The 279,422-nt window shown below is 50.7% G+C and overlaps 11 protein-coding genes, 1 long non-coding RNA gene and 1 other non-coding gene across 26 annotated transcripts; 5 read left to right on the top strand and 8 right to left on the bottom strand.

The window, feature by feature from the left end:
* Positions 1 to 59,103: 59,103 nt before the first annotated feature.
* Positions 59,104 to 85,513, bottom strand: HNRNPR (heterogeneous nuclear ribonucleoprotein R). 4 transcript variants are annotated; one of them, XM_075437828.1, is made up of 11 exons: positions 85,390 to 85,513; positions 78,881 to 79,049; positions 76,468 to 76,586; positions 75,934 to 76,041; positions 75,125 to 75,238; positions 67,783 to 67,959; positions 65,046 to 65,181; positions 63,735 to 63,940; positions 62,891 to 63,040; positions 60,562 to 60,683; positions 59,104 to 60,370 (listed from the first exon to the last, which is right to left on the bottom strand). In XM_075437828.1, the coding sequence occupies exons 1-11, from the start codon at positions 85,462 to 85,464 to the stop codon at positions 59,758 to 59,760; spliced, it is 1,989 nt and encodes a 662-aa protein (XP_075293943.1). In that variant the 5' UTR covers positions 85,465 to 85,513; the 3' UTR covers positions 59,104 to 59,757. The 4 variants fall into 4 exon arrangements, with proteins under 4 accessions (XP_075293943.1, XP_075293944.1, XP_075293946.1 ...); XM_075437829.1 differs by having other exon boundaries at positions 78,881 to 79,046; XM_075437831.1 differs by lacking the exon at positions 78,881 to 79,049 and having other exon boundaries at positions 85,390 to 85,511.
* Positions 85,514 to 89,064: 3,551 nt separating this feature from the next.
* On the bottom strand, positions 89,065 to 89,747 carry ATP5IF1 (ATP synthase inhibitory factor subunit 1). The gene is made up of 3 exons (XM_075437965.1): positions 89,623 to 89,747; positions 89,439 to 89,551; positions 89,065 to 89,322 (listed from the first exon to the last, which is right to left on the bottom strand). Exons 1-3 carry the CDS (start codon positions 89,710 to 89,712, stop codon positions 89,181 to 89,183), a joined length of 345 nt encoding a protein of 114 aa, XP_075294080.1. The 5' UTR covers positions 89,713 to 89,747; the 3' UTR covers positions 89,065 to 89,180.
* Positions 89,748 to 90,034: 287 nt separating this feature from the next.
* Positions 90,035 to 103,117, top strand: DNAJC8 (DnaJ heat shock protein family (Hsp40) member C8). The gene is made up of 9 exons (XM_075437964.1): positions 90,035 to 90,140; positions 91,250 to 91,351; positions 92,777 to 92,833; positions 94,557 to 94,623; positions 95,271 to 95,365; positions 96,285 to 96,356; positions 97,518 to 97,609; positions 98,595 to 98,670; positions 102,334 to 103,117. Exons 1-9 carry the CDS (start codon positions 90,072 to 90,074, stop codon positions 102,454 to 102,456), a joined length of 753 nt encoding a protein of 250 aa, XP_075294079.1. The 5' UTR covers positions 90,035 to 90,071; the 3' UTR covers positions 102,457 to 103,117.
* Positions 103,118 to 110,321: 7,204 nt separating this feature from the next.
* On the top strand, positions 110,322 to 121,878 carry PTAFR (platelet activating factor receptor). 2 transcript variants are annotated; one of them, XM_075438118.1, is made up of 3 exons: positions 110,322 to 110,339; positions 115,882 to 116,073; positions 119,799 to 121,878. In XM_075438118.1, exon 3 carries the CDS (start codon positions 119,857 to 119,859, stop codon positions 120,916 to 120,918), a length of 1,062 nt encoding a protein of 353 aa, XP_075294233.1. In that variant the 5' UTR covers positions 110,322 to 110,339; positions 115,882 to 116,073; positions 119,799 to 119,856; the 3' UTR covers positions 120,919 to 121,878. The 2 variants fall into 2 exon arrangements, with proteins under 2 accessions (XP_075294233.1, XP_075294232.1); XM_075438117.1 differs by lacking the exon at positions 110,322 to 110,339 and adding an exon at positions 110,623 to 110,947.
* A 1,136-nt stretch (positions 121,879 to 123,014) lies between these two features.
* Positions 123,015 to 185,990, top strand: EYA3 (EYA transcriptional coactivator and phosphatase 3). Of its 9 annotated transcripts, none has more exons than XM_075437700.1 (18): positions 123,015 to 123,253; positions 147,009 to 147,103; positions 153,144 to 153,187; positions 154,572 to 154,651; positions 157,327 to 157,393; positions 158,199 to 158,341; positions 164,042 to 164,179; positions 168,686 to 168,768; positions 170,234 to 170,417; positions 173,186 to 173,325; positions 175,756 to 175,839; positions 176,437 to 176,526; positions 178,322 to 178,380; positions 179,273 to 179,433; positions 181,002 to 181,116; positions 181,996 to 182,117; positions 182,386 to 182,486; positions 183,311 to 185,990. In XM_075437700.1, the coding sequence occupies exons 2-18, from the start codon at positions 147,071 to 147,073 to the stop codon at positions 183,389 to 183,391; spliced, it is 1,725 nt and encodes a 574-aa protein (XP_075293815.1). In that variant the 5' UTR covers positions 123,015 to 123,253; positions 147,009 to 147,070; the 3' UTR covers positions 183,392 to 185,990. The 9 variants fall into 9 exon arrangements, with proteins under 9 accessions (XP_075293815.1, XP_075293817.1, XP_075293813.1 ...); XM_075437698.1 differs by lacking the exon at positions 123,015 to 123,253 and adding an exon at positions 123,928 to 124,011; XM_075437699.1 differs by lacking the exon at positions 123,015 to 123,253 and adding an exon at positions 124,186 to 124,253.
* Positions 185,991 to 187,425: 1,435 nt separating this feature from the next.
* Positions 187,426 to 189,345, bottom strand: XKR8 (XK related 8). The gene is made up of 2 exons (XM_075438014.1): positions 189,145 to 189,345; positions 187,426 to 188,367 (listed from the first exon to the last, which is right to left on the bottom strand). The coding sequence occupies exons 1-2, from the start codon at positions 189,266 to 189,268 to the stop codon at positions 187,628 to 187,630; spliced, it is 864 nt and encodes a 287-aa protein (XP_075294129.1). The 5' UTR covers positions 189,269 to 189,345; the 3' UTR covers positions 187,426 to 187,627.
* A 4,009-nt stretch (positions 189,346 to 193,354) lies between these two features.
* SMPDL3B (sphingomyelin phosphodiesterase acid like 3B) lies at positions 193,355 to 200,740 on the bottom strand. Its single transcript, XM_075438138.1, has 8 exons — positions 200,636 to 200,740; positions 200,323 to 200,536; positions 198,417 to 198,514; positions 197,746 to 197,889; positions 197,018 to 197,184; positions 196,690 to 196,870; positions 196,139 to 196,272; positions 193,355 to 195,141 (listed from the first exon to the last, which is right to left on the bottom strand). The coding sequence occupies exons 1-8, from the start codon at positions 200,685 to 200,687 to the stop codon at positions 194,746 to 194,748; spliced, it is 1,386 nt and encodes a 461-aa protein (XP_075294253.1). The 5' UTR covers positions 200,688 to 200,740; the 3' UTR covers positions 193,355 to 194,745.
* Positions 200,741 to 200,849: 109 nt separating this feature from the next.
* On the top strand, positions 200,850 to 206,458 carry RPA2 (replication protein A2). Its single transcript, XM_075438101.1, has 9 exons — positions 200,850 to 201,036; positions 201,233 to 201,345; positions 201,440 to 201,541; positions 201,622 to 201,735; positions 203,012 to 203,086; positions 203,725 to 203,838; positions 204,134 to 204,244; positions 204,427 to 204,521; positions 205,602 to 206,458. Exons 1-9 carry the CDS (start codon positions 200,850 to 200,852, stop codon positions 205,684 to 205,686), a joined length of 996 nt encoding a protein of 331 aa, XP_075294216.1. The 3' UTR covers positions 205,687 to 206,458.
* Positions 206,459 to 207,579: 1,121 nt separating this feature from the next.
* On the bottom strand, positions 207,580 to 214,935 carry THEMIS2 (thymocyte selection associated family member 2). The gene is made up of 5 exons (XM_075438020.1): positions 214,777 to 214,935; positions 211,473 to 211,613; positions 211,188 to 211,388; positions 209,542 to 210,657; positions 207,580 to 208,868 (listed from the first exon to the last, which is right to left on the bottom strand). Exons 1-5 carry the CDS (start codon positions 214,868 to 214,870, stop codon positions 208,774 to 208,776), a joined length of 1,647 nt encoding a protein of 548 aa, XP_075294135.1. The 5' UTR covers positions 214,871 to 214,935; the 3' UTR covers positions 207,580 to 208,773.
* A 14,205-nt stretch (positions 214,936 to 229,140) lies between these two features.
* Positions 229,141 to 252,966, bottom strand: PPP1R8 (protein phosphatase 1 regulatory subunit 8). Its single transcript, XM_075437793.1, has 7 exons — positions 252,870 to 252,966; positions 240,101 to 240,161; positions 233,459 to 233,612; positions 232,621 to 232,841; positions 231,819 to 231,963; positions 230,582 to 230,646; positions 229,141 to 229,588 (listed from the first exon to the last, which is right to left on the bottom strand). The coding sequence occupies exons 1-7, from the start codon at positions 252,929 to 252,931 to the stop codon at positions 229,235 to 229,237; spliced, it is 1,062 nt and encodes a 353-aa protein (XP_075293908.1). The 5' UTR covers positions 252,932 to 252,966; the 3' UTR covers positions 229,141 to 229,234.
* Positions 237,124 to 237,289, bottom strand: LOC142363477 (small Cajal body-specific RNA 1). The gene has a single exon (XR_012765763.1).
* Positions 252,967 to 254,135: 1,169 nt separating the features above from the next.
* Positions 254,136 to 269,252, bottom strand: STX12 (syntaxin 12). The gene is made up of 9 exons (XM_075437794.1): positions 269,082 to 269,252; positions 264,958 to 265,027; positions 262,789 to 262,888; positions 260,803 to 260,940; positions 259,874 to 259,917; positions 257,860 to 257,965; positions 257,311 to 257,383; positions 257,058 to 257,140; positions 254,136 to 255,565 (listed from the first exon to the last, which is right to left on the bottom strand). The coding sequence occupies exons 1-9, from the start codon at positions 269,191 to 269,193 to the stop codon at positions 255,476 to 255,478; spliced, it is 816 nt and encodes a 271-aa protein (XP_075293909.1). The 5' UTR covers positions 269,194 to 269,252; the 3' UTR covers positions 254,136 to 255,475.
* A 157-nt stretch (positions 269,253 to 269,409) lies between these two features.
* On the top strand, positions 269,410 to 273,039 carry LOC142363443 (uncharacterized). 2 transcript variants are annotated; one of them, XR_012765746.1, is made up of 5 exons: positions 269,410 to 269,569; positions 270,027 to 270,115; positions 271,078 to 271,398; positions 272,630 to 272,786; positions 272,900 to 273,039. It is a non-coding gene; the product is annotated as an uncharacterized LOC142363443 (long non-coding RNA). The 2 variants fall into 2 exon arrangements; XR_012765745.1 differs by having other exon boundaries at positions 272,630 to 273,039.
* The last annotated feature ends 6,383 nt before the right edge of the window (positions 273,040 to 279,422 follow it).

The raw sequence follows: 279,422 nt of genomic DNA, 5'->3' as shown, positions 1-279,422 counted from the left end.
CCAAGAAATAGCTGCTATTTCCCAGCCCTGCTGTGCAATCCCACCAACACCGTGCTCCCACCCAGGACACTGGCTGTCCTGGCTCTGATTTTCCTGTTGCCAGGTGACACAGTTTTCTCATATTGTGGACTGATGTGACAAAACTCATCCTGAGACCTTTTTGAGGAGGAGGATATTTATTTTGTTTAGCTTTTGTAAGTTGACTCTGCGTAGTCTCACTCTCACACCCGCACTGATGGGCACCAAGACGTGTCTCAAGGTGGTCTGGGCAGGATCACTTGTCCTGAGGTGGAGGACAAGTGACAGTTACATCCTCATCCTTTCTCCTTGGTGGGCAACAGTGAACTAAGTTTGGGCAGTCCTTTCACACCCTTTAAGAGCAAACAGTTGTTGTGCTGACTCCACTCTTCATAGATCTCTGTTGAAGTTGCTGCCCTTGCTTTGTGCTTCCTCATTTTGGGTATCTTGTAGCAGCTGTCTCTCTTCCACTTAGGACAATAGGAAGAGGAAAGGTACATGTGACGTGTGGTATCTTGTTGCCATCCTGCTGTTGCTGGAGTGCATGTGATCTGCTGAACTCATCTGCATCTCGTTTTGATACAAATGACACTTTTGCCAGTGCTAACCATTTTAATCGCTTGGTGATCAGTACTCTTAGTCCTTGCCCTGGTTTTCTTCTGGTGCTTTCACAGACAGACATTCCCGTTAATTCAGCTCACAATATTTCTGTTACAAGTCCCTAAACCAGGATGTATATCACAGCTCCTCAGACCAAACTTTTTCATTGTCTTGCTGGTCCGTTTGCCCTTCCCTTCTCACCGAAGGGCCTCTTAGCCAGGTTGGAAAGGGCCGTGATCCACTGCTGGTGTTGCCAGTAGGTCTTCAGAGGAGTTTTTCTATTTGATTCAAAGCAGCTTTTACTCTTTGTGTCAGCGTTTATCACATGTCTCTAATAGATGATGACAGGTGACTTTCAAGCAATTCTTTGTCCTGGAGCAACTATTTCTACAATCCAGCAAGTTTTCCTTCCTGTAAGTGAAAAGCAAGACTGTCATCTGTCTGTTGTGTTCCCTTGTCACTTCTGTTTAAAGCCGCCTGTTTAAAAGCTTCAGCATGTAGCCTGTGTTTTATAGCTCAAAAAATTAAAAGTGAGTCAAGGTAATCCCACTCTGATTCTCCTTCCCTCCATTCACCATGTGGGAAACAGACGGAGAGCACTTTCAGATCTGAGTTAAAACCACTGTGAAGGTACGAGCAGTACCTGCTGTGCCTGGCTTTGCACTTTCCCTCAGCAGGAACATGGGGACTTTTCTTGATATTAAGAGTTGTTCTGGGGACAATGGGAGTCAGTGTCAGCGATTTCCTCAGCAAAGAAAATAACAGAACCATCACTGGTGCCTCAAGAGCATTAAGGGAAGGCTTTCCAAGGCATCTTCCTGCAGTTTTGTTATTTTAAATGGTTGCAATATGTATTACCTTGGCTGCAACTCAGCAGTTAGTGTTCAGTGGAGGAAAGCTGTGGAAAGGCAGACAGAGCAGGTAGCCTTGACTCAGCCTATGGTAGGTGTTTAGGGTACCTGAACACTGAGTAGAAATGGAGGTGCTGGTAGGACATACGTCATCTCCTCTTGCAGTAGTATCTGCAGCTGTTGTTGAGCTGTTGGCATTTATGTTATAGGTGCTTAGGGCATCTACAGTTTGAAGCCCATTTGCACGGGCTGAAGACACAACACAATGAATATGCTACTCTGTCTGCCTTCAGGGGAGCCCATAGGGTTGCAGACTAATGGGCAAAGCCCAGCTGGTTTCAGCAGTCCTGCAGAGCTGCCAGTTAGTAAAACTGCCAGGGCAACTCTGTAAGACTGCAAACATGTTTTCTTGGCATAATGAGGTAAAACAGCTGAAGAAGACAGAAGCAGAAGAGGATCACATGAAATGAAGAACTGGATGGAGGGAATAACTGCAGTTCTGGAGACTGTGTAATCCTTGAGTGCTTCTACCCAGAACAGCTCAGGGAGCTGTTATCAGCTAACTCTGGTGGGTTTCATTTGGACCTGGCTGGAGACTGACCTGTCACCCGAACCTGGGTGAAACTCTGTTGTGGTTATTCTGGGGATGACAGCCAAGCTGCTGCCAAAGGCAGGAATTGGTGCTACCTTCCTTTGCAAAGCACTGCTCATCTGATACACAGGGCTCTGTGAAAACCAAGGTTATTTGCAAAAGCGATGTCCTGTTTAGCCACTCACTGCCCCCATCAGCAAACAGTTGTATTGCTTCTTGGTAGCACAGACACCCTCCTCTTTGCATGCAAATCTTCCTATTCACATCCTCACGAAGTCAATATACTGCACCTGAGTCTCAGAAAATAGGTGACACTAGAAAGCCTGATGGTGTTCTTGGTGGACCTGTTCTTGTCTTTCTTGGAACTGTACAGCCATATTCAGAGGAGTTCTCAAACGGCTTCAATAAGTGACATCATGGATTTTCAGGGGAAACATTTCTTATCTGGAGCATTTTTATAATCACAGTTATGGTTAAAGATACACTTTTAAATTTAGGCTAGAATGTTGTAGAGTCAAAAAATCACCGATTTTGGCTTGGATATGTGAAAGGCTTCCTCTGTCATTTGAGTCAGTGGCCACACAGATGAACTGATCTCTCAAGAGGTCCCAGCTGGAAAAAGTCCCAAGTGAACTGTTACAACTAGTCCCTTCCAGGTCCTTCCATCCTATATTATCCCGTGATTCCATGATCTATTAACCAATCCTTTACAGTTTGTGGAATAAGCTGACAGATGTTTTTGCTAGCACTTCAAAAGCAATGCCGAATTTTTTGCAGCCAAGTACTCATTAAAGGCAGCTCAATGAGTGCTTTTGGTGGGTATTTACATCAGGAAAACAGGAACATTGAACCCTCGCAAGGAAAAAATGGAAAAGGACACAGAATGCAAAACATGAGCGCTCAACTGAGAACGTACTGTTTTCATGTAAAGTAGCACTCAGAACTGGTCTTACACAGCATTTTCCACCCAAATGAACCAGTGGCACCCAGTCAGCATTTCGGGAGCTCTTATTGCTCATCCCTGAAGGGATGAGGCAGGCCTGTCCCTTGGACTAAGGTTGTGATGTGGTGGTTCAGACAGGCCAGCTAAATCTTGTGCCACCACCGATGACGCTGCCTCTCTCTTTACACCAACATGGGTCTTGGTCTGCTCCTGCCATAAGACAAGGCAGGAGACCAGCCTGCAGAAAATGGTTCAGTCTTTGGACAGGCTTACATCTCCAGCTGCTGGTTCCCCAGGGATGGAAGAGCAGCAGTGCTGCGTGGAGAAGCAGCTGGATGGAGGGGGAAAAGCACAGCTCTGCTCAGTGGCACCCTCTCTGCAGCCATCAGGAGGGCCTGGAGTGATGCAGCTGCTGGAACACCTGGAACATTTCCTGACATTATCTGTTTAAGAGCATGTCCAACTTCCCATGTCAGGGTAGGCTGCAGGCAGAGGAGGTCCCTACATCTCACTGGGAGCTCGAGAGGTAAATAACATCCCAAATCCTGAACCCCAGTCCTTCTAAGTCTCAGATGATCCTTCAGCCAAATGTTCTGACAAAGACTGCATTGCTAATTGATTACTCCTGAAATGCTACACTCCTAGTAATAGGCATTGTCAGGAAACGGAGAAATCTATTGAACCATATATTGGCAGATGATGAGGAGAGAGTGAGCTCTGCTGCTCCAGATGTACTGCTGGTGTGAGAGAGAAGAGTGTGCCACTGTGGGGACCACTGTCTGACCAGGACCTGGGTCACATTAGGAGACTGTCATGATTAGCACGAGAACTGTTGTCACTTGTCAGACGAAGAGGACAGAGTGTGGAAATGCTGGTCTTACCATTAATTAATACGACTCCTAGTATTATTGTCCCTGATGAACTGTCAATAATTAGTGCATGTGCTAATGCCATCATCTCTGATGAGAGGAAGGGTTAAAATACATTTTTTTGCTGTGGCTTTCCTTGTTTCATCAAGCAATGCAATTTGACCTGAGGACATGTGTGACAGTCTTCCATGGCTTGCTGCTCAGTCCTGCTGCATTTCAGCTGGCAGAGCATGCTGGACTCAAATGCATGTCAGCATTACAACACAGAGCAGTACATACCTGCAGTACAGCATACCCAGTGTAGTATAGTTCTGGGTGACAAAATAAGCTTCCTTTCATCTCTGATCTGGCTTCCTCAACACTGGCGTGAGTGTTCAATGGTCAGGACACGTGCCACTATGGTTGCATGGTGGCTGACCATTCTATGTTCAACACATGAAGTCTGCCAAAGTAGAGGAAAGACACTTGGCACAAGCTGCACTACTTAATTGACAAGATGGAAAGGCATAAATCTTTCACTTGGGTCCCTTGATAAATCACTCACTCAGGTCATGGGCAGGAGCGCAAGGCTTCCAAGTCCTGTTCAGTCTTCACTCCGTTGACTTGCTCAGCCAGCTTTGTGGCCCTTAGTCCTGGTTTGCCTCTTACATCATTCTTATTACATTATTTCTGGCTTGAAAGGGTAGATTTAATAATTTTCCCAAGCATGTAAAAAAAATTCAGAAGTTACTCAGCTACTGCTTGGGCCTCTTCCCTAACAGCCTCTTGTCATAGGTCCCATCAAATTTACATTGGGAGAAAGGAAGGACTCACAAACAAGGTGAGAAAATTTGCTAGTGATGCAGAGTAACTGATGGTAATCCCAGGGAGGCATGCTGAGAAACACTGCCAGAGCACATCACAACACAGAGTGACAGGCGATGAAAACAGAAGTTGAATTTAGTTGGCCTTGGATGCAGAAGTGACAATTCTGAAGATCTGCAATGGTGAGAAATTTTCTACTCACACGTAGTTTGTGGGGGCAATTTTCTGCAAAAAGGAGCTTTGTGCTCAGCTATAGCTCAAAATCAGATTACGGAATTGCTAGTAGAAGAATAGAGAACAAAACGCAAGTGATGCCACGTGTGTCACCACCTCTTGTGTGCACACACCTTCAATGCTGGATGGAGTTCTGGTAATCCTATTTCAAATGGGTACAAGGTCTTGGAAAGGAAGGACAAAAGATCAGATAGGGATTAGTCTGGTAGTGAGAGAAGGCTAAACAGGCTAGAAGCGATCAGGTTGGAAGAATGAGTAGAAGACCACAAATGCAGAGACAACAACAGGGAAACAATTGCTTACCTTCTCACAATTCGAAGACTAGAGGCCTTCCAGTGAAGTTACTTGGTAAAGGGCTTAAAACGAGAAACAGGGAACACTTTGTCAATTTGGTTATAAAACTTACTGCCCCAGAAAAAAAGAGTTACATTTCAAGCAAAAAAGATTCACTAGTTGTAAATTAATTCTGCAGCTGAACTTGGTCCCTGATTCGGGGTGTTCTCAAAACACTGACTGCCAGAAGCTTGGAAAGGATATATGGGATGAGATTGCCCTCTCTGTGCCATGTTTCTTATACCGTTCTCCCAAATAGATGATGCTTCCTTTTGCCAAAGAGCTTGTTAGCTAGTGGTCCTTAATGCCATTTTCATCTACTTGCATGCAGCCTCTTGCTGATTTAGGCCTGTCCGGGCACTGAAAGAGCCCCTGACTCCTTCCCAGATGGGAAGAAACGTTGTGTGGAAGCCAAACAGCTGGCACCAGTTTGGGTGGTCCTGTGCTCCCCAGCCAGCAGGGAAGCAGCACCTCTCGTACGTCAAAGCAGTTGGCATCCTTAACTGTCCAAGGCTGCTCTCCTCCCTCAGGATAAGATGGAGCTACTAACTCTCCCTCTTGCAAGGAAATACTCCTGACGTGTTCAAGTAAGCAACACAAGTATCCAAAAAAAGGAGTGAATGAGAAAGCTCCTTTGCTGGTGAAGGAGTCAGACGCAGATCCTGGTGAAGAGCTGTGTGCTTACACGCAGGGGGCTGCACAGACCTGCGAGCTGACAAACCCAGACAAATAACACCCCGCAGACAGCCAAAGGACACTCCCAGTAGGAAAAGCTGAAAATAAGCCGAATCTGGTTAGTACTTACCCTGTGGGCGTCATGTCCATCTGCCCACCCTGGGTCACAAATCATGGTCCAGCTCTGGCAAGAAAGAGAAATTAATTCACAGCTAAATGTGATTCCAATTCACAGGGCCGAGAAAACCCCTGTACAAAGAGGCTGAATGGACAGCAGGGTTAGAAAGCTCCTCTCCAGAGACTCTCTTGCACTGAAAGCTAGTGAACAACTCCGCTAACTACAGGTCCTCAACCATGCTTGGTTTTTCCTTTGACTATGTCTGTTCAAGAGAGAGCTGATCAAGCTGAGACGACGAGACATTTGTTGACCTTGCTGACAAGTGAAAATAAATTATCACCATTTTATTCTAGTCTTGGAGTCTGTGAATTGCAGAGACCTTGATTAGAGTTAGCTCTTAGGGCTCAGTCTCTCAAGGTGGGTTTTTTGAGAAATGCATGATTGATTTTCCATATCCTGCTGTGCTGTATAAGGGGAAGAACAAGGTGTTGGCTGAAGGCTGGGAAATGCTAGAAAGATGATCATAACAGGGCAGTCTTGGCAAGTCACTTTAAGCTGTTCTAAAGACAAACTGTCTATCAGCTAGTCATAATGCATTATCTTCTTCCCGTCTGGCAGCAGAACAAGCGCTTATACTGTACAAACTGAACGGGCAGCATCACAGAGTGTGCATTAGGAGCAGATACTGGAGGTTTTTAATTCACCTGACAGCATCGCCAACACAGGCCAAGGCTTTTGGCCGAGACACTGGGCAATTCTCTCTCCTTAAAATCCGTCTTGCTGGCAATCTGTAAGCAAACAGGATTCAATAAACATATCTGATTCTTCTGCATGCAGGAATGGACTAGTCTCTTCCTCCCACAGGAAATGAAAGAGAACATTCTGAGACAGGAAGATGAAGGCGAGACCATGAGCAAGATCGAAGACAAGATGAAACCATGAATGTCCTGTGCAGCAGTGCCAGAGGGAAGAGCAACAATGTGCAGCAATTCAGAAACAGCAGCCACTGCTTAGTTCCTCCTGTGCTTCAAAAGAGCCATCACAGCCCTGGGAATAACGGTGCCCCAAAAAGTAGGAGAGCAGGAGCTGGATCATGATTCTTCTTTTGGGTACCTCAGATGGGTAAGCAGAGAAAAGCTGAGCTACCTTACCTAAAGGACAAACACGACTCAAAAGTCATGGGTTTGAGCTCATGGGTTTAAGCTCGAAACTTACGTGTTTGTAGCTCGTAAGTAGATTTACATTAGAAATCAAATGTGCCCTGCCACAAGATCAGCAAATGCCCAGAACCACCTTACCACAGGGTAGACAGGGGCAAACAACACAGTTGGATCAAGGGCTTGATGAAGAGGAGGATGGGACACTGTCATGTGTGAGCTCTGGGGATGAATGATTGATCCTGGAGAGCACTTTCAATGCCACTTCATTTAATGAGAAGTGTGACAGACCAGATTTGAAAACTGCCCTCAAAAGATCCATCCCAACACCACCACCAGCAGTCACTGCTTTGGAAATTTCGGTCCTATTTCCTCTGTACCATCCCAGATACCACCCCCAGTGCAGAGAACAGCACTTGACAAAAGTGTCTGGATGGATGGGCAGGATCCGTATGTTTTAATGACTAGAAGTGGGGAACAGTTTCATATGTTCAAATTGTCTTTAAAATATTTGAGAAAACTGATAGGCAATTTTTCCAGTAGCCCTACTAAAGCCTTGATTTCTTTTACTATAGTTATAGTATGTTTAAGCATTACCCTTTTTCCCACATCTCTATGTTGCTGCAAATTATTTTAACTGCACGAAAAAATCTGATTTGCTCTGCATAAGCACCTTGCATCCAGTGTTAACCCATACCCAGTGCTGGGCAGCTTTAGCTACCTGTAGGACCCGCAGATCAAAAAATGATCCAAAATTTCTCTTCAACTTCTTCCTGGCGAGCCAGAATCAAAAGAATTGTTCTTGCAAGGACTGGAACAAAGCATGTACAGCAGGTTTTTTGGGTTACAAAGGCTTTTTTTTTGAGGTAGAGCAAGGGAAACAAGAACCCAATGATAATCTCCAGAGTGCTGATGACTACAGGAGGCGTCAGCAACTGTCTAGAGGGAAGAAAGATCATTTGTTCACATTCAGAATGCTAGGGATTTCTACTATATCTGCAGAAAACTTGCTTAGGTGTCTAAATCCAGATATTCCTTCAATGTAGTCTATTTAGAAATGATTTCCTACACATTTGAAAAAAGGCAACCTGAAAAAAAGCAGAAATGGTGATTTGCAGACGTTTATCTTCTTAACACAGACACCTGCCATTTGAGCTAACAGAGTTTGGCAACAGTGGGATTTTTCTGTTTCTGTTCTCAATATCCAAGATAGGCAGTTCTCCAGATTTCATAGTTCGTGGCTGCCTGCTTGACTACAGGTTTTGGAGAAGATGCTGCTTTCTGAGGGCCAGTGTGCCAGCAGCTGAGGGTGACCCCAGCACAGGCCAACCCCTCGCTGGCAGGGTGAAGTCTCACAGGGTCTGAACACAGTGGGCAGAGTGGGGTACTGGTAATGGGGTGACAATCATGCGTGACAGACATGGCAAGAGGTGAAAGATGGCCAAGGTCCACCCCTGGAGCCAAGTCAGGAACAAACGAAGATGGAGCCAGACGCAAGGCTGGAAACAAGAGTACATCATGGATCCACTGTCCATCCAGGAGTTGGATGCTTCAAGTGGGGCTCGCTTAGAAGAAAGAGCAGGTCACTAAGGACCCAGCCAAGTTTTGAAAACCTCCATTGATGGAGACCCTGCAACCTCTGTAGGCTTCTGCACTTGTGTTTGACCACTCTGAGTAGTCTGTTTTCAGTTCTGTCCATTCAGGCTTTCCCTTTCTGCAACTTATGCCCATTGCCTCTTGGCTGTGATTCAGCTGGAGTAGCCAGTGTGTGAAAACACTACCTGGAGAGGCAAGGAGCTGTGGGAGGCTCAAGTAGATCAGAGAGGATGAAACCTCCCTGGAGCCACCACTCAACATGATACAAAACTTTTCCTGACTGAACTTCCTGGCTCTTCACCAAGGTGTGGGATGCCAGAGCTCTTCCAGGAAAAGACTGGGAGAACTTACTGCCAATTACTGCTATTAGAACTTTTTACTTGCTTTTGACTACTGAATCTGCCAAGCAGAAGAAGCAGAGCACATACTGATGGGGTCACCATGGTGCGACCAAAGCAACCATTCTGAGAACATGCCTTCCTACTTGAGAAGCTGTCATCAAACTCTGCTAAGGTAGGCCAGGAAGGAAAGCGCTGTGTGCTTTAGCGTGTGGCTGAGGCTTTTGCGTGCCTAACATAGAGTATTTTGTATTTTACAGACTGCCTAGCAACCTGTATCTCCTGCAACACACTGATGTCATCCACAGGCACAGAACTTCAGTGTTCCCAGACAAACATCTGATCTACAAGAGCGCTTACAGCAAATCTCAGCTTGAATATGCCAGTATCAAAAAGACAGTCTACCTCTCTCCTGTGAGAAAGCAACGTGTTTTCTTATCTCCTTCCCCAAAAGGTACTTACTGAAATGCACTCGCAGAAGCATGCCCTGCAAGAACACCCTGATTGTAAAAGTAGCTGACCAACAAGCTCTGGGAGCTCAGGAAAATTTCTGTTAGCAGAAGACAAATGGAAAACTACTGTTTCAAACAGGACTGATAAACACTATGGAAATCACTTCTGCTAGGAGATGAGGGGGGCCCCTGTATTTTCCGAGATGTAAAAAATAGGTGTGGTTTTATGAAGAAATGGATACCACAGCCTCTCCTGAAGACCTGAGCTATTAAGCATTTGTAGGAACTCAGCCTATCATTGCTTTTTAATTAGTTACAAATACTTCAAAAGCAAAGACTTGATTTCAGGTCAGATGGAATATTTTTTTGGACTGCCCAAGGAGTCCATTTCACCCTTCCGCATATTAATCATCATTTTAGATTAACATCTTTGGTGACTTTCTGCCACCCCAAAGCTTCCAGATTTGCCAAAGGAAATATAAACAGGCTAAAGCATAAATCTGCTAAGCTCTAATTTCAATACAGGGATCTGAATTCATATTATTAACTCATTTGAAACACCACGCAATGTTCCCAACATTGACTGTGTTCCTGCATTGTTTCTCCTGGCAGTGGAGACACCTCACGGAACATTGTCCTCTTTTAGACTTTTAGGGCCTGTTTTTTGCTTGCTTTGGGAGTTCCAGTGAACCCAATTAGCTTTTAGAGCTGCACTGATGAAAAACATTTCAAGAAAGACAGGAAAAGAAAACTGGAGCCCTCAAATGGAGCCAAACAGTCTTACTGACTGTAAGGCTCATTCATTAAATACTAAAAACAGTGCCATGAGTAGAAGGAGTCCAAAATGCTTCACACAGGTGGGCGAGCCTCATGATGTGCTGTGAAGAGAGCTAATCTCTTGTTCTCCCTGCTGAGAAAACAGAGAGGCATTTGGAGCCAAATCCAGAGCGTACTGCGGCACTGGTGTCAGGAGACATCTTAGATGAGTCAAGGCTCCCTTCTGACTCTCTGAGCATTACCGTGGACCCATCAGCAACATGGTCTGGGTGGCTCTGGAGATGCCACACATGGTGGCTTGTTCTTTTTGCCCCATCCCTGTGGTTAAGATAACCAGGAAAGCACCCTCCCTTGGAGAACTCTCTGACTATGAAAGTCCTCTAAATATGTCAGAAGACTGGACATCTCACCCACATCTTGGTGCAGAGCCTCAAGCACCCTCCATCACATCTTAAGGAGCTGCTTCTCCTAAATAACCTCCTAGCCTTTGCCACCACATTAATGACAGGAGTAAACACCTGCACAGAATCATCCCGGACATGAGCCAGCCTAACACCCAGCCCAAGGGGACACAAAGACCCTTCCAGAGGATCACTGATGATGAAAGAGGACAATGATCTTGGAGGCACTGATGGAGGCCAGGGGTCTGGGTTGAGGTGGGGCTCTCAGTGTCTGCTGAGTGGTGGTACAGTGTACTGAGGGGCTAGGCATGGGGAGGGGCTAAGGACCCCATACTGGGTGGGGGTGGTTTAGGCCTCAGTGCATGCATGCAGGGTGCCCTTGGAGTCTTCCCACAACAGCCTGAGAGGCGGCATGGGGGGTCACCCATGGCAGGTGGGGGGAGAGTCCATGGCAGGTTGGGTTCCCTGTAGGGAGGCCAAATTCCTGAGCATGGTTGCAGAAGGAAGAAGGGAAGTGGTGTTAGGAAAGAGTGGAGAGAGCTCAGGGATGTCTGACCACAAGGTTTTCTAGGTATGTGAAAAGGGTGAAGACAACTCCCCAGGAACCCCTTCTCTACTGCCTCTTGGCCAGGAACCTCCACCCAAAGTGGACTAGCAAGGAGAATGGGTGGTGGCCCATGGCTGTAATGCATGTACAGCCACTGTGGTGAGCTGTGGTTTTCTTCTGTGGTCCCTACCCTTCATTGCATCCTCCTGCCACCTTAGGAGACAATGATGGGTCCTGCGGTCCAGGCAGTGAGGTTCCTTCCTGGGTCTATCTGTATTGAGTGTGCTTGGTGTTCAGCTGTCTCTGGAGATTGACTTGAACAAGAGGAGCTGTTAGGGGAGACTGATGCTAAACAGGAATTTCCCTCCCCTCCTTTTCTGCCTGTCCACGGCAGGGCAGCCTTGTGTGTGTTCAAGGCAGGACTAGCACTTTGCAAAGAAAGAGCAACTTGTGGAGGACAAAAGGGGTGAAATATCACAGAGATTCACGGATGTGTGGTTGTAACTGTGTGATGGAAATTAAAAAGGGGAGAGCTGCTCCTCTGGCTCTGCCGTCAGTGACAGAAGGTCCCATCTGCTGCCCATCTGCTGACATCTGCATTTGGCAGAAAGAGCATTTCAGGGAAATTAACCTTTGGCTGAAGCTGACACATACACTATTCGATTTTATGGTAAATAGCCTCTGTCTGGACATCACTAAAATTCTTGTTAAAGTAGAAAATTAATAATGGAGGTGGGAAAGATGGGGGTTTGTAGAGGAAATGCAGAGTGGGCAAGGAGCTCACCCACAGAGACTCAGTGAAGGTAGAAGTGGAGGTGACAGGCTGGAGGTACATGCCCAGTGTAGCTGTTCAGTGGTCAATGTGTCAATGACCTGCTCAGCCCGGTGGCAGAGCTGAAAGAGGAAGTGGAGAGGTTAAGAAGCATCCAGGAGTGTGAGAGGGAGATTGACTGGTGGAGCCGCACCCTGCCATCTTTGAGGCCAAGGCAGCAGTAGGCGGCTCCACAAGAAGCAGAGGAGCCTCTACCCTCTTGCCACCAAGCAGAAAGAGGGGACCTGAGAGACAGGGGGGAATGGAAATGGGTCCCTGCTCAGGGCGGCAAGCGACTCCGCTCTCGGCCTCCCTCACCTGCCCAGTTGCCCTTAAGCAACAGATACGGGGCTCTGGAATGTGAGGGCCAGGCAAATGAGGATGCGGGTGAAGGTCCATCCAAGGGGTTGCCTAGGACGAGTTGGTCAGCCCCACGCATTATGACTGCCTCGGCTAAGAAAAAAAGGAGGGTAATTGTCATAGGTGATTCCCTTCTGAGGGGAACAGAGGGCCCCATCTGCCGACCGGACCCATCCCACAGGGCAGTCTGCTGCCTCCCTGGGGCCCGGGTCAGGGATGTTGCTAGGAAGCTCCCTGGTCTGGTACGGTGCTCTGATTGTTACCCCCTCTTGGTAATGCAGGTCGGAGGGGACGAGATCACAGAGAGAAGTCCCAGGGCCATCAAAAGGGACTTCGGGGTACTGGGGAGACTGGTTGAAGGATCAAGGGCACAGGTGGTGTTCTCTTCAATCCCATCAGTGGCAGGGAAGAGCACTGAAAGGGGCAAGAAAACTCACCTGATTACCAGGTGGCTCAGACACTGGTGCCATTGGTGGAATTTTGGTTTCTTTGATCATGGGGAGGTGTACACGGGACCAGGCCTGCTCATTCTAGAGGTCATCATCAAGCAAGTGGAGGAAAAGAAGATTATCAGGAGTAGTCAGCATGGATTCACCAAGGGGAAATCATGCCTGACCAATCTGATAGCTTTCTACGATGGCATGACTGGCTGGGTAGATGAAGGGAGAGCAGTGGATGTCGTCCACCTCGACTTCAGCAAGGCTCTCGACACCGTCTCCCATAATATCCTCCTAGGGAAGCTGAGGAAGTGTGGGCTGGATGAGTGGTCGGGGAGGTGGATTGAGAACTGGCTGAATGGCAGAGCTCAGAGGGCTGTCATCAGCGGCGCTAAGTCTGGTTGGAGGCCTGTAACTAGTGGTGTCCCTCAGGGGTCAGTACTTGGCCCAGTCTTGTTTAACTTCTTCATCAATGACCTGGATGAAGAGTTAGAATGTACCCTCAGCAAGTTTGCTGATGACACCAAACTGGGAGGAGTGGTGGACACACCGGCAGGCTGTGCTGCCATTCAGCGAGACCTGGACAGGCTGGAGAGTTGGGCAGAGAGGAACCTGATGAAGTTCGGCAAGGGAAAGGGCAGGTTCCTGCACCTGGGGAGGAACAACCCCAGGCACCAGTACAGGCTGGGGCTGACCTGCTGGAGAGCAGCTCTGTGGAGAGGGACTGGGAGTGCTGGTGGGTGACAAGCTGACCATGAGCCAGCAGCGTTCCCTGGTTGCCAAGAAGGCCAATGGGATCCTGGGGGGCATTAAGAGGAGTGTGGCCAGCAGGGCGAGGGAGGTTCTCCTCCCCCTCTGCTCTGCCCTGCTGAGGCCCCATCTGCAGTGCTGTGCCCAGTGCTGGGCTCCCCAGTTCAAGAAAGATGAGGAGCTACTGGAGAGAGTCCAGTGGAGGGTTACGAGGATGAGGAGGGGACTGGAGCATCTCTCCTACGAGGAAAGGCTGAGGGAGCTGGGCTTGTCCAGCCTGGAGAAAAGAAGGCTGAGAGGGGACCTTATAAATGCTTATAAATATCTGCAGGGTGCGGGTCAGGAGGACGGGGCCAGACTCTTTGCATTGGTGCCCAGCGACAGGACAAGGGGCAATGGGCACAAACTGAAGCACAGGAAGTTCCAGCTGAACTCGAGGAAGAACTTCTTCACTCTGAGGGTGATGGAGCACTGGAACTAGTTGCCCAGGGAGGTTGTGGAGTCTCCTTCTCTGGAGATATTCAAGACCCACGTGGACAAGGTCCTGTGCAGCCTGCTCTGGGTGATCCTGCTTCGGCAGAGGAGTTGGACCAGATGACCCACAGAGGTCCCTTCCAACCCCTACCATTCTGTGATTCTGTGATTCTGTGAATGTGGGGAACCGTCTCCTTTGATACGCTCCTCTGAAGCATCTCCCTTCGGTGCCTGCCAGTGGACAAACTGTGGAGGGGCTTTTCTGGGTGGGACCTGCCCAAGGTGGGAATGGGATGGCTTGGAAAAGGAGGAATCCATGATCACTATGGAGGGTCCAGCTAGCGGCACTGCTTGAGAGCCAAGGGGGTTCTCAGGAAATTCTGAACTTTGATGGCCTGTGCCTTAGCTAGCTACATTTAGCCATTGGCTTTTCAGCAGACTAGGTGCATTTGAGAAATGTCTTGCTTTTAAATAGAACTATTTGAAATACGAGCAAAATTCTACCTTGAAAAGGCATCAGAATAGATCTTGAGTTACACAGGTCTGTACAGGGCATGTAATGGAACATGATGCATGTCGTACTTCAGGAGAAGAATGGAGTTAAGGTATGCAGCACAGTCAGATGCGCTGGATTGCTCACTCTTCTGTTCCCACTAGCACATACATTCTGCCCATCTGTTAACACCTTAATGTGCTGTCTCTTTCTATTGCATCCTTTTCCAGCCCATACTCCTTCTGCAGTATAAAGGATGTGTTGCTTTCAGAGACTATTAAATATCCCTCCTAACGCTCATTTCTTTTAAAGTCCAAGGGAATGCACTACTCAAAGCCAGAACTGATGAAGAGTCCTCCTTTTGTCCGACAGCCTTTGCAAACTGTCTCGTCCACCCCAATGTGGGCCATAGATGCCACCTGGGTAGGTGTCTTGACTAGCCTTTTTCAGACTGGCACTGAGTACATCTCCATAAGGCCCATTTGTATGCAGAACTCTCAAGGAGGTTCATAGGGCTGGGTGAACGGTAGCTGCAGCCTCGTCTTTGAGTGGTGCAGTTATGAATCTCACAAAGCTTGAACTCTCTTTCCCAGAGTGTGCATGAAAAATCATGTTACTCCAATTCAGGACTTCTGATCCCTGCCAAACTGAATTATGCTATGCTCCTTCCTATGTCTTTTTTTTACTCTTGCAGTTATCGCCTACCATCATGTCAGAACGGAATGACTGATGTCACAGAATCACAGAATCACAGAATGGTGGGGGTTGGAAGGGACCTCTGTGGATCATCTTGTCCAACCCCCCTGCCAAAGCAGGGTCACATAGAGTAGGTTGTAAAGGACCTCATCCAGGTCCTGTATATATGTCACCTATATCAAAATTATTTTGGATTTAATAAAGAATCAGTCTGTGCTGATTGTGGCTGGTTGTGGCTTAATTTTCTTCATAGTAGCTAGTATGGGGCTATGTTTTGGAATTGTGCTGAAAACAGTGTGGATGCAGTGGGATGTTTTGGTTGCTGCCGAGCAGTGCTCACACAGAGTCAAGGCCTTTTGTGCTTCTCACACCGCCCTACCAGCTAGTCGGCTGGGTGTGCACAAGAAGATGGGAGGGGACACAGCTGGGACAGCTGACCCCAACTGCCCAAAGGGATGTTCCATACCATATGACATCATGCTCAGCAGTATAAAGCTGGGGGAAGAAGAAGGAAGAGGGGGATGATCGGAGTTATGGTGTGACCATTCCAGATGATGGAGCTCTGCTTTCCTGGAGATGGCTGAACACCTGCCTGCCGATACAAAGTAGTGAATGAATTCATTGTTTTGCTTTGCTTGTGTGCATGGCTTTTGTTTTACCTATTAAACTGTCTTTACCTCAACCCAGGAGTTTTCTCACGTTTACTCTTCCAATTAGCTCCCCATCCAGGCGAGCAGCTGCCTGGTACTTAGTTGCCTGCCAGCTGGGGTTAAACCACGACACACACAGCTGGATTTCCCATGCTTACAGAATTTGGATCTCATAACAGAACCACAGAAAGACTTAGGCTGGCAGGCATCTCTGGAGGTCACCTCATGCAACCTTCTGCTCCAAGCAGGGCTAGCTTCAAAGCTAGAGCAGATGTAGATGGGTTTTCCCCAGTCAAGTTCTGGAAATCTCCAAGGACAGAGACTCTACCAAGTCTGGGCACCTACTCCAGTGGCTGATGTCCTCTTGCTTAACAATTATTTTTCTGATGTGCAATCACAGTTTCCCTGTGCGAGCTGCCTCTTGTCTTTCTGCTGTGCACCAGTGAGGTGAGTCTGGCTCCATCTTCATTATGACCCTCCTTTCCGGTAGTGGAAGACAGAAGTTTGATTGTCCTTAATACCTCTTCGCTGGGTTGAAGAAGCCCAGTTCCTTCAGCTTCTTCTCGTACGTCATGTCCCCCCATCGCCGATCATCTTACTGGCCCTCCGTTAGATTCTCCAGTTTGTCAGATCTCCCTTGTCCTGGGAAGCCCCAAGGTGGGCACAATGCTGAGGTGTGTCTCAGAGGTGATGGGTCAAGGGGATTAATTACTTCCATAGAACTCTGGCTGTTCTCTTGCTAGTACAGTTCAGTATGTGGCTGGCCATCTTCATCACATGGATGCACTTCTGACTCCTCTTGAACTTGTTGTCCACCAGGTCTTTTTAGGGAGCTGCTCCCCAAGTAGTTGTCCCTCAGCTGTCCTGGTTGCATGGGGTTATTCCATCCCAGAGGCAGGAGCAGGCATTTGCCTGTGTTGAACGTCATAGGATCCCTGTCAACTCATTCCTACAGCTTACTGATATATCTCTAAATGGCAGCTGTCTTTCCCATCACTGACTGCGTCACCTTTGGAACACTCCTGAACTACTGGCATGGATTCCCAGATTTAAGTCCATGTTAACACAGGAGTTGATACTAGAAAGCAGTGAGGTTTGTTTAACAAATCCAGCTCATGCCCAAGTGATGATATAGATGGTCATCATCTCCAAAAACAGTGGAGTCAGTCATCTGGTGTGATGAATAAGGTCATGTCCCTGGGGTGACTACAAGAATCAACGCAACTGCACAAACTCAGCAGGGCTCACTGCAGCAAGAATTTCTTTCTTGGCTGTGTTTTAACAGCATGTGACAGTAAAGGATGGGATATTGGCAATATCTTTCTGACCAGGCCCTCCCAGAGTGACAGCACACGCAGCAGAGACAGTCTGCCCTTGAGGCATGTCTTGGATAATCCCTTGTTTGCTGCTGGAGAAGTATTGAACAGTGTCCAAGAGGACAGAGTCTTTGCCAAAAACTCAGAAAGGACAAGAGGCCCACAGACGCAGGACTGCGTCTGCTGTAGGTAGGAAGGCACTTGCTGAATCAGAGCAAAGGCCCATCTCCCCAGGGTACCTGCCGGTGGGGACACCACAGTCAGGAAGGTGGGCGTCCCAGAATGAGGTCTGCCTCTTGTGTTTCAGCTGTGCTGGACCTGGGAAATCAGAGCAGTTGCACTGCGTCCATTGCGGCAGTGGGGACAGGGTTCTGCAGAAAGTGCTGGAGTACAGACGTGGCACTGGAGGGTGCCCGGCTGTACGGGGGTGCTAGGTCTGCACAAGTGATCCCCAGGCACCAGGGCCAGGTGGAAGCTGTGAACCAGAATGACATTGCAGATGGAGATGCCACCTCCATATGCTGCGATGAGGCATCCACACTGCGTCAGAGCGTGCTGTGTGGAGCTGGCCACAGCTGCAGCAGGGACCAGCACTACCTCTTCTCCCTGGTCAAAGCCAGCCAGGGAGCCTCTGGGATGTGGAGAGGTACAGAGAGGGTGTGCTTTGGCGAGAAATTCAGGGCATGTGGAGTGGTGACGTGCCTGCTATGGGGACAGGAGGGTGCCCAACCCAATGTGGAGTACGAAGACTGTGCAGGGAGACCCCAATGAGCAAAAGAGCAAAAAAACCACACTGCAGCCCTGAGCTTCAAGGGAGATCTCCCTTCCCCAGCACTCGTCTCTGCTATCCCCACTCCCCTGTGTATAAATACTCTCTCTCCCAACCCGTGAAAAATGAGTGTCTCAGAGCATGGTCTCAGCAGTAGGCATGCACTGTCCTCCATGAGCATCCAGTCCTTGGTCAGAAGGGAGGAAGCACTAGGGAGGACAACACCCGCTTTGCTCATGTCCTGGTTCAGGCAAGCCCTTCAGCTCCCACCTAGGTTTTTCTGGTTTTCAGAGACTTGGCAGTTGCGTGGTAAGGTAAAACAGGATTAAACTGGGGAAGCTGGATGTGGAGGAGTTGTCAAAATCTCTGTCCTACCCTGCTGGGAAGTCAGTTCATTTCAGAGAGGATTTATAGGCCAAAATTAAAACCACTAGCAGCTCAGCGTGAGACCTGTGCAACCTGATTGTGTAGTGCCACGTCATCGTTAAAAGTGTGGGGCTTTAATGGCATCTGGCTGGTCTGGGGGAAACTCAGTGTTCTGTTACTGTGTTATAAAGAGTGATAAACCTGTGTCTTGCCATACAAATATCTCTTCTAATATCTTTATATACTTCACAATCATTAATGAAATGCAGAGGAGACAAACTAAATCTGTACTCTACTCTGTTTCTAAAGAAGGCCTGAAAGGATTAGAAAAATCAATAGTTTTTCTGCTTGTTCCTCCATTAGAAATCCTGGCCCTGTGTACGCAGCTTTTCTTGGAAGATGCTAAGGTCAGTTGGAGAGCTGGTTAGACTCTAATAACAGAGGTTTTATGCAAACAAATCATGAAAACACTCTCTTCAGATATTTTTTGTCTAAGTTTTAAGTATAATGAATGAGATCTTGTCTTCAAATAAGGAAAATTTTCTCAAGTATTGTGCTATTACCGTTTCTGCATTGCTGCTTCCATCCATTGGTGTTGAAAAATCTATGTCTAATTTTGTACATCCTGCAATTTCCCTGAGCAATCAGAGAGAAAGGGAAACAACAGCTACTTTGCAATGATGGCCAAAAGGGCACATTTTCAGCTCTCCTTTCTTAAAGTGCTGCGGTTGCTGCCCAGAGACCTTGCTTTGTCCATCTGAGTGTGATTTAAGAGAAACTGCAGCAGCTAAATCTAGGAAAACCACCAAGAAATTTTCATTACACTGATTACATCTGCGAGTGCAGACGCTTACCATGGTGTGAGGCCCCGTCCCAGTCCAAAGATTCCCACCCTGGGGAAAAAACCAAAGGTCTTAAAAATGCATTTTGTCAGACTAGCTGTATTCTGTCCTGGGTTTTTTTGTCCAGGTGGATGACATAAAGTGTCTCTGCTTCAGCACGTCACACTCAGTGTTTCCATAGGCCTTGAGGTGCCCTGTGGTGGCAGGGACGATGCAACAGCCGGCTGCTGCTGCCTGCCTCCCCAGCTTGCACACGCTGAGCTGTCCAGGGACATCCCAAGCCACGGCATGGGCATCGCTGGGGGATGATAAGCTTCTTTGGGGCATTTGTCCCCTCCAGCACCAATGGCAAGAGCAGAGAGACGTGCCCTTCTTGCTTGGATCATGGCCGTAAAGCTGGGACAGCCTGTTGGTGTTGGAGACCTGGGGGGATCACACTTCGTCTCAGGCAGCAAGAGGTGAGGTGCCAGGGTGGATGCAGCCCCAGAGTGGAGCAAGGGCAGCACGAGGCAGCCTGTAGCAAGGGGAAAACCCTCCTGCAGCGCTTTGACCCTCACTGTCCCCTCACCTTGTCACTGTCCCTGCCGGAGGCTCTGTGAAGCCCTGGCCAGGCTCCATATCCCACAGGGTCACTGTGGGCACCTATCTCCAGCTCCTCTTGCACAGCTCCAGTGCTTGTGCTCAGCTCCCTTGACCTGCAAGGAGTCGTGCCCTGTCATGCACCCACCTACTGCCCCCAGCCCGGATCCTACACCTTTTAATCTTTGTCCTCAGACTTTTTTTTCATCCAGTTTCCCTGATCCAGACTACCATCACGTGGCCTCCCTACTCTTGTGTCCCCATCTTTTCCCTGACAAGATCCTTTGGGGTTTTTTCTATTGAAGGTGCCAACCTAGTCACCACACCTCAGAAACACTCTGAATTTCCTTCAGCTGGCTGTCTAGGGGCTGTGTGAGCTGTGAGTCACAGGCTGGCCTGTCCTGTAGCTCCAGTGACCCATCCACCATGACTGTGCAGCTGATTCTGCACAAAGACTGTCCTTTCAGTCGCCAGACAGCCCTTCAGAAGTACCTGCCAGAATTGAACTGTGTGTGCCACAAGAGCATCCCTTGACATTTGCCTCTGTGCAGGCACCTACCACAACCTCCCTGCAGGTATTGCAGGCCTCCTCCCTTCCCCTGGTGCTTTCTCTGCAGTCCTGCGGGGCTGAATATAGTTAGCACAGCCACAACATCTGGCATGGCCATAACATCTGGCATGACCATACCTGCAACAACAGGGCTCTGCACTGTTGTTGTGTCTTCTGCTAATGGCAGGGACAGCTCTTGTCTCCAGAGCTCAGCCAGGAACCTGCCCATGGCAGCTACAGCCACCTCCTGCAAGGCTGGAGTCCAGGGATGAACCTTGCAGAGAGAGGGGGCTGGTGCAGCAGATTCCTGCTGCCTCCGGGGTGCTAGGGACATGAATAATATGCCAAAGTATCTTCTGTAACACGCAGTAAGGTCACTGCATGGCAGGAGCCAAGCAAACCCCTGCTTGCAGGGCCCTTACTTAGACTTCGCAAATTAACCATATCCTTCCTTCTCCTCCTCACTACCAGACAACAACGTATGTTCACGTCTCAGTACACGGTCCTAGTCTCTGCCTAAAAGCAGTCCTATCCCATATATAGGGATGATGGTTTAGGTATATTTCACAGTTTGCAATTAAGTATATTTTTTGAGACAAGAGTTTCTTATGGTTTTTTTTCCCCAAGGTCATAACCACTGCTATCGAGGACGTCTGGAAGGGTGAAAGGGCAGCAGGGGTGCATCACCCAAAGGTCTTTGAGACAACTGCATCTAAAAGCTGCGTGACAACCTCCAGCCAAAGCCAGCTCAAGGCTTCTCAGCAGACCAGGCAAAATTCATTTTGCGGTGTGGGAGAGTTGTACGGAAAGACAAGGGTAAGCAGGGGTCACGCCCGGGCTGTTGACTCAAGTGAACGGTGGCAGGGTCTTCCTTGCGAGAGAGCAGGGGGAGATCTGCATGGGCTCAAGGAGGGGCTTCCTCCTCCATTCAGCAAGCACAAGCACTCCCCCCACCCAGTTCAGCCTTCTTGCTCACCCCTCAGTGCCACCCCAGCTTCTGGGGACGATGAACAACAGGACCGCAAGGATCACAGAACTTGTCCTACAACTCTGATCTCGGAACATTAGTAACCCGATCAATCTAAGCTGAGAGAAATGATACCGGTCTACTGCTCATAATTAAAGATTAACGGACTGTGCAGAGAGTTTCTGCTTAGCAAAGAGTAGAGCAATTATCATCTATCAGACTTTTTTGCACTATGCCTGTCATGTTCTGAAGGCCTAATGCTGTGCTTTCAATGAATAAATTGCTCACCCTGCAACATGGTTTCTAGTGCAATTGCTTTGCTATTGAACTTTTCTATGCCTCTGTGTTAAATCATTTTGCACTTCACCAGCCAGCCAGTGTGAAAGTGTGGGGGAGCAATGCCTGCTCCCCAGCAGCTGAAGGGCTCTGTTAGGTTGGCACAAGTTAAGACATGTGTACGTCAGGATTAGGACAGTATGGGGATGATACAGGTCTAATGAGGTTAGATGAAGCCCTGATGTAAGCAGGCAGCGGTGTCGTTTGCTGCAGTGGTGCATGCCACGGTCAGCCGTTCTCCTGAGCTGGTGCACAGCCACGTTCCCGCTGCGGCCGGGGATGGCACGGCCAGGCAGAGGAGCGGCAGGGCACAAAGACAGTTCAGCCTGGCAGCCAGGAGCTCTACATGCAACACGGGGCACTGTCAAACCCTGACTCACCACGGTCCTGACCCTTCCCTGTCTGCAGAGCAATTTTACATGGACCACAGAGCTCTCCCCACTACTGCAAAGTAGCCCCCACCAGCTACAATGTTGGAGAGAAAGTTGATTGTCCCTTTAACCAGCGAGCAGTCTTCCAAATGGCCAAGCACCAGAGATATGGCCCTAACCCCAAATTCCTTGTCATCTCTCTCTCCATCTTAGAACTTTCCTCCATGTCTAGCTCACAGGCACTAGTCCTTTCACATTTGTATGATCAAAGGAGACTAATTTTGCTATACTAAAGCCCAAGGATAAACTGGAGGACATTCCCAGAGCTGTTTCCAGGAGAAATCCCAGAAGCAGAGACCTATACTTAAGCAGCAGGACCAACAAAAGCTGGAATTTCACCCCACACTGTGAGTCACGAGAGCAACAGAAGAGAAACAAGGAATTTTGAGTTAATCCTTGCTTAGGAACAGTTTCAGTGAGATTAACACCATTAATTACTATCCTTAGTGTTATCAATAGAACAAGGATAAATTCGTAACATCATGACGTGAAGGCTTCAGGGAGACCTTAGAGCAGCCTGCCAGTACCTGAAGGGTCTGCAAGCGAGCTGGAGAGGGAGTTTTTACATGGGCTGAAAGAGGGGAGATTTAGATTAGATATAAGCAAGAAATTCTTCCCTGTGAGGGCGGTGAGGCCCTGGCACGGGGTGCTCAGAGGAGCTGTGGCTGCGCCCTCCCTGGGAGTGTTCAAGGCCAGGTTGGACGGGGCTGGGAGCAGCCTGGGCTGGGGGAAGCGGTCCCTGCCCATGGCAGAGGTTTGGCGAGATGATCTGTAAGGTCCCTTCCCACCCAAACCACCCTGTGATCCTTTGAGCACCGCTGCCTCGCAGGGCTCCACACGCGCTGGCGCGTGTCCCCACACGGCCAGGTGGACAGGAGGACATGGCCACTGCGGGGCCTGGCCTGGTGGGTGCTGCTGCTGGGTGCTGGGCGCTACCTCCCACCGGGTCTGGCAGTGATGGGCAGGGGGTCAGTGTGGACCAGCCCTCTGAGTTTCATTTTTAGCTGGTTTGGGGGAAAAAAAATATATTTGTGATTTCAATACACCTTAAGCTGCCTGTGAGGTCACCCAAACCCGCCAGCACTGCACCTAAGCTGAGCTGAGCTACCACAGCAGGGAGGACAGCATCCGCCTGAGGCACTTCTACCGGGCACACAGAATCACAGAATCCCAGCATGGCAGGGGTTGGCAGGGCCCTCTGTGGGTCACCCAGCCCAACCCCCTGCCCAAGCAGGGTCACCCAGAGCAGGGGGCACAGCACCGCGGCCAGGCGGGGCTGGAATATCTCCAGAGAAGGAGACTCCACAACCTATCCATGCACCAGCTTCATCCCGTTCCCTGCTGTCTGCCCACAGGATTGGGCCCTCCAGATGTGCCTCAGACACCAGCTGTCTCAATATTCATGTTGCGCCGCTCTCTTCTGCGTTGCCTCACTTTGCCTGGATTTGCCGGCCATCGGAGGAAGGGCCCCATGGTTTGCCCCGCTGGATTCACAAGTGATCCTGGCCGCAGCCTGCTCTTAGGAGCTCAGACCAGCCATCCCCATCCCTGCTGCCCACACCTGCATCTCCCTGCTCCTCACAGCCACCACATGCCCCATCCAAAGACCGGACTGTGAGATGTAGTCCCCTTTTCTCCCTTGTTACCAGAGTTTTGGTTTGTATATCCACTGTTTTTACTACTCAGACTGTGTTCTTAGTTGCCCACCACACAGCCCTCCACAGCCAGCCCTTAGCCCAGGCCCCAGGGACCCCCAACCAGGAGAAGCAGGCACTCCCGGGCAGGGATCACTCCGGCCCCTTTGGGATGCTGAGTCGGGAGGAGGTGGGCAGGCTCCTGGAAGCACCTCTTTCTCTCCCATGGCCGCACCCCTGTATCTCACCCCAGGGATTTTTTTCACCTCATCATCTCCAAGACGCACTCTCCTGTTTTCTGCCCTCATGGTGGTTTCAGCCACCTTGGTCACAGTTTTTCTCTGGGAAAGGAGGGTGAAGCACAATAATTTCTACCCGAAACAAGACATTTCTACCCTAAACTGGAGTCATTGGACCCCAGTGCTCAAAGACCATCTAAGTAGCAGTGGTTCAGTACTTGGTGCCTGGTATTCTCCCCACCAGTGTCCCCTCCCTCATCCACAAACCTTTGAGCCACAAGAAACTCCACAAACCTTCTCCGCTGCCAATCCACAGACTATAACCTGGAGCGATCGGTCCATGCTTTCGAGGCTTACATTTAACTTGGGGACACCAAAGCCAGCATTGCTTGTGAGGCAGACCCTAGGTCAAGCCCACCAACAGGTCTGCCGTCTGTGGGACTTGAAGATCCCAGCACAGCCTGAGGAGTGAAGGGGATGAGGATGTGAGCGCTGAAAGTGGAGCATTGCCCTTTACACTTCAGTCAGCCTTACTTTGGACAAGCTAAGAGTTAACCCCTTCAGGGCTTTACTGAGATCTCTTCGTCACCGCTCCTCCACGTCTCCTTCATCGCCTTTCCATGATGACCATTTATCAATCCAGATGCTACACTTGGGCCCCAAAGTGGAAGCGTTTGTTTCACAGGGCTGGGGTGAGGAGAATGGAGGGCCCAGCTAACCCAGGCTAGCACAGCTCCTCAGTCAGCTGAGAGATCACTTGGTCTAAGAGATCTCCAGCTGTTTTCAGGCGGTTTTCTGATAGCTGTGCGCCAGCCTGGGTAGGACCATCCCTGGATGCATCCTGAAGTACCAGAGTCACTTCTGCAAGTGGTACGCAAGGCTTGTTATTGCCAGGCTGCAGAGACGATGCCTTGTGTGGGAACCTACTTCCTACCCAGAGGACAGCCCGACTCTCATGTCCCAGTCTCTCAAACAGCAGTTTTAACTGGATGTTTTCCAAAATGTTTCTCCGTCCCAGACATCTCTAGAGCCAGAGGAAGTTGGTTCACAGCTGACAACTTGGATAACTCAAAGTGTATTGTAACCACACCATGTTAAATAATGCACCATATGGACAGCGTAGAAGTTAATTTTTAAAAGATTTGAGTTATGCACTACTTCCTGATTGCTTTCTCGTCTGTGACATATCCTCCAACCCTCTTCCTCTCTGTGTTACTCAGATGCTATTGTTTCATGGAGATTTCTTAGAGATACTGGCACTTTCATGTGTTTTTTTTCCCTGTAAATAATCACTGTTCATTTCTTTCTGCATTAAAAATAAGATTATTCCATAATTTTTCAACCAAGCCCACATACTGTCCTGCTATCTTACGAGGGAACTGTCATTGAGTTAAATTACTGATGAAGGCGACATTACTCCTGTTGGAAAGCACCATGACAGTTCTAGTAAATATGCCTGGGTTGCTTAGAGTTTTGATGGGGTTTCGTGATGCACCCACAGTTTTCACTGTTGACCTGGAGCCCAGGAGCTGTCACGTGCAGGGTAATGCAGTGCAGAGCATCGCTCCATGGAGGGCTTGTGCAAAGTGGGACAGTGCTCAGCGGAGCAGCAGCTCTGCTTGCCATCACATGTCCACCCTGGCAGGTTTGTGTTACCACCCCAGGGTCTTGCAAGCTTCTGAAGGAGGTGCTGGGATGAAAGGGAGGGTGGTCTGAGAGCTGCACCTTGGGAGTGAGCAACCAGGAGGAGGGGAGCTAACTAGCAGCATGTGGTTTGATCAGCTCAGCCATCCCGTGTCCCTGCACCAGCAGGGTCAGTTGCTGCATCTGGTTCCAGCACTTGACCGGGCTCCTGGTGGGTGGACACTCCCTGTCAAAGCAGAAGGGTGCATGGAAAGAGGAGGCCCGAACGGATTCGTCCTTCACCCACTCCCGTTAATAACCAATGCCATTGTGGAAGATGGAATACGGAACAGGCAGAAATTTGAAAAAGACATAAAGTTAGCAGAAACTGTAAAGGCAAGATTAAAATTCAAGCTTACCTGGACAAACTGGAGATCTATCTGAAAGCAATAAGATGCTCTTTAGGAGAGATACTGCCTGTTATCTTCCTGGCACGGGAATAATCAATGCACAAAGACAGAACAGGAAACACTGGTCTGGGGAGCAGTCTGATGGGAAGCAGAAATTCATTGTGGACCTCATGGTGAAGGTAAAACAGATGGATCACGCTGATGTGGAAATGACAGGCACAAAAACTTGCTCTGCAACCAGAAGAATCCAGAAGCATCCGGTGGAAGACCCATGTGTGCACAAGGACATGGCCTGGGGAGAGCCTCAGCATGCCTGGAGACTGCATGGCTCTGGTGTGAGGGCCATAGACGCGGGCCTGGGGGACGTCTCCTTGATCATGCTGGTGAGGGGAAAAGGCTGGGGATGGTTGGCTGGATCAAGCAAGTCCTCACCAAGTTAACTAATCCTGGTCACAGCTCCTGGGCTAGCGACTCAGGCAATCTTTCCGTTAGAAGTCCTCTTTGATGCACATCTCAATGCCTCTTAAAAGCAGGCCGGAGTTTGCTGTGGGCAAAGCACCATTTCAAGTGCATTGACATCAGTTCTGTGAGGTTTGCAAGCCATAAAACACTTCAATTTGTTTCATTCAAATATTAATATCTGATTTACTTTAACATCCATTTACTGAGTGTGAGGAATAAGGACTTTTGAGGAGAGACAAAGGTGCCGTGGGTGAGTAACTTGCGTGGCTGGAGGCAGGCAGTTCAGGAGAGATGGTCGCATCTTGTCCCCTGCCTCCAGGGCTGCAACAGGACGGGGCTCGTGCCTGCCCCAGGACATGCCCTCCAGCCAGCTGTGCTACTACAAGGGCAACACTGGGTGGCTTTTTGCAGGGTCCTCACAGCAGCCACTACCCATGGGTGCAGGATGCCCAGCCCTGCAGACAGTAGCCTTTTTTCCATATGCATCTCCTAGGGAGATGCCATTCCTCTCCTTAGGAGCAGTCACTGAAGATCTTATAATGAGCCAAGACAGGTGGATTTCTTTTGCCTCGTGGTCTTAGGTGAATGATGTTGGTCACAGCTGGGCAACGTACAAAATGTGCTACCTGCAACAGTCCTGAATGGGTTTTACAGGGATAACGAGCACGGGATGAAGGCTGTGAGTCCAACCTGCTTTCTTCACCCCCTCCTCACAGGAGCATTTGGTGGCCTGGGGAAGCAGCACCAACCCCGCTGCTGCCGGCTGAGCCATGCCCGAGCCAGTCCCCAGGGACCAGCACCCCCGGACATGTCACCGTTTCACACCAATCTCCCAAAGCAGGAGCGTGGCTTCATCCAAGCCTGCAACCAAAACGCTGAGGACAGCATGGGGGATGAGCTCCTCTACCCCAGAGAGCTGGAGAGTGGAGGCAGAGCTCCTCCGCTCCCATGCCAGGGAGATGCCAAAGCCACACTTCAGTAAAACAGCATCTCTGAAGGGACACACAGATCCTGTATTAACCTCTTCTCCTACCCAGAGATTTCCAGATGTGCCCAGACAGTCAGATCCAATTTGAAAAATCTCCCCCCTTGGTCCTCTTCAGCAGTTCTCAGCCCTGCCGGGAGGGCACAGTCCTGTGTGCCACCAGCCATGCAGTGGAGCTGTGTCCGTACAGGTCACAGCATCTTCACTGCACACATCTCCTGGGACACGGCATCTTCACTGTGCACGGCCTCCTGCAGCCAACTCTCTACTGCCAGGAGCTCGGGGGGCACCGGCCGTCCGAGAGCAACTTCTGCAGCCCAGTCCCAGCCCCAAGCCCTCCTGGAGCCACGTTTGTGCGACTGGATGCACACCCACAATGAAGAGGGGAACAAAGCACCCCAAAAGCCTGCAACTGGAAACAGCTGGCCCGTGCCTGGCCTTTGAGGAAGGCTGGTCCTTGGGAAAGAGATCTGGCAGGGTTTTCACAGGCTGCATTTGGACCAGCATCCATAGCGAGACCACCTCTGTCTTAGGTGATGACAGATTGTATTCACCCTGAGCGAACACACCATGTCCAGTGCTTCCACAAACATAAGGACATCCAGAGCATCCATCCGGCCCACCAAGTCACAAAAAACTACACCACAGTTCAAAGGGGAGCGTGTTCGGAGGGGGGGTCCCTTGCCTGTAGAGCCTGGCTTGGCCAGTTCTCCAGGCAGAGCCACCAGCTGGGCTTTGCCTGGAACGGGAGACGTTCTGGGTTCAGCATGTGCGGATCCCACATAAATATGGATATAAGATACCATATACCTCTACTGAGGCAGATCACACAGCAGCCACAGCGACTTGTGATTCTCCACTCTGCCTGCTGTGGCCTGGGTCCACACCTCCCACCCCACAGGAAACCACTTCTTTTCCTAATAAGTGATAAAGAAAGAGGAAAACCAGATGGCTGGCCCCAGCATGGGTTTACTCGCGGGCTGTTGTGGATCTCTGTAGCATTTCTGCCAAGGGAGCCCAGCTGCCAGCCCTGGGTGAGGGGCCAGGGAGCAGCTCCCCTGCACTACAACCCCATGCGGCACCGGGCACAGGCACACAGGACGCATGAAAATCATTCCCAAGTTGCACCAGGAAGATGAGGGCGATTTCACACTTCAATCATGAACGCCCAAGTATTTTAATGCACTCGAGGTGCCTCAGGATTTCTGATCTGCTTGGAGACACCTTCTGCCCCGCAGGAAGCAGCTCCTATCTTCACGGGGGTGCAAGGAGCAAGGGAACTGGAGAGGGGACGCAAAAGGCAGGCAGAGACACAAGGTCCCAGCCAAGGCAGCCAGGATGCAGAAATTACAGGTTTTCACAGAATTTTGGTGTGAAGACCTTCTCTCTTGAAGGCACTGCAAGCTCTGGTGTAGGAGGGAGCTGGGCAGAACAACTGAAACGTGGGAGGCAATGACGGCAGCTGTGCCAGACAGATAATAAGACAGATCATCACAGCAGACAATACTCAGGTAGAGGAGCTGTCACGCAGATGTGGACGGTTTCACAAAGGGGATAATTGGAGTTCACTGAAGTTCAAGACCAGGAGGCGTGCTTTGGTTTCTAACCAGGACTGGCAGACCATCACACGCACAAGCACACAGCCACTTCTCTGCGCATGCATTTATTCTGCTGCCAGAATTTGGATGTCACCAATGATCACCTTCCAGTGAATCATGGAGGTCACTGCCACAACAAACTTTCTACACTGGCTGCAATAAGGAACAACGGACCTGTCTGGTGTGCAGCTAACTTAAAGCTATTTAGGAATTACAGGAAGGAAGATACAGGATTGGACCCAGGCAGGTCCACAGAAGGAAAGGTACTTCACACTGCGAGTGGACTACGTGCACCTCCACGACACTACGGGCTAATTCAACTCAATACAGAGAGAAAAGAAATGGCTCACATCCAGTTCAGCTTCTTTTTGATGGATAAAAAATGCAAAGGTTATTCCTCAATAACAGAATCACAGAATGTTCGGGGTTGGAAGGGACCTCCGGGTCATCCAGTCCAACCCCCCTGCCGAAGCAGGGTCACCTACAGCAGGCTGCACAGGACCGTGTCCAGGCTCTTCCCTTCCCTTGGGACCCGCTGCCCAGCACCACCTACACCTAAGATGCTGACGGAACCACCACACCCCAGGCCCGATGCTGATCCCTCTCTCCACTGTTCCCTTCACCTCTCAGGGGACGTCGGGTACAGCCAGCCACATGTGGATGCAACCTCTAGAAGCACAAAGCTTAAGACAACCCATAGACATGAGGTGGTGACTGCCTGTGACCTGCCTAGACTTTCAAAGCGCGCAGCAGCTGAGGGTGGGCAGGCTCCTGGAGGATCTCCTGCCCCTGCTCTTGGCTTTCGCAGCGGCTGTGCAGGGGCAAGAAGCATCGCCTTGGAGGAGCGCTCTGGAGACCACTCGCACGGGCGTTTGGCTCGCAGCCCCCGTCCCTGCGCGCCAACTCAAAGGCAGGACGGAGCCAGCCCGCGCCTCGCAGCTCGGTCCAGCAGCCCGGCAGCGCTCAGCTGCTGCCCGGAGACAGAGCGCAGCACTCCCCGGCTGCCATGCCGCTCCGGTGGGAACCCTTCTAACTGATTACATTCCCAGTTTCATTAATTAACACACATAACAAGACTTTTTCAATCTCTTTTTCATAGTTTGAAGCTCCCTCCCCACAATCCTTCGTTTCCACATTTGTCCCTAATTCAGCCACATCCAACATTTTCCTACCCACAACTGAGTTGCCCAGCTAGGAAAACAACAACAAAACCAGAAATCACCTGAGAGAGAAAAAGCAAAAACTTCTATGAAAAACGTAATTTGCTGGCTTGCTACATTTTGCACGTACCAGCCCTGACTGCTAAGCCTGAAAATGAGGAAGGGTCACAGACTGCGAGGGACGGCAAATCACAGCAGAAAGAGCAAGCGAGGACTGCGTTTCGTACAGACTGAAAACACGAACGAACCCTTTCTCTTTCTCTTCCTTCGCACACTGCTGGCCCCGCTGCCCTTCTCTGGACGCAGATGTTGGTGGAGAGGGGAAAAGAAAGTGTTTTGAGTTACATCTTCAAAATGCTAAAGAGGGGCAAAGCACCACGAGCAAGGGGCAGAAAGAGGCAGCACTGCGCAGCGCGGTGCTCAGTCCCGCCATCAGCTCCATTTCAGCTCCCCGTTCCTTTACAGTAGCTCCTAACACCCAACTTGTCTTTCAGCTGCTCCCGAACACCGAGCTGCTGTCTGCCCTGCATCCCCTGAACTAGCTCTAGGGTCCCACGGTGGATCAACAACGGCCAGCACCAACACCACGGTCTTGTGCACCAAGTGAGAGCTGGGTTTCCCATGTCTGACACAACTTCATCCCTGGTTTCATTGCCCAGACCTCCAAGCCCTTCAGCCTGGTTCTCACCCTCACACCCACAGCATACTCAGAAAACTTGGTTGCCTATCACTCATCCTTCTGCCAAGAGTATCTGCAGCCTCAGTCTTGTCCTTTAGACGCAGATACAGAACTTCCCTCACATTTTTTCTCCATTCTTCAATTTAAAGATCTCACCAATGACCTTGTTAAGCACCAGAACTCCATCCCTCCTCTACAGGCTGCCTTTATTACCAAAGTATTGCCCCTTCCTCTGGTCCAGCTCTCCTGTCCAAACCCCTCTCCCCTCCTACAGACACTGGATGCCCCTGAGGAAGCTGCAGGACAGCTCTTCCATTGCCATTGACCATAACGGCTTTTTAACCTTACATAAGCATTGTCACTCCGTCTCCTCACTTGCAAAACCCCAAGCAGGGCTTTGTACAACACCAGGGTAGGGCAGCACCTTCTGCTCCTGAATTTCCATTTTCTGTCATTTTTGGCCAGACAGACAGCTTCAAATTCAGATGTGGACTCCAGTTCACAAGCTCTGAAACTTCCTACAAGGGCACTCTGAGAGGCCATTTCTCCAGTTTCTCCTTTCTTGTCCATCTGCAGAGCTCCTGTCCTGCAGCAGGACAAGCCGAAAAGACAGGGCCTCCTGTCCACCGCTGCTGCACCACCGAGCCCAGCACGTCCCCGTGCTTCCCTGTGTTACTGTGGAGCACTGACACCACCAGCTCACGTCCACAGTCTCCTCCAGCCACTGTGCATCTTAACAGACTTCTGTTACCTGAAGTGTCAACTCTTAGAGACCCCATACTGAGCAGGACAGACTTACCCGTCTGTTTAATTGCATTATTTACATTTTAAGGAGCAAAGTAGTTTATCGGTGACCAAACCCCTCCTTGACCTTCCCAGCAGAGACGCAGGGAACTGGGTTACAGGAGCTGACCAGGGGTCCACGTCGGTCCCACTGACCCGGGCCAAGAGCAGCTGCAGCGGCCAAAAGGAAGAGAAGATCGTGACTTCTCCTTCCCCAGGCAGAAGGGACGGCTGATGCAGGAGCTGAGGGACACTGCCTGGACACTGCTGCCTGGTATTTCTCAGTTTTCTTTTATCCCTTCTATTGGTGCAGAGAAAACAAAACCACTGTGGGCAGGGACATCGCAACATCCCTTATTTACAACCAAAGAGGTTAAGTTTTGGATTTTAGGGTTTGGAGCTTTTTGTTTTTAAAGCCTTCCACTATTCCATTTGCTGCTTATTTGCCACTTTGGGAAAGTGGTATCACACCTGCATCATTTCTCACATTTACTTTCCCATGATCCACAAGACCACAGAGGAAGGTTGGCTCAAGAGCATCACTCATGCGGCCCAAAGTAAAGCTTGTTATTTAAAAAGGGGGGGTTGGGGGCAGGTGGGGAAGAGTTAGTTTTTCTCCCGATGGCAGCGGGTTTTCATTCCACTCTTCCACTCCACAGCAGAGCCCTTTCTTGGTGGTGGGAAAGCACCTTTGCAGATCTCTCACCCAACCTCAAGCCTCAGGTAGGGCAACCCCCCACCCCAAGCTCAAGACTGTAGAGATGGAGACCTCCCCAGCCCGTCCCACTGCTCTCCTCACAAAGACATTGCTCATGTCCAGCCTGAAACTCCCCAGACACATTTGCAGGTGTTGAATCTCATCACCTCCCCTGCTCAGCACCATCCTCTTGGTAACTACCCTCCAAGGAGCCGCAGGGTTGCCACTGGATCACGTCCTAGCCCCTTCGGCCCGGCTCTGATGTGTCGGGTTAGCAGGTCTCTCTAACTCCCGTCCTTGTAGAAGACTACGAGATCAAGGAAAGCTTTAGTGTTACAGGGGTGCTGTGTGCTTCAGTATTCGTAGCACATTTTTCTGCAGGCCAGGTGGAAATTAAGGATCTCCACCATTTTGTAAAGGGCTTAATGCCCCTTGCTCACGTCAGGCCAGGGCGCTTGCCTCTCTGCTGCAGTGTTGAAGATGTCCTTCCTCTGCCGTGCTGCTGGAGATGCTGCGAGCCAGGAGCTGGGACAGGCTGACACTGGTAGCAGCTCTGAAACACACCGGCTGGGGTGCCTCAAAAACAACGTATCTTGGGAACGACACCAAGCCCTGCTGTCTCCAACACAGAAAGTAATGTTCTGTTCAATTTTGATCGATCACACCAGATGCAAAAATTAAAAGGCTTCATCTGAGCCCAGCATTGCCCAAGTGCACCCACGACAGCCCCAGCAACGCTTCTTCCTCAGCGCAGAGCCGTCCTGGGCAGACAAATGCAGCTCCGCACCGCACCCCCGAGCACGTGCCAGAGACACCGCGCTCTTCACGGCCTCCAAGAGCGAGGACGTGGGTGCAGTGCGACCCAGGCATTTCCCAGGAGCTCGTTCTCAGGTGAGGGGAAGCCCTGTGGCAGTCGGTACGGGCTTCACGCAGAGTGGGTCAGGTCACAGCCTGCAAAGCAGACGAGGACGCCGTTCCCATCCTGCATCAGTGGACGAACGCCTTCCTTGCTGGGAAAGGCAGCCCCGGGCTCCTGCGCTGCACCCGCCCTCCCCACGCCAGGGCCTGGGGCCCGACCTTGCCGCTCCCTGGGCACCCACCAGCCCTCTCACGGCCACAACTCAGCACCTTCGGGCACACACTATCCCTCAGAGCCAGGCAGAGGGGACTGGGGCAGCTGCAGCTCAAACCTGAACCGTTGTGTAGCTCTGGGGAAGGTCACGATCAAAGGGCGTTTATTACCTCCCCCCCCCCCCCCCGCCCAAGATTCTGTAGGAAATTCATTTATTTGGCCCAGGAAAGAATTTCATCACAAGACACAAAGAAGCTGCATAGGGAGAAAGCACAGGAAAAAGCACCAGAAATCAAGAAGTGGAAACAGCGAAGTCTAAAGCAGAAACCAAGCATGAATTCTTGGAGCACGGGGAGCAACCACAGGACGTGCATTTACACCAGGCCGTCAGGTCACCCCTGACAGTTCACGAGGCTGCCAACAGGAGAACAGTCCTTACCCCCTGCTTTCCTTTGGTTTAAACCTTCTCACATCAGCTCCAGGCGGTTCAGGTTCCCCAAGCCGCCCATGCCATTTCACTCTGCGCGAGCTCCCCGTAACACCACGAGGCCACAGGGTGCAAAGCTCCTTTCCAGCGATCCCGGTAAGAGATCGATTGCTCTCCAAGCCCAGCTTCCACAGCCATCCAAACAATGAATGGCAGCAACATTCACAACGCCCAGCGAGCCGGGCTGCTGGCAGCGCCGGTTCACGCAGTCTGATCAGGGGAGTTAAAAGCAGCACAGACCAGGAGAAAGCACTGATTTTCTAATTTACACTGGAGAATGGTCCTGTTCCACTGCAAATCCCCTCCCAGCTGAAGGGCAGGCCCAGGAACACGAAATCTCAGAAACTGTCATGCAGCCTGATGCTGGTGTGGCTGGGAAGAGTTGTTTCTGGAGTGACGCTGGGCAGGAGCCCGGCCGGAGCCCCCTGACCTGTCCCCCTCGCTGCAGCCCGTTACAAACCCCGGCACAGGGGCTGCGGGCGCCCCGCCAGCTTACCACAGCCAGATTTCCATGCCATTTGTCACAGTTTAGCGTATTGGTAGATTTTATGGCTTTCCTTCTGAAGAGAAAATTCACGTGTGTTCTCTCAGTTAATGTTTCCAAAGGGAAGGACTGGACCTTTGCACTGCCAGTGACTCTTTCTGGAAAAGGACCCATCAGCCTGCGCGGCACTAAGCTCACCTCTGACGCATCTGCTCTCAGCGACGTGTTTCAGGCAGGCATACGTGCAAGTCAAAATATGAAAAAAATCCAAATTTTAATTTGAAATACAGCAGGTGGAAATAAAAGAACCTGGAAAGAGCTGCAAGAAGTCGGAGACTCAAATGTGTCAATTTTTAAAATACGAGAGCTGCACAGCATGAAGAATTTAGCAACGACCAATGAAGCTGAATTGTCAGGGGGAAGAAAAAAGTAAAATACTGAGACCATGTACCTTCAAGCCTGTCCAGAACCAAATAAAGGGGTGGGGAGTTTGCACCATACGTACCTCCCCTGTATGACAGCTAACAAATTCTTACCCCAGTACAACTGGTCGTTAACACTCTCAAAGCAGTTTGTACACTGGGAGCGAGAAGTTCCCAAAAAAGATTAATTCCTACCTTACAGAATCCCAGCATGGCAGGGGCTGGCAGGGCCCTCTGTGGGTCACCCAGCCCAACCCCCTGCCCAAGCAGGGTCACCCAGAGCAGGGGGCACAGCACCGCGGCCAGGCGGGGCTGGAATATCTCCAGAGAAGGAGACTCCCCAGCCTCCCTGGGCAGCCTGGGCCAGGGCTCCGGCACCCTCAGAGGGAAGAAGTTCTTCCTCGGGTTCAGCTGGAGCTTCCTCTGCTTCAGTTTGTGCCCGTTGCCCCTTGTCCTGTCGCTGGGCACCTTAAGGCCCTTTAAATATACAATGTCATTTTCCTGATAAAAAAGCAGGTTCAGTGTTTGGCTTCTACGATGTCTGAGGGACACAGATCAAACCAGCGCGTCCCAGAGCACCTCAAGGGGGTCACAGCCTGGAGACGCTCACACGGGCTGAGCAAGATTTACCAGCAACGCACTGAGCTGAGGAACAGCAAGGCCAAACTGCCTGACGTGTTTCAATACGCATCTTCAGCTTTAACGGCGCAGTGCTAATTAACTGGTACAGCCCACGTCTACAGCGCGTGAGGAACAGCAGCGCTGAAGAGGACGGCGTTCTCCTCGTAGCATCCCACCAATCCTCACTCCTTACATGTAATGTCTGGTTTCACTACTCGCTTCACCATGTCCTTCCTCAACGTGTAGCAGCAATGGAAGTAACGCCACGATGACAAGAACTGTTCCCAGCTACAGTTTATCGCTTGCTGCATTCGAGCACCACCACCACTGCTCTTCAGCCAGGAGACCAACCAGGGGATGCGCACACTGCACAGACCCTCTCAGCTCGCGCTCTTCCCAGAATACAGCTTGCACATGAGATTTATTTCCAACTCGCAGGTCCCTTCACAAAAAGCAGGAATGCACACAATCACACACAAACATAAAATACATTTATTCACGTTCTGGTGGATTCAAAGGGCAGTGGACGGCTGCTCATCCGAGAGCAGGTCAACGATTCCTCCAGGCCAGCCCTGGTCGAAAAGTATCTCTCCTCTCGCCCCGTGAAAGTAATATACTCAGTTATTCACAGAATAGTAAACCTACAAGATTTAACCTGAAATTCTTCTGTAGTAGGAGACGTTCAGTGAATTTTGACTGAACGCAACATCTCAGCATCCCCTCTCCGCGGCAGCAAGCTGCCGGCCAGCACGCCGCGTCCGCGCCGGGCCCACAGCTGTGCCGCGGGGACTGCCCACACAGCACCACCGCCACGACGCGCCGGACCGAGGTATTTGGAAGGTTTTGTGCGTTTGAGGAGGGTCAGAGCCTAGTCAAACTTCTGAATTTTTGTGGGTTTTTTGTTGGGTTTTTTGTTTGTTTTGTTTTTTAATTTGTCAGACATCTTTGTTACCGCATTGACTCTAATCCTGCTTTCTTGGCCAAGCTCCAAACTAATCTCGTGCCAGCTCCTGAACTTACACTTCTGCAGTAGCTGTTTTCAGGAACCGCTCACTCCTGCTGCTCGGTAAGACTAGCACAAGGCTGCATGTCAAAAGGATTAAGCATGGCAAAAAAGAGGGTCTTTCTGAATAATTCTGGTAATGTCTGCACAGCTGCAATGAAAAACAAAGCCAAACTGAACTACATGACATGCCAGGATACTTTTAGAGAAGCCAGGGATTTTTAAGTAAATACACGTGCACACACACAAATTCTCACCTCTTGAAAACGCATCTATGCAGGCACACAGGCCACCTTCCCACTGCTCCCTGGAAACAACCGAGGGGAGGAATATTGCAAACACAGTGAGGTATGGCACATTAAAGAGCAGTGGGCGCACTCTGCTCTCTTCTCATCCCTTCTTTGACACAAAAACTAACAAGCCAGGATGAAGCCATACCCTCGGCGTTCACCTAAGCGCGAGGTCAGTCTTCACTCCAAATGGCTGAAACTTCCCGCAGGACTTGGCATTTCACAGGAATAAAATCACAAGCTCACAACTTCCAATTTGTTTCATCATCATTATCCAAACAAACTTTTAGAATTTATTTTGCTTCACAAGAAATTTCATCAGGTTTGCTTGAAATGGTTTTCTGTCTGATCCGAAGCATCAGGACACTCCAAGAAAATACTCAAAACAGAGAAACTATTAGAAAAGGTCTTGCATTTTGACCTTGCAGCTTAAAATAAAGTTTCCACTCAAAGGAAGCAATAGGAGTTTCTCTTCTCTTCCCTGCACAATCCAAAGAGAATATGTCACTGAGGACAGGCAACAGACGAGAACACTCAGACCCTCGGAAAACAGCCACAAAGCAATGACTTCAAAAGAAGTTTATTGGAAAAACTGGACATTACAAGAGGACCGGGTAGGAAACATTATACAAGGCACGTGTAGTTTCTAGTACACCGCATAGAACAAGAGAGAAGACTGCAAAGACACGCAACGCACCTACCTGCAACGGCTACCACGGGTTGAGCCCCTGTGCGGATCACTCGCCATGACAGGGCAGAGGCTGGGTTCTTCCAGCAGCCAGCCAGCCCACGGCACGGTTTACATTCACTGCAGAGGTACAGATCGTACACACGCTTTTAAGGACAGTTAAAACAAGACTCATATTCAAGAATTCCTACATCATTCTTCCAAGTTGCAGCATTAAGATACTGTATCTCCTACAATTGTTTATTTATTTATTTTAATTCAAGGTAATCTAGATTTCAAGTTCTTATGCCACATTTTTCCCCACAAATAATAAAACCTTGTTGTCTACACGTGGTTCTACCTAGCAAAGCATATGTGAGACTATTTGCTCGGTTACCTAAGGAAGAAATCCAGAGACTTAATTATCTGTCAAAACAAGATTCACAGGCAGAGCATCGAGATATGTATTAGCTAATGCTTTCATTAGGCTTCAGAACAAACGCGATCTAAACCTGACTGAAAATGGGAATTCTTGCCTTTAAAGCGCAGCTAAGAGCAAGCAGCAGTCCCCCGTCGGAGAGCAGCAAGCAATGCTCAGCTGAACGCGCAGCAGAGAAATAAATGAGCAGGAGCAACTCTGTAGTTCCCAGCAACAAGCACTCCACAGACGCCAATCCTCAGTCAGGAAAAGGAACAGAAGGATACCTCACTGAACAGACTGGTGACTCTGCAGCTGGGTCTGTGTCTCCAAGGACAAAACAATACTTCAGAAAGGGTTAAAAATCTAATTCTCAAATTGGTCTCTTTTCCTCCCCTTTGCTAAAACCATGCCCTGTTTCTTGACATTTTGTCATGGTTTCAGCAGCCGGCTGATCAATCCAACACCTGTCCATAAATCTTTAAGGATTATATCAGAAATAAACAGAACAGATTAATTATTGAGGAGCTGGTTGTCAGCCCACTCCCCCCACCTCTAAACTTACCGTCTCTGTTGCAGTGCAGCTCTTGGATATGCTACAAATGAAGACAAACATTTCTATCAACACTGAAATTAATACATCGGCCAAGAGACACAGGACACCCAGGCCTTCCCCAGACACGTCAGACCACCGGGACTAGACCCAAGTACCTGCCACCGGAGCTCACAGTGCAAGTCCGTGCTTTAGTGCCCATCACAGTGTCTATCCTTCATCATCTAAAAACAGAGGAGAGTAGAAATAATTACATTTCAGACAGGAGAAAGTTATTATAACAGAGCACAGGTCCTCTAATGCTACACCAAGGAAAACAGGGCACTGGCATTCAGCAGAAACGAAAGCAGCAAATGGCATCTCTCTGTTATAAAGCACGTGAATAAAACAGACTTCACAATCTCAGGAAAGGCTCTGCTGCCCTCTTCATTAACGTGGTGAAGAATTTAATTGAGATTGCTAGTTAGTAATATTACTGAGTAAATAGCTACTGGACTGTCGCATACACACACGGCTTGAAGAGGCTGCCCCTAGACCGAGGAGGTGTGACGCTCCCCTCCTGCCGCTCTGGGAGGGTAAAGCCAAAGGTAAGCGAAATGAAGCAAGTCCTCTGATTCACGTGCCATCAAACATCCTGAATCGCCAAGGCACACCTGGAAAGATCCTGAGCAGGTTTTCAAAATCAGCGAGAACTCTTCGCATCTGTACAACTGTCTATGGACTAAAACCTACGACCGGATCTGGAAGGAGAAGGCAGGTGACAGTCATCCGAGCTGCTTCCGCTCACTAAAGAAACGTGACGTACTGCCAGAGCTGATTTAAGCTATTTTTATGCTTTCATCTTTGAATAGCAGTTTGTCTGAGGCTTGGTCCGGGATAAGTAATAAAAATCCATGTTCCTCGACTTTAGTGGTAAGGATTTCTTCTCTTTAACTCTGTTTCTCCTGCCACATGTTGAAGCTTCTTTAAGCACGCACAATAAAAAGAAATCCCAACTACTCTGGAACAGATCATTGTTTTTTCCAAACTGCCCATTAAGGAGAGAGAAACTGTTCAGTCCAAGATGGATCGACCTGAATATCCTGCAGATGAAATAAAATGCAACAGTCACTTCACCGATGTGAATCCACAAAGTTGTGCAGCAGTGACATTAACTGGCATTTACTTACTCTTTTTTAAGACAAATCCACTAGGAACAGGCCAGGATTTGAAATCCTAAATGAATTTGATGTACTCACACCAATGACAGCCAACCAGGCTGCAAGATTTCTGGTTGCCCATGCGAGTCCAAGTGCTGATACCTGCCAAGGCACCATCAGCAAGGTGCTATCACAGGAGACAGCACACAACCATGCTCCCCTGAGAGCATCTTCCAAGCCCAATGGTCAAAATCAGCAAATATGGAACAACTACCCATTTTAGAGAAACTACATATTTTAAGATTCAAGAGCTACCTGACAGCTGTCAGCACAACATGTTATTTCCCTTAAAAAAGGGGAATGAAACCAAAGAAATCTTCATTTCTTGAACCCTAAAGAGATCAGAGAGACATCAATAAGGCCAGGCTGATGATCCAGCACAGGCCAGAGACCAGCGATGAAGGGATCGAGAAGAAAAACGTTCATCTCCAACAGATCTGACCAGCAAGTTAAACTGTTCCAAGACATAACAATGGTTGATGGGTTTCGGCCATCAGCGTGTAGGTATAAAGCTCCAAAGCTCACTCAAACCAGGCTGAACTTGGACCCAACTATACTCTTGGGTCACAAGAAGCGTAATTTGCATCAAGAAGCAGATTATCATACCAAGGACAATAGAGGAAAACCCCAGAACCAATAAAGACTTTGATTTCATCCTTTCCGCTACCTCTTGTACTGTTTCGGAAGATGGAAATTCTTCCGAGCTGGCACTCAGCAACGCCAGGATAACAGCACCGGGCAAGTGGGCAGCCTCCCACAGAACGGGAAGGTCTTTAGCCTCAAACCTTACCGACTGCTGCCACACCTCAGGCATTAACCAAGGCTCTGAGTGATCTCAGGAGGTTCTGCCAGCAGCCATGGACAAAAACCCACCAAAGGTGATCAGAGGACTGAAAAGATTTTAGCTACTGTAAACATAAGATGGGCAGGAGGGTGGAAGACCAAGTTCTGAGAAGTCATCATGGAAAGGGGAAAGGGTCCTAGCCCAAAGGGGAAAGGGCCACACACAAAGAGGAAGCACAGAGAGACAAGCACAGACCTCCACAGCAAAACATACCAAGAGCTGAAAACCTACAAGAAAAACTCCACAGTTTTTTGTTTGGGTTTTGGCAAGATCAGGAACTTCCCTCTTAGTGGGGTCTTGAGAGAAACTGGAAATGATGCACGTGTTCAAGGCCTGAGACATTTGTGAGAAAATCAGGAGAAGCTGCAGGCAGAGGTCAAGCTACCCCAGGTCCAGGCTTCTGCAATCAAGCACAAGATGAATATGACCATGGTATTTTCAACGCAACATCCACTCCACAAACAGCTTGGGATGCTTTTGCGACACTCCTGACCCAACACTGCTCCACTGGACCTGACACAGACAAACCAGCACAGCCACCGCAGTTCAGGAGGACCTCAACGGCTCCATGCAGGCCCCCTCAGGGATCCCGCCCCAGCTCCCTGGGACATCCACAGCAACAGCTTCATTGAAGCAACACCATCTTCTCATGAACTTCTAGGTATTTGGCAGGGGGAGCTGGCTGTTCTGGTTTTTCAGAACATACCTCCCATCTGTAATACTGGCAACACATCAGAAGGAAAAACAAGCTAGAAAAGCAAAACTTTTAACGTTGCAAGGGGCACTATGGCCAGCAAAGAAAAGCTGCACCAGTGTCTTACCAGTCTTCAGCTCCCAAAGGTCTGCCCTTCTCTGTCCAGGAGATGCAGTGCTGTGCAGTTCTTCATGAGATGGTCAGTGAACAAAACACCAGAACTATTCTTCTCAATCCTTCTTCTCCCAACCCAAACCACATGCTAAAAAAGCAGGCACTAAGCTCCATTCCTGAGAATACAACTGCTTTTCACCCTGCTCTGCCCTTCCTGTCGCTTGGGATTACCAAGTCTCACAGATACTCCGTGTGAGCCTTGCAGAGCAGCAGGTATCTGCAGGCACTGAGATGACTCGGGTGACACCAGAAAGGTGTTTTCAGGCAAATACATTGGGCAGTTACCCAACGACTTCTCTCTCTCTCACCTCTACTAAAAGCTAACCGAGACCCGGCTTCCAAAACACTTCCACGCAAAAGTACAGAAACCCAGGAAAAACATGACCTATCATTCAGTTTTGGTTTGGTTTTTTAAAATTTTTCCAAGGACAATCAGTTCTAAACTGATTCTCTCCGAGGTAAATATGAGTCAAGCTGTCAGGTAAATACGAGCCAAGCCTTCTGGCCGAGTGCCGCCTGGAGCGCACGATGAACCACGAGAGGTTGAGAGGGACAGAGCCTAAGTCCAGGAAACCTAGAAAAGGAAAAATATTGAAAAAAATACAACAATAAATATTGAAAAGAAACTAGAGAGTCCTATAACCCCTCTGTCAGTTTGTTTCGGGTTTTTTGTTCCCCATGTGGGAAAAAGGGCCTCTCCCGCAGCAGGGCCACTGAAGAGCCAGCTACTGGAATGCTGAAATTTCTTAAATCAGGATACAACTGAAATTTGTGTGCAAAACTGTAAGCAGCAGTTAGAAATATTTCAAAACAAAGGTTTCCCTGAGCCATACCATATCAATTCAAAAAGCACTGGGCTGAAACTAAGCTTGATTTAAGAAGTGAAGTATAGCTTGGTGACCCCAGGCAGTGTTCTAACAAGATTCAGAACATGGCACCCAGCACAAGGCACGAGGGTGCGATCAATATTTGCGCTCTGGTAACCCCTCTCCCCCGTTTACTGTTCTGCAAAACCTGACTCAGCAGCGGCCTGAGGGCAGCTCCTCCCGGCAGCCCAGGGCTGCACCGCCGGGAACTGGCGATTTCGCAAGGTTTTTAAAAATGTAAAAAGCACATCCAGGATCCAATTCCTTTCATCCTGTGACACAATTTTAGTATCCCGGTATGTCTGCAGAGGCTCCAACACCAGACTGGGCATAAGTGAAGTGCAAGGGATGAAATATTTTCAGAAAAGCCTGCAATCAAACACCTGCAGAGGTGTAACGACAGGTAACTTACCAGCCAGCTCAATTCATACCACATCATGAATATTCTTCGGGGATTATGGGACAAAATGAGATGGAAACTAGAACATTAGTAGTAGATAAAAGGGACCGGGCACTTGCATACTGACAATACCAAACAAAAACATGAGTTTTCACTTTTTTGGAGTCTAATTTCCAGAGGCTGTTCAATCAACTATCATTTCTAAAATATCTTATTTTATTTAGACAACTAAATAACAACAAAAAAAATCATTTTACACAGCCGTAGGCTTTTCCTTTCATTCTGCCACCAGACACCGTCTTCCAGACAGCAGTAACACACCTGCACAGGCTGAATTGTTATGATAACAGGACTGAACCACAAATATAACAAACAAATGTGTGTTTAATCACACACTGCATCTCAATTTCCATCAAGGAATCTCTGTAAGTAACCGCAATCATTCCCAGTCTTTTGGTATTAAAGTCTGATTGTGTTTTTCTTTCTTGCCAAAGATTCTGTGGTCTCAGTTTGGAACAGAGAAGAATTTACTGCTAACACAAGCAAAGGCTCTGTGCATCAAAAAGTCGTCTGTCTCTGCTCGAGATCAGTGTGGCTTTGCCAGTCCCATGTTTCTCCTGGAGGTCCTCTTACATATCTATACACCGCAGTCCCTCAGTGCACAAGGGATTCGTAAATTCAGGCATCATCATCTAATTTTCACCTACCAACACAGTAACTGCCCGTAGGGAATCAATGCGAATTACGTAGTCCCCGAATTCCTGTTACATCAAGAGCGAGTTCACAGGCTCTACTGCCAGATCCAGCTCAGTATCTGAAAGATACGCATTTTTATATCAAAAAAGAGCTACACAAAACATCCTTGTATTCTGTCCTGCATTAATTTACTCATTATTGGAATCTTTGTAAGAAATACACGATGGTTAAAGAGCTGTGAAATGCACGACTTCTTTGTATTTCAAGCTTCATAGAATCATAGAATGGTTTGGGTGGGAGGGACCTTTGGAGGTCATCCAGTCCAACCCCCCTGCAATGAGCAGAGACATCTTCAACTCGCTCGGGGTGCTCAGAGCCCCAGCCAACCTGGCCTGGAATGTTTCCAGGGATGGGGCATCGACCACCTCTCTGGGCAACCTGGGCCAGGGTTTCACCACCCTCACTGCAAAAAATGTCTTCCTTGTATCTAGTCTAAATCTGCCCTCTTAGTTTAAAGCCATTATCCCTTGTCCTATTGCAACTGGCTCTATTAAAGTGTCTGTCCCCATCTTTCCTACAGCCCCTCCAGGCCCTGGCAGCTGCTCTAAGGTCTCCCTGCAGCCCTCTCCTCCCCAGGCTGACCAGCCCCAGCTCTCCCAGTCTTTCCTCCCAGCAGAGGGGTTCCAGCCCTCACATCATTGCTGGGGCCTCCTCTGGCCCCGCTCCCACAGCTCCAGCTCTGTCCTGTGCTGAGGGCTCCAGAGCTGGACGCAGGACTCCCAGGGGGTCTCAGCAGAGCGGGGCAGAATCCCCTCCCTCGCCCCGTGCCCCCGCTGCTGGGGATGCAGCCCAGGGCACGGTTGGCCTGCTGGGCTGCCAGCACACGCTGCCAGGTCATGTCCAGCTTTTCATCCCCCAGCACCCCCAAGTCCTTCTTGGCAGGGCTGCTCTCAATGCCTATGACCTCAACCTCAAACATATACAGCTATAGAAGACAGCATGGATATAATTCAGTGTTATTACTTGCTACTCCTCTGCTGGTTACCAAGCCTACAAGAAACTTGTTACTTTTGAAAGCTGTTCCATCACTGTCATGATTTTTACCATACACCTGTGAAGCAGTTTACCCTGTATCCTTACTCAGAAAGGGCACCCTGCTCCTAAAGGGACTAATCAAACTGCAGAGGAAGAGATTAAAATGGAAAGAGTTCACTACAAGCATTCCCTTAAAAAAAAAAAAAAAAAAAAGCACAGATGTTACTTTCTTAAAGACCAACACGCAACTTGGTCAGGCGTTCTTCTCCCTACCCAAATACTGCTGCTACTTTGTCCCCAGTTACCTTACTTAGAAAAATCTGAGACCTAAGAACACGGAAGACTGAGACTACATCATCTGACTACATCAGACTTCTTTCAATGCAATTTTGATGCTACTGCATGTGGTTTTGGGAGCTTTTACTGAGATTCAGGATTTTCACAGACCCCACGTGCATTTTGCTTCAAAAATGTGAGATGACTTTACTTGCCTGACTGACATTTCTCAAAAGTGGAAGCACTCTAATAAGGTCTACTGCTTCTGCGATGGGCACACTGTTGGGAAAGGAAGATGACTCCTTCCAGGAGCACACAGTCCAAACGAGTTCTTCAGATACGTTACAGGGAGATTCAAGTCAAACAGCAAGCTCCTCCAGTGTGCTGACTACCAGCTGATTTCATGGAACGCAGTCCTTCAGAAAGATCCTGCAATGCACAAGAGATGCCACATCTTGACATCCTTCCAGCGCCTGGGTGGAATTCACCTGCTCACCCACACAGATCTGTACCACTTGCTCCACTCCCCATCTTCAGCTGGCAGAAAGAGCAGCCACTGTCTGCTGGATACACATCCCACTCTGTCACTCACTTTTTCTAGCCTTGTGCATGGGCATTATCACCAGATTGCTTTATTTTTTTAACTCAAAGAAAAACCTACAAAGAACGAACTTCCTAGCTGCTGCCCTCAGCTGGGGAACTGTCCATCATTACCTTTCTGCACCTTCTGCTAGACACCTGAAATAATTTCACCTGTTCCACTGTCACGGTCTTCCTGCTCGATTCCTGGCAACTTCTTCATGGCACCCTTAACTGCTCATGCTGGTAAAGAATGCCTGCCTGAGTAACACGAAATCATGGCTACACGCAGCATCAAGGAGATGTAACTAACACGCTCCCAGTTGGCAGAATGAGACTAACAGAAGTATTTTCCGTTCAGAAAGTCACAAGGTAATTGATGGGATCCACTACACTTAACCCTTATAGTTATGACAAGAAATAGGTCATACGAGTCGTTCTCCTTCAGCGTCTACATGGGACCACAGTTCTAGGGATGTACGCCAAAAGCAGTATTCCAGCCCTTCCACAGCTACCATTCGCGATCCCACACCACACCTGCACTAAAGCCAAACCAGAAAATAGAAGTGTTATCTTTGATGAGCTCCCCAGTGCAGACTACGGCACCAGCAGAAGAAATACCTGCATTAGAAAGGGCTGCTTCTGGCACTGACAGTGCCCCGAAACGTCTGCAAAACTGCATCGTCAGACACTGATCTGCATGAGATGATAGCAATCACTGTTTGGAAGAACTTCTTTCTCACTCCAATTGCTGGTCAAATGAAGAGTTCTGGATAAGAAAGACAAAAGTGAAAAGACAACACCGTCTCCTAAACTCAGTAAAAACTCCAGTACTCGGCTGGTGAAGTTTCCTCAGACAAACAGGTCTCTGACTACGTCACGTCTGGATGAACCTCCCCGATCTGACCAGCAGGAAGGACGGACTTGTACGACTACACAGAATGATCCAGAATTGATATACTGTACTAAGCAAAGGATATTGGGAGAACATGGTTCTTTTACTACCTTTAGTAAGCCTGTTCTTGTACTTTACACCTTTCGAGGCTATCTTCAATTTCTTCTCCTGGTACACTGGATGCAGCAACTGTGCAGATCTCCGAGCTGTATCGCTTAATACTGGCTAATCAACACACACGTATGGTGTTAGGAAGGACAGGACATCAATCAACTGTGGAGGTTTTATTCCAGCAGTTAATGCATACATCCACGAAGTGCACCTTGAAAACTAGAATGCAAAGGCACAGAAGCAGGGAGAACACCTTCAGGTAAGAGAATGGCTGGGACTACGAGATCAGTCAACAACGCTGCTCCCCACAATCTTATTGAAAGGAAACGGGTGGTTAGAGAGACAAACAATGTGGCGTTCCAGAAATACTCATGTGAAGCACGGCTGAAACTACCATTGAGTCGGTATTTTAATAGACGTGGATTCTTTTAGACTCTACCCGTGGCATGGTTCAACGCACACTGCTTTCAGAGTGGGCCCTTCCAGGGACAACATCAAAATGCAACACAGACCTGGCGCCTGCTTGAATTAACCATACTCTTACCTCGGCTGAGTAGGGAAGGGTTTATTCAGGAACCAAAAGTTTCTTGAGAGTTACTCAAAGTCTACTTCACGCCAGACAGAAGTGCATGAGGAAGAAGTGTCACCACAACGGTGGTAGGACCACCAAGGCAACCCGCACTGTCCTCCCCCCCGGGAGGTCTCTTGGAGGTCACCCCTGGGGCTCTCTGCAGCCCCCCGTACGCACCTTGCAGCTCCCCACAGCACGCAGCCGTGGTCTATGGACAGTCAGCCAGAAGGGCTGGACACCACTCATTTTCTATATTTAAGGATTACTGCCACTTCCTAAAGTAATGGGAAGAGGCCGTGACTGCTGGTGAGAAATGAGTGAGCTCAGTTTTGCTCATGAGAAGGACCTGTGTGCACTTGAACACAAAATATCTGTGCCAGCCAGCTCGAACAAGTTACATTCCTCTGAGACAAACTACATCCTTCACTGCTACAGATCTTCAAAAGGGAGAGTAAGCTCCACTAATGAAGATGATGACTGGTTACACTGGTCTAAAGGACGACTTTCCTTTTTCCCCCTGTGTTTTGAAAGGTTCGTCTGTCTGTAGAAGTACTGAGTAGAAAACGTCCCTAGGTAATTCACCTCAACTCTTCTCTCTGATACCAACAGCACGGAAAGAAGCCCAGCTCAGTAGAAAGCCTTTCTGCTCAAAAGCTCACATTTGCAGACACGTGCTGCCAACCTCGCCCGCCAGTTCACAGACGAGCCTGCCGAAAAAAACAGCAATCTACCTCAGTCTGTCAAATCTTTCCTTGCAGGAAAAGTCTTCATGGAAAGCTAGGTTATCATACCTCAACCCCAAAGCGCTCACATTTATGGCTTTTATACAATCAGAGAACAGAAAACACTAAATTAATGTAAAAAGTTCAAGTAAGTGGAAATTAGTAAAGTCAGAGGAACAAATGCTGCCTCTGAGAAGCAAGATGGCAATTCCCACCACGGAACTGGACTCTAAACCTCCACGCTAGACTCTGCCCTGTGCTAGAACAGAACACTGATTTTTAATTTATTTCTTACATTCAAATTTAATTTAAAAATCCATCAGTAGTGTTTCTTGCTCAAGGGACTGGTGGAGCTAATCACAGCAACTAAGAGCTGGACAACCGCACTGTTTTTCTTCCGTGTGCCCAAACCCACGCTGCACGGACCTTCCGACGCACTGGAGACATCACTTGGAGCCACTCAAGCACTTGCACGTTTGTGCAGCTTCTGCTGATGCAGCCAGACATCTGACGCTCTTTAGCTGCTTCTATTTTAAATCTCAGCTCAGCTGCTAAAAGGATTTTTGAAGCCATTTCCAAGGAAAGAGAAAAGACGCCCCACATTCGTGGAAATGCCTCTGCACCGCCTCTTGCAGTGCGCAAGGTGCAGCCTCCCCTGCACGCCTCCCACCCCGGCCCAGTGGAAGAGATCGGATTTGTAACGGAACACAATTTAGATTTCACACGCGGCGCTGCACACCTTTGTGAACACGCGGCTGCAGACAGCTACTCGACACGAGAGAAAATGCTAAAAACTGTACAACCAAGAGTCAGCCAAGGAATAAATAAAAGGGGAGAAATTACACAGGAGGAAACGTATTTAATGTTTACAAGGAACACTAATGTATGTTTTAATGCTTTGCAGACTTGAGGAACAACGAATGCTTATTTGCATAAAATGGGCAAATTAAATGCAAAATTAGCTAATGAGCGCATGTGTACGTTCCTGTTCAACATGTACCATCTAGAAATTCTGACAAAATTTGTAACTCGGGATCTCACACTTCATGTAGATAAGGTAACAATATCAAAGAAATCCAAAGAAAAGAATCCTGCAGTATTTTGACCTTTAGTACCACGTCAAAAACTCATTTGAAAAATAGCAAGGTCCATTCAAACCAACCTCAAACCTTGCCACCGAACGTCGCATCTGTAGCTCGCTGGCTCCACAGACCCAAGATGCTGCAGGTAACACTTTCTTCCCCTCTCTCTCTGCAAAACCAGAGAAGCAGAGGTGTACGTCCAGTCCAAGCAGGGACCGTAAAGAAAGCGTAGAAGGGAGAAGGTACAAATACAACAATTCAGGCTGGGAGTGTCCTCATTTCTCCAGAACTTTCAATTCAATGTCTCTACTGCTGTCAATCGGTTTGTACAGTATCAGAGTAGCAGGAACCGCAGCCAGTGAGCAGACTTCATTTTAACACGGGATAACAGCACTGATCATCAAATAGCGCTTTGAATCTGAACAAACAGGAGCTGAAAAATTTTGCTAGCGAGCAAGCTCGCTGTGAAACACTGCCAAGGACTCCCTCTTCAACCTGAGGTTTATTTTTTCCTCTGACCTATGTGTTCAGCTCTGCAACACTCTCCAAAAAGCCTACGCACTTCTTTCTTAGACGTAAAGATTTCTTTCACGATGTAAAGGTACAGCAATACAAAAAATCAAAGCTACAGAAATCTGACACAAAATGTATGGCATAGAGACTGACTAGCTATTAATTAGTAGGATTTCTGTAGTAAACCCTTAAATAATATCTGAAAGAATATGGGTGGGGCAGAAAAAACAAGTATTTGACAGAAATGCTTATGATTAAGAGTTTTCTTTAAAGATGTCTCCACCAAAAATTTTACATTTAATCCAGAATTGCTGGAAAAACAGAACGTGAATAAAGGTGGCTGCTCAACTTAGGGAATAGGCATGACGGAGTAGGCATGACAGGGCTTACTGCTCAGCTATCAGGAATAAGTATGACAATGCAAGCACTATCTAAGGAACCTTCTGTGACGTATCCTACTCCAGTTTCTGACCCTCTTGAACGTGACTTGTAATCCCAAGGTACGCCAGCGTCCCGGTTTCGGCTGGGATGGAGTTAATCCCCTCCTAGTAGCTGCACAGTGCTGCGGTTTGGATTCAGTGTGAGAATAACGGTGCTAACACACTGACATTTTAGTTGTTGCTGGGTAATGCTTACACCAAGACAAGGACTTTTCGTTCACCGTGCTTTGCTGCGCGTGGAGGTGCACAGGAAGCTGGGAGGGAGCGCAGTCAGGACAGCTGACCCGACCTGGCCAAAGGGACCTTCCACACCACATGACACTGTGCCCAGTGTATGAACTCGGGGGGTGGCCGGGGGGAAGGGACCGCTGCTCATGGACAGGCTGGGCATCCATCAGTGGGTGGTGAGCAACTGCACTGTGCATCACTCATTTTGTGCATTCTTTTATTCTTCTCTCCTCCTTTACTGTCCTATTAAACTGTCTTTTATCTCAACACACGAGTTTTACCTCCTTGCCCCCACCCCGATTCTCCTCCCCATCCCACCAGAGCAGTGGGAGAAGCCAGCAAGCGGCTGCATGGTGCTTAGTTGCCAGCTGGGGCTGAACCACGACAACCAGCTAGCTCTCGTCTTCCCGGCTTCATTTTTAGCACTGCATGAGATCTTTGAATTCCCACAAAGACCTTACTAAAGACTTTCCAACTTTGATCTTCCTGAACCAGCCTGAAGTACACTTCAGATGTGCTAACAGAATCCCCACTGCACCACAAACAGATTTATCAACTACCTGAAAAACGGCCATGCTTGCCAACACAGAAAGCAAAAAGAATTCATCGTTCTTTGACTCCTCCTGGAGAGGCATAAAGCCAGCCTGGCATACAGGAGGCCACAAACGCGGCGTCCAACTAGAGCCATCCTTGCCAATAACTAACTTTTATTGCAAAGCGACCAGCTCTATGTGCTGCATCAGCGCAGCGTTCCATAAATCTCACCAGCTAATACCTACCCGCAGGACCAGCCTGCAAACCGCTCTGCCCTTCGCAGACACGGAAGGTAAGGACGCCCAGTACGACGTGTCCTGGGGGCATGGCCATGCTGGCTTCCCTGGTTTGGTCTTTTGGCTTTTTGTGGGGGTTTTTTGGTTGTTTGGTTCGGGGTTTTTTTAAGAAGATCTGCAAGCACTACACGTTAATTTAACTAACTGGGAAAATAACCCACTGACTGTTCCAGGCCTGAAGCCACCAAGCTTCATTTAAGAACTCTGCCCCAACTTCACAAGCTGTTTCAGCTGAGACAAAGTAGTTCCAACTTTCGGTAAACTGCTACGTTCTGAAAGTGGAAAAGCCCTGAAGCAGGGTTAGACTAGAATCAGCCTTAAACGTATTACCCAGCACTGGTAAGGGAGGGACTGATTCTGCCCAACAGTCTACTCTCTCCTCCAGTAAGTCCTCAGAGATCCCTTTTTATAAGTTGCAAGAATTTGAAAAAGTCTGCAAAGTGCCTCTTTGTGCAGGCACCAACATTCCCAGTAGCCAGTGTTGGGTTCTGATCATATGACTGGAAAAACAGATTTCTGCACAGCAAGTGCAGAAACCAACTACACGAGGTTATATCCCTGTAGTTTGTAATGCAAGTACTTAAAGTATTTTATTTTATTCTCCTCCTTATTTGGAGGATAAAAAGCCTTTTGCCCTGCCCATATAAATTTCTTTATGAAAAAATATTTTTAAAGACACCGTTATAGCTCTGCCAACAAACTTCAGCAACTGGTTACCCAGTGCTTTAAGAAACAACTTCTATAAGCAAGAGTAGAAGTTATTTAAGCAGTTCTAAATGCACAGCTAAATAATTTGCCTCTTGCCTATCTGGAGATTACCCCAGTTAGTTTAAGTTAACTTTTCTAGGTAGCACCTTGCTATCAAAAATGCCTGCACACCCCAGCATGCCAAGCCACCGCTCTCGTTTGCTCCAACACTTTCCAAAGTACTCCTGATGGAAGCGCAGAAGCTTGTCAGAAGCTGACAGACAAGAACTGACCCCATCTTCTCCATCGGGCCGGCAGAACGCAGCCAGCAGCCAGGGAACAGGCTAACTCGTCTGCGTGCAAGGTGCTGAGCGCACAGCTTTGATCTCCCCACCACAGCGTTCACAACAAAGCGGAAAGATTAGCCGCAAGTAAGTATAGCAGGATAAAAAACTAGTTTCAAGACTAAAAATTAGGACTACTTTAGTTCAATGGAATTCACCAGAAGTGCCATCAGTCAGAACACGTACACCCCTTTACAGAAGTCTGGGCTGAAGTGTCTATGTGCTAACACCCACCTGCAGCCAGAAGCCCTCTATTCTGTCAAAAAACCCACAAGAGACTCCTCACATTTCCAAAGGAAGAGCTAATCTTGTTGAGGCATCGCAGGCAGAAGTTAATCCATATGTTTATCTATGGATTAGCACACTGCAAAGATGTCAAAGCCTCCCCTGTACAAGTGATCTACTAACATGGAGCACTTTGGAAGCAAATGGGTGCCATTGCCTCGCAGGCTCAGCAGCTGGTTCACAGGCATCTCACAAGCTTGTTCTTACTTCATGCACAATACCTAGAACCTGCCTAGACATCCACAGGATGCGTTTGTTCTGCATTTAACAATGTCATTTCATTTATTTAATGTAACAGAGTATTTTATTTTTTTGCACTGAAAAAAACAACAAAGCCTGCCTGAAGTGCACCCCAGCCTTCAGTGGGGCAGTTCCCAGTACGCTTCCCACTCAGAGCTCACAGAAAAGCTCCGCACCAACGGTCTGGGGAGAAGCACCGGATGAGCACAAGCTCTTCAATGAGAGGACGGAAGGCAGACAAGAGGAAATTTTTCTTCTAACTAAAAGCAGGACCCCTCACAGCTGCTGGTAATGGGGTGCAGCCTCAGCTTCCTCAGCTATATGGTTCTTCTACCTCTCTATTTCCAGCACCTTTAGGAGAAAAAATAAGCAGAACATACTTGCTCCTACTCCTCCAACCGGAAATCACCTAAATACCTGCGTGCACAGTGACAGCCAGCAACCCAGCAGAAACAGAGAGAACAGGAAACACAGGCAAGACTGGAATGCACACTTCACACCCTGAGCACAGCTACTACTGCTGGTTGTTCGGGGGGAAATAAAGTGATTAATAAAATATAAACTAACAGGTTTGACTGCTGCCATACCGGAAGAATCACTTCTGTTCAGTTTCAGGTTTTACTGGGTAAGTGGAGGTGTCAATGACTGATAACTGAATTAAACTGAATTAACAGCAACACCAATACATTTTGTGAAGCTGCGCATCAACAGCTTACGAGGTTGTCTTCAGCTGCTTGTAACCTCTTCCCGCCGCTCCAGGTGGAACGCTCCAGGCTGAGCATCTAACCCCAGCCAGAATCTCTGGGAAAACTGTATTACCCAAGATGGTTTTGATGTTGAGATCAGCAGCATTTCAACATAACTGCACGTTAAATTCTTGCAGATAAGTTGCATACTGGCCCCAGTATTTGCACGTTAGAGAGCAGAAGTCACTCAGTAAAGATCTACATGAAAATACAGCTCATAGCAAAGGTTCTTCCAAGCTGCTACAATCTCACAGATCCACAACATGCAGTAGGAAGAATTCCTCTCCTGTGATCTCAATGTTGCTACTGCCAGCACTGAGCAGAACAAAAAGGAGGAAAGAGCTTGCCCAGAACAATGAGGAGAAAAATCCGTAATTGCAATAGCTTTTGACTGAAAATGCACAAGGATGAGTTCAAGATCTCTGGCCTTGATAAAACAGACATGACACTTAAAACAAGGTGTTCTTACCCTGTTTGGTGCTTGTGCTATAGCTACTACCAGCAAAAAGGTACACTAATTCTCTACCTCACTGGTTCAATATACTGAATTTTAAAACCTGATTACGTAAAGTAGGGTTCAACATGGCACTTCAGAACACGCTTCACTGAATTCTTTCCGAAATCAGTCTGCATCGAGGAACTGTGAAAAAGCGAGCGTAAGAAACTTCAAATTGCTGCCTGGACAACATGAATTCAGTTCTCCTGAGTACATGCATTACGATACCATCTTCAATTATGCACTTGAACTATTTTTAATCACAGGACTTTTAGCCTGTGCAGCATTTCACTTCCCCTTCTGCAGAAGTTAAAGCAGCACAGCAGGGAATTCAGAAAGAGAAAAGACCATCCATTGCTAAGACAGCTGAACGCTCTCCAGAGTCAGATTTCCTTTGCTATCACAAAATGAATGCTTGCACCACATCCTCTCTTAAACTCCAGCTGAGTATGCATTTTCTGCATGCCAAATGTGAAATGTCGGCAGGTACGTCAGAATAATGTCATGCGAACAGGTACTGATGCGACAGATACTCGTTCCCTGAATTAAAATGGAAATACAACCACCTCCCACAGGCTGCTCTGAAGATTTAAAAAAAGGAGAGAGAAGTAATTGTGCATCCTGCACTTACACAAGCTCTGCAAAAGTTCAACAGGAAAATTAATTAGCAAGAGTGTGTGCTCAGCAGTGCTGAGGAAGGAAAGAAGTGAAGCTGTACCCGAAGCAAGGGGGGCAGAACTAGTTTGGTCTGCTCTTCATTCGTTCTTCCTTTTTTTGCATTTAATGCAATTTGGCAGATTAGAATCTCAGAAACACATTCTGAAGTTGTGTTTTAAATTCATAAACCTCGCTGCTAAGAGACTGGCATTCCTGTTTCATTTTTTTCCTGCAACAACCTTGCCATCTGTTTCACTTCCAAGAAAGAGGCCACCTTAGCATATGCAACAAGCCCTACTACACTTCAGTAACTCCAGGTGACCATGCATATGGGGAATCCAGAATTAAAGGAGAGCCTCTTGTTTCTTTTTCTTTTTAAGATCTTTCAAGTGAAACAGCAGTGATGCCTTTGCACGATTAAAACTCTTTTCAAATCGAGGTATGCCAAAGTTTATCTGGCATTAAAACAAAGACTTCATATCTGAAAAATCCTTACAAAGTACCTCTACTCACCAGATACTCTTCTTCTGTCGTCGGTGTCAGAACTGGCATGCTATTCAGTTCCACGACAAAGAGGCACCGAACCCGGAATGCTCCTACAGCCTAGAAAGCTCCTTCCGACTTCTCTGCTCCTTTCACAGTACTGCATAAACGCACTGTCAGGAAGAGAGAGGTCTGGGCACTTCTGGCTGAGGAAATGTGCAAGACGAGCAGCTGCCATGAAGGATTCAACATGTCCAAGCATTTCAAGTTTGATTCGCAAATCTGTTCTTCAGCTTTTGCTATTTCTCTCTCTAGAATCAACCTACCACACCCTCCACAAAAAAGACGACTACTAAAATCCAGAGGTTTTATAACGGAATCAACTACAGGTGCCCCTTGGTTTAATGGCAATTCTCTCTCAATTAATACCTTCTAAGCATTATCATGCTCATTAGATAAATGACCCAAACTCATGGTGTGCCACTTGTTCTTTTCAAGACAAAATTTTATTATTTTACAGAGATCTACTTGGACACATTTCTTAACAGCATTCTCAGACTTTGAAGAAGTGTGCTGTAAGTTCTTTGCTTTTTCATGGGGGGGGGGGGGGGGGGGGGGGAACCCCATACCTGGATTTAATTACAGAGGAAGAATTTAAGTGTTCAAAATCAAAAGTTTATGCTTTCAGCATAAAATAGCGTCCAGTTTTCTTTTGAAGTGCAAGTCATGTTTATTTTCAAATTGATTTCAGTTGTACAAACCTATGCCATGCTCCTCTTGGACATGGACAAACTTGAATTTAACCTTTACCTTCACAGTGCTTGGAACCTCTCCACGGTAATGACAGATTTTGAACAATATTCCAGCGATCAGGTCTGTGGAGCTCATCTCCTCCCTCCTCCCACCCCAGCCCTTCAATCTTACTGAAGGAAATTAGAAAGAAAGTTGTCTTACCGATAACTCCAAGGTTAATGTCCCTTGCGAACCCCACCTAGCAAGTCGACATCATGACATGTCAGGTCAGCCTCAACCACGCTTCCCTGATAGTCAGGTAAAAGGAAGGAGTTAAAATACAAAATTGACACTTGCAGATTTCTGGACATCAGAAAATGTGATGCAATATATTCTGAACTGTCTTTCAGAGCTTCTGGTAACCTCCAAGTTGTTAAAACATTTCTTCAGAAGGATTCTCCTGTTCTAAAATTTCAGAAGTTCCTGATCAATAACCAAATATTGCAGATCCACCTTGACCATTTTGTTTGAACAAGGACAAAAGCTTAAAATTTCCCTTTAACACAAATGATTCCCACCCCTATGCATTTTATCAACTAATATACGCTCAACTCAGCCACTCTGGGTTTCAACAAGACATTTTAAGCCAATAGACTACAATAGCTTCACTGAAATTCTAAGTTAACAGAAGCTCTAACTTTTTTTTTCTTTTTCTGTTTAGAAAAAACAGGAACACAACTTGGTACACTCTTTCTATAAGGCTCTGATCTGCTTAAGTAGTTCCCATGAATGACAGAACTTAACCTGGCAAACCTCCTTTGCAGAAGCAATCCTTAATCACCCAAGTACTCCAACTCAAGTCATGCACGACCAAAGACTGCTCGTGACAGATCTGTAAGACGGGGTCCCTGCTGTTCTACATACGGGCCACATCGCTTTGGGGTAACAATTTAGTCTTGCTGCAAATACACGCATCTGCCTTCTGGTCTACAGGTCTAGGTGCCAAATGTGTTCTGCTAACAGGTTTGACTTTTTGCTCAATGCTTCACATTTCTTTTCCTGCTAGCCTTATAATAAGAGTGCCTTCTGTATTTTCTTCTGTGTAGTTCAAAATACAGAAATGGGCTTCATGTCCAAATGCAGAGGGGACAAAAAGTGGTCAGCTTTTCACACAGAGTCGCCAAAATCATGGGGTGATCTTCTACTTACAGTTTATTTTGAAAAAGTCTAAGCAATGCAATTGTCATTCTTTCTAATAATTAGACTACAGAACCTAGACCTGAAAATAAACAGTTGCTACAAAAGCTGAAATCTTTAACGCTTTGAAAAACACAGCCTATGTTTAATGAATTAGTAAAATTAAAAGCCAAGTTTAGTAAACTGATTTTGTTAATAGTAAGAAAGTAAGTCTAATAACACTGTAGCTGTAAAACTCTTTTGCTCAAGTTTTGGAATTGCTAGGAATCTGGCAACCTACTTCTTTTTAAGTCAAACACCTTATCAATGCAGACATTTAAGCAACTGCTATAAATGAGTGATCAAATGATTATTAAAATCCCATTTCATGGCTCCTCTTCCAACGCCAGCAGGACAGTCCTAAGAGTTTAATATTGGTTTGCAAGCTGAAACCGATTTTCAACATACTCTATTTTTGCTAAGTTATACTGAAGAAACAATCAAAACAGATTCATGAGAGTAAACTTTAATTTATTTTTTGACTATATATCAAAATTGTGCTGAGAAGATAATGCAAAATTATTCCCTTGAATATCTGTCATCAGGCATGGTAGATTTTTCCACTGTGCTACAGTATCTTTGGTCAATAATTTTTTTTCCAGTAATTTTCTTAAGTTCTTCATGTTCAGTATACACCACTACTCAAGTAAGCTGTAGTACACATTATCTTTAAGGACTCAAAACTTCCACTGCAAATTTAAATGGTGAATTTGAGTACCCACAAATGATGTAAATCGAAGAACTTGGTATAGCTTGTAAATATAAAATTTTACTGATTTTAATTTTCAGTTACAAAAATGTATAGCTCACTTCTTATAGTCAATAAAAATATTAGGATAAATGGTGATTTGGGCAGCAACTTCACAATTCTTGAGGAAGACAATTTTAACATTTTTGTTCCCTCGTTTTGTGAGCATTTTAACTGCAGTGTTTCACTTTGTCCCCATGCCCCCACAGGCCTGCACTGGCACTTCCCCTCGCCTGGGCTAATGCTCGAACATGCAGTACGTGAACGCTACTTGTCTTCCAGGATGGAGAGGGCTTTAAATTGGATTCTAATTAAGCTCCCTTGTACCAGATCCCCTTTACAATGATTACTGAAAAGCAAATGCTTATTGGGACGCAGGGTTGCGCCCAACGCCACAAAAGCTATGTAATTACTATGAAATCAAACTGATAATACAAGGGTTTGCTGTCCTAAAACAAAATTATAAGCCAGATCCTCACCACAAGGAAAAGCCTAACACGTATACTCAGGCAACAACCCTTGCTCAAGTAAGGAACTGAGAAAACAGGATTTGGTCCCATTAACTTTATGAAATTAAAAAAAAAAAAAAAAAAGGAACAAAAAGGACTTTAACATACTAAATACTAGTTCTGAAAAGCACTTTCGAATTAGCAGAACTGGTCGTAAATAGTTTAAAGGAAGAGCCTGACACAGGGGCACACGCATTTTTGAGTATCAGATATACATCCTCACTTCAATTCAGGTCACAACTCAAACCATGCAATTCTACACCAGCCCCACGGCAGTAACGCAGGGGAAGGCTCATCTTTCTGTTTACGTTCTGACATAACACACTTGAGAGACACCAGACAGGAATAGAAGACAAAGGGAGGAGTATGACCACTGAAGTTTAACTTCCTCAATAGTCTGAGTTTAGAATGCTGTAAATCAAGTATGAGCAACGTATTTGATTTGGATATTTAGAGGTCCGGCAATAGTTTTCTTTAGAGAAAGTTTAAATCCGTTTCTCTCTCTTTCTTGAGAAGCAAATGTTCTTCATTGGGGTACAGAATGGCTCAGATGCAACAGAAGAGTAATGTCATGACTTGCCAGTTAAAATTGACATCTGGGAATGTCCGAGACAAGGGTCAAAGCAACACGTAATACCCCAATAATGTAGCTAGTAATGCCCCCAAACAATATTACTTTTTTTTTTTTTTTTTTCAAACAGCCTTTATTACAAGGCATGAGAATTCTAAGGCAAATTGTTCATCATGGCAGAACATCAAATTAAAATGTCAAGACAGAAATAAGCAGAATATGGAGTGTATGTTTGTGTTATCTGTAGCAAGAAGTTAGTTTACTGTGCCACAGCACCTAAATAATTATCATCTCTAGTCAAATATTATCTTAAATTAGACTAAGATGCTTGAAATCAAAACCATTTCCCTATGTGTCTGTACGCTGAATAATACAATATGGCTGGATGCTAACAGAACAGCCTCTAGAGGGACTCCGCAGTACATAATAAAAAGGAACAAAATTAACACCATTGTAGGCTCTGTTTCCTTCTTCACATTATATTAGAAGATTGTATTTAAATTAGATCTTTGTGAATGTTTGGATACATTTCAACACTTTTTAAAAGAAAAAAAGTTTCAAAATTAGATGCTGGTAAGTTATCGAACAGCAATTAAACAAAGAGCGCCCTTCGGGCTATCCATAATTTCTCCTAGTTCTCAGTGTGATGTCCACAGTGCTACATGTTGGAAAGCACAAGAAATTTTGCACGAATTTGATCACTCACATAGGCAGTTATACTTTGAAAACAATGTTTTTCGCAAGAATTACCAATGAAATAATGTTTTAGGACACAATTGAATTTGAAATAGGTAATGTTTTGAATAGATTTTTGAGTTTTATTGAAATCTTACATGAACAAGAAATTGGAAATACAATCACATCAAGGAACAAATTGCCACGGCTTTGACGTTTTAAGCCAAACAAATTTTGTAGGGCAGATTTTCAAAAAGGTGTGAAGTTATAACAATTTAAAAACACAGTTAACCTACTTCTAGGAATGCAAAACATACAATCGTTATTTTCAATACAAGAAAACTTAATTTGTTGTAATTTCTTAAAACTACTAAGACAAAGCACTAGCTTTTACTTTTATGTACAGCATACTCCTATGTAGTCTATCCCAAATCCAAAAAAAAGGAACTGTCCAAAACCAGAGGTTCTGCAAAATCATGATTGAACAGTGTGCCATTCCTGCTTTTAAACTGCTAAAATGAAGCCTAAAATGATAAAAGCATTGAAACCCCATATGGAGTTCAGGAATTCTGCAAGCCCAGTAATGTCCAAGTGCGTTTATGAAAAAGAAAACTAAGAGACTCGAGTATATACACAATAGAGTGATTCTTCAGCCCAATACAAATGGCAGCCAATCGCTACGGAAGGATGAAACAGTAAGCCAATTTTGTTTTGAAGGATGTACAGCTATAGCCAATTCTATGTTACCAATATTCTCAATCCCTCCTCACTTGTCTACTTCCACTGTTGCCCATAAGTATCCTGATAAAATTCCTGGTTGTCATTATTGTAACCATAGTTACCGGCATAGTCACCACCTTGCTGGAGCGGCTGCTGAGCGATGGGTTGGGAGCCCCAGTTCTGCTGGTTGTTGGTCTGACGGCGCTTGGAATCGGGTTGGTTGTACCCATCTGCCTTTCGCTTGCCTCCTACGTTGCCCCCACGGTTGCCCCTGGCTCCGCGAGCACCGCGTCCTCTCTGCTGCTGTGCAGGACCCCCTCTCCCACCCCGGGCTCCTCTCGGCGGTCCCATGGGTGCCCCCCTCTGCGAATAGCCAGCTCTACCTCTCGGCGGTGGTGCTCCCCGCCCCCTAGGCGGGGGGGGGGCACCTCTCCCACCCCTTCCTCCTCCTCCTCTTCCTCTTATAGCATAGCCATCATCATAGCCGTAATAGGGATCTTCATAGCCACCACGGTAGTCATGATAGTCATAACCGTAATAATCATCGTAATAATCTTCATAGCCATAGTAATCTGGGGGATAGCCATATCCACCTCTCCCTCCACGGCCTCTGCCTCTAATAGGAGGTGGCATGCGAGGTGGAGGGTAGTAATAATAGTCTTCATACCTATTAAGAAAAAAAACGTGCAATTATTTACCGTCAAAAGTCTCCCAAAATAAATTACACATTTCCCCTTGATGATTAACAATACACAACACTGAGAAAAGAAAAGTCGTTCAGGTTTGTCTAAACTCGCTTGTATTTTACAGTGGAACTTCACTCAGCAGGATTACCATAGTGCAAGAATGAACACTCACGCAGTACTTCTGGAGGCCTGTCTGGCAGCCTGACGTTCTTTCCTTTTCTTATCCGGTGGCTTTGCTAACACTATTTCAATTTCTTCCCCTTCTATCTCTTTCCCATTCATTTCATTCATAGCCTGTACAAAAAATTAGAAGAGAAACATCTAAAAATTTGTTTCCGTTCAAAAGAATCTAAACTTACTGAAAGAAAGCAGATGGTTGGGCTGCTCCAGCCTGAACTATGCCATGTGCTTCGCTTCTGTGCTACTTCAACAGAACGTTACATTTATTCTTTCAAGTCCCACTTCATTCACCAGTTACAGTGAACCAGCATTAAAAAAAAAATTCTATTTATGTTAAAAGGTAAAAGAATGGGATTAAAACTTATTGAGCATTATTTTTAAAAAAAAAAAATCAGACATAACACCATCACTCTTTATGTTCCTATACCCCCTAGACATGTTTCAGCAATACGCTGACAGAAGCTCTCACTGCTCACACTGACACGAATACTCGCTGTACTTGTACAAGAGGTAGAGTGCACGCACACAAGTGAAAAAGTATTTTTATATTTGGGCTTCTAAACTAGTCAAATGTGCCACATGAGTGCCTCTGAGGAAATCAAGTGTTTCTGAGGACACATACGGGGAAATAAAAAATTACTGAAACTTGGTGATATCATCAAGTGAGGCAAGAATCCTCCAGAAAAGTAATGTGTCATTTGTAATTATTAAATGCAGGCATAAAGAGAGCTCAGGACACGTACACAAAGTACGATTAGAACTACATCCCCCAGTTCTTTACCTGGAGTTGTCTGCTTTGCCTTTAACAATTCTGGGTATTAATACTTGCATTAACAAAGACTTTATATGTCTGTACAGCTACATGGCACTTCAGGACATGGTTTAGCAGGCATGGTGGTGATGGGCTGACGGTTGGACATGATGATCTTGGAGGTCTTTTCCAACCTTAATGATTCTATGCCTCAAAAACGTTAGAGATCATGGTGATTTATTTCACAGAAGGTATGAAAATAAGTAGACACTGAAATCAACCAGTCAGCTCCATGCATTCTACACATTAATACCATAATGCTTTCATTAAAAACAAACAACACGCCTATACACAAAAATATCCCACAAAGTTCATAAACCAATTTAGTGGCCATACATCAGTCACATGGGGCAGACATGGTAGTTTTCCAGCTTGTTTCAGAGAAGAGCAGCATCAGAGACGCTCTGCTGTACTGCATCTGATCTATATTTTATCTTCTGCTACAAGTTTTCTGTTGCTGAGGTCTACAGAGCCTTTAGAAGCAAGGTCGACTGGGAAGGGACTGAAGAGCGTTTAAAGACATACTACAACAAAACATGTCAGGAGGTGTTGCTGACTCACCCTTTCTGTCAACAATCCCATACCCTCTCTTGGACATGGTCTAAACCTGTCCAAACTGACATCAGCTTAATACGAGTGACATTCGTCCTAAAAGCCAAGCCTAAGAGTATTCTAAACCCTATTTTGGTGGGCAAGACAATTGCAAGTGATCAAATGGTTATAAAATTATTAATAAGGTTGAGTAAAGAGCCTTTGAACTGTCTATGTAGCCACATACACCACATACAATATACTTGCTCAAGACTCCCAGGTGCAACACACTTCCTTCCCTCCCTCTTCCCTCCATAAACTATGGATTTAAAAACAGATGGAGTAACTTCTATAGAATTCAGTCCACTGAAGTACAAACAGCAGAGATTAATGACATTCTCAACTGCCCTTCGATACAAAGGAAAACACCTTTGAAGCTTACAATAATGACCTCCAATGTTTAAGAAGTCGTTTAGAAGAAGCATTCTAGGGACCATGTAGCGTTAAAAACAGGTATTGCATTAAGGGAGCTGCTAGTGCCATTCTCCCCTTCACAAGGCAATTTCTGAATGATCTTGCCATTTCTATTCAATACTTTTGTCACTTCAAAACCACACACAGCCTTTAAACAGGGGTCTTTGAGAGACAACTGATACCTTCTTGTCAGTGTTTCCTCAGAAAAATTGTCTAGGTTGATCTTTTTTTTTTCCTCTTCTCTAGACTCTCCTGCATTGGTCTACACCTCTTTTCCAGTCTACTTGTTAATTTGCTACAGTTTTGTCCTTTGCAAGTTTCACATCCTCCTAGCTACTGAAATTATAGGAACAAAATTATTAGTGTTAAAATTCTTACAATGAGAACCTTACTAAATGGGCTCTACAAATTGTCTTATCTATTTACTGTAAAGAGATTTCTTAAACTATTTGTACAAAATAAACTGCTCACATCAGTTTAGCTAGAGGAAAAATAATCAACCAACCTTCACTGCTGCACCTCTGTCCTCAAAATGAACAAAAGCATAATCCTTCAACTTCTTTACTCTTTCCAGCTTTCCAAACTCAGAAAAGGATTTCTCAAGAATTTCTTCTGTCACAGTAGTGGCCAAGTTCCTTACAAATAAAACTTTCACCTGGTGAAAAAATGAGAATGAAAGCTGTAATCTTTACAAGTCAAACCTCAAAGGAAACTAACATGAACTAGTAAGCTGTTATTCCCTTCTTCTCTGTATTAACAAATTTTAAGTAACCTCATAACCTCTGTCCATTTTTAAAAAAGCAACTTGTAGTTACCTGTATCAAGTTTCTACAACTTCTCTCCTTCCACAGTTCCCTTCCATGACCAGGAGAATATTCAACTTCTATTTTCTGTTTCTAGGATGCTACAAATCCCAGTAAAATTTTAGTACTAGACCTAAAGAGCAGCACAGATTTATCCCAAAACACAGGGATAAAGAGCATGTCATTCCGTATACTGAACCTCATCTTCATCCCTGGAAAACAGTTTTACAAAATACCCACCTAGTACTCATTACCAGCAGAAACAGATCATGAACAGACTGATGTGCCAATCCAGTAAGACATCCCTGTATACCACTAGTTTAAATGTGAACAGTAAGTTACAACAGTGTGTTCCTACCATCTCACAATGGCAACTAATTTGCAGTGCTCAGACTGCAGCAGTTTGCACGGCTTACTGTGAAAATGCCCTCTAACTGCTTTTTGTGCCTCAAAAGTAGCACTGCTCAGCTGGAACAAATCTTGGTGACTATGGCATAAAGAAATTCCTCCCAAAGCATGAGAGCATCCAGTCAAGTTTGTGCTTGCCTTTGCCATGACTTCTGGATCAGGTTCCTCTACTGGATCGGCCCATTCCACTGTCACAACATTTCCCCAGACTTTTACTTTCCCACTCATCAGGCGGCGGCGAGCTTGTGCTGCTGACTTGTGATCCTCATACTCCAAGAAGCAGAATCCTCGATTCTTCTTTTTATCATCAGGTTGATGATACAAGATTACATCCACCAAACCCTCTGAAAAACAGGTCTTTAGTATTAAGCTTCAAAAGGAAAGAAAAAAAAAAAATCTAGAGTCTACTCTAAAATGCCTTCACTTGTTTTTTGTAATACACAGCCTTTGAATTTAACACCTGAAAGGGGAAGGAAGCACAACAAAAGCAAAACAAACAACAGATATCCAATCAATTCACCCAGAAACATGTCACCTAGCAGATTAAATTCTCCAGAACACACTTACCTCACAATTAGGCCCTGCAATAAATCAACCTGAACAGTTTACACAATGTAAGTTTTCTATATTTTGATTTACCATTTTCACATTTTTGAAAAGTAGTCAGCATTAATACGCAGCATCTCCCCTGCCTCCAGGGGAAGCTAGAAAGAATTTCTTCCGCATCTCTCCAAAAAGAGAAAACTAAATTAATATTCACCTTCTGTTTTCACCACTTCCCTGATGTACTTATAAATAGCAATTCTAAAAAAAAAGCAGTAGGTTAAAACTTTCCTACAGGAAAAAGAGCAGGTGATCAAGACCTCAATCTGTTATTTAAAGCAAAAGCGTCCTTCCAGTGATGAGCTGACGACTTTTCTTCCTACTTCTGGCATATACCAGGGAACAACACTGAAGAACTGGGACAGAAATTAATCTGTCATTAACTATTTCTACAATAACATTCCCTCTAAACTGATTTAGTACCCCCCCCCCCATCATTCCTCAACAATACATTTGTTTGAGGCTCTCCCAAAACTTCTCAGCTGCCAAAGCAGAATCTGCTGCAGATCCAGTTACAAATACAGAGCCTTCAACAGGAAGGGACAACAGGTCACAGAATATTCAGACCTTCACATTTTTCTGAGTTCATTTCTGCTGTTTCCATCTCAAATTGTAAACCTACGACATCATTCATTTAACAATCAGAAAAACAGACACTAGTCCCTTTACACTCCACCATAAAACATATTTGATACATAAAATTTCTACCAGAAACAAACCTGGAATCCAGCTCGGAAACAGTTTAAATGATAGCTGAACACATCTGTCAAATAACTAGACCTACAAAACAGAGAGACTGAATGGTATTTTGGGATCAGCATGAAAAACTCGTTAAGAAGGTCTTACCTGTGACTTTACTGAACTCTTCTAGTATGTTTTCCTTAGTCTTGTTCTTTGGAATTGACCCAACAAACAACCTGTTGTTTGCCACGGAGATGCATACTCCAAGGTGCTTCCCAGGACGGATTTCATAGTTGTCACACTGAGAAAATAAAAAGCCATTCATTTGCTTTATCCACAAGTATATGAATAAAAGCATGCCCAAAAATCATGAAATCAGCTATATTCTTCATGATCTACTTCATTTATATGCAGCATATTGAATTCCCATTGCAAGAGAAATACTGTAATGCAGCGTTTGAGTCAGCAATCACTCAGAAGAACATTGCCGAGCTTAGGTTTTCCACAGAAACTTCAGAAGTTCTGCTGAATGGAAAGCTACAAAAACTGATGTACAAGGAACAACACACAGAGACAAACTGCACAGGGTAACTTCGTTCACCTACTGTTTACCTCAGACTTGAAAGACCTTTCTAGACAACTGGTGACTGCTTCCTGTGCTGGGACTCAATGTCAGCCACTGCTGCTGTTATCAGTAAGCGTTACAGATACTACCAGTTCTTCCACTTCACTTCGACAGCTTTTAAACACTGAGCATATTTGCTGTGAGAAACTCAGAAGTCTAAATCAGTACGTAACCTTCTTCTCCCCACCTCCCAGCAGGGATTTTTTGGACTTTCTAAATGCTAGGATTCTATAAATTTTACTGTTAAGTTTTAGAACTTCCCATTAAAAAAAGTTTAGTCCGCTTCTTCATGCTTGTACCCACATATGGATTACTCTGAACACTAAGACTACCGATAGGTCTTTAAAGGTACAAGAGTTCAACCTTAAAAAAAAGTTCAGGACAGTCATCATCCTTCTTTTAGGTAGGATTTTCAAACACGACCCAAGAGGATAGATGTTTGATCATCAGCCAGCTTCTGAAAATCTCACACAGTTCTTTAAAAGCAAGTTTTCTGCCATTTTTATCCTAGCTGTGATGTAGCCATACAGATGGCAGAGCAATACCTTCCGAAACCTTCTTCATATTCAAGAACTAAAACAATGTCAAGGTACCACAGGCTAACAAGATCGCTTTAAGGAAGACAAAAACATTTTAGAATTTTGCTTCACAGACAACACTGATTCATAACACAGTAAAATCTGTGTTCCAGTGCCATGAGCTTAATCTGAATCTGCTTGTTCAATTCTGTCTTAGAAAGCCATTTTACTTACAATCAATCCCATTCCCACTGGTACCTGCAAACACAAGCAGAAGGCCCATCTACTGCAGAGAAACCAAGAATTCAAAATTTCAAGTTTATTTTCTAAAAGAACCTCACTTTGCTATCAAGATTAATTAGCTCCAAAATTCAGCATATGATGCCCCATTTTCCTTTCCCCCAGTAGTCTGTGGAAAATATTTTGCCTAAACACAAGCCTGACCCCACTACTGGACAATCAATGGGAGGCTGGGTAGAGCAGGCAGGGGGAAGGAATCCAGATACAGGACTAAAGGAATGTATTTGCACAAATTCACTTCTTTGGTGCAACACGCAGTGTATGGAGGCCAGTCTTCCATCAATGGCACATCACTTGCTACATCTCCTGTCACTTCAACATCTTCCCTGTCATCTGGCTCAATCAGTAAAAATTTAAAGTAACAACTCTGAGCACCTTCACTTTCGTCAAAACTACTTTCCTTCATAAGGGACAGTAACTCATATCCACCAACTTCAAACACCGAAAACCAGAAGCAATTCATTGCTAAAATCTGTTTTGTGCCTCTCCTTCAGGGAACATCCAAGTAGGTGCTAGAAAGGAAACACAGCCTAAGCAGGGACATGCAGTCCCTAGCCCAGGAAGCACCTGACGTAACAACTGCAACCCTTTCTAAATACATGAAAATATTTGAGGGAACAAATACTGGGATATCTAGAAGCAATAACTCCTTCTCAAGGCCTTACAATGCAACAGAGTCACTTCTTAAGTTTCTCTAGGTTTTGGGGTTCCCCCCTCAGCCTTAACTAGACATTCAGGTTCCGTGTGTCATGTCCCCCCCCCGTCCCCCCCCTTTTTTTGTACAGGATCAGCTGAACTCTGCTAAGGCAAAAGAGATAAAGCTTTTCACCTGTTTTGGTTCAAAGTACAAGCAGTATTTCACAGCCATATCCAAAACCTTGGGAGATGCACACTGATCTGCCCAGTTCTACTTCCTCCTCTCCGGCAGAAGCAAGGCCAAACGCACCGGGGCCCCAGTCAGACTGCCATCTCCTATTTTAACTCCCTAGGGACTGCTCTGTGCCCTTCACCAAACCGCCCAGCTGCAGGCCAAGTCCGCTTTCCACGCCGTCAGCTGGTTGCATGACTGCCACTGCAAAGAGCTAAAGGCCTCTGCGAACCACAAAGGGCACCAAGTCAGAGATCTCCACAGCAGCAAACAAAAGCATCTCTAACTAGTTCTTTATAGTAGGAAGGGTGATAAAACTGACACACAGTGAAGCTTAAAGGATGTATTTTCCAGTTGTAATGAAGTAAGCTCTTACTATCATCACCCAAGTACTCTAGCAGACTGCAGTCCTAAAAGTAGAACATTATTTTCATCTACTAAATCAAATCAGGAGGCGATTTTTAAGAAAACAAAATTTTAAAGTGTCAATGGATGCTGTCACGAAACACTTCAAAGACTTCATTATCTAAGACATTACCAAGATGCCTGCTGTTTACATTATCTTGTCCAGTCTGAAAATAAGTTACTCACCAGTTTGACTGCTTCCTGTGCTGCATCTTTACTACAAAACGTAATGAAAGCGTAACCTCTGTTTTGACCAGAAAGAGGATCCATCATGAGGCGCAGATCCCAAATTGGACCAGCTTTCTCAAAGAGTGGTACCAATTCATCTTCGTACAAGTCTCGCGGAATCTTACCAACAAAAACCTAGAAAGGAAAAGGATACTTTAAACAAAGCTTTTTCAGAAATCCAAATTTGCTTTTAATACTTGAAAGTTCCTGGGAAAGGAAGTACAATGCATCATAAAGCACCACAGCAGAAACCTTGTAGCCATCACTGCAGCCAACATTATGGTAAATCCTGCTAACTCTTATAAAAACCTCCTGCTGTTAGTACTAGGTTTTACATTTGGAAAATCTGGTTCTGTTATTTCTGTTGAAAAGGCTGTGAATTTCCACCGCTGAAGAGGTAAATGGTTCTTACCGTGTTATAATTTTGACAATTAAAAACAAAGACCTTACAGACTATCTAGTTCTGTATACTACACTAAAGCAGGTGAAGCACTTCCTTGCTCTTGCAGTATTTTCAAATCATTCTGTAACTCAATCTTCAAAAAGCTAGAGACAGAAACAAAATCTACAAAAAAAAAAATCCTTAAAATTGCCCAAAGCACATTTTCACTTTTAGTACCTACTGTAATCTTCTTTCTAGTCGGTATTTCTTTAGGCTTCCACCAGCTGAACATTTTAGTATGTCTGAGAAAATGTGGAGTCCTCGTGGTTTTATTCCTTATGTAGAGCAATGACAATAAACTTCGTTAAAGTCTTGTCAAGGAATTTAATCTCTTCAGCTAAGGTCTCCCTAGAAAGTTGACCCCCCCTAATTGTTTAATCACTGCAACTCACCTCTGAATTCTCAAAATATCTGAATTGCTAATACAAGCAAAACATTCCAAACGCCCATTAAGACCAAATTCTATTTATTTTAACTTCAAATATTTTTTGTAGTAAAAAAACTAGGAGGAGTCCACCTCTTCCACCTAGGTGAAGCCTCGCCACAGTCATATCTGGTACTGAAGGCTTACCAGACAATCCCAAAACCAAAGACACTAAATGCTAGGATTTTGTGTCTAAATGTGTCTAAAACCAAAGACACTAAATGCTAGGAGTGCGATGACTCAGATTTAAAAAACGTGGAACATAAATTGTTTTCCTCCAAAGGAAAGCTAAAACCTTTAGATATTTCTTTATGTTATACTGATATTCCTGAAATTCAGTTTCCAGAACATTTCTGTCACTTAGCTTAGCCTCTCAGTTTAGTGTGAATGCCAATGGATCACATGATTTATTCGCTATTGGGGAAAAAAAGGAACAGATTTAATCACACCGAGTGATAAATCTAATGGCAGAGCCAACAGGCTTTCCCTCATCCCCTCAAAAAGCTTGGAAATCCCTACAGATAGGTATTTCCATTGTCATTACACACAGAACATTTAATGACAAAACCCATGCGCAGACAAAAAACTGATATCATAACAGAAATGCACAAGACAGGAACTCCAACTTGCTATTAAGACAGTGAAACTGTCAAGTGAGCTCTACACAAAGCGTAATTTTTAAGTCAGTCAAACGTAAGAAATCCACTTTAAATTCTTTGTTTCAGATGCCACCATTTCCAGCAGAAACTGAAGGTGACACCAGAACACCTGAGAAAAAGAAAAATCCCTAATCCAAATACAAACAAAGTCTACTTTTCCAGCTATTTACCAAAGATTTACCATCCTGAAAGCTTCCGTTTCCTCCTTTCTTTCCAGTCTCTTCGGCTCTCTCTACAAGCTTTATACCACCGACAATTCCACAAGACTGCTACTACAGCTCAGTTCAGCTAATACACTCCAGGAGCTAGTATGAGAAACAGAATTCAGGATTTAATTTGAATACGCTTGCATCTGCCCTATATTGTTGAGTAACTTCCCTTTATAATTCACACCTAAGGGAATTTGCTTTGAGCCCATAAACTTAACATGTTAATGAACTACAAGATCATACTAGATGTGACGCACACCAGGTGAACATCTTGCAAGGGTCAGAAGAAATGCCTGCAGTAACTTTTTTTTTTAAGGTATGGTGAAAAGCTTGAATAAAATTGCTGAAGTATCACAGAATGTAAATATCAGATGTCTTGTTTCATTTTTCAGTTCCACAAGAGTACTGTGGAAAAACTTTGGAAACTGGCATTATCAGTGAAACACTGTAAGAGGTCTAAGTCGGATGCAACTGCATCAGTTCTGGGCCTCTGCTGGAATCACTGACCATGAGACTTACTTTTTCCAGTTCTGCCTCCTAAAGGGCCCGTATAAAGTGCTCCATTTCACTTCTTCCTTATTACTGTTTTAGAAGATTAATTATGAAAAATCTTAACTAGGAAAAAATTCTATTTCAGATTCCTGAACAACTTCACAGAGCATTTACCGAGGGGTGCAATTCACTTCTGCACTCTAGGTGATGCGTTCTTCAGTTATTTCAACAACTGAGCCTCTTCTGCTGTCACCACAAGCTAACAGGAAGGTACTGCACCACTGCAAGAGCTTCTTCAAAACCTCTCTCCTTTTAACAGTGCTCTTCATGCGCTTTGCAGGCAATTTTTCCTACATGTCAGATTTAAGTGCTAATTAATGCAGGCTGCATGACTGCTTCACCTCATCCAAATCTACAATCTTCATTAAAACAAAATAAGGTAGTGGAAGAAAATTCTGGCACAGTGCAAAAATCTTTGAATCCCCCCAGTTCTTCCAGTACAAAAGTGACATTCCATTTGTGTACTAAATCCAGTGCACGCTTTATCTAGTTCAACTCCTGCTGAGTTTATTATATCGTTGCTTCTTAAGTTAGTTATTACAGTATCTGATTCTTCCCATGCAATTTATTATGGACAAAAGCAGTTTACACTGCCCCAACATCTCCAGTAACAGAACATTTTCCAGGTTGCAAGTTCGCCTCACAACCCTTCTCTGACTAATTGTTTGAAATTCTGACCACGCCCCCATAGAGGAGCAGATGCAATGCTAACTTACTGTTCACAGGGCCAAAATTAATTCCACCTTTTTGGTAACGACATTCACAGGTGATGTTTATTATATACTTACCCAATCAATTTCAGCTCTGAAAAGGGCATGTAGCAATTCCTCTATTTTATACAGTCTAAACTGTTATATAGCTATCTAACCTTTCACATGATTTTAGCACATTGTGGGCAAACAATCTATTTACAGAATATTCAAGTTTTTATTTTACATCACTAAAAACACCAAAATGTAAGTCTCTCAATTTTAGGAGAAGGACTTACTTTACCTGGAGACTCCTCAATAAAACTGAAACCAACCCAGCAATTAGTACAGACTTAAGGCAATTACTCTGCTCATGCTAGCTGCGCGGTGCGAATCTTGAGAAGTGCTTTCCCCCTATCCCTGTTGCAGTGGTGTAAAGGGCTGGTATTCTACAGTTACAAATGAAGTCTACTGCTGTCCAAATCATGTCTTCAATGCTATTATATTCATTTACACCAAAAGGTGAAGGATAGAAACCAAGTACCGCATCAGTTACCTCCTTAATTTTTGGTGTAACTTTAGTCTGGACAGGCCATATGCATGCCAGATTTTTTTACCCTTCTCTAAAGAAGAAAAAAAAAAAAAAAGAGCGAGATATATTATAATGATCCTTCAGTTTTCTTGAATTTAAGAACCAAAAGCTCCTCAGTCAGCAGACTGAAGATCAGGAGTGAAAAATAGGTATTTTAACCTGTCTAGCAAACACAGCTCAACCTCATTAGGTATCACCCACAAATGGAGACACTACAGATAGACTGATGGATTTGCCATCCAGCATTACCCAACTGAAACACCGGATGCTTGTCTTGCTTGCATGAAAAGTGACCAGCAGTGGACTTATGATGAAAACTCCTTTTGTTCCTTACACACTTAAACAAACCCGCCCTTGCTATGACTGCATTTTGATTTTAATGAAATATTTATAACATTTCCTTTCCTTGCCTTGTCTGCACTTAATTTCAGAAGTCACTGAAATTGCTGTCTAGAAGCTGCAACTGTCTATGCACCCTCCAATGTTGCTGAACTGACTTATTTTAAGTTACAGTAAGACAACTTAGTTTTGTGTTTAAGAAAAAAAAGGAATTTAAGAATACAAAAAAATGTATTTTTTCAGCATTGCTTGCCTATATGCTTCAGTAAAATTATAAACTACAATTTGCACACAGCAAGCATACCTAAGTAGAGCTTAATATGCTACGCAAATCACCAGTTACTGTCTTTCAGTTCATTGCAGTTATTTCCCCCCACCAAGGAATTTACTGTTCTCCATGGAATATGAATATTCCCTTTAGAAGTCATTCTTACTGTGACACTTCTAAGCATCTTCCTGATGGCATACATAAAAGCTTCAGCATCTCAAAGGATGCAAAAATAATCTATAAAACGAAAGACGTTCAAGAAGTTGACCGTCGTCTTAAATCTGATCTGGTGGTTTATAGAAGAATCTCCAAAAGAACTCCCACATCAAATACTAATCAATCACAACAGCGTGACAGAGTATTCAAAGTGTTTAGAACAAACTACAAAACAACCCGCTAGGGACCAAATCCTAGCAGAATAGGTAAGCAAGGAAATACACAGCTCAAGCATTTTTGTAACCAAATCAAAGTTTGCTCATAGCTTGCTAGCAAGATGCACAGGTTTAATCATGACCTTGAATTTCCTGATGGGCTTACTGACTAGACTTTGTCCTTGGAGGAAAGTGGGGGGGCACAAAAAAAAATATCATTAAAACCCCCCCGATCTTCTTTAACAAGAACAGCTAGTGTAACAAGAGATAAGAAAAAGCAGAGAAAAAAGATTTTACAAGTTTTAAACAAAACAGAGGAGCACTGTACAAGCCCCTTGAGGATAAGCAGTTATCAATGTCTGCAGAGGCAAATGACAAAGCCAGCGTAAGGAGAGAAAGAAACACCCAAACAACTGCTTCCATTCTCATCCAATAAACGCTCCCATAAAGGTCTCCAAGTCAACATCATGTGACCTCACCATAAGCAAAATTCTTTACACTGGAGCAGCAAGTCTTTAAATAAAACAAATACTCAAGTTTAATATCAAATCCTATTGCAATTATTTTCTCCTCCAAGCTTCCGCACAGCTGTAACTACTTTGTCTTTGTTACAGAATCCCACTCTAAAAAGGTCCAGCTGCTCTTACAAGCCCATCCACTTGAAAAAAAATACATTGGACAGCTTCACCACATACTCTTTTCAGCAAAATGTTCACTGTGACAATTTGTGAGTGTTCAACATGCTGAACATCCATAAGATTATTTCTCAATACTTTAGTTCTACTGTACAGTAACTCTCAATATGTACTTGAGCAAAGCTACAGTTAACGTGTAATGAATTCCACTTTGTTTTAAAAAGACAAAAAAAAGACAAAAATTAGTTGGTGTACAAATATTTACAGTAGAAAGATCTGACACATCTTGGGGGTGAAAAACAGTCTACTAATGTATCTTCTTGAAAACAGTAACAGTACTGGGTGTCCTTAAAACCCAGAGGTTTGCCACTGCTGACATCAGTGACAGCTCTGGCATCAACACTTTGGAGAAGGCACAAGCTACAAGAGCTTCAGTATTATTTAAATAAGTTTCAAACAAAAGATTCATTGCCACCATCCAGAGGGACACATCTCCTGTTTTTTCATAACTTCACCTACAATATTAGAAAAGAGGCATTTACACTCCTACATAACCAGAACTATAGATGTCAAAAGAGAAGCAGTTCTCAAAAGCTGGAGGAGGGGGGAGGAAGGGGACAGGGAACAACACCCACCACCAAACCAAAACGACACCCACCTCAATCTGGGAGAAAAAAAGTGTCACAATAATCTCCAGTCACTTGTGTTCAAACATGCTCTGCCTAGTCTACCAAATCGTAAGATCATGTTTCAGTTGTTGATTGCTATGCCCCAGAGCTCAACAGCAAGAGCTAAAGACCAGATCTGAGAAAGCATACACCAGTTTCAGCAAAGTGTTCAGCATCTCAGCCAGTCAAACCAAGCAGCATACCGTAAGACTGAATACTGCTTTAAATCCTACAAAATGCCAGCAATAAATTGATTTGGTAGAGGTATGGTTTCTGTAACTACTTGGCTAGGTTTTGCTACAGCCTCTAATGCTGATTCATGGGAGAAGCATTTTTGTCTTAAGGAGCTTCCACAAGTTACCCACTCCAGCAAATTTCAGGAAACTGAAAACTACAAAAACATACTCTTAATAGTATTAAAGTACAGCTTTCCTGTGCCTTCCTCAAAAGGCTAACCATCACCGATAGCATAAAATACTTGAGAACAGTCAAATATTTTCGGTTGTTAACAGAATAGAATAGTTCAGTTGGAAGGGACCTACAACAATCATCTAGTCCAACTGCCTGAGCACTACAGGGCTGACCAAAAGTTAAGCTGTGTAATTAAAGGCACGGTCCAAATGCCTCTTAAACACTGAGAGGCCTGGGGCATTGATCACCTCTCTGGGAAGCCTGTTCTGGTGTTAGACCACCCTCTCGGTAAAGAAATGTCTCCTCATGCCAGTGAGGCATGCTGCAATTAAAGAACACTTTATACCATCACCTAATCACCCTGGCAACACCACTGAGTTTGTAACTTCTAAGCCACCTTTCTGAATGCAGAAATATGAAAATTTACAAAAGATAACAAGCGACATGGACTCTTTCAGTGCAGTAGTTTCACTATCAGTCCCCGCAAGCATCAAGGATGTTTTCATATAAATTGACAGAAAAACAAATAAACCAATTCCTTCGCAATTACTAATCTCAGCTGTCCTCTTCAAAACCTGGAATGCGAGTGTCTTTATACAGTACCCAGGTCTTTGCCGCTTTCAGTACAGTGCATGAAATAAACCTTGCTTAAGTTCCATTTATGCTGTTTACAAACACCTCCGAGTCATGCCTTTACGTACCTATACACCTAATAGCTGCATCGGTCACTTTTTAAGCGACGGGCTATAAGCTTTACGGTGGACCACGGTCTGACAATTTAACTATCTATTTTACATTTCAAGAAATTTTACACAGCCTTTCCTAGTATATTCCACCTACTTTTCCCCCCTCAACCTATTATCCTGTCTTTTGCAGAATACCAAGGAGTAAGAAAGACTGATTAAGACACATAAACATAGAAGAATGCTTTCCTTTAAAACACTTTAAACTTCCGCTTGTATTCTAGTTTATTTTCAACTATTTCTCATTTTGTGTGTTTGTGCAAACTGATAAATAACAGATCAGTCTGTATATACTAACCTCTGTCCCAATACCAGGCTGAACACCGGAATATACAGTATCTGGAGGAGGGCCCCCATATTTCCTCTGTCCTGTAGTTACATCCAAAGTGTAACCAGTCCTCTCTAGCAAAGCCTGAAAAAAAATTGTCACGTTAGTTATGGGGGGAGGATATTGGGTTAAAATACAAAGAATAAAAGTGTGTGCTAAGATAAGCTTATCTGCTCCTTGCCACATTTGATAATAAGGTATATATGGACAGCAGAACCTACAAAAAAACCTGTAATTCTGGGGGTTTAAAAAACCACCACCACAAACAGCAATATTTGTTATGCTACAAGGTCACTGCAAAGAACCCGTTTTTCTTCTCCCTTATTTTCCATTTTATATGCAGTACCCCAAGAGCTCCAGAACACCAGGCGACTCTTTCCACCCACTCTCTACACAGGTTTCTGCACAACAGAGGAGTTTCTTAGTATGCTAATACTTTGCTGAAATGTCCGGTCAGTCTCAAAGTAATTTTAACAGTGCATAAAAGCTTTAATATAAAAGGACAACTACGACAATACTTAAATAGATTTCAGTGTCTTCATAGACCTTACATAACATTAAGTTCATGCATTTTGGCAATTGTGTAATCAGGAAGATCTGCATTTCAGACAGGCACTCTCACTTTTGAATCTCTATCATGCATACATTTCTTTAAAGTCAAGTGTGAATACATTTATCCAGGTAGTATTGGTGCTTTTTCAGTACATCAAAATCACTTCAGTCTGCATACAGGTAATACATCAGGTAGTACACAATAATCAGTATTTTCTAAACGTTACCTTAATCTTTGCTTCATCTGGTCCCTTCGTTGATTCCTGTACTTTGCTGCCTTGTTTCTCTCTTTGCCTGTAGGTCTTCATAACTCCACATAAAAATGCACTTTTGTTCTGTAGATACAATTTACAAAACAATTCAATTGTGCATACGAAAAGCCCTGGGAACCCACTGAATCTTACGCTCCATACCGTGAGGTCACTATAGCAAGCCAATGCAATAAACAAAATCTCAAAAGAATCCTTCAGAAAAATATAAATATCAACTGAACAAACTTGCCAGATTGAAAAAATTGTCAGATTCCAGGTAGTATTTTTACCTTATTTTCTCAACAGCACGCTCATTTTTATTATCTGGGAGCTTTTGCTTTGCACTCAAATACCTATACATTTAAGGCAATTTTTAACAGGCTTGTGATTTGGTTTTGAAATGTCAGAATACAGCAACATCAATGAATTTCTAAGTTACAACTCTCCTGCCAATAGTGCCAGAACACTACATATACTTATGCGCTCACACTCCTGGAGCTCTCACCTTACCTGTACATGCGACAGGTCACTTTCTTTAAACTGCTGTAATACAGAGAGGGCTCCTTCTTCATTAAATTCCCTAAGAGCATCAATTGCTCTTGCATCAAGATCGACATAAGCTACCAACCCTAAAAGTTAAAGATAAAGAAGTTACAGATTTCTATTGAATTTCATACAAACTAAGAACTATGCAGTTTGCTTTTAAAGTCAAAAAGTTACGTTCCATAGTAACAGAATTATACATTTAATATAATTACATATTCCTACACAAGTATATGAAAGAACATGAGTACAACAATGAAAAAAGTTAAAATTAAAATGTATATACCTAAGCACTAACTGACGTGCAAGATTATACCCCATGTGTAACAGTTTTCTAACATTCAGCAATTCAATCTGCTGCATAAAAGCAGTATTACACACCAGGGTTTGAAACAGTGAACTGGCTCACTTCTAATAATTTGGATATGGTTTGTTTGTCTTTCATTTTAAGTTTCACACTTCCTGCCCTCCAATGGAGCTGTTCTAGAGTAAGCTGACATGTGAATATTACAAGTATACTATTGTACGTGAAAAAGGAGCTACCTATCAAATACTTATGAAGCTCTACCCCACAAAATATTAGGAAGCAGAATGGTTTGTTTGCTCTTTCCTCCATCTTGATAAAAGCTAAGATCAGTGGACTTCCTATATGTCTAAAATACCTTTTTTCTTTTTTACTCATTTTGTTGCTTTATGCAGTTCAGGAGCCAGAATTCAAAACGTATTATTTCGAGCCCCGCTATGTACCCGAAAAGGCTAATGTTAATTTTACAGGTACAGACTCCCCCAAGAAACACTGGACCAGTTCTGAAGCACTTTTTCTGTTTAAGGATCTTTACAGGGTATTTCCTTTTGTAATGCACTTGCATAGCTGTGGAGCGTGAGAAATACAGACTAAGATTTGCACTTTTTAAACTACACAGCGAGTTTAGGACAGATACCAAGAACTCCACACACTTTGCAACAGCTTGATCTCCAAAATACACAGATTATATAACTGCTACTTGATTTCAAAAATGCACAGTAGTGCCAAGCCCAAGGACTACATTTCAGAAGTGATCCTGCATATTGGAAGGCACCTGTATCTTTCATGTAAGACCTCAGCAGATTAAAAATCCCAAAGTTCAACCCCAAATTTAGCTTGGGTGTCAAAAGTAGTTTGCTGTACTGATAAACCCCTGCACAATGCAAACATCTTCAGTGGCATTAAGGACATGTGAATAAATGTTTTCAGGTTACTGGTTCAGTGGAATTATACTAGGTAGTCAGGTTCTGGGCTGAAAAGCTTTTAAATCCCTTGAGAACTCCTCACAACACAACCTAACTGCAACACGTGTTAGAGCCCCACAAGTTCCTCTGCCCAGGCACTTACACCTTCTCTCAAACCATCAAGTGCACATCATCGTGACCCACAGCTAGAAAGTGTACGTCTAAAGCCAATAAAAGCTGGTAAAGGCTTGACGAAAGCTCACTGTGAACGACTTCCAAAAGACATCATCCACGTGAGCCAGAATATCATACTGAAGATTGGCATGGTATTGATTTTGAACTGCCTTCACTTGATCAGTGGAATTTTGACTCTTTGCAACAAAAACTGTCGTCTTGCCACCAAGGCATTCAAGATCTGCACATAGAGCATTCCTCCTGCTTCTTGTAAATCTGTTCACAGAACACACCCTAAATAGGAAAAGGAAGCCTCTGTCTATAGGACAAAATAATAAGGGGGTTACAAAAACAAAATAGAAAAACCTCTGTATATAAAGAAACCTCTCTAGAAGTTCCAGAGACCACTTGCTACCAGCAAGGTGTTACTCAGTTTGCCAGATAGCTTAGTCCTCAACTTTGGTGAAAAGCAGTTAGTGTCAAACTGAACATTTCAGTGTAATAACCAACATGGATTAAACTGTCCACTCAGAACTAGAGAGAACAAAAAATCCACAGGCAGACTCAATTCAAATGTAGTCCCAGGCAAGACAAGCTAGTTGCTTCCCTCACTAAGTCACCTATCCGGCCTTTGAGTGTTTAAGAACCACTGTGAGGAGTTGACAGTAGAAAAGTAAAAGCAAAATGATGATTCGGATTGAAGAAAAAAAAAAAATGTACAGTTAAGTATGCTCAAACATACATCTTTATTTGACAACGTCTAAGAAACTAGTGCTCTGTGCCCTAAAGCAACTAAGATATCACATACAACACTAAGGATGCGTCACGTAATTAGTCAATGTCAAACCCAATTTGCCTTTAGGGAAGTCAAAGTAGCAAAACATTCAGAGCTACACAGATCAAAAACAATGAATTTTTATACCTTAATCTATGAAAATTTGAAAATGGTATGCCCTCACTTTCATAACCAGTCAGAAACAAGAAATGCATATTATACCTGTCTGAAATATTTCATCAAGTCTCTCTGCCACCTTCTGTGGGAGGCCTGCCTCTATCAGTGTCTTGTAGTGTTCTGTGTGAGTTACACTGGAAGTATCCATTGGTTCTTCCTCTTCTTTTAACTGTACCGCATTACCATTCACCTGATTAGCCATTTTATTATGCTGCTGGAAAAAATTCAGGAGCTATATTACAATAAGCCAGAAATAACTAGTTTGTAGGACAATGCATGATTTATCTAAACTAATTTGTATACATGCTGCAAATGACCTGTATCAAAAGTCTTATTTAATACTTGTTGGATGCAGCTGATCTAAGTTTCAAAAAAAAGTACAACCCTTAATACTGTGGAAAATGTACATGGAAGAATTTACATAATTTTTTTTAAGAAAGGTACTTCATGTACATAACGATGTCTAAACTTTATCTGCTGATTGTCAGTAAGTTAACTGGTTACCATAGCAGCTACAATGTACGGGGATACGATAATAACATCCTTCAACGAAGAATCAGAAGAGCTAGTGCTATTTTCATTTCCCATTCCCCTACTTTTAAAACAATCGTTTAAAATTTAGTGAACACGTAACCCTGCAGGGTAGCTTAGTGGATAAAAACGTCAACACTTGTTTGCTAATTTTCACTTTCTTGGCTTGTTGCCATGTCTTCCTTCAAACCCAACATGCTGCACAAGACTAGCCAAACACTTTCTCACAACACTGTCAGAACTCAGGAAGGACAGAAAGAGAAAAATTGCACTCTAACACACGTTATAATTGGAAGCTGCAACTGAACTGTTTCCATGCTTTCAGTTTTACTCAAATCGGAGCTCTACGAATCACAGCTACTTTTTTTGTAATATATAACTTATTGGTTTAAAAGGAAGCCATGACTGCAGCATCTTCAGTTCTTGTATTAATAAAAAGACTTGCTTTGAGAATTAACAAACTGATTCCAAACATGTGCACTGAAAAATGCACATCTATCTTCTCAGACAATTCCAGTGGGCTTTGCCCAACTCATTACAAATAGTTTCAATTTCTCAATTAGCCAGCCAGCTGACATTTTGTACTCTCAAATGAAAAGGCTGACAAGAGACAATTCAACTACCCAGCAGAGAACATTAGGATGATCAGCTGTTAAGTTCAGAAATGAAATGAGCCTCAGGCTTTAAAAGATAGGGAAGAAGTCGATGATCAGCAGTGAAATGATAACCAGATAGACATATGCAGCATGGTCAGAGCAATGCAATTAAATACTGGAATACAGATATGAAGATGATTCAAGAACAGTATTTTTTTTTTTTTAATGCTGAAGCCTCAAGCTATTTGCTATGCTGCAAAACGAGTCTCCAAACATAACCACACCTCTGCATCACTCATATACCCGTCCATTCTAGACTACAGCTCACGAACTTTTTGGAAGATATCCTATGAAGATTTGCAAGCTTGAGTAAGAATAAAAAAAAAAATCATTTTTCTTCAGACAGAAAAGTAATAATTTTACTAATGCTGTCTTGACTTGAAGGGAAATTTTAGAGAGATGTAATACAGCCTCACATTGTTTCTCTGACAGATGTCACTTCTTTATGCAATTAGCATGGAAAAGAGGAAGTTTTTCATAGCTACGTAGCACACATATATACACACATACACATTCTGCTACTTGACAAGAGAAATTGCTTTCTAACCGATCTAGTTTACTTAAAAGCAACTGTGACTATAGCCTAATAACAGAAGAAAAAAAAAATGCTCCCTGAAGATTACAATAATGCTTACCTATCACTACAAGTATTAACTCAATTCTCAAAACACTTACTGAACATGAGGTTTCTACAGGTTACAAAAATCATGGGCAACAAAAATCAGCTAGACGTCTGCTTGCTAGATAGCCTCTGCAAGATCCCAAATTGGAAACAGTGCAGGGCAGAGAGGCTTTAGTTAAACCAGAAGTGCTCTGGGTACAGTATCATTCTAAATACCCCTACTCAAAAATGCATAGGATGATATACACAAGAAAGGGGTGGGGGGTTTTTTCCCACCTTTTTACTGCCTTATAAAATCAGTTGCTTACACATATGTTGTTTTCTCTGCATGCAAAAACAAAAAAAAACAGCAAGAATTGTGAGGCTAAGCCAATACATAAATACAGAAAACCTATTTGAAACAACTACAAGTACCTTTTAAACCTCAGTGGCTTATGGGGATGCTCCCAGACATTATTTTGTTGTGAACCCGGATCAGCTTTCAAGTGTCACACACCCAAAAGTTTAGCACTGTTCTCAGTGTGGTCTATAACTGAACAAAAGGCTGACAGCTATTCAGTGTCCGGGTAGAAACACCTCATCTGCAGTTCAACAACTCAGACTTCTGACGGGCAAGAGCTGCAGCCTAACAGCACAAAAAGACACCCACCTTCATCACAAACATACACCAGTGTGTGGAGCAATGCCTAACTCCTAAGTATCAGATTACTACACAGCACCACAGCTGATGGTTTATTTTTGCTTAAGAATTAGTATCCTCATAAAGAACTTAAGTCAAATGCAGTGCATGTTCACCAGACAGAAAAGTTCAGTTTGGGTGTTCAAATTCTATTTCCTGTCACATAGACTTAATTTAAAAGACTTTCTTAAAGAAATTTTACTCTGGAAAAATCTGAAGTGACACAGCAGTCAAAATATTCAAGTCCCGGCAGCATCCAGAAGAGATGTACTTCTTTTCACAGTTATAGTAATAGATTTCCTGCTGGCTTTGCAAACTTGGCCTGAAATCTGAAATTAGACTGACTTCTCTTCCTCAGTGATCACCAACAAGCAAAATTACGCCTCTTACAATACTGAATCTGCACGCTGAGTTCAGCAGAGAGACGTGGGTGAAAGTCATAGCTGAAAAAAATCTTTTAGCTCTCCCTCTAGATAACATCAGCTAGATCTGGCTATCAAGAAAAATATTTTTAGCTGAATTTTATCAGTCAGGAAAACACACAATGATTTTATTAACATTTTAGTCCTCCTCAAAAAAAATATATTAAAAGTATACTGAAGAGGAGTGCTATCCATGCTTGCATGTGCAGTGTGCCCGCGTGAATCAGCCTCCGACAGGCCAGGCCACACAGAAGAGCACCCACATGGACTCCAGAGTTTTCATCTGCATTAAGTAACTCTAACAGCTACAAAAGACTGGCTGAATTGAGAAGATTTTCAGTGTGGATTATAAGGAAAGGATTATGTATATTAGTATGTGTGGGATATGTATTTGTTTTTAAAACATGCAGAAATGGATGAATTTAAAATAGCGTACACAAAAGTGTGCTTACCAAAGGAGCAGCAGTAACACACATAGGGGGCAACTCTAAAAGGCAAGGCAAATTTATACCGGTGCCTGAGAGGTCACCCAGCTTCACCGCCCCAGAGCTGCAGAACTGTGCATGTGGGGCAGGGGAGGATTGCTGCATTTCAAACTTCACACTCTTGTTGCCAACAATGTTTTTCTGAAGATTGTGAATACTTCATGATATCAAACAGGGTTTTAGCCATCCACTATCTTTCACCTAGAACTCCTGTGTCTCAAAAGCGTAATTTGTCAAGTGACTAGTCCCTGTTTTAAGTTCTAATCATATGACAAGTAGGAGGTTAAAACTACAGGTGCTTCTAAATTACCTAGAAACAAGCTTCTTTTTCATGTTTAATAACTCAAATGGCTCAAATAGTAATTTTCCTAGAAAATGAAAAAAAAATTAACACGCACCTGAGCCTGATAGTGTACAGCATCTTGAAAGCACAAATTTGATCTCAATCTCAATCCTACCATCGCTGATTAAACAGCCATGATGTTACTAGTCTCTGTATTTTATACCATGCGTCTAACAGAGGTTGCCACCCACAGACTATCTAAGTATAACTCCATCCAATTAATTATAAATTCGCAGTCCAGTTAACTCAAAACATGCTCAGCAACAACTTAAATGAGCAGGAATGGCAATTTCTGGCAAAGGGACAATCTCTCAAGCTACCATACCCAGCTTCACAGCGATCATCCATCAATACTGTTTTCAGCCTTCCGCTACGTAACTTCGGATTTCATGGAGGAACTGAACCATACGTGTTTAGCTCAGGTGCACAGGAAGCATAACTAACTCACACACAAACACTCTGCACCAAAGCCATTCACCTTGCTGATGTTACTGCTCCTTCTAGCCACTATAATATCCGTGCCAAACATTTAAGTTATACCACATTAAAAATAGCACCAAGGGGAATTTGGGGGGGGGGGGATTTGTTTTGGCTTTTTTCAGTTGGTTGGTTGGTTTGTTTGGGGTTTTTTTTAATGAACCACAAGAACGTAAGTGCAGTCCCTATAAAGTTACGGCTTACACTTCAAGCAGGTTCTTGTCAAAACAGGAAGATAAGAAACACACGAGTGAGGGGAAGATAAGAACTCGCATTACAAGACTGAACCAGGGGTTTATTAAAGCCTCACTTGCTCACAAACATTACTGGCACATCCCTTTATTTTTCACATGAAGGCATTACAGCCACTTCTTTTCTACCACAGCTTATTCAACCACAGAAAGTACATTTTTAATAGCTTAATTATGATATGCTGAATGTTTATTAGCATGAATTATAAGACGACTTGAAGTTCTCGCACCCTGAAGACCTTTACACACTAGCCAGGTTTCCACACCAGCATTTCAGTGGCAGACTAGCTTTACAACAAAGTGCTGTTAGCACCCTCACCCCTCCAGCAAAGAGTTCTCAGCCTTCCCCACTCCATAACCCCATGGAATGAAAAAATCTGAGAACCTCCATCATGATGCTAAGGAACAGACTAGCACAGCCCGTACAGAAACTATGCTTCAGTACCTACACGAGTATCACTGGGAGATACCTCTACCATGACAGGTTAGCAAGGTGCACATCAGTGCTATTAAAATACAGCACTGACTGCATCAGCAGCTACTACATCTCGCTAACTGGAATGATAAACTCTCTACGTGCTCGTTTCTAACTGGAATTGGCCATTCATAGCTCATCTGGTTGTCTGGGCTGTACAGCATAACATTTGTGGCACTTCAAAGCAACACTTCAACAAAAAACGAGCTTTGTTCTGATGAATTTATCCTCAAAGAATTTTTCGGATCCTTGCCTAAACGAGCAGGGAGTATTGCTTTTTTTGACAAAACTAGGAAGTTGAGTGTTAGCGGGAGGCTCAAATATTATTACAACAGTGTTCCCATCTAGACAGAAAAACTGAGAGTTAAGGAGATTAAGTACTCACGGGAAATGCAGATTATAGGATATAAAATTATCAAACAGACTCTCCTAGTTTGAAAACACCAGTTTGCATAGACTAAGAATAAATTACACTGCAAAATGCAGAGTTCTGCTTAGATTACCTTTACTTTAAGAAAACACATTAAAAAAAAAAATCAGTGTTATACCAAGTGTAACCTCAAAGGAAAGAAAAAAAGAAAAAACCAGCTTCATAAGCATTAACATCTCTCGCAGCACAAACACACCGTTGCTGGTGGGATCCTCTGCTGCAGTATACGGGGCAAGGGGAATCCAAACAACTCTTTAGAAAAAGAGTAGTCCAGCACAGTTTCAGTACACCACTAGCCATGTTCAAAAACCGGCAGGTAACAAGGCCGCTGAGACCCCATAACCTGAGCATTATTTTAAAAATAATAGTAATAACGATGTATTTAAGCAAAACTTCTGAAAATCTAACAAAGAGAAAAGATCGTTTAAGAAAAATAACGTCTTGGCAACAAAACCTTGGAGAATTTCTCCTTTGCAGCACCTGACAAGCGCCACTCTCCACCAAAGGACTAAGCGCGAAGCTGAGCTGCGAGGGGGTGCAGCGCGGTGTCCCCTCCCTATTGCCGGCCCTATCGCGACACACGCCACGCAAGAGTTCCGCGCGCTGCAGCAGCGACGCGGTTTGGGCTGGAAGCGTTCGCCGGTCCCCACGGGCGAACCGGAGCGGGGGGGGGCAGCGACCGCGGCCTGCCAGGGCGCCTGGCCGCTGCGGCGGGGCGGCTCCGCGGGGCCGGGAGGGGACCGAGGAGGGACCCGGCCCCCCACCACATGCAAACCTAACCCGCATGGCCGGGCGGAGCGGGGCAGCCCCGGCCCGCGGCCGCGCCGCCTCCCCATGCAGAGCCCGCGCCGGGCCGGGCCGGGCCCGGCCGCCCCCCCTCTCCCCCCACCAGGCCGCAAGGCCCGCCCCCGGGCCGCTCCCCGCCGCCCGCTCCCGCGCGCCGCCAGCCCGCCCGCCGCGGCCTGCGGGGCGGACACGGCGCGGCCCGCATCCAGCGCCGCCCCCGCCACGCTCTGCTGCGCGGCGCGAGCGCCCCGGGCCCGCCTCCGCCGGGCCTACCCGGAGCGCGCGGCCGCCCGCCCCACCGCGGGGCCTACACGGAAGCCCTCAGCGCCGGCCACCCGCGCGGCCCCCTCCCCGCGCGGCGGCCCCCCGGCGCGCCCGGCGCCCCCCGGGGACTCACCGGAGCGGGGCCTGCGCGGCGCAGCTCGGGCCCAAGCAGCAACGGCAAATGGCGCGCGCTCCTCCTTCTCCTCATGGACGGCGGCGCGACCCCGGCAACACGCGGGGTTTCCCGGAACTGTTTCCAGGGACCGCCGCTTCACCCACTCAGGAACTCACGCTCTAGACGAGCGGCCGTCGGCCCCTATCAGGAGCGGGAGGCGGGACGCGCCCTCTCTCGCGGAGGCCAATGAGAGGGAGGCGCTGTAACCAATCGCGCAGCGCCTTCAACCCGGCGCGCCGGTAGGGCCGGCACTGGGGGGATTTAAAGGGGCAGCGCCGCCTGTGGCCTCCGAACAAAGGGAGCGCGCGGGGCCGCCCCCGCCCCGCCCGTCCCGTGCGGCGCGAGGGCGGGCGCCACCCCTGCGGCCGGGCGGGGCTGGTGGCGGGGCCGCGGCCTGAGGGGCCCCGCCCGGCCTCTCCTGGGCGGCTGCGGGCAGGGCCTAGGCCCGGCGGGCTCTGCCGGGATCCGGTCCCGGGGGGGCCCCGGGCCGGGAGCGGGGGGCTCTGGCGCCTGGGCCTGCTGTTCTGTAATTAACCGGTGATTAAACGTGGGTCTGACGAGCGCGGGCGCGATGCGGTGGAGGCGTCAGCCCGGGGGAGGGCAGCTCGCTGGCCCCGCGGAGCTGCCTCCGCCGCTGTGTAACCTGAGAGCAAACCGGGGCCCGCCGGGGGATCCCGAGGAGCTGCGGGGGTGTCCCTCGGAGCCCGGCGGAGCGGCCGCAGCAGCGCTGCCGGAGAAGGTTCTCCCGCGGCTGAACGGCCAGGCCGCTCTGCTGACGCCTCGCGCGCTTCCACGGCTGCCGGCGTGGGTGAAGCTGGGTGCTACCTGGTGTAAACAGAGGACGCTGCCCGGTCCGGAGGTCGGGGGCAAGCCCGTGCGGGCGCGGGAGGGGCTCGGGGGGTCTCGCCGAGCCTGTGCGGTGGCAGACGCGCCGCTTCTCCTGTGACATCTGCACTGCCGCCGCCAGTCCGCTCCCCAGACTGGGCAGCAGCGGCAGCTCCTCTCCGCTGAGCGAACGCTCTGCCGCGCGGGGAGGTGGAAGGAGACGCGGTTGTTCCCTGCCTTGCCCGCTCCGGTTCACTGCAGCGGTTTGTTTTACTGGGAGTGAGGAATGACGGGCTCGAGGAGTTCTCGTAGCACAAAGGTTGAGAGGAATTGAGCGAGCTAAGCATCTGTCCCTTTAGTGGTGCCTAATAAATGTCCTGCAGAGATCTTAAAATATTTTATGATATAGTATCCAGGAGTGAAATTCAGAGTGTAATCATAGAATCGTTAAGGTTGGAAAAGCCCTTTAAGATCATCAAGTCCAACCATCACCCCAACGCCCCCATGTCTGCTAAACCATGTCCCAAAGTGCCACATCCACATGTTCTTTGAACCCCTCCAGGGATGGGGACTCCCCCACTGCCCTGGGCAGCCTGTTCCAATGCCTGACCACTCTTCCAGTGAAGAAATTTTTCCTAATATCCAATCTAAACCTCCCCTGACAGGGAGAAGTGGTGGCAGCCGGAGGGAGAGCATCCGCTTTACACAGCAGCACCATTAAACCGTTCAGCTTCTCCAGCAGCCATAGTCTGCGGGCATGGCTTTATAATCATCGTCTGCCAGTCAAACCGCTGCTGACAGGGACTTCTCTGCCCAGCCTGCTCACTTGGTCAACACCTACAGCTGCCCGTCCTCGTCGTGCGTACTGCCATCGCCACAACCGGACAGAAGTTCAGGGCGACTGCGAAGCAGTCAGTTAGCTACAGGTTCCTCTCCAGAAGACGGGACGGGTTTACGAACACGTGGTAAGGGACCCAGCACACCTACCCGTGTCGGAGGCCCCCTGAAACCTGAGGGGAGACGTGTTTCAGAGAGCGCTGGTGAGCAAGAAAGCTCTGTTCTGCGCAGCAGGATTCTGTACCGCACACCTGAGCTCTGGGGGACTGCAGGGGGTTCGTACCACCTCCCCGGTGGGATGGAAGCGGTCCAAATCTCAACACTCTCACAGAGCCTCACAGCAAATCCCCTCTCCCTTACAGGCTCTCGGGCAGATGCTCCGTGGCTGAGCTCGCATGGCATAGTTAACGTTTCAGCGGTGCACAAAAATGCAGAGTAAATCACAAAGCCATGAATTTCAGCCCTTATCTGTTCCCTTCAGAATATATTTATTTCAGCTATTCCATAGTCCACTGTAGCTGTGATACCAAGAAATGGGTCTTCAGTTGGGACATCTCACTAGTGACTCCACAGCTTTTGGGGGAAGGCAACCAGCTGACAGATACGATAGAAAAAAGATTTTGAAATGGGTAAAAATTTGGATTTTTAGATGGGTAAAAACTAAACAGGCCGATAGTATATTGCTTTCATGACGCAGTTCTTCCCACTGGGTTTCATATTTCCGGGGAGGGGGAGATATTAATATTTTTGGCTCAGGTTAATCAGCCCCAACTGAAAAGAACAAACCCCATGGAGACAGCTCTACACCCAACCTCCGCACAACTCCCTGCGCCAGCTCCCACAGAGTGAGCAAACCCGGGCGATGACACACTGCACAGCGCAGCCTCTCTCTTCCACAGATAGAGTTTTCATTAAACAGGAGTTTTTAAGGGCACAGACTCTTCATCAGAGTGACAGTGCTGTCATTTGCTCTGCAGACAAGACGTACCACGAGCTGCAGCGTTCGTTGGGCGGAAGAGAGTGGCCCGTTGGGGATGTTAACATGGGAGAAGCCGGGTGCCTTTAGCCTGTCCCTCACCAAAGCCCCTCCGACAGCAAAGGCTCTGATTTGCCTCCCGCTGCTTCGGGCAGGGTGGTTCCAGTCCAGCCTCACCGCAGCACCTCGCAGTGCAACGTAACACCACAGAGCAGCTTTTGCCGGCAGTGGAAAACACGTCTGGCCAGGCAGCCTGACGGAGGTGACGGTGCAGGTGTGGAAGGAGCAGCCATTTTCCTACCTGTCCATTCTTATTACGTAAAATCCCCTTCTTCTCAGGAATGAGTGCAGTAAGGCCACACTATTTCAGCAGGTCACTTGCTGTGTGTTTTATGATTGATTTCTTATATTAACATTGGAAAAGTGACTGAGCCTGCATAAAATTAACGTTAAGCCATCCTTCTTTGGAAAGGGACTTAGATAAGGAACATTGAGAGCTAGAGCCAGAAAAAACACACCACTGGGCAATTAAAGTCTTTACAGAAAAGCACATTCACGCAGAAGTCAGGATCTTGGCTGTTTTGCTCCAGCAACTCACACCAGGGCAAGTGAAATCGCCGTAACTTAGTATTTTCTTCAGTTCACAGCACTAAACATGAAGTGCAACAAGAGAAACTTCCCTGTTACAGACACCCTGCTAGCTCAGTGGAGAGCCCTCTCCCCCCTGCACCACAGTGACAGCTTTCTTGAGAAAAAATCATGTCTGTGTCAACGGCTCTCTACACCGGTACCATCTTTATCCCAGCTTTCGCAGCTTTCAGCGCGGAGCTACCACACTAAGTACGAACAGTCGTTTCCTTCAGATACACCTAAAGCCATCAGTGGAGCCCCGCACAGGACCGCCTGCTCACGACTACGTCCTTCTTTCGGACGAGCTATGAAGTTTAGAACCAGAGACTGGATTTTTTTTCAGTAAACGGTCAGCGAACAGAAGCGAGAGACCGAGCAGTTTATTTGGCATTGCTGCAGAGCACAGTACAGTTGGATGGATTTGGGTTACGGGAGCCAAAGTGCCCGGCCCGCAGCGCTGCTCCGCACCAGGCTCTGCGCCTCAGTCGTCGTCTTTCAGCTTCTTGATCTTGTACTTGTGGCGCTCGATCTCCTTCTGCAGCCGCTCAATCTCTCTCTTGTGGTGGTCGATCTCCTCCTCGTGGTGCTTGCGCAGGGCGGCCAGCTGCTCCCTTTCCTTCTCCCTGCAAGAGGGCGCGGTGCGGGGTGCGGCGCCCGCTGGGCCCGGGGGCAGAGCAGAGGCCCCGCGCCCGCCGCCCTGCGGGGCCGGCCGGGGCATCCCGGGGCGGGGGGGGCTCACCTGAAGTACCGCTCCTCCTCGGCCGCCTGCTTCTTCCCGAAGGCCCCCCCGGCCTCGCGGATGGCGCCGCCGCCCCCGCCGCCCTTCCCGGCGCCTTTGCCCAGCTCGCCCAGCTGCGGGGAGAGGCGGCGGTGAGCGGGGGGACCGACCGACCGACCGACCGACCGACCCTCCCCCGACCCACCTGGTCGGCGCCCGAGCCCGAGCTCCAGCGCTGCTGCTGCGCCAGCAGGGCCCCGCGCAGCCCGCCCCGCGCCGCCATCGCCGCCGCCATCGCCGCCTGCCCTTGGAGCGCCGCGCGGACACCGCCCGCCCCGCCGCGTCACGGCCCGCGCATGCGCACCCGCCGCCCCCCCCGCGGCCTGCGCCGCGCCGGGAACCGGGGGTCTGCACGGCCCCGCCGCCCGCCCCCTTCCGTGTCCCGGCTGCGCTTCCCCGCCCCGCACCGCGGCGGGAGCCCCGCCCGGCCCCGCTCCCGGTCCCGGTCCCTCCGGAGCCGCCGGGCGGCCGACCGGGGGGGCGGGGCCTGTTGCTATGGCGCGCGCGGCGGTCACGTGGTGGGGGGCGCCGCCCGTCGCGTCGGCCTCAGCGCCGTGCTCACGTGGGCGCGCGCGGCGTCACGTGGTGCGGGCGATGGCGGCGGCGGGGGAGCCCGGGGCGGGGGGCGCCGCCGAGGAGGCGTTCCTCACCTTCTACAGCGAGGTACCGGCCCCGCCGCGGCCCCGGGGCGGGGGGCGGCCCCGCGCCGCCTCCGTGCCCCGCCCGCCCGCGCCCGGCGCCCCGCGGCATTCCCTGCCCCCGCCGGGGCCTGGCGGGCCGCGCGGCGCCTGTCCCGGCCCGGCCGTCCTGAGGGGAACCCGCCGGGCCCCGGGGCTGCCGCGGGCGGGAGGGCGGCCGGCGGCGGCGGGCAGCGGGCGAGCGAGCGGCCGGGGCGGGCGAGCGGCCGGCGGCCGGGGCGGGCGAGCGAGCGGCGGGTGCCGGCGGGTTCCCGCTCCGGCCGGGGGGAGCTGGCGTTCCCCGGGCTCGCTGCCGCCCCCCCCGCGGCGTCTCCCGCCCTCCCCAAAGCCCCTGGCGCGGCTGGGGCCGGGGGCCGAGCGCTCAGCCCCCAGCTCGCTGCCCCGGGCGGACCCTGAGCGCGTCCCCGCGCCGCGCCCCGCCGCCCGGCCCCGCTGTGGGCCCTGTGGGCCGGCGCCCGGGGCCCCTCGCCCGCGGCCCCTGCGGGTCGCTGTTACCGGGCTGTGCTTGCCGGCCTGCCCAAGGGTGGTGCCAGCTTGGTGGGTGCTTATTTCTGTAAACAAAGGTGAACGCTGAATGTAAACGCGCGGTTTGGTTTGGCTTAATACTGTAAAGAACAAAAAGTGAACTGAGCTGAGCTAAATAACCTGCGGTCAGAATGGAATGGGCTTGTCTGCTTGCACTGGTGTCCCTCGGTGTGTTTAACGGGCTGCGCTGCCGACAGCGGGCGGAAAACAACAGCGCGGGAGGTTTCCAGGGAATCGTGATGATGGTGGTGGTGTAGGAGCCAAGTGCGGGGCAGAGCCGCAGCTGGGGAGCAAGCTGTAGGGGAGGCAGGCAGAAGGGCTGTCTAGGGTTTTTTGTAGTTAAAATGTGGTGTTAAAAATACTGTCGTACTGTAGAAGAGGCTAAAAAATGTGCTCTGCTGATGCTTGAGTGAAGTAACTACAGGCTTGGGATGAGCACGAGCTGTGGTGAGTTGTAGTGCAGGACGATGATGACTGGTGTGGTAATCACAGGGGAAAACAGGTAAGCGTGTTGTGATGGTCAGTTAATATGGGTCTCTTGTTCTTCAGGTAAAGCAAATTGAAAAGCGAGACTCTGTTTTAACATCAAAAAACCAAATTGACAGGCTGACTCGACCTGGATCTTCCTATTTCAACTTGAACCCTTTTGAGGTTAGTTTGAATGTTTTATCCTCCCTCCTGACGTGGTATACCAGCCTCCGTAGTTACTGAGTATTTATGTCAGTAGAAAAACCGAACATAAAGAAAGAAAAAAATTTGCTGGATGTAGATTATTGTGCAGAAGGTTTACAGAAGGCAGAAGGATGGTGTAGATGTGCTTGCTCTCTTCTTCACTGTTTTATGGCAGGCACAAACTATGTTGTATTGACATGTTGTCCTCGTGCAACAGCACTGGAAGATTTGTCAGATTAATGCTCGGGACTTAACGAGAATGCAGCAGCTACAAGTGGCAAGCTTGTCAGGTTCTGCTCTGAGCGCTCTCGATTCAGCTTTTCTGGTTGTGTCTTCTGCTTCGGGCGTTCATCCCACTGAACAGGCGTAGTGCACAGAAGGAGAGAAGGACTCTCGCTGCTCACAGTGAGCAGTTTTTGAGGAGGCACTGGAAAACGGGTGATTCCCTTACACACTGAATAGTTTGATTCCAGTTGCAGTCAATTATAAAGTCTTAATGAGTATGAAAGCCCGAGGAAGACAGTAAATAAAGCAATCTTGATATTCCTCTGGAGCTGGCTTTCCCTGTGTATATTCCTCCCTGATATCATCTTTATCTGCCTTTTTGAAGCCTCAGGTGCTTTTTATAGTCCCAGTGTAGGGCTGCTCAGCCAGATCAGCTGGCAGATTCACCGTGACAACGTTCAGTTCTGTTAGATCGTAGTACTTGACCTGGGGAGTAAATTAAGAAAGCCATTTAGAAATAAATTGTAGCTTTCCTGTGAGAGAGTGTTTTTTATTTACAATTCTTAGTGTCAGACCAACGTGCATCCGCATTGAGTAGGCTCACTTGTTGCTTAGGACTTGTCTTGAGCAAATTAATTCACAAAAGAACTCCTAAACTCTGTCACGATCAGTACGTAGACAAGTGGGCTCGTTCATGGAAACCGAATAGTAAAACTCTCCTGTCTTCTTTCAAAATGGTAAAATGAATAAATTCTTACAAGGTAGTATGTTTCCTGCCCAGAGTTCTCGGTTATGAATGATCCAGCAGCGTCCCACAGCCACGGTGTGCTGCCATTTCTGCCAAACTGAGCATTGCTGCAGGACTGGCTGTGGGGTTAGACCAGTTGTGGCTATTCAGGGATGGCAGCTGTGTCTGTGTGAGAGTCGAGTGTGGAAAGGACGCCGGCGTAGTCGGAGAAATCTAGCACTGCTAAAAGTAGAATGTCCCAAACATGGCGTCTCTGAATTTTTTTCTGTTTTACTAGGTGAAAATTCATGTCCTGAAGCAGCTCCCTGATGGGGGGAACTTTCTGGCGTTGTGTCTGTATGCCAGTGAACCAAGTGTTTAGAGCTTGCTGCCAGGAACCTGAAACGTGGGGAGTGTCATCGAACTTGCTCTGCTCTCATGGTCTCTTTTAGGTACTGCAAATGGATCCTGAAGCCACAGATGAAGAGATAAAGAAAAGATTCCGGCAGGTATCTGGCTTTTGCACTAGAAGCCTCTGGAAAGAAACTAGAAGCTCAGTAAAGATTGTGCAACTGTGCTTGGGAACAAGAAAAATGGTGGTAAAGCTGTATCTGGGTAGAGGAGTAGCTATTTTGGGAAGAAATGCATAGAACAATCTTTGTATCGAGGAGAGCTGCAGAGGTGTCCCTGGTCCGTGCATGGTATGCTGCTTTGCCTGTGGCGTGTGTGGTGGGGCTATTGCAAACTGGTGTGCCCCTGTACAATCAGCTTAGTGAACTTCAGTTCAAAGAGAAGGTCAAAATTTGTCCGAAGTTAAGCACTAAGAAAAGGTATTTTTCTCAAGGAGATGTATTTTCTGTGAGATTTCAGCAGTCATTTTTGGTGGCTGGGTTGCCTGGGACAGTCCTGCTCGCTGACCTGTCTGCATTGCCCCATGCAACGCAGGAAATACTGCCCCAGGCTTGCTGTGCTGGAAGGGCTGCAGGAGAAGGTGGAGTTTTAATCAGTGCGTGCAGCAAAGAAACACAATATTTGGAGGGCTGTAGCCTCCCCCCTGAATCCGAGGTGTAAACATCAAGGCTGTCTTTAGCCAGGGAGCTGTGCTAGCTGGCAGGGGAGCGTGCCGGCCAGGGTGGTGGTGGGATACGGGCCACTTCCGTGTGTGGGAAGTGGGAGGATAACCTAGCCTGTGGCTGACTTCTCGGATCTGCAAATCAATAACTTGGGCTGTCTTAGCTTTAGGCTGGTTGAATACCACAGGGAAATGTTTTGAAGTCAGTGTGATGAAACGAAAAAAGTGCATGGAATTGTGTAGTGAAGAAATCAAATACCTAATTACAGAATGTGGAACAGCCAACAGAAGGAAAATAGTCGTTGGCTGTAGCAAATCCCGGAGTAAATCAGCAGCACGCTGCGGTTCAGGACCAGAGGCAAACCTTTTCTCTGTGAACTAGAAAGTGCTGTCTGTAGAGTTCACGAAGTAATTATTTTGCATTCTTTGGCACTGACTCAGTTTCAGTTGCTGCTCTGTGACTGGTTTTGAGCGTTATACTAGGAACGATGCAGATAAACTCGAGAGTCCATACAGCAACAGCAAAAATAAGAGATCTGGAAAACAAAATGCCATATGGGGAAAATTTGAAAGAACTTTCCCTGGAAGGGGCAGGTGGAGGACAGGTGCTTTCCAGCCTGTTCAAGATTGCCCTAAAGATGGTAACGATCGGTGTCCTCTCTCTGCTGGATGGAGAGTACAGGAAGGAGTTTTCTTAACTTCAGTAAATGACCCTAAGGAAAAACTTACCCACTCTTTTAAATGGTTTGGTATTTGGACAGCCTTGGGGGTACTGGAGAACTTCTTGAGAGACCTTGTGGAGTAAAAGGTGAACTTTGGTTGAGGATGATCTTTGCAGCTTTGTCAAGGATACGAAACGTGGGTGACCAAGGGGTTTATATCAGCCCCAGGCACTGCAGCTGAAGGGTGTTTATACTGTTGTGCACATCCCAAGCTGCAGCTTTTCTCAGCCAGCCTGTTTATTACAGGGATTGTATTTGATTTATAAGCTTTTACTGGTGCATGCTTCCACATGTTGTCAGCTGATTTGTCACTGTACAAAGGAATGTGATGCTCTGTGATTCCTTCTGTCTGAGACTATTTCCCTCCTCTCACAAAAATCTCTGAAATATTCTTCATCTTTTACCATGATCTTGATAGCAGGATCCCTTCTCTTGCAGTTGTCAATATTGGTGCACCCAGACAAAAATCAAGATGATGCAGACAGAGCCCAGAAGGCCTTTGAAGGTACTGCTCTCTCCCTTTCCCTGGGCTGGTGTGTGGTAGCGGTTGGACTGCTATTTTTCTGCAGCTGGTGTGACTGTTCATTGGGGGTGGAGGTCGCACTGGCGGCCAGAAGAACCGCTGTGGAGGGCTTTAGGTGAGGAGGAGCGGCTGCGTGGGTGGCACTTCAGCAGAGTGGCGCTAGGTGGCAGCAACTGCGCTGGCAGTTTGCGGCGGGGACTAACGAGTCCCTGGGGTCTCGAGGTTGCTCAGGAAAAGCTGTTTAGTCTGGGCGGTAGATTTTGTTCGAAGTCCATGCGGCAGAAGTAATGTGATTGGGTTTAGGTATGCTTTGCATTACGCTCAGGCGTTGCGCACTCAAACCTACTTCATGCCCTTTAATGAAATCACTTTGTAGGACTGATGCTTTCACCCTGCTAATTCCAAAAGGTGTGTTACCGTCTGCCATCACTGTACCCCAAATCTCATTTGACTAATCATGATATCACTTAGATGTATTAAAAAACCCCAACAAGCAAACAAACAAAAACCCAAACCAACCAACCCCCTCAAATTCTAGGAGGCAAAATGTATCTGGTCAACAAGTAGCAATCTTGTGATGCCTTGTGGGTATGACTGCTGGTGCTAGTAATGTTGGTGCTTTTCCTTAGCTGTAGATAAAGCGTACAAGTTGCTGCTAGATCAGGAGCAAAAGAAGAGGGCCTTGGATGTGATACAGGCAGGAAAAGAGTATGTGGAACACACTGTAAGTATTCCATAGGAACATCCAGGGGTGGGAGTGAGTGGTAATCAGTCATTTGTAATTTGCTTTTTGGTACACGTGCTGCATGTTTTTGTCATTAAAAGGTGAGCTGAGCAAGCCTCAGAATGAAGCTGTGCAGTTTTACTGCGAGCTCTTCACAGCATGAACAAATGTGCTTTGTCCAAGACTGCTGTTGAGCTCAGTGCAAGATAATTCAGTGAAATTCAGTACTTGAAATAATTAGGTCAGACCACACAATCTGACCTAAATATCTTTTTTCAAGTCTGTGAATGAACGAGGCAGTTCGTATGTGTGCCGATGAACAATGCGCTGCAAATGTGTTCAACAGAAGTTGCTGTGCAGTTCAAAAAAGGTGGTGACAGCAGGAGACTGGGAATTTTGGGGGGACATGACCTGTAAGAAAAGGAGCTTGGCTTGCACTGGCCAAGAAGTTAGTTGAGTGATGTGAGTGGACTAAAACACAACAAGCTGGAGAAAGCAGACGATATGGGAGAACTCAGATACTCTAAAACAAGGAACACTTTATATTCTGCTTGTTATTGTTAGTCTTTTGAATATTACAAAGCAAAGTAAACTTCCTGCTGGTTTGGATGGTCTATATTGCATATGAATATATCTTAAAAACAACAAACAAAAACCAGCAAAGGGCTTGTGTGGAATGAATGGTATCTAACACAGTGGTTTTAATTACTGCAGTTCATGTGATTGTGATCTTGTATGTGTTTGTCTGGACCTAGGACCAGGAGGTTTTGGTCTTAAAATAAAAAATTGATACAAATCAAGAACTTGCTGTCATCCAGAGTTCTTTTCCCACGTGAAGTAGGAATGCAGAACTTCACAGATACAATTATGTAAGCCCTATAAAACTTTCTAGGCTCTTATTTTTGTTCTTAATCTTTAGGTGAAAGAAAAAAAGAAGCAGCTGAAGAAGGATGGAAAACCTCCCATAGTAGAAGAGGATGATCCTGAAGTTGTAAGTCGCATACTGTTCAGAGAAACTGAGGAGTACAAAATGTGTTTTGAGGCATTAAGAGTCAAAACCAGTACGGAAGTATTTATTAGGCTTGTTAGAGTACTGTAAATCCTGGCACTGACAGAAGAACAAATTCTGATAAGCCACTGTAGAGTACCATGCACTGGGTAATACCCATGTATTTGAGAAGATGGTGTAACCATAGTGTAGAGAGTAAATACACAATGAGCTTCTACAGATCAAAGTACTCAATTATTTTCTTGGAGCAAGTCTTTATTGCTTGCGCATCATGTGGTCTTTTTTGAATTTAATTTTTTGTTTCCAGGTGCTCGAACTGTGGCGTTCTTGCTGTCAGCCTTACAGAACCCACTGCAGCGTGTCTAAAATGTGCTCTTAGGGACGTTTTGTAGTAAGAGCTGTTTCGACTGTTTCTTCCCTATAGCGCTTGGAGATGTGCTGTTCTGCAACAAATCACTTTTTTTTTTAATGAAAGTGTGACATAACTTAGTTCTTGCCTGGTTTTTAGTCTGAATAGGTCAAGTGGTTAACAGAATGATAGATGATTATCAAACACCGACATCATTATTCTTACTGTCGTCACCTTTTTCTTCCTACAAAGTGATTTTTTCCTCTTGCTATCACCGCAGTAACCCCGTAACGGTCTTATTTTCCATTGATCTTCAGAAGTCTTTTGCGGTTCTTCAATAATGACGTTTGTTTTAAGTATACTGGTATTTCCTACCGGAAAGCCAATGCTAGACTTTTACAACACATCAAGATCTGCTGGGAAATTACTATCTAAACAGTGACCATTTTGCTGGGTTTTTTTTCAAATGCAACATTTTCAAGTCTTAACAGAAGAATAAGAGAGCTTGAAATGAACAGTTCTGTTTAGGCACAGCTTCCTGAATGCAAATGAAAACAAGGCTAATATGAGGCTGACAAGCAATTGTTTCCTGGTGTCGGGGCCAGAATATAATCAGCAGTGTTTCATACCCTGTCCTATGCTGCTGCTGCTAACTACTGTCAAGGCAGGGTATGGGGTTACGGCAATATACATACGCTTCACATTCTTTTTGTGCTTCTTACATTCTTACGTAAACCAGACTTCTCTGAGTGTGTTAATGGGCATTATTTTAAGACCGGATTTGTGTTTTACAGTTCAAACAAGCTGTGTACAAACAGACGATGAAGCTCTTTGCTGAACTGGAAATTAAGAGGAAAGAAAGAGAGGCGAAAGAAATGCATGAAAGGTATGAGCAGCATACTGCTTGTGCAGGCTCATTTTACTCCTCATGCTTCCTCGCAGGAGATAAGGAATCATAGAATTTTAGAAAAGTCTCAGTTGGAACAGATCTCTGGAGATCGTCTGGTCCAGCCTCCTGCTGAAAGCAGGGCCTTGGATGGATTAACAAGGGTCCCGTCAAGCTGACTTCCAGTGATGTAGATTCCACCACTTCTCTGGGCAACCTGTGGGTTGTAGAGCTCTGTGCTTGAGAAATGCAGACAGGAAACTTGCCCTCGTGTGTGTAAGACACTGATGTATTTGGTGTGCTTATGTACTTTTGTGTGTATACGTGTGTGTGTACTTTATGTGTGTACATGGAGGCCAGCCAGAACAGTGAGATGGTGACAGATTTCTGCGTGTTGTCAGCATGCAAGGAATTGATTTTTTTATTTTAATTAAGTACCAGAAGTACCCTGTGGCAGGTGTGATCCTGAACTGTTTTAGGTGTTTTGACCACATGTTGCCTTAGTGCTCACTGTGGATGCACTTCAGGGAGCGAGGTTTCTGTACTGGTCGGCTTGTCTGGGAGGTGGTCGCAGGGCACTACTTCTGGTTACAGATGAAAATTAGGGGGAAAAGAAAAAACTTAATTCTTGCATGCTGAAGTGTTCATTAGCTTCTCATGATGTGTACTCTCAACAGTTTTAGAGACTTATCATTAGAATTATGGAGTTCAGCTTGTTTTGCTGAGCAAGAGAAGCTGACTCACTAATTAAGTATGTGCATGCTGTCAGTGGTGCCCAACCATCTTCTCTGCTCGCTGCTCAGCCAAATTAGAAATAAAATTCTGTTTGCTCTGCTATCTTAGGTGTGCGCATTTCTTTCTTCTGATAAGCACTTTAATCTGCCGAGAAATCAGAAGAGCTTTCCGAGATGTTTTAAAAGTATTACTGTGTTTCTTTAAAGTAGATGCTTGTGGGTTCATAACTTCTTTGTGGCTTCCCTTCCAGGAAGCGGCAGAGGGAAGAGGAAATCGAAGCACAAGAGAAAGCTAAACGAGAGCGAGAATGGCAGAAGAACTTTGAGGTAATCAGGAACTTAACTTACTGGATGGGCCTCAGCAATTCTCGGCCATGCTGCAGGGAGTGCCCCTAGGGAGAAGAGAGACTTTTTGCTGCAGGTGCTGTAAGATAATTTAAGTAGACACTTAACAAAAAATCTGGCAGAAGCCTGGGTTTTGTCCTTGTGTGGGAAAAAGAGCCCACTGATGGGGGTTTGGTATCCATTTCCAGAAACAAACAGGTCTGGTAAATTAAGGTGTAGTAGTTTTCAGTTCTGTCAGCAGTTCATTCTTGTCCCTAGTCAGAAATTCGAATTGCTACTTAGCCCAGGTCACTGGTGACCAGTAAAACTTAATCTGGCAGCTGCTGGACCACCAGTGTGGACTGTTGTTGATACTTCTCAGTCTGGTTGCTAACGCTTACAGAATCTGTATCTCCCATGAATATCAGAGGCCTGACTGACAGTCACTTCCCTTCGACCCTTCCACCCTGTATTCAGGGTTTCGGCCTATCAGAAGTAGCCTTGGGATTGTTGTGCTGCTATTCTAGGGTCAGACCTCCAGCCCACCAACATGTTTGATCTAGCCTGTAACTCTTCCCTCATCACCCAGCAGAGGTGAAGTCTTGCGACGTGCGGGTGGTGGTGGGCAGGAAAGAAGTGAGTAACCGGTGTGTAGGACCTCGTGAAAAGATGAGCTAGATAGTTCATTTCATCCAAAGCCAAATCCCAGTCTATGATCAAGAGGACTTTAAAAAAGAGGGTGTCTGGGAGAGAAGTGTATGAGCTGGGCTGGCATTCTGTGGAAAGTGGTCAACTAGGATGTTTCTGGAGACTCAGCTGGGAAGAGTTTGTATTCCTGTGCTATATAAAGTGGATAAAAGAAGCTGAATATTCTGGAAAACTTGTGTAATGCTGCTGTGTTGAGTGCGCTGTGGGTTTTGTCATATAATGCCAGAGAGATGAAGGAGTATTTCACTGGCCTTGCTGTGGCAGAAGTTCTGCGTTCTCACGCCAGAATGGCTGCAGAGTTTGGGTGTCATTGCAGTAGGGATGCAGTAAAGCATAGCAGCTGAGGAAATGTGAGCAAGTTTTATGAGCAAATAAAGATGGACTAAAGAGGGGAGCTGCAGAACTCTTGATATTGCAGCTCTGACTACCTGCATGTCCTCAGCCATGCCTAGACAGCTGAACCTCAGGACCTGCAGGTGTCTTCTCCAGCCTTACGGGTGACCATTTAATCCATGTGACATGACAGCATCGAAGCTAGGTGTCAATGTCCAAAATGGATCACTGGAAGACACAGAAATAAGAAGCTTATTTCTGCTGGTGACCATCACTGAGAGAGGGTGATTGGAGACAAAATAACACATGAATTCCTGGCCGCTCCTGTATGTCTGCTAATTCAGTGGCTGCCTTTAAAATATATCCAGAAGAAGTATGTGTGTTGCTGCTTCGAATGATATTGAAACCATAAGGAAAAAAAAAAACTGAAGTTGATATTCTGCAACTGTGGTTCTGTCTCAGTTTCAAAAAAAGCCCAAACAAACCCAACACAAAAGTCCCAGGCTTTAAAGGTGCTTATGTTGTACCTCTGCATTGCTGCTCTGGGCTGTCCTGCTCCTGGTGATTCCAGTCCTTGTCTGCATACTGCACCTTAGTTTGATCCTGTCTCTTTACCCTAAAACCTGTAGATTTTGTCTCTTGTGTATGTTCTGCAGTATTTCTGAAGACTTGCTGGAATATCTGTGTCATCCAAGGGGTTGCCTGCTGTTTCTAGAAGCTCTTCATAGGCTGCTTTCAGAGCTGAATTATATCTTGATGTATTTTAGAAGGAGCAGGTTGGACCATCTACTTTCGCCCAGTCCACCCTCAAAATTCACCTTCTTAGTAATTTCAAGAATAGCTTCCACCAACAAACTGTAAGAAACAAGAAGGTTAGAACGGAAGTTGCCATACAGCCTTATCCCTAGTGAAAGTGCGATCACAGAGTGGTTGAGGTTGGGAGGGACCTCTGGGGTCTGGCTGGTTCAAGCTCAAGCAGGGCCACATAGAGCCAGTTGCCCATGACCATCTCCAGATGGCTTTTGAATATCCTTGGTGATGGAGACTCCACCACCTCTCTGGGCAGCCTGTTCCAGTGCTTGGTTCCCCCCAGCAGAAACGTATTTCCAGATGTTCAGATAGAGCCTCCTGGGTCTCAGTTTGTGCTCGTGGCCTCTGGCCCTGGCACTGGGCATCACCAAGAAGGCCTGGCTCCGTCTTCTTTCTGCCACCCTGCAGATACGTGTACATATTGACGAGATCCCCTCTGAGCCTTGTCTTCTCCAGGCTGAACATTCCCAGCACTCTCAGCCTTTTCTCGTATGAGAGGTGGTCCAGTCCTTTAATCATCTTTGTGGCCGTTTGTTGGACTCTCTCCAGTATGTCTGTGTCTCTCTTGTAGTGGGGAGCCCAGCACTGGGCACAGCACTCCAGAGCTGGCCTCACCACGCAGAGCAGAGGGGAAGGATCTCCTCCCTCGACCCGCTGGCAGTGCTTTGCCTAGTGCAGCCCAGGACACCACTGGCCCCCTTTGCAGCCAGGGCACGTTGCTGGCTCACGTTCAGCCTGGTGCCCACCACCACCCCCAGGTTGTTTTCTACCACGCTGCTTTCCAGCCGCGTCACCCCAGCACGTGCTGGTGCCGGGGGTTGTTCCTTCCCAGGGGCAGGACTCTGCCCTTCTGCTTGTTGACCCGCATGAGGTTCCTGTCAGCCCGTTCCTCCAGCCTGTCCGGGTCCCTCTGGACAGCAGCACGACCCTCCGGCGTACCAGCCTGTCCTCTCAGCTTTCTCTCATCTGCAGGATTGCTGAGGGTGTGCTCTGCCCCGGCATCCAGGTCACCGGTGGTTCCTGGCCTTCCCCCGTCGGGCCGTGGGAAGGAGGGCAGCAGAGCGGCCGTAGCCAGAGCCTGTGTGCAGCACCAGTACTGCAGGCACAGCTGTGGCCAGATGGGCCTTGAGGGGGTGGATCCCCACTGTGAAGTGGATCATCCTGGGACTTACTCTGTCCTGCTGTGTGACACCTTCACCCTGTAGGCATCATAGGTTGCCTTTGTGGGGAGTGTTTTGTGGTCTGGTTTCTTTTCCGCCCCTCTTCGGGAGGGTTTCTGCTGCTCTGCAGGTAGGCCAGGGAGAGGAGAAAAGAGTGCACCAGAGCTTTTCTCACGGTGTCTTTGTGACAAAGGGGCAAGAAGCGTGAGAGAAGATGGCTCTGTGTTTCCCTTCTCTCTTCTCCGTGCCTCCAAGCTGCAGCACAAGGAGAGCCGTCTCAAGGATGTGAGACGGAGTGAGGAAATGGCGCGCTCTGGGCCGACAGATCAGCAACATCCATTGGAGATGAGGTTTCTTTTCCTTTGCACGTCAGAGGACTCAGCAGACTCTAGTCAGGACTGCACATCCCAAGCTGGTTATTCCTGAAACAAGAAACCAGGATAGTTCTTGTACTGGTGTTTGTAGGCTCACTTGGGGTTCCACCGTGCTGTGTCTGGTGCTCTGGCTCTGCACGGTGTCCGTATGTCCTGGCTGCCCAGGTGCTACGTGCTGGAGAAGGGGGGAAGTTGCTATTGATCTCCTGCAGCCGGTGTGTACTGCCTGTTCTCTGGCTCTTGCACTTTCTAACTCTCCATTGCCTCTCTGCTGTTCCCAGGAAAGTCGGGATGGTCGTGTGGACAGCTGGAGAAATTTCCAGGCAAATACGAAGGGGAAGAAAGAAAAGAAAAACAGGACCTTCCTGAGACCTCCCAAAGTAAAAATGGAGCAGCGTGAATGATCCTGGCAGCACTGCCCACGTGCAGCTCCTCAGTCCCCTCCCTGCTTTTAAGGACTCATTGGCACCTAGAGTAAGAATTGCTTTTTAGTAGACTGTTTGTTTCCAGTACAATTAATTATTGGTCAAAGTATTTTTTGTACTCTGTCCATTTGAACTAGGGCCATAGTATGAACTCGGCCAGGAACCCCCTGCGTATAGAACACTTGGCTTAGGAGGGTCCCTGCCATTATTGCTGTCCTGTTTGTCTGCTGCCCTGTAACTCGATGTTTTGTACTTCACAGAGATTGTGCTGTTTCACCACTTCCATTTCTAGTTTGAGAGCTGAACAAAATACTGGAAATACGTCCGTACCTTTCCAGGCAGCATCTTTCTCAGCAAGTTCAGCTTCGGAAAGGTCCGAACTGACTCTGGGAGTCTGCTGCCAGCACTGTGTGGTGCAGCTCACCTGCAGTTCAAGTCCTGCAGCTCCTCACCGAGCTGAGTGGTGCTTGGAAGGACCCCTCCCCCAAGAGCTGATTTCCAGACTAAAATCCCAGCTCTCAGGCTTAGACTTCTGTTAATCTCAGACCAGCTGGTCGCTTCCTGTAAAGGAAAAATAACTTCTCTTGATTAATAGTTAAGTTGCAGTGGTCTATATGTAAAATAAATTTTTACCCAAGTTTCTGTTTTTTTTTTTTCTTGGAATTATTCAAAAATACACTTGTAAGGGTGTGAATTGAGTCCTGGCCACTGAAATGTCCCTGCTTTTCAGTGTGGACATGCCCTGGTAGATGTCTGCTGTCCTCCCAGAGTCTGTTCTGACCTGAATTTTGAAGTGACACCCGGGAGGACGGGGAGAGGGCCTCTTCCCTGGACGCTGCCTGGGTGGCTGCGGGTGTGCCAGAGTCCACAGGCAAACCCGAGCTTGTGGCTGTGCCGTTGGGGAGCGTGGATGGCTTGGGAGGGCTCCTGTCAGGAGTGTGACTCCTCAGAGCTGTGGGATGAGCTCAAACTCAGGAGTTTCGAGTTTTAAACTCCTACTTTATGTGTGTATTGTAAGTTTTTTAAGAGATCCTCAACTGTTTAAAGGCATTCGGAATGGAGCTTTCTGCAGGCCGACGTGTGCCTGGCAGACTCCTCTGGAGACCTGATGGCCATCCCCATACCTGCGTCCTGTGGGTGGCTGCCTCCATGAAGATGCTGCTTTGCTTCCTCCTCACTGCCAGCTCCTTTCACTTGCTGTCTTACGTGCCCTCATCTTCAGACAGCGCAGTCCTTCGTGCTGCTCTGCAACTCAGGCACTGGTGAGGTCTCTCTTCGGTCAGATTGGCTCTGCTGCCCCTGAAGAGACGCCTCCATCTTCTGGTGTCTCAATTCTTCAAGTTTTAGTTAATTGCCTTCATTTCTGCCTGCTAGGGAGGAGCAACATGGTCAACTTGTTGTGTTACCATGCAGATTGCCGCAGGACAAGCGGCTCCCGAGGAAGATGGTGCGGGCTGACAGGGACTTGGATGAATCTGCTGAAGGGTGGCTGGTGCTCTCCACTCGCCTTCATTTCCTTTTTCCTCTCGTGCACTGGTCTGTGTGACCAGATGTAAAGTGAAACATCCTTCCCTAATCAAACTAAGGTATTTTGGTGTTTGTACACTAACTGCTCTTAGAACAGCAGACTACAGTTCCTGTGTTCTGTGTAGACACACGGATACAGTTTCTATACTGTATTTGTCCTGCTAGGTAGAACCTTCTGGAGAGATGGCTGGAGCTGAACCTCAAGGGGCGAAACAGCTTAAAAGTAACACGTTGGTGATGGCAGGGTGGCACAGGAGAGCCAAACGGGAACTAGCAGCAGGCTGAGGTGGGCTGGCAGGTCTGGGAGATGCCCAGCTGTGCAGCATTGTTCTGTTCAGGCGCTGGAATTCCGTTTTGTTGGCAGAGCCTGAGCCTCCATTAACCGGGAACGCGTTGGTAGGATGCAACTTCCTTGTCAAGGCAACAATTAGCCACATCTCTTCTGAGGAAAATGTCAGTTAACTTCTGCGGTGCTGTCTCTCAGGCGCAATCTCTTCTGCTTCCTGGGCGTCAGGAACGAGCAGTGCTGGGCAGCACTCGGGTGGCTGGAGTCTTGCTGAGCACAGCCTCTCACCCCGGGGACGTGCTGTCCCTCCGACTTGTCTGCCTCTTCTTCCCCTGTCAAAGTGTTTCCAGCTTAGAGATCTGTCCCAGTCACTCTTGTCCCAGAGTCCTTCCTTTTGATAGTGCAATGCTGGCCTTTCTCGAAGCACATCCTTTCAGAGGGTGCAATGTCTCTGCTAACCCGTGGTACTGACCATTCAGATCTTTACGTTTTTTTCAGATAGCTCGGGATGAGTCCTGTGAGAACTCGAAATGTTGGAGGCCCATGTTATGCTTCTGGTTCTGCCTCTCAGAGATGTGTATGTTTATGAGATTGTGACCAGTGGAGTGGCTTACGGCTGGGTCTCGAGGAGTGCTGCCTGTGGTCAGCGTCACCAAAGCGCTCGTCCTGCGGGCTCCTGCAGTTTGAGTCATTTTTTCCATGGGGTATGACTTGGTTGGGACAGCAAAATGCATAGCTTATAACGACGTTGTTTCATGCTGAACTTAGCTGTTCCCGTTTCCTTTTCTTCCTGTCCTGCCTAGGACACGCTTCTGCGGCTGGGCGCGCGGCATTTCTCCTGTCTCACCTGCGCAGCCAGGTCCGGCGAAGCTTCCCAGCTGCCGGGCGGGCTTTGGCAGCAGCGAAACGCCTGGCCCTTCACTAGATACTTCTCTGCTAATTTCGATGCTTGTATTCAGATCCTTGTGTTCAGGCTTTGTGAAAGCAAACTGTTTGGAATTGCCTGGGTGGGAATGAGTGAATGCAGCATGGGGCCCTGCAGCAGCGCAGGCTGGGCTGTTGCCTGGCCCCTGCGACACGTGCCAAGGCAGTGGGATGGACTGAATGAAAGGTTTAACGTCAAGAGGTGTTGGAGAGGGAGAGCTCTCTAGACCTCCTCCATCCCTGGACCTCTGTTTGGCTCGGTGGTCCTCGTAGACTAAAATATTTGCCCTCGATATGCAGGACAACAAAATGCTTTGGTGGGAATAAGGAGTAATTTCTTCTGCTTTTGGAAGGAAAAAAGGTACCCAATAGCTGCAGAAGCACCTTTCAGGAGGGTCTTGGTTTTGGTTTTGGTTTTCTGTGGAAATAACTTGTCCTCTGTGTCCAATTCCCACAGAACGTACACGAGGGTCTACCAAAGCCTGGCTCATCTCCTTGCTGCTTTCTGGGAGTCCAGAGATTGCTCTGGAAGCTCCTGGTTCCCTTCTGAGGCAGGGAGGTTGCCTTCCCCCTCGTATGCGCTTTGCAGGGGTGTATCTCCTGTTCCGCAGCAGCGGGATGGGAAAGGACCTTTGCAAGTCACTTGATTTCTTGTGTCTAAAGATAAAAAAGGGAAACTGCAACAGAAATGTACTCGTGGATTAGAGGACAGGGTGCAGGACCTTCCTGTCTGGTGCTGCAGCGTAGCCTGGGGATGAGGATGGAGGATCCTGAGCGTGCAGACAGGCCTAGGGCTAGATTTCAGCGGGTAGAAAAAGTATTGCGTAAAGGCTAGACCAGGCTGTGGCAGCTGCAGAAAGCCTTGGTGATCGGCTAGAGATGAAATCTGTTCTTGGTGAGACATAAACCAGTGTGTTACCTAACATTTATCTGGCAAACACGGTGATGTGCTCCAAACCAGCCGTCCGGCCCTGCTCCCTGGGCAGCAGCAACTCTTGCGCTGTTCGTGATCTGTAGTTCAGGAGCGTAACGAGTTCTGGGGGAATTAACCACAGCCAGCAGAGAGCTGGGTAGAGAGACCCAGGTGGGAGAGATCAGGGGCTTGTGCTCCCCTTCCAGATGAGCGTTTCTTTTGCTGGTCTTTCTCTGCCCTCTTAACTGAAACTGGAGAGACACCGAGAGGGTGGCCTCAGCGTAGGAAGTTCCCCTCAGGAGGAGCTGGGCGATTGCGGCGCGTTATCTACAGCCGATGGCGCTGTCTTGGCTTCCTTTTCCTCTTGCAAGCTGCAGTGTGAGCGAGACCTCCCCTGCCCGGGCGGCTGAGCCCTACAGCTGACAGCTGGGACAGGGGCTTCGTCCCTTGTCCGCTGCGCCAGCACAGCGTGCCCGGGCCCGACGGTGTGCGGGGCTGCGCCGGCTGCGTCCCAAACCACCTCGGTCTTCCTTTCCAGAACCTCCTGCTGCTGGGGACTCCCTTCAGCTCCGGGGTGACTCCTTTTGCTCCCCGGCAGGTGAAGCTCTCGCAGCCCTGGCTTCACATTGCGCACGAAACAGGCCGGTGTCAGCCAGTGCTGCTCCTCCGGGCTGGGGTCTCGTGTCCCCTGCTGCGATCTCCGCGCTGCCGGGCGCACCACGCACGCCGCCAGTCAATGCCGGGGGTCGCTGAGCTGCCTGACGCGCTGCGGGGCTCGGCAGCCTTCCCGCTGGGAAGCCTCCTGCCACCCCAGCCGGGGCACTCCGGGCGCGCGGGGCGAGAACGGACGCGTCCTTCGGGGCAGCAGGTCTGTCCTTCACGGCGAGAGGTCGCTGCCTCCGCTGCTTCGGAGCCATTCCAGCGGAATGCGGCACCGGGCACACGGGGGATTTCTGCTCCAAACGTGCGCGCCAGGCACCCTGTTGCTGCAGGTTAAATACAGTCACATATGTAAATATTTATTATATTTCTAAGAACTAATTAGCATATGTAAATATCTTTCACGCATGTCTGTTAGCATCTTTGGGTGGTCTTCGGGGGTCCCAAGATGAAGGCCCATCCTCTTCATCACGCTGTTCACTGATTGATGTTTGTTTCTGCACAAACTCAGTTCTAGGATCACGTCCATCGTGTCCTTCAGGTTTTTTGGCTCCGGTCTTGTTGCTCTCTGGGTGCCTCCTGATCCCTGTAGCTTGGCGCATTTGCCCTCCCAAGGCCGAGCTGTCTGGAGTAGAGTTATTTAGGAGTCTCTTTTATCCCACAATTATCCCAATTATTTGCTGAGAACCAAGACCACTTTTGGTTCACTTCATTATTTTGTCTAACGACTGTGGTAGCTTGTGCCCATGTCCTTCCACTGCATTCCTTAACAAGAAAACAGGGATTAGTGTCACAGTTACATCGTTAGATCACTGTGCATGCAGGAATACAAGTTACAGTACTAAAGACTACTAAAAACTAGAAAACTATTAAGGCTTTTTTGTTATAGTTTCACGTTTCTTACAGTCCCCTCTATCAGACGCTCCCGCGTTCCCGGGCTCCCTGGCCGCCTGCTGCCTTCGCCTCCCCGTTCGGGGACACTCGGTTGTCCTGTGGCAGCGGGGAAGTCCGGACGCAGCATTGATGTTAACACGAAGGTGCGAAGTCCCCCGCTTCGCAGCCACTACCGGATTCTCCTCAAACACGGGTGTAACCCGAAAGTCATCGATGGGGTTTGTGTCGCCCATCTTCGCGGTCTGGGCGAACTGCTTCCCTTTCAGACGCCAGCAGGCCCTGTCCCGGCGCTTCTGCAGCGGCTCTGCTGGGTGGAACGGGGTTTGCAGGGGTGCCTTTGGGTGCCACGGGGAGCACCTGCAAAGGGAAACAACACCGGCACGCGTGCCAGGGCGCTTGCTGCAGCTCAGATGGCAGAACTGAAATGTGTGGGGGAAGGACCTCTGTAGGGCTTTAACTCGACCTCGACTTTGAAGCGGGGCTGTCACTAATGCGAGGGGAGCTCACCTGGGGCTTGAGCTAGCGGAGCGGTCAGGACGGGACCCCCCGCCTGGGTTCCTGTCCCCCCGATGCACAGCCCTGCTAGCGAAAACATTTCACCAACGTCCGCCCTGGCTGGCCTGCACCCTGCTGCGTGGCTGTCGCCCCTGTCACGCCATTTGCCACCGCTGAGGAGGGTTTGCTGCCGTCCTCTCTGCAGCTTCCCTGCCAACAGCCGCAGGTGGTGATCAGCTCCTCTGCCGGCCCGGCCACCCCGGCCCGGCTCCCTCCGTCAGACGTGCCCCAGGGCTGCGAGGGTGGTGGAGTTCTCCACTGTTGCCTCGCCAGTTCTCCGCGTCCCTTTTGAGGAGCACGCGCTGGGCTGGGCACAGCATCCTCAGAACCAAGCAGAGGGCACGCTGCCTGTCCTCGTCCTTCTGGCCACGCTCCGAGCCCAGCCCAGCTGGGGTGCATGAGGAGGAGTGTGGGCAGCAGGGCGAGGGAGGTTCTCCTCCCCCTCTGCTCTGCCCTGCTGAGGCCCCATCTGCAGTGCTGTGTCCAGTGCTGGGCTCCCCAGTTCAAGAAAGATGAGGAGCTACTGGAGAGAGTCCAGCGGAGGGCTACGAGGATGAGGAGGGGACTGGAGCATCTCTGCTACGAGGAGAGGCTGAGGGAGCTGGGCTTGCTCAGCCTTGAGAAGAGAAGGCTGCGAGGGGACCTTAGAAATGCCTCTAAATATCTGCAGGGTGGGGGTCAGGAGGATGGGACCAGACTCTTTCCAGTGGTGCCCAGCGACAGGACAAGGGGCAACGGGCACAAACTGAAGCAGAGGAAGCTCCAGCTGAAGATGAGGAAGAACTTCTTCCCTCTGAGGGTGCCGGAGCCCTGGCCCAGGCTGCCCAGGGAGGCTGGGGAGTCTCCTTCTCTGGAGATATTCCAGCCCCGCCTGGACGTGGTGCTGTGCAGCCTGCTGTGGGTGACCCTGCTTGGGCAGGGGGTTGGGCTGGGTGACCCACAGAGGGCCCTGCCAACCCCCAACATTCTGTGATTCTGTCCTTGCGCACCGGAGCACGCTGGCACCCTGCTCTGTTGGGAAAGGCCGGAGTTAAACTGGTGCAGCTTTGCTGTTTGGCTGGGAAATCGGGGTGTTTGCTGCCGCTCTGCACACTGCATCTGGGTGTCTGGTGGGCGTAGGCGGGGGGGCTGCGGGACGTGCAGACCGCCAGCTCCTTCCGACAGCGGCGCCGGCTGCGTTCCTGCTCTGGTGTGCTTCCACCTGCTGCTGCGCACCCACCCGTCGTGACTGGCCCTTCCGGGCTTCTCCGAAACCCCATGCCTCCTTCCATGCAGAAACAGAATCACAGAATGGTTTGGGTTGGAAGGGACCTTAAAGCTCATCTGGTTCCAACCCCCCTGCCATGGGCAGGGACATCTCCCACCAGCCCAGGGTGCTCAGAGCTCCATCCAACCTGGCCTTGAACCCTGCCAGGGAGGGGGCAGCCACAGCTTCTCTGGGCAGCCTGGGCCAGGGCCTCACCACCCTCATGGGGAAGAATTTCTTCCTAATATCTCATCTAAATCCGCCCTCTGTTAGTTTAGAGCCGTTCCCCCCTGTCCTGTCACTGCACCCCCTTGTGCAAAGCCCCTCTCCACTCTTCCTGTAGCCCCTCCAGGCACTGGCAGCTGCTCTGAGGTCACCCCGGAGCCTTCTCTTCTCCTGAGCAGCCCCAGCTCCCTCAGCCTGTCCTCGGAGGAGAGGTGCTCCAGCCCTCGGATCATCTCCGTGGCCTCCTCTGGCCCCGCTCCAACACGTCCATGTCCTTCCTATGCTGGGGGCTCCAGAGCTGGGCACAGGACTCCAGGCGGGGTCTCACCAGAGCCAGTTCTTAGCAGCAGAGCAGACCCAACGCCATTTCCTTGGTAAACAACCCCCAGCGAATACGGGGAGCAGACCGAAACCCGTGTGGTTTCTTGTTATAGCGCGAGTGACTCAGGCCGGCGTTATGCCCATGACTGAAGCGGTGCCCGGGGCGCGGGGCGCATCTGGGGAAATCCCGAGCGAAACCTGAGCAGAGCGATGCCGGAGCCGCTGCCCTAGCCCTGCGTCAGCGAGAGGGAGCGGGTCCCCGCGCCTCTGCCCACCCTTTCTTCCCAGGCTGAAGGAGCACAAGATCCAAGGTGGGTTTGTCGTGCTGCAGAGAGGTCAAGGAAGCGAGCTGCCACAGCCTGGGGTACTTTTCTGGCGAGTATTTCCCCACACGGGGCCTCGCACAGCAAAGCGGTCTCCTCCCGACGCTTTGCCCCGCTGCAGCAAGTCTCCACCTCCCGTGGGAGCCCTTGGACGAGCGCTCGCCGCTGTGCTGGCTCCCGCTCCCGGCATCTGGAAGGAAACCAGAGGACGGAGGACGGAGCTGCCGCGGGCGCTGGACCCCTGCCCAGGCCAGCCCACCCCCGCGGCCCTGGAGCCGCTGCCGGGGCCGGCCGGGCTCTGGGTGCCACGGGAGGGTGACAGGCCCCCGGCCAGCACGACGCCGCTGCCCTCGCCCCGCCGCCCGCTCGAGGAAGGGCCGCAGGGGCCGGCGTCGAGCCCCAGCGTGCAGCCGGGGCACGTCCGAGCCGCGCTGCGAGAGCCAAGAGGGAAGTGAGTCACCCACCTGCGCCCGCGCAGCCTCCTCCCTCCCGGCGAGGCTCTGCCCGGGCAGGAGCGCGACGACGGCTCGGCCGCCCGCTGGTGACAGGGACCTGCCGGGCTGGGCTCTGCTGGGCCGGAGGCTCTGCACCCCCAGGTAAGAGGCTCCTCTCCCTTCTGCCTTCTCGCCCGGGTGCCGCCGCCCTGCCGAGCTCCGCAGGCTCCCTCGGCGTCCGGGTGGCTCAGGGCACCGGCCGGCTGCGCGTCCCCCCGATCGCTGAGCCCTTCTCTGAGCCGTGGCATCTCAGAGAGCTCCAGGGGCTTCCGAGACGTCCAGGAGCGCTGGGAAGACGCGTGCTGGCTCCCCGCGCCCAGCGAGCAGGGATGAGGTGTGTCGTGACGGGATGACGTGTGTCGTGACGGGATGACGTGTGTCGTGACGGGATGACGTGTGTCGTGATGGGATGAGGTGTGTCGTGATGGGACAAGGTGTGTCGTGACAGCACGAGCTGGGCTGGTGCTGCCTCTGGGGCCGTGGGGATGGGGACTGCCCATGTCTGGGTCCTGTCCCACCCCTGGGTGGGCAAGAACAGCTTTGCTTGGACGCCGCAAAGCAAGGTGAAGAGCCCTGCCCTGGACCTTCCTCCTGCGAGGAAGAGGAGGGATTGCTCAGAGCCTCTCGAGGAGCCCAGGTCCCTCACCCTGCTGGGGCACGGCTGCTGCCTGTGCCTCTGCTGGGCTGGGGCCGGGGGCCAGGGCAGAGCCTGCCCGGGTTGGGGACAGAGAGCGGCTCTCGGGGACAGCTCACTGCAGCCCGGCGCAGCGGGAGCAGCGTGACCCGGCCACGGGCAGCTCGGCGAAGGCGCGGTTTGCCCCTCTGGCGAGCGACGACAGCCTGGGGCCGCAGCGTACAAATCCTGACGCAGGGGCCGGTGGAGCTCAGCCCTCTGCCCGGTGTGGGCTCCACCTGTCCAGCCCACCCGGAGCCCGCCCGCTCCCGCTTCCCCCGCTGCCGGCGAGGCAGCCCGGTCCCAGCGGCGACGTTTCCCGCCCGGCTGGGTTGCCCCATGGCCCCGGCGCGATCGGTGTTGGCCGTGCGGTGCCGTTGCAGCCGTCCGATGGCCGCCGGGCAGCGTCGCCGCGCGCTGCCGCGGGACGCGCTCCCGGCCGCCGCGGTGGGTGACCTCCCTGCCCAGCACCCCGAGCTGCGGGGTGGCGATCAGGTGGGGACGTGCTGGGCTCGGAAACGCTTGCGGGGGAAAGCTACAGAGCTCGTTCGGCATTTCTTCCGTGTAACGAGCGGAAGGAAATTGTGCAGAGGGTGTGAGAGGAGCAGTGGGAGCCCCCAGGGCGTAGTGCTTGGCGTCGGATCAGCAGCCGTTCCGGCTCAGGAACGTCGTGTTCTTTCGAAGACCTGTCCGGCACTCGGGGACACAGCCTGCTGACCGGCACCGGCGGGGATCACGCTCACCCGTGCACGGGTGAGCTCCCCAGCTGCTGCCAGCGGCTGGTGCTTTCGCGAGCTCCGTGTCACCGTCTCGCCTTGTCCCCGCTCGCCGCTCTTCTCACCGAGCGGGCAGCGCGCGGAGCCCGTCGGCTAAAACGCTGCCGCTCTGCGCTCCGCGGCGAGCTCTGCTCCACTCACACAGCGTGCTATTGCTCATGGGAAGAGATCTCTGGAGATTTGCCTATAATGCTGTGGCTTCAAAACCAAGAGAGCCTCGCATACCTGCAAGATTCCTGTGTGGTCATTAAAAGCGGGCTCCCCTCGGAAGGAAACGACCCGAGGGGAGCACACTGGAGGCGGCCGCGGCGTCCCGGCAGGCAGCGCGCTTGCGGTGGGAGCGCTGGCACGGCGCGGAGCCACGGCGACCGCCCCTGCCCACCAGCCAGCCCAGAAAACGCCGCTGGAGGAGCTGCTCCAGGAGCCAGCGTCCTGATGTGACGACCCGAAGTACCACCCGTGCCGCTCAGCAGCGTCGTGTGGGAACCAGCTACAGCCAGAGAAGTTTATTTATTTTCTATTAGATTGCAAGTTTGCTTGATAAAAAGAAAGGGCTATTCAAGATGGTTTTTTTGGACTTGGCCTTGCATGGCATTCCGCGTTGTCGGACCTGGTGTGCATCCCCCGGCCTGGCAGAGCGGTCAGCTGGGAACAGGGCGGTCAGAAACCGCCAGGACGCCTGGACGAGCCAGGCTGCCGCAAAGAAAACGCGTCCTCACTCCGAACCCCGAGCTGCGCACTCGGAAACCGGCAGCGGTCCCGGGAGAGCAGGGGAACAAAGCCCCCGGCCGGCAGGACGCGAGGGAGGGGTGCCGGCTGCGGGCGCTGCGCAGGGGCGGTGGGACCCGCCAGCACACGACGGGCATGAGGCGGTGCGGGGCGAGACAGTTCTCACCCGTTCTCCATCGCCTTGGTACGGGGAGCGCTGAATCTGGGTCCTCGTCTGCTTTTCCTGCTTGGAATGCGACAGCTGAAAAGGGAGGTGATGCGGGAGGGAAGAACCCGGCTCACGAAGAGGTGGCAAGAGGCCGCCCTGCCCGGCCGAGCGGCTCTTCTGGCATCTCGCGAAGCTCGGTAGCTGGAGGCCCAACCCGAGCTGACAACCGAGGGAACCCGGAGAGCAGCGGGCGGCCCCGGGCAGCACGGCCGCGGCCAGGTCCCAGCCCGGGACGGGCGCAGGAGTCCCCGCTCCCGCGGGAGTGCTCAGCTCAGAAAGCAAAGCGCTGCTGGGGCGCCCGCCCACCGGACTCTTGGAGTCTTCCACCACTGAGCTTCGCGGGGTTTTGTTGTTTGGTTCTCTGGGTTTTACGGAAGACCTTTCTCGCCGAACCCCGGCCACATGCGTGTGCCCCACCAGCGGCAAAGCCGACACAGGGCTGAGCAGAGGAAGGATGAAGATTTCTGACAAGAGCCCCAGGCCAAAACCTCCCAGGCTTTCATTTCCCCTAAGAACTTGGCTGCAGCAGGACAACAAGCTTTGTTTGGCCGTTGCTACAGCCTCCACAAGTACTGCTCTTCCCAGGGCAGGGGCTGGCTGCCAGCTGACCTCATTAGCACGCTTTCATTTTGTTTTTAATACAAATTCCCAGAAGGATTTTTACGGGCAGAAGCGGGGCTCTGCCCGCTTCATGGCGGGTCAGGTTCCTTGGTCCATCTTCACCACAGCCGGTGGGGAAGGAGAGAGGACAGCGGGTGGCGGGGGGACAGAGACCCAGCCCAGATCTGCGGTGTCACTGCAGGAGCCTCCCCTCGCCCTCCAGGTCACCCTGAGGTGGCCCGACAGCGGCAGAACCTGGCTGTCCCCTGGTCCCCCACCCTGTGCTGTCGCTGGGGGAGTTCGGGTCCCGTGGCTCCGGTGGCTCCCGAGCCGCTCGGACACCCTGTGCTGCCAGCTGTGGTGGCCACACAGCTCTGGGTGTTCTGTGCCCGGAGCTGTAGGACATCCCGGCTTGCGCAGCAGCCTGCTGAGCCCTTGCCCGATGCCTGGTGGGCCTTGGAGCTCGGCTGGGGATGCGGGGGCTGCCCAGCAGCCAGGTCCTACGATGAAGTGCCTGGTGGGTGCTTCCCTCCGTGACGGCCCTGGGAGAGGCGGTCGGCACCCTCTGGAGAAGAGCCAGGGAAGAGCTGACCCAGGCAAAGAAGCCCAGATCGGCGCTGGGGCTTTGCCTGTCCCTGGCTGGGGACATCCAGCCACCGGCATGGACAGAGGGGGGTTCTGGCACCGCATCGGCTGCCCTGGTGCTGCGCAGCCCATCGCCTTGAGATGCCCAAGGCCAGGCAAGCCCCAGGTCAGCGTCCTGGCAGGGTGGCGTTGCTGCCATCCACCTTGTCCCCTCGGTCAGTGTGCCCTTTCCCCAGCTGACGAGGAGGTTGCGGTGTCCCAGCTCAGAGCCAAGGCTCACCACCCCAACAGCAAAAGCATGGCTTGAAGGTGTCCCAGGGTCCGTGCCAGCTCCTGGCTCTCGGAGAGGTTTGGCTGGTGCCCTTGGCTGGCGTGGCCAGAGGACACAACCCTCAGCCTGTGCCTGACGGCTCTCCCAAGACATGACACCACACCATGGGGGTCTCTGGTGCTCCTCACCGCACGGACACGGCCAGGGCCTACCACAGACTCTTTGCTGTGGATGACCTTTCATGAGAAGAGCCAGGAGAACCAGGTGTCCCAGGGGAACACCAGTGAGGACTGGCCTCTTCTGCTTCTGCTTGGGCCCGTGTTGCTCCTCAGCAGCCTTGTCGCAGGCTCAGGAACCTCTTTGTGCTGGTGATGGGACTTTGTGGCTCTGCTCCTATGTGTTTCACACTGAACCCGGGCACCAGCCTCGGTGCTTCAGTTCCTGAAGGCGTCTGTAGGTGTGAGGTTTGTGCAGGACATGGTGCAGATGTTCCAGGCTCACAGCTGCCCTGTGTGCAGGTGTAACAGCAGTGTCTGCAGGGAAGGCAGGTTAACCATCAGCATGGGAGCTACAACTCGGGATTTACGGCTTAGCTGGGACCACGCGTGCATCTTCGCTTGTCACTGGCGTCTCCCTGAGCACCTCACCAGTTTGCATCATGGTGCTGAGTGGTCTTCAGGCTGCCACAAATAATGGTGGTCATGGTGTGAAGGTGGATGGGCCAGGTGAAGACCTGCCGTGCTCTGGTGTCTCAGTGTCTGCTGAAGATCCCTGAGATGAAAGGAGACTTGGGACGGCTGGATTCCTGGGTCTGTTTAGCCCCAACACAAGTGTGAAGGAGACTCTGCTAGGGAGTGCGTCTGCCCATGGGACAGATGAGTTTCCTGGCACTTCCTTTCCTTGAAGTTATTAAGTGAAAGCTCTTCTGGTTTCTGCCACTCATCCGTTTGGAAGAAGGATGCTCAAATGCTGTCTCATCCCAGATCTAACCAGGGACATGGAGTGGATCCCTATTCTGCATTTAGAGGAAAATCCCAACTTTGCCCTCTTTCAGGATCATCAGAAGCAGAAATACTTTGAGGAAACAGCTCTAAGGACTTTCCAGATCTTCGCTGTGGTTAATTGCCTTTCCTCTGCAGTTTATTGTATTTCTCATTTCCTTTGAGCTGATGTCACACGTTTCCTCTTCTCTAGTGACTCTGCAGTCATGTTGCAGTTGCTCCCATTCTGGTGTCCTGCTCTGGAGAGCTGCCTGCGTGGAGACCTTCCAGTCCCAGGTCAGAGAGAATAACCCTTGGAAGACGACCGAGTATCCTCGGTAAAACACCCACCACTGCTCTGCTGAAGCTGAAGATGGACGTGTCGTGCTGAATCCTTTCAACTGAGGTAAGCACAACATACACTTTATTAGTACTGTTCCTCTCAGAACATACCTTCACCGATGGCGTAGCTCGTGTTCGTGTGGTCTTTGCACCTTGCAGCCACGAGCCAGCAAATCCTTGCTGGGAGAGCGTGGCCCATGGGAGAGAGCGCGGACTGGGAGCAGAGCCTGCAGTTTCCCGGGCCATGCTCTGCTGTGCGGCCGTGACCTCCACCTCCAGTTCTGCATGCAGTGGAGCTGGTGGTGCAAACCGCTTGGGCTGACCGGCCAGCGCCGCACGGCAGCGGCCTGGGCTGGAGTCGCCAGGGGTGCAGCTGCTGCGGCAGGGAACAGCACCCACGCCGCCAGCCCGCGCCCTGACCACTGCCTCTGCTCCCTTCTGCTGGCACGGAGAATGTCTGTGTGCCTTCTACAAAGGGGAACCACCTCAGCTGGCGAGGCCGACTGAGATCCCCCCCCGGCACTCCAGAGTCTCGGGCTTAGGACATCTCGCAAGCACACGGGCGATGCGAGCTCGAGTTCCTCAGGCTGAAGAGGGAAGTGGGTATTGAGTAAATTTAGTGGGGAATGGTGCCATGCTGTCTTCTGGCTGTGTTCTGTAGAATATCGGGCTTGGCAAGTGAGAAGGGACAACCAGCTCTCTTGGGATTCCCTGAAGGACCTCGGCATCGGCACTGCACAGCCTGCCAGTGCAAACACAGATGAGCTCCTCCGAGTGCTGCTGGGCCAGGGGCCGGCGCTGCCGTCGCCCACAGCCCTCCTTTGCCAGAGATTCCTGGCAGGCTTAACCACGTAGAGCACGTCCTCGCGTTCCTCTCCCCAGGTCAGGGCACAGCTCCGCAGCTCAAACCTATCTTCTGGGCAGGGCTCTGCGTGGAGGGGAGAGGTCCACCCCATCTGCTAAACCTGGCAGCGGATGCGCAGGCCTGGAGACCCCGCCAGCGAAGTCCACCAGAGCTCCCGGGCAACGCGTGGAGGCTGCCGTGCCCACGCACAGCCCCAGAAACAGAGGGGCAGACGGAGAGTGCCCCAGGCAGAGCCCAAAGGGACGTGGTGAGGAACGGTTGTGCCTCTGTGTTGGATGTGGCACTTCTCTCCTCCTCGTGAATTCTGCTAGTTGGATTCATCGACTTTTTTTTCCCCCTACTTTGGGTATATCCAGGTCTGGTGCTACGGTGATAGAACACCTTTCGCTGCAAAGATCACAGCCCTGCGCACCAGAACTGTTCGCTGCAGGTGGCAGAGAGTCAGAGCAGTGGGTTTAGGATGCAGGTTTGGAGAAAACTTCGAGTTCTCTAACGATCTTCTATTTAGGACTTCTTTCTGTTTCCTTCTTCTACCATCAGAACAGTGTACCAAACGCAAAGCTCCTCCCTAGTCTCTCCTGCCCCTGCACAGCTTCACCCCTTCCCTGGACGTCTGCGCCTGCCAGGTGCCCTCCCGAGCCGAGAGATGCCAGCCCTTCCAAGCGGCCGGTGTCCTTCCCAGAGATGCTCCCTCCATGGGTGGGAGCGCCGGGCTTAGACACGGACGTTTATTTACGGCTGTGTTGTGACAGCCACCGCCTTTCATACAGAGATGAGGGTGTGGAGGCAGATCCATGAGATGACCAGTAGGACTTGCCCTGGGTCCTGCACGAATCAAAGGTAGAACAGGGAACGGAGTGTGGGCCCCTGCCTGCTCCGGGACCTCGCCGCGGGGCAGCAGGGAGTGACACGTTCCTCCCCAGGGATGTGGCCAGCCCTGCGGGGTCACAGCCCAGAGCACCCTCACCTCCCAGCTACCACCCCCTGAGCCAGCTACTGCCTCTTAGAGACCGGGGGGTTCACAGCAGGGTGGCAGAGATCAAGGTGGAAGAGGACACACGCGCGTGTCGCCTGGCCAGTGACTAGTTCTGCCACAGCTGCTTGTGAATTCACGTGGAACGTCGTTGAAAGACTGAGTTGAAAGACACTCGGCCCCCAGAGCTGCCCAGCACGCAGCAGCCTGTGGAGGTCCAGGGACAAGTTGTGGATAGCTGCGGTTGCCACGTCCTTAGAGGACCTGGGAGGGGTGAGGAGGAACGGGCTCTGCGAGATGACTGCTGCCTGCTTCTCCTAACAACTGGAAAGAGGTACCAAGGGGTTGGCAGAGTTTGCTGAAGTACGGGAGAGCTTTCTTGAGCTAGAGCTGACTTCCCCATCTGCAGAGGAAAATTGCAAATGTGTAAATGAGGAACCAACAGCACATGGAGACAAAGAGTGGCTCCACTCAGAGAGGCTGAGCTGGGGGCCCAGGCCACTGTCTGCTGCTGGGAAAGAGCCAGAAAGCTCCGAGGCAGCAGGGTGCCTTCTCGGGAGGCAGCAGGCTTTTGGGAAGGTGCCTGCTGTCCGTGGGGCTGGCAGAGCTGAGGCAGGCACATGGAAATGTGCAGCGCCCAGCACCCCCAGCGTGACCCACCCAAGCAGTTTAGGCTTCGCAGCTGGTGGCACACTGCACTCACTCCGACGGGAACCACCGTGCTCTGCAAAATAGGTTACAAACCCTGCGAGTTTACCCTCAGCGAGCAACCCCGCGTCCTTGCTGGTGGCTCTCAAAGGGCTTTACCTGCATGGCCAGCTATCTGCCATGAAGGAAGAGGGAGAGAAACCAGGCAGAGCGGCAGGACTGTGTCACGGAGAGGAGAGTCCTGCCCGGCGTCAGACCCGGAGCTGGCGTGAGAGCCGAGAACGGGTGCGCACGGGCGAAAGCAGCAGGGTAAAGCACGCGTGGCACTGGACTCAATCCCATGTAAATGTGAGACAAGAACACGCACAGGAATCTGAGATGTCCAAACTGTAGGCAAGATTTGCAGAAATATGAACTGAGGTGGGGACTGGTAACATTAAAAACCTGAAGGCATCTCGTCAGGGACAGTGTCAGCAGCCTCACCAGCCACCCAGCAAAGCACAGAACCGCTGCTGCCGACACTCGCGTTCCGTGCAGAAATGGGGGGGGGAGGGAAGAGTCAGATTGGTTTGATGACAACTTGAGTTCAAAATGATGGCATGATAGCCAACAGCCAAGATCTGAAGAGACATAACCCGTAGTTACAATCAAGCATGTACCACAAAACACCACCCTTTAGGATCAGTGACTCAGCTTTTACATCGAGTGAGTAAAAAAATTGAGAGCTCTGGGAGCCTACGAAGTGAGCGTGAGATCCTGCGGTGCCCGCAAGTGAGCAAACAAACACGATCTCGACAAGCGTAGGCAGCAAAACGTCAGAAAACAGCAAGCAGAGGATGGCTCTGGAAATGGCACTAGTGAGACACCTTTCCAGATACCGTCTCACTTCTGGAGTTCCTAGGTTAAAATAAATGTAGGCAAGTTAGAAAGCAGCAGGAACCACAGGGGAAAAACAGAGTCCCAGAGAACCTGTTTGCTTACAGTAAAAGATTAAGAAGCTTGAGACAGAGCAGAGTAACAGATGATTTTGTCTGAGATCCCTCATGCAGAAAAGTCTTCTGAGATGGGAGATGGGTGATCTGAGATCCGCACTGCAGCGAGCAGTGCTGGAGGGAGACATGGAGGCTCGTAGGGTGCGGAAACAGGATCAGAGAGAGGACCAGGGGTCAGGGCAGGTGTCTGGGGCTGGAGCCAAGGCTTGGAGCAGAACTCCTGCTGCCACAGACAGCGGAAAATGAAAGGTGGGCTTTGGTTTAGCCCTGGCACCACAGCAAACAGCTCATTTTATGCTTTGTATCTTTAGGTAAAAAGAAAAGCTACAGCAGGAAATTTTTCTTCAGACGTGCCTGCTCAGCACCACGATGTCTGGAAAGGGCAGAGGTGGTGCTGAAGGTAGTGCTGATCCCTACATCGCATGCCACATAGACTCCGAGTTTCGCTACAACCTCTTCACTGTTTTCTACAGCATCATTTTCATTCTGGGCTTTGTTGCCAACTGCTACGTGCTCTGGATTTTTGGCCGTATTTACCCCACCAAGAAACTCAACGAAATCAAGATATTCATGGTGAACCTGACAGTAGCTGACCTGCTCTTCTTGGTTACGATGCCAATGTGGATCATTTACTATCACCACCGCGGAGACTGGATCATGCCCGAGTTCCTCTGTAATGTGGCTGGCTGTTTATTTTTCGTGAACACCTACTCTTCTGTCGCCTTTCTGATGGTCATCACATACAACCGTTACCAAGCCGTGACGAATCCCATTAAAGCTGCTCAGTTTACCACGCAGAGAAGGGGTATCTACTTATCAGCAGCTATCTGGATCATCATAGTGGGCAGCTCTGTGTATTACCTTTTTGACAATAATACCAATCAGGAGGAGATCAATTCACAGAATTTCACACGGTGCTTTGAGGGCTATGACCCTTCTAGCAGTGTTTCCGCTGTTCTTGCCATTCACGTCATCATCTGCGTTCTCTTCTATATCATTTTCCTTTTCATACTCGGCTGGAATGTCGTCATTATCAGGACCTTGTTCTCCAAATCAGCGCAGCCACGGAAGAGCGCTCACGTCAAGCAAAGGGCGCTCTGGATGGTTTGCACAGTGCTGGCTGTGTTCATCATAAGCTTTGTGCCTCACCACATCGTGCACCTGCCCTGGACCCTGACTGTTCTGGAGCAGTGGAAGACGGAAGACTGTCAGTTGCGCCAACAACTCAATGATGCTCACCAGGTGACTTTGTGCCTCCTGAGCATGAACTGTGTGTTGGACCCAATTATCTACTGCTTCCTCACCAAGAAGTTCCAGAAGCATCTTTCAGAAAACCTGAGAAGTATGAAAGGGAGTCGCAAGTGCTCCAGGCACACCACAGACACGGTGATCGAGGGCACCATTCACCAGGAGGACGCCATCAGGATCTAGGCCAGCCCTGCGCTGGTTGCAGGCTGAGGTGCGTGCGTTAGGCGCTCGCCTCTCCCCAAGCAGAGGCACTGCGGGACACGACAGAGGGCCAGGATGTTACATTTCCATTTCCATTTTCCCAGACAGAAGAATGAACGCGCATTTCTTCTATCACATGCAACTGGCAGAACTGGAACCTGTAGTGATCTGGCAGAAAAACACCTTCTGCCTGGGCTGATGTTCTCCTGGGCACTGGGAACAGCTCAGACGACCTGCTCTTACATGAAAGAAATGTGTCACGGAGACTCTGCACTGAGCTCCTGGAAGCGCGCTGAAATCATCCATGTGTCAGCCCAGACAGCACCAGCCCTGGTCCTTCACCCGCCCAGCTCACACCAAGAATCCAGTATCAGGGCTGTGGGAGGCTTCTAACAGACCTGGAAGAACAGACTGAGCATCATCACGTGGCTTTTCTAAGCAGCTTGTGTGGTTCTGTGAAGAAGTTCTTGAGCGGCCAGAAGGGACGCAGTCCAAGGAGTTCCTCAAACGCCATTGCAGGAGAGATCTGCACCTCTGGTCCCTGTTTGGCCACTCGCAGTCTGCTGGGGTCTGTGCTTGGCAGATGCCTGGGAGCAGCTCTTACGGACCTTTGCCTTTGCTCCCAGCTCTGGAAGCAGTCCCGCAGCCATGACCAGCAGGCCACAACAGGAAGAGAAATTGGCAGCGCCTCAGCCCCCATCCCCACCCCAGCACGATGTCCAAAGGGGACTACTGCCTGCCCTGGCTCCTTGCACCACAGCAGAACTGGCAAACCAGTGGCCTCCTGCACTCGGTTTTGCAATTTTTGGCTGACTGCATGTGTCTGTGGAGATCCAATCTCACGTTGGAGGCTCCAGATAACAGAAGATCTTTGTCAGCATGGGCATTATGATAATAAGAAAAAAACCCCTTAAAACGCTTCAGTATCTTTGTTCTTATTTATTTAAACTAGGGTTGTAGCAAGCAGCTGTACGTTATTGCTTCCCCCAGCCTATTTCTGCTACGAAGAAACGAAGATGACCAGACCTTGATGTCCTACCACAAGTGAAGCATTAGGTCACAGCAGCGCTCAGTAAATCAGTGCTGCAGGGACAGAGTGTGCTCGACAGACACGGAACGCACGCGCTCCGAGGAGGCTGGGGACCCCTCGCCCCGGGCTGCCCGCTGTCAGGCGGGGCCCAGGGCAAAGTGGTTTCCAGGGCTGCTGAGTTCTCTTACCAATCATGAGACACTTCAGGTTCCTTTTCTGACCCCAATTGCTCAATCCAGCACAGGAAACTGGGCAGGGAAGGGAACTTGCTTGTTTTCACAACAGTTCTTGGTTCCCTAAACTACCTAGGAAAGTCCGGTTGCTGACAGGAAAGCGCCTCTGACCCGTGACACGGATTATTCACAGGCACGGGCAGCAGCCTCCCCCCATCCCGCACACGCAGGCAAGCTCAGCTCTTCCCAAAGAGAGGAGCAGCCTTCGTATCAGACTGCACCGACGCTCCGTGGCGACACGGTCTGTCCGGCCCATCTCCTGAGGAGCCTCAGGCAGCTTTTACACTTACTCGTGCGAGTGAGCAGGGTAACTAAGACAACTGAAAGAGCTGAGGTTTAGATTAGACAGAAGGAAGAAATTCTTCCCCATGAGGGTGGTGAGGCCCTGGCCCAGGCTGCCCAGAGGAGCTGTGGCTGCCCCCTTCCTGGCAGGGCTCAAGGCCAGGCTGGACGGGGCTGGGAGCACCCTGGGCTGGGGGAAGGGGTCCCTGCCCATGGTGGGGGGGGTGCAGCGAGATGATCTGTAAGGTCCCTTCCATCCCGTGATTCTGTGATTTCTTTTTCCAATGCCATCTGCCAGCGCCAGCCACGCACTCCAGGCCCAGCGCCAGGCAGAGGGAAGCGTCTGATCACCACGTGAATGCATTTCCCTCCTGGGCCTGGACTCTGCTCCAGCCATGGCCACCCGTGAGGAACACCCGCAGGCACCTCCTAGCAGAGCGAGCTCCCTCTGTCCCTCCCTCAGCCACACTCAAAGCTTTGCCCTGAGCCTGCAGCTGTCGGAGCCACAGCACATGGCAAGGGGGGAGATCTCTGGAATTTAGAAGCCTAAATCTGGCTTGCTGGAGGAACTTCTCCCCAACTTTCTGCCCTCCGCAGACAGCACGCTCTGGCTGAGGAGCTCTCGCAGCTGGCGGACACGGTGGAGCTTTGCTCTTTTCCCCTTGCCCCCCAGCGCGATGGCAGAGCTCGGCTCCACGGCCCCCGGAGCACCCCACAGATGGAGCCTGGCAGCTGCTGGAGGAAACGGAAAGGGATTTTACGCGGAGATCTGGTAAATGCGTGACCTCCCTCTCCCGATTCCGGGAAAGCCTGCGGCAGAGTTTACAGCTCAGGCTAATGACTGGGGGTAAAGATCGTGCTTCACTGCACAGCAACCGGCTGTGAGGCCAGCGGGGGCCCAGAGAGCAACCGTGAACTCGGCTTCAGGGGAAAAGGGTCAGCGGAGCGACAGGCCCCGGGGACCCTGCGCGGGACACGTTCCGGCCCCCGCGCGCTCCTCTGTTCCTGAAGGGCTCTCTGGGTTCGGCCGCCGCGCCGCTCTGCTCTGCAATAAAACCGGCCCTCAAAGGGCCCTTCAAACGCAGCCCGTTCCCCGGGCGTTCCGCCACCCGCGCCCGCGGGCAGAGCCCCGGCCCCGGCCTGCAGCCCCCGAGCGGGCCCGCGGGAGGGGCGGAACGAGCGGCTCGGGGAGCTCGGGCCGGCTGGGGGGGCGGGGAGCGCCAGAACCGCAGCGGGCGGACCGGGCCCGAGCAGCGTCCCCCGGCCCGGCGCTCCCCGGTGCCGAACGGCGCCCGGCCCTGAGGCCCCGCGGGCTCCAGGCGCCAGGGCCCGGCCGGGGCCGCTGAGGCCTGCCCGGCACCGCTCTCCCGGCCTCAGGCACCCCCGCGGCCTCCCGCGGCCGCCGACGTCACTTCCGGCCGCGGCGCGCTGCGCTTCCCGGTGGCGCGCGGGGGCGAGGAGGCGCGGGGCCGGCGCTGCCATGTCCGCTGCGGGCCGCGCGCCCGCGCCCGGCTCCGGAGCCGCCTCTCGGTAAGAGCCCGCCGGGGGGACCCGGCCCGAGGGCGGCGAGCGGCGCCGGGCCCGGCGGGCCCCAGCAGGGGGGCGGCGGCGGGGCGGGCGCGCGTGCGAGTCGCTGAGCCTAGGCCCGAGGCGGCGGCGGGGCGGGAGCGGGGCGGGCCCGGGCGTTCGGGTGCCGCGGAGGGGCCGGGCCGGGCCGGGGCCCGGAGGTGCGGGCGGGCACCCGCCGCCTCCCTGAGCCCGGCGTGGGCCCGGTGAGCGGGGCCGGGGTGGCGAGGGGCCGCGGGGGGCCGGGCCGGCAGCCGGGGGAGGTCTCGGCTCCGGGCAGCCCCGCTGCGGTTCGCTCGCCCGCGCCGGAGCCGGGGCCGCGGGCCCGGGAGCCTGGCAGGGCCGGGCTCGGGTGGGCCTCGGTGGCTGCGCCGGGCCCGGGTCGGCTCGGCGGGACGGCCCCGGCTCTGACCGCTCGGTGCGGAGCCGGCCCGGGCGCGGTGGGTTCGGTCCCGGCGCGGAGCCGGCCCTCGGTGCGGCGGGGCTGCAGGCGTTCGGACGGAGCGGAGCGTCCGGCGGGAGCGTCTCGGCGCTGTCGGTGCGGAGCCAGCGCTGCGCTGCGGCTGTGATGCGCTTAGTCTGGAGTGTCGTAACTTCCAGCTGGTAATTAAAAGTCAACCATACTGATGAGGATACGATTTTTACGATTGTCATTATCCACTTCTGTTGTCTGGTTTCCTTCAGTTTCACCTGCTGCAGATTGCCTTAAATTCGTGACAGCGGAGAAGTTCGGTGCTGTTGGGACTCGTGGCAGTTCACGTGCCTGCAGACGCCGTGTTCATAATAAGCGGCTCTGAAAAGTGCGTGAGCGTGGTGGCTTCCTCGGCCGCAGACCTGCCGACCTGCCGCCTGTGACTGTCGCGCTGTGGGTTTTTTCTGGTCACCCCACCATGCCGTACTTCTCACTCGCGCGGTTCTGCGGTCCAGTTTGTGCCGTGCAGACGTGGTCTCAGTGCTCTGTGTCTAAAGGGCAGCCGAGGTGAAGGTCCCGCAGCCCCCCGGCCGCTCGCTTTGCTGCACAGAGCTTGCTCCTTCCTCTCGGCTCTTCGTGCAGCCTCAGCAGCAGTCATGGCAGCTTGGTAACTGTGTGGGGTTGGGTTGCGTGACAAATTGGATTGAAAAACTGCCACTTCCCCGTCATAAATGTATACAATAGCTGTAATAATGCCAGTGTAACCGGTGACTTTGGAATGATCTATAGCTTCTCAAAGCTTTGCCCTGTTGAAAAAGTTTTGAATTGAATATGTCAGAGTATGCTTCATCAAATGGGTTTCCGTGTTGTGTGTTAATGGACTGGGTGAAGGGACCCTCAGCCAGTTTGCTGGTGACACAAAGCTGGGAGGAGTGGTGAATACACCAGCAGGCTGTGCTGCCATTCAGCAAGACCTGGACAGGCTGGAGAGTTGGGCAGGGAGGAACCTGATGAGGTTCAACAAGGGAAAGGGCAGGGTCCTGCCCCTGGGGAGGAACAACCCCAGGCACCAGTACAGGCTGGGGCTGACCTGCTGGAGAGCAGCTCTGCGGAGAGGGACTGGGAGTGCTGGGGGACGACAGGGTGACCATGAGCCAGCAGTGTGCCCTGGGTGCCAAGAAGGCCAATGGGATCCTGGGGTGCATCAAGAGCAGTGTGGGCAGCAGGGCGAGGGAGGTTCTCCTCCCCCTCTGCTCTGCCCTGGTGAGGCTCCATCTGCAGTGCTGTGTCCAGTGCTGGGCTCCCCAGTTCAAGAAAGACGAGGAGCTACTGGAGAGAGTCCAGTGGAGGGCTACGAGGATGAGGAGGGGACTGGAGCATCTCTTCTACGAGGAAAGGCTGAGGGAGCTGGGCTTGTTCAGCCTGGAGAAGAGAAGGCTGCGAGGGGACCTTCGAAATGCCTCTAAATATCTGCAGGGTGGGGGTCAGGAGGACGGGGCCAGACTCTTTCCAGTGGTGCCCAGCGACAGGACAAGGGGCAACAGGCACAAAGTGAAGCAGAGGAAGCTCCAGCTGAACCCGAGGAAGAACTTCTTCCCTCTGAGGGTGCCGGAGCCCTGGCCCAGGCTGCCCAGGGAGGCTGTGGAGTCTCCTTCTCTGGAGATATTCCAGCCCTGCCTGGCCGCGGTGCTGTGCAGCCTGCTGTGGGTGACCCTGCTTGGGCAGGGGGTTGAGGGGGTTGGACTAGATGATCCCTAGTGGTCTCTTCCAACCCTGACCATGCTGGGATTCTCTGAGTTCCTCTGCAGCAGATTAATGTACAATTTCCTCGCTTTTGTGTACATAAAAATAGATAAAATATACTGAAATTTTGTAATTGCATGAAAAGCCGTGCAGGTAGTGTGTTCCTGCGTGCAAATTGTGTTGTGCTTAAAGATTCAAGGCATGAAGCAGAGAATGTGTCACTGTGGACATGAGTACCTCAGTGCCTGTGTCCGTAGTTACCAGAAGTAAGATTATTTTTTTTTCGTCCCCACAAGTCTGTGCTCTTTTTTTTTTTTCTCCCTAAAAGGTGCTCCTAGAAAATGGATGTTTGTTCAGACTTGTACTGGGTCTGCAAAACCCTGCGATCAGAAAAGGAGCGGTCAGGGTGGAGGTGTGAGGAAACTTTTGAGGCCTTAAAGGGAATTGTGTCAGGATTTAACAACTGGTATCTGCTGTTCGATCTCGCACCCAGCGCTGTCTGCAGACAGCCCACCTCCAGCCAGCGTCGTCTCCTGCAGCGGCTCCCGAGTGGTTTTGTCACCTAAGCCGTGACCGGTGGCACACGCTGATTGGTTGTAAGTTGAGGGCAGTCTTTTTGAGCTTTTCGTGCTTTGTCTTATCCTTAATTTATTCACTTTCTTTCATCCTAATTTGTCTGGAAGCTTTTTCTTTAATTGCTGAAAAGGCAGCAAAACAAGCGTCTCTTGGGCAGAGGCCCCTCTCCCGTGGTGATTCAGGGATGGTTCCTGCGGATGCTGTGACTGGAGGCACTCCAGGACCCCAGGGCAGAGCTTCAGATCCTGTCTTCCTTGCAGCCGGCTCTGGAGCTTCGGTGAAGGTGGTGCTGCAAGGGGTCGGATCTCCTCCCGATGCCGGGCAGGGAGCACAGCGGGTCGTCGCAGGCTCTTCGGCGCGTGGTGTCATTTTGATCCACGCCACGCCAGTCGCTGCTGCCTTGCCTTTTCCAGGTTGTCACTGACGAGTCCGCCACCTGGGCAGTACAACTTGAAAACAAGCTTTGTGTTTAGAGTAATAATTTAGTGTTGCAATGAAGCTGATGGGGAACTTTTTCCATCTCTTAGACAAACTCTTGGGGTTTAAAGGATGGCTAGTCCAGTTTCAGAGGTGATTGAGCAGCTCTTCAGTTCTGCAGAAGAGGAGTCTGTCTCTCCTGCCTTGAGACCCATCTTCAGACCTGCTCTCGCATCCCAGGAGCTTCCTCCCGAGCCTTGAAGTTTGCGTAGTTTGTGTTTGAATACTGACCGTCCTGTTTATCTGCGAGTCGCTGGCTGGAACAGAACGCAAAATGTGTGGCAGCTTTACACCTTGGGTGGTGGCTCACATTGCTGTAAATGTCATACTGCCACATGGAATTGCATGTTGAAAATTTTACAAATCAGTCTCGTACTAATGTCTTTTCTGTGGCAATTTTTTGCCGCCTTCTATTTGAGAGACCTGAAGAAGTTCTTCCCTAAATATGATTGATTTAAGATCATCAGGGGAGAAAAATGCCTATTCAGGACCAGGATCATTGGAAAAAGCAGGTGATTAATTCTTCTTCAGAGCAGAAAAGAAAGTGGCAGCTGTTTTCAAGCCACATGGAAGTGTTCTGAAGTAGCTTTGATCCCTGATTTCCTGCCAAAATTTCCCCACGTTGCTTTTTTTGGTAAAGGCGTAGCTGTTCTCATGTACCTGTTGGGGAAAATACTGTCACAGAGATCAACCCTGTTCAAGGTTTATCACACAAGTCTGGTCCCATTTGCAATATGTCTGATGTTTTGTCCAATACCTTTGTAACAGCTCTTCAAATTTGAGAAGCCATTGCCTTGATTTTTCTGTGTAATTTAAATCCCCATTTCTTGTCCATCCAGAACTTTTGGGGTACCGGGAGAGGAGTTGATCTTTCTAGAAGATAAAGGGACTCAAATAACAGGGACTACCTTTGTTTCTTCATTACCTTGGCTGGTATTCTGGAGAACTACAAAGACACACAAGGTTTAGTTCTTTTTCTTCTACAGTCTCATATTTCTTTGTTCTGTTTGGTGGTTAGCTGTCATGCCAAGCCTGCTGCTATGTTGACCTTTCTGGATATGAGGAAAAATTCATTCTTCTGGCTTGAAAAAAAAAAATAAGATGTTACAAAATACTTCCTCTTGCCTGACCTGAAGAAATCCAGAAAGTCCCTGTGAGTCAGTGATACCACTGCTCTCAGCATTTTGGGATAAGATGGCGCAAGCAGTTTGACAGTTCTCTGAAATACTAATCTGTGTAGCAGCTTTCCAGGACCTAAAGGATTTACCTTCATGCTGAAGAAAAAACAGCACCAAGTTATTGAGTAAGTTGTTCTAATCTGAATGCAATGACCTTTTTTGTGATGCTGTTATAAAAAACATCTATAATTGGTCTTGACTGAAAGTGCCAATTCTGGCTGAGCTACTGCCGCGGTCTGGTGTGTGTCATGCAGCTGCTTTTTCCAGTGAGGGAAGTAAAAAGTGGACAAGTTCAAGGAAGTTTTTGGCAGACTCCGTTAGCTGGAATAGGCCTCCGTCAAAGGAGACAGCCCTGTGGGGAATGTCTTGGTGCTGGCAGATTTTGGAGCTAAGAGGCAGCAGAAGATCCTTCGGACTGTTGTTTCTCAGAGGTTACTTGTCACAGACGGTGAGCGAGAAGATCCCGGTTCGCTGGGCTCTGGTTTCGTCTGGAGGCTGCGTCACGCTGCCGCTGCTGCCGACACCGCGGGCGCCAGTCGCTCGCCCAGGCCCTGCCTGCCGCAGTCGCGGGCACGGAGCTGTCAGGGCTCCGGGAGCTGCGAGGGCGGGTTGTGCCGGCGTTCCGAGAGCTGCGAAGATGGATTGTGCCGGCCTTGCTTGCCCGTCACAGGTGTCAGATAAAACTGACTGTAACTTAATGGGGTGTAGAGCTAAACAGTCTTTGATTACATGTGCGGTAATTTGCATGATGTGATTTGCTTTGCAGCTGGTGTCAGCTGAAATCAAAATGTGCGGTGTTATCACCTGCCACAACTCGGCTGAGTGCAAATCCCTTGGTAAGACAGAGACCTGGGCGTTCATCTGTCCGCGTCCACTTTGCGTTCTAGATTTTCTGCAGCCATTGGAAGCTGCAGAACACACAGCGCTAGTTTTGCTGGGATTTATTTGTTGTCTGGTTAGGGATGAATTCTCAATGACAGGTCTAAAGAAAACGTATTTCTATCAGTGAAGATATTTTTGTGATCTTGTTTGCTTCCTCCTCGAATCAAGCAACACTTGCACGTATCAGGAGGTCAGAGGACCCGTGATGCCTGAAGCAGTGAAATGAATTATCTTTTTTGTGGGTTTTTTTGTTTGTTTGTTTGGGGTTTTGTTTTGGGTTTTTTTGTTTTGTTTGGTTTTTTAAGTAGTGACTGGAGAAGAACACACACACACTGTGGAAAGGTGCAGACAGACAGTTTGAGTCTCTTCTTGGCATCACAGTTGTGTGAACCCTGCAGTCTCATGCTGTCTTTATCTCGCCTCCTATTTTTTTTTTTTTGTTTCTCCTTCAGAGCTGTAATGCAGGAAATGCAGTAAGCTTCAAAAAAACCCCCAACCCCCCAAAAGGCGGGATGGCCGTGATGGCTCTCCATCAGCCCCTGGGGACGGTTCCATTGCTCTTCATACTGATGTCGTTTTGCTCTGGTCTGGTTGCCCTCTTGGTGCCTCTGTATCTCTGTACCTTGGTGCATCTGCCCTCCCAGGGCCAAGCTGGCTGGAGCAGAATTATTTAGGAATCTCTCTGTGTTAGAGCTTTCCTGTCCCCCCCCAAAACAGCAAGTGAAGCTTGTCTAAGTAGCGTTATTTAGGAGCCTTTTATCTTAGAGCTTCCCTGTCTTCTCAAAACAGCAAGGATCTACTTTAGTTTAATTGTAGTCGCTCTGGAAAGTGGAAATTTTACGTTTACAGGTGTCAATACAGTGCATCGTTGCCATTTGGCTGAATTGGGTAAAATAGTCCAGCTGAGACCTCTGTGGATCAGGAACAATCTGAAACAAGACTTCTGGTGTTATGAGAGGGTCAGACCCTTCCTGCCGTGTTCCCTTTGGCCGTGGCTTTGGTGTGTGTCGTCCTGGTCCGTCAGCGCCTGCAGACGGGTTTGGCTGTGTGTGCAGCGGGAGGTGAGCACGCGGGTGGCGACCCCGGGGTGCTGCTGCGTGTGAGTGAGCCCGGGGGCTCGGACTGCAGCGGTGGGCAGTGACCCACCCGGGGCTGCCGAACGCGCTGCTTCGCGGTGTTCGGAAAGAGACTGGAAAGAGTGCCGGGAGCAAAAACTGGCTTTCTCTGTGTTAAAAGTTTCAAGCAGGACAGGTCCAAAGGCTGAAAGCTTATGTCGCCACAGTTCTGTTGTCTAGAAGTGGATGTTTGTTTTCTGGAGCAGAGGGTTGTTGATCGGAATGAGTCATTGTTTGGAGAAGTTAATACATTTCAGTACTCTGGAACTGAAAATATTTTGTATCAGCTAAATTTAAAAAGTTATGTGATGACTCACCTGGCAGTTGGATAATTCAGATAAATAATGACAGGAAATTAAAAAGGAGATGGGAATAGATGCAAGGACAACAGGGAAGAGAAAGGAAATAGGAATCTTCTTTACTGTGAAAGTTTTGTTGCCCTGGCTGCAGTATTGTTTGAGGCTTTGTGTAGAAGCTTTGTACTATTTTTGTGCGTTTGAATGTAGCTTTTTTACTGATTGTCATGGTCTGGAGGCTAGGTAAGCCAGTAACACAGTAAAGAACAGAACAGCCCCTTCTCTTTGTATAAAGAAAAAAATGTGTGCCATACTCGGGATCAGCTGGGACGTTCTGAGGTTGCGTGTGAGCTGGTCGCTCGCAGCACACAGCACTTCGACTCCTGCTGAAGGGGACCTGAACTAACATGGAGGAAAAAGAGCTTTGGGAGATGTGGGACCTTGAGGGCGGATTTGGAAAAAAAGTCGTCAGACATTTCTTTGCCAAAATTGTACCTAGCAGAGGGGATGATGCTTCCGTTTGTCAGGTGCTAATTCTTGTTGGAAACTTGGCTGACCTGCCGGGAGCAGAGAGGGCGAAGGATTTCCCAGGGAGCTGCAGCAAGAAGCAGCGAATCTTTGGCCACCGAAGCCTGCGTTTGCTCGGTACCTGTTGCTAGCTGCGTAATGCCGGTTGCAAGTTTGGGGTTGTTGCATTCAAATGGAACGTGTTTGTTCTTGTTCTGGTGATTGGTGACACAATGATATTAACTAGATGTAGATATTTTAATCATATCAGTTACTGTAAATGTGATGAGGGAATTTCTTTTGATGGTGATTATGGGGAGCTACCTAACCCCATGGTTATGCTGGCTTTGCAGTGCCCGGCGTCCCTGCGATGCGGTGGAAGGAGCCTTGCCCGGGGATGCGGCAGTGCCAGGGTACCAGCTGGGCAGAGGCGGTGGGGGGGGTGGGGGGGGGAGGTGGGCACCGCACACGAAGGACTTGATAAAGGGTAACAGCGTTGGAAACACAGGGAAAGAGAAGCGCTGCTGGGTCTGTACAGGTGGAAATCCCAGGCCGTAGATATACTCCAGGGATTCTGCTGGCAGCCCCTGGGTCAGGGCACTGGTAGTGGTCAGGAGCGGGTGCGTGAGATCAGCGGAGCTGCAGGCGGGGGGAGTTATAGTGGGAGATTTCGGCTGCCTGGGCAGAGACCGGTTCTGTGCCTCGTCGGGAGGCGAAGCAGGGAGAACGCTCCTCGAGCTCAACACAGGGCTGCTGCCTGCAGCAACCGAGTTTGAACTGACAAGAGAAGCGGCGTGTCGGAGTGCTGCGGTGCACAGGACCTCCTTCGAGCTAGCAGTGGGACAGCTTATAGCAACCACAGTGTGGTTAGATAGAACTGGGTAGAAGGGGACAGCAGACAAATCCAGCACACAGATCTTCAATTTCGTGAAATTAAAATACATAAAAATTAATCAAGTAGTTTAAAAATCCTGCAATCTATGAAACGATCTGCCCCAAAAGTGAGGAACCTACAGGGAGCTTGGGGGCTGCTGGAAAAATACTGTGTGTCCTGGTTTCGGCTGGGACAGAGTTCATTTTCCTCCCAGTAGCTGCTGTGTTTTGGATTTAGTAGGAGAAGAATGTTGATAACACTGATGTTTTCAGTTGTTGCTATAAATCAAGGACTTTTTCTAGTTCCTCATACTCAGCTAACGAGCAGGTGTGCAGGAGCTGGGAGGGGGCACAGCCAGCCAGCCAAGCTGCCGATGGAAATATTCCATGCCATGGGCGTCGCGCTCAGCTTATGAACCGGGCTGGGGGGGGGCAGCAAGCTGCCGGCCGCTCGGTCCCCAGGGGCTTGGAATCCTCTTGGCCGGGAAGTTCGAACTTTTCTTTTGGGCTGCGAATCGGTCGTCGGGTGCTGAGAAAAACTGTATTGTAAAAGGACTGGCATGGTTTAACCCGGCAGCCGGGAACTCAGCAGCAGACAGCCGCTCGCTCCCCGCTCCGCTTCCCCCCCGCGGGACGGGGAGGAGAGATGGAGACAAGGGGAAACTTGTGCGTTGAGAGCAAGACGGTTTAATAAGGCAACAAAGGAAATACTAATACTACTACTAATAATGGTAGTAACAATCATAATAATGAATATGCAAAACAAACTATATGCAGTACAATTTTTCTCAGCACCCGACGACCGATTTGCAGCCCAAAAGAAAAGTTTGAACTCCCGGCCAAGAGGATTCCAAGCCCCTGGGGACCGAGCGGCCGGCAGCTTGCTGCCCCCCCCCAGCCCGGTTCATAAGCTGAGCGTGATGCCCATGGCATGGAATATTTCCATCGGCAGCTTGGCTGGCTGGCTGTGCCCCCTCCCAGCTCCTGCACACCTGCTCGTTAGCTGAATATGAGGAACTAGAAAAAGTCCTTGATTTATAGCAACAACTGAAAACATCAGTGTTATCAACATTCTTCTCCTACTAAATCCAAAACACAGCAGCTACTGGGAGGAAAATGAACTCTGTCCCAGCTGAAACCAGGACACTGCATCAGAAGCCAAGATACACCACTTGGAAGCGAACAAATTGGTCCCCCCCAAAAATCCCTGCATGGCTCCATGGGAAAGCAAACAAGCCATCATGGGGGAAAGACGAGCATCTAATGGAAAGCATGCCGGGTGAGAACAGGAGAGTCTGTAGCATGGCAGGTGAGATCTAGAAGGAGAATTAAAAAGGGTGGAGAGGAAGTTGAAGAACACTTTGCACAGGAGGCTCAAACCAGTAGTAATAAGTTCTCTAAATCCACCACAAACAGGAATCTGGGTAGTGCGTCTGTGGGACGCTTGGTGACCAGGGGCGGTGGAACGGGCGCCTGGGGATGGTGCAGCGCGACAGAGCTCAGTGAACTCCGTGTGTCACTGTGACTGCTGAGGATGCTGTGGCCTGGAGGGTGTCCGGGGAGTAGCGCGCGGGTGGCTGGCTTCCAGCAGCAGTAAGGTGACTGAGAGATATAAAGGACAAAGTCGCTGCTCACTGGAAAATACGGTCTGGAGAAGAGTCAGCTTGGCTTCTGTAGAGGGAAGTTCCACCGTGTTCATGTACTGGAGTTCTGCAAGTACATGGATAGAGGGAAGCAAAAGGTAGGACCACTTTTTCAGAAAACCTGTGACAAAGTTGTGTTAAAGAAGTGAAGTTTCCCCAAGCTTGGAGGAGCGGTTCTCGATCAATGGGACGCTGGTGAAAGCGTAGATTTACAGGAAGATTTGGCCTGCAGGGACCTCGTGAGGTAGCCTGCTTCCGTCTCCTCGCAGGACGTAGGGTCTTCAGCGCCTCGTCCACAGGGGTTTTAAAAATGTGCCAGGGTGGACACTCCACCACCCCTGTGGGTCACTCCTTCAGTGCAGACCACTCGCACAGTGAAGACACTTTTCCTTATATTGAACTGGAATTTTCCCTGTTGCGATTTGTGACCATTACGTCTTTCTTTAGGCCTTGGGGATGAGTGTGGCTGTGTCTTTTCTGTGGTATCTTTTTGGCCTTGCTTGAGAGAAGCCTTGCTTGCTGCTCAGGCTCATGGCTGACTCATGTTCAACTTAGTGTTCACCAGGATCTCCAGTTTCTTTCCTGCAGAACGGTGACCTCTCGGTTTGTCCCTTGCCCGTCCTGTCGCACGGGGTTGCTCCATCCCTGCGGCAGCACAGAGCACTTGCCCTTGTTGAGCTTCAGGACGTTCCTGCCAGCCCACTTGCCAGCCTGTCTCAGTCTGTCCGAGTTGCAGTTCTGCTTTTCAGACGTTTGGACGGCACCCCCCGGCTTACCCTCACCCACAGGCGTTCTGAAGAGCTGTTCAGTCCCGTTGCACTGGTCGTGGTGAGGACGCTTGTACTGTGTGCACTGTCAGCTCTTGTAGGTAGCTTTTAGTTACCAGCCGCTGGTTAGGTTGTAGACCTGTGATCCCAGTCCTTTCAACCTGGCAGTCCAGGCCGTTTTTCATCCGCCATGTAGCCTGTCTGTAGTGATGCCGTGAAAACCCAGAGCTGAAGACTCATTAGTCGGCAGACTGTTAAACAGGGATTCTTTATTGCGGCGCCGGGCACACGGGGGATCTCTCCTCCCAATGTGCGCGCCAAACACCCTGTCATTTCAGGTTAAATACAATCACAATATACATCTTCATTATATTTCTGAGAAATGCTTAGCATATTCATGACTTTTCCAAGAACTAATTAGCATATATTAATATCTTTCACACATGTCTGTTAGCGTCCTCGGGTGGTCTTTGGGGGTCTCAAGATGAAGGCTCATACTCCTCATCACAGTGTCCGCTGGTTGACCTTTGTTTCTGCGCAGACTCGGTTCTAAGATCACGTATACCGTGTCCTTCCAGGTTGTTTTGCTCTGGTCCTGTTGCCCTCTTGGTGCCTCTTTATCTCTGTAGCTTGGTGCATCTGCCCTCCCAAGGTTGAGTTGTCCAAAGAACATTATTTAGGAGTCTCGCTATCTTAGAGCTTTCCTGTCCCCCCCCAAAACAGCGAGTCAAGCTTGTCTAAGTAGCGTTATTGAGGAGCCTCTTTATCTGAAAGCTTTCCTGTCTTCTCAAAACAGCAAGGATCTACTTTAGTTTAATTACAAGCACTCTGATAAGTGGAAATTTTACATTTACAGGTATCAGTAGTTTGTACCTGCCCGGTGTGGCTGCAAGGATGCTGAAGGGTTCTGCATTACCAAAACTGAGACGCAGACTATTTACAGCTCTCTGCTTCCACAGAGCCAGTCATTTCGTCGGAGAAGGCAGTCGGGTTGGCCAGGCACCATTTGCCTTTGATGGATCCATGCTGCTTGTTCCCAGTCGCTCTCTTGTCCTTCATGTCTGTGGGAATGGTCTCCACATGGATTTGCTCGGCAGTCCTCTGAGGCAAGTCTGGCTGGACTGTGTCTCCGTTATTGCCTGTCTTGAAGGTGACATTTTGCCCTTTTGCAGTCATCAGTCACCTCGCCGCATTGATGGGACCTTTCAGGAGTGATAGAAAGCAGCTCCTTCACCATCTAACTTGGCTTTACAGACTTGCGTATGCCCAGTTTTCTGAAGACGGTCTCTAACTTCATCTTTCTGTGCCACTGGTAGTGTCTGGGAGCGGCAGGGACGTGCTGGTCCCGGTGGGAAGGGACGCTAAGCGTGGTAGCAAGGCTGGCAGCAGCAGTGGCCTCACCAGCAGGGGCACAGGCAGTGCCTTGCGACCCGCGGGGTGAGCCGGCCCATGGCAGGCAGCTGGGTTAAGGCAGGAGCGCGGGATGGCAGACAAATCCCCGGTGAAGCAGCTCTGAGGTGACGCTGGGAAGCCAGGTCTGTAGCTCAGGCGGGTGCCGAAGGTGAGAGCCACAGCTTGAAAGCAGCCCCTGAGGCGGAGAGCAGTGACCTTCGCTGAAGCCTCCAGTAGAGCTTTCTGGAAAAGCCGTCCCCAGGGTCACCAGCTGTGCTCTCTTGGCCCTGAGCCCAGGTAACCTGACCCCCAGGAGCAGGGGTATTTGCTGGGGGCCTTCATAGGTGCCATGTTGTTCCTCCAAGCTCTACCACGAGGCACAAGGACTTGGGAGGCCTGAGCGCAGACCTTGATGGTAAAGCCCAAAGTAAGGAGGCCATTGAATGCTGCAGCCTTTTCTGTGTCCTCAGTCAGTCACTCGCCTGCCCTGCTCAGCACCCGACCTATGGTTTTCTTGGTCTTTTGCTGCCAGTGTGCCCTCAGGAGCCCTGGAAGCCCGTCTCGTTGCCCTTCGCATCCCCTGCCGCCTTGGAGCCAGCCAAGCTTCTGATCTCTGCCGGCTTCAGCAGTTCTGGTGAATTCCTCACATGTATCTGGTCCTTGCTTGACCTCCCATACGCTTCCTTTCTGAGCTTAGTCAGAAGTTTGCTGCCCAGCCAATGTCTCCTCCTTCTGCATCTGCTCGTTCTCCTGCGTGTGGGGATGGACTGCTCTCTGGGGCTTGGGGCAGCTGTCCTTGAGGATCAGCCATCTCTCCTGGGCTGCCTCGCTCCTTCGGGTCCTTCCATGGTGCCGTACCTGTCAGATCAGTCTCCTGAACAGACCGTGCTCTGGCTGTTCATTGTGCTGCTTGTCATCGTCACTTCTGCTGGGATCTTGAACTCGTACTCTGTGTCACATCACCACGTAAAAAAAATTGATGCGCTGAGAAACCTGACTCTGGTTTGCCCCACCACGTTGCCCTCGCAGCAGGTACGGGGGTGGCTGAAGTCCCTCTGCCGAGCTGCGGTCTGCGATCACTAGGTTTCTTCTGCTGTTTGAAGACGGCTTTGGTCACTGCTGAGCAGAGGGTCTGTAGTGGACACCCACCTCAGCATCCCCCTTTCTCGGCTACCCTTTACTCTGGCTGTGCGAGATCGGTGGAGGTCTGCCCGTCATCCCACAGCAGAGCTGGTTTGTCTGAGCGTTTCTGTCACCCTGTGGTGGGTGTGCTGTCCGCTGCCTTGTGGCCTTCCCTGGCAAACCTCGCCAGAAGCCGTCTAACTCAACGAGCCAGCCCGGGGAGCAGAGCAGAGGGCTTGGTGCTCACTGCGGGGCGGGGGGAGAGGCAGCGCTGTGGTACCCTCAGGCTGGGTTCCTGCAGCATTTTCGCCAGGGATCTGGAGAAATGAGTGACGGTGAAATCTCCGAGTTCGCTGATGTCACTGAGCTTCTGTGTGTTAAAAAGCCACACCGAAGGCAGGAGGGTATTCTCAAACCGAGTGACTGAAAAAGTGGCAGAGGAGCTTCGATGTAGATGAGTTTACGAGAACTTAAGGTAATTAACATAACTATGGTTTAGATTTCTTTCCCGGAATTAGGGGTGGCTCATCTAGGGAGAAGCAGCCGGAGCCGCGTCTCCCCGGGGCTGCGCTTGGCGCAGGCGGCTCCACGAGGAGGGCCTGAGGACGGCGAGGGGTCGCCGGAATGGTCGCTCAGTGGAAGCGGCAGCCGACCAAAAAGCCAACAGCGCTGGCTCCACGGGGAAGGGCGCTGAGGATGACGGACGGAGGCTTCGGTTTGCTGCTCTGTAGTAAAGCTGTGGTTGCAGCTACGCGTTGTATAGTGTGTGCAGCTCCGGCCTGAGGAGGAGCAGAGCAGGGCAGAGGGTGATCGTGGGGGACGGAGCAGGCACCTCGCGGAGAGGAACTGGATCCTGGGGCTGGTTTGGAGAGGGGATGTGGTCAGGGTGTAGAAAACCCTGAAGGCAGGGGACGCGCCGAAAGCCAGGCTGCTCGCCCAGTCCTGCCCTGCGAGGGCTGAAGGCGCTGGGAAGCTCGCCGGTGTGCGGCAGCCGAGAGGTTCCTGCTGCGCGGCGGCGGTGGGAGCTGCCGCCCCGCAGAGGCACCGGCCAGGGCCGCAGGTCTGCGGGTGGGTGCTGGAGGGCGAGGCGGGGATGTCCCCGCTGCGGTCCCACGCGTGTGGCCGTGCCGGGGGTGGAGGGTGGCCGGGCTCCCACCCTCCGTGGGCATCGGCCGTGGCGCCGGTGGCCGCGGCGCTGGGCTGGGCCGGCGGGACCGTGTGGCTGACCCAGCGCGGGGCTGCTGGGCTCCCGCCTGGCCCAGCGGCACGACGGGGGCTGCCTGAGCAAACGGTGTGATAAATCCGCTGCGTTAAAAGGTGGCTCCTGCCGAGCAGCTGGGCGTCGAACGCTGTCCTTTGAACTGTTTTTTTCAGTAAAAAATCTCAAATATCCAGTGCTTTATTCTTTCTTTAATTTTTTTGAGCAGGTTACTCTGGCAACTGTTGTTGCTAAGACACAGACAGCTACAGATATTCTCAGAACTGATAACTAATTGCACAGTGATAAATACCATGGCTGCCTCTAATTTGAAAGAACAGAAGAAATAAATAAAATTACCATAGTCACAACCTTCTAAATAAAATCGTGGTGAGAGTTGAGTACTGAAACAGTTTCTCCAATAGAACTGTAGGTTGATTTGCTGGGAGCCTCTGGGGGTAGCTGTATTTCTTTTTGGTATGTAGTAGTGAAATTTTTATTGAAAATAAAGTCTAGAGCTGCATAACGTAAATAATTCCTTTTTTGTGGTTAATGTGGTGCAGATTTGCTGTCTGACTGATAGAGGATTAAAAATTTCAGTCTTTTTGTTAAGGAAATTTCCTGATTTGTATGTGTCTGACGTGGCTTCTGGAAATCAAAGGTAGCATGCTCTGCTGTTTGAAAGTCTGTTTTAAAAAGCTTTTAAGACAAATAGCATTTTTTTCCCTCTGGAGCGGCAGCCACCCATTTACCACTTCTCTAAAACACAAAAAGGTGTGCAGGCCACAAGAGAACACCTGTCTTATCATTTGTGGTCTTCAGAAAAAATCTGTGAAGTCTCAGCACAAGTTGAATCCTGGTGAACGGAGGAGATAATCGGCTTTTCTGCTTTGCTCGCGTTCCCGTGAGTGACCGTGCTGTGCGCTGGAACCAGGGGGGTCATGGCAGGTCCGGGTCCTTGTGCCGCGAGGGCTGTGCCTGTCAGACCTGTCTAGAAGAAATTGCGACTTGTGTCTGGGTTCAGTGGGAGTTGTTTTTCTCGAGGATGAAGTTGTTATTTCCAGATTTTTCTTTTGTGAAAACGGTGCTTTTCCCCATTATAAATTTCCCTGCTCTGTTTCAAAATCAAATTTAACAGAATTGTGTAGGAGCTGGAACCCAAGCTGCCTGTGTGTCGTTGTTCAAGCGGAGCAAGCTGCGGCCAGCCTGAATGCTGAGAGCCCTGCAAGGATGTAAAAATAATGTGAGAATTCCGATTAATGACATGGGCATTGCTCAGGGTAAAACTACATTTGTATCACCACGTGTCATTTCAGTGGTTTTATCACTTTATAAAAACGGGGTGGGTTTTTTTCCATTTTAAGATTATGAAATTTTAATCAAACCATGATTTTTCAGTCCTGGAGGACTGTGTTCACAGGCTTGTTGTGGCCACTCGTACCTTCAAAACCAGGGCATGCAGCCTGCCTGCCCCGCGCCGTTCGCAGGGGTTTGGTCTGGGGCTTTCCTGGGTAGCAAGGAAGGGAGGAGAGAGCTCGGAGAGCGAGCAGGAGGCCGGCCAGCGGACCTCACGGCAGAGGTCTGTGCCTTGGTATTCTTCGCAGCGTTTTGCACGGATCTGTGCGTGCTGTGTGCGTCTGCAGAGCGAGGAGGAGGGCAGAGCAGCAGGGTGTAAGCAGGGTGTAACTGCTGTGAGCTCTGCCGGGTTTGTCACGGCTGCGGCGTCAGCAGGCTGCCGTGCAGCACAGCTTCATTCATTAACTCCGCTCCGTTCTGGGTTTTTAAACGGCCGCTCTCTGCCGCTGAAAAAGAAAAATAGTAGAGCCCTGGACTTACAAAAGGGATGGGATGGATTGAACAGAAGAAAGCTGGAGGTATGGTGCCTTGAAGATGGATTTTAGAGGGAATTTTTAAGAACTGCTTTGGAGAGCAAGGCTGTCGTCTGAGGAGTCGACTGCTGATCGTGCTAGAAAGTAGGGCTTGGGGTATCACGGTTCGAAGTCAGAAACCCGCGTTTGTTTTCCCTTTTTCCCTCACTGGTGTTTCCAGCCACTGGAGCGACGCGCCCCTTCCCGTCTGCGTGGCAGCCGTGGGCTGGCTGGCAGGTGCTGACAGCGCAGCCGCCGTGGGACGCTCACGAACGAACCTGAGCGCGCCGCGGCCCGGAGCTCGTTCCTCGCGGGACTCGCAGGTCTGCGTCGGCACGCAGGGCTGGGTGTGAAGTACATCGCTCCGCGGCGGAGGAGGGAGGCTGGAGGGGCCCCCCCTTCTGCTCGCCCTGCCGGGCTTTGCGTGCTGCCGGAGCCCTGGTAGCGTATTAAACACTGCGGCTCGCTTTTCTTAAAAGAAACTTTGAAGTGTTTGGAGTTTGTATTCAGGCTCGCCAGCTAGAACATTTTGCATACCCAGGCATCTGTTTGCTCATTCATTTTGCATCATTGTGATGGTACAACTTCGTGAAGAATTTTCATTATCTTGTTTTTGCCTGAAGGAAGGAAGAATGAAGCTTAGTACAGAAATGGTTCAGTTCCTCGCAGCAGCTCCGTCAGGGGCTGGGTCATTGATGGCGTCGTTTCCTGCGGTCTTTAATCAAGCTGTTCAGAAACAAAACTGGAGATTCTTCAGCACTTTAGAGGATGCCTGTTCTTGCCAGATCCTCGGGAGAGATCGTGTAGGAGCAGGCAGCGGGCTGGCTTTGCTGCGGGGCGTAGGCAGAACGCTAGTTTGGCTGCATTGGATACCAAGTCGGAAATATTTCAGCAGCTTGGCTCATGAATATTATCACAGTTGGCTGTGGGAATGTTGAGATATGGGGAGGAATAAAATTGTGAAGAACCTTTCCTGTGGAGCGGGGAGGTTGTATCCGTACGCCGGCTCACCCGCTGCTGTGGAAGGGCGTGGGCCACGGCCCGTGCAGGAGATGGCTGTAGTGTGTTGTGCCTGCGGGTCAAAATTAACTCATAAACCTTCAGAATAAAAAGCTCTTGGTAGCTGTGCAGGGCATAGCAATGTCAGTATGTGTCTCTTCTCTCTCTACCTTTTGTATTTATTTCTTTGGATGTTTTTAATTAAATTTAAAAAAAAAGGGGGAAGGGGGGAGAGTCCACCACATCCCACTGTGCCGAGTTCCGCTCTTCTCCACCAGAAGCGTGTGCGGTGCGGTGATGGCGCGGAGTAAAAGCCTGTTGCAAGGAGAAACCCTGCTGCGGCCGAGCGATGGCTCGGGTCGCTGCGGCTGCCCTCGCCGCTCCCGTGGGCGCGTGGTGTGGCAGCGCGGGACAGGGGGTCGTGCAGTGCTCCCCGGGAAGGCACGAGGGGCGCGGACGCTGCTGCTGAGCGCAGCTGTCATGGCCACTCGTGGGGAGGTGCTGGCCCTGCAGTAAATCGGGAGTGGCAGTAACTGCACAGATTACATTATTATGCATACAAACCATTTTATTTCAACTTTCTGTTTAATAGATAGAATTCTGTTACCCCAACTAAAGCTTTGTTCTTTGGGAAATAGGGGCTATTTTAAAGTAATATAAAACCATGTTCAAACAGCTTTTTTTCTAATCAACAAAATTACTGCTTATTGTTTTTATCACAGTATGCTTGGCTTTAGTTATTTGCTGCTTGAGAGAAGGAACTGTTCCTGAGCTGAAATTTTATATTCAAAGCCAAGGCAGATGGGCTTGAAAAGAACAGAATGAAGGTAAATAGCAGCCTGGCCTGATGCTAATAGGGGATAGCTTTCAGAAATTATATCCATAGTATCTGGTTTGAGAGAGTCTGGCCAAGCTAGACTTTGTGTTTTAGGATTTTTAGAACAGGATTTAGTGCAAGAAACTGTACGTAGCTTGCCAGGGCTTTTAATGGGGACATTGGCGTAGCGATCGTGTGCGGAGCAGAAGGCGGGCAGCTGCTGTGGGCGATGCTGCGGTCCGTTCCTCTGCGCTGGTGCCTGCTGGTTTGAGCTGCAGATGGTGTGTCTCCACAAACCGAGCAAGCAGAACGATGTGCAAACGCCTGTCCTTGGTATTGCACGTGGTTAGTGTTCTGCACAAGTTGGAATTAAACCAGGGTGGCTGTTCAAAACAAGTCTAGATTAAATAAAAATTGTTGTTTAATTCAGATATTACAAAATAATTTCCATCAGATAAATAATGAAAACCACCCCACGAAGGGAAAAAAATGTGGTATTTTTCTGGTTTCCAGCAGCGTAGCACACCTCATTTTTCCAAGTGTTTCTGGCGTTGCTGCAGCTCAGGCAATGGCTGGTGCACGCTCGCTGCGTGTTGCGCAGGCCTGGTCGTTCCCCAGCCCGGTGGCCCACAGACCGCCAGAATCTCCTTTTCAGAGCTCCCTCCCACACACAAACTTGTAAACAGATACATAGATGGGAGCAGGGATGGAACGCCGCTGCCCCCGAGGCCGTCCATGGCCGAGCTCTCCTCTGAGGCTGGCAGGCGCCGGTCAGCTGTGGGGTGCCAAGGCCTCGCGCGGGACGGGGAGCAGGACCAGCGGCCGTCGCCGCTCTCCTGCCCGGCCGTGGCGGCTGCCGCAGGCTGGGCTCTCTGTGGGTCTGAAGGCATCGGAGATCGGCTGTGGTAGCTCTGCTGTTGCTGTCACGGTTTTAAAATGTTCCATATTAGAAACTATCTGATAAGCTTATCTGAGGCACAGTCGCCTTGCGTTTTATGTAAGTTAAAAATCTGATTCTGAGATTTGAGGTGCCACAAAAAACACCCCCAAACACCAGTGTTGTTTATCTTCAGTTTTTAAAAATCAACTTGATTGGTGGCGAGCTGCTTGCTAGGTAAGGTGATACTCCGAGGTAGCTCGAGCCGAGCAGGTGCGAGGCGCCAGGCTTGTTTTTTGGAAACCCAAGCCCCGGGTGGTGTTGGCATGGCCTTCTGCTTGGGGCGAGGGGGTGGCCGGCGGGCAGGGCCTGCTGCCTGCCCCTGCCCCGGGGCCTGCTAACTGCCCTGGCCCCTGCCTGCCCGGGGTCCCTGCCTGCCCCAGGGCCTGCTGCCTGCCCCGGGCCTGCTGCCTGCTGCCCAGGGTTCCTGCTGCCCCTGCCCCGGGGCCCTGCCTGCTGCCCCAGGGCCTGCTGCCTGCCCCTGCCCTGGAGCCTGCTGCCCCAGGGCCTGCTGCCTGCCCCGGGCCTGCTGCCTGCTGCCCAGGGCTCCTGCCTGCCCCTGCCCTGGAGCCTGCTGCCCCAGGGCCTGCTGCCTGCCTCGGGCCTGCTGCCTGCTGCCCAGGGTTCCTGCTGCCTGCCTCGGGCCTGCTGCCCAGGGCTCCTGCCTGCCCCTGCCCCGGGGCCCTGCCTGCTGCCCCAGGGCCTGCTGCCTGCCCCTGCCCCGGGGCCTGCTAACTGCCCTGGGCCCCTGCCTGCCCGGGGCCCTGCCTGCTGCCCCAGGGCCTGCTGCCTGCCCCGGGGTCCCTGCCTGCCCCGGAATCCCTGCCTGCCCCGGGGTCCCTGCCTGCTGGAGGCCTCTGGGTGGGCATGGTGCAGGGTGCTGTCAGGGAGGGAGCGTGGCCAGAGCAGCTGCTCCCCACATCCTCCTGCCCAGGGCTTTGGAGCTGTTGGCAGCTCTGCTCAGCTGCTCCGCGCAGGAGCAGAGGGCAGGCGGGTCCCCTGCCCGGCTGCGGGGAGAGGCTGGGCCCGCTCGTGGCCCAGGTGCTCTGGGTGCCCGGCCACCAGCCATGGGGCAGCTCTGCGGGAGGACAGGGGGGATGGGGGGTGATGCAGGGGGACAGGCTGCGCAGCCGGCCGCATGTCACTGGTTTGCCAAAGTGAAACCTGAAGAAGACGCTAAAATGACAGTTTTGTTGGCTGTGGCTGAGCAGGGGCATCCTGCTGCCCTGCTGGAGGGCTCTGCCTGGTCCCCGTCCTGCTGGCTGCCCCCAGACCAGAGCTCTTCCCACTCAAAGCACCTTAGAAAGGTTGTGTTTGGGTGGCTCTTTTTTGGGGGCTTTTTTTTTTTTTTTATTCTTCCTTTTTCCTGAGAAGAAGGTCAGATCCAGGCTGCAGTTCAGCCACACTTTGGTGGCCGAAGAGGACGGGATGCCCGGCGAGCACGAGGGGGTTGCTGGAGGCGGGGAGGGACAGGAGCTCTTCCTCAGCAGCAGCTTGAGCTGCTTGTGGTGTCGGAAGCCTTTGCTGGAGAGAGACCCCGTTGCTCCTGGCCAGTCAGAGGGGCCGCTTGGGTGCATCCCGGCCACCCAGAGGTGCGTGCCGCAGCTTCACGTTGTTCCACCCGCTGCTGTGTAACAGCGGCTGTGAGCACTGGGTCTCTGCGAGATGTCTTCTGCCCAAGCTGCTCTTCCTGGAGGAATGGAGTCTTCTCTAGAAGAAAATGGGAAGCCACCAGAGGTCAAGTTTTCACTTGACATCCAGGCCAGCGGTCACTGCTCATCTGCTTTGGTTCTTCGTTTGCTTCCAGGTGCCACAAGATGCCCTGCTCGCTTGGGAAGAGAGCTTTGTCCACAGGTGTAACTGACGTATTCTGACCTGGCACTGGGAAGCTTTTTGTTTTTCTAATTAGTTAGATCCTTCTCAAAAATAAGATTAAAGAACTGCTCACAGCTTTTAAACAGAGTGTGGAAGGGGAAGTTTCTGCTGTGTGGATCAAATTGTGATTTGAAGTCTTTTTCCATACTAAGAGTTTAATTTAGGGTTTTTCAAAGAAATTACACAGTGAAACAGTGCCAAACAACAAAAATGAAGGACAAGGGACAGGATGGGACCTGCAGGTATCAATTTCAAATATTCTTGTTGGCCGTTGTATTCTACACTCCCATTCATAATCTGTGAATGCCTCAGTTTCTTGTAAGTCTTGATATTGCTGTTATTCCTTCAAGAAGTAAAAAAGAAATAAGCTTTTATATTTAAAATAAAACCGATTAAAACTGATGGAGGAAAAACTGGAATGGTGATAGTAGTACTTTGGGTTGTATAGTTTCTTGTGTGTGGTGTGAATAGGGCCATTTCAGAAGAACCTGAGCTACTGAAGTGACCTGCTGTAAATTCGTGGATTTAGAGTGGAGGCAACAGAAGTAGCTTTGATTTGGGGAGGCAGCCTTGGAAAGTGCTCACACCCTCCACGAAATATTACCCTGGCGTATACGATGCACCCTGACATGTAAGACCTCTACCTGTCCTCAAATAAGGAGGGGAGAAATCCTTTGTGTTTTTGTGATTAATATGAAACTACTCCAGGCTGTAGAGCATCCCTGGGCTCGGCACGTGGTGCTGCGCCGCGGGCTGGCTGCACGTGCGAGGGGTTCAAGTAGGTCTGGCAGGGGCCAGGAGGGGGAAAGAGGAGTTGTCGGCAGGAGGTCGGGACGTTGGTGCTGTTGACCTGCTCAGTCACTTTGGGTCGGGACGGTTTCATCGTGTGAGGGTGCCCGTGTGCTCCCGACAGGATGGGGAAACACAGGGACAGAGAAAGCGGAGTCGGGCAAACGGCCTTGCACGTTTCCACGGAGATTTGCAGCCAAACTTTCGTGGCCGTGGAGGCAGGAATAGGTTGTACCTCAGCACAGAAAGTTGCTGGATTTCATTTCTTCCAAACCACGAAGTGTTTTTCAGCATTTTTTCCCATTTCTGTAATCTGCTGAGGTTCTGCTCTGGGAGCAGTGGGGCACCCAGGTGCGCAGGGGAGAGGCAGCTCTGCTGGGATGGGTGAGGAGGCACTGCCTGCTCCGGGGGCTTCTCCGAGGAGGCACTGCCTGCTCCGGGGGCTTCTGCGAGGAGGCACTGCCTGCTCCGGGGGCTTCTGCGAGGAGGCACTGCCTGCTCCGGGGGCTTCTGCGAGGAGGCACTGCCTGCTCCAGGGGCTTCTCCGAGGAGGCACTGCCTGCTCCTGGGGATTCTCCAGGGAGGCACTGCCTGCTCCTGGGGCTTCTCCAAAGAGGCACTGCCTGCTCCTGGGGATTCTCCGAGGAGGCACTGCCTGCTCCTGGGGCTGGTCCCAAGGGGCTGGGGGTCGTTTTTAATAAACTGGCTCTGGAATGGGAAAGAAGAGCGGTCGAACACGTAGGTCACGCTGTTTGTGAGTGTTGCTCGGGCAGAGGGCAGAGCCATGGAGGACATGTGGCTTTATCTTTTGCCCAGCAGATCGCAAAAAAGAATCAAGTCGTGAAAGTAATCTGCAAGATTTGTGTTCATGGTTTTGAAAACCGTGGGGATAGCAGCTCTTTGGTATAGTATGTAAGATCTCTATGCTAAATGCTACTGGGTTACTTAGCATCCAAAATAAAAACGATTTTATAAATTTTTATTAAACTGCTCTTTTTGAAAGGTGCAGTTGAAATAATGCACTTGCTTTGTGAATTTGGCAATAAACAGTACTGCGTGTAAATACATTTAGGGTACAGTCTTGTCCTGATTTTTTTTTTTTTCATTTGTTATATAAATGTTCTAAATTAAAACAGGTTAGATTGAATCACGCTGTTTACTGACCTAGTAGACCAGCTTTGATCATTTAAAGTGTCATTAAAATCATGGTGCACATGTCTGATTGATTCATTAGCTTCTGTAGTCAGTATGGTACAAGTAAATGATGCAGAAATGTGCCATGTGCGTGAAAAAGTCTGTTTGTATCTTGAAGCTTAAAGCTAAATCCCTTGTTTATGAAATCTTTCCATATATGAATTTCGTCTTTTACTTGGGAGATGGCAACACGTGTTTAGAAAGCTTGGGCGTGGAATATGTAACAATTACTGTTCGCTGATAGCCTAAATGATAAGCCTTCCAAAAAGTACATAAAGCTATGAACCCCTTTTTTTGACAGGCTTTGAAGACTGCCGAGGAACACACGGTCTGAATCATTTAAGCATTAGAATAGTAATACCCATGGAAGAGCCACAAGACTTACCCGAACAACCAGTAAGTACATTTTAAAAGGTTAAAAATGAACATATAAAACAAATTAGTGATCTCACAAATTCAGTATACAGTTATTTGAGTTAATAATGAAAAATAAGGCTTATACTTAATATATCTACAGGAGAAAAATAATTTTGCTGTTAGTAAAATGTGTTGTACATTTAATTTAGTATAATCATACAGGCAACTAATAAAAGGAGTAGTGATGTATGCTTAAGCACTGTAATGTTTCTATACAAAATTGTGCCTAATTTAACTTGTTATGCTCAGAAAACCAGACCATTTCAAGCCTGTTCTGGAGAAATTAAAACTCACTATTTTAATGACGGGATCACTGTGCTGGTTATTGCAGTGTACCTTATCTTCACTTCTGCTTGTGCTTGAGAGCTTGAATAGATCCCATGGTCCATCATCTCCCCCGGGGGACAGCCTTTTTTTAAATTCTGAATTTTACAGTGTGTTTGAGTAGGGAGACTTCTCTGAAGTTAAAAATTGCTGTCCGGACGTCTTAGATATCTGCAATACTGTCGGTATTATCAGTGCCTGATAAGAGCACGTCGCGGGAGTTTTGGGTAGAGCGATTATTAATACAGCATGACAGGAAGTTAAATTTGTAGTGTAGGAGTTAAGCAAAAAAGTTTGTGTTAATGTTGTATTCCCAAATTAAACCTGATGCAAACTCAACGAGAAATTACCAAGTTACTTTGAGAGGGAAGCTTTTTTTTGCTTTTGGAGACCTATTCAAATGCACACAAAAACAGAGCATTACGCAGAGGGCAGTTTGGTAGTGCTCCCACTGACGAGACTGGGGTGCTTTTTGACGTGAGAATTTTCTGTTCTTCAGTTAACTAGTTAGAAAATACATTGCAATGTCATTTATGCAATTTTATGGCTTAGGAATGAAGTTGAATGAAATGTAAACGTAAATTTATCATTGTTCAAAATACTGCTTGATACAACGTGCAAATCATGTGTACATAACAGGCACAAAAAGTGAAACTAAGCAGAAAACCATATAATCTGAACTCCAGAGTTTTATGGGATTTAAAATTGAATTAAATGTGTGTATTAAGAAAGGAAATATCTGTAATTACATCCTTATATGATGAAAACTGTCTTTCTAAAATATTGTTCTTCAGGGCGTGAGAGACAGGGCGCAGCTGGTTTTTGGTGGATGAAAGCACGCTCTGTAAGCAGGGTCTGCTGTAACTTCCAGCTGCACATGTTCTTGGTAATTTCTTTTCAGTATCTGACGCCAGTCAGGCCTTCGGAGACGGAGCATGAGGCTGTGTTGGACACAAGCAGTCGGCGGGGTGGTTATTTTGAGTGTAGCGGCACATTCTTGCAGGAGGCAGTGAAAAGAACAAGCTTTTTGATTTTTTGTAGTGAGACCGTTCCTCAAGCAAGTGAGTTGTCCTAATAAAAGAAGAAAACTGAGGTCAGCTTTGCAAAATCCTGCCTGCCTGGTAGCCCAACACCGATATTACACAAAATTGGTTTTTTTCCCAAATGATTTTTGGTTTTCTTAATGGTGGCAATGAGTATGGCACTTCAAGAAGTGATGTTTGTGGCAAACTGTCGGTAACGGAATCGAGAAAGCAGCCAGGCTTTGAGTTCAGGGTATTTTACTTCAATAATAATAATTAAAAAAAAGAAATTGGGTCATTTTCTTATGTTGCTGTGGACTGATGGTAAGAATTGGTCCCAGTGTGTACAGAGTGTCTTTTCTGAATGCAGTCAGACTCCTCACTGACCCCACGTGCTGCCGCCGGCGTGTTGAACGGCCGCGTCTTGTGGCCCTGCTGTTTGGGTGTTCCCTCCCCTTTCGGGTCTGCATCGGAGTGGAGCAGTTCCTGTGCACAGCGCAGTGCGGGAAACCAGAAACAGACGGGGGAAATAAGAGAGCAAAGGGACGTTTTGGGGAAAATGATCGAAAGTGACCCCCGACCTTCTCATGACAAAAAAAATGTTAATTTATATTAAGTTATTAATCAGGATTAGTTTTTAGAAGTAGCCCTGTATAGTAATCTCTCACTTGGTGAAAGCATTGTGGATGCATGTGGTTGACTTTTATACTACTTTATTTAACCCCTAATGCTAGGAAGTGATAAAAATCTCCTGTTTGTAAGGGTTGGTGGCCTTGTGTCCCCCCGATCGCAGCCATCCGCTGGGCTGCTCTCCGGAGCGACTTCTCGTATCGGGCAGCAACGGCGAGCCAGGGTCAGCGGCAGGGAGAGCACGGTGCTGGCGAGGGCTCCGGGAAGACCCAACCCTGCCAAAAGTGTAGGGAAATGATGATGGCCGTGTGTTTGGGCTGAAGATTTTCGTTAATTGAAACTGGCAAAGGGCTTGCGATAGAACGCAGTGTTCGGACCCGTGCGCAGCCCTCGGTTCCGAGTGGTGTGGCCGCCGTCGTAACCGGCTTTGGCAGCACGTGGCTGGGCGCGTCGTCGCCGTGCTCGTTGGCTGGCGGTGAGTGGGGGTTCCCTGGCTCTGCCCTGGCTCAGAAATTGTCCTGTCAGTATCTGTCCGAGAGTGGGGTCAGCCGTAATGCCACTGTTACCTCGACATCAGGAGGAAAACTTCATTTCTGCTTTTATTCTGACTCTACATAGAACTGAACTCTAACGCTGCTAGGTCTGGGGCAGGAACAGGGTTTTCCAGAGGTATTCCACAAAGAATAATTTGGAGAGAGGGCTTTTCAGTTACAGAAATGTACGATTTGGGGGCAGGGATCAGCTAGAATGTGTCACCTGATGTCCTCCCCCCCATTTTTTTTTGAAATCAATATAAGCCGGAGACTGATAGTGAGATGAAAAGATGGAGGTGGGAGCAAAGTGGTGCCTGACGAGGCGTGTGGTCGCTGTAGTGCGGCAGAGCAGCGTAGCGAGATCGCCTCGGAAGCTGCTAACGCTGAAACTTCAGTCACTGAGCTAGATCATGCCTTTTTTCCTGCTTTTAGTTTAATTTTATTTATTTATTCATATTTATTAAAAAGAGTGAATTCACTTCTCTTGCCTGAAAAGAGTCTTCAAGCTGTGCTCCTGTCACGTGAGGGGGGACACCCCCCCCAGCATCTCTCCGGCGGTTTTCGGGGGGGGTGGGAGGGAGGCGTTGGGCAGGGGTCCGGCAGCCTGCTCGGGGGCTCGTGGTGCCCCCGCGGGGGGGGGCTTGGAGTGGGGCGAGGGGGGCTCTCAGCTGGCACTGCGGCCCAAACATCACCCTGAGTTATCCTTACCAGGTGTTGTTCCTGCATTAAATATGTTTTATGACACGTGGCAGGAGAGAGAGAAAATGCTTTCCAAGCCCACGAAAGACGATGTTGAAAACTGCTCCCTCCCGCTAAAGTTTGTAGCATAAATCACAGTATTTAGGGATGGGTAGAAGATGGGGTTTGCCTCCCACTGAAGTGTCAAGATGTTGTAGATGTTATTGCTTAGCATGAAGGTGTGAGGGGGAATTTCTTTGAAAAACCTGCAGAGATGGGGAGTAGCCAAAGCTAGCCAGCTGAGGCAGGGACGCCACAGATGGAAATGAAAAATTGCGCTTTGGCTTGACCTGTGCTGCATACTGGCACTGGAGTTCCGGAGCCGTTTGAAGAGAGTATGAAACCCTCTCCAGATACGTATGGATTTTTTAAAATTAAGTTAACTATTGACTGAAAGACAAACTCATTTAAGATACTGTTCTCTGTGGAACGCTGAGGGCACATTTCAGGCAGAGGGGGAAGATCTCCCGTCAGAGGAGGGCAAGGCGTGATGGCCTTGCTGTGCCCACGTCACGACAGAAGTTCCAGTCCAGGGACCGCGGGCAGCAGAGCAGTGGTTTGAGCTGAAGCCCTGGCTCAGAACAGCTGTCCCGTTCTGGTCGTGACGATAATGTCAATAAAACCGATGTGTTCTTGTAAAACCATGCTTCCTTTTTTTTTGGTTTGTTTTTGGGGGGGTTGTGGTGGGTTTTTTTTCCTTTGGTAGGTGAGCTGATTTCTCTGTCTACTCTGGTATTAAAAAACCTGAATCGAAGCAGCCAGATGTTGTTGAGTACCTGACGGGAAACAGCAGCATTCCTCCCGTGAAGTCTAAAATTCAAGCTGCCGACTCCAAGTTAAATTTTATTTTTATCCTCAATGCAGTTTTGCTCTGAAGCAGTTTGATACTTCTTCTTCTGCTGTGATTCATTTTTGTCTGTCTCCTGTCCTGAAGAGCCCTGTGGGCAGTGTGGCACCCTGGGCTGTCTGGTGCGGTGCTGGTGGCTGAGGTCCCTGCTCCGGCGCGGGTGTCAGGGTCCCAGCGCAGAGCTGGAGCGCTGGCTGCGGGGCAGAAGGATGCCCAGGGCGGCTGAGGGGCACCACGGATGGGCAGCAGCCGGGCTCTGGTAGCTCGGTGCCCGAGGGAGCGAGGGGAGCACTGGTCTGCTTCCCCGTAGCGTTGTAGTGAACGTGGTCTGTAGGTGGGGAAGGCTGGTGCAGCTCCTTCCGGCAGTGGGGACCAGAAGCAGCGTGTCCCCCGGCCGGGCGGGAGAAGGTCTCTGGAGGAGTCGGTGAAGCTGCGGGGCTGGAGAACCGCAGCAGGAGTTAACATCAAAGCCAGCGTTACCAGCTCTGGGCTCAGGTTGAAGTGAATGAACCCAGAAGATCTGAGGCCGTGGGGGATCTGAGCCGTTGCGCTGCCGTAGTCGCTTGTCGTTGCCGCTGCCTTTTGTGTGCGTGTGTGATGAGTGCTGGTGGAGTTTGTGGCGTTCCACAGTGAAATGCTGGAGGGAATAGCTGCTGGCGAGACCGGTATGATGAGATGACAGCAGACTGACCTCCAGAATACTGGTGACTTCATCAGACAGAGAAGATCGGCCTTTCCGCTTGCTCCTTTCCATCCTTACTGTTTGGTTCCTCTTTTCCGCTTGCTGCTGCCTCGAGCCTGTAGCCTTTGTTGTGCCTCTGCCTCCCATCTCCCATCACCCGACAGGAATTCACGGGTGTTTTATTGATTGATTTTTTTTAAAAGAGTTTTGAGCACATTTTGACCCTTTATGCTCAAATTGCATTTTCCTGGCTTTATTTCTGCTCACCGGAGAGAGGCAGACTGGCGTGACGCGGAGAGGCGTTTGTGGCGGCGGCTGTCACAGGTGGCAGCAGCCTGTCGCTGGCTGCTGTCCCCAGGGCTGCGATCCCTGCGGGCTGACCCCAGCGCTCACCTTCCAGACCCCAGCACGAGGACACGCGCTGCGCGGTGCGGTGGGCTGCGTGTCCCCGGGGCGCGCCGGGGGTGCAGCTGGGTACCAAGGCAGCCATTTGGCATCTAAACGTGTTCCAGAACCATCGAAGGCTCTAAAACTTTCTGCTAGAGGGGGAAGGTGGGGGAAGGAAAAGCCAGGGCGTCACAGGAACATCTCGCTCGAAAGCCTGCAGGCTGCAGAAACCAGCCCTGCCGTCCTCCCGAGGACTGCAAAGTGGTGTTGGCAGCCTGCATGCAGCAAACCGAATTTGGGTCCAAGCCGGGGCTTTCCGTTGTGTGACAGCCTCCACAGGAGCTGGCTCCAGCTGGCTGCCGGCGGAAACAGAAGAAATGCTGTGTTGTTTTTACGCAGAAATGAAAATAGGAACTACTAATTTATTATAGAACAAATATTCAAGTTCCTATCTTTATATAATATTTAGAGGGGAAAAAGCCAAGGACCCCAGTTCATGGCGCTGACGCTGAATCTATGCAGAACAAGATTTTTTTAAAATGTATGGCTGCTTTATTAGATTTCTGTAACATTGTACTTATCGGACATTTGCAGCTGTAGATCCCGACAGCTGTTACTGACTGAAATAACGAGGCAGTTTTGCTGCCTTGTTTTCTAATTAGCAAAAAGCTTGTTTTGAGATGACGACCCGTGGTTACACTGGTTAGCTCTGGAGTTCAGTGCGAGGCTTTCTGTATGGAAACACTGCTGGTAACTCTGTGGTAACCGGCGGTGATCCGCTCGTGGAGAGCTGCGTGCCCGGGTTCTGCCAGCGCCGGCTCTCGGTAGGCGCCGCTGAACGTTTGTGTCTTCGCAGGTGAAGAAAGCCAAGATGCAGGAAGCCAGAGAACAGAGCTTGAGGTACGTCCTCTTGAATTTGAGTTTAGTGTGGAACAGGTATTAATGTGGTTTTGTCATTGTGAGCTTCCATTTTAGATGCTCGTGTATCGTTTTCTTTTTCACAGAGACAGGACAAATAGAAGTCACTTTTGTATTTGACAAAATTTTGAGATTAAGTTCCCAATAGAAAAAAAGCAATTGGCCCTTTGGTATTAAGGTTTTGTAAAAGTGGCTGGAAAGAGTCTTAATTGCATCACCAAGCATCCTGTTTCTCACAGACTCTGATGAGACTGTCATGTACTGCATGTAGCATGTTTATTCTGGTGTAATTCAGAATATTTTAGTAATATCTGTGCTACGATCCTCAGAAACTGTGTGGGTAACTTTAGAGAAATTAAACCCTCTCAAACTGATAGCCTCTTCTCCTTAAAGCTCTCGTGTTGTACTCTTTGTAGACTCAGTAGATGCTTTCTGATGTGTATCGCATTTAGGAATTAATCACTGTTATTACATATGGTGAGAGGAGCTAGAACAGGGTTTATTCCGTTCCTGGGAGCTGCAGCAATACAGTGAAGGAAGATTTCTTTGGAGCCTCCGGCATCCCCGTGCGAGGGAGGAGGAGACGCTGCGTGTGCCGTCCAGGCGGGAGCGGACGGGGAGTACTGCAGCCTCGGTGGGGACGGTAGTACTGATTTTTTAAAAAATCTGCAGGGAATGCTTCAGCAGGAGGCAGGGAGCCACCAGCGAGTGAAACTCGTTGTGTGTCCGGACGTGAGAAATTGGTGGGAATGCCTGCGAGCCCCGTTGCAGCGGTGTGAGGAGAGCTGACCCGTGGCCCAGGAGGGTTCCTGCTCTCCGCCGGCTGCAGAGGAGCCGAGCGCGGCGCGGGCCGCTCGCAAGGTGCCGGCGTGGCTGGTGCCCATTCTGCTTCAGCGCGTCGCCCCGCTTCGGTGCAGTCACTGCTTTGCTGCAGGCACCAGCCGCCCCGAGATTTGAGTATAAACATCCGTGTGCAGTGTTTCAAAGGAGAGTGGGGGAGAGGGATAAAATTGCATTTCTAACCCACTTAAATATTCTGTCTCTGTTTTGATAAAACGATACATGATTTTAAGTTTGACCGATGGAATAGTTTAAGTTATTAGACCTGTTTCTCCTCAGCCAGTGTGATTTTCTGCCGGCATCAGGACTCTGGCTGCGCTTGTTTCAGCTGGGCTGTGGGAGTGGGGAAGGGAAGAGCTGTACCCGGGAAGGGCCGTCCCTCTTGGGAGGCTGAGCCCCCCCCGAGGGGTCTCTGCTGGTCAGGCTGCTCTGCGGGACGCGCTGGGTGCTGCAGGGCAGCCCCGGCGCCGGTGCGAATCCTCCTAACAGTAACCCTGTAACGATAAGCCTTTGTGTGTCCTGGCAGTCATGTGAGCAGCGCAGAAGTCAGCGATCAGAAACCCGAACCTTCAAGCCTTGGTTCCAACCTTCCCATGTCCAGTGAGAGTAAGTATCTGCTGGAGTTCTTCTGCTCCCCCTCGCTTTCCTCTTCCACTGGTCTCGTTGCTTTGCTTCACCAAGCACAAGCTTCGTCTTCTCCTTGTAACCCTCAGCCTGTCCTCACTGTCAGTTGTAAAGTGAAGGTTTGCTGTGGTGCTGACGAAGCGTTAGTGCCTGGTGGTAAGCAAATACCTCTTTCTGACACATATTTTTCTGTCACTGCCCCCCAGTGCTGCTGGGTATTGCTGTGTCTGATCTGCCTTATATGTGGTTTTTCTTGAGGGAGGGGGTTGAACTGATCAATAATAATGCATGTTGTAAAAGATGTTATTTTCATAAATCATTGTCTCTACACAGCCGGTTGGGTCTTTTGCAATAATATGCCGTACACTTGAGCTTAGGCTCTGACCTGTATTGAATGTCTGCAGAAACTCCTTATGAAATAAATGGAGGGGAAACTGAGGCAGAAAATAAAGCGACTGCATAGTGAGAGGTGGAATGTATCCTTTCTTCAGGAAAAAGAGGGCTGGAGGTTATTACCAGAGTAGGATTCCTGTGTGGAATACCTTTGACTGCCCATACTTATTTATGAGTGTGAATCAGCTCAGCTTGGTTGAAAATATGCGACATGTAACTTTTCATTGCTACCTGGTTGCATCTTTAATATTTTAGTCAACGTGCTGTGATGCTGCAGTTGCAGGAGTTACCAGAAATTTTAGCCTGCAAAATCTGTTCCCTGACTGGAGAAGCCATTTACAAATTCCAGAAGTTGCATGCAGTAATATTGTGTTGTGTTTTTTCTTTTTTACACTATTACCTAATTCTTTATATGGTATTTTAAAACTAGGAAGTCTAGAAATGCGATTACTACATTACTATTCAGATGAATACTGACATTCTTTAGAAAAGAAAAACATTGTGCGCTGGGGATGTGAGAGTATGTGACAGGAGTTCAGTGACAGCCTTCAGGTCCGAAGGTCCCAGGGTGCGTTCCCTGTCGCATCCCTGTGCTGCCAGGGCTTCACACCACCAGTAAAGGCAGACGCTGGGGACCAGAGGGAGGGGATTCCTGGAGCAGTCAGCAGGTTCAGAGCCTGTGGCTGGTGGTTTGTGTTTCTCAGCTGCTTACGCTCAGAGTTCATGAAGAGGAGGCTATTCAGGTAGCAGAACGCGAATGTTAGGGTCAGGGTTGCCCGTGCAGACTAACTTGCTCCCCTGAGTGGATGCAGCTGATGAGAGAGGTCACGGCGCGATGGTACAGGAGCCGTAATGCTGGACGCCGGTTCCGGGTGGCCAAAGGCTGGCTTGCCACAGCGCATCCCCGGCAAATCCCAGGGCAACGTGTGCTGCCGTCCATGACCGTATTTCTTCCTGGAGGCCGTTAGTCAGGCCTCGCTCCAGAAGGGAGAGGGGGAAAGTGCAGTCTGTTGTCGTGTGAGCGATGGAGGATCCAGGCCCCTGGACCCTCACAGAGACACGCTGTTAGCCTGGATCCCCTCCTGGGCAGGGCTGGAACCCGGGTACTTCGCCCGCTGCCGGCCCGGCTGTGGAGGAGTGAGCTGGACCCACAGCAGCGCGGCTGGGTTTGCTGGGAGTCTGGGCATGGTGCTCGCAGAGCCGAGCTGGTGAACGCGTGCACTGCGCAGATTTACAAAAGGCACCTGGCTTGGAGGTGACGGCAGTGTACTGCGCCGCGGGGGTGGCACGTGCTGGAGGGGCTGCACGGTGCCAAGTCCTCGGCCAGGGTCCTGCCTGTCCTTGCTTTCCTAGTTTGGTGGACAGCTGAGTATTGATCAGGTCACCCCTTCGGAATCCGGGGGGGTTTAATGACTCTTGGGTTAAGGTGTGCCAACTCAAGCCCCGCTCTCCACCCTGCGCATTGCAGAATGCTGTAATTAAGAACTGTCGTGTATGGGGTGTACTAGAGCCACAGACAGTGCTGAGTGAGAAGATTATGAACATTTCCTCCTTGGATTTGCAGCCTGAGTGACTCTTGCTACCAGTTTTAGAGTGTGATTGCTGCGGGTTTATTCAAGCAGAAAAATGGAAACATCCCATGAATGCAACTGCCAAATTTCTTCAGAGGTCATCTGAAGTTGGACTCTGAGCCTGGTGTGCTGGAGCTCCGTCTGTTGTCGCTCCATGTGTGGGATGAAGTTTGCTGAGCTGGGAGCTGCTGCTTTTCAAAGGAAAGACAGATTTCTGGAGCTGTGCTCTGGGCAGAACGCGTAGGAAAGGGAAAGGGAAGAGGAAAGCTTGGCAAGACAAACATCTGCTTTGGTCTGTGCTCCGGGACGCAGAAAAGAAGTGTTAAGCATGGCGCAGATGAAGACCCTTTGGCATATGCAACGTTTTGGGCAGGGCTGAAATCAAAGTTTTATCATAAGAATTGCAAAAGAGGATGGTACCAACTGGTAAAGAGAAAGAGCACTGTTACCAAGGGAGAAATAGTATTCACTCAATCATCTGCCTGCTGTGAACTGGCAAGAAAAACGTTTTTGTGCTGTTTTAACAATGCATATTTTGAGAATTTGCTTTGAAACTTTTGATATTCAAAGCCCTAAAAAACCTTTCTAAATCCTGTGTCTTAATTAAAATGTACTGTGCATGCTGATATTTAATTGTCATTATTTGCTGGGTGCTGGGATTGCCTGTGTAATTGTACAAACTCTCTTTTCCAGTTCTGACATGCACTGATTATATCCCAAGGTCATCAAATGATTATACCTCACAAATGTATTCTGCAAAGTAAGTGGAACAATTGCTCCTAAATTCTGTAACTCTTCCTTCTTTCTGAAGTGATCTTTTTGCATCTTTGTGCATTGCTGTAATGCTGTAAATCACACTTTTGTATCTTTTGGCAACAGATACTCGTTGCTGCGGACACTGAAGCTGATAGAAGTCACCCTTTGGCTTCAGTGGCTGTTGGCTTGTGATCACAAGGATAAATGAGCCACCTCAAGTGATTAACAACACAGTAGTCTTGTTGAATAATGCCTGTAATATTTGAGGAATAAACAAACTGGACAGAAATTAATATAAGGAGAAGATAGGATTTTCAGGTCATTTACCATGTTTGGGGATCTCAGTAGTTCTTCCCCTCGCAGCGCAGTGGCCCTTGGCCCCCGTGCTTACCTCGGCGTAGTCGCGCTGCGCGTCCCAGTAGTTCCGCCGCGCGCTGCTGTGTTGTATTAGCGTTAGGTTTTGGGGCTGTGAGGTGTGATAACTGCAACCAATTGCTCGTGCCTGTTGGAAGGGGGAGTTTGTTCTTCCCCTCTCACCCTGCCATTCCAGCCCTGGAACAAGCGCTGGTGCTCTGGCGTCCTGGAGGAGAGGGCTTGCCCTGGTGTCACGGCGAGGGCCGGGCAGCGTGCGTAAAGCCGGGCGCTGGCTGTGTCGGGGAACACGAGCGGGTGTTACGCTAAGAGCGCGTGTCAGTGTGTATTGTTTCTTCTTCCTGAAGTAATTTTTCTATCTGTGTTCTGGTTTGGAGGCTGAAAGGTGCATAATGTAAATAGTTTTTTGTTTACGTTCGTTCTTTCTTTCTAACAAGGCCATATGCACATATCCTGTCTGTACCTGTATCGGAAACAATGAGCCCTTACCCTGGGCAGGCTCAGTACCAAGCACTACAGCAGTCTCAGCCCTACACTGTCTACCCCCAGACCACCCAGACCTATGGACTACCTCCTTTCGGTAAGAAGGAACTTCTCAAAGACTTCGCAGCGCCTGCAGTTCTTGTCTTATGTCTCATTAAAAAGCCAATGTTGAGCTAAACCAGGTGTGTTGGAGAGAACAGTTTGTAGGAGAGCACATGCTGAACTTAAATTGTAGATCAGTATCTACAGTACTGACGGGACTTCATATTATAAAGCACTGTTTCTTACAAAGCTGTTTTCCTGGCCATTACTTTGGTCGTCTCCCCATGAGATGGTTCTTAGTTTGGGATGACAGTTTCTGCAGTTGTGGCATAGCTGTGTTTGTGCAGTTCCGTTGTTGGTGAAACCTCACGAGACCCCATCCGACAGCACCGCCACTGAATGTTTTCTTCCTTTCCTTTTTGCTGGCCAGGATTAAGACTTTTTTGTTATTTCATCTTTCACCAAACGTAGATTTCACGCTAAAATGTCTCCAAGTTTACTAGGCAAAGAAGTTTGCTGAAGTTGCTCTAATACTGGAGCTATTAGGCGTTCCAGTTTTTGCAGCTGGTTGAAGATACGAGTCCTGTCGTCGCTGAGCAGCGAGGGCTCGATGGCAGGGTTTGCGCGGGGAGCGAGAGACGCACCTCTGGGGTGCCGGGCTGCTTTGGCAGATAATGGCCAGCTTTCGCTGTGGTGCGTAAGGGGAGTTGAGGTTGAGTAGTGCAGATGAGAAAAATCTGACTTCTGGGTGGCCTGGCTGGTGGAAGGAGCTGCCTGGTCTTGCCTTGTGCTCTGTGTCAGGCACTGGGGAAGAACCACACACGATTGACTATCCACCACGTGGGTGAAATTCGATAAGGGAGTATTAAAAATTAACATTTTAACTTCTCTTTTCATATTTGATGTTGCTCTGCTTGGTTCCCTGTGCACATGTGGTGTATTGCTGCCAGCTCTCTGCTGTGCCCTGTGGCACCTCGCTGGGCCGAGCGGGGAGAGCATCGCCCGGGGTGCCGGCAGCCTGGGCAGCACCGCGCGCGGCTGGGGGAGAGCCGCGCAGTGTCGGCGTCGGGGCTTCGTCGTCGGGCGGCACAGCTGGGTGAGCAGAGCCTCCTGCAGATCTGTCTGCACTGCTGGAATCTTCGGACCTGAAAGTGTAAAAGGATGAATTTTTCCGTAGCTGAAGAACTGGCTGGCTTTGAATAAAACCGGCAATGTTTATGGCTTTTGTTGGCTGCTGACAGAGCGAGGACTTTTATATAAATTACAAAATAATGGATTTGTTGTGGTGTTTTTGAAAAACGGAGTAGAAAAGATAATACAACTGGGTTCAGTTTTATTAGGCATAACTTACATAACTAATTCTGTTTAACGGAATGTGGCACAAATTGTTATCTTTATGAGAAAGGTCAATATGTAAAACGAACCTACATACCTTTCTCTCTCTTTTTTTTTTCACATATATACACCTGGGATTCATGACGAGAAGTTTTCTCGTGGTTGAGGGATCCCTAGGAAGAAAGTGATGGTTTTGTAGTAGCTGGCACATGAGGGTTTGATCAAACAGTATCTCCCAAGCCTCAGCTGCCCAGTGTTAATGCTGCGATACCTCATCCTGAGTGATCCCTTCAATAGCACGGAGGGGGAGCTTTGCAGGGTGTCAGTGCTGGGCGGTTTCGTTAGCAGCTCGCGGCTCTTCGGGGGAATGGGGTCACTTGGGTGGCCGTTGGCATTTGCTGCTTCTGCATTTCCAGCTCAGCCCCTACCAGGAAGGTTCAAGTGTGACTGCCCTGCCCGAGATTTTTAGAAACATCCAACCCTCCCCACCAGCTGGCAGGACGGTGTCTCGGGTTTCTGGTGGGCGAGGACTTGGTTGGCTCCGTGTTACGTGGCCTGGGGAGCCGAAGGTCTCTGCCCATTGTGTCTTCTGAGCTCCCCTCGTCGTCCAGGAGAGCTTGGCCCTGGAAGGCTGAACCAGCGTGGCCAAGCCCGGTGGGATGCCCGGAGCCGAGTCTCCAGCTGCCGGCGCGGTCTGTCTGCTGCCTCCCGAGCGCTCTGCTCCGTGTCTCTGCGGCTGTGGTGCCGGCTGTCGTCACGACGCTCCGCGACCTCCAGAGCGTTCCTGCCCCACGCAGTGGCTGCTGGAGCGCGCTGCTGGGGGCCTGCACGTTGGTGTCAGTGCCTTCTTGCGCTGGGTTTTGCCATGTCTGAGTGGTGGCTCGGGGTTTTCTTCACTTGGTTTGTTTGGTGGTGGTTGATAGCGTGTTGTGAACGGGGCATGGAGACTGCTCGGTATGTCCTGAGGTGTTTTACTGTGGCGTGTTTATCTTGCTTGTAAAGGCAAACATATAAAAACATGTGGAATGCTCCCTTGAAGTGTTAGGCCAAGAGGTTTAAAAAGATGTTTTAGGCTTATCTCTAAATTCTTGTGGTGGAGGGAGGATGTGTGGGGTTTTGGTGGTGTGCTCTGTGTGTGTGACGTGGTGGGGGTGGCTGTGTTTGGGGAGGGGGGGATGTTTGGGGTTTTTTTAATCCAGAGGCTCTGGAATTCGGGGGTACTGAGCTGCTTCAGCGTTAGACTCCGGAGGGAACAGTAGAAATTCTGCTGAAGACCTCGGCTAGAGATCAGCATTTTCTGTTGACTCCATAGGAACTTTGTTAAACATCTCTAAAATGGTGATCCGTTACTGAACTGTCTTGGTACGGGTTTTGAGGTCTGTTATTAAATACCTGAATTGTCATTCTGGACGTAAGCGTTAGGAAGGTGTTTAAAGTTGTATTTCCAGTATGGAAATGGTACTGGAGTGGTACCTGCGCCATCATTCTGACCTTGCCTGGTGTGATGGCGGAGGGCAGAGGACTGGACACGCGCAGCGCAGAGGAAGTTCTGCGAGTTGTTTCTGCTCCCAAGATCTCCGCGGAGCAGGCGAGGACTTGGCCAGCTTGGTCGGACGTTGTACCAGTGTCGAAGGGCCCACACCAGAGGTTTGCCTGACTTTCTGCTGCGTGTGTGTTTCTGTGCCAGGAAGAAGGCATCGTGGATTAGCTGACTGGAGCAGAGCAGGTGTATTTGAAGTATGAAATTCAGCCAAGCTGGCGAACACAGGCGTAGTCGTGAAGCCGCTCAGGTCAGGGAGCTGTCGCGAAAGTGCAGATTTGTTCCCGCTGTGCAATGAGCGATCTCACAGGCTGAGGCGGGATACTGATGTGTTACGAAGTTATACAAGTTCGGATGCTGGGCAAAACAAAAGACATCCATCTTTATCCAGTTTCCTACCAGTCAGTTCCAGCCTGTCGGCAGTCCCACGCCGCTGGTGGGTTGCATCATTTACGTAACGCTTGGTCAGCGTTTTCACCCTGCGCCTGTTCAGTGGGAAGGGTCCGGGGGTCTTTTCCCCAGGGGCTGTGATGTGTAGCAGTATAGTGTAGGATAAGGAAGGATGGGTGACTTTCAGACACTGCTTTTCTGCCAGAACCAGCCCAAACCAGCCAGGCGCTCACAAGCGTTCTGCTCAGGGTGTTGGTATATCCTCCAAGGAGAGTTCCCGGAGTCAGAGGCCGCACGAACTCTGCTTCTAAGCAAAGAACGACAAACTCCCATTATTCCAATTATATGAAGGCCTTTGTGATAACACGGTCTCTTCCAGTTATGCTAGGGCCTTTATGATAGCAAGGGTGCTGCTTTCCGAGAAAAGATGACCTATGCTCTGGCCAGTCTGTCCCCTCTCCTCGTGCTGGAGTACTTTTTTGGTGGTGTTTAGTGCATTGTTCTGCGTGGGACATACGTGTGGTCTGGAGAGATTTTATTAAAGAAGCATTAAAGTAAGAGTAGTGCCACACAAGCTGCAAATGTGAGGCCGCAGGTTGGTGTTAGAAACACTCTGGAAGTGATGGTTTACGTTTACTCCAGAAAAACCTACAAGTGATGGATCTCCTGTGTGGGGCCATTCCACGGACGCACACGTGCCCGGTGGCATTCTCCTGCCCAGCTGCCGTGCTCCCTCGGGTGCGGGGTCTCGTTCCCCCTCGCCTGCTCCCTCCCTGCCGTCTGTAGGGCTGTGCTAGCTCGACAGTGCTGCCTTGCAGACCGAGAGGGCAGGACAGGTGCCACCGGGCCGGGAGGTGGAGCGGGTCAGTGCTGGGAGGCCACAGAGACAGTCGTGGAACGCCGGGGCTGAAGGGTGCCGTGACACACGACCGGGCATCCAGCCCCCTCGTGAACACCTCAGGCTGTGTCCGGCCTGGCGTTCCGCTCTTGTCCTGCAGCCTTCAGAGGCCGGTTGTGTTCCGTTGTCATGGTTATCGGACACTTCTGTGTGTCCTGTGGCCGCTGCTGTCCGGCTGTCTCACGCTGCGAGGAGCTGTTGGTTACTGTCCCCTCAAAATCTGCTCACCTTTTTGAAGACCGTGGCACTCCAAACACAGCTGCTCCCGCTCTCCTCAGAGGATCTGTTTCCCGTACATTTTATTCTGGAGTTTCTGCAATGTATCTACAGTCTTTCTTAAATCAGTCTTTCCCTTTTGTTTGCTGATTATCACGGTTCTAGAGGTTTGAAACAGTAACGAAGACGCAACTTGAGAGTCGAAGAATCAAAACCCTGGCGTGGCTGAGCAGATAGGGGAATGGCTTAGTGTGACTCACAGGGGACAGGCTGAGATCGGGTGTGTAACTAAATCCAGGAGCCATGGCGGAATTTGGTCCTGGTGGAGCAAGCGCTTGGAGTTGCTGCTCCTGTCCAGCTCTGTTGAGTTCCCATGTCCTCGGTGCGAGCGACGTGGGCTCGTAGCCCGAGGCTTGTCCTGCTGGCGCGGCTGGAAGGCTGCAGGAGGCTTGCGCAGCCCTGGGGCTGTGTTCTGGGGCTTGGAGGAGGAGGGTGGTCTTTCTGAGGGCCCTGCACTTTGTGTCTAGCTCCAGATGTCCTTCGTCCCTCTGCTTTGCACACCCCTGCCTGTTTTTAAGTAGATCCTCCCAGGCAATTCCTGCTTGCTGACCAGGGCCGGGGAGAAATGCCTTTGACTTCAGCTGTAGGTCTGCAAACAGTGAAACAGAAGCCTGAGGAGCCCTGCAGATCCTGAGCTGAGCTGCGTTGCTGGACGCTGTTCTCACCACTGCCAGTGCAGCAGATTGGACCTGAACAGGGCGCCGGGGCCAAAGCCGCGCTGCTGCCGTGTGCCTGGCGCGGGCGCGTTGCAGTCACTTTGCTGTCGCTGTGCTTTGTGCAGCGCTGTTACAAATGGCAGGAATTCAAGAAGAAACTTCTTGATTTTTTTTTCCCCTTTTTTTTGAGCTCTACATTTGCTGTCATTTGTCTGTGAAAATGACTGATTTGTAGCTTGTTATAAAATATTCAACCCAAAGCCCGGGGGAGCAGTGGAGGCGTTGACGGTAACCGCTGCCAGCGCCAGCCCCGCGGTGTAAAGCTGAGGGCAGCTGCGGTGCGGGTAGGTCGGAGGGATCAGCGGATCCTTTGTGCCGGCGCGGCAGTGGAGCTTACGGTGCCACTAACAGATTTGTAGCTGAAAGCTTTGCAATTGGTCTTGTTGGTGCTTTTAATTTTCTCTTTTCCAGCCAGTTTTGTCAGCAGCTCTAATCCACGCACAGCTTGACAGTCAGCACTTACTGTTGCAGAAATTGAACATTTTCCCTGTGTGATTTGTTACTTGCTTTTGTGACAAGCCAAACTCTTAATCTGAGGTAGCAGCATGCTGTTTGGTCCCAGCATATTTGTTTGTAACTGGTCCAATTTATCTGATTCAGGTGCACTGTGGCCAGGTATGAAACCTGAAAGTGGTTTAATTCAGACTCCATCTACAAGTCAGCACAGTGTTCTTACCTGCACTACAGGGTTAACCACAAGCCAGCCCAGCCCAGCACATTATTCTTATTCCGTTGAAGGTAACTTGGCATGGTTTTTATCTGCATCTCTCTCCACTTCATTGAGTCCAGATACCACAGAGAGGCTTGCACGTTTGGCCTGGGTTGGTGCATGCTTCTTTATGCTTTGTCTCTTTCCTCTCTGTGCGTGTGTGTGTTTGGTTGTGCCTTTGCTACGCACCTCTGTATGCGCCAGGCTGGCTTGGTGGTGCCACGCTGATGGACTGAACAGGGCGAGGAGCAAACGGGAAGGGGAGAGGAGACCAAGTGTTGTGTTCTTGCATGCCTTTACTGGGAATGCTCTTGCAGCTCAAGCTCTTTGTTGGTGGTCTTTGGCTTGATGTCAGGAAATATGCCGAGTGACATGGAATATTTTTTTTTTTAATTACTTCTGGAGGTAGATGGCTCATATATCGCGCGCACACACACACACACACACACAATGCCCCAGCTTGGCAGATCTGCTAGAAAGTGAATTTCTCGGTATAGAACTAGCCTACAGATATTCCAACTGCTGGAAGTGCCGCATGCAAGAAGCCAGGTGCTGAATTTCACCAGCTTCCAAAGCAATTTTTAGGGATTAAGTGTGCCAGTTAGCTGAATAATGGAATATTGTTGCTTATGGCAAATATGTGCAAACTGATACTTTATTTTAGGCAGGATTTTTGCCATTGATGTTTGGGTGAAAAATTGTGAAAATTTGTCTCTTTCTCTGTAGTTTTTAAAATGCATTTCAGGGATCCTTAATGTATTCCTTGTGTGATATTTTCATGGAATAATTCAGGGACTTCAGGAGATCTTTAGTTCAGCCTCCTGCTCAAAGAAGAATTGACACTGAATTCAGAACCAGGTTGCTCAGGGCTTTATCTGCTTGGGTCTCAGAAACCTCCGACGATGGAGACTGAGCCAGTTCCAGTGCCTGGTTGTCGTCATGGCAAAACTTATTTTCTTTTCTCAACTCAGAGCATCTCCCCTTTCATGTTGTGACTGTTTCTCTCTCCTCTTGCTGTATCTGGCTCTGGGTTGTTGATAACCTGGGTGCAGGTGCCAGCAGGCTGCTGCCAGGTCCCCCAAGGCCAGCTCTTCTCCGGGCTGGGCAGTCCCCTCTCAGGGCCCATGCTCCAGCTCCCTGGCTGGTTTGGTGGCTCTCTGCCAGAGCCACAGAGTTATACCAATGGGTTTCTTGTGCTTGAGGGCCCAGACTGAATGCCGTATCCAGAAGTGGTGTAATGAGTGCCAGGTAAGGGGGAAGAACTCTTCAAACTAGCAAGAAGTGGGTTTTCGCCTGTCTTTCACTGATAGGAGGCCGTGCGGTGTGTCATGCTACTTGCTCAGCTTGCATCATTGTGACAGTAAATGGCCCAGCGTAATGTTTAGCCTTAATTTACTTTTCACGTTCGTGACGTGAGCAATACAACCCTGGAAACGCCACCTTCCTTCAGACAGAGCTGCCCTCCAGGTCCTCCCACCGGCAGGACGCGTTACCGTGGTTTGTGGCAGCAGCTTTGATTGCCAGGGTCAGGGATGGTTCCGCGTAAGGTGACCGCTGGCAGGTTTGCCGTCGATGTGCCGTGGCGAGTGGGAATCCCTGGGGATCGGTGAGGCGACAGCCACCGTCAGGCCTCGCTCCGCATTTGATCCGCGCTGCTGTGATTTGAGGAGAGCTTCCCTGCGGGCTGCTCTTGGAAGGTGTGAGAAGGTCACCTGAACTGTGTCAGTGCTATCGCTTGTTTGAAAATCTTCTTCCAAATTGGCAGGAAACTCTTCCCTTTGCAGATTTGCTACGTTTCGTTTTCATCAAATGAGCAAAAAGCCCGCTGAGGTCAGTACCTGGGCTGGTGCGAGGGAGGTGGTGGAGAGCAGGAGCTGGAAGGGTGGGCAAAGTTGCTCTGTTAGTAACGTATTGAAAATCTGCCTTTTCTCTCCAGTCAAAATAGTGGGGTGATGCCCAGCTGTGCGGTGCTGCTGTCCCGCTGGAGGGGTGTCCCAGCGCACGGGTACGGTTCAGTCTGCGGGTGCCGGACTGGAGCGATGGGCTGTCTGAGCCCTGGTGCGTGGTCAGATGCACTCAGTGACTGAGGATTTTGCTTTCTGTACTCGCCCGAGCTGCGGCCGTGGTGGTACGTCGCAGAGGAGCGACGTGGGAGGAGTGGCTGCTGCTTGCCTCGCCTCATCTATCCTGCGACAGCGAAGCAGCCATGTGAAATGTGGAATGCATTAATTAGAATTTGCCTTCCCAGGGCGTGAAGCAGGCTGAAACATCTTTGAAAACAACTGAGGCAAAACCAAATGGGCTGAATAAGGCAGGAGAGGTGGGGATATAAGGTCTGAAGGTGAGGTCTGGAAGGGGGGGAGAAAGAGAAGAGAGAAAGAGTCACGGCAGCTTCAAGGCAATACTTGTGTTTGCTGATCTTTTAAACCTGAGACCATGAAGTAACCTCTTTTGGCACATCTGTCCCAAACATTTTTGCATGGTTTTGGCCCATTCACAAGTAGAAGGAACTGACCCCAGTGCAGAAAGAATTGGTTCGTCTGTGTAGTGGGAGTTGTTTGTGAAGGTCTGATGTGTGACACTGTATAGATAAAGGGTCACTAAAAAAGAAACGTTGGAAGGAGACCAGGGTTAAGATAAAGAATGAAGTTCTTGGTTTTTTACCAGAATCCCAGCACTTGGAATCTTTTTTCTACGATTTCTTAACTTACCTGTTATCTGTCTCAGCGGCGAAGCAGCCTCTTCAGAGCACTGCAGATGAGAATCGCTTTCTGTTTGCTCTCCGTGATAGCCTGGAGAGAGGTGGCAGAACAGTCTTGTCTTCTCAACAGTTCATCTCCTGCTTCGCCGCAGGTTTGCTCTGCGTTAGCAAGGGCCTTTTCTGGAGAGCTGCTCTTTGCAGTGCCCTAGGAAGTGACATTTTCTTCAGGTAAAAACGGTTGTTTCCGTAACCTGTGTAGTTGGAAGGAGTTTGCTTTGCAAACTAAACCCTGTTCTCTGGCAGTTGCCTGTGAGGGGTGTCTGTGACGGGGACCTTGCCCTCACCGCTGTGCCTCTGGTAGCTGCAAAGCTGCTGTGGGTACGTGACTATCTGCATGACCATTAATGCTGTTCAGTGCAGCCTTTTTTCCTTTTTCTAAATGTTCTCCCCCCAGAATTCTCTTCCATCTGTTTTTGAACACTGCTGCTCCTATCTCTGAGGGGATTCCAAGGGCCTAATTACTTACCTTCGTTTCTGCTGCCGCAGAGATGCCACCCTTCACATTGCTCACCTCGTGTGAATACTGTGTATTTCTGCACCTCTTTTAAGATATACTTCTTCTGGTTTTCGGCTTTTTTGAGGCATAGCTTGGATCCTTTCCTCTTTCCAGGAGCTGTTCGCCAGGTAGTATCTGTGCTTGCCATAACACGACGTACACTGAGTAGGAGTTCGTGGTGGGGTCTGTGTCCCTGGGGTAGAAAGACTGAAGCCTTCGGAAGCTCGAGTTCCTCGGTGGCGGGGTGAAGTCCACGTGGTGGTATTTGCAGGAAGGGAAGGCTTTTCTCAAAGTGATGGTAAAGTAGGTGATGCTGTGGATTTCTGCAAGTCTTTTCATGAGCATCTAAAAGTAATTTTTTGGTTTTATTTGTGTGCAGCGAAAGAAGGTTTAGCGAAGGAAAATATTTCTTGGTGGCACCTGATTTAGGACATTCTGATTTTGTTCCTTCTGAATACAGTGTTTGTTCTCACTGATCCTTTAGGGTCCCAAAGCCCCATGTGCAGTAGTGTTGATGGAGAGGCCCTGTGGCTGTGAAGCCACAACGTCTGCTGAGTGGCTGGTGTTCCCAGAAGGTGCTCGAGCAGCCTCTGCTGTGTTTTGAAAGAACCGAATGCAGTGGCTTGAAGGCTACTAAACATCTTAGAACTCATACAAACATCTACATGTCTCTAATAATGTGTCCTACAAGCTGTTGACAAATGATTTCAGAAAGTCTCATCCGAGAAACAGTTGTAGTCTCACAGGGATGTGGGGGATATGTTCACTTTCTCCAGTAGGAAGCACTCTTCTTATACCATTTGAAATATTTTTACTATTTCCTTTTTTGTTTTAATCTAGTTAGACTAAGTATGCTAAGTCCAATTCAGAGACGATTTTTTAATCAAAACTGATTTAAACACATTCATATCAATTTTACTGATTTCAGCTGCTAATAACTGAACGTCAGAATGTGATTGTTGTCTTCTCAAAACTTCTAGGGAAGGTGTGAAACCATTGTAATTACACTCCAGTTGCTTCGCGGGCATGGAGGGAAAGGGTTTCTGAAACATTTGAAAGTACGGTTTTTAAAGCTAGCTCTCCTTCCCTGTAAGCCCAGTTGAAATGTAACTGGTTTCAAAATATCCCCCAGCTCTTTTTGCCTCCCAAAAGCAGAGTGCTGCTGGAAGCACAAATGCTTGCGCAGAAGCATAGTGAGTACCTGTTTCACACCTTGGATTGGTCGTGTCTCTTGTGCTTTTCTAGAAGCATTTAATGCAGTAATTCTTACTTTCACAGCATCAACTACCTATGCCAGTCCAGCCTCTACATCCTCAACTGTTGTCAATATTTCCACGTCAGCAGTAGCCAGCATCTCACAGGTAAAACCTCTGCCTTGTTATATTTCTGCGCAGCATCTCCTGCGCCGTTGTTGAACACGTTCCTCCAGACCAGCAACGGAAGGCCAGATGCCTGCATCCCTTCCAGTGGCGCAGTGGGTACTGGAGTTACAGGGCTCGGTGCCTGCCTCAGGGTCAGCAGAATGATGCTTGCGGTCTCTTTGACCGTGACGCTTTTCCCTGCGGCCTGCTCAGCAGACTCACGCCATCTGTGCAGAGCTGGTTCCGTGTCTGCAGGTTGGGCGGTGAATCTGAAACAGGGTACTGAGGTCTCTGCAAGAGAGACGGTGGAGAAGGAGCCATAGAACTGTTCAGAGAACCAAACCGACAGGGGTGACTACAGTGGATGTGTTCTGAATGCCTGCGTTCTCCCCCAGCAAGGAAACAGGCTGTACACAAACAAACCAAACCACCCCCTCCCAGCAGAGCAGGAGAAGCATTCTGGTGGTGCGAGAATGAAACGAAATGAAAAAGCCCGGCAGCTGGCACAGAGCCCTTCCCCTGACTGTGCCCTGGTGTGGGTGACACACAGCAGTGCCAGCGGTTAGCTGCCATGCTGAATATTTAGATACAGGAGGGACCCCTGCAATGTCACAACTTTGCAGAAAGAGAATGTAGGAATTGTGGAAAATGCACTGGATGCACAAAAATCCTTATATGCTTATGCTGATGCTTTGTAAGCTTCTTTCATTAGCAGAAACTTGCTTGGAGCTGTAAGGGGAATAAAATATTTTCTTTTGCACTTTCACGCACTGGTCTGCTAATCCAGGTTGCTCTTGGTCCACTAATCCAGGTTGCTCGTTGAGGGAGCTGGGAGCGCGCAGTGTGCCTGAAGAGTGTGGCGCGACATTTGGGGTGGCTGCTTGCTCTGCTGTCAGCAGCGGAAATGAAAATCCTCAAGCACAGCTTTAGGTGCTCAGTGATCTCCTCTGCATCACAGCAGGCGAAAGAATTGCTTGCTGAAGTCAGGTCAGGAGCAAAGGCCGTTTATCCTGGAGCTCTTGAGGCCGGGATTGCGCCTCAGCCAGTGCCGAGACCATGTTCTGTCGCTGTCAGTGCGTCTGGTATCAGAGAGTAAAACACGAGACAGAAGCACCAATTCCAGAGCACAGACAGTGTGGGCTGATGCCATGGCATCCGCACGATGCTCCTCTGTTACTGTCGCACCGTCCATGGCGAATTCATTTTTGAAGAAGCTGGAGGCAAGGAGTGGCCGTGTGACTGCTGGCCTCCTGCCTGCAGAACCTGCCTGCGCGGGGCCGTTGGGCCGGCAGAGCACTCGGCCCTTTCGTGAGATGTCTTACATATTCAGAAAGAAATATCATAAAGCCTGACTGCTCTTGCTGGGGTTTCTCTTTGACAGGCATATTCTAGCATAAAAATAACCTTAATATAGAATGTTTTCTGAAGGAGTTGTGCTGTCATGACCAATCCTTTCCTCTAACAGGAATATCCTACCTACACCATCCTTGGCCAGAGCCAGTACCAGACATGTTACCCGAGTTCTGGCTTTGGAGTCGTAACACCAGCAGACAGCAACACGGAGAGTCCTGCGTTGGCGACAGCGACGTATCCAGCCGACAAACCGAACGCCGTGGTGGCTGCGCGGACGGTGCAGAGACATTCCTCCGGTAACGGCTGGGTCTTCAGCGGTGGGGCTGCAGGGCGCCTGTGAGAAGCAGTACAGTGTGCAGACACGGGGAAAACTTTTTTCAAGAAAAAAAAATTGCAGCACCTTTGCGTGCGGGCACGGACAGGACAGTTGCCTTTCATTGTCAGACTGGTCTGCTTACCTGTTGGAAGGCTGGCACTGCTGCAGTTCAGGAGACGCCTGCCGCGTGCCCTGAGTGCTGCAGGGAGGCAAATTCCAGGGGTGACGTGAAGAGTTGCCAGCAGCAGCTCCCTGGGACCGTCAGGGCTGGGTGTTGCTGTGGCTCCAGGGCAGCTGGTGGTGGCCAGTCTCAGTAGCCCCTGCCGGCTCCTTCCCTCCTGCAGCCAGCGATTCAGATGACCTGACAGCCATGGCAGAGCTGCCGGGCCCCGTTATGGGAGTGCTCCGGGACTGCTCGTGCATTTTCAGAGCTGTGGTTTGGCCGTCACCCCTCAATGAGCTGGTCTCTGATGTGCCCAGGAGAGCGTCCTTCCCTTGCTTCTGCTTCATCAAGTAAACCCTTTCTGAAATGGCAGCTGTTCTGCTGTGAGCAGGTCTGCATCTGCCTGGCAGCACCTTACCTGGCGCTTGTCAGTGGGAGAAGATTTTGGCTGGTAAGAGACGTAGAAAGTGGATTGAAAAGGTTTGATGGACTATTCTGTAGAAGTCGCAGCTTTCTCTGGCCTTTTCCATTAGTGCCGTGTCATGTGCCACCTGCAGTGGTGTTGACTAAGACTTCTTCACCAAAAATACAGTTTTCTAAACTTAACAAGGACAAGAGCAAAGACTTAGTGCTTCTTACAGTGTCTCACACAAGGAGTTATGAGATTCTTCCTGTGCTGTCAAACTGTTTTAAATTGAAATCTGCTGTCTGTGGCAGATTGGCAGGCTGGAAAAAAAATACAGATTCCCTTCATTTTTGTTGATGCCCTGGGTCTGGCCAGGATGGAGTTAACTTTCTTCATAGCAGCTCTGCTGGTGCTGTGTTTTGGGTTTGTGGCTAAAGCAGTGCTGATGACACACTGTGTGTACAGTGTCAGGGCTTTCTCCCCCCACATCCCCCCCACCAAGCAGGCGTGGGCTGGACAAGAGCCTGGCAGGTGACACAGCTGGGACAGCTGACCTGAGCTGACTAAAGGGATATCCCATTCCACATAGTGTCAAGTTCAGCAATAAAAACTGATGTAGAGGAAGAAGCGGGGTCAGGGTTTAGCTTCCAAGATGGCTCTTGCTTGGAGATGCGCTGGGCATCCGCCCGCTCCTGGGAGCTGGTGAGTGATCGCCTTTGCCTCTTCCATCTCCGACTTCCCCATGTCCATCAGTAGTGCCTGAGCTCAGACTCATTCAGGCAGCCTGAAAGCAGGGATGGGTGGCTGCCAGGGCAGAAAGATGCGAATTGATAGTCTTGAACTCAGCGAAGTTCCAGACCTCTGTCACCTTCACCGTATGGGATGCTGCAGACAGTGTGCCAGACACCACGCTGTGACGGTGTAAATCAAGAAGCATGGTGCTGCAGGCACTTGCCCTCTTTCAGGAAACACTTGTCCTCTCGTTGGGGTGCGCAACAGCAGATTTACCCATGAGAATTCGTTTTTATTTGGTGTGGAAACCTAAGGAATTGACTTGTTACTTCAAGGCACTGGCCAGGGAATGGCACAGTTATTAATGTTTTCAGTCCCATTTTCTTAGCTGGGGAATTCTTCAAATTTGCCATTTTGCATGAATTTTGTAGGAATTGCCGTGTCTCGTCTTCAAGACCCAGACTGAATTCAAGCTCTTTCACATCCCCTGTGCCCTCTGCCTTCCCGCGACAGTTCTGCTCCTGTTTCTGAACTAGTCAGGCAGATGTCTGGGGTGTTAATCTTCTGCCTGAACTGTTAATAAAGGATTCAGAGAGTGTCTCCCGTCGCAGTCGTAATATTCTGCACATCAAAGCATTGATTTTTTTTTTTTTTATGGTTGTGCTTTGCTCTGTCCCTGGGAAGGGTGTTCTTACCAGTGGCAGAATAGGCTCCATAATGTATCCCCATCAGCCATGGCGACGGTGCTTGGCCAAGTCTGTGTCTCCCAGGCCAAGATCATCCCGGTTGTTCTTTACTAATTCTCGGACAGGCCAGTGGAGCTGTAGTCTCAGAATGTCTGGTTCCCAGTTAGCACGCTGTGGGTCTGTGTGTGACTGACACGCTCCGGCCAGCTCTGTGCTCTGGCTGTTGTTCAGCTGTTAGTCGAAGGGTTACAGTGGCAAAGGAGGGAGGAGCGTGTGCGGAGATGGAGACAGCCGGCGCTGCGTGGTGGAGCTTGTCACAAAAGGCATTTGAGGAGTCCAGGAGATCTGGGAGGGAGAGGCATCATTAAACACTTTCCTTTGTACACTCGTTCCAGACCGAGGGTTTCTGGTGCTCTCTCAAGAAGTATTAAAAGAAGCAACTGAGTAATAAAGCAGTTCCAGGGTAGTGAGACGTTTGAGGGGTTACAGGCCTTAGGACGGAGCGTGTTCTGTCTTTGGCTTTGTGGCTGCAGTAGCTCAGTCCTGGTAGACTGAGTTGAGGAGACAGAGCTGCTTTGAAATGATGGGACAGAGAAATCATGTTTTGTGTTCTAAGAAGGGTTCAACTACTGCTGCATCGATAAAGCAAGATAACATCTTCCCCTTTGCAAAGGAGATTTGTGGCCAAATGCTGTAAGCTTTATGTTGGTGTTTGTTTTGAGACATGAAAGGGTGAGAGCTGTGTGATTTCTTTGTTCTAGGAGACGCATCCACAAGTCCTTCATTATCAAGAGCAACAGCAAGTAAAGAGTTAGATGAGCAGGCAAGAAAAAACATCCCTGGGAAGAACAGGGGGAAGAGGAAAGCAGATACCTCCTCCTCACAGGACAGTGAACTGGAGGTAAGTAGTAATCTTGTTTTCTACAGGTAGCATTGCAGAGTAGTGTGGTGGTAAAAGTCTTCCTCTCCCTTTCGTCCTAGCTCCGTGGAAATGGAAGGGGATCATTAGAATCATAGAATGGTTTGGGTGGGAAGGGACCTTAAAGGTCATCCAGTCCAACCCCCCTGCAATCAGCCGGGACATCTTCAACTCACTCAGGTTGCTTGGAGCCCCGTCCAGCCTGGCCTGGAATGTTCCGGGGATGGGGCATCAACCACCTCTCTACACAAACTGTGCCAGTGTGTCACCACCCTCATGGTAAAAATCCCTTGCCTTACATCTAGTCTAAATCTACCCTCTTTCAGTTTAATGCCATTACCCCTTGAGCTATCGCAACAGGCCCTGCTGAAAAGTCTGTCCCTATCTTTCTTGTAAGCCCCTTTAACTACTGGAAGGCTGCTCTAAGGTCTCCCCAGAGCCTTCTCTAGGCTGAACAGCCCCAACTGTCTCAGCCTTTCCTCACAGAAGAGGTGTTCCAGCCCTTGGATCGTTTTTGTGGCTTCCTCTGGCCCCACTCCAACAGGTCCGTGTCTTTCCTGTACTGTGGGATGATTTGGGAAATTATTCATGCTATCTGAGAACTGGCCCAAATGAGTTCTTCAGTGGTCCTTGATGAGAATCACTTAAACGCGTCTTGGAATCATAGTGATGTCAACAGAGGAGACATCTGAGTGTCTCTAGTACAGCCTTCTGCTCCAAGCAGGGCTGTCCCCAGCACTAGAACCATGGCTTTGTCTAGCTGAGTCTTGAGTACCTGCAAGGTTGCAGATGCTGTACCTGTCTAGTGATCTGTCCCAGGGCTACCACGTCCACCTGGGGAAGGAGGTTTTCTGTCCCCATCTAGAATCTCCCAAGCAGCAAATTTCCCCTTCTTTTTCCATGACAGTTTTCCATCTGCTGCTACTGAGAAGAATTTGTCTCCATCGTCTTTGCAATTCCCTTTCAGTTAGTTGTGGTCTGCTGTTAGATCACCCTTAGTCTCCTCTTTGCTACGATAAACCGTCACAGCTCCCTCAGCCTCTCCTCTAGGCTGGTGACCATCTCAACAGCCTTTCGCTGGCCGCTCTCTAGTTTCATAGAATCACAGAATCATTAAGGTTGGAAAAGACCTCTAAGATCATAAAGTCCAACTGTCAACCCAACACCACCATGTCTACTAAGCCACGTCCTCAAGTGCCATGTCTGCATGGTTTTTGAACCCCTCCAGGGATGGGGACTCGACCACTGCCCTGGGCAGCCTGGTCCAATGCCTGACCACTCTTTCAGTAAAGAAATTTTTCCTAATATTCAATCTAAACCTCCCCTGACACAACTTGAGGCCATTTCCTCTTGTCCTATTGCTTTTTACTTTGGAGAAGAGACCCAACACCTGCCTCGCTACAGCTGCCTTCCAGGTAGTTGTAGAGGGCAGTAAGGTCTCCCCTCAGCCTCCTCTTCTCCAGACTAAACAGCCCCAGTTCCTCAGCTGCTCCTCATAAGACTTGTGCCCTAGGCCCTTCACCAGCCTCACTGCCCTTCTCTGGACACGCTCCAGCCCCTCAAGGTCCTTCTTGTCGTGAGGGGCCCAAAGCTGCACACAGGATTTGATGCGCAGCCTCACCAGTGCCGAGTGCAGGGGCACAATCCCTGCCCTGCTCCTGCTGGCCACCCCATTCCTGATACAAGCCATCTCCTCACATACCGCTGGACCTGGGGATGCCATCTGGGGAAGCTTTCCCGGTGCCAGGCCGGGTGTGTCAGCTGGGCGGTGTTCTCCAGCATGCAGTTCACCGTACCCACAGGGAGAGGGCGCTGCTGGCTCGTACTGCGCCTGCCGTCCGCCGTACCCTCCAGCTTCTCCCAGCCTGGACCAGTACGGGGTTATTCTACCTCACATGCAGAATCTGCAGTTACTGCACAACTTCTAGTTCCTGTTGGCCCAGCTCTCCAGTTTATCAAAGTCCTTCTGTGCTGAAACTCTGCTGTTCCTCGTGGCAGCCAATCCCCCTTATTTATCACAACAAAGATGTCTCTGATAAACCCCAGGGTCATTCACCTGGCCCACTCCAGATTACAGACAGTAAAATTCTACCCTAGCAGGGCTCAAAAGTTCATCAGCACGCAAAGTTTTTGCTTTTATGACTGTGAAAGCAATAGAAGCTTTTGAAATAGTTTGACCTGGAGCACCTTACTCTGAGCGTAGAGTTGCACTGTGGAGGTAGATCAACGCCACCGCACTAAACTGGAAGAGTTTAATTAGTCATGTGTTCAGCCTGTAAGATGAATACTGTTGTTCATATCTGTTAAAAGCATGCTGCGACTAGCCACAAAATTAACCCCAAAACTTACTCCTTTATTGTAGCTCAGTGCTTGGAGTATCTCAGCTCTAACCTGCTTTTATTCTCCACGCAGCGAGTGTTTCTCTGGGACCTGGATGAGACCATCATCATCTTCCATTCACTTCTCACAGGGTCTTATGCTCAAAAATATGGCAAGGTAATGTTTTTTCTGTGGAAAAAAAACCCCCGATCTGTCATGTAGAAGTAAATGTTAGTCTTTTGAAAAGGAATAGAAAATGATATTTTGTTCTAAATGTATAAGGTGACATTTTTAACTCGTTGGCAGTTTGGGGAGGGGAAAGAACACTAAATTTTGCTTTATACGGAGCTAGGATATGGGCATCACAAACGCTTCCCTTCTACCAGTACAAGTCTTAAAATGTCAAACTGTTTTTATCATCATTGGGAATTACTGAGGCCAGAGCACATAGTGAAAAGAAGTATTTTTTCTCCTTCAAAATATGTCGAAGAGTTTTGAATGTTTTGTTTGCGTTGCTTCTGAAAATGCCATCAGCCCCTGCTGTGCAGTACTGAAGTGTTTTGTGAAATTTTGGGTTGCTGTATTGCCAGAATGTGCTTTTTTTTTTTTATTGAGTTGTTTAGAATACTTGGGAAATTGTAGTTCCCACCACTGAATGCAGATGGAATGAGGCTTGATATAGGGTGGAAACTCTGTGCAATGTAACTGGTGAAAGCTTTATCCCAGTTTACTTCTGCTGTATCCACAGGGAATTTACATTTTCTGTTTTGCCAGGATCCAACTCTAGTGATCGGCTCAGGCCTGTCCATGGAGGAGATGATCTTTGAAGTAGCTGATACTCACTTGTTTTTCAATGACTTGGAGGTAGGAGGCAAATGCTTTTGAAAGGCAGAGCTCCGCGTTCGCCGGTTAGGATTCCGCTGCACCATTGGTGAGGGCTGTTGTGCTGCAGAGCCACTTAATGCTGAAACACGACAGTCTGCCGAGCTGGAGGGCTTCCAAGCACAGCCACATCCCAGAGGTGTACTCTGGTGTCTGGGACAGGCATTCCGCAGACTTCCAGTGTCGTGAGCGCTCTTAGCTCGCTCACGGGTTTCTGTCTGAACCTGTATAAATAAAAAGAGTGATGTCTGCTTTGTCTTACATTTTTGTTCTGGACTGGTAAGCACTTTGCTTTCACCGATCCGGTTTTGAAATGCAGACGAGAGATGTGAGGAGCAAGGCGACCTGGAGAATGTCGCTTCACAGGGGCTTTGACTAAGCCGAGGACAGAACACAACTTGTGCGTCTCAGCCCGCGCCTTGGGAGGTGACGTCGGCTGTGACAGCTGTGCAGGACACGCGCCCGTGGGCAGGCGTGCTGTACGCATGGGGTACCCCAGCACCCTCCTTTTTTCTTTGCTGCAAGCTGTCCCTGGTGCCCTCCCGTTCCCATCCTGCCGCAGGGGCTGCTGATCAGCTCCCATCCTCTGTCACGCGCAGTATTCTTTGCTAAATAAAATGCATCCCACTGCTCTGCACCACTTCCACCGAAGCTGAACAGGAATCTGTACTTTAGTCGTGGCAGCGCCCTGCGCTGGGCTGTGATGTGTTACCAGGCAGTAATGGACACCGCAATGCGATCTCTGCAGGAAGGTGTGAAGTTACACCAGAATCTGGAATTAAATGGTTGGAAAGAGCAAATTTCCTGACCCATATCTTGTTTGAGATGCGCCTACGAATATGGACTCATGACCCTAATTTGCAGAATTTACAGGACTAGTTTAAAGCTTGGGAAGGCTGAATATGAACAGTGAGCAATTAATTGTTGGTGCCTCACTGGTGCACATGCTGGGAAAGCAAGATGTTTTTGTTGATGCAAATAGAAACTTAAGTGAAGTTTCCATTTGTGGCTGTGACTGCTTGCAGCTGTGAACTCTGCAGAGGTGGTAAGGACAGTTACCTCCTGCCCCGGAAAAAAAAACAACAACAAACCACCAAGTACAGTCTCTGGTGCTGGAAAGGTGCTCATCGCTATGTTAACCATGTGATCAGCAGCAGTGCTTCTTGCTGTGGTGTTGGTTAGTAGCAGCAGTGGGAAATTCGTGAAATGGGGAAAATTCACTTCTTGTCTAAGGTATTTGCACTTTGTCTCTGGTTTAAATGAGCTGTGCTGAGCACCAGAGCCTTGGCAGTGCCACGGTGCTGAGGTTTCATGCTGTGGCTCTCCGGTAACAGAATTGACCGTTGTGTTAATGAAGTGGAATATCAATACTTGACCAGATAATGTGGTTTAGGGGTATTTTGGGATTTGTTTGGTTTGTTTTTGTGAAATGGCAGAAGGGTTTCAAATGAAAAGTGAGCTTTGAGTCCAACCTGTTTAATGAGTGTCAAAGTTCCTTTTTTGCAGACAACTGGCAATGTCACAGGAACATGATTTTTTCAGACTTTTCTGATACTTGGGATCCCAGTCTTGGCTAGGATCTGTAGGTGCTGAGAACTGGTAGTGGAAAGCAAAGCTAAAAGAAGCTCTGAATAGGTTTGTGGAGGCAATATGGCATGGCTTGTTGCTGTTGGGAAATGTGAGGGGATGGGTTTATATCACATGTTCTTTAATCTGCAAATTTCAGTATGTTTCTGCGTTACAAAAGCATGACTTTTTTTTTGTTTTCCTTAACCAGGAGTGTGACCAGGTACACATAGAAGATGTGGCATCTGATGACAATGGCCAAGATTTAAGGTGGTGTACTGGTGAATGCATGGAATGTGTGGCCGGTGTGATCTGATTTTTGTGGGGACTGCAAACCCAAGTGGGGTTAAGGGATGGACGTCAGCATATTGTGCAGAGGATGAAAATTGGCAGTGGTGTTTGTTTGCTGGGCGGTATTTCTTTGAAGATCTCCAAAACGTTAAGACTTTGGGAATTATAACGTGAATGACATTGTCCACCACTGAACGTTGCCTGTGTGCTTGGTGACGTGTGGTGAGTGGAGAACCAACACTCCAGACTTCATCATCTTGACCTTTGAAAGTCTCCCTGTGGTTTGCATCCCTCTGTGAGCTGATGTGCACAGATGTCAGGTGGGGTGGGATTTCTGCTGCGTCAGTGAGCTGAACTGGCTCATGGAAGGGCTTGAAAAGTGCCTGTCCCTCCGGGAGCAAGGAATATGGGGAAAGTGGTGAGGCAGAACCTGCTTCCTGCTGTCACGAGCTGGTAAAGCAGCTGGGCTGCCTGTGGAGCTGCAGCTGTGATGTAGAGACACAGATGTTCTGCTTGGCAAATGCTCTGCTGGGGTTTATCCCTGCGGGATGAGAAAGGGGTTAAAGGGAAGGATGCTCTGTGTCGCGGAGGCGTGAGCACTCAAAGAGCAAGGGCAGGCTTGGTAGTGGAGGGTGGGATGGCAGAGTTGGGTCCGTACATTTCAGTACAGCAGTTCAGACCTGGCAGCAGACGTAGCTGGGCGACAGAGTACGTTGCCCAGAGAAGCTGGTCTCTGCTGTTGGGGTGCAGCGGTGGCTGTGAGAGTTCCTCCCCGAGGGGCTTTTCTGTCTGCTGTCAGAGCTGAACTCTGCAAGCCCACCAGCCACGCTGTGGTGATTCTGCTGCTAACAGATCTGCTTTTCTGAAACAGCAACTACAATTTCTCCACGGATGGCTTCAGTGGCTCAGGAAGTAACGCAAATCACAGCTCGTCGGTTGGTGTCCAGGGCGGAGTGGACTGGATGAGAAAACTGGCCTTCCGCTACCGCCGGGTACGAGAGATCTACGACAAATACAAAACTAACGTCGGAGGTGAGTGTTCACCTGCGCCAGCAGCTGAGCCCTCAGCAGGGTTTGTGGTGCCAGACTGGCCTTCCTCAGGGCTTTTGCTTTCCTGAATGTTTGGACGTGAAAAGTAACCGCTCTCCCAGTGCTAAACGGGATCGAATCGCCGGGGGATCTAAGAGTGTACCCCTTCCAAAAATGAACAGCGTGCCCCTGCAGTCTGTGAGTTATCACGTAGATAGGGATGGTCCATCCTGCATCTAAGAGAAAATTTTCGTGCAAACCCTGTCACTTTGCTAATTTTGTATGAAGGCTGCCTGTCACTCTGCTCAGAACAGGCCTAAGTGGCTTCCGTGTCGTGCTGCTTAGGAGCTCTTTTCACTCACGTCTTCACAAAATCTGCCTTTTATCATGCCATTGTCAAGCAGTACGGCTTCCCCTTCGGCTGGTGTGCTCCTAGGCTGACGTGACGTCTCTACCATCTGTTCACAAAGTCACAATCTCCTTGTCTTGCTTCCCTTCCAATGCCAAAGTAGCAATAGTGGTGCAAACCACAGACATCAAACGCAGAGAAATTTTCTGTTTAGTCTGAATCTTGGCACTGACACCCCTGGGAAAGGACCGCTGCTGGAGCCGCTCGCCTGGCAGGGGTCTCTGCCTGGGGGCTGGTGGGTTTGGGTACTCTTTGCCTGTGCAAAAAAAACTTGATAGAACGTTTTCCTGGACATATTTTCTAAAAACCAGGTGTTCAAAATTATAACTTTCAACCTTCAAAATCTATCAGTGCAAGTCTGCATTTCAGTAGGCTGCAATTGCCTTATTTCTGGTAGGGACTGAGCCGTTATTCCGTATTTTGCATGTGGGAAACATGGATGTAAAGTTTTTCGGGACCTGTCTAAAGCCACGTGGTAAAGCAGTCGGTGCCGTGGGTCCCTCGTGGCCTCGCTGCCAGGGGAGGGGTGTCCTTCAGGGCTGGAGTGGGGGGGCCGTCCGTCCCGGCTGGAAATCGGGCGGAGAGAGGCTCCGACTCGGGGTGCTCCGTTCTTGCCGCGCTTACTGACGGGAACAGGTTGGAGTGTATGGGCTCCACTTCTGGCCACTTTCAATTCATAACAGGATGCTTTGAGAAAAGGATATCTAAAGGGGATAAAAAATAATAGGATAAAAATAAAAGGAGATTTTAAAAGATATGTAAAAGGGGTTGAAGTGGAAAGGGTCCTTGGGAATAGGAAGTCAGAGAGGGTGACTGCAGGAGTTCCTTCCCCTGCCGTCTGTGGCCTCGGACAACACCTACTGCTGCGAGTGCCTTGGGCAAGAGAAATGTGTTTTGTTGCACATATCCTGAGAAATGGTTTGAAATAATCGGAGAAAAGCTTCCATGCGGTTCCCCACAGCCAGAGCCACAGCTGGGTGTCGGGGCTCACCGGTGTCACTGGGAGCTGGTTTCTCCCCTTGCCTGGAGACGGTCTCAGTGGTCGGGTGCCTTCCGTGCCGAGTTACGATTGCAGCACAGGCAGCTGTTAAACCAAGTGACGCCTCTCTTTGTGCTAGACCTGCCAGCTCAGCTGGGAAAACCTGGGTTGCTTACCTTCCAGGCCTGCTTAGCCCGCAGAAGAGGGAGGCTCTGCAGCGACTGAGGACCGATATAGAAGTGCTAACGGATTCCTGGCTGGAAACTGCATTAAAGTCCCTGCTGCTCATACAGTCCAGGTATGGAGACGGGAAACACGTACGATGCTTTCGCAGCCCTTTCTCAAGTAAGTGAGTTTTGCATGCCGTGCTCTGTGGCACCCGTGCCCGTGTGTAATACTGGTGTTTGTCGCAGGTACTGGGAAGCAAAGTGCGTGAGTGCAGGAACTCCACTCCTGAGCAGCCTCTGGGATTTTTCTGCTGCATCCCCTGTTGCTCAGCAGGTCCCGGTAGTGGAACTGAGCTCACAAAGTTGCATTTCTGTCAGAGAATTTCTGGTTAAAACAAAAAGCAAAGAAAGAAAAACCACAAATCAAAATCTTGGCTAAAAAGTCTCCTGAAAGCAGGACAACAAAGCACATGGCACTTCAGAAAGCCGAGCAAGCTGCCCAGGGCAGCCCTCCATGGATTCTAGAATCACAGAATCAGAGAATGGATTGGTTGGGGAGGGACCTTCAGAGGGCATCCAGCCCACCTCCCCTGCAGTGAGCAGGGACATCTGCAGCCAGACCAGGGTGCTCAGAGCCCGTCCGGCCTGGCCTGGAGAGTTTCCAGGGATGGGGCCTCCACTGCCTCTCTGGGCAGCCTGTGCCAGGGTTTCACCACCCCCATGGTAAAAAATCTCTTCCTTCTGTCCAGCCTAAATCTGCCCTGCCTTGGTTTAAAGCCATTGCTCCTTGTCCTGTCGCAACAAGCCCTGCTGAAAATATTTTCCCCATCTTTCCTGTCGGCCCCTCCAGGCCCTGGCAGCTGCTCTAAGCTCTCCCCGTAGCCTTCTCCTCCCCGGGCTGACCAGCCCCAGCTCTCCCAGCCTTTCCTTCCAGCAGAGGAGTTCCAGACCTCGGATCATCACTGTGGCCTCCTCTGGATGCACTTTTACAAGTGTTTTTCTTCTTTCAGAAAAAACTGCGTGAACATCCTGATCACAACCACCCAGCTGGTGCCAGCTCTTGCCAAAGTTCTCCTGTATGGATTGGGAGAGGTGTTTCCCATCGAAAATATTTATAGTGCTACAAAAGTAGGTAAGAGGTTGTGCTGAGAACCTGGCACTGAGGTGTCTGCTGTGGGTTAGCTGGGATTTTTATGCAGGAAGTACAATTTCTGCAGCTGAGCAGCCCCGTGGCTGCTGTGGTCCAGCTGGCCGCATGGCTCTGGCCTCATGAGCTGGACTGGGTGTTATCCCCTTCCCAGTAAGACAAGAATGTGTTTCTGGACTGGGAAGAAGGGACCTGTTCAGGCTTCTGTTACTCTCTGCCTGAGGCTCACTGGAACGCGGTTGTCTTTTGGCAGGTAAAGAGAGCTGTTTCGAGAGGATCGTGTCCCGGTTTGGGAAGAAGGTCACCTACGTGGTAATTGGAGATGGCCGTGACGAAGAGGTTGCGGCTAAGGAGGTGGGTTTCTGCCTCTGCCGGGGTGGGCTGCCGTGGGTCGGTGCGAAGGGAAGTGCCTGCAGCAGCCTTTTTCTGCAGGGACATTTTCCAGGGCTGAACTCTTCAGGCCGGGGCAGCCAGGGTGAAACTTTGCCTTTGGTGCAAGAGATCTTTCCCTAGGTTAAGATGGGGAGTTTTCTGGCTCTTGGGGGTTTAAAGTTTCTTTTTTACTGTTGTTTAGGGTTGTGTATAATGCTGTCCCTGTACAGCAGTATCTTCACATAGCAAGTCTTGCTCGTAGCCTGCAGCTGTTGGTTGGGATAACACAGTTTCTCAGAAGCGCGGAGGGAGTCGGGACTCGGTTGCTGGCGGTCAGATCAGTGTGCAGCACCCAGCAGGAGTCTGAGCTGCAGACAAGGAGCACACTGATGGATTGAGTCGCGCAGGCCTGAAGAGGTTGTTCAGTCGTGCTGATTAACGGCAGCGAAGTGCACAGGTTACTGTCAGGACGTGGTCTCTGCGGGCGCCGCGCTGCCTGCCACGTGCCAGCGTTGCCGTCCACGCGGGCGCCCTGGGCAGCTCTCCTGGGTGAAGCAGCCGCGCGCGGCCGAGCGCCGCGGTTTGCGTCGGGAGCGTGCAGAGCGGCTGCCGGTCAGTGCCGCTGCCCGTCGTGCGCAGGCGTGCGCGTGAGATAGGCTGAGGTCCCGGCGTGCAGAGGCTGAGCTCCGTCCCGGGCACGGGGGCTGTCAGAAACCCGGCGTCGCACAGCCCCGCGGGTCTGCCCCGGCTGCTTCCGCCTCGCTGGAAGATGACTCCGCTAAACCTGACGTTGCTGTCTCTTGCAGCACAACATGCCTTTCTGGAGGATCACGAATCACGCAGACCTCGTGTCCCTTCACCAAGCCCTCGAGCTGGACTTCCTGTAAGAAGGGGGAGCGGAGGCGGGAGCCCGTCGCTGGGGAGGCAGGGAGCTCGTACGGTCGGGGGCTCGCTTGTCAGCTTGATGAAGAACTCATACCCAACGCAGACTGTCCGGTGAACACGGCGCCGCGTCGTTTCCTCGGGAGCGCGGGCCCTGCCCGTCCAGGAGCACGAGAGTCGGCAGAGCCGAGCTCTTGGCTGCAGGAGGGACGCGCAGCAGCCAGCTGAATTCCTCGAGCAGGGAGTCTCCCGGGGGAAGGGGTGATACAACAGCGGAAGGATTTGTAAGAGCCTCCTCCTTTCTATTCAGCTTAGTTGTAGAACCCAAATAAACACAAAACCTTATTTTTATAGAAAAATACCAATGGCAGAGCTGAACCTCCCTTGTTTCGCAAAGCTGAGAAGAGCTATGCTTTTTTCATAGGAAATATTAATGAAAATGTCAAAAATACCTCTGTTGCTGTGAAATGTGTCCTCTCTCCTTCCCTGGGTGTTGAAAGCAGGTAATTTATTACAATGTCCTTGTGTTATTTCCTCAGCGTGGGATTACTGGAAAGTGGAAAGATCGGGGAATGTTTCTGGGATACGTGGTTCCCCGCAGCGGGAAGCGTCGGTGCTGGGAGCCGCTCCTGGTGGCTGCTGGTGGGTGCGCGCACAACGCCCTGCGCAAGCGGGACACCGCTGGAGGCCCGCTGTCCCCGAGCCAGCCCGCAGGTCCCGCGGGTGCGCCCTGCCGAGGACAGCCCCGCTGCCTCTGAAGGTTAGGTGCAGGCTGCGGCGGGCTGCGCCGCGGCGAGCGGAGCCCTCGTCAGGACGAGGAGCAGCTTGCGAGAGCTGAACCCTCCGGAATGTCACACGGAAGGGTATGGTCGTCTCCCTCGCCTCCGCTCTCCTGCCTCCTCCTCTGAGAGGAAGTTCCTGTTGGTAGAATCAGATTCAGTTTTCTTGTATTCTTCTTTGCGTTAGCCTAACTACATAGTTAGAAACAAACCCCTTGTCAAGAGGGACTTAATTTTTCTGAGACACTGTGACGTGGCAGACCGGAGCACGCTGGCCTTGGGAGCGATGCTCGTGCTGATTTTTCTGCCGCCATCTCAGAAGAAAAAAGGCTGCAGTGAGCGACCTGCGGAACGGCTTGCCAGAAATGGGGGGCTGGAGGCGGAGGGCTGGCACGGGGCGCGGGTTTTGTGCCAGGTCAGGCTGTGTTCGCTGGGATCTGCCTCCTCCCTGCGCCCCGGCGGCACCGCGGAGCAGGTGCCTGGGTGTCCGCGCAGAGGACGGACGTCGGCTGCCGCTCCCCGATGCTGCTCCTGCCGCGCCGAGCACCGCGGCTGCGCCCAGGCCCTCCGCAGCTCTGGTCCCAGCCCAGCGTCGCCCGCGTGGGACCCGCGGGGGCCTGCTCCGAAAGCTGTCGCCTCAGGGAGGACGCTGACCCGCTCGGGCTGTGCCGCGGAAGCAGGGGACGTGTTTGCTGCATTCCCTTCATGGCATTAATTAGTGAGGAATAATTTGCGTCGGCGCTGGGGGAGTTCCTGTGACCAGCTCGGGTCACCCCCGTGGAGAAAGTGTCCAGAGCGAGGGGTTTGGGTCCCTGGAGCGCGGGGACTGGGCACAGAGCTCTCTAGGTCATGAGTTCCTAGCTCCAGTTTGCTTTTTTTTAAAAAAGAATTAAAATCAGAGATTCTCCAAGGTGGTCGCAGGAGCCGGGAGCGGTCTGCTCTCCATCCAGCTCCTTGCGGGCTGTGGGCCGGGTGCTCCGCTCTGGGAGCTCTGGGTCGGCGTTTCCCCAGGGCCCCGCTGCTGCCTGCGAGCAGCATGACCGGGCGTCCCGTCAGAAAAACCTGAGGAGCTGGGCTGTGCCGCGGGCGTCAGCCGGTGGCCACAGGCTCTGCTCGCAGCGGCCGGCTCCGGGGACGGCCCTGGGAGAGACGCGGGAGCAGGAGGTCTTCTCCCGGCCGCCGCGTGCGCGCGACGGCGAGCTCGGGTGTGTTAGCGGCTGCTGGCACGCAGCCGGCGCAGCCCGGGCAGCTCCGCGCCGTGTTTCCCGGCGGCGTGGGCCCCACACCCAGCGGGGACGGACGCTGCAGGGTCTGCAAGGTCACAGAACTTACCTGCAGTTGCAGAAGAGTCCGTGCTGGGTCCTGAACATCCCCGCAGGTCCCCAGCCCATCCAAAGGTCACCTGTAAGCGGGCTGGGAGATGGCCCAGCCTGTGACACAGCCTGTTGGGAGCGCGTCTCCTGCTCCAGCCGCCTGAGCTTTGGGATTAAAACCTGTGCCTTAACCTGCCCCGACCCAGCACGGCCGAGCGGCCCCGTCGCTTCGCTGCCGGCCCGAGCAGCGCCGGGGCGGGAGGTGTTCTGCTGGGCCCCAGGCGCCGAGCGGCCGGCTGGCTTCGCTCCGTCTTTGTTTACTTTTAAACGTTTTAAGGAAATTTTAAGGTATCGGCAGAATTTTAGCTGAGTGTGGAACTCTTGCAGCCAGTGACATTTCATACTGATATTTATACGATGTCTCCTTGAATGTATGTAAAGTACTTTTATAACGGGAGGTTGATGGTACGTTTCTGTGTTTATGTTTAATAAAGGTTCACCTGGCTCTTTTATTTTTTTCCTTTGCGGCTGAATTCAAGGCTTGTCCCTCGCGTGGCGGGACCGGCATCTCTCTCCAGGCGTTGCTCTGCAGCTGACTCTGTGCCCCCCCCCTCACCCCGGCCCCGGCCGTAGCGAACGGGTGACGAACGAGCGCCCGCCGGCCTCGCCGCAGCCGCCCGGGCTTTGAACCCGCCGGAGCCGCCGCCGCCTGCTGCCCGCGGGAGCCCGGGGGAGATGCCCGCGCTGGCCCTGGCGGAAGGCAGCCGGACCCCCGGAGCCCGCAGCAGCCCCCGACCCCTCCGCACGGGGCCAGCCCTGGGCACTGCTGGCTGCGGAGCCTCCACCCGTTCGTGGTCTCTGTGATGGGAACTGTGCTATGAACTGGAAAGAAAAGAAAATAAAGTCTTTATTTTCTGTAGTGGCCGCTTCAGCCTGCTCTCTGCCAGCCCCGCAGCCGGCCCCTGTCCCCTGCGAGGGCCATGGCACAGACGGCGGGCAGGGGCACGGTGCTGCGGGGCCCCGGTGATGGCGGCTCCGGCTCCTCGGCTCTGCTGTGGGGCCGGGGGGCACCGGGACGGCCCCGCACGAACCTTCCCTTCACTTTTTCTTTTGCACAAGGCCAGTAACCAGCCCTCCTCCCGCCCGCTGCTGCGGTGCCGCCGGCCTTGGCCTTGGCCTTGCTACAGAAGAGCGGAGAGAGGAGCATCTCGCATCTCCGCTCCTCCGCCTCCTCCCGCGGCATCCCCTGCGCTGGCGCAGGGTCCCCTCCTGGCACAGGGCCCTGCCGGGAGGGTGGGCGATGGCGGCGAGGGGAGGGGGCCGCGGGCAGCTCTGCGGGCAGCCGGGACCTGCCAGGCTGTTGGCATCGAGTCGGGGCAGCCGGCGCAGCCCGCACCGACCACGCCGAGGCGCGGGCCAGGGCCAGCTCCAGCCTGGTGATGGCGTCGGCAGCGTGACCCGCGGTGGCAACGCCAGCACCGGGACCACGAGCGTGGGAAGGGAGCCGGCCAACACGGCCAAGGGCAGAACGGACGCTTCTGTCCCCGGAGAATCCACGCTGGCAGCTGCTTCCCCGCTTCGGAAGGGGCAAAGCGCTGCCCCGAGGAGGGGCACAGCCCCGCGCCCTGGCCCTGCCCATCCCCGCGGTGCGGGCAGCCCACGGCCCCTGCCCGCCCGGGGCCGCCTGCCCCGTCCCGCCCTGAGCACGGCGATAACGGGCAATCTTTGACCTTCGCAGGAGGAAAATCCTGGCTGGAAACAGAAAGATCGGAGCCACTGCCAAGGAGGGAATGAGCCCCACCACCAGCACCCCCTCCCCGAGCAGCAACAGCAGCAGCGGGCAGAGGAGAGGCACAGAGAGAACAAACCATTGCTGTTTTTTGGTTGTTTTTTTTTTTTTTTTTTCTTGAAAAAGCTAATAATAAATAACAAGAGAGTGCAGCCACAACGCGCTGGCCCCACCATGAACACCGTGGCTCTCCCCGAGGGCACGGCCGTGGGAGCCGTGCTGATGCCGTGGGACGTGCCGGGCGCTCGCCCATCGCCCCGGTTGCTGCCAGCTCCCTCCAGCTGCCCAAAACGGCAGCCTGGGGGCAGAGCCGGGAGCAGGGCTGACAACCCTGCCTACCTCCCCGGCGAGTCCCCGGCCTCAGAGAGCGGACTCCGCAGCAGCCGTCCCGTTCAGGAAGCGCTGCCCGACCGGCTGGGAGACAGGGAGCTGGGCCCGGGCCAGCCGCTGCATCCGCCTGTTCACCAGGTCCGGCACCGCCAGCGCGCGCAACGCCAGCCCGCCGCTCCTCCCATCGGCGTCCACCTCGTCGCAGGCGCCTTCCCGCTGCACCCGCGCGTTGGGGTGCAGCCACGTGTAGTAGGCGGCTCTCAGCGCCAGCCCCAGCAGGTAGCAGGGCAGGGCGGCGCAGACCACCGGCACCAGGTACGCGTGCTCCTCCGAGGGGGTCCGGCACCAGAGCCAGGACAGGGCCAGCAGCGTGCTGTCCGCCAGGATGAAGCCGTGGTAGATGACGCTGCGGTGGAGCGTCCTGCCCTGCGCCACGTTGAACCAGCTGAAGTAGAGGATGACGGCCACCATGGCCCGGTAGAGCTGCTCGGGGCCGGGCGACTCCATGAAGTCGGTGCCTTGCAGGCTGACCCAGAGGAACATGGCCAGCCACACCAGCGGGAAGTGGACAGCCACGCCGTAGGGCCAGAGCAGGGCGAAGAGGGCGACGGCCAGGACGCGCGGGCAGATGAGGAAGAGGTTCCACAAGAAGTAGACGACAGAGGAGCCCCAGGTCAGCTCATACTTGTCCTGCAAGAAGGCGCGCAGGGACTGGTGGTAGTCCAGCAGAGACCAGGTCACACACAGGAACGCCGTGCAGATCCCCAGCCCTGCGAATGCAGTGGGGGAGACGCTGAGGGGGACCCAGCCTCAGACCTCCCCCTGCCCGGCATGGCCGAAAGGAGCTTCCCACCCGCTCGCGAAGCGGCCGCTGCGGAGGGTCAGAGCCGCAACACCTCGTCCTGCCCCGGCCTCCTGCCCTCCCCGAGGAAGACGCTGGTGCCCGGCCTGGGCATGGGGATGGGGAAGAAGCGATGGGAGCGAGTGGCTCTGCGGAGCCCCTCTCCCAGCCACGGAAGCCCCCAGCCCACGTGGGCAGGAGGCTGGGCATGGTTGGGCTCCCCATTTCATTGCTGTGACATCGCTCCCCACCCCAGGACAGGCCCCAAAGCCCCCCCTCGGTGGCCTGCACCCCACCTTCTGTCCACATCCACATCGGCATCTCCCCAGTTTCCCTCCTGACCCTCAGCCTCTCCTGGGCACGTAGGGGAGAGACCGCATTGGTCCCCAGCACCAACCCTCCCCGCCCGGGCCCAGCATCATCTCTCGGGGCACGCGAGCGCAGGACCGGGTCCCACCCTCCCGGGGTGTCCCATCAAGGGAAGGAGTGACGTGGGAGAAGGGTGACACCTCGAGCAAGGACAGACGAGGGCTGTTGGGGGGCTCTGGGGCGGGTTATGGGGGGGTTAAAGGGTTATTTGGGGGGTTCTTGGGAGGCACTGGGATGGACTGGGAGTCCAGACTTAAGGGTTCCTGCGGGGCCCTGCAGCTCCCAGAGAGCCCGTCGGCTCGGTCCCCCCCAAGCCCACAGCCCCTGGCCCCCTCACCCTGCGAGGGCTCTGCCTTGTTTGTCCGCAGGATGACGTAGAGGAGCAGGGTGAGCTGTGGGGTGTTCTCCAGGAAGGTCTCGAAGAGGCGCAGCATGCTGATGTCGTGGGAGAGGAAGGCCATGCGGCTCTGCTCCTCCTCCTCATCCTCCTCCTCCTCCCCCGCCTTTGCCCAGCACACCTTCCAGCCCAGCTTCAGAGCGTGGAGGCACCTGCGTGGGGACCCGGCCCGCGGTGAGGAGTCCCTCCCTGGCAGGACACCTCGAACCGCTCCCGTTCCCGCTCCCACCTCTCCCACCCCTTTCCCAAGCCACGTCCACGCGACGCCCAAGCTGTTGAGTGAAGCTCAAGCGTGAAATCGAACATCGCCCTCGGTAAAAGCCGACGGATGATTTCTTACCCCTCCAGCCCGGGGAAAGCGGAACTTCCCCAAACAGCCGGGAGAGCCCAGAGACAAAGATTTTGGGCGTTCACCGCCCCGGCACCTGGCCTTGGTTTGGCAGGAGGTGTCGTGACAGCGATGGGAGACGGAGCGAAGGTGGGAAACCTCACCAACACGGTTCCGGCTCGCTCCACGCTCTGCCCAGGGGGGACCCTCGGGCATCCGGTTCCCCCCCGTCCCCGGGCGTCCGGATGCCCGAGGGTCCCCCCTGGGCAGAGCGGTAGCTGGAGGGGACTCCCGGAGGTCACGGTACCTGAAGAGGAAGCCGAGCTGGAGGAGATGCAGCGCGGCCAGCAGCCACGGCGGCACGGCGGGTCGGAGGGCGGGCGGGTCGGAGCGGATCCAGAGCCAGCTGCAGGCCTGCGTGGCGAGCGAGGAGCCGGCCAGCAGCCCCAGCACCAGCGCTGCCCAGCCGGGCTGCCCTGCCCGGGCGTACCCAGCCGCCAGCCACCCGTCCGACCCCAGGTCCAGGGCCGCGGCCGCCGTCCCCGCCGCCGCCAGACCCAGCTGCAGCGGCCCGAAGCGCCGCGCCATCCGCCGGCACCCGCGGGCGCGCCCCGCTCCGAGGCCACGCCCCCCCGCAGGGCGGACACGCCTCCCCGGGAGGAAGGCCACGCCTCCCCACGCCGCCAACCACGCCCCCCCGCAGTGTCGAATATAGCCCGCCGGCCCCGCCCCGCTTCCCGGCCCCACCCCCGCAAAGCTGACCACGCCTCCTCGGGCGGTCAGTCACGACCCCACAACGCTGACCACGCCTCCCTGCTTCCAGGCCCCGCCCCGCTTCCCGTCCTCGCCTTCCGCGCCGCCGGCCGCGCCTCCCCGGGCGGATGGCCACGCCCCGCCCACTGGCCACGCCTCCCCATCCCGCCGGTCGCACCTATCCGAAAGGTCAGTCACGCCCCCACCCCCTGGCCACGCCTCCCCGCCCCCTTCCCGACCACGCCCCCGAAGCGCCGACCACGCCTTCCCGCCCCGGCGGCCACGCCCCACTTCCCGTCCTCGCCCCCCACGCCGCCGGCCACGCCTCCCCGGACGGCCTGTCACGCCCCGCCCCCTGGCCACGCCTCCCCTCCCGCCCCGCCCCGCCGCATCCCGAAGCCGCTTCCCGCCTCGGGCCCTGCCGAGCAGAAGGGCGGGCCGGGCGCTGCGGGCGCTGCGGGGTCTGGTGCCCGCCCAGGCTGTGCTCAGCTGCGGGTTCCGAGCCCCAAGAGCTGCAGGCAGAGCCTCGACAGCACCGAGGCTGCTGCTGCATCTCCCCGCCCCGCAGCTGGCGCGCCCGCCCCTCTCCCAGGGGCCCGGTCCCTCGGGGGGCTCGGGGGAGCCACCGGCCCCGGCCGGCGGATGGCCACCCCGTTCACCGGCTCCGGACGGGGAAGCGGCCGGGGCCGGCTCGCCAGGCCCGCCTGAAGGCAGACGCGCAGCGGCCGTGAGTCGAGGGAGCGCAGCAGGGAAGAGCTCTTCACGCTCAGCAGCTGGGGGGGATTTAAAACATGAGAAGAATCATCACGCTTCTTACCCCTTGCTTCTTACCTCACCTTGGGCGCTGATGTGTGAAAGTCTTCAGTCTTCAGTGCCAAGGCCGGCCCTCAGGAATCCCAGGCCCCGGAGGTCAGAGAGGAAGCCCACAGAGAGGATGGTCCTCCCTTGGTCCAGGAGGACTGTGTGAAGGATCACTTAAGCGATCTGGACGCCCACAAATCCATGGGCCCCAATGGAATGCACCCACGAGTGCTGAGGGAGCTGGCGGATGTCATTGCTGAGCCACTCTCGATCATCTTTGAGAGGTCCTGGAGGACAGGAGAGGTGCCCAAGGACTGGAGAAAGGCCAATGTCACTCCAATCTTCAAAAAGGGCAAGAAGGAGGACCCAGGGAACTACAGGCCGGTCAGCCTCACCTCCATCCCAGGAAAGATGATGGAGCAGCTCATTCTAGAGGTCATCATCAAGCAAGTGGAAGAAAAGATTATCAGGAGTAGTCAGCATGGATTCACCAAGGGGAAATCGTGCCTGACCAATCTGATAGCTTTCTACGATGACATGACTGGCTGGGTAGATGAGGGGAGAGCAGTGGATGTCGTCCACCTCGACTTCAGCAAGGCTCTCGACACTGTCTCCCATAATATCCTCCTAGGGAAGCTCAGGAAGTGTGGCCTGGATGAGTGGTCGGTGAGGTGGATTGAGAACTGGCTGAATGGCAGAGCTCAGAGGGCTGTCATCAGCGGCGCTGAGTCTGGTTGGAGGCCTGTAACTAGTGGTGTCCCTCAGGGGTCAGTACTTGGCCCAGTCTTGTTTAACTTTTTCATCAATGACCTGGATGAAGAGTTAGAGTGGACCCTCAGCAAGTTTTCTGATGACACCAAACTGGGAGGAGTGGTGGACACACCGGCAGGCTGTGCTGCCATTCAGCGAGACCTGGACAGGCTGGAGAGTTGGGCAGAGAGGAACCTGATGAGGTTCAACAAGGGCAAGTGCAGGGTCCTGCACCTGGGGAGGAACAACCCCAGGCACCAGTACAGGCTGGGGCTGACCTGCTGGAGAGCAGCTCTGCGGAGAGGGACTGGGAGTGCTGGGGGACGACAGGGTGACCATGAGCCAGCAGCGTGCCCTGGGTGCCAAGAAGGCCAATGGTCTCCTGGGGTGCATGAGGAGGAGTGTGGGCAGCAGGGCGAGGGAGGTTCTCCTCCCCCTCTGCTCTGCCCTGCTGAGGCCCCATCTGCAGTGCTGTGTCCAGTGCTGGGCTCCCCAGTTCAAGAAAGATGAGGAGCTACTGGAGAGAGTCCAGCGGAGGGCTACGAGGATGAGGAGGGGACTGGAGCATCTCTCCTACGAGGAGAGGCTGAGGGAGCTGGGCTTGTTCAGCCTGGAGAAGAGAAGGCTGAGAGGGGACCTTCGAAATGCCTCTAAATATCTGCAGGGTGGGGGTCAGGAGGACGGGGCCAGACTCTTTGCAGTGGTGCCCAGCGACAGGACAAGGGGCAACGGGCACAAACTGAAGCAGAGGAAGCTCCAGCTGAACCCGAGGAAGAACTTCTTCCCTCTGAGGGTGACGGAGCCCTGGCCCAGGCTGCCCAGGGAGGCTGTGGAGTCTCCTTCTCTGGAGATATTCCAGCCCCGCCTGGCCGCGGTGCTGTGCAGCCTGCTCTGGGTGACCCTGCTTGGGCAGGGGGTTGGGCTGGGGGACCCACAGAGGGCCCTGCCAGCCCCTGCCATGATGGGATTCTGTGAAAAGTCACGGCCCAAGCTCGCTGACATTCACGCACCACTAAAGGAAGAACCAGTCCGACCTGGCGTTGCTCACGAGCCAAAGGCAAGGCTGCTGCGGTACAAGGCCACCAAAACAAGACCTTCTGAGTCACCGTTGCGGGGTGTTTCTGGAAGCAGAGCGTGAGCCCACAGGAGGAACCCGCCTGGCAGCAGCCTCCTGGGAGCATGTGGCAGCTCACAGCTTGCACCCACGGTAAGCTGGGGTCTCCGGGGAGGCCTGGTTGTCATCGCTTCGTGAATGTTACGGTTTGGGCTGGGTGAGTGCCAGGTGCCCCCCAAAGCCACTCCATCACTCCCCTCCTCAGCTGGACAGGGGAGAGGAGCTGTGACGAAAGCCTCAGGGGTAGAGATAAGGACGGGGAGAGATCAGTCAGCAGCTATCGTCATGGGCAAAACAGATTTGACTTGGGGAAATTGGTTTAATTCATCACCAATCAAATCAGAGTAGGATAATGAGAAATAAAACCAAATCTTACAAACACCTTCCCCAACCCCACCCCCCCCTTCTTCCCAGGCTGAACTTTGTGGGAACATTCTGTATCAACGAAGGTCGGGATGTCCTTGAGAGCTTCTGAACAAGACTAAAATGAGGACGTTATCAGGTGCAACAGAGGACTTTGGCAGAACTCCCAGAGCAAACGAAGGAGAAATCGTGCACAGCTAAGCCACCCAACTGAATGTTTGGAACAGGCGCGCAAACAATGTCTGTTAACCAGTAAGCATTTGGGTCGGAGCGCGTGGACAGCTTTGCAAGGGTATAAAACGCAGCTTTCTGATAAATAAAGGGTCTTTGATTTGGACATCGCAGTCCGTGTCGTCAGTCTCCTCAGAACTTCACCCCCGGTTCTCTCCCTCCTCCCCCCGAGCGGCGCAGGGGGACGGGGAATGGGGGCTGCGGTCAGTCCATCGCACGCTGTCTCGGCCGCTCCTCCCTCCTCGCTCCCTTCCCCGGCTCCAGCGTGGGGTCCCTCCCGCCGCAGGCAGTTCACGAATCACTCCAGCCTGGGTCCTTCCCCCCGGGTGCAGACCCCAGAACAGGCTGCTCCAGCGTGGGTCCCCACGGGGTCACCAGCCCTGCCAGCAGCCCTGCTCCGGCGTGGGCTCCTCTCTCCACGGGTCCACAGGTCCGGGCGGGAGCCTGCTCCAGCGCGGGGCTCCCCACGGGGTCACAGCTTCCTTCAGGCATCCCCCTGCTCCGGCGTGGGGTCCCTTCCACGGGCTGCAGGTGGAGATCTGCTCCACCGTGGACCTCCATGGGCTGCAGGGACATCCTGCCTCACCGTGGTCTGCTCCACAGCTGCGGGGGAAAATCTCTGCTCTGGCACCTGGAGCATCTCCTGCCCTCCTTCTGCACTGACCTGGTGTCTACAGAGTTGTTCCTCTCACATCATCTCACTCCTCTCTCTTCACTGCTGTTCCACAGCAGGTTTTTCCCCTTCTTAAACGCGTTATCCCAGAGGTGCTGCCACCATTGCTGATGGGCTTGGCCTTGGCCAGCAGCGGGTCCATCTCGGAGCCGGCTGGCCCTGGCTCTGTCAGACACGGGGGAAGCTTCTCGCAGCTTCTCACAGAAGCCACCCCCTTATAGACCCCCGGCTACCAAAACCTTGCCATGCAAACCCACAACAGTGAGACCACCTCAGAAGTCAGAGCGCAAGGGAGACAGGCTCCCCGACGCCAGCCAACCTGGCACAAAAAGACTTTGTAGCAATCACTGCCCTTCCCCGATACATCAAGCTTTTTTAGAGGATTTCCGATCAACGCCACTGAGCTTTTAGTAGAAGCCACTGATTTTGTCTTGGTGTCCAAGCAAGTTCTCAATGCCAAAATCATTCACAATTGCTGATCCATGTGCATTGTGAACTTGTGCTCTCTTCACGTTCCCTTGCTCTCCATCATGACAGCGCTTGCTGGGGACCGAGAAGTCCTAAGAGCAAGCAGAAAAACAAAAAGCAAACACTGCTGATGGCGGAGGCAGGGCTGCGGGCTTTAACACACCGATTGTATTTCGTAAAATCGACTTCCCTGATGGCACAAACATGATCGACGCGGCAGGCCTCCTCGCACGGGGTGAGGTCGTAGCTGACGGAGTTGAACTCGTAGTACCGCTGCAGGTAGCGCGGCTCCGTCGATATCCTCTCCAGCACCACCTGCATGGAGGGCGCAGAGCCGTCGGGGACCTGGAAGGCGTCCGTCAGCCTGTACTCCTCCTCCCACGCCGGGACCTCCTCCGTTCCTGCCGAGGCCACCATGTTGGCACGAGTTAGGTTCAAGTAGTAAGTCACCATGTCCTGCAGGGAGAGAAGACCAACGCGAGGGCGAATCAGGAAATGGTCAGCCCTTGCGTGCAGTGTTTGGCGGGGCCGCGGTCAGCCCCTGCTCCCCGCCACCGGCACGCAGCACCCGACACGTGTCTTCAGCGCAGGCAGCGCACGGCCCTGCCCAGCAAGGGCTGAGCCGCTCCCAGCAGGTGCCTTCTACCGGGATGTGAGCCTGGGGACATGCACCCGCGGTGGGAGCCTCCAGCACTCGCCACAGAAGCATCCTGTTTCGTAAGGGATGAAGGGCTGGCTTTTCCCTGCTTGACTTTCATCTCCTAACAGGAATTTTGAGCTTGGCCTGCTTCAGAATCACTCTGTTCTTCACTATCAACACTGTCCCCTGGCAGAAGCAAGGGCTGGAGCGGTATCACTTACTGAGTGAAGTTATTTTAGCACTCATTTCTCATGCTATAAACATGCAAACAGAGCATCTACAGAGCTGCTTTATCCATTGCAAAGAAAGGCTCAAACAGCCCATCCTCGACGTCTTCGCCAGTAAGGCAGAGGGAACAGAAGCCACCCCTGTAATTCACCTCAACTCAGATCCATTGCAAACGAATCAATTTAGCCAGCAGGGCGGACCCAAATCATTCTCTAGATGGCTGAAAGTTCTCGGAGGGGCTTTGACAAATTTGTCAGTCCCCAGCGGGAAGTTCTGCAATCCACGCTACCTGGGGAGTAAAGCCAGTGTCAAAGGAGAGTAGCTGAAGGCACGAGGAACACGACGGCGCCTGTCCTGCACGGCCCTGGGGAGCTCACCCCAGCAGGCGGCCTGGGCCAGCTGACGGCCGTCCCTTGCCTTCACTCTCAGGCTCCCACTGAACCTCTGTGCCAGACCGGAGCCCGAAATGTCTTGGTTTAGGCTCTCCACTACGCAGCCGCTTGGCTCCTGCGGTCCTGCCTGTTGCATGGAGGAACGAAAACACCCTTCTAAAACAGCAGTGTGCCGCACACGGGGACCCCCTACCAGCACTCGAAGGGTGTCCGGATCGTACTCGATCACCCGAATCCCGGGGTTGTTGGCTCCATTGACCACTCCAGGTAACGTTGTTTTCCAGGGAGTCACTCCCGGGGCCAGGAACATGACATTGATTGGAGAACCTTAACAGAAAGGCAAAGCAACCCATGAATGGGAGGCCCCGGCTTGGATCACGAGAACCACGCTCAGCAAAGGAGACCCAGAGCACTCTCGTTACGACTCGTAACCCCAGTGCATATATTCGTAACTGCTCCCTCGTGCCCCAGCGAACGGCCAGAAGCCGTCGACAGGATGCAGGCAAGGAGCTGCAAGGGGCTGAGGGGAAATGATGAAACTGGATGCAAACAGGCCGGTGGGCTGGGCTACAGGCTGGGGATGGAGATCACAGCCACTGATGTCTCTTGAGCAAACATTTCACAAGCCTTTTCCAATTTCTCAGCTGCATTCACCTAACAGCTACTGAAAAAATCTCATTGACAGTGATTTTATGGGGGCTGGCAGAGCAGTCATGCAAACGGTCGGGTGGCCAGAACTGGTACCTGTGTCACTGTAAAACATTCGAAAGCTGTCCGTGTGATGGTGCCCAAAAAACTGGGCAGCAATCACTCTGTGGTGCTTCTGCACGATTCTCAAGTATCGTTCATTAAAGCCACTCCGGAACCAGGGCTTGCCTCGCTTCTTCTCGAAGAAGCCCGGAGGGATGTGTCCCACGATGTAGACCTACAAAAGCAAAGAGCTGCAGGGAGCGCAAAGCCCACGCGTCCCTCAGACTTGCTGTGACTGCATAGAGGGGAGAGCGGGAGCGAGAAGAGCTTCCAGGCTGGGAGAAGCCCTCTACAAATTTTGTTTATTCATTTCTTTTAATACCATTTCATCTGCTCGAGAGGCATTGGTCAGCGTTTCTTCCAGCCACTGGAACTGCCCTCCAGGATCTTCCTCACCAGCCGTCTCGGCGTTCTGGTCGTAGTACAGATTGGTATTGAGGACAACCATTCGCCCGCTTGTGCTGGGCAGCTTCTCGCTGTAGAAAGCTCCTGAAAAACGCAACCAGCAGGGAAAGAGCTGGAGGTCTGGTCAAACGGGTTGCCGTGACCCCAGATCCCATCGTGTTCATCCCTCCCAGCTCTCCTTGGCAACTGCCACAGCAGAGTCGCTGTCTGGACAAGGTGCCAGCAGCGCTCGGGCCGCGCCAGGACGGGGATTTGAGCGACTCTTCTCCCCGCGTACCTCCCGTTGTGCTTACGCCTTGAAGGCGAGGGGAGACCCTGCCTGGGGACAGCATGCAGCACCACGAGCTGGGCAGCTTTCTTAAAAGACCTTTTTTCTCCCACTGAAGCTCACTACTCCTCATTCCCTGTAGGGATACTTTCCAGTAACTCGAGGAAAGCAGGAGAGACTAAAGCATAAAGAAATGTCTTTTCTTGCAAGTGGGAGAATGCGGTGCCAGAAATCAGCATTAAATCAGACCCTTCCTCTGCAAATACTCTACAAATACTGTTGCTCTGAGCATAGACGCAGGGAAAACCACTCATGGTATTCTCCTAACCACCCCCATCTCCCCAGAGTGCTGCCAACGTGAGCCGGCAGTGCCACACCTGCTCTGAAAAGAGGAACAGAAGCATCATTCAGCCAGGGACGCCACAGCTCAGCTGTTCGCTCGTAGATCCTGTGCTCCTTCCCTGGAAACTGATTCTTGGGGTGGAAGTCATGATTGCCCATTGCCGCGTAGACCTTAGTATCTAGAGACAGAGGAAAGGAGGCCCAGGGGAATCCACGCTTGCGTCGGAGTTCCTCAGCACCAAAGCTCCCTGAGGCACTCACAGACTCAGAAAGAACAGCACGGCTTGAGAGCCTTGCAAAGCCCACCACCCACGGCGATGGGGCTGCAACGCTGCAAAGACCATCCCTCCTCGGGACAAAACACCCCAGAGCCACGGCTTTAAGATGAGTCGGTGAGCTTTCACCATCAACAACGCTCCTACCCCCACTGCTGACGTGGAAGGAAATCTTGCAGCCTTTTCTGTCTTAATGACTAATTACAGAAAGGTTTATTTTCCTCTTTTCCGAGCTAACCCAAAACAATGAGGACACATCAGATGCCTCAATTCAGACACGCCTCACACGTACAGGAGGAGGACAAACAGGTCCTAACAACCACAGCGCTTCCACGCCTTTCCCCTTCCCAATTCTGTGGTGTCTCCACCCTGGTAAGCTCTTCCCGTGGGACTCTGTGCCCCTCTCCCCTTCACATCCCTGCAGCTCCTACCTGGAAATGTCTCTTTTATCAGAGAAGTCAGATTTCCTATGATGTGCAGAACCTTTTCTTCTCCAAGATCCTCATCGGGGACGTGCGGGGTGTCATCTCTAGAAAAACCAAAGCAGCACAGTCACTGTCTGTAACTAACGTGGCATACGCTTAAAGTGATGAGCAAGGCAGAGGAAGCGTCTTACTCCTCTTTCTGCCTCCTAGAAAACAAAGTGGAGGCTTCTGGGGGCAGGAACCAGCGCTATGTTGACTGGCAAGGCACTGCAGGAGTTTCAGGGGATTGCCCAAAGTGACAACAGACTCCACTTTATCTTGAAAAGCCTACACACAAGCATATGGAGTGGAGGCTCCCTTGGCCTCAGTGCGTTTAACAGACACTAAAGCTGACTGGAAATACTGCAAGTGAGAGCGTTTTGCACTGTCAGGTCAACATCTGGTTGGCAGCAGTGCAGCAAAGCTGTCTGAGCAGCAGGATAACGACTCTCATCAAAATGAAGCAAAGCAGTGCCCTCAGTAAGGCAGCGATCATCGAGCTCTGCCTCCAAAAGCGCCGCAGGCACACGCTCCTTTGCTTTCACTAACACGTGTATGGCATTTGCAGATGATGCTGGGCTGTCAATATCGAAGAGGAAGATCATAATTCCAAATTATATCATAGAACTGGGAGAAATAACTTGGAGGAAAAAAAACACCGACATATAGTCGTAAGGACCAGTAACTACTTGTAAGTAGGAACACTCATCCGCAGAGACAGAAAGTGAAAATGTGGGGCCAGGCAACAGCTCTGCGAACGAGGACTGGGGGTTACAGCGGATTGCAGGACGATGTTGCGCTGTCAGAAGGAATGCAGACACTACAAGGGGACACGGACGCTCACAATAATCATGCAAAATGAAGCTTTTCCTGCCTGTAAGTGGTACTGAGGACTCCTGTGGAGTAGGGTAGCTGCTTCTGGAGACCACACTAGGAGAAAACATGCTCCATTTGGGGAGGTTCCTCATACTCCTAAAGCAGAACAGCCCCTTTCTGAGAGCAGTCTCCCAGGTGCCTCTCCACAGCGTGAAGGAAAACGCTGTCAGAGTGCTGAGCAACGCTCCCGTCCCACCGCCTCTCGCAGACAGGGCCCGGTGCACCGACCGAACGGGCGTGTCCCATCCCCCAGCGCTGCTGGCACTCAGAGCCCAGGTGGAGCCAGGCGGGGCTGGCCACAATGACAGAGTGAAGGAAGGGGACTGGAGCATCTCTCCTCCGAGGAAAGGCTGAGGGAGCTGGGCTTGTTCAGCCTGGAGAAGAGAAGGCTGAGAGGGGACCTTAGAAATGCCTCTAAATATCTGCAGGGTGGGGGTCAGGAGGACGGGGCCAGACTCTTTCCAGTGGTGCCCAGCGACAGGACAAGGGGCAACGGGCACAAACTGAAGCAGAGGAAGCTCCAGCTGAACCCGAGGAAGAACTTCTTCCCTCTGAGGGTGACGGAGCCCTGGCCCAGGCTGCCCAGGGAGGCTGTGGAGTCTCCTTCTCTGGAGATATTCCAGCCCCGCCTGGACACGGTGCTGTGCAGCCTGCTCTGGGTGACCCTGCTTGGGCAGGGGGCTGGGCTGGGTGACCCACAGAGGGCCCTGCCAGCCCCTGCCCTGCTGGGATTCTGTGAAGGGCAGAGAACAGATCCTCTCCTCCCCTCGCTGCCGGGGCTCGCTGGATCCTCTGCCCGGGGTCGGGAGGCCCCGTTGCCATCACGCTCTCCCCCACGCCTCCATTTTGCATCGCGAGGCACCTCCCCACCTCCCCCCTCCCCAACAGGGACCCCGCGCAGGGACCCCCCGGGCCCGGCACAGCCCCCGCGACGGGCGCTCCCCCCGCGGCTATGCAGCCGCCCGCCCCGCCCCGCGGCCCCCGGCCCCGTCCTCACCCGGTCCAGAGCACGAAGTCCGGCCGCGGCAGGCGGCTCGCCATGGCGCGGGCGGCCGAGGCGAGCAGGCGCCAGGGCGCGTCGCAGAGGTAGCTGCCCCAGGGCCCGGCGGCGGCCCCGGCCCGGGAGCCCCCCGAGGGGCACAGCCGCCCGCTCGCCGCCGCCGCCTCGTAGCCGGGGTCCCAGTGGAGGTCGGTGAGGTGCCAGAAGCGCCCTGCGCCCGCCGGGAGAGCCGGGGCTCAGCGGGGCGGGGGGCGCAGCCCGGCTGGGGCCCCCGCCCGACCGGGGAGCGGGGCGCGCTGCGGCCCCTTACCTGACAGGGCCGCGGCCAGCGGGCACAGCAGGAGGAGCGCGGCGGGCGGCATGGCCAGCGGCGGCTGCCGGAGCGGAGCGTGCCGTGCCGTAAGGGGCCGGGCCGGGCCGGGCCGGGCCGGGCCCCGCCTCGCCTCGCCCCGCCCCGCCCCGCCTCGCCTCCCTCCGCCTCGCCTCCCTCACCTCAGCGCCGCCGGGCAGCGCCCGCACTCAAAATGGCGCCGTCCGCCTCCTCGCGCTCTCCCCCTATTGGAAGGATCCGGAAGACGAAAGGTCTCGATTGGCCGCCGGCCGGCGGAGCGGCGCTCGCGGATTGGGCAGAGACCGGCGGCGCGAGGCGGGGCGGTGCGCGCGGGCCGGCCGGAGCCCGTCGTTCGGCCGCCGCCATGTGGAGCGGGCACGGTGCGGGCCGGGGCGGCGGGGCCGGGCGGGCCGGGGCCGGGGCAGGGGCCGAGGGGCGGCGCGGGGCGCTCGGCGCCGCTGGCGACGGGACGGGGGGGATCCTGGGGCCGCCGCCGCGCCCCGTGATGGCGGCGGCAGGGAGGGAGGGCGGGCGCGTCCCCGCCACCGCCTCACGGGCTCTCCCTCCCCCACTCAGGCACCTTCGATGGCGGGTACGGCGCGGTGGGCGCCTCGGTGCCGGCGGGCGGCTACACGCAGTCCCCGGGCGGCTTCGGCTCCCCCGGCGGTACGCAGGCGGAGAAGAAGCAGGTAGGCCGGGAGCGGGGCCGCGGCGGGGCGCTGGGCCGCGGCGGGGAGGGGGGGGCTGTCCCGGCGGCCCTGACGGCCCCGGCGGCCCTTGCAGAGGCTCCGCTCGCAGAACATCGTGCCCTGCACCGTGTCGCAGCTGCTGGCGGCCGAGCTGGTGGACGAGACCTTCCGGATCCGCGACGTGGAGATCTCGCAGGTGGGCGCCGGCGGGAGGGCTGCGGGGGGAGCGGGCCGGCGGGCCCCCCGCTAACCTGGTCCCGCCGCCCGCCCGCGCAGGTCACCATCATGGGGATCATCCGGCACGCCGAGAAGGCGCCGACGAACATTCTCTACAAGGTGGACGACATGACGGCAGCCCCGATGGACGTCAGGCAGTGGGTCGATACGGACGTAAGCGCCAGATTCCTTGCGAACCTGCTGCTTCCAGAGCTTTCGGGAGCGGTGAAGAGGGAGAGCTTCCCAAAAAGGTGTGGCAGTTCTGAGGAGGGGTTTAGGAATAACGTGCCTCTGGAAGCCGAGGGAGATGCTGCTGTAGCAGCCATCCCTGGTGCTGTGCGCGACTCTTCTCCTGTTTTGTAATTCATACGTGGTTCTACAGCCAATCCCTTTGAATACTTTTTCTTGAGTTTAGCTGCTGAAGCTTGACTGTGACGCCGCAGCTGAACCACGTGAACAGTGGACGCTCATAGAATCATAGGTTGGAAAAGCCCTCTAAGATCATCGAGTCCAACCATCCCACCAACACCACCACACCTGCTAAACCCTGTCCCAAAGTGGCACATCCACACGCTTTTTAAACCCCTGCAGGATGGGGACTCCACCACTGCCCTGGGCAGCCTGGTCCAATGCCTGACCACTCCTTCAGTAAAGAAATTTTTCCTAATATCCAATCTGAACCTCCCCTGACGCAGCCTGAGGCCATTGTCTCTTGTCTTATTGCTGGTTACTTGGGAGAGGAGACCAACACCCACCTCACTACGACCTCCTTGCAGGTCGCTGTAGAGAGCGATAAGGCCCCCCCTCAGCCTCCTCTTAGGAGGAGAGGGAGCAAACGGAGACCTTCGTGTGCGGCTCAGTGACCGAGGCAAAGCTGTGTGCTGATGACTATCGTCTTGTGTCCTGGTGCATGCCTCCCGCAGTGCTGATAATTCTCACTGCTGGTATAGCAGGCCTTTACAGCTAGCCCACATTACGGTAACGTGCATTTGAAGGCGAACAGTTGAGTTTAGCTGAACAATATTTGGAGAGTAGTTAGGCAGACATTCAGCTGGCTTAACTGCAAGTTTATCGTAACTTCAGAAAAGGTTCTGGACTGCTTCCATTCCCTTAGCCAAGGTATGTAGTTGGACACCTGCTTTTTTACTGTTAGAGGGATCTTTACTTTTGTTGCTCTGTGAAAATCTCTCCGAGGTAGACAGAGACAGCAGAGCAGACAGCTGGCTCTGACTGCTGTCAAGTGTACAGTATGTTCAAATAAGCAAATATTTTTTTTCTCTTGTTTTCTGTTTACGGTTATGTCTACCCAGCTGCTCTTGCTGGACGTAGGAACGCGTGCCATTTGTGTTTGCTGGAGATAAGCCTCCTTTCCTAAGTCATTTATTGTGATAACTGAGAAATGGAGATGTGGGTCAGCAAAACCTTCCTTTCTCCTTTTCCTCTCTGCTAGGAGGCAGGTGGCGAGAATGTTGTGGTACCTCCAGGAACTTACGTAAAAGTAGCTGGTCACCTCCGTTCTTTCCAGGTGAGACCGTGGTGCCCCTCTCTGACTCCTCAAGTGCCGAGGCTGGAGCAGTGCCGTGAAGGAGGGGTGGTCTGGCACGGCGTTAGTGGGCTCCCTTGGAACATCCCCACAGTCGTGGTCTTTGCTCATCCCTTCCTGTGGACAAATCCTTGGATGTATTTTGCCAAGGGTGTGCTCAGTAACACTTTAATTGTTGCTCAATGCAGAGGACAGAGGGCCCGTTCAGAGCACCGCTCTGCACCAGTGTGTTGTTCCCAGCGGAGCAGAGTGCTGGCCACCAGGTTCTGGGGTGTTTGCACTGCAGAGCTCAGACCATGTTCTGGTTAATGGGGACACTTGTAGCATATTGTGTGATGGGGTGGCCTCGTAACTAAATATTCTAACTAAATTTATGAATAAATATTCAAATAACGGTGCGTTAAAGCAAAGTGCAGCAAATCACCAGCTGGTTAGAGAGGGAAGCTACCCTGTCTGCATTGTCTTGCAAAATCACGTATGAAAAAGTAAGTTGGAAGATTTTGGGCTGGTTGCGTGCGGACGAGCTCCCTGCCCGCTGCCGTCCCTGTCGCTGGGGAGGGTGCTTGGGTTGGCTGGTAAGCGTGTTCTGTGACGCGCTTTTTCTTTTATTTCTCTGAAAGAATAAGAAAAGCTTGGTGGCCTTTAAGATCATGCCTCTGGAAAATATGAATGAGTTCACCACACACATACTAGAGATTGTCAACGCGCACATGATCCTCAGAAAAAATCTTATGGTACGTATTCGAAAGTCCTGATTCTGTCTTGGTGCTTCCTGGTTCTCTCTCATCTTCTGTGGGAATTGTACGCAGGCTGTGGGGCTGGAAAACGTGAAGCTGTTGGGGGGCTGCAGTGGAGGTGTGACAGCAGTCCTGGTTTCCTTGGAGAGAGGTTGCGTTGCAGTCCGTTTCCAGCGGTTTCTTTTAGGACTCTGTTTTTAAGTACTGTTTCTCTGAAGTAACACTGAGTCTTTAATGCCGCGGGCTCGTGGCAGCCTGCGTAACCGCAGCGATTTTCCTCTCCTCACTGCAGTCAGCGTCAAGAGTGCCTCAGTCGTTCTCCTCCGCTGGGATCGGCGACATGGGGGGCTACGGAGGGGGAGGCAGCCTGCCCGTGAACGGACTCACAGCGCATCAGAGTCAGGTGGGTGCAGGCAGCTTCTCCGGGAGCGCAGCAGGCGCAGCAGAGGCTGCTGCGGCCCGGGGCAGGGCGAAGACGTGCAAGCTCCGTTCCTCTTTGGGGACAGATAGTTCTGCCTCAGCCTTGCTGTCTGTCGGTGGTGGGGAAGCTTCGCCGCGTGCTGATGGTGGTTCACGCTTTTCCAGGTGCTGAACTTGATTAAAAACTGCCCTGTCCCAGAAGGGATGAGTCTGCAAGAGCTGAAGCTTCAGCTCCACAATATGAGCATGTCAACAATCAAGTAAGTGCGAAGAAACGCAGGGTGTGCTGGGAACCAGGCAGTGCTTCCTGGAGGCTGGTAAAAGGAGGCAGAGAGGAAAACAGTGGGCAAGCCTAGATCCTTACTTGTGAAACAGCACTGGTAATTTATAGAATCGTAGAATGGGTTGGGTGGGAGGGGACCTTCAGAGGGCATCCAGCCCAACCCCCCTGCAGTGAGCAGGGACATCTGCAGCCAGACCAGGGTGCTTGGAGCCCGTCCAGCCTGGCCTGGAGTGTTTCCAGGGGTGGGGCCTCCACTGCCTCTCTGGGCAGCCTGTGCCAGGGTTTCACCACCCCCATGCTAAAAAATTTCTTCCTTCTATCCAGTCTAGATCTCCCCTCCCTTAATTTAAAGCCATTGCTCCTTGTCCTGTTGTTACAGGCCTTGCTTAAAAGATTGTCCCCATCTGTCCCGTAGGCCCCTGTAAGTGCCGAAGGGACTGGATTTCAGACGTTCCCAGTACGATGCAGTAGGGGTGATGGAAGGGGTGATAAAATCCCTCGCGCCCTCTGCTCCAAACAAGCTGCTCAGCAACTCGGTAGCAAAGCGATAGGTACCTGGGAGCGGTGCAGGGCCGCCGCAGTATTTTCTCCTGCTCTCTGCACACCGATGAAAACTTGGGCGTAGACCGTTTCTGGTCTCCGCTCCTTCGCTGCCTCTTACCGCTTCTCCTCCCTGAGACTTAGAAGAACGGTGGAGCCTAAAGCCAGTAATTACCGTCCCTTATCGTCGCGTGTTCTGCCCCTGTGAAGCAGAGCCCTAGGTCCTGCTGGTACGTGGGAAGTCCCAGAGCGGTGGCCTTCCCGTCTGCGGCAGGCGCAGTCGGAGCTGCCGGGGAGCGTATTGCCACTGCTTTGGGGAGCTTTCCCTCCCCGCCGCGCCGTGGAGCAGCACTTCAGCTGCTCACAGGACACAGCCCCCGAGAGCCCCCTTGGCTGGTGCCAGAGGGGAGCAGTAGGGATGGGGCCCTTAAGTGGGAAATTCCTGAGAGAAAGCCGTTAATAGGAGCTCGTTAGCAATTCCCTCTTTTTTATTTTTTTATTTTTTTTTCCTTCAAAGGCAAGCAGTTGAATTCCTCAGCAGTGAGGGACACATCTACTCCACTGTGGATGATGATCACTATAAGTCGACGGATGCTGAGTGAAGTTACTGCCAGCTGGATTTAGTTCTAAGCAAATGCTTGTCCGTGTATCAAGTTCTCCTGCCGAGCTTTGCGCCGTGGAAGGGGATCCCTGCCCTCTCTAGCCTGTGAAAGTCCCAGTTACTCTGCGAGTGCCTCCTGGCAATTCGAGGACAAACGGAACGTAGAGGATTCTGGTAACTGGGCTCCAGTTTATGCTGTGACCGTGTGACTGGAAGCGTAACGGGACGTGGAAGACTGAACTCCTCAAAGCTTCAGAGCCCTCAGTTTGTGTTTGTCTCCGCAGAGGACGCCTGTGGGAGAGAGAAGAATAATCTTGTCCTGGGCAGACTGTCTTTTGTTTCTAGAGCTCTTTCTCCTAACTCAGCTTTCATTCCAGGTCATTCTCCAAGTGGGTAGTCAGGAGTAATATTCCACTAATGTACAGTAATCATGAGTAGATTTTTAATTGGTTTAGTTTATGCATTTCAATCTATATTTGTACTATGAGGTGATCTTGTTACTAGAGCTTTCGAATGTTTCCAATTAAACTTTAACTTGGGTAGGCTTGGATGTGCGCGTGGTTCTGGCGGCTTCTCGTCGTCCCTGGAGGAGGTGACGACCATCTGCGCTGACACAACCCGGCCGTGGGGCTCGGAGCACAGCCCCTGCTTTCAGGGTTTCTTTAACTAGCGTTATTTTTTTTCCTTAGCTTTTGAAGTAAATTGCTTTAAAAGGTCCAACTGAAGTGAAGGTCTGGACACTAAGAAATTAAATAATCGTTGTGCTGAAGAAAGCTCCACGTTGTATCCATGTTCCAAATATAGCCAGGATCCTTTCTGCCACCGAAGTTCTGCAGCCGAAGCTCAGATGAATTAGATCGTGTAGTACACGTTTTTCTTTTTTAAACTATTTTCAAAGCATAACAGAGTCCCCCCTAAGTCAGGAAACAGCAGGGTTGGTGTTGGTGATGTGCTGGGGTGGAGGTCACAGGTTTGCATCTCCTGTTTCTCTGCCCAGTGCTGCCCTGTTCAGGGAGGCAGCGTGCCGAGGGCCACTGCTTCGGCGTGGCTCTGTCCTCTTGGTCGTGGTGGGTATAATGCAGAGTTACAAACTGCCTTCTGGGCATGGCTTCGCGTCGGTTAACGGCAGCGTTTCAGGAGTTCACGAATAGCCAGGACTGTTTTTCACCACGACCCGCAGAGGAGCGTAGCTGTGCTCGCAAGAGGAGCCACGGCTATAGTGGGCAATGCCTTGCTGAAACGTGGAGCGCCAAGACACCGGAACGCGCTGGCTGCCTGCGGGGTGGGAGCCCGGTCTGCCGTGCCGCGCTGAGCTGCCCCGCGGTCGCTGCCTGCGGAGCGTGGGGGGCTGCTGGGGGAGCAGCGACAGCTGGGGCTGCTCGGCTCCGGGTGCTGCGGGAGCTGCGAGCCGGGGGGCTTTGTCACCTGGGACTGGTGAAGCGACCCGGCTTCGAAGAAGTGGTTCCTCCCTCTGCGCACATCTGGGGCCGGCTGCTGGACCCACGGCATCTCCTTCTGGTGTTAATCCCGGGGCAAACCCACGCGTCCTGCCGGGCTCAGAGGCTCAGCTCTGGCCCACGGCGCGCTCTCGGGGCTGCCTTGTGCAGCGGCTGTGTCGCAGGTGAACGTCAGCGGACGGAGCCTGGTGGGTCTCGAAGCCAAAAGCCCGGTCGCTTCCCTTTTGCAGAGCCAGAGAGGGAAACCAGCCCAAGCCCAAGCTGGGGCTCCAGGCAGCGGTGTTAACGCGATCCTCTCTGCAGCGCTGGGGCTCTGCCCTAGGAGTGAGGAGTGACACGACCCAAAAACTGAGCCCAAGCTGCTCTTCACTCGGAGAGGGGAAAAACAAAACCCAATCAATTTGATCTTAAATGAAATTTAACATTTATTTTCTGGGCCTGCTTTGAAAGACGAGGAGCGCGGTGCGTGACGCAGGAGTGAAATGCCTGCTTGCTCTCGGTGTAAAGCTCTCCCCTCGTCAGATCTTTTCCCTTAATGCACGTCAGGACTGTGAGGTCTTTGCCACTTCCCAGGGGCTTTGCCAAACTTCCAGTAAAAGGAGAGTTTGAAATTTGGTCCTTGTTTGGCTTTCAGGTCATTTTTTGCCTCCAGTGCCACGAGTGCAGCAGGAGCCTTTGTAGGCACCAAGACTGCAAGCGCATGACGAGCACGGTGACAGGCGGGAGGGGACTGCGGAGGCCTAGGACGGACGCTGCTTCCAGTTGTGAGTGCAGTTAAAAACAGGTGAGAAAGCCAGCAAAACCCAAAGCCACCATGTTTTTACAGTGTTTCTACAACCTTGGTGGGAAATTCGGCCAGAGTGAGAAGTGAGTTTGTCTGCACTTTATGAAAGTGCGGCTTCTGCCTTGTGACAGCGGATTTCTGACGTGCAGTTGTACAAATGTGTCACTCGGTGGTTTGAGCCCCAGCTGGGCAGCGCTTGCACCTCGTCACATCTCCTCCTAACCCTGTCCCACCCCGCGCGCCAAACGGTGTCTGGAGGTGCTGGCCCCAAAGCATCTCTGTCTGGAAGCATCTGTAACCCCAGCCCCGACGCCGTGGCACTGCAGCGGAGCAGCGAGCTCTGTGTCCCAGGGCCTGGGCTGGCAGCGTGGTGGCATCGCAGTGGCCGCCCAGCCGTGTGCTGGTCTTGTGCTGGCGGAGGGTCACAGAATGACAGGATGGTCGGGGCTGGCAGGGCCCTCTGTGGGTCACCCAGCCCAACCCCCTGCCCAAGCAGGGTCACCCAGAGCAGGGGGCACAGCACCGCGGCCAGGCGGGGCTGGAATATCTCCAGAGAAGGAGACTCCACAGCCTCCCTGGGCAGCCTGGGCCAGGGCTCCGGCACCCTCAGAGGGAAGAAGTTCTTCCTCGGGTTCAGCTGGAGCTTCCAGCACAACAGCGGATTTATTCCGTGCCCGGGGCATACGGGCTGCCTGCCTGTGGGGAAAGCGGGCACCTTTCTGCCGGCGGGAGGCAGCTGGAGGTTGTGCTGTGGATCCCTCGGGCTGGGTTTAGCCTCTGTGAGTAACTGACGGCGGGTGAGGGCTCAGAGTGTTTGGAGGCTGGGTGGTGTCCAGAAACTAGAGGACTAGAAAGGAAAAATTGTCTGCGTTTTGTGAACTGTCTTTTGAATGCCGTCATCAACACTTTCGTAATCGTGTTCAGGGCTGTCGCTCTCGGTGCCTGGAAGGGAAAAGAGAGCACAGCCTGCAGACACGCCGCAGCACGGACTGCGGCCGAAACCCCGCGGGGGACGCCCCGGCCTGCCCTCCCCACCTTCCCGCCTCGAGCTGCGCCCGCACACGGCGGGGATGGAGGATGTGGGGGGAGCAGGGGCCTCTCGTGGTGTGGTGGCAGCTGCTCGGCCACCGCAGACACCAGCCCTTGGGGCCACAGGTCCCGCGAGCCAGGGAGGGGAAGGCGTTCCATGGCGGACGGGGGCTGAGGGTTTGTCGGCGGTGTTCATCGCCCGTGAGGTCAAGCCTTGCTTCCCCAGGTGCCACGGTCCCCATGTGGGATCGGAGCTGAGGTGGCCCCCCCGTGACTGTCCCCAAGGGGATGGGGCAGACGCCCCATGGGTTCCCCACATGGGATGAGGGGATGGGGCATCCCTGCGGGTCCCCTCAACTCGTGGGAACCGAGGCCGGGGCAGTCGCCCACGGGTCCCCCCTTGCCCGTGGGACAAGCAGGGGCCCAGGCACAGTGGGGATGCGGGTGTCCCCGCCCCGGGTCCCCACCGGGACGACCCGGCAGCACCCCCGGTTCAGCGCGACGCCCCAACGCCGCTGCAGGGCCCTGCCCTCCCGCCACGGCAGCGACCCCGGGCTCAGCCCCACCGAGGGACCGGGGGCCTCACCTGCATCCCGGGGGGGTCCCCGCTGCCTGGGGGTGCCGGGCTGCCGCGGGGCCGGGAGCGGCGGCAGCGGAGGAGCCGAGCGGGCGCTCCTGGGCGGGGAGCCGGGGGCCGCGGGTCGCCTTGCCCCGGGGTGCGAGGCTGCCTGCGCCGGCCTGGGGGGCCGCGGGGGCGGCGGGGCCGAGGCGCGGGGCAGCTGGGCCAGCAGCCGGTAGTAGAAGGCCTCGGTCAGCTCCTCCACGCGGGAGCGGCGGGCGCGGGGGGCGGCGGGGCGCACGGGCCCCTCGCTCAGCAGGACGGAGAAGTCCATCCAGCGCGGCGGGATCTCGAAGGCCTCCTCCGGCTCCTCGCGGAAGCTGCCCAGCAGGAAGGGCTGCTCCAGGCGGGCCTCCAGCCGCAGGGCGGGCAGCGCGCCCAGCGCGTCCCGCTCCAGCGCCGGGTCCGGGGCCACCACCCGCACCTCGCAGGGCAGCGCCCGCTGCTGCAGCAGCTCCGCCAGCCCGCACTTCTTCCCACCGCGCGCCTCCTCCACGAAGCCACCCCCCAGGTGCAGCGGCAGCAGCAGCTCCTCGCCTTCCTCCTCCTCGCCCTCCTCCTCCTCGCCGCGGCGGTGGCAGAGCAGCCGGGCGCTGGAGCCGTCGCCCCGCAGCCCCCGGGCCTCCAGCCGGTCGCCCACGCCGAGCGGGGGGACGTCGTCGCCGCGGCCCTCGCAGTCCCGCGTCACCACCACGCGCAGCCGTTGCCCCGGCTGCAGGCCGGCCGCCAGCTCCCGCACCCCCGCGAACTGCCGCGGCCGCCGGCGGAACCGGCCCTCGTAGGCGCTGGAGAGGAGGAAATGGCGGCCGCCGCTGGGCGCCGAGGCCAGGACCCGCCAGGCACGGGAGCAGCCGTGGAGCTGCAGCCGCTGCCCTCGCCGCAGCCGCGGCACCCAGGCGCTCTCGAAGATGGCGGGGCCGGCCGGGCCCTCCAGGATCTCGGCCTGGGCCGGCAGCGCCTCCGCCATCCCCAGCAGCTCGCTCAGCAGCAGCGGCCGGGCGAAGCGCACGTCCTGCGCCTCCTCCGTGACGTCCTCCACGTCCACCTCCAGCGTGGAGGGGATCTTCACCACGTCCCGGCGCACTGCGGGGGCAGAGCTGTCCTGGCCCCGGCGCTCAGCCCCTCCCTGGGCCCGTGTGGGGCAGACCCCCGCCTCACCTCCCCCCACCTCACCCACCCACACCGCGCGCGTCGGGGTCCCGGTGCCGAACCGGGCCAGCCCCCAACCCTGCAACATCCCCATCCCGACCCCCAGCACCCCGCAGCCCCCCAGCACCGCGCCCCGACCCCCAGCACCCTGCAACCCCCCTGGCACCCCACAACCCCCCAGCACCCTGCCCCGACCCCCCACGCCCCTGACCCCCAGCACCCCGCAACCCCCCCACGCCCCCAACCCCCAGCACCCCGCAACCCCCCATGCCCCCGACCCCCCAGCACCCCTCAACCCCCTGCGCCCCTGCCGCGACCCCCCAGCACCCCGCAACTCCCTGCACCTCCGACCCCCCAGCACCCCACAACCCCCAGCACCCTGCCCTGACCCCCAGCACCCCGCAGCCCCCCGCAGCCCCCCGCACCCCCGATGCCCCGCAGCCCACCGGCCCGTCCGGACTCACGCTGCATGGCGGCGTGCACCTCGTAGATGGGGTGCAGGAGCAGGGCGCGGGGGCCGATGGCGGGGCACATCAGGGGCTGTGGGCTCCCGTCCCACCGCCCCAGCGCCTGGAGCAGCGTCAGGCCCCGCTGCCCGCCGCCCTCCCGCCGGGGACCCCGCGGTGTGGCGTACACCCCCGGGTCTGGGGCAGCCTGAAAAAGACCTGTGGGACGACGACGCTGAGCCCACGGGGGCTGCGAGGCTCTGCCCCGCGGGATGCGGGCTGGGGCAGGGCAGCCACGCTCACCCTTAAACGTCGGTGGCAGTTCCGTCGTCTGCCCTGTCTCTGTGTCCTCGCATGTCACCTTCTGCAGCGCCACGGCCACAACTTTCAGCAGGTCGCCCGTCGACAAGCAGCACTCGTTGCCCGAGACCTCGTACACGGACCCTGCGGGGCGAGGAGGGAGATTGCCTCAAGGAAAATGGCTCCACCAGCATTTCACAGAACCGCAGAGTGGTTTGGGTGGGAAAGGACCTGCACATATCACCTGGTCCAACCCCCCTGCCACGGGCATGTCCCCTGCAGGGACCCCTGCCCCCAGCCCAGGGTGCTCCCAGTCCCGTCCAACCTGGCCTTGGACACTGCCAGGGAGGGGGCAGCCACAGCTCCTCTGGGCACCTCACGGCCCTCTGAGAGCTGCCCCTACCACACAGGGGGGCTTTGCTCAAACATGGGAGGGAGGGGCAGAGCAGGGGCCCGGGACGAGCACAGAGACACGGCCCAGCAGGCAGCGGTGGGGTGAGGAAAGCCAAAGCCTGCCCGGGGCTGAACCTGCTGAGGGACGTTGCTGTGGGTTTGCGTGGCAAGGTTTTGGTGGCCGGGGGCTGCAGGGGTGGCTTCTGTGAGAAGCTGCGAGAAGCTTCCCCCGTGTCTGACAGAGCCAGGGCCAGCCGGCTCCGAGATGGACCCGCTGCTGGCCAAGGCCGAGCCCATCAGCAACGGTGGTAGCACCTCTGGGATAACGCGTTTAAGAAGGGGAAAAACCTGCTGTGGAACAGCAGTGAAGAGAGAGGAGTGAGATGATGTGAGAGGAACAACTCTGCAGACACCAGGTCAGTGCAGAAGGAGGGCAGGAGATGCTCCAGGTGCCAGAGCAGAGATTTTCCCCCGCAGCTGTGGAGCAGACCACGGTGAGGCAGGATGTCCCTGCAGCCCACGGAGGTCCACGGTGGAGCAGATCTCCACCTGCAGCCCGTGGAAGGGACCCCACGCCGGAGCAGGGGGATGCCTGAAGGAAGCTGTGACCCCGTGGGGAGCCCCGCGCTGGAGCAGGCTCCCGCCCAGACCTGTGGACCCGTGGAGAGAGGAGCCCACGCCGGAGCAGGGCTGCTGGCAGGGCTGGTGACCCCATGGGGACCCACGCTGGAGCAGCCTGTTCTGGGGTCTGCACCCGGGGGGAAGGACCCAGGCTGGAGTGATTCGTGAACTGCCTGCGGCGGGAGGGACCCCACGCTGGAGCCGGGGAAGGGAGCGAGGAGGGAGGAGCGGCCGAGACAGCGTGCGATGGACTGACCGCAGCCCCCATTCCCCGTCCCCCTGCGCCGCTCGGGGGGAGGAGGGAGAGAACCGGGGGTGAAGCTGAGCCTGGGAACAGGTGGATGACAGCTAGGAAGTTTCGTAAAGTATCGCATGTTGTGCAAGCCCCAGTCCGCCTCCTGCAGCCCCCCCGCGCCCTGTCACGCTGTGACAGCACCCAGGGCACGGTCTGCAAAGGGAGGAAGCCCCCGGCCGGGCTGCGCTGCCCCGAGCACAGCGAAGCCTCGCACCCTGGGTGCAGAGACCCGGCGAACTCCACGCACGCGTGGCGGGGCTGGGCCCGTCGGCTGGCAGCGAGGCGCAGACGCGCGTGGCTGTGGGTGCCCTGCGCAGGACCCCAAGGCTCTGCTCGTCGCCGCCGCAGCACCGCGCCAGAGCAGCTCTGTGACACAGAACAGGACCAAGGGCGCAGAGGAGCCGAGGAGCGCGCGGCTGGGACAGGCGCCCGGAAGGGGCTGAGAGCAGCAGCAGTTTTGTTCAGCATCTTGGGGACCCACCAGAATTTTTGCTAACAAAAATCTAGAAGTAAGGAGATCGTCAGTAATGGCAGGAAATCCAGAAGCGTTCAAGAAACATCACGGGTGCAGGACGGCAGATCTGCAGGGTGCAACACTGACTGATCCCAGGGCACTCTGATCCCTCTGTGAGGTCCAGCACCGTCCACCAGCAGCCAAGGGAATTCCCAGCCAGGAGGCTGGCTGAGGGGTCTTTGCTGGACTGATGCTTCTTCCTAAGGAATCAGGAGTACCTGGAAGCTTGTACAGCCCACGGCCTGGAAAGCTTCCAGTGCGGGGAACTGTGCGGGAGTCGTAACAGAAGAGAAAAGCAGCGCAGAAGAGCACAACGGGAATGGCTGGAGGCTGAACCGAAGTAACTCAGACAAGGAACGTCGCAGGAAAGATTCAAGATTCAGTGCCTGACCATGCTGCAAAGGGACGGGGAAGCTGTGCCTTTCCTGGAGCAGGAGCTCCTCAGGCTGCGCTACCAGGTCACGATGCCCTCCAGCACGCGCAATGCCCCTTCTGCCCTTAAATCTCTGCATCCATCGAGCTGCTGCCAAACCTCCTGTGCAGCCCCAAGCTTCTCCCCTCCCTGAGACGAACTCATGACAAGCCCCTTGCTATGCAAAGCAGAAAGCATCAGCTACCTCGCCACGACGACCAGCGACTGCTAAACAAATTGACTGCTGCTGTTGGAACTGGGGCGTTTTCACTCGTTTAGCAAATATTAAGATGTTATCAAGGCTGCCAGAAGTCTTTGGGGAAGCTAAACACCCACCCCAGCTGAGCTACAGAGAAGCACTGAGAACCTCCCCCCGCTTCTCCTACTCTTCAAAAGTCAGTGCAGCCTGCACAAGTGCCACAAACCCTGCAAGCCCTGACGGTAACGGCCACACCGCTGTTGCCGGGGTCCTGCTGTGCATTCCCAGCTTGTTTGGGAGCCCCAGCAATCCAGGAGAAGCATTTGCTAATTCCTGGCTCCGTTTCACCACCAACACTGCCACCAGCTGAGGAAGCCAGGCTGGTCAAGGCTTCTCCTTGACCTAAGATGTCTCCAGGGACATGGCCCAGGACGAAGCGGAGAGCTCAGACCAGGCTGCTCTCTGCGCCCTTGCTGGACTCCTTGCGCCGGGGCCGGGAGCGACGCCGTCCCACCTTCCCCTGGCTGCTGAGCGTACGGCTCCGTCCCCTCCAGACCCACCGCCCGCACCCACCGCCCATCGTGATTCCCTGCCCGGGACTGTGCACGCAGTGGAGCCCCTTGGCTGGTTCTCGGTGTCCCACCGAAGGCACTGGGGCACTCTGCTGGGTGGGCACCGGGGCTCGGAGGGAAGGGTTTCGGCGAGCAGCTGTGCCTTAGGCACCGGTGTCTGGGGGTGGCACAAGGACCTGTGCCTCCCCCCGGGCACGGCCACCCCGGCGGCAGGGGACCAGGGCGGGAGAAGGGCTGCACAGGGGGGGAGGTGGCACAGCCTTGGGGCACCCTGGGCAGGCAGCGGGCACCCAGCACTCACCTTGGAAGTAGACACCGGAGCAAATCCGGAGGATGCGGGGCAGGGTGGCGGGGTCCAGGGAGCGGATGTATTCCTGGAAGGAGAGGGGCTCCATGGCCGTGCTGCTGGGTGCTCCGGGGCAAGGAACTGTGTGGGAAGCAGCTCGGGGCTCTGCTTTCACTTCTGCCTACCTTTCACTTCTGCTTCTAGCAGCAGGAACTTCTCCCTCTGGCCATAGACCCACGCTGCTCGCAGCTCTCCAGCGTGCACAGATTGACCTGCTGCCGGGACAACCCTCCTCCCGGCCCCCAGCACCCACACTGCTTGGTGGCCCCTGGTCCTGGCTCTGGTGGGAACCAGAGGGTGGTGCTGAGGGTGGCTGAAGGCCTGGACCCCCCCCAGCTCTGCCGTGGTGCTGTCCCACCCAGACCGATGCTCCCACCTGGGCTGTCCCCATCTCACACCTCCCATGAACCACCCTGCCCTATGCTGATAAATATCTGCAGGGTGGGGGTCAGGAGGACGGGGCCAGACTCTTTCCAGTGGTGCCCAGCGACAGGACAAGGGGCAACGGGCACAAACTGGAGCACAGGAAGCTCCAGCTGAACCCGAGGAAGAACTTCTTCCCTCTGAGGGTGATGGAGCCCTGGCCCAGGCTGCCCAGGGAGGCTGTGGAGTCTCCTTCTCTGGAGATATTCCAGCCCCGCCTGGCCGCGGTGCTGTGCAGCCTGCTCTGGGTGACCCTGCTTGGGCAGGGGGTTGGGCTGGGGGACCCAGAGGTCCCTTCCAACCCCACGCTCTGTGTGGGACCAGGCAGAGTGATGGTGTGTGGACCAGAGGGCAGGTCTGGGTGGACCACGCTGGGGAAAGCCAAGGGCTGTGTCCAGGCAGTCCCCACCCCTCACAGACATGCAGGCACCTCCACCCCGCTCCCCTCGGCTCTCAGACCCCGCTCATCCCCAGCTGCGTTCAGTGTGCGGAGGAGAGGGCAGCTGGGGGTCCGGACTGCGTGTCCAGTGGCAGCGGCAGCCGTGGGAAAGGCAGAGCCAAACTCGCCGGCCCCCGGCGCAGGCAGCAGCACCCGCCTCACCCTCCTGCAGAGACGGCCCCGTCCTTCCCCAAAGCAGCCGAGCACGGTCCCCGTGGCTGCCAGCCCCAAGGTGGAAACGGAGTCCTGAGAGCTGCCGCTCCTGACGAGCTTCATCTTTGTAATGATTTTCCTTTAACTGGCCCTACGAATCAAACTGAAGCTGCAGGCTAGGAACACCAGCAGAATGGGACTTGATGTAGAAATGAACCTTGGAGAAAGGTTTTTTTAAGTAGATGATGCAGAAAAAAAGGTCTTTCTGCTTTGACTCCAGCTGCTGAGGTCAGCGGCACTGAATGTGAATTTGTGTCTCCTTCACTCAGCAGCGGATGAAGCAATCAGAGGGACAGAGAGTGCTGGCTCATCAAGATTCCTCCCGCGCGAAGCAGTTTCGCCATGCCACGCAGGGTGTCACAGCAGCGGGGACGTGTAGAGGACTTTAGGTCAAACTGACACTTGGAGCTGGACTGTCCTTGGCAGCAGAGCAAGTCAGACATGTCAAGGTCTTGACAGCCTACAAGGATGGAGCTCTGTCAAGAGCTGCACCACCCTCCCAGAGAAGATGCCTTCCTAATGCCCACCCTGCTTCTCCCAAGTTGTAGATGTGGCCATCGGCCCTCACTATCATGTCTGCCATTGCTGGGAAGAATTTGGCTCCATTATGAGCAAAATTGTCCTTCAAGCGGCTGCAGACTGCTGTTAGCTGACCCTTCTCCTCCTCTTCACCAGACAAAACCAGCCCAGCTCCGGTAAACACTCCTCGCAGGTTGTGTGCCCAGCCCAATGACCATCTTGGTCGCCCTTTGGTGGTCACTCCTCCACATCCCTCTTGTTGAACTCGGGGTCCAACACTGGGTCCATTACTCATGGCAGGGATAGCTTCCCTTGATCTGCCAGCCATGGTCTGGTCTTAGTCCTGCACATGGTTTGCTCCGTTCACAGCATGGGTACAAGTGTGGTGGTGTGCATTGAAGACTGAGGATATGGGGGAGAAGATATGAGAACTGTCATGCGTCAGCCCCCAGCATTTTGCTGGCTCTCCGGAGGGGGCTGACGCGTGACAGTTCCCCAGCAGGACAGGCTGTCCCAGGCAGGCAGGCTCAGCACCGTGCTGCTGGGGCACTGCAAGATTCACCGCTGGGCAGCAGCACACAAGCCCAAGGGAACCAGAGGAACGAAGCTAAAGTGGGTAGCAGAGCCCAAGCAGCAGAAGTTTAGATGCTGTTAGTTTTATCATCGTGAAATGGGAATGGGACACAGTGCCTAGGAGAAATCTCCTTTGTACCAATAGCTGGGAAGCAAGTGTATCTCAATGTCTCAAATAATGCCAAGAATCCCTGAAGGGCAGGACCAGACTCACCACGGGAGGTCAGGAAACTCGGTACAGTACAGAGAAGCCCCCAAACCTCCAGAGCTTGTTCCTCTGGGAGTGTTTTGCAGCTCTAAGGCAGAGTCCAGGGAGGAGCTGAGCAGACTCTGGGAATCGCAGGGCAATGGAGGAGCCAGCAGCAAAGGTCTCTGCACACCAAGTATCCATCCCTCCCTCCCCATCCAGCCGCATGCGCTGAAGCCTGAAACGCTGGTGGCAAGGCTGCCTCCAGGGCCTCTCTGCAGGGAACTGGCGACTGCGGCTGTGGTGGGTGTCCCTGGCAAACCGGGCTGCGGGGTTTTAGTGTGGCTCAGACCTGTGTTGGCAGCTTCAGGAGAGGACGCGGGTTTCCCCAGCTGCTGTGCTGGGCTAGTTCAAAACGGAAGAGCCTGGCCACAGCCAGCCCTGCCTGCCTGTGCTCTGCTGCCGGCCCGGGGAAAGTGGGAGGGTGACAGGGAACAGAGGGATTTAGTTAAAAAATGAGTCATAGAAAAATATGTCTAAAAATACAAGGTCACTCCAGAAACCAGAAATGTACAGTGGCCTAAACCAGACAGCTCAGCAGCCCATGGTTCAGCATGTAACAAGCTGGCTGTGGTTGGAGAAGACACCAAAGACTGCCTGCTCTTTTCTGAGGTTTCCTCCCAAGGACATGTGAGAACACCAAGCAGAGCCAGCACAGAGGAAAGACCCAGCGCTCGTGCAGCTCCCCGGGCTCTGCCCATTGACACGGTGCTGGGATGCTGCTGGTCCAGCAGCCCCTGATCCCAGGGCTCAGGGAAAGAAGCTCACGGGCGATGCTGATACCCCAGCTGCAGAGCGTGGTTGTGAAAGAGCAGCTGGGGACCCTGTACGCGAACCTCCATGGGAATTTTGGAAAAATAAAAAGGGTCATGGAGGTGTCCAAGCACTGGACACAGATACAATGAGCATGGCCACGGAGAGCAATCCTGCTCAGCTCAAAAGCCCACTGGCTCTGGAGGCTTCTAGGAGCAGCTCTCCATACTGCTGAGCTCCAGCAGTGAAGAACCAGGGCCTGGCCACGGTGTGTCAGGGCCAGGGAGGAAGCAGCATCTCTTCAGGGACGGGGAAGCGCTGCAAGGAACGGGGAATGAGGAGAGGCAGAGACATGTTCAAGGCAGCTCACTACGGGCCAAGCGGCTGAGCGGCTCTGCCTGGGGCCAACGATGCCTGCTCTCCCCTCGCCGTAGCTCAGCCCCGAGCCTGATTTCACCAGGGGATGGGTGAAGGAGGTCATTGCTTTGTAGTTACCCAGAAGCATCCATAGCAGACCCGCGGGCTTTGGGATGCCTCCAGGAACAGCAGAGTAGGCGCAGGAGGAAAAGGCAGCAAACCGGTCAGGGCTCTGTCATCCCAAACGCAGCTGAATAAATGGGTGGAACATTCTTGCTTCTGCTCGGCCCCAGGCTGGTTCCCGCTGCCTGCAAGGGGGGGAACAGGCCAGCCACCACAGGGCCTTAGGAACTGCTGCTTTATTTCACACGCTAATCGAAAGCAGCCCTCCCCTCCCCACCGCAAGCCAGCACTCCGCAGGGGCTGAGGAAAGGCCCTTCTTTCCCCATAGCTGGCATTTCCCTGTCAGCCACCCAGGGCTTGACGTCAGTGGCAGGGAGCGTGGGGTAGCGTGGGCAAGTACCTGGGGCGGTGGGCACCTCTGGTGCTTCGGGACGTCAGCCCTGAACAAGTGCAGAAACCTGAAGAACCAGCAAAGTGTCTGGAAGAAGGACGCTGCCACGCTGGCGACTCCAGAGAGACACAGAGCTCTGCAGCGCGCTGGGGCCTGGCCCACGCGTACCGAGCCCCGTTCAGCGCGGCTCCGTGCCCTCAAGGGGAGCAGAAGGTCTCTGGATCTGACACAAAACGACAGGCGCCGTGGCTGCCCCAACCCCGTGACGGGCACTGCGGCTGAACCAGAGAACCAACCCGTGCCGGTTCCGGTCACCCCTACACACCGTAAGAAATATCGGACGTGAAAGTCAGCTCGTTCAGCAAGGGAAGAAACTGCTACTAAGAAGTGAAAGGAGGAAGAAGTGGACAAGGCAGGCTACTCGGAAGCAGGGCCATCACGAGAAGAGGAGGAGGAAGAGGCAGAACTCACAAACGAGGCGGTAACCACCCGGTCCCTGTCCCTGAGAGCTGTGAGAGACGTGAAAAGACTTCAGCCCTCGTCCAGCGAGCACGTTGTCAGCTGGCTGCTCCGGTGCTGGGACGACGGGGCCAGACGCCTGGAATTAGAGGGCAGGGAAGCCAAGCAGCTGGGATCCCTGGCCAGGGAAGGGGGCATTGACAGAGCGATTGGAAAAGGGGCACAAGCCCTCAGCCTCTGGAGGCGACTCCTGTCACGCATGAAGAAAAGGTGCCCCTTCAAGGAAGATGCTGTAAGTCACCCAGGCAAGTGGAGCACCACAGTGAGAGGTTTCCTGTAGCTGCAGGAATTGGCCATGCTGGAGGTGATTTATGATGACCTGGGGTCCAGATGAGTCAAGTGCTCACGAGCCACGTGGCTGAAGTTCGTGCAGAGCTGTCCTGGTTTCGGATGGGACAGAGTTAATTTTCCTCCCAGTAGCATGAGAAGAATGCTGAAAACACTGATGTTTTCAGTTGTTAAGAAATCAAGGACTTTGTCCAGTCCCATATTTGGCCGATGTGCAGGTGCTGGGGGGGAGCACAGCAGCCAGACAACCCAAGCTGGACAATGGAAATCTTCCATACCATAGATGGCTTGTTGAGCTGATAAACGGGCGTTGGCTGGTGGGCACGAATATTCTATTTTCTGTCAGTTTGAATCCTCTCTTGCCTTGGAGTTCACACTTTTCCGTGAGTTCAGTCTTTTTTCAGGATTTCTGCAAAATTCACAAATCCACAAGTTGTTGGTTCTGTAATACTGCTGATATGGCATCTAGCATCCATAGTGTGGATGACACAGTATTATATAGCAACTATCATCATACAATTCAAATAATTGGCTGTTCTCACACAAAATCAAACCCCCATGAGGTACACATCAGACTTCCCCATCCTTCCACATCACCCACCAAGTGCACCCCGGTCCGTGAGCAAACGCGATCCCATGGATAGGTTTGCCTTTGCCCGTGGCAGGACTAACCCAGACTGTCTGTCCTAGCGTATTCTTCACGTGCACTACGGGGACTTCATCCCCTTCCACAGGACATGGAAGTTTCGACTGGGCAGGGCCAGCCCAGTTGGTGAATCCTCTGGTGTTAACAAACCAGGGGGCCTTTGCTAAGTGAATGTCCCGGCGTTTGAAGGTCCCACCCCCCACTGCTCTCAGAGTAATTTTTAGCAGTCCACTGCATCGTTTGGTTTTCCCAGAGGCTGGCACCTGGTAGGGGATGTGATACACCCACTCTGTGCCATGCTCTTTGCCCAGGTGTCTATGAGGCTGTTACGAAAGTGAGTCCCGTTGCCTGACTCAGTTCTTTCTGGGGTGCCATGTCGCTGTAGGACTTGCTTTTCAAGGTCCAGGACGGTATTCCAGGGGGTGGCATGGGGCACAGGGTAGGTCTCCAGCCATCCGGTGGTGGCCTCCACCACTGTGAGCGCATGGCGCTTGCCTTGGCGGGTTTGTGGCAGTGTGATAGAATCAACCTGCTGGGCCTCCCCATATTTATATTTCAACCACGGAGGCTTTACCCACTTGGCTTGCTTGACTGCAGTGCATGTTTCACATTCATGGATAACCTGTGTGATGGTGTCCATGGCCAAGTCCACCCCTCAGTCTCGAGCCCATCTACAGGCTGTGTCTCTTCCTTGGTGGCCCGAGGTGTCATGGGCCCACCGAGCTATAAACAGTTCACCCTTACGTTGCCAGTCCAGATCCACCTGAGCCACTTCAATCTTAGCAGCCTGATCTACCTGGTGGTTGTTTTGATGTTCTTCAGTGGCCCGACTCTCAGGGACGTGGGCGTCCACGTGACGGACTTTTACAACGAACTGCTCCAGCCGGGCAGCAATATCTTGCCACAATGGGGCCGCCCAGATAGGTTTGCCTCTGCGCTGCCAGTTGTTCTTCTTCTATTGCTGCAGCCACCCCCACAAGGCATTGGCCACCATCCAGGAGTCGGTGTAAAGACAGAGCACTGGCCACTTCTCTCGACTGGCGATGTCTAAAGCCAGCTGGATGGCTTTCACCTCTGCAAACTGGCTGGACTCACCTTCCCCCTCGGCCGTTTCCACGACTTGTCGTGTAGGGCTCCATCCAGCAGCCTTCCACCTCCGCTGCTTCCCCACAACGCGACAGGACCCATCCGTGAACAGGGCAGACTGTTTCTCATCTTCTGGCAGCTGGTTATACAGTGGGGCCTCTTCAGCATGTGTCACCTCCTCCTCTGGCGATGCTCCAAAATCTTTGCCTTCTGGCCAGTCCATGATTACCTCCAGAATTCCTGGGCGACTGGGGTTTCCCATTCGGGCGCGCTGGGTGATCAGAGCGACCCACTTACTCCACGTAGCATCGGTGGCATGATGCGTAGAGGGGACCCTCTCTTTGAACATCCAGCCCAGGACCGGCAAGCGTGGAGCTAGGAGGAGCTGTGCTTCAGTGCTGACCACTTCTGAAGCAGCTCGAACGCCTTCATATGCTGCCAGAATCTCTTTTTCAGTGGGAGCATAGCGGGCCTCGGAGCCTTTGTATCCCCGGCTCCAGAACCCCAGGGGCCGACCTCGAGTCTCCCCTGGTGCTTTCTGCCAGAGACTCCAGGTTGGGCCGTTCTCCCTGGCTGCGGTGTAGAGCACGTTTTTAACATCTTGCCCTGACCGGACTGGACCAAGGGCTGCGGCACGACCTGTTCCCCGTTCAATGTGTCCAAAAGCCTGGCATTGCGCAGGGCCCCGTCCTGGCCCCACACTTTGCTCGGGGCCGCATCCCACCGCGGGGCAGTGAGTGAACGGCTGGTGTTCAGCTGCCAGCCAGGTTAAACTGCAGCACCGCGATAAAGCTGTTAAGAGACGGCAAGAAAAACGCAAAACCTCTCTAACAGATGGGCCCAGTGATATCAAATGAGGAAAGCACTGGCAACTGTCCCTAGCCAGAGGGCTACTATCAGCCCCACACAGTCGTCGTTTGCAAAAGACAGCCTGGGCAGAAATGCTCCTTTTACCAGGGATGGGTTATTCGTGGAATCGGTTATTCTCACCTCCCCCAAAAACCCACATAACCCAAGGGGAAGTGCAGGGCCCACAGCAACGATTCACACAAGCCACACGGAGTTTCTGCGCTCCTAGGCTGACGAAGGGAAGAGCAAACAAGCCCTGCACGCGAAGGCGAGGTCCTCCTGCAGCTGAACAGCTCACCCGAGGCCTCCAGCAGTGCTGTCCCCCGGCACAGAGGCGGCCGCTGAAGAGATGTGCCCACGCATCGTTTCAGCTTCCACTGAGCTCGCTGGCAGCACCTCCGAAGAGCACTTAGAGTCAGTGCCGTGCAAAGAGCTTTTCGGCAGCTGATGCTGGCAGGAGACATAAGCTTTACCGCACGATAATGGTCACCGAACCAGTGGTTCCATCTTCTCCAGTCAGCACTGGTTGATTGTAGCTTTTCTCTTGATAAAGATCCAAAGCACACCATCAGTTACCTCCCCGCTGCTCGCTACGGGCTGTACTCGGTGTCAGATGGCGTTGACAGTCCTTGGTGCCACCGAAACCCTGGCTGAGCCCCGGGCAAATCTCTGCTGTGCCCCAAGCAACGCCTCAGGGTCTGCGCTGGAATGGCCGGCAGCCGGGCTCTGGCTCCGCGGACGGCCGCTGTGAGCTCGGGACACCCTCCCCGCCGCGCCGCGGGCTGTTGGCTGCCCTGCCACTCCCTGTGCGCCCGCAGCAGACGCTCAGGGAGACACAGTGAGACGTTCTGCCGCGTCCCCGCGGCTCAGCTGACAGCTGGTGGAGTTCCTGGAAGAACACACCACTGGCTTCCTGTTCTCACCCACAGGGTACCGTGCCACCCCACATGACATCAGAGATTTTATCACCATTTATTTCTGCCTTCAAACTTCTCACTTGGGCTTGTGACACTCATTTTCTTACTCTGCCCATTTTAGCCACTACCTTGGCCTCTGGACAGCATTCCCAGGCTCAGAGAGGCAAGATGTTGAGCTGTCAGCAGCCTTCATTGCACCAGTCCTCCCACCCATAGCGTTTAATCTCCATTTCCTTCATGTGGTGTGGCTGGAAGAAAAGGTAAGCGAAGCAGAGACACAGAAGCACTCATGGACAGGCAGATGATCTCCGTGCTGCAGGACAAAGGAAAGCTCCCATGGAGAAGTCGGGAATAAGCCTTGAACAGGCCAGCGTCAGGTCACGGGGATGAAAATCACACCAATCATGAGCAGCTACAGGGAGCAAAGTTGTCCTCCTGCTCTTCTGGTGTCCAAATTCAACCGTGGAAACAAAGATTACCTAAAGAAATTGCCTTCCAGGGCACCAGGCAGACAACTGATATCAGGCAGCCCCCAAGTCATCCTGCACTGCTTGTGAAAGTCCTGAACTTTGCTGTTGTTTGGCTGCAGCTGGGGGCCTGAAGTTACAACGTGCGGGAAGTCAGAGCTCCTCAGACAGATGCAGGAGCTGTGATCCCACAAGCAGGGCCCCAGACAGATGAGCACAGAAGACGTGAAAGCCACCATCATCACAGAATCATCACAGGTTCAGGTTTGGGTTGGAAGGGACCTTATAGACCATCCAGTTCCAACCCCCCCGCCACAACCAGGCTGCTCCAAGCCCCGTCCAACCTGGGTCTGAACATGACCAGGGAGGGGGCAGCCACAGCTTCTCTGGGCAACCTCCGCCAGGGCCTCACCACCCTCACAGTAAACAATGTCTTTCTTATATTGAATCGAAATCTCCAATCTTTCAGCTTCAAGCCATCACCCCTTGTCCTGTCACTCCAGGCCCTTGTAAAAAGCCCCTCTCCAGCTCTCTTGCAGGCCCTTCAGGTACTGGAAGGCTGCAACAAGGTCTCCCTGCAGCCTTCTCTTCTCCAGGCTGAACAGCCCCAGCGCTCTCGGCCTCTCCTCACGGCAGAGGTGCTCCAGCCCTCGGATCATTGCTGTGGTCAGGGGATCACATCAGCTGCTAGGACCCAGGAAAACTGGTCTTAGCCTGAAGCATCCTCACCTTGAAGGTTTGTAATGGTCCCTGCAGTGGAGCACAAACCTTCTCTGACCTGTCAACAAGCAAGAATTATCAGAGCTACCTGAGGTATCAGAGTTGAAGCAGACAGTGGAACCACTGCTTAAGCAGCCCATTTCCTGGCTTTTCTTGATTTTTCACCAAACCCTGAAATTGTGAAGTAACTGAACACTCTGGTAAGCCTGTGTGGGAGAGCTTAATAGAGAACGAGCTCCTGGTAGCCCTTGAAGTTGTAAAACCAGTACTTTCACAAAGACACTGGAGAAAATTGTTTGTGCCTCCTTTCAGAAAGGACTTGCCCTGGGGTGCTATCGGCACAAACACACCCCTCTCAGCCAAGATATGGGTCAGAAAGGACTCTGCGGCCAGCCATGACCAGAGCTGCTAGGTCACTCCAGTATCACTGGCCAGCTCCTCAACGGCCGGCACACACGCAGACAGCTCCCCATCTGGGCGTCTCTGCAGGGTGACGGTAAACAATGTGGGCCATGGCAAGACGTGTCAGAATGACCAGAGCAGTGCTTGGAGCACATCTGGTATTTATGAGTTCCCCCTCCTCTACCATCCTGCAAAGGTGCTTGAAACCTTTCACAGACGTAGGTGAGAATACATGACAAGACAGCAACACACAAGAGGGTGGACAGCAAAGAGTCAGGCTCTTCAGCTGCTTCTCCCTTAAAGCTCCTCTGAAGAGGACATCAGTTCCGGGAAATTCCGAAGAAGCACAAGACAACACGGAAGCAACCATCAATGCTGCTGGAAAGCTACAGCTTTTGTGGAGCAGCCAGGAGCTCCCAGGGAGGCAGGGGAAACATCATGGTTAGTCCCAGGCACCAACGTGATGCTGGGATGTGAGGTACCTCTTACTGCTTTACTGGTTATGGGACCTCCAGGGAAGGCTAATTTAGAAGACTGTGTCCCAAAACACACGGTTGTCTATCCTGAACTTGCCACAATCTTGCTTCACGCTCTCCGCCTTGCACCGCGTTCCTGTCCCCTGCACCAAGCAGGCAGGTCCCAGTGACAGCCCATAGCTCGTATGAATGACGAGCTGGTCCTGGCATTGAGCAGAACTGAAAGCAGAAACTTTTTTGCCCCCCGTCTACCTACAACTGCCAGATTAAGACAGAGTTCTGAGATCAAAAAACCTACAAATTACCTGACTGTATTAGACTGCTTTTGAAAACAAGCTCTTAAACAGCATCTGACCCCTGAGCCCAGAAACAGCCGTTACACAGCCGCAGCCCTTGGCTTGTCTGAAGCCACGTCTTCCAGTCCAACCCTCTGCCGTGGTCCTTCTCAGTGCCACTGAGTGTTTCAAAGCGCTTGGTGTAATTGCACAACCCGCCAGCACACTCACCTGTCCTGTGCTGGAAGCTATTCCTGCTCTCCTAAAAGGCCCCAGGGAGCAGTCACCTCCTCTCCAAGAAGCCATTCTTTCAGGCACGGCGTCACAAGGTCTAACACGTTGGTATCTTATTGCGCAGCTCACTGGGAACGGAGCAACTGCTGTCAGCTCATTATCAGCTCCTGGGGTGCCTGCTGGGTGCTGCACTCTTGCATTTCAAAACCAAAAGAGAGAAGAGGGGTTACAATGACAACCCAGTGTATGCTGCAAGGACAGATGTTCCTGGAAAACACTGCCATTATTCTTTAGCTCAGTCATTTATTCAGCTGCAAATTCTTCTTCACTTCTTTGTTCCCGTTTCTGCATTCCACACTGCAGAGAGCGCTTTACATTATCATGCAAGCTGACTCCTTCTAGTACTTCCTTTAATACAGGAAATTAACTGCTAACCACACCAACACTTACAATAGACCACAAAGTCAACTACCACAACGCTAACTACTCCTGAACCTGTACCCACTATTTCTACCTACAGCAGATCAGCAGCTTGCACGTGGATTGAGAAGATTCAGCCTTCTGCTGGCACACGATGATGAAAATACAACTGCCCCAGCTGCTTAAAGGGTATCGCTGGATTGAGAAGAAATACTAACCTATAGCCTAAATATTACCAAATTCAGCAAAGTGTGGGAATCCATCTTAACCCTACACTGCAGGCACCACAGTTACCTTTCACGAGGCCCCAGTTTACTGGTTTTCACCACAGCTCTCCCCAGCGAGCCCAGGACTGGCTGCAGAGACACAGTGTGACAAGGGACGGTGCGTGTAGGCTGCCCAAGGCCACTCTACAGGCCAGAGGCAGCACGGCGGGCAATGCGAAGAGCAACGCCGGGCTCTAGAATGTAACTTTTGCAGAAAGAGGATTGTGCCAGAACCAGATAAAACTTTACTCAGAAAACAAAGGCAACTGCTGTTCACAACCCACTGTTCAGCATCACTCCTGCGTGCAGCAGTGCAGCTAGGCAGCAAGGCAGGTCACCGGCAAAGAAGCCGGCGCAGCTTTAAGAGCTGCAGCCGGAGCCGGCGGCTACGAACGAGACCTGCGGGGACAGCTGGCACTTTGCCACGGCAAAAATCCTTCAGTCAGCCACAGAACAACGCAGAGTCTCAGCTGCAGAAGTGTAGACTGGGAACGAACACACTACACTCTCCAAACTGGCAAAATCTGCATTTAATTTACAACATAGTAAAGGTTACAGGTAGAAAGCTCAACAGAAAGTGTGAAAGGCCTATTACATATTACACAAGTGTACAAACTTCTGTACAAAGCCCCTGGATGTTACACCGTCCCCTCCGGTACCGGCCAGCTACGGCCTCTAAGCTCTAAAATAATGAGAGCTTGTTCAAACTCAGGGAGGGGAAGAGCTTTAAAAATCAACGAGCAGTAAAGCTTCCCTTTTCAAGAAAAATCTTGCAAAGAGCCACTTGCAAAAAAAAAAAAAAACAAAAAACCACCAACAACCCAAAACCCTCAAATCCCCACCCATCCACCCCACCCCCCACAAAAAAAACCAAAATGGAAAAAAAAAGAAGAAGAAAACCTGTTCAACTTTTACTTGCCCTAACTAGTCTTACCCTAAAGAGTTGCCTTCATAAAGCAGACTGGCTGGAAAAAGAAAATTCTACATACCAGAAACAAGCAAATCTAAAACAAAGGGAGAAAGATTTTAAGAGCCAGCACGGAGTGTTTGGAAGCAGAATGTCTGAGGACTGAATCGTATTCGATAGCGACTAAACACGGAGCGGCACAGCTGTGTCATGAGGAAGGTCCTGCATTCGCCCACAGTCTGAGCTAGGTGTGACGGTGCGGGGAGGGGAACAAACCAGTCTCTAAAGCCATTGCTCTTGTAAGGGGGGTAGCTAGCAGCTCACTTTCACCTCCGTAACACGACAGAAGCAACCGCTCTGCAGATGCAGAGGTCACGCTGACTGCAGAGCCTCTGTCCAAACCAGGTCCAGCACCCAGCGCCGTCACGCAGCGCCGCTCCGGCAACCACCGCCTTCCACGGCCCTGCTGAGCCAGGGAGCTACGGGGCTGCACACAGCGAACAGCCGGGCACGCCACCGGCACCCGAGTGCACGTCTCCTGAAGGAACCCCCGAACAAAGGAATGTGACTACGCAGCCGAACTGCATTACAGAATGTGAAAAACATCCAGAGGAAAACTAAGAAAAACAGAGCTCTGGCCTTACCTTGTGTTAATACACAGTGTCTGAATAGGCATGAATTAGATTTTGAAATCTAAAATTGAGGATTTGAAGGGCTAGAGCGACAATCCAAATCAAGCTTCTCATTTTATTCAATGGGAAGAAGTGATGAAGTAGTCAAAAAATGTAGCATTATGAGACCAACTTGCGCACTGCTTTATTCAAGACGAGGCAGATCCTCTACTGAGAGCTCATACTCTAGCTTTAAGTAGCACTCAGTTCTCACCCAGTTACTAGCAGTGGGCAGATTGTGGTTTCAGTCATTAAACATGCAAGTCCTCTGATGCTGCCGACGGTTGCTCGTTTTTGCCTGTCTCTTGTTGCACCTCACATGCACTCTAAGCTCTCAAGTTCCATTTGCAAAGAAAGATGAAACTAAGTTAAAACGGCCACCAAGTTTACGAGAAACTGTTCTCCTCTGTGCTAACTCCACCTTCAGTTATCACAGCGGGGAGAGTCAATGCTACTCTGCTGATCACCGTTTGTCCACCAGCCACAGGCTCCTAGGCTGGCCGTGCTCGTTCGCTGCCATCAGCACCGACACAAGCTCGGATTCACCCACGTGTACACCCTTATCCCCCCCACCGCACTCCAGCGGACAATGCTGGACCAAGCTAAGGAAGCCCACCTATTTCTCACCCATCTCAACTCCACGTTCTCATGAGCTAATGGGATGCTGTAGTGTTTTAGGTGGAAATTAAAACAAGCTGTAGCCAAACAAGACAAAACTAAAAAGATAATGCCCCACACTGGTGGGGTTTTGAAAATGTAAAAAATAAAAGCTGACCTGTATTTTGCTAGTTTTAGAACTCAAACAAATGGGATTTCTGAAAGGCCTGGCCCCACAAACATTCATCTCTGATACTGCTGACCTGCTGTGAGCAAATCCAGCAGGAACAACATTACTCATAGTAAACACGACACCTAAATACACAAATTTGTAGGGTCATGCCATAAATGATAGTTAAATTGTATGACTCTGCCCCTTCAACTTGCAGATCAAAATTCAGAGTAAAGACCTCCGGCCAGATATTTTGGTTCAAAAGGAGTTGGGAGCTGTATTTTTTTTTTTTTCCTTTTAAACAGACATATAAAAACGTTTGAAGACAGATCTTTAAAGGATATTTCACTTCTCCAATCTTGGTATTACATCTGGTTAGGACACTGAAATTTTAAAAAGACGATACCGCACATGAACAGTTTATGGAGTTCGTGACTCCCACCCTCCCTCAACAAAACCCAACTCAGATCAGCAGGGAAGGGGTCGGCTTCTTGCCCGGCCATGCCTCCTTTGCGTACTTCTTCTTCTTGGGTTCATTCACAGCTTCAGGATTAAAGACAGCAGGGTTTGGAGCCGGGTTCATGTTAACTGTCGAGGGCACAACAGGAGTCAAGTCCACATCTGGGGCAAGATTGGGGTAGGGCATTGGCAGGCCACCAATGAGCGCTGTCCCGTGGACGCCATGCGACTGGGAGCCTGCCTCGCTGTGGGTGGGAGGCAAACCTCCGTATAATCCTCCGCTGTAGGGAAAGTTTTGCATCCGCCGTGATGCAGAATCATCTGTGGTCAACGAGCCTGGATTCTCCAACCGTTTTTTCTGCAAAGGGAAGTATTTAAAGAATTATTGAAAATACATGAAACAAGCAAGCTATTTAAACGGGATGCCAACACCATTTTCCCCAAAAAGACACCTAGACCAGCCACATATGAAGTGGTTACAGATTATGTCCCAGTCTTTGTCCCAGAAGATTTCTTCTGGGTTTCCTTGAAAACCACTTAATAATAAACTCTTCAAGGAGCACAATGCAGGAAGGGGTGACAGAAGCTGAAGCTCAGGTTTAACTTGGGTCAGGTCTGAGCACCTGTACACGCCTGCCAGTCTTGAGCTTGTCCCGAACACAAGACTGAGTAGGTCTCAGTAACACAGACCCTCCTTCGCTCCACAGTAAGAAACTGCAAATTCTAGATCACTCGGGTGATTTTGTCTAGCTCCTGATCATTTGAATCTCCTCCTGCAGTCTGCGATTTATGCAGAATTATCTTCTCCCACAGACATTATTTAGTGTACCTCAGCAACAAGTGAAATTGCTGTTACACTGTTGCTTAGCTACCCTGAAGTTCTGCAAGTCTTCCCTACTCCTAGCACATTCAAATTAAATATAGCACTGGCAACACACTCATCTTGGGGCAAAGTCTAAACCCTGCTAGTTCTAGCAGACAGTCTCATGAAATCTTTAGCACTTACAGTCTTTAAACAAACAACCTCTCATTTTTACCTTTTATCTTCCACACTCCCCACAGTTTTAACCAATGCCTAAAACTACCACACTGAATTTCTGGAAAGTGTTTCTTTCTGGGAGGAAAAAAAATTTCCATTGATCCCATGTGTTATTAAAGAAAAGAGCTAAAGCTCGATTTCAAAGGAAATGGTCAAACCTGCTAAAAAAAAGATAATTGTGAAACACGAACATGACTTTTGCTTAGCAATAAAACACTTTCCACCATAGAACATTATGTTTCTAAAGTGTAATTCATAAAGTGATTTCATCAACATAATGCCTTAATTAGAAAGCTGGGAGTTACTCCGTACCTTAACAGGGACTACTGCTGTCTGTACCATGTTCCTGAAACGCCCGACAGAAGGGTCCACGTCCTCTGTAAAGGCAAGAACAGTGAAGCCTTCAGTGAGAACACAGGAGAAGACAGAACATCTGTCAGGTAAAGGAACCTAGACGAAGAACTGAGATGAGACTGTCCAAGTACCAAAGCCAGCGCTCGGGCAGCTCTCAGCCAGCACAAGCACGCCCAGACAAAGAGAGGAGCTGAGGGACATCTAGTGGCTTCGTCTCAAGGTGGCTCCTCAGATACTCTGGTAAGACAGGCTTCCACCCAGACAGAGAACAGGGAAGGGGAACAGATGGATGGGCAGTTTGCAGGGATCGGACAAACTGGAGCTCTGGGCCGAGCGCTGCTGCTGACACGGCACTGCACATGCCCAGAGACACAACAGCTAGCCCCAGCAGTCCTTCGGGGACCTGGAAGGAGGAGTCAGAAGAAATCACTGTAGAGTCTCTAAGAGTCTGAAAAAATGATCTTTCTTGTCATGCGAATGACTGCTGTTTACGTTAGGATGTTCCAAGCACTAAACTGCATAACCTTATAAATCAAGTAGTTATTCTGGGTGGTATACACTGCCAACTGAAACTAGCTCCAGACTATATTTTAAAATGCATGCTCATTAATAAGCTACTCTTATTAATAGGAATATTGCCCATATAAAACATAATCAATAGGAATGCCATTAATATAAAACAGCCAAGGGAGAAAAATGACTAATTAGGAATTGGATGCATCTTCAGCAGCATCATTCTGAATGAGGATGGCTTCTTTCAGATACGCAGACAAGCAGCAAGAAACCTCTGCGCTTGAGAGAGACAACCATTAGGCAACAGGCAAGGAAAGCATGAAGGGGCAGCTAAAAACAAACAGGTTCAGCTCTCATTTAGATTCTAAAGAAGGCAAAAAATGCAAAACACTGTCCTCCTTTTGGACCCATGAGATTTTTCCAACATCTGACAGAATTTTGAAGGATGCAGCTGAGTGTGATATGCCTGTCCTGCACAAGTCATGCAGTTATTTTACAGGTAGAAGACCTGAGGTCAAAGACTCAAGTGAGACACGTGGCAGCTTCTCTGAAACAGCAGATTCCAAATATTGACTGCCAAATTTCTGTTCTCCTTATCCACATGCAGCCATGAGGAATCCCTATAAGAACATTCGAAAGGCGGCTGTAGGGCATCACCTAAAGACTGACACCAACTACTTACCCGGATTGATGATTTCATCATCATCACTGAATGTCACTCTGGAGTTCTTCCGTTTTCTCTTTGGTCTCTGAATATCCAAGTTCCCCTCCTCAATGGTTAGCGTGGAAATTCTTTTGTTGTGGGCTGTATTAAACTCTGTTAGGTTCTAATGACAAATTTGGAGACAAAATAGTTTAAGCAACTAGTGTACCAAGTCCGATTTAATCATGTGATTATGCACACCAGAAGACCACAGCACACACTGTTTAGCTTCACCTTTAGAACCCTAGGAAGAAAGAGTGCTCCAGTGCTGCAACAGGTTGCCCAGAGAGGTTGTGGAGTCTCCTGTCTGCAGAGATCTTCAGAATTTGACTGGGCAACCCGCTTGAGCATGGGGGCCGGCCCAGATAATCCCAAGAGGTCCCTTCCACCCTCAACAATCCTGCGAACGCCACACACACTGCTTTCTCCCTCTTCCCTAGCTAACTGCAGGAAGCAGGGCAGCATTCACTGTTATCTGGTGACGGGGAACAGGGTAGGAAATCACTCCTGGCCTGGGGTGATGTTAGCTGGAGAGCGCGTACTCCCTGGCAAGCCTTTGTGAGAAGACCATTAGAGCAGCAGGACTATTAGGTGACTGATTCTGGGAAGCAGGATGATTGCAGGCTTGTCATGGCAGAACGAGACGGTGTGTGCGTATCTGCCAGCAGAAGACACCTCAGACTACCTTCAAGACCAAGAAATTCAGAACCTGAACCTAAGCAAACGAGTGGAGAATGCCATCCTTTTAGCCGGAAATGCCATCTAGGTACATCGTACTCACGTCAAGCTCTGTCTCCTCCTCTGGCAGGCCCAGCAAGCCTTTGAGCTCTTCATCTTCACCGCCCATTTTCTCATCTCCTTTAACTGCTGATGGCAGTGTCTGAGGCTTCTCTCGCAGAGTATACGCCCGTGTAGAAGCCCCAAATGAAACCGTGGAGTCAATGGGTATCTGTTGGGGTTTGTGAGCTTCCAAACGGATATGACCCAAGAACGTGCCATGTGCTGAGAACACCAAAACGCAAAATTGTCTGTTAAGTCATCAGCTTGGGCTCACAGTATTCGCGTTCAAGTCTAGAGGGCTGCATCAAGATACAAGTCACTGAGGTACTGCTGACAACATTACCTATGTACATTTTACCTACCATCTCACGAAGTAAGATAACACACATCAGAAGTCCTCAAAAAGTCATGGAAATAAATGAGAAACACCATTTACTTTCTGGATTCTTGTAGGTCCCAATGTACCATGTCTGGAATCATTCCCTCAGGGGAAAAGATAGTATGTCAGGTTTTAGATCTTGGGAAACCACCCTCAGCAGAGAAAGCTTCATTACTATTGTGAAGCAAAGGCCAAGTCACTTTCTTTCTCCTCACCCTTAGCCTCTTGAGTCTAGGAATGTTGTTTTAAACACCACGTGAAGCAGATGTAAGCTGACCAGAGCAAACACTCCTTTGCTCCTAACCCTTGCCAATCCTTCACTCGGATGCTAATTCAGAACACAGTCATCTATCCACACAGTGCAAACAACAACAAAAAAAGGGAAAAAGTGTCTCGGATACACAAATCTTTAAGCACTGAAATACTGTACTTCTACGTGGTTAAATGTCACACTACTTACTGCTGTTCAGATCTATGAGGAAAACCCTCTTGAGATGTTTGTGATAGACCAAGGCAGCATGGACCCGAGAGCAAGACTGGTGGTCAATGGTAAAATCGCACAGATCAGGATTTCTCCCAAAGAGATAGTATTTCTTCTCATCAATGATGAGTTTCTGAGGTAGAATATCAAACAGAGAAGCACGTTAGACTCCTACAATCTTTTGGATCTTCCTGAAAAAAATTCAAGAACATGAATAAACAGAGCAAATTCAAAACAAAGCATCAACAGCTAATCGATATTTCAGTTTTGTCTGACACCGTTAAACACAGAAACTCAAACCTTCTCTTTGCAAAATCAGAACAGCTGAACACGGAAGAGTCCCAGTTCTTCCCTTCTTTAACAGCCATTACCAGACAGCCTGGGAAGGGCAGTGACTCTTCAAAGCATGAGACTGCCTCATACAAGAGATTCTCTCTCACATCTGCTCCCAATGATTTTTACCCATTCCTTGATGCAGATGACCTTGGGCCTTGTCTAAGCCAGGAATCTATGCTAGATGACCTCCAGTCCAATACAGAACACCAAAATTATATTTCTGTATAGAAATGGACATACAGCAGACTTCAGACCTTTGTAATAGAGATGTAAAACTATACTGGATATGTACTGTGATATGAATCCATATTAGTCTAGTAAATCATTAATTTTAGGCATTTCTTCTTAATTCATCCTAGTTCTAATCTCTTCTTCAAACAAGATCTTACATACTGTACTATCAGTTACATATTCCATTCAGAGATGGTTATCTCTGAAAAGCAAAGGAACATGTTGGCACAGTCCTAAGGTGTACACAGCATGTTTCTATGATCAGACAACGCTGCTGAAAGCAACTGTGCCAAGCTGCTGCAGAACCTCAGCAGAGCAGCGTTCCTTCTCACTGTATTCCGAGACCTTCATCTACCCTCAGCTTTCTTACCTCCAGCTGCACAAGTCAAAGGCTGGCAATGCGTTACAGATCTGTTAACAGATGGCTTCTCCTGCTTTTTGAAACATTTACCAAAGCCCACACGTTTCAATAGCATGATCAAGGGAAGGCTCATGATACATTTTCCATCACAAAACCCCTGAGATCTTAGTTCAGGAACGTGCTTTCATGAGATGGTCTGACCTGAGTTAACATTTTGCCTGCTAGAGCATGAGAACTTCTCCCCTCTCCTTCCTTCCACTCCCAGCTCTACAACCCTGCCCTCAGTCGCTCTGCCACACGTCTGAGCAAAGCTTCCAGCTCGCAAAGCTCTTTTTTTCTGTGTTAGTGTCCTACTGTTCTAGTGGACTGAGCCAGTTTGCCTGCAGCTGGATGCGTATCCCAGCTGGCTCCAGTGAAGCACCAGGACTGTGTGGGGAGGAAGGCCCTCCCTTCCTGGCAGCAGCAGTCATGTCCATCGGTTCTTTGCTCCTCGGTGTTGCCAGCTCTCCAAACCACGTGCTCAGCTAAAGAGCCGACGTATCGGACTGGTTACAAGCAGGCGGTCTGGGGGTTTTTTGAGCTGTCAGAAAGACTGACACAATGAGCAGCCAGACAGTTACTTGTGTGGCATCACCAAGTCATGCGGACGATAAGGAGACAGCTTGGAATAGACATAGTATTTATATTCCTCTGCTTTATCTGCAAGCAGAAAAATCACACTGACTTCATTTTCCACAAATCATAGAATCATCATAGAATGGTAAGGGTTGGAAGGGACCTTAAAGATCATCTAGTTCCAACCCTCCTGCCATCAGCAGGGACATCTCCCACTAGACCAGGTGGAAAAATCACCTTGCAAAGTCACATCTGTTTACCTGCCCACCCATTAGGAACTTCAAGGCTTTTAGAACTGCTCTATTCAGATGCCCCTTCCCCACTGACATTTTTCCCCCCACTTTCCCCCCCCAGAGGTGTTCTACATTTTCTAGGCTGGATTTCTCATTGTTCTGCTGCACATTTCTCAGCCCCCATGCTGCAAGTTCTCATAACCTGGTATTCAGTAATATGTATTTGATTTATTCCTGTACGTTTATTCTCTCTTTTAGGTCACTAGAAGAATGAATTGAACAACTCAGCTCCATACTAGTACACATCACGACGACTTTACAATTAATTGGTCCCTTGGGTAATAATCTGCTAATGTCTTATTCCCAACAAACTCCAGGTACACATTTTAAGCACGATCTCACAGGAGTAAACACTTGTGAAATCTACTGACTTGCATCTTTTGGCCTGCTTTGCTAAAGCAACAAGATTTAGGCGGTCAAGCTGTGTGTGTATCCATCAGCTCCCGACATTCACTACTAAACCAAGTAACTTCCCAGCCAACCGCCCAATTTCAACCAGCACTACAAGATATTAAATTTCAAGAAGTTCTGTGACAACAAACAGCTCTACAGAACGACAACTTCATCGGTACCCTCAGTGATACGTAAGTTGGCAGAAAATCAACAGGAGTGCCAATACTTAGGCTTTAACTACAAAAAAATTCTTCTTTGTGAGTCTGCCTCTCATTTGATAAGATAGAAATCACAGCTTAATTAGCAATTCACCTTCAAGTACATTATCTGGTGACCTATGAGATGCAAATGCAAAACGCAAGTGATTTTCCTCTAACTGGAACATTTAAAACATGCAGATGCCTCCTCTGAATCTATTTGTGTCTGGTGGGCAAGAGTGTACCTCAAAGCCTCAGTGTAATTCAGATAAAAACCCCAATACATCAATATACTGAAACAGACTACTGGATTCTGCTCTCACCTGCTTACTTCATTATCGCTTTCTGTCTCTTCACCAATACTGGTTTGCACAAGACCATCCCGTCAGAATTAACCAGAAAGTACAGGCCACTGATAAAGAGCTTAAACCAGCACAGTTTCTTCCGTCCTTTCTGGTTGAACATTATTTCACTTTTTTTTTTATTCCTCCTGTAAACAGATCAACCTTCTCCCTGTACATTCGTCATGCTAGAGTACTTCTGTTACGCTTTCCCCTGCAAGCCTGAATCAACAGCTATCATTCCATCAGTCCCACTGACATTTTCCCTTAAAACAACAGTTGTTTCACCCAGCAGTTGATCCGTGAATAACACAGAGTTTGTTACAACACATCTCTTGAGGAATGCTGGTTAGGTTTCCTGGGTATTCAACTTCATAGCAACGGATTTATGTCCAATATTATGCAGTGCCTTACTCATTCAGTCCAGCACTCTGAGTCTTCCCAAACTCAATACCTTTGTACTCGTGAATTCTATGATTCCACCTTGTGAGAAAGATGAGCATTAACTCTGCCTTTTATTCTTGTGTATTTGAAAAAAGATCCTGTGCAAACACAACTCTGATACAAACAAGTGGGTCTTCAGCTGACTCATTATTCCACATTTCAGTGCTCAGCTCCACAAGCAGTTCTCTCACGATTTCAAGCACCATAAAAATCAGTCGTACAATTTCTCATTCTTGTCCACAACTGAAAGCAGAAGTGTCCTTAAGTTTTCATTTGTACCTGTTGCTCACAAAACGGTATCGCCCTGACTTGACAGCATTTCAAGAGATTTTGCAAAGACACAAACAAATCCATAAATTGGAAATATTGCAACAAATCATCAACACAGAAAATAATTTTATTGCCTTTACGTCAAGAAAATGTTTCCAAAGCGTTCTGTGCCTCTGAGTTATAACCCAGTGTTATCCTTCATACACTGAGCTTAAACGCTTCATGGCTTGTTTTGATGTTGCACTTTTCGGACCCAGCAATCACAAGGTGTACCTCAGACCTCCGCTCGAGACCTGGGACACAGATGGCTCGGTTAGTATCAAGTGCTCAGGAACCCACAAGATTTAAGAATGTTCCTTCTTGGTTACTGCTGTCTACTGTAAGATGCAAAACCAAAAAACTGTTTGCCACATGCACCCAAAAGGGAAACGGATGGGTCACACTCGAACGCTGTCAATTTGTCGCTCCGTTCCCATACGTTCTCACAGTACATTGTCCCACGTAACCACCCCAGCCGTCACCCGTACGCAGTGCGCAAGGCCGCAGAGCACCCACACCAGCAGGCAGCTAACAGAGCAGTCTGTCAGAACGTCCCCACCAAGCCAGCTCTTCTGGCTCTCCCTTCGGCAGCCAGGAGTACGGCAGCGAGCCAGGCCGCCATGCTGCACACGCAGGTGCCTGGGCCTGGCCACCACGGCGTCCAGCACGCCCGTGACACACCGCATGGCAGGCCAGCTGCACCTCACTGACCTCAGCCACGCCGACAGCCAACACCAGATACCCAGGAGGTAAAATGCGAACTCTACAGTCATTCTGTATCCTCTGCGTGATCACACCCTCCGGGTACTGGGACAGCGGACTAGCGCTAGCTGTTAGCCGTGCTCTGCACGACAGCAAAAAGAACCTCTCTTAGGTTATCATGAGAGTTGACGGCAGGAAGAGGGAACCGGGATGTTCGTACCACCCCCCTCCCCATGCAGAGACCCCAGGCTTACAAAGCCAGCTTGGGCTTCCTGTGGGTCCAACAGCTTTGGGCAGCACAGCCTCAGAGTCTGACACCACCAGGACAATATTCCTGACTGTCAATTTATTAACACCGAAACTGCTCATCTGTTGCCAAAACCAATGGTGGATCCTCAGCTTCCACAGGGCATTTTGCTGCTTTTTTCAGTCCTGACCAGGACTCCCATGCTAGGTATTTGCCTAGCACCTGAGGATTAAGTCAGCAGAGAGCTCCATATAAACTCTCTCATCCTAAAGCTCTCTCCACACTCCAAAACACAAAAGAAAAATGACAAGACAAAAGTAATCTCACAGAAGAAGTCTCCCAGGTGGGAAGGCTGCATTATGTTTGGCCACCGGCCGCGTACCAGAAAACCCAAAGTCACTGCCATTTGGCTTTGCTCGCTGAATCTCATCCCATGGCCTGGAACAACCAGGGGAAAACCCAGTGCCAAGTACAGTCCTTACCCCAGACACTATGGCTAGGATGGCAGTGAGAAGGCCGAGCTGAGCAGTCTTCCTGCAGCTCTCTGACCTCTGAAAATGATTCTGAACACGTAACAGCACCATCAGAAGCAGAACACATGGCCCAAGGGCTGCAGACAAACACAAGGCAAAGGGTCGGAAAGCTGCCCAGGAAGAGCCAGTGAAGGATCGCTCCAGCCCAGCCCGAGCAGCGGGCACCAGCCAACTCTGCCAGGTCTTGTACGAACTAACGAGCTACTCTGAAGGTGCAGTGAACGTGTGTTAGTATCTAACTCCTTTCAAATTAAGGCTGAGCGAAGATATCTTAGGTCAAGACTGGCTTTGCCAATTTTCTGTGTCTTTAAACCCAGAGTAAGAGCACTCTCAAAACAGTCTGTAAAACCAACACTAACGGACTATACAGAAAAGCCTCATTTTACTGGTTTCTGGCCTGGGAAAACACAAGTTTATTTGTGAGATACCTATTTGTGACATCTCCATCTGCCTTCCTATGCAAAGCATGTTCCGACAACCAAATCCTAAAGAGTAAACCACTCCTGCTAGACACCAGAAGGAACACTTCATGCTGTCTTATGCTCCTGTGGTAACACACATTAAAAACCAGCCAAGATTTTAAGCATCTAAATCTTTCTTGATCTAACATCGAGTTCTTAATTTTCCCAGTTGCTGCTCAGAAAAGTTGGCTCCACTTTGCAAACCTTTGCTGCCCAGAAACATTTCTCTGTTTCAGTCGATTACAAGTCAGGAGTCCCTCCACAGCTAAAATACATCCACTGGCTTGGGTCCTCTCTGTCTACCCCGTTAAAAAGCCTTTTTTTTTAATTTACTACTTGTAGTGTGATGTAAGACAAAGTATGAAACAGAGAATGAGGTGGTGTGGATCAGGCAAATTCCTCTGCTGTAACACAAATAACTCATTGTCTCTGTGCTAATCACAAGTGTTCACAGATCCAGAACACGGGATGAGAAATCATCTTGTAAGTCATCCTGTAGGACAGGGCCACAACCCTGTAAAACACAGGCTGCCTACTTAACCTTACTGTAACACAAAACAAAAAATAAACTGACCAGACAAGCACCTCAAACAAGCAGTACAAAGTGAAGAGTTTTTACTCTTACTGGTTTGTATTTGAGATTTCTTTCCCCATGTTATTCGAGTTTCTGCTCCTGAAGTTCCTAAGACAACATGCCTCCTGGCCACAGTCTGATACCTCCTATGTCGGTGTCTCGTAGGAAACAAAATGTGAACTTTGGTCCAAAATTAAGTTTGGAAGAACTAAGGCTCTGCAAAGTACTGAGTTTCCCTTACAAACACTTTTTTTTTTTCTCTCTCTAAGACAGGTTTAACGTTCAGGACTCCAAGTGTCATTGTCTGCTAGCTGAGCACTGCTGTTTCAGACCCCTTCAAACAGGGCATCTAACTGGAAGGTAACCGATGGAAGCACTGCGTAGCATGAGACAGCCTTAGAGTACAGGCAAGGGAAAATTCACTTCATTCTGAAGCTTCAGAGTAAACCAAATTGATCCAAAAATAATCAACATGAGAGAGAAAGGAAATGCTTATGAGTAAGTATGAAAAATGCTGGGAAATGTTCTACTGCTGGTGCCTATGTATACCATACACCAAATACATACAAAACTTATTTTCATACCTCAATGAGTTTATCTCCTTTGACTACATCCAGATGTAAGCCAGGTGGTGGTTTCCCCGCCCTGGAAAATAAAGAAAGGAAAATCATAGAATAAAAATATTTAATAAAAAGTTTATTTGTATTAGAGCTAACACCCTACTAGAGCTACAGATGAAACCTACACAAATGTAAGCAGAATTCTTTTAGGGAAAATATGAAAATACCATAATTTTCTTTTCCTCCCTGCAAATTCCTTCTGACAACACATAAACCATAATTTGTTAGAATAAGACTTAAACTAACAGGACATGAGGCATTTCCAGCTTTGCTTCTCCTGCTGAAAAAGAGCTAATTTACAAAATGAACAGACCAGCTCCTCAGAGAGCATGACACGAGGCCAGGAAGGGGCCAACAACCAGAGGAGAGGCTGTGACTGTTAGCTTAAGGGCCTGCTGCAGGGCTCTGCTTTCTCCCGTTACCTTCAAAGCAGGAGACCTCAGCTGCTGAGAGGAACGGAAACTTCTACCACCCTTCCCCTCTAGGACTGGTAATGGCCAAAGGCCTGCAAGCGGCTCCACACACCTGTAATATTATAACCATGTTGGCCAATAGCCAGCGTTCCCCCACACTCACCCAATAACCAAACTTCCCTACCAACACAAGCAGCACACAAGAGACTACAGCAGGAGCTGGCAGAGGAACGCCTACCTGCGGCCGTACAACCCTCCTCCACCAAATCCTCCAACGAGGAGAGCTCAGCTCCCCCCGCCCCACACCCCCCCCCGCTCCGCTCCTGGGGAGCGGACTCATCAGACAGCACTATTCCCACGTGGGCACAGGGAGCGCAGCAAAACAAGGCTGACACGCGGGAGAGCCCACGAGGATTAGCAGCACCAGAACAGGTTTGGTGTTTACAGTGCTCGAAGCCAGGACACCGCCGCGGTATCAATACGCTGCCCTTCACTACACAGGATCTGCGGCTGTCGACAGCAAATGATCTTTTTCTACTCAGGTCTCTCAAAATCTGCATCTCCAGTAATTCTTCACTGATAATAGCACTGCTGCTTGTCTCTCTGGCTGGGCCAACTTTCCAGGCAACAGCAGTGACCCAGTTCTCTGAAGAACACCCACAGAGCAGATCCCATTCCCATTTACTGCTTTGCTCACTGCACGGAGCAAGCCAAGGGAACAGCGAGAACGGGTAGCGACGTTCTCAGCATGGCTGGAGAAGAAAGGAAGGTCACTTGTAATTGAAGTTGCCTGAGGGGGTTAAATATACATGTTCATGTTTCTGGGACGTGCCTTACAATTTGAAGGCTTCTTCTGTGTCCCCAGCTCAGCTGGTTACTACACGTATGCTCTCCAAGGTAACTTCATACAAGAACAGAGTCCTCTGTTACTCCTCCTTCACTTCTCTCTCAAGTATTCAACAAGCATTTTCCATTCTTGCTCCAAATCCATTACACCAGGCTGCTCAGCTCTCTCTGGCCCTTCTTGAACGTGCCAGCTGGGACTCCCGCAAGTTTTATTGCCAAGCCCTTCTCTAAGCTTGCGGATAGTACCATCCTAACAAGTAAGACGGATACGGTTGATACTGATTCTTATTCTTTTGGAAGAACAAACAGCAGCAGCAAAAGCAGAGGATGCAAAGCTCCAGGGCAACCTGCTAAAATGGTGGCTGCTTCCTAGACCTGGGATTACGGTCGTGTGAGGGAAAACCAGCAAGTACAAACGCTCCCCATGAAGATACCCAGTCCGCCTGACGAGTTCTGCAAGGATTGACTTCCAGTCACCCCAGTACAGCCAGGGGACTGCCTCCTCTGAAGTTCTGCTCTAGGAGCGTACATCCAGGCTACACCTAAGCGTTGCTGGCTCCTCCTGTACTCCTCTCAGATTTCAGCTCTCATTTTTCATTGACAGACAGGTTTCATTCATAGATTCATGTCTGCTTCTCAGTGTTTCCTCTTTCTGCCCCTGAGCACTGGCAAACTTGTTTTTCTCCATTCCACTGAAATTGCCAAGTTCTAGTTACTCTGCGACACAATTTCTGATAATTTTCACAAACCTGTCTTACTTTGATCAAACAAAAACTGCTTTCCCCACCTTTTTTTTTTCCCTTCCAATAGGCAAACCTTTCACCAAATTGACTCTACAAGCAAGTCTACTTATCTATTCAGCCTGGCCTCTGCTTTTCACTGATCTCTTCTTGGATACTCAACAGTCAACCTGTCCCAAAAACATTTTAGCAGCATCCTCACTGTACCTGTTAGGTCATGGGAAAGCTCCAAAGCGCTCCAGCACCACCACTTTATTCTTCTGTAAACTGGATCTTGTCCGATTGTCATCGTTTGCCACACACAATCTCCGATGTTTCACTACACCCTTTACTCTTAGTTTCATTCCTGCTGTTATTTTTACTTTGCTTTTTACCTTCACCTTTATTTTGAACACAGAAGAAAAGCCCAGTAGCAGCGTAAGATAGTGCCTTCAGCTATGAATCAGGGTGCTTGAAAAACTATCTGTTCTCGGGCTTCTTTTGTACTGAGAATCCTTTGTAGAGAGCATTTCCCCTATCCACCTACGCCTGCATAACACTGAACACGGCAAGTCTGTAAATACTGATCACAATACCATCAAACCAAACTCACAGAGGTAATTTCTGGCACAGAAATGGTTTAGCCTGTCCCTTGGCAACAAACTAAATTCTATGTCACAGCTTAGGCTGCTTAAACTAGATATTTGAAGACTTTTGATGAAAAAAGTAGAAAGATTTTCCAGTTCTACATTAAAAACTAACTAGCTGCAGATTCACCAAAGATCAGAAATAACGGCTGTATGTGGAAGCATCAACGACCCCTCACGTGCTCTGCCCTGTCAGACCCCTCACCTCGTGCATCAAGAAGGCTAAACAACGAAAGAAAACCTCTTGCAAAAATCCACTAGAAGAACGTTCGTTAGACAGTTGGCACTGTGCTGTTGGAGAAGAGCGCTTTTTTCCCCTCTTATCTTCAATATGTAAAAAAAGAGTCCTCTCCCACTAATTAGTGTCCTAAAATATCCACTAAACTAATTTTTCTACACTGTTCTGAAGGATGGAGAATTACTTGAGGTCAACAGACTCTCCCCTCTGTAGCGCACACAGGGAGCTCCAAGACAAACGATCTCACAGCAGAACTTGGCTCCAGCACAAGTGCTGGCATTTGAAGGAGAGAAACAAGATGCTGTTCTGTACCTTCCAGGTTGTGTATCACAGTCCCCACCACTCGGACGTCTTCTGCTCTCTCCAGGTCAGCATTCTGCAAGTGACCTTAAAATAAGACCTGCGAATGGACTAACTGTTAATGATTACTAGTTCAGTAAGTTTAACTCAGACAGTGCGTGCTTAGACTGCCTGCTGCATCCCCAAAGGCTTAACCTGGGAGAAGAGAAGCCTCCTAGAGAATTAACGAGGCTAACTGGCACAGAGAACGCAACCAGAACAGTATCATTAAATGAATTCTCTTGGTCAGAGAAGAACTGAGAGGACAACCCCCACTAGAGCTTTTCTTCATGAAGAACGAGTCCAAGGAACTCAAAGAAGTGTCAGAAAGTTCATGAGAACTGATGAAAAGAAGTATCAAACTGCAAAACCCAGATGGTATCAGCCACGCATTGTAACAGACATCAAACACCAGTCTTCTACACTGAACAGTCGGCAATCTATCGCTTACACCACCGCCGCTGTCAGAGAAATGAAGGTTATCAACGGATTATGCTAATTTTAAAGCATATTTTAGGAGTGACGTGGAGACTACATACAGTGAAGTTCTGACTGGGAAACTGGCAGAACAGAACAGACTGTTTCAGTTGGAAGGGACCTGGAATGCCATCTGCCTGACCACGCCAGGGCCGACCAAGTTAACGCACGTCATTAGAGGCATTGTCCAAACGCCTCTTCAACACCAACAGGCTTGGGGCATCGACCCCCTCTCTGGGAAGCCTGTTCCCGTGTTTGACCACCATCTCAGTAACGAAACGCTTCCCAAAGTCAAGTCAGAACCTCTCCTGACACAGCTTTGAGCCATTCCCACGCATCCTGTCCCTGGGTACCAGGGAGCAGAGCTCAGCACCTCCCTCTCCACGGTCCCTGCTCAGGATGCTGCAGAGAGCAGAGCTGTAGGAACTGTACTACTGAGCAGAACTGGCAGACAGGTAGAAACTGAGGAATAGCCAGACTAGAACAGAGTCATCTCATCCGCACTTCAGTACTCAACAGTGTATCTCCTTTGGAAATGTGACGGTATGTGGGGCATGGCAGTTCTTCCTATGCCAGGGAATTGAGACTGGCACTCTACCCCAGAACTGCTGTTCGCTACCTGTACAGTGGATGGGCAGTTACAAAACGGACTGTTTTCATACTCAAAATATTCCTAATAGGATGCTGGAGTTTTGGGCTTTCGTGGTTTTTTTGTATGTTTTGTTTTAATTTTTTTTATTGCAAAGTGAACTTTTCTTGAAACAATCCTCTTCAAGCCCTGCATACAAGACGTGTATGACTTACCCGGTGGTCCAAAAACACTGTATTCATGTTGCTTTAGACCATTTCTCTTGTCAAATGAGAGCACTGTTTAATGAAGAGAGCAGTGCTGCTCCCGCGTGGCTTCAAGAACTCTCCTTATCTTTCCCATTTCTGTGGAATTGTATCAGGCAGATCAAACTGACAAACCCAGAATAAGGAACCTTTTGGAAAATAGAAACTACCTCCAGTAACCAGTATGAGGTGCCTCACTCAGCAGTACTCTCCCAGTTTCCAACAGCTGCCATCTCAAGCGCTTCCTGAGCCATCGCTGCCATCCATTTAAACAGCCCCCTACCTCCACTGCTCCAAGAACCCAAGTAAACTTCATGCATTCACAGAATCTTACACCAGCTATTTCATAGGTCACCTACATACAGCTGAAGCACCCTCTCCACTGTTTGGCCACAAACCCGCTTGCTGTTAATTTCATTTTGCAAACTTCAATTCTTCTCCCCAAACGCACAGCAAACACTGCTCTCCTACAGACTTTCTGTTCGCTGTTCAAGACAACCACCACATCTCTCCGTTGTTCCTTTTCCGGACTGGAGAGCAGCCTAGGCTAACCATCTGTAGTACAGATTTCTACATCTTTGATTGAGATCATACCTGAAAATAGTACTTGAGAGAAAGAATTTGCATGGTTTTTGAGGGGCAAGCAATATCACACAATCTACCAAAACTTTTGGAAACAACCAAGATGTAAACAAGTCTACCAGTACAGCAGACTGGCATTTTTCAAAAAGCTTTGGACAAAATTATCAAACGGTCTTATGGAAATTAAGGTGTGATGGGGAAGAGAAACACTAGTCCATGAGGGAATGTAAATAATTAAGAGTCAGGAAGGAGCAGGGGTCTGCAAGGGCTCTGTTCTGTTTATGTGCAGTCTGGAAAACAGGAGCCAACAAACAAATGAGAAAAGTCACTTATGACAACAGCTACGCATGAAACTCAAATCGGACTCAAACGCTGCAAATGAATCTCATGATACTCAACTATTGCTTGAGAAACCATCCTGTGGAAAAAACCAAACCCAAACCAAACACAACAGGGCTCTTGAGGGCCAGTGCATGCTAGAGAAAGACCACCTCAACCACGCCAACCCACCCAGGAGCTCCAGGCTCCTCACTGCCACTCAGCAAAGATCTAGAGCCATCATGAAAGAGGTAGAGTCAGAGGAACGCTCATCAACAATGACAAAGCAAAGACATTATAAGGACGAAACTATAAAAGTACTATGTTTTCACATCTTGAATGCTGTACTAGTTCTGGTTCTCTTGCTGAAACGGGCCCAAGGATGATAACCAGTACGGATGGCTCGATGCAAGAGGGGGAACACAATGGGGTACATCTCTTCAGAAACTTGGGGAAAAAACCAGGCATGTCCGTTCCCTTTATCCTCTCAACGAACGCCACAAAACTAGTGTATTGGCTATTTCTTGAAACACAAGAAGCAAGGAGCCCTGTATCCGAAACCAAGGAGACTGCCTTTTCCAGCACTTGCATAATTTGTGGAAAGCACTGTCACTCTGAGCTGTGGAATTCAGCCGCAAGTTCACAAAGAAAAATCAGAACATTTGTGGAGGTTAGGTCTGGTGTTAGTTGTTAAATATGACCACTCAGACAGAATCTTTGGCTCACAAAATCCATTTGCTTCTGATGGCCAAAAGCTTAGAGTGCGTACAAGAGGACGGAGTACTTGAGGCTTACACATAAGTTATTGGTCGCTACCATGACAGGATAGGAAACCATCTGGGCTGTTGTTTTCAATTAGTACGGCTGTTGTCACACACTTTTCCACAGAAAGAAATCAGAATAAAGAAAAATCCTCCTCTTACCAAGATGCTGCTTGAACCCAAAGTTGTTGCTGCTCATGGAAATGAGTCATATGCCTTTCTCAAAGCACAGCATATGCACCACGGGAAGTGAGACCACGCTAACACTGGAATTTGTTTTGGTGACTTAACTTTGAAAATACAAGGAGGCATTGTGACAAATTTAAGGCCAGAATCTTTAGGTTAATTATTTTAGCTCACGCAGAACAGTTTCTTCCCATGTGGAAGAGGAATACTGGATAAAGAACTGACCAATAGCTCTGATCCAACCTTGCTACATCTGGAGGAAATACGATGGTTATGGCATCCAAACTTTAAAATATGCAGGTTGATGCGAGGCATTTACAATTTCTTCCACTCTTAGAAGCATTAAAATAATTCTCACCAAACTTCCAGTTGTAAGAAATACAGTTTAAAAAAGCTGGTGGTTCAAACCCGGTGATTACAGACTCCTCCTGAACACAGAAAACTGCATTGTGTTCTAGGAGTACTTTATGGAAGATTTCTGATGAGAAATGTGGCTGCTTCAACTGAACAAAGCATTCCATTTACATTAAAGCATTCGCCCAACTTCACCTTGGCACTACATATGTTTTCTCGTTATAATGCAGTTCCACACTGAACTAGATTTTACTGGTTCACTCTGGTTCCCTTGGTTACTTACTCAGGAACAAAGTCTCCATGGAATACAGTGAAATTTGGAAATTGTATACAAAATTTAATTCCTGAGAGCAGAGCCATAAATATTCTATTAGAGAGAACTGCAGAATGAAAAAAAAAAAAAAAAAAGAATTCAAATGGCACTGAATTAAATAGGAAAATTAGTATTAAGTAGTGAGCAACAACACAATGATTATTTGGTAAGATTATTCCTACATTTTTGGAGTGAGAACAGGTATGTTGGACTTGTAATTCACCTGTAGAAAGCAGAGGAAGACAAGACACAACCTCCAGAATCAGCAAGTCCAGCCACTGCTGTCACAGGTCATCTTGTGGTAACCTCCACGCCCACCAGGAAGCTGTCCCAAAGCCTCGTTGCTCTGACAGTTTGATCTCCATCCTAAATTTTTTGATCAAATTCTTTCATTTCCATTCCAAACGTTTTGGATTTTTCCCTTCAGCTATAAAAAAATTCCCCAATACCATCCCTCTTTAAATGCACTTCAGCCGCTGAAAACCGGTGTTGGTTTTATTTTACTAAACAACTAAAGCTCTGTTCTGTCTCAAAGTGAGAGCTCTCTTTCCCCATCAATGAAATTTCCCACTACACCTGTTTCAGTCTGAACTGAGCTTTATTAAGCGCAGGTAACACAGGCTACGCATCTTCATCAGTGCCTTCTACAACACTAACACAAGCACTGACATTACCTCACAAACAGATACCTGTTATCACACATCAGGTAGAGTATCAGTCTTTTTATGCATTCTTGACCAGCCCCACGTTACTAGTGATTGCTTGTCATTCTGTGATTGCCCTATGTGCTTGTGTGTATGTCCTTTTATTTCTGAATACAAACTTGTGTCCTTTTACTTCTGAACAGTGAGTTTCTAGCCTTAAGAATAAGTTCTTGTCCTTAGTCCCTAATTTTCCACCTTACACTTCTGCATTTTATCTTGGTTTTATTGTTCTGGTCTTTGAATTATACCAACAGGACTGGATAATACTCTGGCCTCTATGCTGACCACACTTGTGTCACTTTTGTTAAGGTAATTAATTAAAAAAAAACCCCAAACATCCAACACTAGAAGGGCCAGCCCACAGATTCTGTTCACCTGCTATCGCCTCCTCAAAGCCAATTCCGTACACACCCACAGCTCTCGCAGGGACCCCTCTCCTGCTTCCTAAACGGATTGTTTCCTGTGTGCTCCGAAAGAAACGGTCTTGAAGAAAGCTAGCTCATCTGACAAAGCCAGCCTTCGCCACCCAGAGCACAGCTTCTCCTCTGCCTCGAACAATCAGCTCCTCCACAGTCCAGCCTGGCAGCCGGGCACAGTGAGGTTCAGGTTCTCCCACAGTACCTACATGTATGGGTTTGCTAGCCTTAGAGAAGGCACCAACTGCTTAAAATGATTAACAATGAAATATTTAAGAGGGACATCGCTCAACAAAAACAAGTTCCAGTGTATGTTTTTAAAATATTAAAGCACCTACAAGCAAACATTCTTTCTTCTGTACTAGAAAAATGTGTTTCTTCACCCTCTGCTCTACAGTCCACTGCTCTGTGTGTCACATCAGCACGATTCTGTGAAGAATTTGTATAGATTATTTCTGCCACCGATGGCAAACCCTCTACTGCAGAACTACAGACTAATGGGAAAAATCAGGAACAGACAGCCAAGAAGCAGTGGAAAAGCCCAAGCTCTGGGCAGGAGCACACAACAAAAATAAAACATTTCAGCAAAAGAGGACAAAGCCATTCATGCTTTGGGATGTGACGCTAGGTAGAAGTCCCAAGTAACAGAACCGAAGCTTTACAAATTAGCTGACAGCATCTCTTCGACAAGGCGAGGATTCAGGGCTGACGTGCCAGCTGGGTTACAACAGCCATACCCAGCTGAAGGGCAGCAGCCTCAATGACGTCAAGTCCTGCCCAGTCTAAAGAGAAATTCCGAGTTGTAGCTATTAAGGACACAGACAGGACAACTTCAATTCTATCGTGTTAGTTTAAAATTAGGCCAATTATTTAGGTTTCTAAATGTGGACTGAGAAGCATAAATTTAGCCGCTTCTGAAAACTCTTGGCCTACGTGACTACTGTACACACCTTCATGCCCAACTTCAAGGACAGGGTGGAATTTCCAGAATTCAAGAGCTCATCTTCTCCAGAAATTTGTGTACGATCGTTGCCAGGAATAACTTGTTCTTGGCTCAGAGAAACTGAAGAGGACCCATTGCTGCCTTTAAAACATACTATTTCAGTTTTATGTACCTTCCGGAACAAGCTTGACATCTCAGCTAACGGTGTGTCAAGATAAGAGAGGAAAGCAAGATTCACAATTCCAAGTGCAGGTTAACCCAGGACAAAAGGAGAGGCAGGCAGTATCCATTAAACATCTGGTGGTCACCTCTATCTACTACACCTCAGACCACCTGTACCTCACAGATTTACTTTTACTCACTAACAACACCTCAGAAAGTATGAAAAAGTCTTATTAAGACTTGGATATGCAATTGTTATCTAAAGACATTTTCTAACCTCATGGTATGGCTAATTTTAACCTGTAGAAAGTATTGGCAACATCTTTATTCCAACTTCATTCCGATTTTAAGTGCGCAGCCCGTGTCTTTGCTAACACGTATGGAGGAATTACAGTACATGCATGGACAAGTTCTGGCATAAGCAAGAGTTACTAAGATAGCACTCACTATTTTTCAGCTGTCTTAAGCTAGTTTAACTGTTGGAAACACAAGAAAATAATGAAGAAGTAACCTATAACAGCACAAAAACTAAATCAAACCCAGAACTTCAAGCCGATGAAAACTTTGAATTTCAGTAGAGAAGTCCCTTCTGGAAACTGGGTACTAAACCACTATCCACATTAGGGAAGAAGAGATGCAATGATGGAGGCAAACCTCAAAAGCATGGGCAACAATTTAAAGACAAGGGAAAAAAAAAAAGCTGTTCCTGTTGATTACATTTATTTCTCATATGATCAGTGTTTGCAGTCCCCAAGGGAGCTCTACTCGGACACAGAAAAATAAATAGATAGGTAAAGACTGTGATCATGATTTTAATACAGGTTGATGAGATTGAAGATAATTCCCTGCAGAAGAAGCTGCTACTGAACATGATGACTGGCTGCAACTCTCTGGTCACCCAAAGCTCTCCCTGCGAAGATGTATATACACTCCCACCTATACAGAAGACTTCTGAGTGCTCGTGTAAGACATCAAGGATCCTGCAGGATACGTTTACATCGAGACTTTCTGGTAGTCAAGAGCTTCAAATAACAATACTGTCGGTCCAAGCCTGCTACTACAAACCGTTCTCACTCTGGAGAACCCTACCTGTGAAAGACTCATCACTTGTTCAGTACCATAACTGTGTGCTCTTTGGTTTGCTCTGAAAGAAACAAGTATTTTAAAACTGTGAGCTAGAATCTGTAATTCAGTAGATGCCAGCGGAAGTCATGTAAAGCTTTAACATGAAATATATTCTACTTTCTTTGCAGACTAGAAAAATAAACCAGAAGTAAATAAATCCACCAGGTAGGAGGGCTCTTTCCTTCTATTGGATGAGGCAGTGGAACACCCAGCCATAACCACCTAATACTTCCCATTGTTGGCTGCCTATTCAGTAGATTATAAACACTGCAACTGGAAGCTATCCACACTGGCTCCTGCTATAGGGTTGGTTTGTTTGGGCTGTGGTGGTGGGTTGTTTGTTTTTTTTTCCATTTATGAAACACCAGCTTACTTGTTTCAAAAGAAGCGTTAAGAAAAATGTTAAGTTTTTCCACACAAAACTGAATCTTTCACTGATAAAAAATGCCACATCTACACATGACAATTCGACTAACATCAAACTGCATCAGGTATGCACTTCACTATATTGGTATAAACACAACAGCTTGCCCAAACTCAGTCTCTAAAACACACAGAATCCCAGCATGGCAGGGGTTGGCAGGGCCCTCTGTGGGTCACCCAGCCCAACCCCTGCCCAAGCAGGGTCACCCAGAGCAGGGGGCACAGCACCGCGTCCAGGCGGGGCTGGAATATCTCCAGAGAAGGAGACTCCACAGCCTCCCTGGGCAGCCTGGGCCAGGGCTCCGTCACCCTCAGAGGGAAGAAGTTCACATACAACAGAAGTGCAAGGGAAAAAAAAGAGCTTCCTTAGAACGCGAGAATCCATATACGAGCTTTGTTTTAGCTGAGAAGAATTTTAGAACATTATATGGTAAAAGGATATTCAGGCTGCAAAAAGCAAATCATAAAAACTCCTCGCAATGTCAAAATGGCCTGGCCCCAAACATGACCCCCTTACTCCTGGATGTGACACCCTGGCTTGGACCACCTCCCCAACAGCCCTTCCACCTCCCTTCTCTATCACTCAGAGCAACGCACTGTGCTTCAGAACCAAATCAGCTTGGCAGCAGCACAGGGAAGAAAGCTGTCTGGCTGTAAGACCCTGCCCTGTTTGTAGCGGAAGCCAGAAAGTTCGCAGCTAAAGAGGCCCTCACAGCTGTTACAGCCCTCCCCTCCAGGAGGTATTTATTTAGGAATTCCTCTGCAGTAGCATCAAAGTTACTGGAACTGAGCGTTTCACCAGTTATACTTCTCCAGCTGTTCAGTCTATAGCTTTCAAAGGCAAAAGTCATTCAGATTCACCACTGAATATAATGCAAGCTGTAAACACTGCTGTATAAAAACACTGAGAAAAAAAAAAATCAGAGATGGCATTTCAAATTGCAAGTTGAGCATGTAGAATAATTTTGGGCTTACTCTACCGTGTCATCATTTTACAGAGCACCATCTTGTCTCAAAGAGATGTCTGTTATTGTGTATGTTCAGCACAAGTGAAATACATGAGCAATTCTTTTCCATGAGAGGGTTAAATGGTTTTTCTAACTAAGCAGGCACCTATAAAACAGGTGAAAATGAAAAAGCACATTCACCAAGCATCCATTCGCTCGGCACTATCACCGCAGCGCTGAACGGCAGGGGACCCGGAGCAATAACCAGATGACTGTGCAATTAAAGGCTGCAACCACGCACGCACGCACACAGCCAGCTCATACAAACACACAAGCGCTTGAATATACAAATGCAGTGTAATTTTCTATGCGATTTAAAAAATAACTGCGCAGGTCCCCTGAATAGTCAATGCCCTGGCACCCACAGAAGATGGTGCAGCGGCGACGTGGTGATGTATCCAAAACGAAGCTGGGCACCAGGCACCCTGCCTCGGGCCCCGCTTTCGGGAGCGAGCGGGGCAGCCCGTGCCCAGAGACCCCTCCCAGGGCGAACTCAGGGCCCCGAGCCCAGGCAGAGGCCAAGCCTGGCCCGGCTCCTCCCGCACCCCCCCCTTCCCTCCTGCACTCGGCAGAATAAAACATCCCGGGCCAGGCTGGAGCCGACCGACTCCTCGCGCTGAACGCTCCCCTGAGGAGAGCGCCCAGCGCGCCCACATCGCGCCCGGCCCCGGCCCCCGGCAGCACCCAGCGCCCGGCTCCCGCCCGCCGGCCCCGCGGGCGCGGGCAGCGCAGCCCCGGGCAGGAGCCTCACCCCGCGGCCCTCCCCGCCCCGCTCCCCGCGCCCGGCCCCGGCCCCCGCTGGGCCCGGCCCCGCCGCCACTCCCCCGGCTCGGCCCGGCCCGGCCCGGCCCGGCGGGCACCCGCGGCGCGCCCAAGGGCGAGCGGCCCCGGCCCCGGCCCCGGCCCCGGCCCGCCCGGCCGCTCACCAGCTGGGGCACTCGAAGAGCGAGAGGCCGCCGCCGCCGGCGGAGTTGGCGTTGGCCGCCATCTTGCCTCTGCCCCATTCAGGCGGGCCCAGGGCAGGACGGGAAGGTGGCGGCGCGGCCGTCCCGGCGTGCCCCGCGCGGCGGCGGCGGGTGGGGCCCGGCGGGATGCGGGGCCCGGCGGGATGCGGGGCCCGGCGGCATGCGGGGCCCGGCGGCATGCGGGGCCCGGCCGCTCTGCCCGCGGGAAGGGGCTGCAGGGCGGCCCCGTGCGGAGGGCGAGCGCGGGGAACAGCCCGGCCCGCAGCCCCTTTTGGGCCGTTTCAGCGCCTCAGCTCTTCGGAGGACACCAGGCAGAACCCCGCCAGCGGGCGGCAGCGCGGGTCGCCCCCGTGGTGACAGGGGCAGGTCGCTGAGCTGCTGTGAGGGGAAATCACGTTTCCCCAGTACCGCCCCGGTTTCCCCAGTTCCACCCCAGTTTCCCCGTTGCTGGCAGGGCTCCCCGCACAACACGCGGCGCCGAGCGAGCTTCTCCCGGTGAGCGCCAGGCTTCCAGGAGCTTTGCAGCATCTCCCAGAGCGGCAGAAAACTCATCCGAGAGCCAGGAAGGGCGAGCGCTGCGGAGGGGGGGTCCCGCGCTCAGGAGCACCGCTCAGCGCTTCGCAACAGCCCCTGCGCGGTGCCACGGCGAAGCTCAGGGATGGGGAGAAAGAGAACGGGGTCAAGCGAGCGGAGCAACCCTGAGTCCAGCCAGCTGGACGGGTGTTCTCAATTCCGGTTTCCAGAGGACCAACACAGGCTGGAGTAAGGATGAATCCTACAAATAACGCACCCAGGCCCCGTTCCAAGCATGGGGAGAAGGCAGGTGCCTTCATTTCCAGACGCAGGGGTGACATCCCCGCAGCAGGCTGTGCCCTTTAGAAGGAATGTTTTAATTAAGGAGCAGGACAACATAGAAGTTCCCGTCCCAGATTTTACCATCCAGGCTCAGCAAAGACTTGAAGTTCTAGCAACAGGCAAACAGTCAAAGTTGACCGAACGCTGGTGTGGGGCATCAGACCCATTTTCCTGGGATCAGGGCTCTGCACAGGAGTTCTGTCCATGTGAAAGTCACTCAGTGCTTCCAGCTAGTTTCAGTCTTAAGAATCAGGGACCACAGAACTACAGCTGGAGGAAACGCTGCTGCTGCTGCAGTCTTCTCTGCTTGCAGAGGGAAATGCAAACACACCCGTGCCAATGCCTAAACTGCAAGAGAAAGCAGCTCTGAGGTAGGCTTTTAAAAGTGTTTATTGATGGTTATAAGATGGAATGATGGCGCAATAGTGCAAACCACTGTGCAACTGGGAGAACACGCTCCCTTCCCAGCCTTCACATTGACTTTATTATACAGGAGACATGGAATAAGGATTAAATACAAAATGGGTCAGTATGCTGCATTTACCACGCGCTCTTGGGCTTTGGACAGATTACTGTTCCCTCAGTGCATGTCAGTTCAGAGCTACATCGAAGTGGGGAGTGGCTGCCATGTGCCACCCAGCTCCACTGGCCAGGCAGCTGGAACCAGCAATCTTTAGCACTTCACTCAGCCAGTTTCTGCACTTTCTGTTTCAAAGAATGGAAGATACCAGGTGTTCACAAGCCACACATAATATTTACTAGTAGACTACAAGTGGGCTTTAAGACTCCTTCAGAAGCAAGATGTCAGCTAATACTCATCTGTCTTGCTAGCTTGTAAACGTAAGCGCCCACTTCTTCATCTTTGCCCGATTTTCTCCCTGGGAGCTTCTAAAGGCAATTAGAAGCGAGCAGCTAAACTTTGTATTTCTAGTGCTTGAGAGTCAGCATTAGAAGAGATTTATTTGTCCAATAATAAACCACCAGCTAGTTTCTCTAAGGAAGTTGCATTGTTAGATTATAAGTCAAAGAACATCCTGTCCTCCTCAAGTGATGCATTTTGGAAAAAAACAATCCCCACCACGCTCAAAAAATTGAACACCACAGTTACGAGTCCCAGGGCTAACCTGACCAGCACGCAGTGGTTCCAGCTACCATCCACGCACACTTCTCCTTGCCTTTCAAGTCTGTAACAACATCTTTCTCTTCAAGAGGATCTAGAGCCACAGCCACCTGGAGACTAATAAAACCATGGGGCAGATACTGGAGACTTTAGAAACTGCTGGATTAAGGTAATGTGAATTGGTGTTGTGCCCTCTTTGAATGTCATTCTTATTCCAGTCCAACAAAGTTACTTATACATATAAAATGTTAAAGTTGTGCCACTTGTCAAAAACAAGACATCTCCAATTATTGATCACACTTCAGCATACAGTTGGGACAGGGAATAATACATTACAGAAAGCAAAACCACAAGATTTTAGTTACATAAAACAATATAATTTGTATATAAACTGATAAATACTGTCTCCATGGTTCACTAATTCCAAATACTAGTTATCTGCACATTAGTTGCTAATATCTATTACTAGAAGTAGTTCCAGCTTGTGCTCTTTCAGGGTGGTCAATTCGTTTCCGAGACCAGTCAGCCTGTTCGCTCCGAGGGGAAAAAAAAAAATCTCAGCAGTGAGACTAGGTTCCACGTGAAGACTTCATTATGTTGCCTGCCAGATAATGAATCCTATGATTATAGAAGCCACAGCAAGACCAAGAATCAGGATACAGATCTTCTTACGGGACTTCTTCTAATAAAAGAAGAAAAAAACAAAGCCACTGACACCAGGAACAGATGACAAGAGGAAAAAGCAAGTCTACCAGTTAATGTTGCTAACTTTGGCGAACTAGAGCACTCAATACCCATAATTATTCAAGAGAAGTAACCAGTGTAGTCTGAATGCTTTTCCATGTTCCTTAAACTGCACGATCCTACAGCTAAGTGTTTTTAGTTTTAGGAGCACAGTGGTCTAGGAGATGCCGTTAAGTCAAAATGTGACAAGTTTTCATTCTCTTAAGGAAAATGCAAGCTTTACTTCAAGTTGGCTGCAAAAAGAGAACTTGACAACAGCTACCACATGCTTTTCATCCTAACGGACAACAACATGGCTTCAAAGGAAAGCCAAACATCTCCACCTATTTAGATTTTCCATGTAAGACTAATAAAACTGCTAAGCCATTCTCCAATACAACTTGGCTTCTTGGAGCTGGTGTGGAAATAGTATTGCATTTCTACAGTTTGAATGATTTACTGTACAGGTACTGTACTTGGATTTTACAGTTTTGATCACTTTATTCATCGTAGGAAACTACAGTCTGTCCATAGACACCAAGTATTTTTAACTTGGTATCTAAGGATTGGAGGATAGTTATATCTAACCGCTTCCTTCTCCAGCCAGAAAAACACATCCGTGTCCAATAGCTCCCAAACTTAGATCTATAACGTACCTCAAAGCTTTATACAGGAAGCCATGGACAGAGATAATACTACCAAATGCTGCCAGATGGTAAAAGCTACTGTCCCTCCCTTGCGCTAACCAGCACTGCAGTTTCATTGCCCTCTAGTACCTCCCCACGCCAACAGCTTGAGAGAGTCCCAGTTTTTTGTCTTGTGTGGAAGCGTGAAGTCCCAGCAGTGAAACTCCGCATGGGACTGACTGAAGCAGAACCCTTGCTCCTTCACAGAGCTTGAACCTACATGGACAATAACAATGAAAGGAACCTACACAAAACATTGAATATCATGCGCAAAGGAGATTTAAGCAGCAATGAGAACCACTGCAAGAGATTTGATGGGAGAGGGAGGACAGGCTATGGGACACAAACTCAGAAGGGTGCTGCAAATCCCAGTCACCAGAAGTTTCCCTAGTCTGGGCAAGGATTTCAGCACATCAGAGTCTTGGCTGATATGTTTACAAGATGGACACAGCATAAGAAATTGTGTTTGACTGTTCTGCTAACTCCGAGAACAGCACAGACAGCCAAACACTTCAACCTGCTGAGCACATCTACGTGAAGGGACAGACTGACTATAGATCTCTGAAGTAGAAGGGTGATTTCAATACTCTGTTTTTGACTCAAGCACTTTATTCCTTGCAGCACAATTCTGAATGAGCACCTGCTTGCACAAGCTGTTTTGAATAACTTGTTTGGTGTGCTGCAGTCCTTGCTATGTGTCTTGTTATGCCTGTTCCATTATTGCTCAACTGTACACTGACAATAACGCACGCATACAGAATTTACCTGATAATAGGCAGCTCTCTGTAACTGCTCACTGGCTCTTTCCACATGGACTTCTGCACTTTCCACATTTGCCTCTATGCTATCTATAGAAAAAATAAGAGAACTCATTGTACAATAGTTCAGAGCTTCAGCGTTTAAAGAAAAATACCAGAAATACAAAACTTTTTACACAAAATCCTGGAAAGTTTAATCTATGGAGGCAAAATATGTAACTAAACTAAAAAGAAACTTTCTATTATCCAAACACACTTACCAATCATATCTCCTTGGTCATGAATCATCATGGCTAAATCCTTAAATATCTGGTTGACATCCAAAATGTCTGCCTGAAGACAACAGTTTGACATGTTACCACAAACACCGGTTACAATTTTTCTAATCCTTATTCTTAGTACCTCTGCTGACCATTGCTCAGGGAGTCAGAATAGCTACCATCGTCCACTGACTGAGGTGACTTGACGCTACGATCTGTGGAACTGGGGGTTAACACAGGAGCCTACAATACTCCTGCCACTGACGATGTGTTTCATCACTCTAGCAATTAGCACAGTATGGAACTGAGATGAACATCGTAACATGTGTTGCTCCTGCCATCTCTGAAGGACCACCAGTCAACACTGAAGAAAAATATACATAGTTTCCTGCAACAGGAGCAGGAAGATTGATCTTGGCATCAATCCTCTCTACAAGGAACTCCGTTCCTCCACCTGCAGATCTCCTCAGCCCATCCCATTAGTTAGCACCGCACGACTTCTTTGGTTTATCTCCCAGCACTGTTAACTGTGCAGGGTCAACTGGTCACCTCTAATTGCCTGATTGCTGTTTCTCTTTCTTTAATGAGTTCAAGGTCCTGTTCAGTTATTGCCACATCTTCTTCCTGAGACTGCATTTGATTCCAATCTTCACCACTGGAAAGAGATGGAAAGAAAGCTCTGCTCTTTCTCTGAGCGTAGGTACTTCCACACGCCATTTATAGCAAAGTGCCAGTGAGTATAAGTTGAAAAGTTTCCTACAGAACAAGACCCAGGTTCCTGGCCCTGCACCTGTATGCAGAGACAGGATTGATCTGTGACCATTTACAAACTGTAAAAATTGAAAAAAGGGACAGATAAGGAAAAGTGAAAAAACTGGAAAGCAGTTACATGCATAGAATATTCTGTTCTCGGATGTGACAGTTATCTATAGCATTATAGAAGAAACCTCCTTATTTCAGTTCAGGGTGGTTTTTTTTCTAAATACCTGTACCTCCCTTCCCTCTCACCATCCCCCAAAAAGGGAGAAATCAGGGTGAAAGTTTGGACAGAGAGCAGCCTGCAAGCTGAACATTATCAGAACAAAAGAACACCCAACCAGCATCGGGATTCAAAGATTCTCACTTGCTATCGGCCATTTGGAGGTAAGAATAAAGTGGTTTAGTATTTTAATTCATTAGTTTAGCAAGAACTTCAAATTAAATCACACGCCAAGAGAGATGTTAAAAACCAAGTAACTCTGCATCCCAGTCTACCTCTCTCCCGGTGAGCTGGTACTTTACTGCTGCACAGTTACACCAATTCTAGCGAAGGCAGTACCTATAACACAAGGCCATCTCTATGTTCAGCATAGAAAGTTCTTCAAAGGGAACATCTCCCTCTTCTCAACGAGTAGAGCGTGCCGGAAAGCACTGTAACGTTCCGGCGTTAGGTGTACAACACTAAATGGTAAGTTTTAAAGTCTCAAAGTGCCAAAGGAAATGAAGATAAGCTTCATGGTTAGGTCAGAGACAGCTGACCATGCCAGCAGTTCAGCTCTAATATGGCAGTAGGGTTTTCAGATATTTAAGGCAGAGGTTTCTGACACGTAGCACACAAGAACAACTCCAAATGTGGAGTAGCTGCTGTGTGCCACTACCTCTCGCCAAGCTAAGAGCCTCTGCGTGAACAGGTACCTGTCTGGCTCCCCTATCTTTAGTGTGCAAGGCCTTCACATTCATCACAGCACCTGTGTAACTGAACAACGTGGGGTTTTCACTCGGTATGTGAAAGCACAGGGCTAATAAAGGGGATGCACACCAAGCAGCGGATGAGATGAAGAACAGTTCGCAGAGGGAGGATGTACAGATGAGACACGTAAGCTAGGTCTCTTGATTTAGAAAGTGTTTTATACAGGCAGGGCCAGCAGATTGCATCCCAGTTTTCTCAAACATACATACAGTAGAAACTGACACTGTAATCACTTCTGGAGTGTTCCGAGTTCGCTTTACCACACTGTAGAGTTAATATAACATTTTACAAACCTATCGACCATGCAGGTACCCTGTTACTGCAGAACTGATACAACTGTCTGACAGGTGACAGCAATCCTGTCATGTTGTGCACGTTCTAGGATTAGTTTGCCCGTGCATAACGTCCAGGACTTCTGAATTTAAGGCAGCCTCATCCGCTGCTCTGTAATAGGTCCAACTGGGCTGCTGGAGAACACCCAAACCCATGAAATAAACACACAGCTCTTTGCAGAGAGAGTTGCAGCGGGAGGAATCCTGTCTGGTAATTTGTGCTCACAGTCCAGAAAGGAGCTCCAACTGCCACATACTAGGGACTCTGCAATTCCCCGCAGGGCAGGAATCACACAATCTGCATTTAAGGAGGATAAAACACTGTCACATGCAGTTAGTTTTTTACACTGTATATTACAAGTACTGTAATAATTGCATTTCAAATCTTTTTGCTTTGTGTTCAGCTAACAGAGCCTGCCCAAGTTACAGTAACGTATCTTGCCTCAAAAACTTTATTTATACATAGTTAAAAGTACACATCAAGAGTACAAGAAGCTGTTACCTATCAAATGAAACAAGCTGTTCTTCTCTGAACCGCTCATCAGCCTGGAAGAGATAAATGAATTATTAGCCTTGCAGACTGCCAGGACCACTCGCAAAATCAACAGCAGTATCTTGAAGACAAAGGCATATACTGTCCAGAGAGTTCTTTGAAAATGCCACTGTCACTTCAATTTAACCTAGATAATTAAGATTAGACTTAGATTCATCTTTAGATTTGATTTAAGATTCAGAATGTCTCTGCAAATCAGAGGTAACTGAGCAATCAAAAGCAGCTAATCCATTAACTCAGACCAGCTGTCGTTTGTCACTTGCTTTCTCAACACACAGGAAAAAATTCAGAGCATAATCCAATGGATAAATGTGTTCCCTCGTAGAAATTAAGAATGCGTACTTGACACAAAGCCCCAAGGCAAGGGGAGAAAAATGCTTTCACTGGCCTTTTTATTATGAATTCTTAGTAGTCACAGGGGTTTCTCAAAACATAATAGGGAGAAAGTTTGAATGTACATTCAAGATGTTAGCAGGACAGAAGCTATAATAAAATAAAGAAACACAGCGTGAGATTTCAGATGTAATTTAAGGTGTGATAAGCTTCCAACTGACCTCTTAAATTTTATAGTCTAGGCCTGACATCAAGCAAAGAGCAGCCTGCAATACTTTGCTATTAACTATACTTAACTATCCTCAGCTCGTCCTCCACAACATTTACAACTACCAGGATTCCTTCCCTCCTCTCCTACCATTGACAAGGAGCACACTGAAATGAGTGCTGACTTACAACATTTGGAATGACAAAACTAACGCACCGAGGCCTCATCTACACTCGGTAACATGTCAGGAGACAGCTATGAAGTTGGTAGGCAAGTACAAAATATCTCACAGACTTGTAGTTCACTGTATCAATACAAAACTTCTATAAATACTTACAGAGATACGGGAGCCAGCTCTCGCCCTTGCCACAGTCTCTTTTTCCTTCTCTGACACTCGCCTCTGTACTGCCTGGAAGTTATTTAAGGCCGCGGAGAAGTCATTCATTAAACGTTCTTTCTGAAGCCTCTGTTGGCGCTAAGGAATTGAAACAAAACCAAGTGTTCAGATATTCCCATTCATGAGAACGTAACTGTCAGAGTGAAAAAAACCATCATCATAACAACAACGACGAAAGCCGGCGTTCACAGGATCTTTTGGTTCCAGCATTCTGGGGCACTGGAGAGAACAAAAAGCCCACCATATCCAAATTCCCTACACCACACGCTCTACACCTTGCCTATTGCAGAAGAGGTTTGTCCAATACAGTTCTCTAATTTCAATCTAGTTTTAAGCCTGAAGTAGAGAGGTCTTCTACACTGTTACTTTTATTCAAATCACATTCCAGTCATCTACCACATTTCATTACGTACCTTTTGGATACCTACAATGCCTTTACCCTCCATTCCTCTACTTAGCCAGCCTGGAAGTACTTAACTTTCTCTTGTCCCGGTAAGACAACCCCCTTAACCTTCTTACAAACAGAGGAAGCCCCACGCTTCCAGAACTAATGACAACACCCATTACCCCAGTTTCATCAGCTCCCTCTCCCAGCCATGCCACACTACAAGCCTGCTGTTATTTGATCAGAGGATATCCTTAGTCCTGATAACCATTTCAGTTTATCTTTTCTCCAAACACATTCATTGCAGTATTCCTTTTCATCCTCGTTTTACAGTATGAACTTATTTAGCTTGCACAGAGCATCTCCTTTGAGTGTTGTGACATTCCACTTACAGGAAACAAGAAGCTGTGAAAAAGGACACTCAATGCTCCGGTCAGTTCTTATGTTTTCCATTAGAGAGATTCCCAACAGCTGTCTCAAATTGCAGGCTTTCCAGTATTGTAATCTTTCAATGAGTTTATATCAATTCAACAGCCATTTCAAGGAAATAAATGTTTTCAATTTTTATTTTTTTTTTCCTCTATAATAAGCCACTACAGCAGTCTCATAATCCGCTGCAGCTTCCATCTGAGCTGTCTGGAAGCAACAACTCTTCTGCCAGAGGAGATCCTCAGCAGGTTAATACCAGCTCCTGCAGATTTTGACTGGACTACTCCAACGGGCTTCACTAGGCTTCAGAAGTCACTGCTGCATTCGGAGAGATGCACATCACAGGATTTTGTTCACCAGAGGGAAATTAACTCACAAATATTTGCTGAACAAACAGGCAAAACATGGCCATGCTTACAACTGGCACATAAACCTTTACATACAGAATTAGACTAAGAAAACATCTGCTGACCCATATCCACCGATCATCCCACAGCAGTATCACAAAAGCAGACATATCAAGATTGTGGTAATTTTTTAAAGTAGAGCAAGAAAACGCCAACAGCAGAGGACTGTCCCTTCCCTTTCCCATACAGAGGGGGAACTCGAAGGACTACTTGGCAAGAGATAAAGTCATAATCATTGCCTCACTATATTTTGCTTTAGTCAAGTATGAGCAAGGTGAGTCAGCTTTTTCCCCCCACTGAGACATCACATGCAAGAGAAAGCTTTTTGGCGTGATCACATTTCATCTGACATGCAGTTTGCTGTTAGTTCTTACCCTGAAACACTGCCTCGCATCACCAGGCGCTTTGTAAACAAGACTATTTTTTAGAAATTTACTCAGAAAAACCAAATTGCATACTCAGCTCTCCCCAAACATTTAACACTCCTTATTCCCATGCGAGTAAGTTTTACACCTATTTGCCACTGGGAAACATTGTTTTCCCAGTGTCACATAAGCAGCCAGCTTAATGCGTTTCCCTTCTTCAGCAACATTCTTCATCACTAAAGGCTGCTGTCTCCGTTAAAGCTTTGTGAGGCTGCAGTCTAAGCTACTTGCATGAAATGAGTGATTTAAAAATACACCCAGACAAATTCTGCGTGCCCACCTGTTCAGAAGCAGATAGAGGAAGTGGCAGAGACCCCAGCTCCTTTAGATATTCATTGGTCTCTTTGGCAAGGCGGTTTGCAGAATGTTGTAGCTGTTGTCTGAAATAAAAATTCAAAAGCAGTTACACAAGCTTCAGAAAAGCAGTCTCTGAGCATTTCAGATTCCAAAAAAATGACCAAGTAGGGGTTCTGAGATCAGACATCTTTATGGTGGTTTTTTTCATCCTAATGGAACAGAGATGGACTTTTAACTTGACTCTGGACTACATTTTAAAAAAGATTCAGAGAAGTTCCGTGCTCCCTGCTAACTAGTATAATTCAGCAGTTTTAAAAAGATATTTTTCTCCAATGGCATGAGAGAAAACTTCAAGGGAGAGACAACTTTATTCAGTGAACATAATCACTCTTTTAGGGTGAATTCTTTGTGGTACCAATTGGTAACTAACTGTTCACATGACAGCTGCCAGCTCCATTGGTTAAATGTACATTTGATAAAAGCACAGAGACTCAAAAGTATTAAATTCTTATATTTTCCTGAAAATTAATGGTCAGAGAGAGGAATGATCCAGCTTCTACTTTGGGAAATGCAAGGCTTTCCCTTGAGCCCTTATGCTTTCCAGCAACGCTGCAATTCAAAGCTATTGTTGCAAAGGATCTAGGGGAACAGCACCTTCATTAGTACCACAATACAGAAAGCCATTAATTGAACTGAACTGCATGTGAAGACATCACCTTGCACAACACACAAAGATGCAGTTTAGTAGAAAGAAAGTTAGTGCTTCACAGGGAGCAGAACTGCAGCTTTTATTTTGCAGCCATATGCACAAAAACTAATAGTGTAAACCAGGAAGATACAAAATACTAATATGAGAACCGATTTTTTTGGCATTCAATGGATAACAAGATGCTTGTGAAGTCACCTATTCAGCCTGATAAATACACAAATCAAAGTATTCAGGCTGCATTATTCTACAAGTTGACCTGCAATCACAGAATCACAGAATAGTAGGGGTTGGAAGGGACCTCTGTGGGTCATCTAGTCCAACCCCCCTGCCGAAGCAGGGTCACCCAGAGCAGGCTGCACAGGACCTTGTCCAGGCGGGTCTTGAATATCTCCAGAGAAGGAGACTCCACAACCAATATGTGAGCTAAATAAACCACCCATGCATTTTTGTGTTAAATTTGTACAGCAGCTGACAATTTGTGAGCGCAAACACTCACCTTAAAGATGAGGGTCATTTCTACAATGAAAGTAACTGGAAAGACATTTGTTTGGTCACCAGTGATTAGTTTTTTAATCTACCAATTAAATACAGATCAAGTCAACCGAGCAGCTCAGGCAAACAAATTCCTTTTCCTCCCAAGCAGGCTCTGATCTCATCCTTCAAGTGTGGTGCATCTAGCTACCACCACAAGTTATGAACTTCTCCAAAAATCAGCTTTTATAGAAAAACAGGGAAGTTGCATACTCAGAGATTCAAGGTACAGTCACATGAAGAGACAGTGGAAGAACTTACTTCCAAGTTTTCTTTTATTACTCTGGAAATTATTCTTCTCATAACTCGCTACTTATGCTTCACAAGTTTGTAAAAGATGCACAGACATACTGACTCCCTGTTCAGTCTCCCTAGCAGTCACTTTGGACTACGCCTGTTTAAGTGTCTTCTATGTTGTCCCCCACTGCCATATTATTCTTCTGAAATGACATGTGGCATTTTGGCTGCCACACAGGATTGCTACTCTTTCTAGTGCCTAAATCTATCTGCACTACAAGCTACTATTTCACCAGTTATAGGCCTTCCTTGCTGTTTTTCCTTATTGCTCTTACGTGAGGACCAAGTACCTAGTATGGCATTCGCTTCTTCTAAACCACAGGTGAAGCCGCTGTGGCTAGTCCTCAGCACACAGCTAATGCGTGGCTGGTGTACTACTACCCTTTCTAAATAAACTATACCATTTGTAACCATTCCCATCCAGCAGTTTTGAATGGCTGAAACATGGTAATTAATTCAGTAAACTACTTAACATAGCTAGCTTTGTTTTGTAGGACTGCATTAAATTTATTGAACAGCGCATCTATCTCCCCAAAGCAAGTAACCCAGCTCCTCTAACAATACAGACAGAAATGAAAGAGAACTTACATAAATGTTATCTCATTTGATACTCACAAGTTCTCCTGAAGCTTGCTGGAATCCTGCTTGGTTCCCAGCTGGCTCATCAAATTCTTTATCTGAGCAGCTGAAGATAAAGAGATCACAAGATGAGTTAGTAAGAGAAGTGTATTTTATTCCTTCTTGAATGTATTCTTCTAGCTTTCCCCAAAGGATTTCTCTCAATGTTTGACTTACACAAGCTGGTAAGACAACGCTCGTATTCTTTCCTTTAAAGGCAAAGTGTATTTTAAACATCCCCATTTAGACATGGTCCAGCCTAAGAGACTAACTTTCAGATAAGAAAGCGATGGTGAGGCATACGTGCCCTGAAGACAAGTCTGTGGAGCTAAAAAGCTTGTGCACTCCTCCTGCTCAACCCTCCTAGACAAACGAACATACCTGTTTGTCTCTACCAGCCTTACTATTTCTGTATTTCAGGCTATCACTGCTGCAGAACAACTTTACCATGCTGTGTTGCCACTCTTACATATTCTAAAGTTACTTAAATTATTCGTGCTGTTTAAAAAAAAAAAAAAAAGGAAAAAGCCAAGGGTTGCTACCAGTTAAAAAAAAAAAAAAAAAAAAATCTTAATTTTTCTAGTCATGATAGCCCAAACCTTTCACAATACTGGCACAAACAATGCTTCAAGAATAGCAGATAGCAATGGTACACTTCACGGTTAGCTTGCATCCATCTGAAATCATGTTGTAGCAAGAAGAGATGTTCTAGCCCTCTTTCTCCCGTATCTCCCATGTTTTTCCATTATTTTCTTGTGTAGGCACTAGTGATTATGCAGCCACACAATGAATCACATCAAACTGTTAACCTCTCCCCACTCCCTCTACCTTAGAAGATGGGTTTTTTTTTGACAGATCAGCAAGCTGATCCACTTTATTCTGCAGCTGCACAATTTTTAGCATTCCTAAAGATGCCGGGCGCACCACTTGTGTCAGCACTGCAATGTCTGCCTGGCCCAAACCCATCATGAAATCATACGCTAGCCCATCAAGCGTCCAGAGAGGCAAGACCAAGGAGGATCAGCTTCATACAGTTCTACAGGCACCTGCACCGAGCTGAAATACCTGATGAGTTTAACAAGAGCTCCCTCCAATTCAGTGACACCCTACTGGTGCCACTTCTGCTTTCAGCCTGGAGCAAGCCACTTAAATGTGTTGGTGAAGGAACACCAGATTCCAAAGGCCACTTCTTCTAAAGTGATGTCCACTGGCTTACAGTAACAGCAGCTCAGCTGAGGCTGCAATGTGATTTAATCAGGAATTAGGCAAGTATTCTAGCTTTTGCATCCAGTGAGAGTATTCTTGCTGAGAATTCCAGACTCCTATTAGCTCATACAGTGAAGAGTTGTTTAGCAGCTCCTTGTACACCGAGGTGAACACGCCTTCCAGCAAGCAAGACTGCACGAATTTCACAGCTCTGTCAGCCCCAGGAAGGTCAGAAAAGTTCATAGTCAAGTTAAACTGACAAACGGCACACGGACTATACTCTGTGTGCGGATATCAAGGACTCTGCAAATGGCATTTGCACTAGATACTCTGTGATATTTTTCTTCTCCCTTGGGGGAGATTCTTGCACAAGCCCCCTCAGCAGCTTTCAGTCTCCAAACCCTTTCAATTTTAGGCAGGAAAGCCTTCCGCATACTAACTATTTTCAGAATCACAGAATGGTCGGGGTTGGCAGGGACCTCTGTGGGTCACCCAGCCCAACCCCCTGCCCAAGCAGGGTCACCCAGACCAGGCTGCACAGCACCGCGGCCAGGCGGGGCTGGAATATCTCCAGAGAAGGAGACTCCACAGCCTCCCTGGGCAGCCTGGGCCAGGGCTCCGTCACCCTCAGAGGGAAGAAGTTCTTCCTCGGGTTCAGCTGGAGCTTCCTCTGCTTCAGTTTGTGCCCGTTGCCCCTTGTCCTGTCGCTGGGCACCACTGGAAAGAGTCTGGCCCCGTCCTCCTGACCCCCACCCTGCAGATATTTAGAGGCATTTCTAAGGTCCCCTCTCAGCCTTCTCTTCTCCAGGCTGAACAAGCCCAGCTCCCTCAGCCTCTCCTTGGAGGAGAGATGCTCCAGTCCCCTCCTCATCCTCGTAGCCCTCCGCTGGACTCTCTCCAGTAGCTCCTCATCTTTCTTGAACTGGGGAGCCCAGCACTGGACACAGCACTGCAGATGGGGCCTCACCAGGGCAGAGCAGAGGGGGAGGAGAACCTCCCTCACCCTGCTGGCCACACTCCTCCTCATGCACCCCAGGAGACCATTGGCCTTCTTGGCACCCAGGGCACGCTGCTGGCTCATGGTCACCCTGTCGTCCCCCAGCACTCCCAGTCCCTCTCCGCAGAGCTGCTCTCCAGCAGGTCCGTCCCAGCCTGTACTGGTGCCTGGGGTTGTTCCTCCCCAGGTGCAAGGACCCTACCCTTTCCCTTGTTGAACTTCATCAGGTTCCTCTCTGCCCAACTCTCCAGCCTGTCCAGGTCTCGCTGAATGGCAGCACAGCCTGCCGGTGTGTCCACCACTCCTCCCAGTTTGGTGTCATCAGCAAACTTGCTGAGGGTACACTCTAACTCTTCATCCAGGTCATTGATGAAGAAGTTAAACAAGACTGGCCCCAGTACTGACCCCTGAGGGACACCACTAGTTACTGGCCTCCAACCAGACTCAGTGCCGCTGACGACAGCCCTCTGAGCTCTGCCATTCAGCCAGTTCTCAATCCACCTCACCGACCACTCATCCAGCCCACACTTCCTGGGCTTCCCAAGGAGGATGTTAGGGGAGACGGTGTCGAGAGCCTTGCTGAAGTCGAGGTAGACAACATCCACGGCTCTCCCCTCATCTACCCAGCCAGTCATGCCATCGTAGAAAGCTATCAGATTGATTTTACACCTAAGATTACTGAAAACGTTTCAATCTCTGCTCTAGATGAAATGCAACAGTCTTGCAAGCAACAGTTTTACCAGCTCACATCACCACTTTTCTGTACATTTGGTGTGAGACGCTAACTCTGCAGTTTCCCAACAGGAGTGAATATTAGTCTGCTTGTCCACTGTGCGCCTGCTGTTTTCCCTACAGTGAATAAAGTGAGAAATAAGGACAGGCTTAAGGCTTCAGTATCTCTTCTACTCCTAGGCTTGAATGGAAAGCTTTTATAAAACGTGTAATAAAGTTAATTACCATAACGTTAAGTCAGATGTCCTGTGTGTTCCCACCCACCTCGATGAAAACTGTAGGGCTGTTTGTTTGAGACAGGCAGCGCACCGAGATAGGATGGCTGCGCGTCACGAGACAGCGGGAGCTTGTCCTGTGAGGAAGAGCAGCTGAACTACTTAGCAGGGCAGATTCACAGAGAGGAGTCCCATGGAAGGGGCGGGGTGTAAAGAAAAAAAAAAGGAAAAAAAAAGGAAAAACCTCAGACAACTCGCGTTTGGGGAACTTCACAGCAACTCCAGTAGCAGCCGTGCCTACGCCAAGAGGAAACGAACACGGCTGATAAAGAGCAAAACAGTTTCAGCAATGTTCATAGCTTGGTATAATTGAATTGGAGAAGTCACCACCTTTCAGAGGAACCAACGCGTTCAGCTGAGCTTGCCCCTGAAGAACCACACGGGGACGGGGAGGACCAACACCTTCCCCACGCAGCCAAGGCCGCACCTCGGCAGGGGCTTCAGCAGAGCCCCCCCGGCAGCGGCGTGTGGGCCACCAGCGGTCAGCTCACAACGCCGGGACTCTCTCCAGCGACAGCCACAGTGCCACGGCACCCACCCCCCCGCCACCCACCCCTCACGGGCACCCACCCCCCCCGGCACCCACCGCCCCCCTGGCCACAGCAGCTTCTGCGACCCCCCCGCGGCTCCCCCAAGCGCCGAGGGGCGGGCGGGCAGACGGGCTCCGGCCCGGGCTGCCGGAGGGCTCCGGTGCCGCCGCGGCTGGGCACAGCGCAGGGAGGGCCCCCCGGCCGCCGCATCACGGCTAATCAGAGCGCACCGGGGGCGGGGGGAAGCTCGGCCACGGGCCGGCCTCCGCCCGCGGGGAAGGCAGACCCGCACCGCCCTGCCGCAGGCTCTGCCCGCCCCGGGGTGTCTGAGGGGATGAGGGGGGGGACTCCGGGCCGGGCCCCGCGGGCGGGCGCACTCACTGTACTGCGCGATGCGCTGCACGTTGCCGCTGCATGTCTGGATGATGCCGCCGAAGTCCCGCGGCGGGGGCGGCGCGCCGGGGCGGCGGGGTTCCAGCGGCCCGTACGACATGGCCGGGGCGGCAGGCAGCGCGGCTCCCCCAGGCCCGGCTGACAGAGCCCCGCCGGCCGCTGCGCATGCGCGGCCACCGCCCCCCCGCGCTGCTGACGGAGCGGGGCGCGGCCGCCGGCGCCTGCGCACTCGAGGGGTGGGGAGGGCGCGTGGGGTGGCAACGGGGCGCGCGCCCCGCCCGTGAGGGGGCTGGGCCTGGACGCCGGGCCGGGCCGCCGTCAGGGGCCGTGAGGGGCCGGTGTGCCGTGAGGGGCCGGTGTGCCGGGCCGGGCTGCCATCGGGGGCTGTGAGGGGCCGGTGTGCCCTGAGGGGCCGGTTGCCCCGCCGGTGAGGGGGGCCCTGCCACGCCGCGGGCGCTGTGCCCCCGGCTCCTCGGGTGAGGGGAGGTCGAGGAGCGGATGGGTCTGGCCGGGACACAGGCCGCTGCCTGACCCGCCTCATGGCGTGGCCCGGGGCCGGGGCCGGCCCGAGGAGCGGGGGACGTGTGGCTGCGGGGCGGCAGAGAGCCGGGGCTGGGCTGGGCGTGACCTGGGCGTGCGTGAAGGCACGAGAACCAAGGCAGCTAACGTTACAGAATCATAGCATCACGAAGGCTGGAAAAGCCCTCTAAGATGAAGTCCTCTAAGATCATCAAGTCCAACTGGCTCATCATTAGATGAGAAGAATCCTGCTGTAGCACCGCTGAAAAGCAATGAACACTCTAAGCTTTCTAAAAGGCCTAGAATTTATAACTGGTCAATAAAACAGTGGGAGAATAATGAATAGGTGTTTAGAGGTTGAGCATACATAACAATTTGCGATTAACTTTATCCCTTCTCTTTCCATTACCACAGAGCTGTCAAAGACCATCCAGAGGGACCTGGACAAGCTCAAGAAGTGGCCACGTGTGAACCTCATGAGGTTCAACAAGGCCAAGCGCAAGGTCCTGCTCCTGGGTCGGGGCAACCCCCACTATCAATACAGGGTGGGGGGTGAGGGGATGGAGAGCAGCCCTGCCGAGAAGGACTTGGGGGTGCTGGGGGATGAGAAGCTGGCCATGACCCGGCAGCGTGCGCTGGCAGCCCAGCAGGCCAACCGTGCCCTGGGCTGCATCCCCAGCATTGTGGGCACAGGGTGAGGGAGGGGGTTCTGCCCCTCTGCCCTGCTCTGCTGAGACCACCCCCCAGAGTCCTGCGTCCAGCTCTGGAGCCCTCAGCACAGGACAGAGCTGGAGCTGTGGGAGCGGGGCCAGAGGAGGCCCCAGCAATGATGTGAGGGCTGGAACCCCTCTGCTGGGAGGAAAGGCTGGGAGAGCTGGGGCTGCTCAGCCTGGGGAGGAGAAGGCTGCAGGGAGACCTTAGAGCAGCCTTCCGGTACTTAAAGGGAAAGGATATATATATACTATAGGAAAGGTGGGGGCAATCTTTTTAGCAAGGCCTGTTGTGACAGGACAAGCTTTTAAACTAAAGGAGCGTGGATTTGCACTAGATATAAATAAGAAATTTTTTACAATGGGGGTGGTGAAACCCTGGCCCAGGTTGCCCAGAGAGGTGGTCGATGCCCCATCCCTGGAAACACTCCAGGCCAGGTTGGCCGGGGCTCTGAGCACCCTGAGCGAGTTGAAGATGTCCCTGCTCACTGCAGAGGGGTTGGACTGGATGACCTTTAATGGTCCCTTCTAACCTAACCCATTCTATGATTCTATGATATTCTTTCCACGTAACACCACTTTAAATTGCATCTCAAAACATGGTACACGTACACTGGCTCTTGGGGAAATGCCTTTTTCAAGGCAGCAGAACAATTTAATTTGAATAATTGGTTGTAGAATTTACTTGGTCAGATTACTAATTTTAATCAAACCAAGGCTGTAAAATTAGTTTATTTTTTCTTGTTTTATTTCAGCTTAATATATATAATGAACTAAATTATAGGTGCTTTTTAAATGCCACCACTGGTGGGAATCATATCTGAATTTAAAAAAATGGTTGTAGTCAACAAACAAAAACATTTGTGCCAGTCCTGAAGATGCTGAAGTGCTGTTCACTCTGCTGGTATAAACGGCCCCGTTACCTGAGAAGGCAGCCTCTGAAGAAGAAAACTGCTTCACTGCTAACGATGCCTTCCAATCAATGAACAAAGTTACTGCGAACAGGTGTTACACGGGCAAGTGCACACGTCAGGCTCGGCCGAAGGCGGAAGAGCGGGCGTTCGCACTGGTTGCAGGTAGTGGGTGCTGGGGGGGAGGTGGGTGCCTCACCTCGCTGAAACAATTCAGTTCGGATTTGGGCCAGTTCAGTATTTGGTTTTGCATTTCAGGGTTTATTTGCTAGTGAAGCTGTTGGTGTGTCTATGTCTGTACAATAAGCACAACGGAAATGAGATATTTTGATACAAAAAGCATGAATATTTCAATGTGTGTTCACAAAGATTACAAAATAATCACTAGCAATATCAGAATATAAGAGGAAAACAATTAGAAATATAAAAAAATAGAGAACCTTTTTAATTTTGAAAACAATTTACATTTTAAAATGATTAAAAATTCATAATATTTTTACACACTTTCTCAACTTGCCTTTTTTGTTCAGGTAGTAATGCAATGCTAGCTTTCAAATCAAGAGTAAAGAAATTTAAGTTAATGTCCATTTCTGCTGCCTGCTGGAGAAGCTACAGTATTTTAAGGAAAGTACATCCAAGCTCTGAATAAAAAATCTGAGGTCGTGCCCTGTAAGAAGGAAAGCAATAGTGTATGTGTGATGAAGAGTAAATGTTTCTTTGAGAAATGCCTGATACAGCAACAAATTCCTAATTACAGAAATGCCCACAATGGGTTGAAATTATGTTAAATGCCGAGCAGGGCTGCGGATGAAAAATGTGTGTGTGCAATAGATATTTATGCAACTTTCAGCACACGAGCAGTTTGTTGAAGTCGGTTTGACTGCTGCTTGCTCGAGATGGTGTGTGAGCCAGTACTTGCGGGTTCTGGATTGTTAAATGCTTGTTCACGTTCCACACGTCTACGATGAGCACAGACAGAGCTTAGGACAAAGGCGGCAGGCGGCGGAGAGGGCACTGAGGGTAGCACAGGTAATTCCCAGATTGGCCAAATTTGTGACAGAAACTATTCTGAAACAGAATGTAGTGAATTCCAATAAACAGCGCTACAAATTGCAGCGAAGCACCGCTTTTTCACTCTGTTTAAGCGTAGTTCAGCTTCAGAAGTGTTCTAGGATAAATAACCCTCATCCCTCCAAATTATATTCCTAAGCAAGGCTTCAGAAAATAAATGGAAGCAAAGCAAACACAGGGTGGTGCTGGGCTGGAGTTGCAACTCGTTTGTACTGGAAGTGGTCTCTTTTAGCTAGACTAAATAAGCAAACCATTGTCAGGAGATGAAAATACACTTTAAAGAAAAGAAGCAGCACTTCAAAGGGTTTTCTTTATCTCTTGGCAGAAGGTTACTGTGAAAATCCAGATCCCTCTCTTGGCTGGATCGGATTCATGGTTCCTGCAGGTCCGTAAGGACGGTGGGATCGTCTGGCTGCAGCGGAGTCGTACGGTGTGTTCTCCGGGATGAGCTGTTCTGCTGGAAGAGTGGCTGGTTTGGTGCGGTGCGTTTGCTGTGATAAAGTCCCACGCTCCCTCCCTGCTTTTGAAGAATAATGGCACTCTCATCTGAGAGAATAAGAGATCTTTTTCTTTCTCTTTTGTCCGGTTTTGTCAGTGTCAGCTCAGAAGAGGTGACAGACAACAGCCAGTCTCCAAGATGGAAGTGCTTTATTGTGTAAATTCTGGCCTGATAATTTACACACGATATTGTCTGGCGGAAAAGCACCAGCATCTTCTCTAGGTGCTTTTGTGTCCTGGGAGTTGTGGTTTTTTGTTTTTTTTTTTTTTTTTTTTTTTTTTTTTAAACCAATAAAAATGTTAATTCCAAAAGCAGGGAATCTCTGGGTTGTGAGGTTTCACTGCATACACTGACTGACCCATGGGGGAGGAAGGGAGCGCAGCTCAAGCTTCATGATGCCAGCTATTTCCCACTCTGTGTACGTTCACCATCATCATGTGTAACTATCTGATTGCAAAACCAATCCATGTTGTGTACCTGGATCTCCCAGCTCCAACTCTGACCATCCCTGTGGAAAAAGTAAAGCTTGGTTATAAGAAAAACATTTACAGGGCTTTCGAGAAATTTATTCAGTGTTTGAAGAACCAATTCTTCAAACGCAGAAGAATTTCCAGTACCTTCTTTTGCACACTTCCTCAGTGAAATAGGACCATCTACAGAGAAACGAAGCCTGCCGAGCGAAGGAGCCGTAGGGAGAAGAGGAATCGCTCGCAGACCACAGAGGTGACCTCTGGGGCGTGGGAACCTGTGGCACGCACAGCGCAGGGCGATGCCTGCGTCCTCCCCAGCGCTCGCTGCTGCCCTTCGGGGACTGCGCCTGCGCTGCACTTCTGCCTGCAGACTCAGCAGTGTGAGTTCATCCTCCTTTCTAGAGGTATCTGAAAAACCCTCCGGCCCTCCAAGGGAGATCAGTCCTTCTCAGCGGTACGTTCGTCCTGGGACTGAAGGAACAGTCCTCCGCCAAGAAACTGCTCTGGGGAGCGGCAGCGGGTGGCAGAGAGCACACACATGCGAGGGAGGGTGGGCCGGATTCACACACAGCTGTCTGCGCTGCATTACCACAACAATAGTCACCAGCTTGCATGCTGCTAGCATGACTTTAGGATCCTTCTTCTTCACAGGCTAAATCCAATCATGGAAAAAAACAACTAGCACGTCCAGAGTAATGCCTGTTCATGACAGAGTCCTCAAAGATCTTTCAAAGAACTTCGCAAAAACAAATAATTTGGAGTGATCCCTGGAGAGGGAAGCAGGGTGGGGAAAAAGTCGTGTTGCTTGGTTGGATGCACTGCAGACCTGTCAGTCCGAAGGAGGATTCGGAAGCACAGAGCAGACCCAGACAAGGAAAATTACAAAAAGAGCAGCGCCGTGGGTCATCGCAGTCGAGGTGATACCTGGAAGCCCAGCAAGCCGTGCTTCTGCCTGCTGTTTTTGTCCTGAGACTGCAGATGTGCATAGGGGCAAAGTGGCATTCCTAGTGAACGCAGCAGTGTGTGGCAGGCAAGGAGGTGATGACCTGTTGGGACCAGTTCTGCTCTGGAGGTACTTTTCACACCATCGCTACTTACCGCTCTCAGTCAGCAGTGGGAAGCAGCTCATTGCTGGGTGGAAGTTCCCTCTGGCTGGCAATGAGCAGGTCATGGAGGCCCGATGTTTGGGGAGCCTGGAACCTGAGCAGTAAGGAAAGGTGTGGTTGGGAAGCCCTGGAAACCTCTTTAGGCATCGTGCACTCATTCTTGCTTGGGTATGTTACCTAAGCATGACCTGTGTTTCTGCTGTGGCTTCAGATGACGTGCCGGATCTGCTCCGCTCTGAGCTGGAGGATCCTCCTGACCGTGCTGGAGGAAAAGAGCAGTGCTGGGGCTCTGCAGGAGAGTCCCTTTCCAGGATCCCATGCTTTGGTGACTGTCACTGATGGGATGCAGAGGACAGGACACTGGTGATAACCTGTCTGACCATCTGGTCATGCTGGCCTAGAGGAGTGTCTATGTCAAGCCATGGCAGAGACCTGACAGACTGCCTTCATCTCCTGTAGTGCCTCCAAACCCTTGGAAAGTCTCTAGAAATAGAGCCTAGGAAGGAACTGATCTGTAGGCTGTGTGGACAAAACAGGGGACTGGAGTCATCAGCAGAGCTGTCTTGCAACCAGTGGCCCACACAGTGTCCCGTGCACCCAGCCAGGCCTTGCTTCCCCTCCACCAAACTCACGGTGTGGCTTGGCGAGACCTCTGTGTTCCTGCTGTGCTTACAGCAATAACTGGTCTCCACACCAGGCAAAAATGAAGATTGTTGACGGATTTATTTCAGGAGAGGCTACAGCAGTGTTGATGAGGAGGGCAAAGGCTCCAAGGAGCTGAGCATCCGAGAGGGTGAGAACCTTTCGGCATGCTCCCACTCCTCCTTGATCAATGGTCATTCATTTGCCGTTTTATTTTCCAGGCAATATAGCCAGAAACAGCCTGTGTGCTGGTGGGCTAGAGGGTGCTAAATGTCCTAAATGGTTTTAAAATAAGGCTATAGATGGTATCTGGCGATGGTAAACCAGGGACAAGACCCGGATATCCATAGCCGGCAAACCAAGAGCATCCGTATGGCAATGATGTGACACAGCTGAGCCAGCGCAAGGCAAAGCCTTTTCTCACAGATCACAGCTCTCTATTAAAGCCAGTAAAGTTTATGATACTGGAGAACCTTGCGCAAACCAGACAACAGCACTCGCTGCAGACAGGGAGGACAGGGAGGTGGGGGGTGCTTGAAGGGCCGGGGCAATGTGTGGTCCAGGAGCAGCGCAGCGGTGTCTGCCTGCCACCAGTCCCGGGGCTGGGAAGCATCTGGGACAGCAGGCTGGAAGAACTTCGTCAACCACGAGTTTTCCGACAGTATCTGTATTTTGTTTCGTACCAAGAACAAGGTGATATTTGATGGAAATTCGAAACAATCCACGTAATTGGCCTGTGGAGGTCAGTGCTGTGGGAAGTCACTGGGGGATGCTTAGCAAAGGGATGGGATGACAGTGAGAGCAAAGGACGGTCCAGAGGGGTGTTCAGCGGTTTTCAGGGCCACAGTGCTGCGCACATCAAAGCGCCAGCTCTCTCAAGAGGTGTCTCGTGGCAAATCACTTCTGCTTCTGGCTGGAGCAGCCGGTTGCGGCTGCTCACGCAGGCAGGCCAGTGGGTTTGGCAGACCTCAGGCTTGCTGCAGTCGGACAGTTTCTGTGTATCTGCCCTGAGGATGGTCAGTAGGTGTTGGTATTGCCAGGTGATGCAGGATTCGGGGAGTCTGCCGAGCTCAGTGCTGCAGCCCACTTCTGGTATGTGCCCACAGAAGAGATTTTTGGAGAAGCATGCTCCTGGGTACAGCAGCGTGGGTCATGAGGCACTTTGTACCTGAGCACAGAGACAATGATCACAAGGCTTTTATGAAACATGGACTCAGGATCGTTGGGCAGACAGGAGACTGTAACGGAGGGGAGATTAAAAGATTTGTCCAAGACTGCACAGGATGTCTGTGCCAGAGCTGGAAAGGAGACCTGTGTCACCTGAGTTGTGATTTAAACTGAGTAACAGTCATTCTCTGACAATAGGTACACGAATTTGGTACTGTGCCGCCGTGGTGGCTGGGCCATGCTGCCAGTCCCTGGCATGTCCAGCTTCCACGGCTCCAGGACCCAGCAGGCATCTGCAGGCGCTTGCAGTGCCTGTTGAGCAGTTTGGGCTGGGAGGTCCCCAGCGCACGAAGTGCTGATGCAGGAGCAGAGCCTGGAACAGAGCCTGGTGGAGCAGGACTGGCTCTGCTCCCGCGGAAGCGGGGAGATGGGGCACGGGGAGCTCATGCGGCGGAGAAGGAGTTTTGCAGAAGGAGTTAACGCAACAGAAATAGCTTTGGGGAAGATCCCCGTAACGCTGCTGTTCTTACAGTATATTCTGCTTCAGCAAGCAGGAGCATTTCCAGGGCCCTGGCTCCTCTCTCCAGTTTCTGAGGGTGCAAAATGTGAAGAGGTCAGAATCCCAGAATCCCAGCATGGTGGGGGTTGGCAGGGCCCTCTGTGGGTCCCCCAGCCCAACCCCCTGCCCAAGCAGGGTCACCCAGAGCAGGCTGCACAGCACCGCGGCCAGGCAGGGCTGGAATATCTCCAGAGAAGGAGACTCCACAGCCTCCCTGGGCAGCCTGGGCCAGGGCTCCATCACCCTCAGAGGGAAGAAGTTCTTCCTCGGGTTCAGATGGAGCTTCCTCTGCTTCAGTTTGTGCCCGTTGCCCACCTCCGTTACTCACAGTCCGTGTGTCTCGCCGTTGTTGGAGCGAGCAGCATGGCTGCCAGAAGGAAGGGGCCAGCACCAGCTTCTGAGAGATGACCCCAATGGCGTGAGACGCAGGACCCCCCGCAGCCCCCAGTCCCCACAGCCCCTGGTCCCCACAGCCCCCAGTCCCCATAGACCCTGGTCCCCACAGCCCCCAGTCCCCGCAGCCCCTAGTCCCGGTGGGGGCTGGGCTGCGGTTCTCGCCCGGTGCCACCGGGAGGCAGCAGCGCCCCGTGGGAGCTCCCGGGTGTCCCCGGGTGTCTCTGAGTGTCCCCGGGTGTCCCCGGGTGCCGGGGACCTCGCTGCCCACTCCGCTCGGTCCCAGCACGGTGGCTGCGTGGCGGTGCCTGTGCCCGGGCGACGCTGTCACCATCGCTGGCCCCTGCCACCCAGCACCCGGGGGCCCGTGCTCGCCTGGGGACAGCCATGCTGCCACGGGGAGGAGAGGCATCTTGCAGTGTGTCCCTACTCTCTGCTTTACGCTGGCTACTACAGAGAGCCGAGTTCGCGGCCCTGGCGAGGAAGCGAACCCCGTTATCTGTAGGGCTTTGCTCTCCCTCCACCCTACGGAGGGAAAAACCCTCCTGTCCTACTTCCAGCCCCGTTCCGTGGGGCATCAGAACAGTCAAAGACTCCCAGGGGTGAAGAGAAAAGGGAAAGGCAGGGTGTGCTTTTCAGAAAGTGCCAGGAGTCCAGAAACTGCGTCTCTGCCTGGGAGGTCTGAGAGCTCCTTTGACTCAAACTGCGTCCTTGGAGAAGTTCCCAGGCGGTGCTGCCGGGCTGAGCTGCCCCGCGCTCCCGCAGAAGCTGCAGGCTCCCTCCGTTTGCTCCTAGCTCTGTTGTTGCCTGTCTCACACCGACATTCAACCTGTCTGTTTTTCACCTGGTATACTACGTATTTTAGCCCATGGTCCAGCTCAGGTGAGTTGTGAAAGTGCAGTAAAGTCCTTCAGTGAGTGGCCGTGCCCTCACACCGCGGGCACTGCTCCAGCACGCTCGAGCCCCTCGTTGTTCTCCTGAGGTCCCGTGTAACCCAGGCCAGCGGTGCAGAACTGAGGGAACGGGCTGAACGCCCGGCGCTACCGACTGTGCCGCAGCCACCGGCCCAGGGCACCCCTGCGCTGCCGAGCCCGCGCAGGCTGATGCAGGGTTTTGCCTACTGAGAAGATAAGGAGGGCTTTTTTCAGCTCTGAAAGCTGTTTATTCTTTACAGCGTACTGACACCAGAACGGAAAGTGCCTTTTCCTGAAACTGGCTATTTATAAACAGCCTGCTGTGCCGAGCCTGCTCGTGCAGGGGGGCAGGGACTCCTGCAGCTTTTCTTTCGCTGTCTTGAATTCACCCAGAGATGCTCCAGCCAGGAGCGAACAGAGCGGATCCTGCTGACCATCTGCTGGGGCACACGACAGCACCGACAGCTTTTAATAACTCCTTGGAGTTACCAAACTCCAGTGAGTATCTAATTCAGCCCTGAACACTTTGGCTGTGCAGCCGGTGCTGTTCACAGCCCTGGATTCTTGCAAAGGCTTTGCAGGAGAAACTAGTCGTTTGTGGCAGCCATGCCTTCAGCGCATGAAGCACCTGTGCTTCTCCAAAGGGGATGATCCTTGCGGCGCATGGGCAGAAATCGGCAGCAGCAGCTTTAACTGAATCTCCCCAAGCTGCTGAACAGTGCAGTTCGCTGCACGCACACGCTTGAGGTGGGATTTGTCTGCTCCGAGGTGTCTAAAACACAGCCTCCAAGTCCTAGCTAACTTTCTTTCCCCGTCAAAGGACAGAAATATGCACCTTCAGATCTCCTCTCCATGAGATGCCTTTCTTAGGATTTTAGCTGGTTTAACTGTGTAGAGACGCTGGGCAACACTCTGCCCACCTCCCCCCATCCCACTCCAGCAGGCCGGCGGCTCTGCGGGCAGTGCTGAGCTCCTCTTCCTCCAGGGACACCAGGATCCTCTTCTGAACCCCACCAGAAACTCCAAGGAAGCTAGGACTAGGGTTAATTATTCAAACTACTGCTCCTTCCCCGACGAGCTGTGCTCCCTTTGCAAACAAGGTTTGCTCTTGGCGCTGCTCGCAGCACAGCACCGCAGCATTTCCCAGATTTTCCCACCTGCAGTGAGGTGGCTTTCGGTTGTGGCTCGTAGTAGCCCGGCACAGCAGGCCGGTGTGCCTGGCAAAACAATACACAGGGCTTCGGCTGAGAACGAACGAATGAAATTAAACCCTCTGTCCCCTTCTGGTGTTTGTCTTGGAGTTGTCAGAGAGGGGATGAGCTGTGCAGAGGGATGGGGAGAGCACGGGGCAGGCTACGCAGCTCTCCA

Source organism: Opisthocomus hoazin, chromosome 17 (genome assembly GCF_030867145.1).
Source record: "Opisthocomus hoazin isolate bOpiHoa1 chromosome 17, bOpiHoa1.hap1, whole genome shotgun sequence".
Taxonomy (NCBI): domain Eukaryota; kingdom Metazoa; phylum Chordata; class Aves; order Opisthocomiformes; family Opisthocomidae; genus Opisthocomus; species Opisthocomus hoazin.
Note: the sequence above shows the minus strand (reverse complement) of the source record. Positions and strands in the feature narration are given on the sequence as shown.

Excerpts from the sequence above, each read along its gene's own strand:
- XKR8 (XM_075438014.1), bottom strand. The coding sequence starts at position 189,268 with ATGGCCTTCCTCTCCCACGACATCAGCATGCTGCGCCTCTTCGAGACC. Across the intron at positions 188,368-189,144 it reads CAAGGCAGAGCCCTCGCAGG|GGCTGGGGATCTGCACGGCG; the intron begins GTGAGGGGGCCA and ends CTGCATTCGCAG.
- STX12 (XM_075437794.1), bottom strand. The coding sequence starts at position 269,193 with ATGTCGTACGGGCCGCTGGAACCCCGCCGCCCCGGCGCGCCGCCCCCG. Across the intron at positions 260,941-262,788 it reads CTCTATCTGCTTCTGAACAG|CGCCAACAGAGGCTTCAGAA; the intron begins GTGGGCACGCAG and ends TCAATTCCTTAG. Across the intron at positions 255,566-257,057 it reads AGAGAGCTGCCTATTATCAG|AAGAAGTCCCGTAAGAAGAT; the intron begins GTAAATTCTGTA and ends TTCTTTTATTAG.
- THEMIS2 (XM_075438020.1), bottom strand. The coding sequence starts at position 214,870 with ATGGAGCCCCTCTCCTTCCAGGAATACATCCGCTCCCTGGACCCCGCC. Across the intron at positions 211,614-214,776 it reads CTCCGGTGTCTACTTCCAAG|GGTCCGTGTACGAGGTCTCG; the intron begins GTGAGTGCTGGG and ends CTCGCCCCGCAG. Across the intron at positions 211,389-211,472 it reads ACTGCCACCGACGTTTAAGG|GTCTTTTTCAGGCTGCCCCA; the intron begins GTGAGCGTGGCT and ends GTCGTCCCACAG.
- ATP5IF1 (XM_075437965.1), bottom strand. The coding sequence starts at position 89,712 with ATGGCGGCGGCGATGGCGGCGCGGGGCGGGCTGCGCGGGGCCCTGCTG. Across the intron at positions 89,552-89,622 it reads CGGGCTCGGGCGCCGACCAG|CTGGGCGAGCTGGGCAAAGG; the intron begins GTGGGTCGGGGG and ends CTCTCCCCGCAG. Across the intron at positions 89,323-89,438 it reads GAGGAGGAGCGGTACTTCAG|GGAGAAGGAAAGGGAGCAGC; the intron begins GTGAGCCCCCCC and ends GCCCTCTTGCAG.
- RPA2 (XM_075438101.1), top strand. The coding sequence starts at position 200,850 with ATGGCGCCGTCCGCCTCCTCGCGCTCTCCCCCTATTGGAAGGATCCGG. Across the intron at positions 203,839-204,133 it reads TCCTCAGAAAAAATCTTATG|TCAGCGTCAAGAGTGCCTCA; the intron begins GTACGTATTCGA and ends TCCTCACTGCAG. Across the intron at positions 204,522-205,601 it reads ATGAGCATGTCAACAATCAA|GCAAGCAGTTGAATTCCTCA; the intron begins GTAAGTGCGAAG and ends TTTCCTTCAAAG.
- PPP1R8 (XM_075437793.1), bottom strand. The coding sequence starts at position 252,931 with ATGGCGGCCAACGCCAACTCCGCCGGCGGCGGCGGCCTCTCGCTCTTC. Across the intron at positions 240,162-252,869 it reads CTCTTCGAGTGCCCCAGCTG|GGCGGGGAAACCACCACCTG; the intron begins GTGAGCGGCCGG and ends TTTATTTTCCAG. Across the intron at positions 233,613-240,100 it reads AAGGAGATAAACTCATTGAG|AAACTCATCATTGATGAGAA; the intron begins GTATGAAAATAA and ends ATTCTACCTCAG.
- EYA3 (XM_075437700.1), top strand. The coding sequence starts at position 147,071 with ATGGAAGAGCCACAAGACTTACCCGAACAACCA. Across the intron at positions 179,434-181,001 it reads ATACAAAACTAACGTCGGAG|GCCTGCTTAGCCCGCAGAAG; the intron begins GTGAGTGTTCAC and ends CTTACCTTCCAG. Across the intron at positions 182,118-182,385 it reads TTATAGTGCTACAAAAGTAG|GTAAAGAGAGCTGTTTCGAG; the intron begins GTAAGAGGTTGT and ends GTCTTTTGGCAG.
- DNAJC8 (XM_075437964.1), top strand. The coding sequence starts at position 90,072 with ATGGCGGCGGCGGGGGAGCCCGGGGCGGGGGGCGCCGCCGAGGAGGCG. Across the intron at positions 91,352-92,776 it reads TCAACTTGAACCCTTTTGAG|GTACTGCAAATGGATCCTGA; the intron begins GTTAGTTTGAAT and ends GGTCTCTTTTAG. Across the intron at positions 95,366-96,284 it reads AAGAGTATGTGGAACACACT|GTGAAAGAAAAAAAGAAGCA; the intron begins GTAAGTATTCCA and ends CTTAATCTTTAG.
- SMPDL3B (XM_075438138.1), bottom strand. The coding sequence starts at position 200,687 with ATGCCGCCCGCCGCGCTCCTCCTGCTGTGCCCGCTGGCCGCGGCCCTG. Across the intron at positions 200,537-200,635 it reads GCTGGCCGCGGCCCTGTCAG|GGCGCTTCTGGCACCTCACC; the intron begins GTAAGGGGCCGC and ends CGGCGGGCGCAG. Across the intron at positions 197,185-197,745 it reads TGTTCCTCTTTTCAGAGCAG|GAGCTTTCTACAGCGAGAAG; the intron begins GTGTGGCACTGC and ends TGCGTTTTTCAG.
- HNRNPR (XM_075437828.1), bottom strand. The coding sequence starts at position 85,464 with ATGAGGAGAAGGAGGAGCGCGCGCCATTTGCCGTTGCTGCTTGGGCCC. Across the intron at positions 65,182-67,782 it reads CACAGGAAGCAGTCAAACTG|TGTGACAACTATGAAATCCG; the intron begins GTGAGTAACTTA and ends TTATTTTCTCAG. Across the intron at positions 63,941-65,045 it reads AGAGTTCAGTAAAGTCACAG|AGGGTTTGGTGGATGTAATC; the intron begins GTAAGACCTTCT and ends CCTGTTTTTCAG.
- PTAFR (XM_075438118.1), top strand. The coding sequence starts at position 119,857 with ATGTCTGGAAAGGGCAGAGGTGGTGCTGAAGGTAGTGCTGATCCCTAC.